Source organism: Mastigoproctus giganteus, chromosome 10 (assembly GCF_048544385.1).
Source record: "Mastigoproctus giganteus isolate SK-2022 chromosome 10, ASM4854438v1, whole genome shotgun sequence".
Lineage (NCBI taxonomy): Eukaryota > Metazoa > Arthropoda > Arachnida > Uropygi > Thelyphonidae > Mastigoproctus > Mastigoproctus giganteus.
The window spans coordinates 141274553-141535026 of record NC_143584.1 but is presented as its reverse complement, the minus strand read 5'-3'; the positions used below and the strand labels follow the sequence as shown (position 1 = coordinate 141535026).

The following is a 260474-nucleotide window of genomic DNA, read 5'->3' as shown; positions in this document are numbered from 1 at the left end:
TGTAAATTGCGTATGTTCTATGGTTGATTTGCCTGTTTTGCTGGACGAAAAAACTCCAGTTACTGGGGAGAAAAACCTTTCTATCTACGCCTGAGACCAACTAACTCAGCCACGGAGTGAAAAAAGCCCATTAAAGTTCCTCGCATCATCGACGGCATTCGAACCCAGGCCTTTTTAACATGGTGTGGGGAGGACTGTGACGATACCACTGTGCTACCTGCCACAGACTGGTCAGCAGTGATGTTTAGGTAAGTGGTAGATGTCAGAGTGCTCGGCAAATGGATGACCAGGGTATCTCAGCAGAACATCGCCCAAAGCATGACACCGCCGTCACCGGCTTGTTTTCGTCACACGGTGCATACAGGCACCATCACTTTCCCAGGTAAACGACGCACACGTACCCGGCCGTCTGCATGGTGCAACAGGAAACGTGATTCATCGGACCAGATGACCTGCTTCCAATCACTCAAGGTTCAGTTTCGATGCTCGCGTGCCCATTGTAGGTGCTGTCGCCGGTGAACAATGGTTAGCAGGGCACTCGGAGCGGCCTGCGGCTACGCAGCCACATTTTCACAGGGTTCGATGAACTGTGTGTTGTGACACATTACTCCCGTCACCAGCATTTCAATTACCGGCTAGTTGCGCTACAGTCGCCCTTCTCTTGCCACGTACCATCCGGGGGAGACTTCGCTCACCTCGTGTTTCGATGAGCCGTGGTCGTCCAACACCTCGCCGGCAGTTCGTGGGTTTCCCCTCCTCGGACCACTTTCCGTAGGTAATAACCACGGCTTACTGTGAGCATCCTACCAGCCGTGCCGTTTCGAATATGCTCTGACCCAGTCGTCTGGCCATTACAATTTGGCCTTTGTCAAACTCGCTTAAGTCCGCTGCCTTTCCCATTTGAAGAACAAGAGTAACATTGATTAACGGAGCTCAGTATCGACTGTTTTTTATACCGTGTCCCGGCCCGCGCCGTAGGGGTCAGGACATGGTATAAAAACATCGGTGTCTGCACCCCATCGGTGCATACACCGATGAGCCCCCTCCCCCCATCCAGTATATGTGGTTTGTGTTGGGACAGCAACTCCGATCTGCGGCGTTTCAGCCACGGACCTTACAGGAGTTAAAGGATCTGCCTGGTTACGTGTTGGTACCAAATACCACAAGACACATTTAGAAATCTTGTAGCGTCCATGCCTCGGCAGGTACGATCTGTTTTGGCTGCACATGGAGGAAAAACATCATATTAGGTAGGTGGTCATAATGTTTTGGCTTATCGGTGTATTTACTCCGCTGTGTGCTGGAGGATCTAGGCTTGTAATTCTTGCATGACATTTGAGCCGTTACAGACCTCTGCAGCCGATTGTTAAAGCATCTTATTATCTATGCTATGTCAGTAACAATATCATCCAATCTCTGCATTAACCGATGGTAGCGATACGTCACACCATAAAATGCGCAATCAGGTCAACTTGCCGTTGACTGATGGCTGTTTTTCAAGTTGACGCAAGTACAAGTGTGTTACAACAGCAGTAGGATTGTTCGTATTTCATTGTCCGATAGTGTTGTATGTGTGAGTGAAATACTTCTTCTTGGATTAAATGTACATTATGGTCGGTTTCTTCAACTCCAAAATCCTCATTTTCGAATGATTTGCATTTTCTGTTGATAAAGGCTTAACATTCAGCACTCAAATTTCATGTTAAATATTTTCTATCTATTATGAAGTAAGGATTTCAGTCAACCAAATAATAAAATACATGTTTCAATCTGTTGTTATTTATTATTATAGGATAACTAAAGCATGGGTTTCTAAATAACTAAATAACAGAAAGGCTAAATTTGCTTCGTAGGAAGTATTTTAAGTTCCGAAAACTGCAATTCAGTAATGCATAGACAAGGATATGAATTCCTTATAAAGATTAAGCTCGTGTGCATTAGTAAGTGATATAAAAGTTTGTCTACTCATTAATCGAATTATAATAGAAATAAAATAACAATTTAATATATATTGTAATGTGGAAGCAAAAATTCTTTTTGATGGATGTTAGCTCGTTTTCGTTTTTGCGATTTTTTTTTTATAAAAGATGAAAACAAGCAGTAAGCCGTGTGGCTCATACACCTGTCGTAAATTGTGTCTATAGCATCTGTTTTCTGATTGGTTTCCATTTTTGGTGGACGAAAAATCCAAGGGTAGCATGGTTTTTAACCCCCTTAACGATGGAGAGAAAAAAGCAATGCTGCTTACGATGAAGCCCGACTAACTAGATGTTGTGCATGAAAAGAAAATCTAGGCCAACGGCACCCCTAAAAAGTTGCACACAGGGTTCGAGGATCTCTTCTCGGTACTACTGCGCAGTTACGGTATCCCTATCAAAAACGCGAAGAGGGGTGCGGCCGTTGATCATTTTGCCGCCCGACTAACTGGATGTTGTGCATGAAAAGAAAATCTAGACCAACTGCACCTCCAAAAAGTTGCTCCCCACACTGGGTGGAAAAAGATCTAAAAACGTATCCTATCAATGGCACGAGGAACTTTAGAAGACTTTTTTTTTTTTTTAACTCCGTGGTTCATTCATTCAGTCTCAGACAAGAATGGCATGGTTTTTTCCTACTGGAAACATTTATAGTCATAATACACGTGGGAGGATGACTTTGTGTATCTCAAGTAACTTTAATATGACAATTTAGAAAAAAAAAATAGTTCTAACAAGAAGATACCTTCATTACATGAGCCACATGTTAATCTGTTTTTTTTTTTTTTTTTTGTAGTTCACGATCTCCTGTTGCCGAAAACTGGTAGGCATATAGGTGATAACACTCTTCTACCATAGAAAGTTATTTTTAATATATTTTATAAAAAATAATTACTGTACAAATGTCACTTGGAAGATTTAATGTATTTCAATCCACGTTGAGTTTGTGTGGCTCAGTTGGTAGAATCGCCGTCCTCCTCACATCGTGTGGAAAAGACCCGAGTTCGAGTCCCGTCGATGACGTGAGGAATTTGTACGGGCCTTCACGACCTGGCTGAGTTAGTCGGTCTTAGGCTTGGTCTCATGGGTTTTTCTCTGGGAATGTCTGGTTTTTTTGTCCAGCAAACTGAAAATCGACCACAGAACACACGCAATTTGCAGACAGTATACACTGAGCAATATGGCCTTAGTTGTTGATGCTCCTAAAACCATATAACAGCATCAACAACCACGTTGGGGCAGTTAAAATCCTAAAATATATCTAAACTTAGACTATTTGTAGTATGAAACTTTTGTAACTTCAATAACGTGAAGAATACACTTCCACGTGATAAAATTCAAGTAGTATTTTTGGGCATTTTTTATATATTTCTTTGTACTGTCATTATGTAATTTCCATACTGCAATAATCAGGAATTTTATTAACATCGGGATCATAGTGACTTTTACATGAGGCGGATCACCTCCCGTATTCTGACGACAGAATCCCATATGAGAATTCAGCAGCAACATCAGGACTTAATTTTGATTGACCAACAAGCTAATTTCATTTTATCACGTGAGAAAGTGTTTTCTTCAGCTTATCAATTACTATTATCTCGTAATGCTCTTCTTTAGTTACATTTTGAAACAGTCTTTGATTTCCGATCTTACCAAAAGGTGACCCCTCGCAGTAGTATAGTAGTTATGATCACCATCCTTCCACACCCAGCAGAAACACTTAGGTTCGAATGGAGTTCCACATGCATTCCGGGATGCGGAATGCATAGCGAACTCAGTTCCTCCAGATAGTTTACACATCAGTGTATGACAAGCACTGATATGTACGAGTATGTTATATACATGATATGGTTCTAATCCCGTCAAACACAGAGTAATTTTTATAGGCTTTTTATCACTCCATTGCACTAGAGCTCAAGTGGTGGAGGAACATCTTGAAACTGAAAGCATCCAACGACTGCCGTGGCCAGCACAATCAGTAGACTTAAATACGAACAAACATATGCTGGACGCCCTTGGGCGTTTTGCACTGCACGCCGAAAGCCAACTCCTCGGTTTTACCCTGTAGTGGTAATCCTTCGCTCGGCTGTCCCATTCGCATAAAACGCAGCAGTATTTAAGGTATGCACCTTGCAACCCAGTCAGCAAAACTACCACTTTTAGGTCGACACAGATATTCCATTTTTATTCTTGATAGCATAACTTTTGCAAAAGAACCTATAGGTTCTCGTATGTTTCCTTCGTGTGAACTGCATGAGCCAATGGTATAGATGGATACTTATTTCCATTATGGAGTAAAACTGCTTACAAACTGATTTTAGATGAATCAATGAAAAGCCTCCACTGCTCGGGGACGTGCTCCAAATGTAACTCTTTCATTTGGAACATGTCCCCGAGCTCCAAATGAATGTAATTTTTTCCTAGTAATTTTTACAATAAACCAAAGCATGGAGTGATGTGGTCGTTATGTTAGATTGCCTCTTCTTATAAAAGTACATCTTGATACTCTTTTCAAGAAGATTGCACTTCTGAAGCCGTTATCCTAGTAATTGAGCCTTAGTTTTGGAGGGATTAAAACCACTGACCAAATCGTTCAATTCTTCCTGAGTAATTAGATGCGGCTTTGCAGTATCAAGAATTGATACTGCAAAGTATCAATTCTTGGATCTGGATCTGGATTCTGCATCTTCTGGAGACTCCTTTCTGATCCTGAATCAGAGTCAAGTCTATAAGTTTCTGGTGGCTTTGTCATTGGCATTGTATCATCGTGAGCAACCGGCCTTAGAGCAGAAGGTATGTTGGGGATACTCTATGCTTGGATTTCCCAGAAAAACCAATCATGCAAAAGTAACAATCGTTTATGTGTTCTCGAGGTTCCCGCCATTACACCGGAACAGCAAAAGGCATCGATTTATGACTACTTCCAAGACAGCCTGTTAAGGTCCTTGAACATGAGCTACAGGAAATCTTTGGAACCCATATTTTATCTTGTTCTCCGACCTTACATCCAAAATAGAGTTCATTGGCTTTTCTCACAAGTTGTGACAGTGGTTCCGCTGCGATTTTAATACCACTTCTCCGCAAACGTTATCAGGCTTATTTCGGCAAGAACGCGACATATTTAACGTACGGTCGAGGTACGCGCTCTTAGGAACACAATTAAGAAATTGTAGATTTTTATTTCTAATTTAAACACAGTTCATGATTTACACTAATGCACACAACACTTGTTTACAAACAGTAATTCACTTGTTCACTTTTTCACTATTCGCCTTTACCTTTTACCATTTACCTCTTTAATTAAATACGAAAATGCTTGCTTAGTGCGGAACCACTCGTATATATACCGGTAGAGAAGTTTCTAGAAAGCTCACGATGTTAGAAATTCGTCGCAAGTTCTAGAACCTTCCAGAAACATCCCCACATTTCTTCCGGACTTCAATATTCTAGAACAGGTGTTGGCAATTTTTTAGAGAAGCGGGCCACTTATGAATTTTTGGAACATTTGGCGGGTCGGAGAAAATTCCTAATTACTGAAAACGACATTCTCTGCATGACTTTAATGTTGTGCAGAGAAACAGATTTTATACCTACCTATATCTTCAGATTCAAAAATAAATCGATGGATATGTAATATGAAATATACCAGTTTGTTTATATCAAATTTTAATTATTATTTATTGCACTAATCGCAAAAATACAGTTATCAATACAACAAAATTATAATTAATGCGTTGAATATGGTTGTAGAATGCGACTAATTTCGTAATTTCGGGTTTTAAAGTATTAGTTTCAATTCTTAAAAAGTCCTGTAAACGCGAGTCAGTTAGATGTGATCGTATTTTTGATTTTACTTATTTCAATTTTGAAATATGTAAAATCAAAAATGCCTTGCAAAATTTTTAATTTTTGATAATCTGATTCAGATAATGTTGAATAAAATTGAATTAGATTTTCATTTTTAAATATCAGTGCATCATTAGATTGAAGATCTATCAACTCTAATTGTAAATTCTAATCAGTATCGTCGTCGGGTATGTCAAACGAATTTTGAAAAAGTTCAAACACCTTTGAATTATTTTTAAAATCAGGAAATCTATTCGCAAAAATTTCCTGCAACGAACTAACATTTTGAACAAAATTACAACAAATTAAATTATCGCAACATGGCAAATTATTCCGAAGTAGTTGATTCTTCAGTTTTGTTTCAAATGCTTTGATATTATAATACGATTCATTGGCAAGTTTGTCTCGTCCTTGCAGCTTCATATTAAGAAAATTTAGGTGTTCACATATATCTGTTAAAAAGGCAAGGTTCCACAACCATTTCAAGTACAACAAATCACCGTATTCAGCATCAATAGTTTCAAGAAAATTTTTGAATTGCCGATGATTCAGACCAGTCTTGCAAATAAAATTTTACTGTCGATATTAACAGTTAACATGACTGAATCTACGCCCAAAAATTTCTGGATAAAGACTGCTGGTGAATTATACAATGAAATTGCATTGGTTTTTTTTTAATATTTTTACTCTCAAAATATTTATGAAGCTGACCCATGAACAAAATTTTAGTACTGACCATATTTTCAGCGCCATCTATCGTAACCGCTGATAGCAAATCCCAATTCAATTTGAGGGCGACAATTGCTTCTGACACACTCAAAAAATATATTTTCACCCGTTGTTGTATCTTTCAAGCTTTTTAATGCAGTTAGCTCTTCAGTTGCTGAAAAATTTTGATTTACACCTCAGATATAAATTAGTAATTGAATTGTATGACTTGTGTCTCCGCTACAATCAATTGCTATTGAAAAACGTGTGAATCCACGAACTTTTTCTACGAGTTGATTTTGAACACCGCCTCCTAATTGTTCTCGTTACAGTTGATGAAGATAAACTTACAGACGCAAAATTCTTTACTTTCTCCATCCTTTTACAAATTCTCCATCCGTAAAAGGCCCTTTCTTCTTCGGCAATGATTTGGGAGGCTCGAAAACTAGCTGTAACTGCAGATAAATTTTGATGAGTAAAAGTTCTAATCTTCTGTTGTTGACTTTGAAAAGTTTGGGTTAGTTCTTGGAATTTTTTTCTGCCGCAAAGCTCCTTGAAATTTATCGTAATTTGAGGCAAGCTTTGTGATTTAGTGACGTTTCACATTATATTCCTTGAACACTGACAAGGCTTCATTGCAAATAAGACACGTGCAAGTATCATGAGCAGTGCAAGAAAAGTAATTAATTGGCCACCGCTCATTAAAAACGCGCCACTCAACATCACCTTTTCTTTTTTTGGACATGATTTTTATGGAGTCACTGGAATAAACAAAAAACAAAATACTCTTGAATGTCGAAGTAAGTAAGCACTGAACGTGTCTTAAAATGTTATGAACCAGATGATGGTATGAACCAGAACTATAATCTCAAATTTAATGCCTTTATGTTAAAATATTTTTAGAAATATTTTAACATAAAGGTTATTATTATATTCATATCACTTTTATATCACGTGAAATTAATAATATAGTTTATTAGGTTGTTTGCCTAATAAACTACATTATTATAATATAAAACTATATTATTTATTATAATATAGTTTAATAAGGTATCTTACTGATAACCATCATCAGGCCATGCTGTGGGGAGAACAGAAAGGGCTACAAATTTGAATATTTTAGGATATTATAGTAACAATTACCAGTAATACAATACAAATGCAATTACCAATATTACAATTTGTAAATTACGATTCTAAAGTATTAAGTTTTGAATTGCTGTTACAGTAGAAAGCAGGAAATCTAACGTAATACAAAGTGATTAAATTCATACCTGCCGACAGCCTCCTCTTACCGATGCTACCAGAAACTTTATGGGCATACAAGTTGCCAGCAATTAATTTATAACAGAAGGATTAACTCCATTAACCAATATGATGGTGTCATGTTTTTATCCTCGATCCGGGATTCTTGTATAGTGGAAGCCAGGGATGACCTTTGCTCCCAGACTCTACACATCAAGGTTCATGTGTAGGCTGGTTCAGGATCTTATCGATACCAATCATCAGACCATGCTACTGGTGTCAGGTTTTATCCTGGATCCGAGACCTTGTGTAGTGGAAGCCTAGCGTGACCTTTTCTCCCAAACTCTGTACGTCAGGGTTGGTGCGTAAGAAATCCCTATTTGCTGATTCTAACGCCTATTGCTATTTAATGACTGGGTCAAGATTAACGGATTATTTTAATGATGCTTCAAAGAATAGCTTTGAGTGGAAATAACAGAATTAATATCTAACAAGACTAAGATGACAACACAGAGGCATCAACACTATAAATCAACCGACCAATGTTAAAATAATTGTAAAATTTGTTTTTCATAAATTTTATTGTGATCTAATATAAACATTAATTTTTACGATCTGATTGAAACATCCGCGTGCAGTAGTTTGGGCACCCATATTCTAGAATGTTCTGGAACCTTCTCGACTTGAATGTCGTAGAAAGTTCTCGAATGCTCTAGAAATCTACCAAATGTTCTAGAAAAAATAAATAAAAAGATAAAATATGTACATGGAAAAGATGATTAAAACCAACTACAGTTCTTCGTTTTCGGTCATTAACCTAGGTTATATATTTGAAAACTTGGAACTTTTTAAGATCAGAACTTTTTAAGCACATTTCTGAGTTTTTCAACATATTTCAGGGACGAATTTGATGCCGGCCAATGTTATTTTACTTATTTTAGGCACAGAAGTAGCCCCATTAGAAACCATTTTTGTGATTATCCCCAACATTACAAGGGGGAGGGGTTAAATTAGGGTTAGCCATTTACCCGTGTTTCATGACGACAAGTAATGAATGTCGGAGTCGATCAGTCGCTACTTGAACAAAAAGTATCTATGAAGCATGATGCTGAATAATAAAATGTGCAACAAAAAACAAGGCAAAACATCACTATCAGTGGCGTAACTAAAAAAAGTGGACTCCAATGCAAAGTTTATTTGTTTTGGTAAAAAAAAAATTAACAATACAACAGTAAATGCGTATTTTTTATTGTATTTATCAATACAATATAAAAACAAAAAAAATCATTAATTAGTTTAGGAATGTTCATTCTTTCAGGTTCTTGTCCTTTTTATGCTAAGCAGTGCTAGCGCTGATAGATGTTGTTGTCCCATGATGTTTTCCAAACAATTCTTAATTTTAATTTCGAGAAAGAGCGGTCCGCGGTTGATACAGTAACCGGATTTGTCAAAAATAATATCAACAAGGAGCACACTACTGAAAAACTAGCACTCATATTGCAGTAAACTGGCCGACCGGGCTAGCCGAGTGGGTGAAGTACCTGCCCGGCAACCCAAAGGTCGCGGGTTCGATTCCCGCCTCGGGCTTGGATCAAAGTACTGCAAAAACCTTGGGAGGTGCAATATGGCCACAGAAGCCGATGCGCCAACAACTACCAAATCAAAAAAAAAAAAAAAAAAAGCAGTAAACTGAGTGGACAGAAGTCATGGGATACCTACCTAGTAACGGGTAGGCCCACCTTTTGGGCGCCTCCGTAGCCAGGTGGGCAGGAGCAGCAGTGCGTAGCACACGCTTCTTGATTAGACCGGGGTTCGTGCCCTATGACCACCAAATACGGAGGGTACGGAAAGGTCAGGGAATGACCACCGCATATCCCCGGAGCAATAAGGCCTGACGTAGCCCAGTGGTCAGGAGCGAGAGTGCATAGCACGCGTTCCTTGAGTGGACCGGGGTTCAAGCCCGTGACTACTAAATACGATAAATATTTGTATTGACGATTTATTGTAAACTCTACTGACTTGGTTGTCGTGCCGGAGTATAAACAGAAAATTTATTTATTTATTTAGTTGCTAATGCTCCTAAAAACCAAATAACAACAACAACAACAGCCCACCTTTTGCCCGGATAAGGGCAGTCACACGGCGAGGCATTGAGTCCACTAGTTCACGAAAGCGTTCCACAGGTATTTCCATCCATGCTTGCGGCACCACTGTGCATAATTCGGTCGCATTCATGGATGGAGGATCCAAATCTCGAACGGACATTTCCACAACATCCCAAAGATGCTCCACTGGGTTCATGTCCGGTGAACGTGGAGGCCGTTCCATTGTGGTAAAATCTGCGGATTGCTCTTCGAAGCATGTTCTAGTCACCACGTCTCTGTGGAGAGGTGCATTGTCCTGCTGAATGAGTCCATTGCCCTGCGGGTGCAGGACAACCATGAAGGGATGCAGATGATCTGCAATGGACACGTAACAGTTCAGAGATGCATCTAGAGACTTATCAGAGGTCCCAACGTATGCCAGTTGAACACGCCTCAGACCATTACCGACTGACTGTGCACTTGCCTGAGCAGTTCCTTGTTGATATGACGGGTGCATAGCTTCGTGCGGTTTCCGCCAGATACGCATCCTTTCGTCCGCTCGAAATAACTGGAAACGGGACTCATCAGACTAGGAGACCCACGTCCAATCATCCCAGGTCCAGTGCCAACGTTCTTTCGCCCATTTGAGGCGTAGAGTCCTGTGTCGTGGTGTTAGCAATGGGACTCTGGTGGGTCGGTGGCTCCCATAACCTGTTGCGGCTAATGATCGCCTGACGGTCTTGGTGGAGACGTTTTTAGCACTTCCTTCGTTGAAGTCGGTAGTGATTTGTGCCACTGTTGCTCTCCATTTGGCTGAAACAATGCGAGACAGACGTCGACGGTCACGTTCATCCATCACCTTTCTCCGCCCACAGCGCTGTCCACGATGAGATGGGAAGAAATTGCACAGAAATTTCTGTTCACTCTATCTCGGCGATGGAGTGACCCATGCGTCGGGCACCCACTATCATCCCTCTTTCAAAGTTGGTTGAATCACGACGTTTATACTGACTTCGAATTACCGTCTACGTGTATACAGTGTACCTATATACCTGCCAAGCGGTGGGTTCGTTCACTAGTGAGAGGGTAACAGAGTGCAGAGTGTGTTTAGTGTCAAACGGCACCAGGGGTTACCCCCATTTCCACATGCTATACATTGTGGGTGTGAAACAGAACACTGTTAATGCCAGAGGTTTAAAAGTGTATGGATTTTGTATATGTGTAGCGTCGTGTACCGTTGTTCATCTGGTCATTTAGCTGCTGGGCCCCTAATGTGACCCAACGTTGCCCCACTCCGCCCCGTGGAGGCAGACGAGGTACACCAGTATCATAGTTATTTACTCTGGCATGTCCTGCCACATAATTTCCTGAGATTTCAGTGGCAAGGGCTTAAAAAAAAAACAGTCCATAGAGAAGGTGACCCCAAGTCAGTGGAGCAGGCCCATGCCCCACCACATTGAAAAAAGAGGGGCGGTGAGGGAGTAGGAGATCAGGGATCACCTTCCCCTCCCTCACGGGGAGTGGAGGAAAAGGACCACGCAAGGGAGAATGGTTAGGGAGGAGGCCTAATGGCAGCAGCTGAGCTGTGCTGGTGGTTGTGTCACTCCTGAGACGAACCAAGGAGGGAGTCTTTTTTTTTTCTCTCTCTCTCTGAGAGGACTGTCATATCCAGGAAGTTTCTTATTTTGATCTTCAATGGGTGTTGTTTGGGTGCCTAACCCGTCTAGCAGTGAAGACAGACTGCGCAAACTCAGTAAAGGCGGCGTAGCGCTGCTCGTCCATTATAATCCGGTGCTCACAATGCCGGGGATTATCTTGGATTTTAGTGACAAACCTTAGCCGAAACTCGTCATATCATGGCAATCATACATTACGTGATCCCACGTTTCTTCAGCCCCGCAGTGACACAGTGGATCATCTTCTATGCCTAGGGATGTTAGCTTCCCTTTAAAGGGTTCGTGGCCGGTCAATAGAAATGTAATATGGAGGCCTGGTGAATACCAGGGAGGAGGCTTTGGACTGATGAGGTTCACAGAGGGAATGAACTTTTTAGTTATTAATCCTTTGTTGGTGGTGTCCCATGTCTCTTGCCAGATCCTATACATAATTTCAGAGATTCTCTTCTTTCCTGTTTGGGGTTGTTATCAAGGTTAAGAGTGATGCCTGCTGTTTCGGTGGGAATACTCTTCTTCAACCGTTGATACAATCCTCTTCTTATTACCTCTAGGTGTAGGGGTATACATCCAACTAGCACCTGTAGAGCTGGGGTGCTTGCTTATTGTACGGCATGCCTTGTTACGACAAGGAGCATAGAACGCTGTATGGAGTCTAGTTTACGAGGATTTTGGTCTAGGGAGGCCCTAGTACACCATACTGAGGCTCCATAGCAAACTATTGAGACAAATATGGCATTATAGATGAGGGCCAGAGCCCGGCCATATTTGTCTCAAACTATTGAGACAAATATGGCATTATAGATGAGGGCCAGAGCCCGGCGCTTAAGGCCCCAGTCTGCACGGCTTATACAGATGATCATGGCCAAGTATTTTTTTATTTTCTGTGACATATATTTCAAGTGAGGATGGAAATTTAACTTCATATCTAAGACGATTCCTAAATACTTGATTTCTGGGTATAATCCTATGGAGGTGTTGTCAATTTTGATAAACGGTAGTCTTCGTAGTTGGAGCGTTCCCTTGAGCAATATAGATTTTGTTTTCTCTCCCGAGATCTTTAGTCGGTGAATGGCCGCCCAATCCTGGAGCTTAGTTAGTGCGCAATTTGCACGCTTCTCTAGATCAGCTCTTGTGTCACCATGCACCACCAAAACCAAATCGTCAGCAAACAGGAGAGAGGGAGATGACGGCGTCGCGTTGCCCGGAAACCAGATATCCATGAATTCTGTCCTTTCAATGCATTTTACTATATTGTGATTAGTTCTGCAAATTCGTGAATAGGTTAAATTTTTTTCAATTTCACTTTTTGGTGACTTTATGCAAAGTAGTATTTGGGTTAAAAATGATTCTGAAAATTCACTTGAAATTTTCTTTTGCAATTTCTCTGCGTTTTTTAAAATGGAATTTTTATTCATTTTGATTAATTGAGTTGTCTTGGTTCATTTGCAAATTGACAAGGTATATCCCCATTTCTGCACAATAGATGATGCTTCCTCGACGATATTTTCAAATTCATTTCTTAATTTTTTTCACTTGATTATACGATGTTTCCAAGCCCCATACATCTTGACCAATATCCATATTTGTTCTTTGCAAAATGGTTGATGTTGAATTAATACTAGACAAGATTTTTTCTATCAGTACCGTGGTTAACACAAGACCAAAATTTTAAATATTAATTTTAATCTGGACGGCTTCTGACTTTCCATCGTTTTTTGACGATTGTGTGATAATTTTATTTAATGCCATTAGCAAATTGGGAAATCTGAATTTTATAGCGATTGCATTTTAATACAATATCGCACGAGGGACTTTTTTGATATATAAATTGCGGGGGGAAAAGTCCCCGCAGGCCCAACCGCATGGTCCCCCCAGTAATACACTGAAATATTATAGGTAGAATAGTAATACTATAATCAATAATAATGACACCCAATACGTAGGCCCCTATTTGACTTTGTTCCCTGCAGTCACAAATCCTTAAGAATTGCCGTGGAAGCAGCAGCCATGCTTTTGGGCAACAGAAAACCCTCGAGTTATCCAAGAGGTCTCGTTGCATTCTCCAAAAGTGACAGTGTGGTGTGCATTTACGGCCACATTCATGATTGGGCCATATTTTTTTTGAACAGGTAACACTGACTGGACCCCGCACCTGTTCCGTCACTGTACAGCGATATTATGAAATGTTGGCAAATTTCGCAATACCAGAGCTGCAACAACGTGGGTGCCTTCAGGATACCATATTTATGCAAGATGGTACGCCACCCCACATCCACCGTTGTGTCCAAAGATTGCTAAGGCAACACATTACAGATGAATGAGTCATCAGCCATTGTTTCCAGACATCTTGCCAGAAACATCTCCACCAAGGCCATCAGACGATCATTAGTCGCAATAGGTTATGGGAGCCTGAAATGGGTGAAAGAACATTGGCACTAGACCTTGGATGACTGGAGACGGGTCTCCTGGTCTGATTAGTCCCGTTTCCAGTTATTTCGAGCTGACGGGAGGGTGCATATCTGGCGGAAACCGCACGAAGCTATGCATCCGTCATGTCAACAAGGAACTGTTCCAATGACCAGAAAAGCCTGTTCAAGTCATCCTGAAGGAGCACTGCTTGGTACCGATCATAACGAATCTACCAATCTTTGGGTCGTCTGTAAATGTTTGATATAATGCCTTCCATTCCTTCGTCGACGTCGTTTAAGAAAATTAGGAACAAAAATTAGGAAAATTTGGTGTGTACCGGATGTCTCAAGCAAGCAGATTTTCTACTTGTATATTCTACCTGTAAGCAGGCATGTCTCTGCGGACCTTGTAGCCCATATTCGGATGTCAAAAAGCTTGCAAAGAAAATTAAACTTGCATGGAACTGTGATGTCTGCAAAACGATCAATAATGACAGCGATAAAATTGACACAGCGCATCCCACCTTTTACAGAAAACATTCGGAATAGACTGATCCCATTGGTTGTGATGAGCTGAGAATCCTTGGGAACCCAATTCAAATGGCGGTTACGGAATTGGTATCCTGACTAGATCAGTTAAAAGACGCTACATGTGTCTGACAGAGAATGCAGTCGCAAAACTCGAACATCAGCATAAAATGACAAAGTAAAGTAATTCCACCGTCACAGATGCGTTTGTCAGCAATTCCGAAATTGTGATGTCAAGAGTCAACTTCATTGAAAACGAGTTAAGGAATCTCCAGGAGACCTCATCTGACGTCATTTCGAAAATGGAATTCGGCTTCAGTATGATGAAAGCGAATCTCGTAGAACTGCATGATAACTTCGCATTTCTTCACCGATGTAAAAAGGACATGAAGCTTATTCTTCTAGACATCTACAATAAAATCGAACTGAATAAGTTCGAGGATTCTAGAGAGCTTTCCAACCTTCTCAACGTGCAGGACCTTATTAAGTATAAAAATTATGAAAAGACCAATATCGTGTTAATTTGTTCTGGGTGTAAAAGGAAATCTAGTCCTACATCCCAGAAGCGATTCCGCTGAGGCCTAGATCAACATCGCTTATCAGGTCAAATACACTGGTCTCCAACAGCCTTCTTCAGAAGGCAAGAACGAACCGTGTTCTTCCCAGGGAAAAAATTATTCGCGATCACAGGAAAAGAAAACTGATGAATATCATCACCCACTCACGAAAAATGAACTGTATCCCCCCCCCCACCTAGGATCAATACAGAGCCATTCAAGGAACAAACGTTGGGAGCGAATAAGAGTTTTCAACACAATGAACGATTTTCCTTCTCTGGAGAACCATCGTCCGAACTCCTAACCTCCTCACATCAATCACAGAAGGACAGCATCACCCATTCTCTCCCATCTCAGGAACAAAACTATTTCGTCCAAGACTTAGAAGTAAGCCGATGTGCTACATTTGCAGATGTCCTTAAATCTAACCATTCAACCGTCTGGATACCTTGAAAGAATGCCCCTAGCTTACGGATCAGGCCGCACTCACCGGAGGAAGAGGAGCAATCAGTTCCCGGCTTGCAAAGTCTACAATCTGAGGCACCGGAGCCTCTCTATCAACCAAATCGAGCCCCGAAATTTCTGCACCACAGCAAATCATACTGAAATTATTCATCTCGCCGCCATATCGAAGAAACAATCAAACCAGAACACCCAAAATTTCCCAAGAAGATGACACCTTGCAAAGGGAAGCAGAAATGCACAAAAAACCAAGTAAATGTACCAGAAAAGCCAAACTATATGAAGCCCACAGTCGGGACTGCTAACTTAACGAAAATACATGCGATTCCGCTGAAAATCTCTTCACATGAAAAATCAATTTTTGTCTCCAGGCTTTCTCCACAGACAACTGTTGAACAGATGTGGTCTTATTTGAATGAAGACTTAGGTATAAACACAGAAGTTACCGGGCTCACCACCAAACAGCCATACTATGCATCATTCAAAATCACTACAGAATCTAACTACAAACTACTCAGCCTTGCATCATTTTGGCCTACAAGGGCACTAGTGAAACACTCCTACACTATAAAGCGTACCTCTACCAGGATGCGGTATCCTCAAAGGATTGAAACTACGAATAATGAAAGGGAACCCTGACTCAGACGTGCAATGAAGTTGAAGTTTGGGGAGGAACATTCAGGTTAGACTGAACAGGACCGTCTTAAAAGTTCAAACACTCTCACAGAAGCTTGCCAGCGACATGATCACCCGCCAGTAATGCCTGCGGGAGGAAATATGAAGATTGAGGTGAGGTGAGAACTACCTGAAGAACGAATCATAGACGATTGATGAAGGCCATCAGAGCTCCAACAAGGACATACATCCAAACTTCTTTAATGTGCACAATTTTCTATCCAAACTAGAAGTCTGAAAAATAAACTTCAGACAATGGAAATTCTTCTCTTGTCAAGGTTGTATGACATAATTTGTATCAGAGACATGGCTGTCCCACAGTGAAGAAGACCTGGCATTCTCTCGACCCGCTTGCTTCTCAGGAATTTTTGCCTCTAGGGAACGGACGACTGGTGGTGGTGTAGGCATTCTCTTCAACACACAAAAATTCTCACTTAGCTCAGCCACTCTAAAAACATAACTGTTTGAAGCTGAAAGAGCCTCACTCAACATTCAAGGCCACAGACTTGACGTGTGCACAGTCTACATCCCCCCCCCCCCTCACACAGTAAAGAGCACTTTACAAGAGGTCTCCAACTGGATCATTAATCAATGCCACCCCCCCCCCCAAAGCAACATTACTTGTGTGTGGAGACTTTAATATTAGCTCAGGCCAACACAGTCTTCGCAGATTGCTATCTTCTAATCTATCTGACTGCAATAGGTCTGACCCTATTTTTTTCCCTACCAGAGGCCCTAACCTGTTAGACCTAATATTTGCAACAGACATCCTCGCCGTTGATAGCCAGCCTGAAACAGCCTTCATGTCAGACCATCTACCAGTAGCCCTCATTCTTCCAATCACTTCCAGGACATCCTGGCAACACCAGGCACCCGTTAAGAAGACAGTGATTAGCCCCTCACTCCTCAATCCACAGAAATCCATTTTTCCTTTGGGAAGTCCTAAACCAATGTCATCCACAGCTCAGGCTGTACTTTCTTACCTGCTAGCTGCAGTTTATTGCTCGAACTGCAGCGTCAAAAACAGTTTCAATCTCCTGTTGGAGCAAAGCATGGACCCAAGAGCTCAGCCTTAAATTTCAAAATAAACAAAGGAGGCTACGTGCAAAATGGAAAGCAACATCAGACCCACTAGACAGGACTGCATATTCAAGAGCCCGTGCCCAGTTCAATAGAAGCAAATCTAAAGCCATGAAAGCTTACATTGACAAAACAATCAAAATCGGGAAGGCACCGTTTAAGGCGAGAATTCTTTGAATTCCCTCAACAACTTAATCCGATCGAATGGCTAGACCACATCACAAGATTTAAGCCAAAGTCAGCGTCAGACCTTAAGAGCATTCACAACATTTGTTAGCGAGATGTTTTCGCTTCCATCATCATCACAAAAAGAGAGCTTATCCAGGCCATCAATGATATCCCACCAAAATCTTGCACCGGATATGATGGGGTCCCACAATTCATTCTTAAGAGCGTTAGTGTTTTCATCATTGATACACTCCTAGGAATCTTTAATAGAATCATCACAATGCAAAGTTTCCCAACAGCCTGGAACCAATATATTGTCTGATCAATACCCAAAATACAAGGAGCGACCTCAGTTTCAGAATTCAGGCCATTAATGAAAGCCTCATGTCTTCTCAAAGTCATGGAGAAGTGCCTTCTTCCCATCCTAACCAACCATGTTCTGCCATGTGAATCACCATTCATTCAGTATGCCTTGAAACGCAGGCATACTGAATGAATTACCAATTACCTGAATGAATTACCAAACCACCAACACAATTCTGGGGGGGGGGGTACACAAGATAGGGCTGAGATGGCAACTGTTTATCTGGATATCCAGTCTGCATTCGACCACATAGACATCCAGCCCCTCCTGCAACTTTGTGAGGAGGGATACCAAATAAAAGACAATATACTGGAATTTTTGAAGTCGCTACTTACGACCAGGGTCCTTCATATGACTGTGAATAAAAAATCTTTCACAAGGAAAGTTTGTGTAATTGTTCCCCAGGGAAGAGTTCTTTCAGGGCTCCTCTTTATGGCTGCCACCCACCCATTCCTGTGCCAGCAAACAGAATTTATCAGTTATGCAGACGACGGATCCATTGGACCGCCCGACGTGAGTTTCTGAAACCATTATTATCAGCCTGGCATAGCTATTCGATTAGATACCTGGCATAGTTTTCTTTTAAGATAAATCCAAACAAATCGGCACAAATGGTGTTCTCACTCAAATCAAACTCAATGCAACTAAACCTGGAAATCCACAGAACTCCCATCACCCCAGTCACCAAGCACAGAGATCTCGGCGTTATCTTCGACCCTAAACTCAGTTTCAAACACCATGTTGCAGTCATTCACAACAAGGTCTGCAGATCTAGATGGCTTGCCAAACAACACCTCCTTCATCAACTATGCCCAATGTGCAAAGGTTAATGGAAAACAGAACATAACTAAAGTAAAACAAATAGCTACTAAAATAGCTATAGTTTCTGGTGACACGAAGCTCCACTTGATGTAAACGGCGGTCGACGATATTGCGCGATCTTCGATTTAGGCAAGTATTACAACATGGATTTTTCAGGTTTCAAGAGTATCACAGATGAAGGTAAGTAAATTAAGTCGGCCAAGAATAGATTTTTTTGTGATTGTATTTGCCTATTTTTGCTCTTTTGAGAGTGTTTTTGTTCAGCGCGATCGCTACAGCTTCAGCAGTAGCGAGCCCACTGGCATAGCCACTGATTTGAGTCCATCTCAAAAGTCCAAAAATTTGAATATATTAGCATTAGCATTAGCATTAGTAGAGGCATTTGATGCAAGAAAGCAAGCTTATGCAGCATCAGCCAAAAAAAAAAAAAAAAAAAAAAAAAGTAACATAAATAAATAAAAATAACCACTTCCACTTCACCCCTCTGTTCGTTCGAAATACCTGTCCAGCTGAGCCTTAAACTTATTTAGGCTATCAACTTCCACGACAAGGGATGGAAGTCTGTTCCACCCACCAACCACCCGCTGGCTAAAGGCAAATTTCCGCACATCTATCCTACATCTGTCTTTCCTCAATTTGAATTTATGCCCTCTCAGGTGATTTTTCTGAGCTAGAGGAAGAATCCCATCAGCATTGAGCATGCTCAAACCATTCAAGGCTTTGTACACCTCTATCAGATCACCCCGCTGGTACCTAGTTTCCAGACACTGTAATTTGCAAAACTTAAGCCTTTCTTCGTAAGAGAACCCCTTTGTCCCATTCACCAATCTAGTTGCCCTTCTCTGTACTCGTTCCAGCAGCTCTACATCCTTCCTGAAATGAGGCCTCCAGGCCTGTATACAGTACTCTAGGTGTGGCCTGACCATTGCCTTATACAAGGGAATAATCACCTCCTTATCCCTGCTAGAAAAATTCCTATATATCATTGACAATACACCATGAGCTACTCTTGCAGCTCGTCTGCACTGCTCAGAGAACTTCATATCTGCCTGCACCACCACCCCCAGGTCCCTTTCATTCTCTACCACTGTCAGTGTAGTACCACAGATTTGATACGTTGCTCTGGGGTTGCTGTTTCCCATATGTAGTACTTTACATTTGTCAATGTTAAACTTCATTTGCCACCTCGAAGCCCATCTGCTCAACCTTTCCAGATCCTGTTGCAGCAGCAGCATAGCGTCAGTAGTGTCCTTGACAACCCTGCGAACCTTTGTATCGTCTGCAAACTTGGACATTAAGCCTGATATACCATCATCAATATCATTTATAAATACAGAAAACAATAAAGGCCCCAATACTGAACCCTGAGGGACTCCACTAATAACATTAGTCCACGATGAGCAGTGTCCATTGATTACCACTCTCTGTCTTCTCCCCCTCAACCACCCCTTTATCCATAGCAGCAACTTGCCTCCAATGCCACACTGCTCCAATTTGTGCAGCAGTCTTCCATGTGCAACAGTATCAAAAGCCTTTCTAAGATCCAAGTATATAATATCAAAGTTATTCCCTGCATCCAGTTCTTTTGTGACTGCATCATAGTATCCAATCAAATTGGTCAGGCAAGACTTCCCCTTAACAAAACCATGCTGTGTCCTAGCTATAACTGAAGTCTTGTCTAGATGATCCTGCAGTGCTTCTTTCACCAGTGCCTCCATTAATTTTCCGGGAACAGAAGTTAAACTCACAGGTCTATAATTACTTGTGTCAGCCTTTGATCCCCCTTTGTGAATTGGGGTCACATTTGCACATCTCCAGTCAATGGGTACCTCCCCTGAGTCCAAGGAAGCTCTCATAATTATGGCTAAGGGTTTGCTTACCTCCTTTGCTGCCTCCTTTAATATAACTGGATAGATCCCATCCACCCCAGGTGCCTTTCTTGTGTTTATCTTCAACAATTTCTCCTCCACTTTGCTCTCAGTTATTACAAGATTCTCTAGCTTACTGCTAGAGTTGAATACACCTCTGGCATTCCCCTCGCTGAATAACTCCTCATGTGTGAATGTCGATGCAAAATATTCATTTAGTTTGTTAGCTACCCGAGCAGGGTCATCAACAGTTGACCCATCGATCTCAAGTGGACCAATCTGATTCATCCCCTTCCTTCTAGAGTTTACATAAGTAAAGAACTCTTTGCTGTTTTTCTTCGCATCCCTTGCCAAGGATCTCTCGTAATCTGCCTTCGCCTGCCTAACCTCCTTTGTAACTTGGTTACAGATCAACTTGTATCTATCATAGGCTTCCATGTCACCCATTAATTTATATGTATCCCATGCATTTTTCTTCTCTGCCACATGTCTCATTAGTTCATCTGACAACCATTTAGGCCTAAACCTTGAACAATATTTCTTAGTTGGTATGTAAAGCCTAGTAGCTTCCACAATAAGTTCTTTGAATGCTTCCCATTTTGAATTTGCTGTTGGCAATATCATCAGTTGATCCCACTGTATAGAATTTAAATACTGTCTCAGTCCATTGTAGTCGCCTTTACGAAAGCAATACCCCTTCCCTTTACCCCTAATGGTAGTTACCTCTTTGAGTAACTCCCACTTCAGCACACTGTGATCACTGCCACCAAGTGGTTCATTTATCTGCAGATTCTTAATGCATGAAGAATCACTACTGATAATCAAATCAAGAGTATTACTCCCTCTAGTTGCCTCCCGAACATGCTGATGTAGAAAACAATCATCCAATAAATCCACAAAAGCCTTGCTACTGTGTGAGTGACCAGCCCCCAAATTCCAGTCAATATCTGGGAAATTAAAATCCCCCATTATAAGACTCTCTGATTTACTGGCCCACTCTATTTCTCCGAACAGTTTCTTATTATACTCATCAGAGTCATTAGGCCTATAGCACACTCCTACTCTCAATTTTGATCTCCCAATGCTTATGTCACACCAAACTGACTCGACACTGCACTGTCCAGCGATGTCGACTGGCTTCACTTCCTTGGATTTTATGTGTTTTTTAACTAATAGCATAACCCCTCCTCCCTTCCTATCCTGTCTATCCTTTCTGTAGACATTGTACTCCCCAAATTCCAGTTCTGCATTTCTTATATCTGTGTGACACCACGTCTCTGAAATCCCCACAATATCTGCCTTTGATGTTTTGAGCAATACCTCAAATTCATCAAATTTATTTACTAAACTCCTAGCATTGGTGTACACACAAGTATACATGCACCTGTTCTTTTTCTTAGCTACCCTAACACAACCCATGTGTTTACTTGTACCCCAATGATTCCCAGCAGTCTCTGAAATATCCTGCATCTTATTTTCCAGGCTGCGGCTCATTCCAATAGAAGCAGTGCAAGAATCACTTTCACCTCTGCCAGTGGCTACTGTTAATCTATTAGTCCTTGTATCCCCCCAATCTAGCAGTTTTCCGACCCACCTAACATTGCCTCGATAGCATCAGCAAACATTCTTGCACCCTTTCTATTTAAGTGTATCCCATCCCTGTAGAAGCAGTCTCTCCTGTTAACAAGTACAGACCAGGCTGAAAAAAATTCTACCCCTTGAGCCCTGCACAATCTTTCCAGGGCCGAATTGATTGACAGGGCTCTCATCATATACTCCCTCCTATCGTGTCTGGGCAGAATTGCAGACACTTTCAATTTCAACCCTAATTCACGGCTTTTTTTCATCAGTGACCTGTACTTGTCAAGTAATTCCGCCGGTCTCCTACTCTTAATGTCATTAGTGCCAACGTGTACAACTATATCACCTTTTGTGCCCTTAAAAGATGATATCCGCTCTACAACGTCATCAACTTTTGCCCCTGGCAGACATACCCTGGTCCTATTCCACCTATCCTTTTTACAAAGCATGTTTCCCGTTTCCCTGACAATAGAGTCACCAACAACTACTAGTTCCTGTGGGACCAGCGCATTCTGCCTTGGGGGTTGCCGCTGTGTTCCGCGATGACCAAGTGCAAGCTCTGGCATTGGTGTGGGCAGCTGAGAGCTTGATGGGCCCCTCACTTGTAATCCTTCGAGGGCATCCACCCTATCCTTCAAGCTCTCATATAGGCCCATAACAACGCTGAGTTGTCGCCTTATCTCCTTACACTCCTTGCATCGCACACACACAAAGACATCCCCCATGGCAGTAACATGTCCCATACTTGACTGCTCCGCAAACATCAAGCAAATAGTGCATCTTACAAGGCTGTGATTCAGAGGACAACTGCCCCCCTCAGTTCTCCCCTGGTCCACAGCATTCCCATTAGCTTGAGCCCTTTGCTTTGCTGCTCTGGTTTGAGTCATGATTTAGATTTACTTTCAATAAAATTTCAATTTCTGTACAAAATTAAATCCTAAACTTGTATCCAAACACAGTTATAACGCTATATTTATGTTTCAGTAACGAGTGTTATCTACGGAATATTTACGTTTCAGTAACGAGTGTTATCTACGAAATATTTACGTTTCAGTAACGAGTGTTATCTGCGAAATCCCTTTATATAACTTTCGTATCAAGTTATGTATTAATTATTTGTTTTTACTAATTATTTATGTTACGTAACCTAAGTGGTTATATGTATAATTAATTATGTTAAATAAAATTAATTATATTACGTTTGTAATCTAAGTCGTTATATGTATTTATTTAAACGTACAATTTAACTGCTAACGAAGTTCAACCAACGCTATCTAGTACCAATATTATACTTCAAACTGCTAGTGATAAGGTTATTTTGTATGGAAAATATAATACTACTGACGGAATTAACTTATACTTAGTTTATAAGATAGTTTTCTTTGTCTACAGGCGTTTCCCGCCAAAACTGGAAAATCACAATTTCTGATTTCTAGTGAGCCTACACTGGAAATAAGTACCTCAAACCACTACTTAAAACATCAGAAATTGACTTTTTGCTACGAAAGTGAATTTAATGCAGAAATTATGGCTGAAAAATCAAATAATGACAAAATTCTGAACAATGACTTAAAAGACTCCTCTGAAATGAAGCTAGTGTGCTCAGGGAGAAAGCCCCTGTTAATGATGAAAATGGTAATGAACTGGATAGCTGGCCTCCTGGCCTCCTCAGTATTAAGAAGGGCAGGAGAGGAAAAAAATCAAGAAACTATAGAAATTCCAGAGATGCAACAAAAGACAGAAGAACTAAAACTAGACTACTTAACAAATTTGGCTGACCCCATCAAATAGGCAAAGGAAACCAGAGTGTATCTAGAAGAATATATGCACGAGCAAACCAGCAGGATTACTTCTGCAATTAGGCTGCAGATAGTGAACTGTTGGTCACTGCTTGAGCAGCGCCTGATTGAATTAAACACAGAGAACCAAGTGTTAAAATCAAAATTAGAGGTTACAACTGAGGAGAAGAACAACTATAAAACAATGAACACATTAACCTATGCTCAATGTGCAAAGGTTAATGGAAAACAGAACATAACTAAAGAAAAACAAATAGCTACTAAGCAACCTAATATAAACAATGAAAGTAACATTATTATTCTGAAAGCAAAAAGTGACTCTACTCATAAAACTAGTGAGGCAGTTAAGGACACAGTGGTAACAAAGCTGAGGCCTCATCTCAGAGAAATAAAGATAAACAACATGCGGAAAATCAGGAATAATGGAGTCCTGATCGAGGCAGCAAGCAAAGAAGATACAAGAAAAATAGAAAAACATCCTGAGATGGAAAAACTGGGCTTGCTCCCTGAAAAACCAAAAGGGAAAAATCCTAATATTATAATCTTTGATGTACCTGTGTCAGTAATAGAAAAAGAATTCATGATGGATATCTACTTCAAAAACTTTAACAATGAAATGACAATAGATGAATTTGCTGCTGAATTCCTGCTGAAAAGAGCAACAAAAAACAAAAGGAATGGACAACTCAACATAATTTCAGAAATTACACCAAAAATTTTGGAAGATATTGCAGGGACAACAGAGAAACAGATTTAGAGAACACTTCCCTATCCAAAGTTGCTTTAACTGCCATAAATATGGTCGCATTGCCAGAGACTGCAGTCAGAAAGAACCTGTTTGTGGTCACACTGCAATAACTGGCCATGATTACAAAAATTGCAAAAATAAGTCTCAGCAGCCGAAATGTGCTACTTGCAAGGCAGCATGGCTGACTGACTATACACATAGTATCAGGGATGATAAATGCCCTAGTTATAAAAAAATGGCAAAACTTATTCAATCTAGTGCCAACTATGGGCCAGATTGAAAACGTAAATGTGGCTAGGGCTCTAAATAAATAAAAAAAAAAAAAATCTTGTCCAATTGAATGCTCAAAGAGCAAGAGCCATTGTAGATCAGATCCAACTCAAATTGGAAGAAATTAATATAGATATTTTGGTACTCCAGGAACCCTACACACACACAGATTGGTAGGGTTCAGGGATACCCACGAGGCTATAAAATAATAGAATACATCTCAGGTGTCCCTTCTACAGCAATAGTAGTTAAAAATACTGACCTTACAGTCACAAAGGTGAGTCACCTCTGCTCCCCAGTGCGAGTGTGTGCCCATATCACCAGTGCTGTAGGACAGTTTTACATTATTTCACTATATTCCAGACCAGGTGAAGATATAAATCCGACTATTGAATACCTACAAGTAGTCACAAACTTGCTACCTACTGCAAATATCACAGTGTGTGCTGATGTCGACTGCCGGTCAGCCATATGGCATAGCCGTCCGGTAGACAGAGCAGGAACACACAACGGCCAGATACTTCCAGACTATATAGCCACCTCACCCTTTCAAGTGCTAAACCAACCAAATAACCTCCCAACTTTTAGCAGTACCATGTGGGAGAGTGACATTGATGTTACTCTTGCCACCAATTCAATAGCTTATAAAATCACAGACTGGTGTGTCCAGCCAGCCTGGACCACATCAGATCACAGAGCCATTTCCTTCAAACTAAACAGGCAATTACAAACAACCCAACACTCTCTGTTGGATATCAAAAGGTATAACCTTAAAAAGGCAAATTGGCAGATTTTTGCAGAACATACAGCAGCTGAGCTGCAAAAACAGGAAAATGAGTGGTCTAGATCAGACAACTGTAGCCCGGACGAGCAAGCACTGACTCTGACACACATTTTAACAAAAACAGCAACCCTGTCTATCCCACGGAAAAAAACCGAGGAAGCAAACAGTTTCCTGGTGGTGTGCCCCGAACTGACTATACTCAAAAGTAGGGTACACCAGGCGAGGAGACATTTTCAAAGAGCCAGAACATCTTGGCCACAAAATGAGGTGGATGCACTGAGAGATTCTTATAGAACTCTCAGGAATCAGTATACAGCCCTCATAAGAGACAAGAAAAAGGAATGCTGGAGGCACTTGGTGGGAACTACTGGAAACAATAACCCTTGGGGAGTTGTCTACAGAATAGTGACCAACAAGCTGCCAACAAGCTTGCCACTATACAAGACTTAGAAATAGCACTACCTAAAACCAAAAACAAAAAATGCCCAGGTTTTGACCTCTTAGAGGTTGAGATTATCAAAAAATTAGCGGAAATAGCACCAGATAAATTAATAGCACTATATAATAACTGCATGACAGAAGGTATATTCCCAAAAATATGGAAACAAACTGTGTTAAGATTAATCCTCAAAAACCCTGAAAAACTCCCTACTGATCCCAAATCATATAGACCAATAGCCCTACTCTCTGTACTAGGGAAAATATATGAAAGACTAATATATAGCAGATTAGCTCAATATTACACAGAAGCAGGTTTGCATTCCAACACTCAGTACTGCTTTAAGCAGGACAATTCTACGGAGGATGCCATGCACCACCTACTGACAACAGTTAAAAACACAGAGGAGAAATATATGCTGACAATCTCCATTGACTTTGCTGGGGAATTTGACTCGCTCTGGTGGCCTAGTGTCCTTAGGAGACTTCTCCAAGCAAATAGCCCACCAAACCTCTATAAGGTAATAAACAGCTACCTTACAGACAGAAGTGTCTCAGTACGCACAAGGTTCCAGGAATATGCACGCCCTGTGAATAAAGGCTGCCTGCAGGGTTCAATCCTTGGCCCTTTCTTTTGGAACATTGTTCTGGACGAATTTCTGGCCTTGGATCTGGGCCCCGTGGAAAGCCTGGCCTTTGCAGATGACATGATTTTCCTTGTAAAAGGTAACTTACGAGTGGTTGTAGAGCAAAGATCAAATGCCGCTCTCTTGCAGCTGCAGGAGTGGACACAAATGCACATGCTCAAAATATCGCCTGAAAAAACCATAAAAAAAAAAAAAAAACTTCTAAAAGGCAATTTGGACATAAGAAGACGTCCACAAATCAAAATGAACACAACCACTATAAAAATGGTAACAGAACTAAAATATCTTGGAGTGGTCTTTGATTCAAAATTAACTTTTTACCCCCATTTGATCTACTTGGCGAAGAAAGTGAGAAATTATGCAAGTATGATTGCCAGGATCAGTCGAGCAGACTGGGACTCAAAAGAAAGACCCTGGCAGTCATATACCGTGCAATGTTCCTACTTGTTATCACCTATGGAGCCGGTGCGTGGTTCATCCGCTCGGCCATAGTAAGAAATAGGAATAAATTAGAATCGATACAAAGGACAATACTACTCACTATTACCAGAGCATGTCGCACAGTAAGTACACCTGCACTACAGTTGCTGGCCGGAACTCTCCCACTTTACCTGGAAGTAGCCAAAAGAGGCTTATATTATAGATTTAAAAAGGACATACCCACAGAATTTCTGGGGATAGCCCTTGATACAACCAACACCTTCAATGATGAAAGAAAACGAATAGCCACAAAGCTCCACGAGCTATGGCAAACAAAGTGGGAGCAGGAAACCAGAGGTCTGGTTACCAAACGGTTTCTGCCACGGGTGTCAATGGTTAGCCTAAAGCCACCTAAGTGGTATGCCCCAGAACAAAGCTAATAGCACAGATTGGTCCCCTTCCCAGGGGATAAGAACATCTGTTCATCATAGAAGAGCAAAATTATAAAGCTTTTACATCTTTCACACAGAAAGTATTCGAAATGCGCAGAGCAATCCAAAGAATGGCAATTCTGCCCCCCCAGCAATTAAACAATAATCAATAGTAAAATTGCCCGTCTCCCACTACGCCCAGACGATGACTTAAAAACTGTTAGGATAGCAGTATTCTGCACCCTGACATAACAAAACTCCCCAGGACTACCCTGCCATGTGTAGGAACCTAGGGCCCCAGGAGGGAGATGTACAGGCAGCCAGGGAAGCAGATTAACTGAAAAATATCAGTAAGCCAGTAGGATGCAATGTAGATTTGAATGAATGAAAATGAAAGATAGAATAAATAGGCTGGGCACTGAGTGAACAAGGAATTATGGTAAAAGGGAATAAATGGCAGTTTTGGTGAAAGAAAGAGTGACCTAGCATGAGGGAAAGAGAGAGAGAGAGAGAGAGAGAGAGAGAGAGAGAGAGAGAGAGAGAGAGAGAGAGAGAGAGAGATGGGAATGAGTGGAAGAGCAAATGTAATTGGCCGAAGGAATACAAAGTTAAAAATAACTTACATTACTTTATATATACTGTACCAACAAACATTTACTAACCACATAAACACTATCACTGCATTCTCCCCTGGCCTGCAAAAAAAAAAAAAAAAAAAACTTGCGGCTAGGCCTGCACCACAACTGAAGAATAACAGTAAGTTGAGGTGCACAGAGAGGGCAGTGCAGAATGTAAGAGTCGAATAAATGAGATGAGAGCTAGAAGAATGAATAAAAGTGTGAGCGTGTGAGAAAAAGAACCCAAACCATAAATGCTACAGTTAAGTACACACTAACCCTAGTTTTAATTAGTATTTAAATTTACACTACACATAATTGCATCCCCTCCTGGTGTGTGAGAAAAAGATGAATGAGCTGAGTGGAAAAAAAAAAAAAAAATAAATATATATATATATATATAAAAACTTGGAAAAAAATTATAAAATAAGAAAAAAGTATTAATAATAAAAAAAAAGAATGCGAGTAGTGAGAACGCAGATTATGAATGAAGTAAATGTGTGTCTCCCACATCCTCGCCTGGTGGGTTCCCCACTGCCAGCTAACATATCTCACCCCCGGAGCGGGATGGGCAGCTTGACCTTCATACCAGATTCGACACTCCTTGGACATGACACCGACGAAGACATTCTACAGCTTTGCTGCCAACACACCATTGGCGATCTGAACTAGTTACTCTACCCTGGTTCCCTTTAAAACCCCATCCCCAGGCAGGGAAGGGAGGAGATGGATCTCTGTCGCCTCTCCTCCCTGCCTATCGCCCATACTTCGCCTGGTGGCGCTCGTCTCCACTGACCTCTTTAGGGATGCCTACTCTATCGTCCCTATTTTTCTATCTGTGCCCCCCCCCCCCAGTCTTCAGTCTCTCCTCCTATCTCTCACTAAATCAACTGAGTACATCCTTAACAATGCCGCCAAATTATAATCAACGTCTAAATTCTACCGGTTTTGTGTAAATCTCTAAGACAACTAACACTATTAGCTTTTCTCTAACGTATAGCCTCACATGTCTAAATTTAATAACATCAAAATTTTGCCCGACCTATTTGGCCTTTAACACATCTCTTTAGCGTTCAACCCAAAACAGCGATTTTCTAACAGCAATCCCATTAAGCATTAATGGCAAACGCATAAATTTTTTTTTTTAATAGGTCCTAGCCACCGAAATCCCAGGAAACTAGGTGGTAGGACCTGCCAGAGCAATTTGTTGTGATACTGGATACACCCGGCTAGCCTCCACGTGGCAGGGTATGGGCAACGTCGGGTCCCATTAGGGACCTGGCGGCCAATAAGCCGGATAAACGATGGGCACAACATATCACACTGCACAGACACGGCCCACACACTTTCAAGTCTCTGGCTTGACAATGTACTGTCCTCGACACAGCGGAACATACGCGGAGATGGGAGAAATCCCAGGTGCCGTCTGACACGAACATACCTTATACCCTAACACCTCCTTCATGTCACAGAGCCTGAGTACACGCTCCAATACATATACCGGTTTCTGCGGCCAGTCATCACATACGGTTCAAAAATTAGGGCGTCTGCAACGAAAACCACGCTAAAATCCATTGCATCTGATGAGTACTGGCTTCTTCTATACCTTATACCTTAACACCTCCTTCATGTCACAGAGTCTGAGTACACGTTCCGATACATATACCGGCTCTTCTCTGCTCGCTAAACCCGCGCACACTTTCTATGTAATATGTAGAAGTATGATTGAGTAGGTCGAATCTTTTTTACGTAAAAGACACACCAGTCGAAACGCACTGACCGATATCTAATCAGGAAATGACTTATATAATTATTTTACGTGTTCATTTGTAGTGCGCGGCAATGTCAAGGTCGAATAAATATCGCTATATAATTATTTGGAGTGGTATGGCATTAAGCGTAAGTTGCTAGAAAGGATAAAGGCAGTGGTTAGTTATAATGGGCTCGCGAGAGCCTATTGTTATTATTTTTTTTAAATTTGCGAGCCCATTGTTGAGATTTATATTACAAATGAAATACTGAAAGCAATTACTGAGTATCTAGAACAGAAACTACGGTGGGGCGAGTGGGGCCCCATTCCCAGCATTTTAATGGCGCAATCGATCGGTTATGTATTTTAAAATTGCTTCAATTTTCATTTAATTAATTACAGTCGGACTTCTGTTTAACGAACTTCTTTATACCGAATTTTTTTGATTGCCCTTGGTAATTACATTTAAAATAGTTTCCGTTGAACAAAGAAATTTTCCATGTAACGAACGGATTAGGAGAGACAACTGTGTATGCATTGTTCCCACCTCTGGCCTTTAAGCAATTTAGGTAATTAGAAAGTGCGAATTAAGGGTGAAAGGGATTACCGTTTCACAATGTTAGTGGTGTCCGTAAAACCTATGCAGTCACATACTGAAAAGTCGCGCTAGTCAATACGCTTTCCATAGCCAGTCATAACAGGGTGATTTTAAATTAAATAAAGAAAATAATGATACAGTGCCATTGAAAAAAATTTTAAACATATGCTACTCGAAATCGTTAATCTGAAAGAACTTTCGTCTCGGTGGCAAGATAGTGAAAACCGAATAAGAAATTCAAGTTTTCTGATAAAAAAATTAATGATTTTAGAGATTTTGTCGAAGACAGTTTATCTTTAAAATCGAGTGAAATTACATTTTCAATTAACAAAGCCAGAAAATATCTTTGAAACCATTGCCATTAGCAGTGCTGAAGCTGAGCGAGCTTTCAGCGTAATAAATACTATTGATTGAATGAATGAATGAATAATGTTGACAATTAAACACATTGCAGATCATGATGAGCATACATCTAAATGTAAAACCATTCCTTCAATTTGATCCAGATCGTTACGTCAAATCATTCCTCTGTAATCATCGCACAGCTATTGAGCAAAGTAGTTCGACAACAAATATTAATAAAGAAGTAAATTGTATATGGCAATTTTTCTTGAATATTTGTGAAATAATTTTTTTTTTCATGTAATCTGTGATCTTTTAGTTGAAGCGACATACTCAGCTGTTAGGGGCACCTAACAATAGAATGTAACGAAAATGCGAGACGAAAAAAGAAATTGTTGACAAATATTTGTATTGTTGAAATCATACTTACTGCAGTAGTAAGTATGATTTCATACTTCAGGAAGCATGATTGTGACGTCATACTATTCAAAAATTCTAAAAAGTTAGAACTCCAGACACCGTCGTATCCAGTTATTATCGTAAGGCGAGGCATGACGACCAGGTTTTTAAGTTTTTTTTTTTAGATAGACCTAGGAACATTTTGCACATTCACTTATACGCATGGTTAAGGGAGTAATAAACCGCATCTATCCCCCCCCCCTAAATTTGCCTCTGACTCGAGATATTATACCGGTAACGAAAAATGCGTCACGGGCTATAATCACAGTACTAGTAGTGCGAGCGTGGAAGCGCCTCTAGGCGGAATCCGCGGATGACGTCACTTCTGTGACCGATCAAATTTACTCGGTAGAAAGTCGGAAAAACTGCAAGCCCATTGTTAAAATATTCACAACTCACCACTGGATAAAGGGATGGTTGAGTGGGAGAAGACAGAGAGTGGTAATCAATGGACAATGCTCTTCGTGGTCAAATGTTATTAGTGGAGTTCCCCAGGGTTAGGTGTTGGGCCCATTGTTGTTTTGTATTTTTATCAATGATATTGATGAAGGAATATCAGGTTTAAAGTCCAAGTTTGCAGATGATACAATGGTTGGCAGGGTTGTTAATGACAGTAAAGACAGTAGTAGTAGTAGTAGTAGTAGTGGCATGTGATGCAAGAAAGCTTATGCAACATCAGCCAAAAAAAAAAAAAAAAAAAAATCACATCATTCCCTCCAAATGCCTGTTCAGTTCCTCCTTAAATTTATTCAACCTATCAACTTCCACAACGACAGATGGAAGTTTGTTCCAGCAATTAACCACCCGCTGGCTAAAGGCAAATTTCCGCACATCTGTCCTTTCTTAATTTGAATTTATGCCCCCTTAGGTTCGTAATCTGAACAAGTGGAAGGATCCCATCAGAATTCAGCGTGCTGAACCCATTCAAGGCCTTATACACCTCAATCAGATCACCGCGCAGGTGCCTAGTCTCCAGCCACTGCAATTTGCAGATCTTAAGCCTCTCTTGATAAGAGGATCCCTTCATTCCCCTCACCAATCTTGTTGCCCTTCTCTGTACACGCTCAAGTAAATCTACATCCTTCCTAAAATGAGGCCTCCAGACCTGTACGCAGTACAGGCCTGGAGGCCTGTACTGCGTACAGGCGTGGCCTGACCATTGCCTTATACAGAGGGATAATCACCTCCTTTTCCCTGCTAGCAAAATTCCTATATATACTACAGTATACTACTCCAACTGAATCTGAGATAAGTTGGGCAAATGGGCTGAGAAGTGGCGTACCAACTGTGTAGTACTACACTCAGGGAGGTGGAGAATGAGAAAGATCTGGTGGAATTTGTGCAGTGAGATATGAAGTTTTCTGAACAGGGCAGACGTGTATCCAGAGCAGATCATGAAGTTTTGTCAATGATACGTATCAATTTTTCTTGCGGAGACAAGGTGAATATCCATTTGTATAAGGCAGCGGTTCCCAACCGGTGGTTCGCGTATAAACTTTAAAATATAACCAATAATAAACAATAAAGTAAAATAAAATTAAATAAAAAGTAAAGAGTACAAAAGAAAGAAACCACATCTCCCACAATTCCTTATAATTAGTTTACTATCTTACAGTATATCATATTAAATAAATATGTTTTCCAAACTAAATTTTTTTTTCATTCTCAACGACCATTGTTATGTTTAGGTCCTTTTTTTTTTTAGAACCAAGAGTACTTAGTACCGTGCATGGGTTGAAGGTTGAAAAGATGAAAGAAAATACTTGTTGACATTAGACTTGAACTTCTGTTGATTGTAGTTTTCAGGAAATACGTATGAAGGAAGGTTGTTCCAGAAAACAGCAGGTGAATGAATATATGAGTAAGAAGAAAAGTTGGTTCTGTGAGTTTGAAGTTGGACAGTAAAACGATGTTGACTGATTTCGGCACGTGTTCGCATTGCTTTGAAAGAGAGAGCGGGAATTGTAGAAGCCAATTCAGAAGAGCAGTGCAAGTGCAAGTACATACAGAAAAGACATGCAGCAGAAATACAAAGTCTGTGAGACAGAGTGGAGAGACTCTGTTAGAGATGAGACGTTAATTAACCTAACTGCGCTCTTTTGAATGGAATCTAGAAGATTGAGAGAGGTTTTGGGGGCACCGCCCCAGGTGTGGGAACAATATTCTATGATAGGCCGGATTTGCGATTTCTACAGAGCCAACAACTATTTGGAAGAAAAGTAACGCCGAGAGCGAAAGAGAAAACCCAGTTTTCTAGATGCAGTGGAAGCAATATTTGTAACATGCTTTATGCCAAGAAAGAGAGAGAGAGAGAGAGAGAGAGAGAGAGAGAGAGAGAGAGAGAGAGAGAGAGAGAGAGAGAGAGAGTCGAGAGAGAGAGAGAGAGAGTTTAGAAGCCAGAGTAATCCCCAAGATCTTGCCTAGAAATCGGAGCGTTATCGAAGATAAGCATAGGAGCAGAAGAATCCTTATTGCGAGATATAAGGCAGGACTGAGTTTTAGAACGATTGAATTTAAGTTTTCTTTGCCCCACTGTAGAATTACCTGAAGATCAACATTTAAGGATTTGGTAGTGGATACTCGAGAAGTTGAAGCTGTTTGACAAGGTTTCTCAAAGTGGAAGGTGGAATGCAATGTGCTATCCTCAGAAAAACTATGGATAGGATTTCCAGTCAATGGAAGTAGGTCATTAATATACAAGAGGAAAAGAGTGGGAGAAAGAACTGAACCTTGGGGAACACCACAATTAGTGGAGAAGTTAGAAGACAGAGAGTTGTCTACCATCACCCGCAGTGAGTGGTCAGAGAGAAAACTGGATACCCAATTACATTCGCAAAGTTAGCCATGATGCAAATTTACAGATTTGTAAAATCTTCAAGTATCTAAAAGATCTCAATCTGACTATGAATGCAAGCAAATCTGCTCAAATTACTTATTCCCTTCAGAAACAACCCAACCACATAGAAATAAAAATTGCAGATGTCCCAATCCCAAATGTCTATGAAGAAAAACGTTGGAGTCGTTTTTGCTAAAAATCTCTCATTTAATGCCCACTTTATATGTTGCTCAAAAAATTCTAAAAGCAAAAAGGTTAATCAAACAAGAAACAGCAGCGATTCAAGACAAAAAAAAAAAAAAAAAAAAAAAAAAAAAAGTGGTTAATCTTCCGAAATCTGGTCTGGTGCTCCTCAAGTAACCGTCAAGAAATTCCTTGGCCTAGAATATTGGGTTCTTCGATGGTTCAATAGTAAGCTTCGTTTTCTCTATACAATAGCCAGGAAACAGCTTTATGAAATCTTAAAGGCAAAGCTTCTGCAATAGATGATCAACGACGATTGCAAAGTTAATTACTTCTGTATGGGATTCACCAAACTTAGCCACTATAATAGCTGCTCCCAACAGAGAAAATTCAAGAAACCAACAATTCAAACCCAACCTAAAATGTACAGAATGTTCCCCAAAGCAATCCTTTACCTCCTAAATCATCACAACATTGATTGCAAAAGGTAACTCAATTGTAAAGCCTATAGGAGTCAGATATCCGATAAATGAAGAGAAATAAAAACAACAGCCTGCCTTCACCCAGTAACTGCAACTGAAAGCCAATTTTTTTATTAATTCATAAGTATAATTCCTATTCATTGTTAATGTTTATATGAAATCTGCTATGTATTCGATTATTTGATTTTATTTCCTTTGTATCGTATTATCTGCCCTTAGCCATGTGCTGTGAAGGGCTTGCTGTATTTGGAATAAATGAATATTTATTTATTTAGTAAAGAACAGCTGGCAAGCCATAGGATGGAAGCATATTTAGAAGACCTTTATGCCAAACACGAACAAAAGCCTTTGAAATGTCAAGAGAAATGGCTTGAGTTTCACCAAATTTTTCCATTTAATTTGTCCGTAGATGGGTAACATGGGCCAGAATATCACCAGTGGGACGACACTGACGGAATCCATATTGGCGATCGTTGATCAGATGAAAGATTTCCAGATAGTTTAAGAGTTGGCAGTTAATTGATTTCTTAATTACTTTGTTAAAAATAGAAGTTATCGCAATGGGACGATAATTGGATGGAAGGGAATTGTTACCTTTTTTTAGGAACTAGCTGGATATAAGCAAATTTCCAAGCAGCAGGAAAAATACCTTTGGAATAAAAAAACGAAACAAAACGACACAAAAGAGGAATAAGTTCAGGGGCACAAGTTTTCAGAACAAGTGGAGAAATACATTAGCATTTGCATTAGCATTAGCAATACCATCAGGAGCTGGAGCTTTCGTAGCATCAGATTCATCAAAACGATCAACATCCTTTTGACGGAAAACCACAAGATTTCATTGAATGGCGTGTATTGGAAATGGTTTGAGGTGATTTACCAAGATCATCAATACATGAGTTGGAAGAAAAATAGGATGCTAGCATTTTAACTTTATCTTTGGCTGATTTGACAACGGAACATCTGGTTTTGACAGAGGTGGGAACAGAGTTAGGTAAAAATTGCGGCCAATAACTTTGAAAGAGACCTCGGCTACTATCTGGATAAGAGCAAATTTTCTACTCTGATCCTGTTTGAAATCTAGTTTGGACTTATTAATAACTGCTTTACAAAGTATAAATAATACTTAATAATAATTTTGATTATTGCGCAATGTCGCTTATAAAAACGTAGTACTGGAAATATTGTATAATAAAAATTCAGAACTATTATACGATTTCAGAGAATATAGGCCTAGGGGTTCGCGAGTCAAAAAAGGTTGGGAACCGCTGGTATAAGGCAATGGACAGGCCACATCTTGAGTACTGCATACCGGTGTGGAGCCCTCATTTTAGGAAGGATGTAGTGTTGCTAGAACTAGAACAAAGACGGGCGACAAGATTGGTTAGAGGAACAAAGGGGTATTATTTACAAGATAGGCTTAAGTTATGGAAATTGCAGCGCCTGAAGACTAAGCACCTGCGAGGTGATCTGGTTGAAGTGTATAAGGCCTTCAACGTGTTGGGCAAGCTCAATGCTAATTCGATTTTACTCTTGCTCAAATTACGAACTTGAGGGGGCATAGATAGATTCAAATTGAGGAAAGACAGTTGTAGAAGAGATTTGCCTTTAGCCAGCAGGTAGTCTTCCATCTCTGTTGTTATGGAAGTTGATAGCTTAAATTTATTTAAGGCTGAACTAGACAAACATTTGGAGTGACCGGTTGAGTGCAATGGGGAGGTTTTTTTTTAGGTGATGCTATATAAGCTTGCTTTCTTGCATCATATGCCTCAACTAATGCTAATGCTAAAACCCAAGAAATTAAAACCAAGCAGTACACGAATCTGAGACAAGAGATCAAAGAGACGTGGCATAGGCAACAAGTAACGAATACCCACTCGGGGTATTCGTTACTTGTTGCCTATGCCACGTCTCTCTTGATCTCTAGCTCTCAGATATCCGATGTACTGCTTGGTTTTACAATCTTGAACGCCTGTAGGATAGCATTAGCATTAGAAGAGGCATATGATTTAGTCCAGCAAACCGAATACATGCAGTTGTAGACACAATATATTAATACCTCAGAGCCTTAGTCGCTTTGGTACTTACCACACACTTAACATTCTACCTGGATCTCCCCTTGAATTTGATTTATTTTATTTCGTGCACTTTTTAGTTTGATCGTATATTTTATAATTACTTACTTTTTTTTTTTCTTTTATCGTATGAACCAAAAGTTTGTTTTTTTATGCACATTCCAAAGGAAAGAGTATAGCCTTTTAAAAAAGTCTCTTTCCTGAAAATGTAAATGTTTATGAAAATCGTTTGATGATAGTCTTATAGGTTAAAAAAAGTCAACTGAAACCTGCAGGTGGCTGCTTCAAATGAGTTTTCATGTGCGGCGTGTTTTGTGTGTGTGCTATTATTATAGTAATGTATTTAAATATTATGTATGTATATATATATTTGATTGTTATTTAATTTAATAATTGAAGCAAATGAATGATTATAGTTTTTCCTATTTTTCGCATATAACAGGTTCAATATTTTGTATCGGTCTGCTATGTTGTCAGTCAAATGTTCATTGTACGTGCACGTATCGAAACTTCCTTTTACATAAGGTTTTTTTTTTTTATTATTATTATCATTATTGCTACGAAACTTAGAAGCTTGAATTTATAACTTATTAGTATTTTTAGTGGAACTTTTAACGTATTTTTAATATTTTCGGAGAAATAGCAAGCTATTTTAATTCGTTTTTCGTATACTTTATGTATTAGCAAGGGCACATGATGCAAAAAATTCTTCTCTTTCTTGGTGATTCCCTTCTACTTTTGTCTCTCTCTCTCTCTCTCTCTCTCTCTCTCAGGGTTACTTGGGAACTTTCTTTTTTTTCCTGGTGCAGCATAAGCCTCAGGCTTCCTTGCATCATATGGATATTAATAATGATAATGATAATAATGAAAGCAAGCTTATATAGCATCAGCCAAAAAAAAAAAAAAAACCCCGTATTTCACCCATCCCCTTGTGGCAAATGTTTGTAAAGTTCTTGCCTTGAATCTATTTAAGCTATCAACTTCTACGACATATGGAAGTTTGTTCCAGCAATCAACCACCCACTGGCTAAAGGCAAACTTCCGCACATCTATTCTACCACTGTCTTTCCTCAATTTGAATTTATGCCCTCTCAGGTGATTATTCTGAGCAAGAAGAAGAATCCCATCAGCATTGAGTATGCTCAAACCATTCAAGGCTTTATACACCTCAATCAGATCACTTCGCAGGTACCTAGTCTCCAGACACTGTAATTTGCAAAACTTAAGCCTTTCTTCGTAAGAATAACCCTTTGTTCTGTTCACTAATCTTGTCGCCCTTCTCTGTACTCGTTCCAACAGCTCTACATCCTTCTTAAAATGAGGTCTGCAGACCTGTATACAGTACTCAAGGTACTCCTGACCATTGCCTTATACATGGGGATAATCACCTTATCCCTGCTAGAAAAATTCCTGTATATCATTGACAAGACACCATGAGCTACTCTTGCAGACTGCACTGCTCAGAAAACTTTATATCTGCCTGCACAATTAGCCCCAAGTCCTTTTCTTTCTCTACCACTGTCAGTGTGATACCACAGAGTTGATGTGTTACTCTGGGATTACTGCTTCTGATATGTAGTACTTTAGATTTGACAGTGTTAAAGTTCATTTGTCGCCCCTCCGCCTCTGCTCAACTTTTCTAGATCCTGTTACAGCAGCGTACTGTTATTGGTGTCATTAACAACCCTGCCAACCTTCGTATCATCTGCAAACTTGGACATTAAGCCTGATGTACATCATCAATATCATTTATAAATACAGAAAACAACAATGGACCCAACACTGAACCCTGAGGGTCTACACTAATAACATTTGTCCATTGATTACCACTCTCTGTCTTCTTCCACTCAACCTTCCCTTTATCCATAGCAGCAATTTGCCTCCAATGCCACACTTCTCCAATTTGTGCAACAGTCCTCCATGTGCAACAGTATCAAAGGCCTTTCTAAGATCCAAATATATGATATCAAAGTTATTCTTTGCATCCAGTTCCTTTGTGACTACATCAGAGTATCCAATCAAATTAGTCAGACAAGACTTCCCCTTAACAAACCCATGCTGTGTCCGAGCTATAACTGAAGTCTTGTCTAGATGATCCTGCAGTGCTTCTTTAACCAGTGCCTCCATTAATTTCCCTGGAACAGAAGTTAAACTAACAGGTCTGTAATTACCTGTTTCCCTTTGATCCTCCTTTGTGGATTGGGGTCACATTTGCACATCTCCAGTCAATCCATGGGTACGTCCACTGAGTCCAGGGAAGCTCTCATAGTTATAGCTAAGTGTTTGCTTACTTCCTTTGCTGCCTCCTTTAATATAACTGAATAGATTCCATCCACCCCAGGTGCCTTTCTTATGTTTATCTTCACCAATTAAATTCCACAACAGTGTACTGATGTGGGATTTACTTAAAAATATAATTACCATCAGGGGTAAAGGAAAGGGTTTTTGCTTCCCTAAAGGTGAGTACAGTGGTCTCAGAAAGTTTTTAAATTCTGTACAGTGGGATAAACTGACGATGTTACCAACAGTCAATTCTAAGTGGGAAGCATTCAAGGAATTAATCGTAGATGCTACTAAAAGTTTCATACCTATTAAGAAATATTGTTCAAGGTTTAGGCCTAAATGGTTTTCAAATGAACTAATCAGACTCGTAACAGAGAAGAAAAATGCATGGGATGCATATAAATTATGAAGCGACTCAGAAGCCTATGGCAGATATAAGCTAGTCTGTAATCAGGTCACAAAGGAGGTTAGGCAGGCAAAGGCAGATTACGAGAAATCTTTGGCAAAAGATGCTAAGAAAAACAGCAAGGATTTCTTTACTTATATAAACTCTAAAAGGAAGGGGATGAATCTGATTGGTCCACTTGACATCGATGGTTCAACTGTTGATGATCCTGCTCAGATAGCAAACAAACTGAATGAGTATTTTGCATCTATATTCACACATGAGGAATTATTAAGGTTTGAAAATGGCAGAAGGTTATCAAATTGTAGCAGGATACTTAAGGATTTTGTAATAACTGAGAGCAAAGTGGGGGAGCAATTGTTGAAGTTAAACATAAGAAAAGCACCTGGGGTGGATGGGATCTATCCAGTTATATTAAAGGAGGCATCAAAGCAACTAAGCAAACCCTTAGCCATAATTATGAGAGCATCCTTGGACTCAGGGGAGGTTCCCACGGACTGGAGATGTGCAAATGTATCCCGAATTCACAAAGGGGGATCGAAGGGTGACATGAGTAACCAGTTAGTTTAACTTCTGTTCCGAGTAAAATAATGGAGTCGCTGGTTAAAGATGCATTGCAGGATCATCTAGACAAGACTGCAGCAATAATTCAGACACAGCATGGGTTTGTTAACAGAAAGTCTTGTCTGACAAATTTGATAGGATATTATGATGTGGTTACAAAGGAACTGGATGCAAAAAATAATTTTGATATCATATATTTGGATTTCAGGAAAGCTTTTGATACTGTTGTGCATGAAAGACAATTGTACAAATTGGAGCAGAATGGTATTAAGGGTAATTTGCTACAATGGATAAAAGGATGGTTAAGTGGAAGAAGACAGAAGGTGGTAATCAATGGGTACTGCTCTTCGTGGACTAATGTTATTAGTGGAGTCCCACAGTGCTCGGTGTTGGATACACTGTTGTTTTGTATATTTATCAATGATATTGATGAAGGTTAATCAGGCTTAATATCGAAGTTTGCAGTGATACAAAGTTTGGCAGGGTTGTTAATGATAGTAATGGCAGTGTGCTACTGCAACAGGATCTAGATAATTTGAGCAGATCGGCTGAGAAGTGGCAACTGAAGTTTAACCTTGACAAATGCAAAGTACTGCATATAGGTAGAAGTAACCCCAGAGAAACGTACCAACTGTGTGGTACTACACTTAAGGTGGTAGAAAATGAAAAAGACCTGGGAGTAATTGTGCAGGCAGATATGAAGTTTTCTGAGCAATGCAGACATGCTGCCAGGGCAGGTCATGGGGTTTTGTCAATGATATATAGGAATTTTGCTAGCAGGGAGAAGGAGGTGATTGTTCCTCTGTATAAGGCAATGGTCAGGACACGCCTTGAGTACTGCGTACAGGTCTGGAGGCCTCATTTTAGGAAGGATGTAGATTTACTTGAGCGTGTACATAGAAGGGCAACAAGATTGGTGAGGGGAATGAAGGGATGCTCTTACCAAGAGAGGCTTAAGTTCTGCAAATTGCAGTGTCTGGAGAGTAGGCACCTGCGCGGTGATCTGATTGAGGTGTATAAGGCCTTGAATGGGTTGACCACGCTGAATTCTGATGGGATTCTTCCACTTGTTCAGATTACGAACCTAAGGGGGCATAAATTCAAATTAAGAAAAGACAGATGTAGAATAGATGTGCGGAAATTTGCCTTTAGCCAGCGGATGGTTAATTGCTGGAACAAAGTTCCATCTATCGTTGTGGAAGTTGACAGGTTAAATAAATTTAAGGAGGAACCGGACAGGCATTTGGAGGGAATGGTGGAATTTTTTTTTTTTTTTTTTTTGGCTGATGCTGCATAAGCTCATACACATGCTTTCTTGCATCACATGCCACCACCACTACTACTACTACTAATTTCTCCTCCGTTTTTCTCAGTTATTACAAGATTATCTAGCTTACTGCCAGATATCAAGTGGACCAATCTGATTCATCTCCTTCTAGAGTTTACATAAGTAAAGAACGCTTTGCTGTTTTTCTTTGCATCCTTTGCCAAAGATTTCTCATATTCTGCCTTCACCTGCCTAACCTCCTTTGTAACTTGGTTACAGGCCAGCTTATATCTCTCATAGGCTTCTGTGTCACATGTTAATTTATATGTATCCCATGCATTTTTCTCTGTCACATGTCTAATTAGTTCACCTGACATCCATTTAGGCCTAAATTAGGCCAAAGCCTAAACAGATGGAAGTTTGCTGGAACAAACTTCTATCTGTCATTGTGGAAGTTGATAGGTTGGATAAATTTAAGGAGGAACTGGACCGGTATTTAGAGGGAATGGTGTGATTTTTTTTTTTTTTTTTTTTTTTGGCTGATGCTGCATAAGCTCATACACTTGCTTTCTTGCATCACATGATCATCATCAGCCATTTTCAATCCACTGCAGGATGAAGGCCTCTCCAGCAACTTTCCAGTTCTTTCTGTTTCACATGCCACTACTACTACAAAGTTTAGACTTTGAACTAAAAAATTCTTTGAACCATGGTAACTAATACAATTAGTTAAGTCAGAATAAACAGCAGTTACTTCTTCAGAAATTATTTAATTTCCTTTCTTGAATTCAAAGATGATTTATTGGTGCAAGGGCTACTAAGGCCATAATGCACACAAAGATGAGTAAAATATATTTCTTATGAGTTACCTTCCACAATGATACAGCCAACCATATATCAGCAGATACAGAGAGCAAATTGTTTCCCCTTCTGAAATGGAACCATGATGACCCAAAGCATTTTCTTTTCATTTTTGCATTTGCTTAACTGAAAGTTTATCACATTTGCATAGTAATAACATGAAACAGCATTTTTTTTCTGTTGAAAAAACATGCTGGGGTTGCATGCATTAGCACTCAAAGAAGAAAAATGCTTAATTTTATTAATATTTGAGTCAGATAAAATTTCATGTAATTAATTTGATCTATTATAGCATATTTAATTATTAATTTTTTTTTATGAAAACCTCAAACACGAAAAGTTTTAGAACCTATAGTACTTAGTATCGTGCATGGGTTGGGGGTTGAAAAGATGAAAGAAGATATTTGTTGACATTAGACTTGAACTTCTGTAGATTGTTTGAGGAAATACATATGAAGGAAGGTTGTTCCAGAAAATGGCAGTTGAATGAATAAATGGAGAAGATGAAAAGTTGGTTCTGTGAGTTTTAAGTTGGACGTGATGGTGGCACGTGTTTGGATTGTTTTGAAAGAGAGAGGAGGAATTATAGAAGCCAATTCAGAAGAACAGTGCCCATGGAAGTATCTGTAGAAAAAGGTATGCAGAAGAAACAGAATATCTATTAGACAGAGTGGAGAGACTCTGGTAGAGATGAGTCATTCATTAACCTAATTGCCCTCTTCTGAATGGAATCTAGAAGCCTGAGAGTGGTTTTGGGGGTTCAGCCCCAGATGTGGGGACAATATTCATGGTAGGGCGGATTTGCGATTTGTACAGAGTGAACAGCTGTTTGGAAGAAAAGTAACGCCGAGAGCAAAAGAGAAAAACCAAGTTTTTTAGATGCAGAGGAAGCAATATTTGTAATGTGCTTGTACTAAGAGAGATTAGAAGTAAGGGTAATCCCCAAAAGATATATATCATCTTGCCTAGAAATCGGAGTGTCACCAAAGATGAGCATAGAAGCAGAAGAATCCTTTTTGCGAGATATAAAACAAGACTGAGTTTTAGAAGGATTGAAATCAACTTAGTTGTCTTTGCTCCACTGGAGAATTACCTGGAGATCGGCATTTAAGGAATTGGTAGCAGATATTCGAGAAGTTGAATCTCATTGAGCAGACTGAGGTTTCTAAAACTGGAAAGTGGAATGCAATCTGCTGTCATCAGCAAAACTATGGATAGGATTTCCAGTCAATGGAAGAAGGTCATTAATATATAAGAGGAAAAGAGTGGGGGAAAGAACTGAACCTTGGGGGACATTAGCATTAGTGGAGAAGTTAGAAGACAGAGAGCCATCGCCCTCAGCGAGTGGTAAGAGAGAAAACTGTATAACCAATTACAAAAAACAGTTGGCAAACCATAAGATGGAAGCTTGTTTAGAAGACCTTTATGCCAAACACGATTGAAAGCTTTTGAAATGTCAAAAGCAACTGCTTGTTTCACCAAACTTTTCCATTGAATTTGTCCATAAATGGGTAACATAAGCCAGAATATCACCACCAGTGGATCGACACTGATGGAATCCATACTGGCGATTGTTGATCAGACGGAAGGTTTCTAGGTAGTTTAAGAGTTGGCGGTTAATTGATTTCTCCATTACTTTAGAAAGAGTAGAAGTAATTGCAATGGGACAAATATTGGATGGGAGGGATTTGTCACCCTTTTTGGGAACTGGCTGGATATGAGCAAATTTCCAAGCAGAAGAAAAAACACCTTTGGAATAAGAAAGTGAAAAAAGGTGGCAAAGAACAGGAGTAAGTTCGGGAGCACAGGTTTTGGGAACAAGTGGAGAAATACCATCAGGACGTGGAGCTTTCTTAGCAAGAAGATTTGTCAAAATCCGTCTGACATCCTTTTGATGGAAGACCACAGTATCATTGAATGGAGCACGTTGGGAATGGTGGGAGGTGTTTTACCAAGATCATTAATATGTGAGTTGGAAGAAAAATGGGATACTAGCAGGTCAGCTTTATCCTTGGCTGAAGTGACAACAGAACCATGTTTTGACAGAGGTGGGCAAAAGATGCGGCCGATGCCTTTGGCAAAAGACCAGAATGCTCGGCTAACATTAGGGCAAGAAGCAAGTTTCGACTGATTAATAACTGCTTTACAATTGTTACGAGCTTTGGTGTACGCAGAAAATGAAATTGAAGAATTGGAAATAAGCCAGTTACGATTTGCAACATTCTTCTCTTGTGCTAAGGCTGTTCAAGAGAAGAATGTTACGATTTGCAACATTCTTCTCTTGAACAGCCTTAGCACATTTATTGAAAGGTTTAGATAAAGGATGAGATTTTAAAGTGGAGTGTGGAATAAAGGATTTCATTCTTACAAGAATAATTTCACTGACATGATCTGAGCAAACGTTGACATCAGAAGTTTTGAAACAGTAATGCGACCAAGGAAAAGAAGAAAAGAAATCTCGCAGGTCATCCCATTTTGCATTCTTGTAATGCCAAACAACATGACGTTGGGAATAGCAATGAGATAAAGGCTCCATTGGAGAAGAGACAATCACCAAGTTGTGATCTGATGTGCCTAAAGGACCACTCACTTTGAACGTGTACTTAGAAGGGTTGTTCATGAGAAAACGATCAAGCATGTTTGCTGTACGGTTAAGATTGTTCGGTATTCCGATAGAAATAGATGAACAATCTGTGCAAGGTCATTAGTAATTGCAAAAGCCTCAGCATCTCGACCAGCTGGAGTTTTGAACTTTAAAATTACCTCACTGTTAGGAAAATTGGACTGGAAAAAATCAAGTTGCAAAGAGAAGTAAAAGATTTCCAAGTGATTAGTGGAGTGACAGAATGCAGTAGAGATTTTAAGCCAGAGAAGATTGATAAGAGGAGATTCCAAGTTAACAAGTCTCTGACAAGGAATATCGGAATGGCCATATGCACAAGTACCAACTTTGAGGCGAAAGGAATCATACAGCGAATAATTTGAGATGAGCAGTCGTTGAATCAACCAATAATTGAGATTCTGTCAGAAAATGTACATGGAGTTTGGCAGACTGTAGTGGAAATGGACATCATTGCGATTAGAACTGCGACCACATATTTGTGAAATGAACTAGGAAGTTCATTTACCAAAGCTCGCAACAATTTCAAAGTAATTATTAATCAGTCCAAACTAGTTTTTGAATGGGCTAAGAGAAGAAAACTTGCTTCCTGTCCAATGGTAGTCAAGCATCCTGGTCTCTTGCTGAAGCTATTGGCCGCTACTTTTGCACGCCTCTTCTTTCACCTTTGTTCAAACATGATGGTTCTATTGCCACCTCATCTAAAGTTAGAGCCCACCTGCTAGCATTCTAAATTTTTCTAACTCTTGTATTGATCTTGGTAAACTGCCTTCTACCATTTCCAGTACACCCCAGTTAATTACTCCTGTAGTCTTCCGTCAAAAGGATATCAGAGGAATTTTGAACAATCTTCTTGGTATTTCTCCACTTGTTCACAAAACCTGTGCTGTTGAGCTTACTCCTGTTCTGTGTTGTCTTTTTTTACACTTTCTGTATTCCACTGGTGTTTTTTCTTTTGCTTAGAAATTAGCTTATATCCAGTCAGTTTCTAAAAAGGGTGAAAAATCTTTCCTATATAATTATCATCCAATTGCATTTCTACCCTTTCTTAAGTAATGGAAAAATCCATTAACCCCGAACTCCTAAACAATCTAGAAACCTTCCAGCTGATCAATGATTGCCAGTATGGTTTCTGTTAAAGTCAATTCACTGGTTATATTCCGGTAAGTTACCCCTCTATGAACAAATTTAATTGGAAAGTTTGCCGAAACAAAAGCAATTGCTCTTGACATTTCAAAGGCTTTTGATCATTTTGATTATTTGCTGATCTTGTCTGAGACATGATTTTAGTATAAATTAAGAACAAGTCTTAAACAAGCTCATCTGCCCAATCTTGAAAAATTAGGCAGATGTGCTGAGAAATGATAGTTGAAGTTTAACATTGACAAATGCAGGATATGGGTAGCAGTAATCTTAGAGTATCGTACCAGCTGTGTGGTAGTCCACTTAGGGTGGTGGTGGAAAATGAAATGGACCTGGAGGTAATTGTGCAGCCAGATCTGAGCACTGCAGACAGGCTGCCAGGACAGCACATGCGATTTTGTCAATGATATATAGGAAATTTGCTAGGGGATAAGGAGGTAATTATTTCGTTGTATAAGGCAATGGTCAGGCCATGTCTTAAGTACTGCATACAGGTGTGTAGACCTCATTTTAGGAAGGATGTAGAGCTGCTGGAAATGGTACAGGGTAGGTCAATGAGATTGTTGAGAAGAAAAAAAAGGATGCTCTTATCAAGAAAAGTTCAGTTTTGTGAATTGGATCATCTGGAGACTAGGCACATGCAAAGTGATCCGATTGTGGTGTTTAAGGCTTTGAATGGTTTGAGCAAACTCCGTGCTGTTGGGATTCTTTCTTTTGCTCAAACTATACACTTGAGGGGCCATAAATTCAAATTGAGGAAGGAGGATAATGGTTGCAGGGTAGATGTGCAAATGTTGCCTTCAGCCAACGTGTGGTTGATTGCTTGAACACGCATTTGTTCGTAGTTGTGGAAATGGATAGTTTGAGTAAATTTGAATAACTATACAAACTATTGGAAGGAATGGATAGACAAAAAAATTTTTTTTTGGCTGATGCTGTGTAAGCTTGCTTTCTTGCATAATTTTCCACTATTAATACTAAACTCATGAAACTAAGAAATCTAAAAGAATAATGTGCACATATTTGACAGCAGTACTATTTTAGATTGAAGTTACACACTAAGTGTTAAAAATTATTAGCATTAGTATTAGTAGAGGCATTTGATGCAAGAAAGCAAGCTTATGCGGCATCAGCCAAAAGAAAACCACTTCCACTTCACCCCTCTGTTCGTTCAAAATACCTGTCCAGCTGAGCCTTAAACTTATTTAGGCTATCAACTTCCACGACAAGGGATGGGAGTCTGTTCCACCAACCAACCACTCGTTGGCTAAAGGCAAATTTCCGCACGTCTATCCTACATCTGTCTTTCCTCAATTTGAATTTATGCCCTCTCAGGTGATTATTCTGAGCGAGAGGAAGAATCCCATCAGCATTGAGCATGCTCAAACCATTCAATGCTTTATACACCTCTATCAGATCACCTCGCTGGTGCCTAGTCTCCAGACACTGTAATTCGCAAAACTTAAGCCTTTCTTCATAAGAGCACGCCTTTGTTCCATTCACTAATCTTGTTGCCCTTCTCTGTACTCGTTCCAGCAGCTCTACATCCTTCTTGAAATGAGGCTTCCAGACCTGTATACAGTACTCTAGGTGTGGCCTGACCATTGCCTTATACAAGGGAATAATCACCTCCTTATCCCTGCTAGAAAAATTCCTATATATCATTGACAAATACACCATGAGCTACTCTTGCAGCCCATCTGCACTGCTCAAAGAACTTCATATCTGCCTGCACAACCACCCCCAGGTCCCTTTCATTCTCTACCACTGTCAGTGTAGTACCACAAGAGTTGATACGTTGCTCTGGGGTTGCTGTTTTCCATGTGTAGTACTTTACATTTGTCAATGTTAAACTTCATTTGCCACCTCTCAGCCCATCTGCTCAACCTTTCCAGATCCTGTTGCAGCAGCATAGTGTCAGTAGTGTCCTTCACAACCCTGCCTACCTTTGTATCATCTGCAAACTTCGACATTAAGCTTGATATACCATCATCAATATCATTTATGAATACAGAAAACAATAATGGACCCAACACTGAGCCCTGAGGGAATCCACTAATAACATTAGTCGACGACGAGCAGTGTCCATTGATTACCACTCTGTCTTCTCCCCCTCAGCCACCCCTTTATCCACAACAGCAATTTGCCTCGAATGTCACACTGCTCCAATTTGTGGAGCAGTCTTCCATGTGCAACAGTATCAAAAGCCTTTCTAAGATCCAAGTATATAATATCAAAGTTATTCCCTGCATCCAGTTCCTTTGTGACTGCATCATAGTATCCAACCAAATTGGTCAGGCAAGACTTCCCCTTAACAAAACCATGCTGTGTCCAAGCTATAACTGAAGTCTTGTCTAAATGATCCTGCAGTGCTTCTTTATCTCCATTAATTTTCCTGGAACAGAAGTTAAACTCACAGGTCTATAATTACTTGTGTCAGCCTTTGATCCTCCTTTGTGAATTGGGGTCACATTTGCACATCTCCAGTCTGTAGCTACCTCCCATGAGTCCAAGGAAGCTCTCATAATTATGACTAAGGGTTTGCTTACTTCCTCTGCTGCTTCCTTTAATATAACTGGATAGATCCCATCCACCCCGGGTGCCTTTCTTGTGTTTATCTTCAACAATTTCTCCTCCACTTTACTCTCAGCTATTACAAGATTCTCTAGCTTACTGCTAGAGTTGAATACACCTCTGGCTTTCCCCTCGCTAAATAACTCCTCATGTGTGAATGTGGATGCAAAATATTCATTTAGTTTGTTAGCTACCTGAGCAGGATCATCAACAGTTGACCCATCGATATCAAGTGGACCAATCTGATTCATCCCCTTCCTTCTAGAGTTTACATAAGTAAAGAACTCTTTGCTGTTTTTCTTTGCATCCCTTTCCAAAGATTTCTCGTAATGTGCCTTCGCCTGCCTAACCTCCTTTGTAACTTGGTTACAGATCAACTTGTATCTATCATAGGCTTCTGTGTCATGTGTTAATTTGTAAGTATCTCACGCATGTTTCTTCTCTGCCATATGCCTCATCAGTTCATCTGACATCCATTTAGGCCTAAACCTTGAACAATATTTCTTAGTTGGTATGTAAAGCCTAGTAGCTTCCAAGATAAGTTCTTTGAATGCTTCCCATTTTGCATTTGCTGTTGGTAACATCATCAGTTGGTCCCACTGTATAGAACTTAAATACTGTCTCAGTCCATCGTAGTCGCCTTTACGAAAGCAATAACCCTTCCCTTTACCCCTAATGGTAGTTACCTCTTTGAGTAAATCCCACTTCAGCACACTGTGATCACTGCCACTTAGTGGTTCATTTATCTGCAGATTCTTAATGCATGAAGAATCACTGCTGATAATCAAATCAAGAGTATTCCTCCCTCTAGTTGCCTCCTGAACATGCTGATGTAGAAAACAATCATCCAATAAATCCACAAAAGCCTTGCTAGTGTGTGAGTGACCAGTCCCCAAATTCCAGTCAATATCTGGGAAATTAAAATCTCCCATTATAAGACTCTGATTTACTGGCCCACTCTATTTCCCTGTACAGTTTCTTATTATACTCATCAGAGTCATTAGGCCTATAGCACACTCCTACTCTCAATTTTGATCTCCCAATGCTTATGTCACACCAAACTGACTCGACACTGCACTGTCCAGCGATGTCCACTGGCTTCACTTCCTTGGATTTTATGTATTTCTTAACTAATAGCATAACCCCTCCTCCCTTCCTATCCAGTCTATCCTTTCTGTAGACGTTGTACTCCCCAAATTCCAGTTCTGCATTCCTTATATCTGTGTGACACCAAGTCTCTGATATCCCAACAATATCTGCCTTTGATGTTTTGAGCAATACCTCAAATTTATTTACTAAACTCCTATCATTGGTGTACACGCAAGTATACATGCACCTATTTCTATTCTTACCGGGGTTCGAGCCCGTCACCACCAAATACGGACGATGCGGAAAGGTCATGAAATGACCACCGCATATTCTCGGAGCAATATGGCCTTAGTTGCTAATGCTCCTAAAAACCAAATAACAACAACAACATTTCTATTCTTAGCTACCCTAACACAACCCATGTGTTTACTTGTACCGCAATGATTCCCAGCAGTCTCTGAAATATCCTGAATCTTGTTTTTCAGGCTTCTGCTCATTCCAATAGAAGCAGTGCAAGAATCTCTTTCACCTCTGCCAGTGGCTACTGTTAATCTATTCGTCTTTGTATCCTCCCCAAGCTAGCAGTTTTCCGACCCACCTAACACTGCCTCTATAGCATCAGCAAATATTCTTGCACCCTTTCTATTTAAGTGTATCCCATCCCTGTAGAAGCAACCTCTCCTGTTAACAAGTACAGTCCAGGATGAAAAAAATTCTACCCCTTGAGCCTTGCACAATCTTTCCAGGGCTGAATTGATCGACAAGGCTCACATCATATACTCCCTCCTATCGTGTCTGGGCAGAATTGCAGACACTTTCAAATTCAACCCTATTTCACGGCTTTTGTACGGCTTATGTTATAAAAGCCTTTGCATTGCTACAAATTTATAGTTTATAAACCTAACAAAAACACTTCTGATATCGATTACACTGACAGAATGTAAAAATATCTCCAAGTAGCACTGATATCAATATGATAACAATAGTGGTAGAAGTCAACTTTGGTTTTTAAGCAACTTCAAAGGCTAAGTTGCAAATGCACCAACTTAATTAGAGAAACACAAATAGTAACCACACTACTAAATTTAAATCAGTAGTTTTAACGAACAGTAATCTTTGAGCAATAAAGAAAGTCCTAGTTTGTGGCTCTCAAAAAAAAAAAAAAAAAAAATCATTGCACTTCATTTGATTGTAGTATTGTTATTTGATTATAGCAAATGATTTTATTATAGCATGATTAATTTGATTATAGCAAATCATTTAATTATTTTGATCATATTCATATCATTCAGTTATGACAATTCTAGTTTAAATAGCATATTGTCATTGCATGAATCATCACAAAAAGGCAACATTGTAACACAATTCTTCACAATGGGGGTCAAAGGCAATGAAAAGGAAAGAAAAGGAGGGGGTAAGAGGGATTTTATGTTTTTATTATATTTTACTATTCTTTGTTTTTTATAGTTTATTAAATGTTTATTTTATTTTATATTTGTGTTTAATCATTGGCCAACAAAAAATTTTATTATTATGTTGCTGAGGCAAAAAATAACTAGATGTTTTGTCAAGGACTGCTGTTTCCTATAAGCACTTGCCCTCCTATCTCTCCCCTCTCCCCCCCACGTACACCCTAAAAAAGTATGACAAGAAAAGTAAACATAGTGAGGTGTTAATATCTAAGAAGCTGGAGATTTTTTTTGCAGTGGATAAGAATGAGAGAATAAAAACTGAAATAGCAAATGGTTTTAGCTCCCCTGCAAATAGAAACAAATTTACAAAGCAAAGCATGCAGACTTTGAAGAGGAAATTTAAGAATTTTTTGTTGAAAAGAGGGCAAACAACATACCAGTTTCTGGTCCACTAGTGAAATAAGACTGATGAAGTAGCATTCATGATAGTTTCACTTCAAGTGCTCAAATGAATGGTTATGGTATTTCTACAAATTAATGGCATGGTATAGCATCACCCGCATTGGCAGTGAAATGTTGTCTGTCAATATTACAGCATCTGACAGTTGGAGAGAGTGTGCATTCAGGTTTATAGAATTATGCACAAGAGGATGTTTTCAACTGTGATGTAACTGGCCCCTTATATAATTTAAATGCATATTGTACACTTGCCTTTAAAGGCAAAATTCATCACAGTGGAAAGAAAAAAACTAAGAAAAGCATCAATGCTTTGTTGAGGATAATACAGTTCACTTCTGATTACAGAGCAAAAAAAATTGTGGATGGCTAGTAAACTATTTGTGAAGTATCCCAATATCATTGGGGAGGCACTTGGCCAGCCATAAGAGAAAAAATACTTTCTGATTACAGACAGTATAGATAGATCTTTTGAGTTATATTAAAGAAGGCAGCAAAGGAAGTAAGCAAAACCTTAGCCATAATTATGAGAGCATCCTTGGATTCAGGGGAGTTCCCCATGGACTGGGGATGTGCAAATGTATCCCCAATTCACAAAGGGAATCAAAGGGTGACACGCGTAATTACAGACCTATTAGTTTACTTCTGTTCTGGGGGAAATAATGGAGTCACTGGTTGAATAAATAATGCAAAATCACCTAGACAAGACTGCAGTTATAGAACCCATAGCATGGGTTCATTAAGGTGAAATCTTGGACAAATCTGATTGGATACCACAATGTGGCAACAGTAGCTTTTGCTACTGTTGCAAATGGAAGACTTGCTGTATAAATTGGAGCAGTATGGCATTATGGGCAAGTTGCTGCTATGAATAAAGAGATGGTTGAGAGGAAGAAGACAGTGGTAATCAGTGGACACTGTTCTTCATTTACTAATGTTATTAGTGGAGTCCCCTGGGTGTTCAGTGTTGGGCCCATTGTTGTTTTCTATATTTATCAATGATACTGATGGTTTGTTAGGCTTAATGTTTGTTTGTTATTTGGTTTTTAGGAGCATTAGCAACTAAGACCATATTGCTCCTGGATATGCGGTGGTCATTCCCTGACCTTTCTGCATCCTCCATATTTGGTGGTGACGGGCTCGAACCCCGGTCTAATCAAGAAGCGTGTGCTACGCACTGCTGCACCTTCCCACCTGGCTACGGAGGTGCCTAGGCTTAATGTCCAAGTTTGCAAATGATATGAAGGTCGAAGATAACAAGGGTGTTAATAATAGTAATGATAGTACGCTACTGCGTTAGGATGTAGAAAAGTTGGGTAGAGGGGCTGAGAGGTGGCAGCTGAAGTTTAACATTGACAAATGCAAAGTACTGTAAATGGGTAGCAGTAACCCCAGAGTAATGTACCAACTGTGCAATACTACACTTGGGGTAGTGTAGAATGAAAAGACCGAGGAGTAATTGTGCAGTTAGATGTGAAGTTTTTTCATTACTTTCATGCTTTCAAGTCTAATAATACAAGAGAACCTCGTAAATATTAGTTTACTATGCATGAATGGGTTAACTATTGATGGTCCTGCTCAGGTTGTGGACAAACTGAATAGGTATTTTACATTCATACAAGAGGAATTTTTGAGGGATTGAAAAGTGTGAACTGAATGATTTGTGATAGAGAGGAAAGAGAAATTGTTGAAGCTAAACTTAAAAAAAGTACTGGGATGGATGGGATCTATCCAATTATATCAAGGGAAACTGCAAAGGAGATAAGCAAACTGTCAGCTAAAATTATGAGAGCATCTTTGTTTTCAGAGAAGGTCCCTGTGGTCTGGAGATATGCAAATGTATCCCCAATTCACAAAGGTGAGTCAAAGGGTTACATGAGTAATTATAGACCTGTTAAATTGACTTCTGTTTCAGGTAAAATAATGGAGTCACTAGTTAAAGAAGTAATGCAGAACCATTGACTTATACATTTACACTAAAATCAAGGCATGGATTTGTTAAGGGACAACCTTGTCTGCCCAATCTGATTGGATACTAAGACTCAGTAATAAAAGAACTGGATGCAAGATATAACAATTTTTCCAAAAATTGCCTTCTAAAACTTTTTGTCTTATGATATGCTGTGCCTTATTGTCCAGAAAATATGGTAATTCCAATTTGTTTAATTTGAAGTGATATTTGTGCTGATGGGAAAAAAGGCACCTACATGCTAGTGTGGTCTCTGTGACCCTAGGTAGACTTCACTATCTAAGAAACACAATTTTATTTCATAAACTTTTACATGGCATTGAAGTAGGGCGTAGTATACACATATATTATGTGAAGTTTATATAAATCATCTTTGGAATATGTTTTATATTTTGCTGGAACTACAAATACATAATTGCAAATTTAACGTCAGAAAAATGTTTGAAAAACTGATGACAATTACATGATTATTCATTGTTTGGAATGATGTCAAAAAATCTTTGAAAAATTGAGAAAAGAAACAAAATTAACAAATAGAGTTGAACCAGCTATTCAGTTGCAGTGAGGCTTGGATTTCTGTGATTTGTTAATTCTCAGGGTATTCCAACATTATAAGTTTTTCTTCTTTAAGCTTCCAGGCTAGCTCATTTGATGTGAGCTAATTGTCTATGGCAGGGGTTCTTAACCTTTTGCTTTAAGTGAGCAATATTTTTCAACTTACAATACGTGCCAGCACCATATATCAAAATATAAATTTTTTTTTTGCTGAAAGATTAAAAATGCATTTTTTAAATTAATTTTTTAGCCATATTACATACTTGTATAATTCTTGTAAATTATATTTCTCACTTAATTTTTGGGCACTAATATTTATTACCTTATCAGTGTGAACATTAACTTTGAAGAGATGATGCCAAACTTTGAAATTAATTTCTCCATTATGAAGAGATAATCGCAAATTTTCTTCCAAATGTGATGTCAACAACCTTGTCCTTTTTTGTGTTTTTGATATTGTACATTAATGAAAAAGAACTTTGAACGCTTCTTTTTGTAACAAAGGAAATTTTTGGCAGTCGGAAGAACCCCAGAATTTTAAAATGGTTTTGTGTTGGAAAAGACATTTCAGAGCTTAAAGACGCCTGCATATCAACAAGTTCTAACTTGGCAGCTTCTACATCATTTTGATTGAAAATTTGTTCCAAGTTACTGATTTCAAAATTTCTGTAGTTTATTGTTAATTCAGATTTTTGGAGATGCTCTTTCAAGTATTCAAATCATTCTTGAAATTGGTCACTAAGGTCTTTGATTATATTCATTACAAGTGATGGGCAACCACCAGCCGCTTCCTCCAGACATTTTTAAGAGGAGTAGGAAAATGAAGCAAATTTCCTTTTAAAACTTGATTCTGAAACACTTGAAGTTTTCTTTCTCAAATGCAATAATCTCTTGTATAAAACTACCACAAATTTATCCTTTTCTGTAGCCTCAAATTTAACTCATTTAAATGGATGAAAATGTTAACCGTGAATGAAAGTGTAGTCTTGAAATCTTCAGTAAAACTTTCATTAGAAAGGTTTTCTTTATTGCTTTTACTTCTTCAAACACATCCCAAATTCTGGAGAGTGCCTTTCCACGACTGAGCCAATGAACCTCAGTATGGGTAATAAGATCAGAATGCGGTGCTTGAAGATCTTTCAAAAATATTTTTAGAAGTTGCTGATTTAGGGATTTAGCAATAAAATGGTTGACTTCAAGACATCCTATAATTTCTTTTTGATCTTTCATTTGTGAACACAAGGCTTCAATATGAATCAAACAATGTAATGATACCTAATTTTGTGAACTCAGTGCACAAAATTAGGTATCATTACATCTTTATTAAGATATGCAATAAGGTCTTTGTTTTTACCTATCATGGAAGGTGCACCATTGGTAACAACTGATACAAGTTTACTCAGATCAATTTTGTGCACTGTGAGGAATTTCATAAGTTTGTCATATACATCTTTTCCAGTTGTATGACCAGTAAACTGCAAAATGGCCAAAAAATCTTCTTCACAGCTGCCATTATGTTTGAATCAAATGAACAAAGCACGAGTTGTGATATGCCCAAAACATCAGTTGACTCATCAAGTGCCAGTGAAAAAAAATATACGACTTTCGATTCTGCCTAATAATTCATCGAATATTACTTCTGCCATTTTATGAACTTGATTTGAAACTGTATCATTACTCAAAGGAATATTTTTGGCGGAGCTAATCACGGTAGCTTTCTATTTTTTTGGTAAGATGCTAGCAAGCACTTCTAATGATGAACCTACACAATTTTTTTATTATTTCACCACTAGTGTAAGGCTATGAATTCTTTGCAATTATATTAGATAAAATAAATGAAACTTCATTTGCTAACACTTTACTACTATTAGCTTGACCTAAATTTTAAATATTTTTCTGTCTTTCAAGTTTCTTTTTTTCTTCTTGAAGTTTAGCTTTTCTAGTACAGTCAGTCCTCGTATAGCATGATAGTTGTGTTCCTAGAAACCCTCGTGCAATGCAAAATCGTGCAATATAAACAACGGGCCCTATGGGAAAAATAGGGTTAGGTGCCGACCACCCAAGATTTGAACACACATTAGTAACCAAAACATTACCAAACACAATAAATAATCTTAATAAAATACTTACGTATTTTATAACGATTAAAATAGGTATTAAAAAATAAAAGAATTTTTATTATTATTATATAATATTTTATTATAATATAATAAATAATACGTAAGTATTTTTTACGAATAAAATACGTATTTTTTTACGACTCTTACGTAATAAAATGTTTAAAATAATTAAATGCACATGGCATAATACTTTAAGAGTTTAGTATCTATATAATATCGGTGTTTTGATACACCATAGACACTCTTAAAAAAACTACAAAGTAGTTGTGGGCATCATTTGCTCTTTCTCATATTGTGCTCTGCCTTCACGACGAGTTGCCATGATACTGCACTACCTCAAATAAGTAATGCTTCACTAATAGAGAAGGCTATTGTTACTTATTCTCAGTGAGTGCCACCACCCAGACATGTTTCAAGGCTATTGGCCTATCATCAGTGGGTGGGCAGGTACCCTAGTATTGCAGACATGACGACCCAGTTGTGAAGTTAATCACACAATATGAGAGATGCCAAAAGGTGTATAAGATAATATTTAAAATAATTAAATGCACATGGCATAATACTTTAAGAGTTTAGTATCTATATAATATCGGTGTTTTGATACACCATAGACACTCTTAAAAAAACTACAAAGTAGTTGTTGTGGGCATCATTTGCTCTTTCTCATATTGTGCTCTGCCTTCACGACGAGTTGCCATGATACTGCACCACCTCAAATAAGTAATGCTTTACTAATAGAGAAGGCTATTGTTGCTTATTCTCAGTGAGTACCACCACCCAGACACTGATGATAGGCCAATAGCCTTGAAACATGTCTGGGTGCTGGTACTCACTGAGAATGAGTAACAATAGCCTTCTCTATTAGTGAAGCGTTACTTATTTGAGGTAGTGCAGTATCATGGCAACTATCATGGCAGACGATACGAAGGTTGGCAGGGTTGTCAAGGACACTACTGACACTATGCTGCTGCAACAGGATCTGGAAAGGTTGAGCAGATGGGCTGAGAGGTGGCAAATGAAGTTTAACATTGACAAATGTAAAGTACTACACATGGGAAACAGCAACCCCAGAGCAACGTATCAACTCTGTGGTAGAGAATGAAAGGGACTTGGGGGTGGTTGTGCAGGCAGATATGAAGTTCTCTGAGCAGTGCAGACGGGCTGCAAGAGTAGCTCATGGAGTATTGTCAATGATATACAGGAATTTTTCTAGCAGGGATAAGGAGGTGATTATTCCATTGTATAAGGCGATGGTCAGGCCACACCTAGAGTACTGTATACAGGTCTGGAGGCCTCATTTCAAGAAGGATGTAGAGCTGCTGGAACGAGTACAGAGAAGGGCAACAAGATTAGTGAATGGAACAAAGGGGTGCTCTTACAAAGAAAGGCTTAAGTTTTGCAAATTACAGTGTCTGGAGACTAGGCACCAGCGAGGTGATCTGATAGAGGTGTATAAAGCCTTGAATGGTTTAAGCATGCTCAATGCTGATGGGATTCTTCCTCTAGCTCAGAAAAATCACCTGAGAGGGCATAAGTTCAAATTGAGGAAAGACAGATGTAGGATAGATGTGCGGAAATTTGCCTTTAGCCACCGGTTGGTAGGTGGAACAGACTTCCATTCCTTGTCGTGGAAGTTGATAGCCTAAATAAGTTTAAGGCTCAGCTGGACAGGTATTTCGAACGAACAGAGGGGTGAAATGGAAGTGGTTATTTTTTATTTATTTTTTTTACTTTATTTTATTTTTTGGCTGATGCTGCATAAGCTTGCTTTCTTGCATCAAATGCCTCTACTAATGATACACAATGATTACTGCCCCAATGGTTCTTTACTCTGAACATTCTTAATGCATGATGGAGCAATGCTGATAACTGGATCAGAAACACTGCTTTCCCTTGTTGCCACTATAACGTTTTGAGATAGAAAGCAGCCATTCAAGAGAAATACTTTGTTACAGTGTGAACAGTCAACAATCTTCATCAACAGAAGTTGCTAATAGTGAGGAAGATTCATCCATTTCAGCTGCCCACTCCAACTAGAAAGATATCCTTGAAAATAATCTTGCATTTGATTCATCCATGAGGAGGTCACTAGAAAGTGGAGGTCAGAAGCTTATCAAACTGGCATGGAGCTTAATGATTTTGTAATAACTGAGAGCAAAGTGGAGGAGAAACTGTTGAAATTGAATGTAAGAAAAGCACCTGGGGTGGATGGGATCTATCCAGTTATATTGGAGGAAACAGCAAAGGAAGTAAGCAAACCCTTAGCCATAATTATGAAAGCTACCTTGGACTCAGGGGAGGTCCCAATGGACTGAAGACATGCAAGTGTGTTCCCAATTCACAAAGGGAGATCAAAGGGTAACATGAGTAATTACAGACCTGTTAGTCTAACTTCTGTTCCAGGGAAAATAATGGAGTCACTGGCTAAGAAGCAATGCCAGGATCATCTACACAAGACTACAGTTATAGTTCAGGCACAGCATGGGTTTTTTAAGGGGAAGTCTTGTCTGACAAATTTGATTGGATACTATGATGTGGTCACAAAGGAACTGGATGCAAAAAATAATTTTTGAAATCACACACTTGGATTTTAGGAAAGCTTTTGATACTGTGGCACATGGAAGACTACTTTACAAATTGGAACAGTATGGCATTAAGGGCATGTTGCTACAAGGGATAAAAGGATGGTTGAGTGGGAGTAGACAGACAGTGGTTATCAATGGACGTTGCTCTTCGTGGACACTGATGAAGGTATATCAGGGTTAATGTCTAAGTCTGCAGCCAATAAAAAGGTTGGCAGGGTTGTTAATGATAGTACACTACTGCAACAGGATCTGGAAAAGTTGAGCAGATGGGCAGAGTGGTGGCAACTGAAGTTTAACATTGACATATGTAAAGTACTGCATATGGGTAGCAGTAACCCCAGAGTAACATATCAACTGGGTGGTACTACACTCAAGGTGGTAGAGAATGAAAAAGACCTGGGGGTAATTGTACAGTCAGATATGAAGTTTTCTGAGCAGTGCAGACAGGCTGCAAGAGTAGCTCATGGTGTCTTGTCAATGATATACAGGAATTTTGCTAGCATGGATAAGGTTGGGTGATTGTCCCCTTGTATAAGGCAGTGGTCAGACCTCACGTTGAGTACTGTATGCAGGTCTGGAGGCCTCATTTTAGGAAAGATGTAGAGCTGCTGGAAAAAGTACAGAGAAAGGCAATGAGATTGGTGAGTGGAACAAAGGGTTGATGTTACCAAGAAAGGCTTAAGTTCTGCAAATTGCAGTTTCTGGAGTTCCATGTGCCAGATTACTCACCTGAGGGGACAAATTCAAATTGAGGAAAGACAGTTGTAGAAAAATGTGCAGAAATTTGTCTTTAGCAAGCGGGTGGTTGATAGCTGGAACAAACTTCCATCTGTCTTAGTGGAGGTAAGATATTAGATATTATTCTATTAGATAGCGTACTATTGACATTTAATTAATTTAATTTATTGATCTTATTAATTTAAAGTAACATGCCCCAAACTAGAGCAGCAAAGCAACGGGCACAAAGTGGCTGGAGTGCTGTGACTCGGGGGAGAACTGAGGGGGGCGATTCTCCAACACATCACAGCCTAAAAAAATTTGCAACTTGTGAAATGTTTGCCGAACTCTCTGGAACGGAACATAATATTGCCATGGAGGATGTCTTTGTGTGTGTGCGCGTTGTAAGGAGTGTAAGGAACTCAGCGTTGTTATGGGCCTATATGAGAGCTTGAAGGACAGGGTGATTGCCCTCGAAGGAACTAAATTGAGGGCCCCATCAGGCTCTCAGCTGCCCACATCAACTCCAGAGCTTGCACTTGGTCATCACGCAACACAGCGGCAACCCCCAAAGCAGAATGCGCTGGTCCCATAGGAACTAGTAGTTGTTGGTGACTCTATTGTCCGGGAAACGTTAAACATGCTTTGTAAAAAGGATAGGTGGAAGAGGACCAGGGTATGTCTGCCAGGAGCAAAGGTTGATGACGTTGTAGAGCGGATATCATCTTTTAAGGGCACAAAAGGTGATTTAGTTGTACACGTTGGCACTAATGATATTAAGAGTAGGAGACCAGCAGAATTACTTAACAAGTACAGGTCACTGTTGAACAAAAACCGAGAATTAGGGTTGAATTTGAAAGTGTCCGCAATTCTGCCCAGACACGATAGAAGGGAGTATATGATGAGAGCATTGTCTATCAATTTGGCCCTGGAAAGATTGTGCAAGGCTCAAGGGATAGAATTTTTTTCAGCCTGGACTGTACTTGTTAACAGGAGAGACTGCTTCTACAGGAATGGGATACACTTAAATAGAAAGGGTGCAAGAATATTTGCTGATGCTATCGAGGCACTTAGGTGGGTTGGAAAACTGATGGCTTGGGGGGATACAAGGACTAATAGATTAACAGTAGCCGTAGGCAGAGGTGAAGGTTATTCTTTGCACAACTTCTATTAGAATAAGTAGCAACCTGGAGTGAGGGGTGTTGGGGGTTTCAGGGACGGATGGCAGTCATCCTGAAATAGGTGGGTATATGGGACGTGTTAGGGTAACTAGGAATAGAAGCATGTATGCTTGCATGTATACCATTGCTAGAAGTATAGTAAATAAATTTGATGAATTTGAAGTGTTGGTCAAGACATCAAAGGTGGATATTGTTGGGATAGCAGAGACGTGGTGTCACACAGATATAAGGAATGCTGAACTGGAATTTGGGGAGTACAATGTGTACAGAAAGGATAGACTGGATAGAAAGGGAGGAGGTGTTATGCTGTTAATTAAGAAAAACATAAAATCAAAAGAAGTGCATCCAGTTGATATAGATGAACAGTGCAATGTTCAGTTAGTTTGGTGTGACATAAGCACTGCAAAAGCAAAAATAAGAGTAGGAGTGTGTTATAGGCCTAATGACTCAAATGAGTACAATGAACAATTGTACAGAGAAATAGAGTGGGTTAGTAAATCGGAATGTCTTATAATGGGGGATTTTAACTTCCCAGATATTGACTGGAACTTCTGGGTTGGTCACTCACACACTAGTCAGTCTTTTGTGGATTTATTGGATGACTTTTCTGCAGCAACATATTTTAGAGGCAACCAGAGGGAATAATACTCTTGAAATGGTTATCAGCAGTGATCATTCGTGTATTAAGAATTTGCAGATAAAGGAACCACTGGGTGGCAGTGAACACAGTGTTCTGATGTAGGATTTACTTAGATTTAATTACCATCAGGGATAAAGGAAAGGATTTTTGCTTCCGTAAGGGTGAGTACAGTGGTCTCCGACAGTTTTTAAATTCTGTACAGTGGGATCAACTGATGATGTTACCAACAGTAAATTTTAAGTGGGAAGCATTAAAGGAATTAATCGTGAATACCACTAAAACTTTCATACCTATTAAGAAATATTGTTCAAGGTTTAGGCCAAAATGGTTATCTAATGAACTAATGAGACTCGTAACAGAGAAGAAAAATGCATGGGATGCATATAAATTATCAAGCGACTCAGACGCCTATGGCAGATATAAGTTGGTCTGTAATTAGGTCACAAAGGAGGTTAGGCAGGCGAAGGCAGATTACGAGAAATCCTTCGCAAAAGATGCTAAGAAAAACAGCAAGGATGTCATTACTTATATAAACTCTAAAAGGAAGGGGATGAATCTGATTGGTCCACTTGACATCGATGGTTCAACTGTTGATGATCCTGCTCAGATAGCAAACAAACTGAATGAGTATTTTGCATCTATATTCACACATGAGGAATTATTAAGGTTTGAAAATGGCAGAAGGTTATCAAATTGTAGCAGGATACTTAAGGATTTTGTAATAACTGAGAGCAAAGTGGGGGAGCAATTGTTGAAGTTAAACATAAGAAAAGCACCTGGGGTGGATGGGATCTATCCAGTTATATTAAAGGAGGCATCAAAGCAACTAAGCAAACCCTTAGCCATAATTATGAGAGCATCCTTGGACTCAGGGGAGGTTCCCACGGACTGGAGATGTGCAAATGTATCCCGAATTCACAAAGGGGGATCGAAGGGTGACATGAGTAACCAGTTAGTTTAACTTCTGTTCCGAGTAAAATAATGGAGTCGCTGGTTAAAGATGCATTGCAGGATCATCTAGACAAGACTGCAGCAATAATTCAGACACAGCATGGGTTTGTTAAGGGAAAGTCTTTTCTGACAAATTTGATAGGATATTATGATGTGGTTACAAAGGAACTGGATGCAAAAAATAATTTTGATATCATATATTTGGATTTCAGGAAATCTTTTGACACTGTTTCGCATGGAAGACTATTGCACAAATTGGAGCAGAACGGTATTAAGGGTAAGTTGTTACAATGGATAAAAGGATGGTTGAATGGGAGAAGACAGGGGTGGTAATTAATGGGTGCTGCTCTTCGTGGACTAATGTTATTAGTGTAGTCCAAAGTTTGTCTAGTTCAAAGCAGAACTAGAGAAACATTTGGAGTGAATGAATGAATGAAATGGGAAGTTTTTTTTTTTTTTTCTGCTTAATGCCATATAAGTTTGCTTTCTTGCATCATATGCCTCTTCTAATACAAATGTGGAAATAGAGTAAATAAAAAGATGCCACAAAGCACCTAATTCTTCTCATACTAAAGGAATTGATATAACTGAACTGAAAGCTATCATGTTTGCTCAGACCCATACAGTGTTATCTGGCGGCCCAGGTGCATGGTTGGCTGTCCACTTTTTTTTTTTTTTGTTATGGATATTATAAACATCTAAGGAACATTTTTGGTAGAGCCCCTCTGTGTCCAATGATGGGTGCATCACAGTGAATGCATCCCCCTTCATGGCCTTGAGTTTTTGTACTTCTCAGGAAACATGGAATCTGGTAAGGATAATATCAGTAGTCTATATGCTTCAGATAGTATGAGAAAAGAATAAATGGGATTCAGTACAGTGCAGCTCATTTCATTATTCAGAGTTTCAAAATCCTGCCAAGCAAAATAAATATGGTAGTGTTTCCCAAACACTAGCGTTCGATGAGATGTATACAAGTGAAAATTCATGATTAATAATTAAAAAAATAAAATAAATAAATTTTATATTTGTAGTGTACACCACTTTTGTGTCTTCATAATTTTTAACATTCCTTTTTTATTATTTTTTATACTGGCATAGCCTAATAATCAAATAGACTGCGGAACACTTTATTTTTTTGGGCTTTTGCATAGATGAAGAAGTGGTGCCTCCATAGCTAGGTTGGCAGGAGCAGCAGTGCATAGCACACGCTTCTTGATTAGACCGGGGTTCGAGCCCGTGACCACCAAATACGGAGGATGCAGAAAGGTCGGGGAATGCCCACCTCATATCCCCGGAACGATATGGCCTTAGTTGCCAATGCTCCTAAAAACCAAATAACATAACTTAACTATGAAAAAGTAGCAGTGTAGTGAACTAATATGCCATTTGTATGCGATTTAACCTGGAATGTGTGGGTTGAAGGAGAGGGGGAAGTGAACCGATATCATAACTAAACTCACTTCCTTGTATAAATTTTTTTTTGAAAATTTTCAGTATTTCAAAATATTATTAAAATAAATGACAACTGATTTGTGGTTGAAAAAAAAAGAACTTTAAAATGAGAAGCAAGTACTTGTAGTATTACAACTTGATGAAAACAAACACAATATTGTCAAATTTATTTAATCAGGTAAAGAAAAGTTACATTCACCCCCAGATAGCAATGAAATGCTAGAAGGGTAAACACAGCTATAAAAATTAATACAATATCAATATTAAGTGAAATAAAATATAAAGAAATCAAGTCAATAATTAATTACAGAAGTTAAGACAGATTATGTTCAACATAATACTTTAAATACATTCAGCATCTGTCCAAGAAGAGTGCGGGGATACCAGCAAGATGCTGCAGGCTGTCCGTAGCAGGAGAAGGAGCTCAAATTATGATTTGAGCTCCTTCTAGTAAAGAAGCCACGTAAAGCGATGGTGAAATGAAAGATCTAAAATTGCCAGATTGTGTAGGTATTGGCAAAAACTTTTGATCTGTAGGCTTTGTCCACACAAATTGTCTCAGGGTTGATATTTAGGTCATTGAGGATTCCAATCATACTTGTTGGGAACATATGGCTGAGCGAACTCATTTGGTTGAGGGCAGGTCTGTTTGCAGGTTAGTTATTCTGCTGTTCTTCATGGGCAGGATGATAACACTATCGATGCTGGAGCATCCAGTCTACCCGAAATGAGCTTCGAGAGGGTAATTATGTTAAGAGTGGTGATGACTTCAAAGTGAGGTTGAACAATCCCAGCCTTTTGTTTCCCAAAAATCCGAAGTGAAAAAACAGGAATCAACTAAAATGAAAAGTGTTCCGTGACTAAAAAAGTTTGGGAAATGCTTAAATATGGTATCAAGAGTTTTGTGCCTAACAGATTTTAGAAACTTTTACTTGTTCTGTGCTTTTGTTTATGCTGGGAGAGAAACATGAAAAAACCAAAATGAAAGTACGATGACAGTTATTTGAATTTCAGCTTTACATGTGTTGGAAATAAAGATGCTACTGATGCTCAGTGTGTCGTATGGAATAAAAGCAAACAGTTCTTTGGCTCCCTCTAAACTTGTGTTTCGTACATATATTGTGAGATGAAAAGTGTTCCGTGACTAAAAAAGTTTGGGAAATGCTTAAATATGTAATATAACAGATTTTAGAAACTTTTACTTGTTCTGTGCTTTTGTTTATGCTGGGAGAGAAACAGAAAAATATAAGCAACCATTCAATCCCTAAGCACGTATTTCTCCATTTATCATTTTAATAAGAAAAATTAACAGAAACATTACCATTGACGAGGGTTTCTTAACCTGATGTTCACGAGAACCAAAGTTTTCTTTAATTAAGAGCGGCTGCAAAAGAGGCAGTTAAACTTTTGGCTGTAATAATAATGAGTGCATCCTTAGATTCAATGGAATTGTCAAAATTCAGTCTCTGTGCCAAGGGAGGAATCATTAATTACAGAAGTACTGCCAGAGCATTGTGATAGGAGTGGAGCTATATAAGGCAATTGTAACATGTTTTTTTAAAGAGAGGACATGCCTCACAAATCTGATAAGCTACTATGAGGTGTTACAAAGGAACTGGATGCAAAGAATAATTTTAATATCATCTTAGATTTTAGTATTTAGATTAAAGAGACTTAGATTCATCCTTACCTGCCACCCAGAGAAGATGAGCTTCGTGCTGGATCCAAGGCTATGGCACCCTGGAACCCTTGTCAAACCCTTCTTACAACAGAAGTCAAGAACTGCAATAAACCATCAACATCAAATGCAATAGCAATTAAAGCTACCAAGGTCCCAAGCCAACAAAATGCATGAGAAATCAGATAACTTCACTGAGAACAAACTTACCATAGGAAACAAACTGTCCACATCATTCAATCCAACTCTCAGCAGATTATAATGACAATCCCCAGGGCTCCAGACCTGTGAAGGATATCCCTGTACACATCACAATGCACAGTAGACCAGTGCAAACCTTAAAAAGAGACCTGTACGAACTCCAGTTACTGTGACTACCACCATTCGAATTGTCTATCAAAATGCTAGAAGTATCTGTAACTAGCTAGACACTATCGAACAGCTTCTCTTCTCTAAAACCTTTGAATTCTCTGCATTGCTGAAACGTGGCTTGGGAATGGGTGGGACTCCTTTGCCTGCACTCCTGAGGCTGGGTACCAGATGCTCTGTTCCTCTAGAGAGGATCGTAGAGGGGAGAGTCGCATTACTCTATAACACCACTATCTTCTCATTGGCACATCCTTGTTAACTCAATCCCTTGCATTTGAAGCTGCTATGGTGTCCCTCAAGCTCAACGCCAATCTGATAGACATAGCAACAGTACATTCCACCAGGCCCAAACAGTGACATCATTGAAGATGTGATGCACTGGCTGGTAAATCACCTCCCTGCCTCTGCTAAGCACATTATTTGTGGAGATTTCAATCTTCTACCTACTCTCACACATCTTAGTATGAAACTCATTAGCAGTATGGATTCATTGGGTATCAGCCTATTTAACTGCCACCCCACGAGAGGATCTAATCTCTTGGATCTGATATTCTCTTCAGCATCATGCGACCTCAAAGACAGTCCTCACAATCTATTTCAATCCGGTCACGAATCAATTGCCATACTCCTGCACTTAGCTGCACCTAACTTTGACATCCAAGGCCCCAAAAAAGAAACTAATTCACAGCACCTAAATACATTGATAACCATTTAGGCCTAAACCTTGAACAATATTTCCTAATAGGTATGACACTTTTAGTAGCATCAACGATTAATTCCTTGGTTAATCAGATCACAAAGGAGGTTAGGCAGGCGAAGGCAGATTATGAGAAATCCTTGGCAAAAGATGCTAAGAAAAACAGCAAGAATTTCTTTACTTACATAAACTCTAAAAGGAAGGGGATGAATCTGATTGGTCCACTTGACATCGATGGTTCGACTGTTGATGATCCTGCTCAGATAGCAAACAAACTGAATTAGTATTTTGCATCTACATTCACACATGAGGAATTATTAAGGTTTGAAAATGGCAGAAGGTTATCAAATTGTAGCAGGATACTTAATGATTTTGTAATAACTGAGAGCAAAGTGGAGGAGAAATTGTTGAAGTTAAACATAAGAAAGGCACCTGGGGTGGATGGGATCTATCCAGTTATATTAAAGGAGGCAGCAAAGCAACTAAGCAAACCCTTACCATAATTATGAGAGCATCCTTGGACTCGGGAGGTTCCCACGGACTGGAGATGTGCAAATTTATCCCAAATTCACAAAGGGGGATCAAAGGGTGACACGAGTAATTACAGACCAGTTAGTTTAACTTCTGTTCCGAGTAAAATAATGGAGTCGCTGGTTAAAGATGCATTGCAGGATCATCTAGACAAGACTGCAGCAATAATTCAGACACAGCATGGGTTTGTTAAGAGAAAGTCTTGTCTGACAAATTTGATAGGATATTATGATGTGGTTACAAAGGAACTGGATGCAAAAAATAATTTTGATATCATATATTTGGATTTCAGGAAAGCTAGCTGTGGATCTCATGACCAGATGGATTCAAACCATTGCAAGTTATGGTGCTACAGAGACTGTCTGCATTATTACCCATTTGAGAGCTTGGTGGACACCAGCATTGAACAACATTTTTCAAGAAAAACAAAAGCTGCATAAGAGATGGAAAGAGTCAGGCGCTATACAAGATCATATTACCTTCTCCAGAGCCCGGGCAGTGTTCAACAACCAGAAATCATTTGCAATTAAAAATCATTTAAATGCAACCCTACGAAAAGGCAAATCGTTTTATGACTCTCAGCACACAGGAATTCCTAAAACACTGGACCTTGAACTGTGGATGGACCACACTGCACAGATCTCAAACACTGTGGCCCCGATGTACCTAGGAAACTTATCTATCAACAACGTTCCTTTATGATATGCTCGCCACTGTCTGCATCACCAGGAAGCAGCTTATAACTGCTATAAATGGATTGGCACCCACTGCAACTGCAGGCCCTGATCTTGTGCCACAATTTATGATCAAATGTCTTAGCTCGTTTATCATCGATCCTCTACTATCAATTTTTAACCATGTCTTAACACAGCACTACTTCCCCCTCTCTGGAACAGATATGCTGTGAGGCCACTCCCTAAATGCCAATCTGCAACCCTCATTAAACAGTTTGGGCCAATCTCTCATTCTTCCAGCCTCTTGAAGCTCATGGAGAAGACATTACTTTTAGCTATCACCAATCAAATCATGCGTCACAGATTCACTATGCCATTCCAGGAAGATCCACAGTCACCAATTTAATATCCATAACCAACACCATTCTCAGTACACTAGAAGCTAATGCAGAGCTTGCCGTCACGTACATTGACCTGGAAACTGCATTCAACTCCATCAGTATCCCCTTGCTTGTTTACCTCTACATAAAAGGTGACATGTTGTGGTTTATCACAATCCTGCTTTCCGACAGAACCATTCTTTTCAAAGCGGATCAACACACAATCTGGAGAAAGATCACTGCAGGAGTTCCCCAAGGCATAGTCCTCTCTGGAGCATTATTCACTGCAGTTATTATTCCGTTTGTGCGACAGAGAGAAGACATACTCTGCTATGCCGATGATATTAAGATATATACTCAGATTAACCCCGGCGAACATCTCTCGAACATCAATAAAAAGATGAATGAAAAGTTATATGACTTAGGATCCTATCTCCATCAATTTGGCCTCCTGATCAACCCTTCCAAATCAGCCGAAATTTTCCTTTCTCTGAAGCGCCAATCCACTGAAATCCAAGCTTCTGTAGACGGCATTCCCTTTCCAGTGGACAAGATGCATACAGACTTGGGAGTCATCTTCGATTATAAACTGAGCTTCAACCCCCACATGGACAAGCTCACAGCAAAATTGTGTCAAATGCACTGGACCACAAAACAACAACTGCTCCACGTTAGGGACCTGGATGTGACTCGGCAGTACGTATACACCTCAGAATAATCTGTCGTATTATATGCCTCGGAAATTTGGGTGTCTGCAGCCCCTACCAACATCAAGCACGTGTACTCTGCCGAATACTGGCTCCTTCATTGGATCACGCATAAACATCATCATTCACCCCAGCAAAGGACAACTACAATGGCGATCTCACTAAATTTTGCCCGACTTCGAGATCTTGTATTGGAAAAGCACCTTGTTCTCACTACCAAAATGACAACTGGAATGGTCTCGGAGCTAAGCATCTGGGAATTGTGCAGCCGGAGAATCCCTCTACCCGGACTGAGGTCAGCTCCCATGCTTACAGCCCAGTATAACAGACTAGCCCTTAGTGACTGTTTTCTCCCCAGGCAGATGTTCCCCATAATTCAGTCAATTGACGGCGACCTCTGTGGGGTTGTGAAGGATCGGAGGTACCGAAGACAGATCCTTAAGAGCCTGACCTTGGCCAGGCAAATTGCACATTGATATGAGCAGCATAATAATGCCCAATATATTGTAAATAATGTTCAAAGTACGATGTCTGTATGAATTTGTTGTGAATAAAGTCAAGAATATATGAATATCTTTATGAATATAAATATAATATAGATATAGATATAAATCTGAATATTAATATAAATATGATGTAGATAGAAATCCGAATATAAATATTAATATATTTATGAATATTTTTATTAATACATTGTAAATACTGTCAAAAGCATAATATTCTGTTTATAATCTGACTGATTCTATTGTTGGCTCTGGGGGATGAGCCTGAACCTCAATGCGGGCCCCGTCCCCTCCAAGGTCCACCAGCCAGTGTAAAACCCCTGGCATCACTGCTGTGAAGGGTGTATTGTATATACCACTTTTGTATATAGTAAAGATTAATAGATGAAATTAATTGATACTCTATCACATGTACAAATGCATAAATTGCAGCAATGTGGTATTGGGGAAGGGGGTGGAGTTAGTATTATTGGTTAAATTGTAGAAGACAGTTCAAGAATAAGAATTTAAAAAAAGTATTCCCTACATTTCAGCAAGGATTAATGTTCAGATTAGGATGTCCTTTGTTCAACTTTCTGCACAATTAACCAGGGCTAGCACTCTTCACAGATATATGATGACACAATGTGATGATTGGAGTTGCACAAGGGTCTGCGTTCAGCTTCTTGCTGTTTTTTAGTTGCTTTAGCATATACAGTAAACCCTTGCTATTCGCGGTCACTAATTTAATATAAAATGAAACCTAAAAAAATGTGAATTTTAAAGCGCCATGAACATTTTCTGCCATAAAAAAAACATGGGTGTGGCTAAAATCATCTTTCCCGGTCAAAACAGCGCTCAGTGGGTGGGAGGAGAGAGGTGACAAAATTGCAAGTGTGGATGTTTCCCGCTAATCCTTGTTCAGTATGTGTTATGTGCTTGTCATGGATGGTTTTGTCGTTTGCATTTAATTGATATGCTTATAAATTGAATAAATTTATCAATTTATAAATTGATATGTTTACAAAAGTGAAAAATGTACTGTTTGCAGTATGTTAATGTAAACAGACTTTTTCGAGTGTGTTAACGGTTAAAAGAAAGCGACTTTATTGTGGACAAGTTCTTTTCTAACCGCTACAAAAATTTGGCTACGAATAACAATGGAATTGTGAAAAGATCAAAGGTGATGATATTAGCGGGTAAAATTGAGTTATTAGACAAAATTTCTAATGGTGAAAGTGTCTTGTCAGTGGCAAAACATTATAAAATCAATGAGTCAATGGTACGATCAATCAAGAAATCGGAAGAAAAAATCCACCGTAGTGTCCATGAAAATGTGCTGATTGCTTCAAAAATTTGCTCTGTAACTCGTGATGTTAAATTTAAAAAAATAGAAAAGCTTTAAATCTGTGGATAGAAGGCCGAACTCAAAATAAAATTCCTTTAATTTCACTCATCATTCGTGAAAAGGCAAATACACCTTTATCAACACTTTAGCGAAACTGGTGATAGCACTGGCAGGATAAGTTTTTTTTTTTAGCTAGCAAAGGCACTGGTTTGAAAGATGTTTGAAATTTCTAATAAATATTACATTTAATATTAAATTGTTTCTTATTTTCATTTTGATGCCTTATGCTTGTATTTCACTATGTACTGTCTATGTACATAGTCATATTATGAAGGTACATATAATACATATATAGACAAAATTTTAGACAATTTTTTCTTATATACAGTATTTCATACTTAACTTGGCTCCTGGTGGCACTTGCTTGCTCAGAATAATTGCCTGAGAGGGGCATAAATTCAAATTAAGGAAAGACAGTTGTAGGATAGATGTGCGGAAGTTTAGGATAGATGTGTGGAACAAAGTTCCATCTGTCGTTGTAGAAGTTGATAGCTTAAATAGATTCACGGCAGAACTTGACAAACATTTGGAACAAGTGGATGGGTGAAATAAAGATTTTTTTTTTTTTTGGCTGATGCTATATAATCTTGCTTTCTTGCATCGTGTGCCTTTGCTAATGCTAAATGTAAAATTTCATATTGATACTTTTAGAAAACAAACGATCAAGTCATCCCAAAAACTTATTAAAATGAGACTAATAGAAAGCTAGCAAGTATTACTTCTTTGATGACTACCTTTCCACTCCCAGTGGATGTATTTCTATGAAATTTTTTATTTGCCTCTTTTGCAATGATTTATCGAGCGTTTCAAATTTCATTAAAATCGGACCAATAGAAATGCAGATATTATTATTTATTTTTTTTTTCATACCTATCATGCAGACCAGGGGTGCCCAACTTAATTTGTGATGCGATCTACTTTTTTTTCTTCAAAATGTGCCGCGATCTACTACTCAAGAATTTCATTGCACATGGTTAAAAAAGTTAATCAATACACATTGAAAAATGTTTATAAATTTTAAAATTAAATACAATTCAGAATTCTTATTTTAAATTCTTACGTATTTAAATTTTTAATTTATGTCAAGTTTGTGTCTTAATGTCATCTGCCAAGCTTTCAAAATCGGGGATATACTGTGATAAGGCCAACTGTAAAGAATCTTCTGTATGCAAGCCTGTAAGAGTAGAGTGACTCTTCGTCTTTGTTTCAAAAGGCGCCTCCGTAGCCTGGTGGGCAGGAGCAGCAGTGCGTAGCACACGCTTCTTGATTAGACCGGGGTTCGGACCCGTGACCACCAAATACGGAGGATGCGGAAAGGTCAGGGAATGACCACCGCATATCCCCAGAGCAATATGGTCTTAGTTGCTAATGCTCCTAAAAACCAAATAACAAACAAACAAACAAACTTTGTTTCAAATACAAAAAGGCCGATTCACACAGATATGTGGAACCAAAACAGGAATTTAAAAGTTCACTGCAAATTTTTTTTTATATTTGAGCACTTTTCTCGGCAAGCATATTTCCTAAAGCCTTTTTCTGATGATCTGACTTTTAGGAAGATATTGTTTTGCAGTGTAATAATTTCAGTTTCAAGTAATATTTTCTCCATGTGAAAAATCTCAACAATTTTTTCTGCAATTTGTTTCGTATCTAAGTCGACATTAAATGGATAAGAAATATGTTGAGCAATGTCTTCAAATCGCTGAATCTGGTTTTTAAAATCATCCAGAACTTTCTCAATTTCAGAAACATATTTCTCACTATTAAATTCAAAAACACGATTTTTTTTGCAAATGATCTTGCATATTTGCAAAATGATTGTTTTTTTTTTTCCCTTTGAGATCCTTAGCAATTGCTAAAAATTGATATTTATATGCAGAAATACTACTAATCGTGTCACCCACATTTTTATTTTTTCCTTGTAATTCCAAATTCAGATCACTTAATTTACTGGTAAAATCTGCAAAAAAGCCAGATCACACAAGCACTCCGTATCTTGTAGCTGCTGATGACTATCTCCCCTTTGATCAACAAATTTTTTAATTTCATTCAGCAAATTTTGAAATCTCTGTAGAAACTTATTCTGACTCGGCCACCTCACATCTGTGTGTAATATCAGATCTGGTTCATTTTCATCGAGGTGCATTTTGAAAAGTCTCCTTTGAAGAGATTGTCCTCTGATGGAATTCACGATTTTGAAAGCTATGTCCATAACACTTTTAGTATTTAATCTTTTGCTGGCTAACACTTGTTGGTGGATGATACAGTGGTAACTCAAAAAATTTGGGAGTTCATCCTATTGGCACAATGCGATGAATCCGTTAAGATGCCCCGTCATTGCTTTAGCTCCATCTGTTATTATTGATGTGAGCTTAAATAGTGATAATTTAATTTTTTCAATAAAATTTTTCAATGCGTTAAATATATCAAGAACTCTAGTTCTTTCTTTTAACGAAACCATACCCAGCAGTTTTTCTCTAGTGGCAGAATCATCGAAAAACATACCAACAAAAACGAGCAATTCAGCTGTATCACTGACGTCTGCAGATTCATCTAGTTGTAAAGAATAGGATACACAATTAGCAATATGAATAAGCAATTGTTCACTCACATTTTTACTCATTTTTTCGATGCGTGCATCACAGTATTTCGAGATAACTGCAAATCTTGAAGAGCACTTTTAATTTAATTTTTGTTCTTAAAATTTCAAAAAGAGAATCTGTTATTTCTAAAAATGCATCTTTGATGAATTGACCATCAGAAAATGGTTTGCATTTTTTTGAAAGAAGATGACTCACTTTGATGCTATGGTTACTACTTTAGATTGTAAATTAGGTGTCACGAAGAAATTTTGTTGTGCAAATAATCCAGATTTAAGTATTTTTAATTTATTTTTTCTAAGGTCACTATTAGGCTAAAAATCCGATTGGTATTTATCATGGAGTGTGTTGAAGTGCCTTTCTAAATTTCCTTTTTTGGGTATAGCCACGGAAGCATTGGAAATTAAACAACAACATTTTTCTTTTATCATTAGAAAAAAGTTTTCTAGTTCCCACTCTTGATGAATCAAATCAAATTAACATATAAGTACCATCCAGTTATTAATATTAAGTAAGCTAAATAAGAATTCGACACATACACATGCCTTCCACAACATAACTGTGTGAATTTTCACTAGACAAGCCTAGATTAGCGGCTGCGTGGTGACAAGAGTTATGTGGTTCAACAAATTTTAATAAGCGTATGCAGTGGGGTGCATAATAATAATAATAATATTTTTTATTAACATAAATTGTATACAACAGTGATTCCTTACACAAAGCCAGAGGATCTTATAATTCGTTGTTTATACAAGTGATTTTTTTTATAACATTTACATTTTGACTAATCTATTTTTTATATATATTTAAAATTTGTTGTGATCGACTGAAATTAAAGCCACGATTGACTTGTTGGCCACTCCTGATGTAGACTAACCATATATTGTAGCCGAAGCACTGATATGGGTGCCCTTTTACAAATCTCACCAAACATGTTCCCACCTTTGGACCATTTCAAAGAGCTCTGTCTCCTTTGTGTGGTCTCTATACTTGGATGTTGTTAAATAGACATCAAATTATATGTATATACATATATGCACATGCTATATAATATCGGTGTAGATACACCGATAGTTTACCCATAAATTAAAATATGTACATAGTGTGAAGGCATCATTTTTAATTGTATCTCATATTGTGGCTACCTTCACAATGAGATACCAGGTATTGCATTACTTTGAATAAGTAATGCTTCTCTAGTAGAGAAAACTAGTGTTATTTATTCTCAGTGGATACCACCACCGAGATGGTCACAGTTACAATGCTTGGTGGGTGTGCAGGTACCTTGATAATGCAAACATGCCATCACAGTGGCGAAGTGGTTCCACAGTATGAGAGATGCCAAATGATGTACAGAATGATACAATATTTGAAGAATCAATGCTCGAGGCATAATATGATATGAGTTTAAATTAACTATATAATGTTGGTGTAGGTACACCATAGTTTACCCATAAATTTGCACATGCAAATGAATATTGTGGCTTTAATCATTAATGCATGTAAATGCATATAACATGAGTATTACTAGCAATACTGCAAATTTTGTGGTTTAGTGAGACATTAAACTTGGAAACATGATTTCAGTCATGAAAAACATTAAAATGTTATAATAACATTACCGTGGGGGAAAACACATTAGCGGCGTTTTTCTGTCATCCACTATCATCAGTGACTGAATGAAAGTACAATCTTTGAATGCCACATAACTGTTCAGTTTTGCTGTAAAAAATATATAGAATAAGCAGTTGGCACTTGCTAAAAATGGCAACAATCAAATCTACTAATCTTTTGGAATCATGAATTTTTCCAATCATGGAAAAATTTTACTGCACATGGCATTATTTTCTTTTGTTCTGTTTGTGAAAAGAATGCAAAAAAAATTCCAAATTGACCAGCATATGAAAACAGCATTGCACATTGTAGCCACAAAAAAGAAGAAAATAAGGAAATAACACCTCGAATCCTTTAGGTGTTTATGGCTTTGAATGGATTGAGCAAGCTCAATGCTAATGGAGCCTTTCCTCTCATTTAGATTGCACATACGAGCAGGCATAATTTCAAATTGAGAACTGTCATTGCAGGATTGACATGGGAATAAGCCTTAAACAACTCAGTAGATTACCTCCCTCTCTGCTAGCATAATTCTTGTATATTATTGACAACATCCCATGAACTGCCCTGGCAACCTGTCTGTACTGCTAAGAGAACTTCATATCCGATTGCACAATTACTTCCAGGTCTTTTTCATTCTCCGCTACCCTGCGTGGTACCCTGCGTGGTACCACGCAGTTTGTATGTTAATCTGGAATTACTTCCACCTATATAATACCTTGCATTTGTCAATTTTAAACTTTAATTGCCACTTTTCAGCCTATCTGCCTAATTTTTTTTGATTTTGTTGCAGTTGTGTACGATGAATCACTCTGCTAACCTTCGTATCCTACAAATTTTAGACATTAAGCCTTGAACAATATCATTAATACACACAGAAGATAATGGGCTCAGCACTGAACTCTATGGGACTCCATTAATAACATTAGTCTTCAAAGAGCAATATCCATTGATAACTACTGTTTTCTCCCACTCAACCATCCCTTTATTAATAGTAGTGACTTTCCCTTAATGCCACACTGATCCGATTTGTACAGCAGTCTTTTATGTGCAACAGTATCAAAAGTTTTTCTGAAATATATGAAAATTATTTCTTGCATCCAGTTCTTTTATTACTGTGTCTGAGTATCCAGTCGGATTGGGCAGACAAGATTGTCCCTTAACAAATCCATGCCTTGATTGTAGTGTAAATGTATTACTGACAATAGTTCTGCATTACTTCTTTAACTAGTGACTCCATTATTTTACCTGAAACAGAAGTCAATTTATCAGGTCTATAATTACTCATGTTACCTTTTGACTCACTTTTGTGAATTGGGGATACATTTACATATCTCCAGACCACAGGGACCATCTCTGAATCCAAGGATGCTCTCATAATTTTGGCTGGAAGTTTGCTTACCTCTCCTTTGCTGTGTCCCATCTGGGATGGATGGGACACAGCAAAGAGAAATTGTTGAATTTCTCTTTCCTCTCTATCACAAATCATTCAGCTCCCTGTTAGAATTTGACATACTTCTTTCATCTCCATCCCTCAAAAATTCCTCTTGTATGAATGTAGATGCAAAATACCTATTCAGTTTTGTTGGCAACCTGAGCAGGATCATCAATAGTTAACCCATTTGTATGTAGCAGACTGATATTTATGAGCTTCTCTTGTATTTGTTTACAAGAGAACCTCGCCATGTGTATTGTTTACCCTTATATGTGCAGGATATAATAACTATAACAAGAGGATAAGTTTAATCATGAAATACTGAACAAAGAGCATTATTTAACAGGCAAAATTTATATGATTATGCAGAGAAATACTGGAATAAAAGAATTGGAAGATTGCTGTACACTTAACTCTATAAAAAGATAACCGTTGTTAATTTAAACTTGGTTTTTTTCTTTTTGTAAAGTGTTGGGGTAGCAGGGAGCACAGAATCAAAGGACATTTCATCAAACTAGCTTTAATCTGATTCTCATCATTGTAGGTGAGGTAAATCGACCCCCCCCAAACTTTATTCTTAAAACTATTGAATGTTGTCATAAAAAATTTAAACTGAACACTGTCTAACCATGAAATGAACTATAAATGATTGTGAATAGGTTGTATTACAGCCCAAGGCTGAAACAGTGTGCCAAAATATTAATTTATTCTTGGGATAATATAGTTATTTTCAGGAATAATTCAATTCCTTTTTCCTTTTTAATTACAGCTATTTAATTTAGATAATTTTAAAAATCCTGATAAAATTATTTTTAATTTCCAGATTTAAAAGATCAACACTTAATATGAAATCAAGATATCTATACAGGATGTTTAAAGATGTATAACGAAGACCTAAACCTGAAACGGAAAATATTGTGATGAACTATGCGTTAATATTTTCTTGTGTATAATGATGTCATTACGATATAAGTCTTTCTTCCTTGGTATTGTTGTCACATCTTTTACTTGGGCTGTGATCATGTATCTTCATTCAAGAACTTCCAGCATTAGTCATTCATCAGAGAAAATTTCAAAGTGGAAGCTACGACCAAGGATATTCAATCATAAACTACCATTAGACAATAATGAAATGCATGATTATAGGAGTAGAATGCAAAAGCACAAGTACTTCCTTTCTAAATATTCATTTTTTCCAAGAGAACAGAATATGATTAACAGCAATGAAATAGATGACTTACACAATGAAGGTATAAAATTTAGTAAAAATTATGAAGATAACAAATTGCTGAATGTTAGTGATTTATTGCACTTAAGTGTTATCAGAAGTCCTGAAGATCAACATATAAAAGATGAAGGATATAAACACCATGCTTTTAATGTCCTCATTAGCAACAGACTTGGTTACAGTCGCTATATACCTGACACACGACCATCTTTGTAAGTGATTTTAATACATTTTTCCTTAAAGATCAGTGATGGTAAGCCTTTTATAGCCTAATGTCAAAAATAAGCTGAAACAAGGATATAATAATTTTCACTGCCATAGGGAGGAAAAAAAAAATCAATTAAAATTACTAAAAATAATCTTTATCGATATAAAAAGATAACTACCTGAAAGTTTTAAGAGCACTTTGTTCCTACATAAATTTGTTTGCAATTACAATCAATTTTCACCACCATATATGGCTAAGAGCATAAACAAATTTCTCTCCAAATAAAAAGCACTTTTTTTTATAGTATAAACTGTTTACGGAAGGCAGTGTGCCAGTGTATTTTCCTGTGTATGTGCCATTCACAGTGCACATGCCGTTGGGTTTGCCATCATTGTTCTGGAGATATTCTTTAAAGTAAATTGTTTTATAACATTCAGAGAATTTGTGTCTGTGTACACTGCTCGAATGAGAAAATATTAATAACCAGAACACTAATATTTGGCAATGAAAGCAAAATTATATTTTATGTCAAAAGATATGTCCAGTACATGCAAATGTTATATACCAGTTTTTCATTGGGTTTGACATTTGGGCACACCATTAGTTACAAATCTATTTAAACTTTCATTATTGGTGACAATCTTAATGTTTTGGACATTGTGCTTGAGAGTTTAAGAAGTGTATTTTCCTGTGTATGTGCCATTCACAGTGCACATGCCGTTGGGTTTGCCATCATTGTTCTGGAGATATTCTTTAAAGTAAATTGTTTTATAACATTCAGAGAATTTGTGTCTGTGTACACTGCTCGAATGAGAAAATATTAATAACCAGAACACTAATATTTGGCAATGAAAGCAAAATTATATTTTATGTCAAAAGATATGTCCAGTACATGCAAATGTTATATACCAGTTTTTCATTGGGTTTGACATTTGGGCACACCATTAGTTACAAATCTATTTAAACTTTCATTATTGGTGACAATCTTAATGTTTTGGACATTGTGCTTGAGAGTTTAAGAAGTGATTGCTTTTACTTTAATTTACAAAAGTAAACTTATCAACCAAAATGGCATGACACACGTTTTGGTCCAATTCAGTCATTGTGTATGCAAATAAGCATTCTTGTGCAAAGTTAAAGGGTGCATGTTTTTCACTGTTTGAAACAAAATGTATGTCCAACAAACTGGAGAAACATATGTCCTATATGAATTTATGTATCTGATAGGGTTTCATTTATAGGACTGTACAACGTAGCAAGGAGATACCATCTGAATGATTATTATTGATGGAAAGCCATTAGACGGAGGTGGACCACTGGAGGAGGAGGTTGGTTTTTTTTTTATTGTGTTCTGTCATCTCAAGGCTATTAAACAATTCTGGAAGGCAGAAACTTGTAACTGCAGGAAGGACAGGACAGACTGTTAATTGGGAACAACATCGATAAACAACCAATTTCTGTCTTTAACCTGGTGGTGGTGGTGGTGCACCAAAAATGTAGAAAAAACTGTTGCAGGCCACTCAACAGGTGCCAGACATACTTTTTAATGTTTTGGGTTTTTGAATTCTGCTTGAATAATGCCAATATTCCATATTTTTTTAATGGATTGCACTACTTATTCTATATAATTTAAGTTTAAAAAAATTAAATTTTAAAACATGATGTGTATTTCACACCTTTTTTTTTTTTCCATGGAAAAAACAAAAACATTTATTCTGCAGAAAATTAACAAAAAATATGTTAGACATAAAATAGAAATCTCAATCTCTTCCATTTTAGACTTTTACATGTGTGAAATTTGTGTGCATGTGCATATATATTTCTTGTTATTATGCATATAAATATTAAAAATGTAAAAAAATTATATTTAACATTATTACTAGCTTCTGTTTTCAGTTTTATTTCAAACACGGCACGTTTCACAGCATGCAAAATTTGAAAATACATATCTTGCTTCCTTCAGTGTAGCAATCATTTGGAGAGAATATTTGGTTTCGTTTTCCCATCTTTACAGTCCTTATGGGTAGAACAGTGGTTATAATCACCATTTTTCAGCCTGTGGACACTTAACACAATGCATGACAAAACCATATAAACAATGATATTGATGAATGTATATCAGGCTTCATGTCCAAGTATGCAGATGATACAAAGGTTGGCAGGATTGTTACAGTGTGCTACTGCAACAGGATCTAGAAAAGTTGGGCAGATGGGCTGGGAAGTGGCAACTGAAGTTTAACATTGACAAATGCAAAGTACTGCATATGGGTAGAAGTAACCCCAGAGAAATGTACCAACTGTGTGCTATTACACTTAGGGTGGTAGAAAATGAAAAAGACCTGGTAGTAATTGTGCAGTCAGATATGAAGTTTTCTGAGCAATGCAGACAGGCTGCCAGAGCAGGTCATGAGGTATTGTCAATGATATACAGGAATTTTGTTAGTAGAGAAAAGATAATTATCCTTTTGTATAAGGCAGGGGTGGCCAACAATTTGATCGTGGCTTTAATTTCGGTCGATCATGACAAATTTTAAATAAATATAAAAACAGATTAGTCAAAATCTAAATATTATTATGTGCCCCACTATATGTGCTTAGTATTAGTATTAGTATTAGTAACGGCCGTATGGTGCAAGAAAGCTTATGGCTTATGCTGCACCAGCCAAAAAAAAAAAAAAAAAAAATCCGAACAAAACAATGATAAAAACAAAAATTAAATAAATAAATAATAATAATTAATAAATAAATAAAAATAATAAAATGAAATTAAAAATTAAATAAAAAGGAAATTAATCCTATCATCCTATGCGCTTCCCTTACCCGAAAGTACTATCCAGATGACCTTTGAATTTCCCCAAACTGTCGGCCTCTACCACCCATGAAGGCAACTTATTCCAGTAATTTATAACTCGCTGGCTAAAATAAAACTTCCTGCAGTCCAATCTAAACATTTCCCCACGTAACTTGAATTTATGTCCCCTAGTTCTAGCATCATTTATAATCTTGAAAATTTTGTCCTCATTCATTTTACTGATGCCTCTCAGAGCCTTAAACACCTCAATCAAATCTCCTCTAAGGTGTCTAGTTTCCAAACTCTGCAACCCACATATTCGAAGTCTTTCTTCATAAGGACGCCCTTTTGCCGATCTCACCAGGCGAGTTACCCTTCTTTGCACCCTTTCAAGAAGCTCGATGTCTTTCTTTAGGTGCGGTCTCCATACTTGAACACAGTATTCCAAGTGTGGTCTAACATAGGCCTTATATAATGGGATTATCACGTCCCTATCTCTACTTGCAAAAGTTCGATAGATCATCGATAGGACACCATGGGCCTTCCTTGCAACCTGTTTACAATGCTCAGAGAATTTCATGTCTGACCGTATCGTAACACCCAAGTCCCTTTCCTCCAGTACTGGGTTTAGTTGAACTCCACCAAGTGAATAAGTTATTTTGGGATTACTGTTTCCCAGGTGTAATACCTTACACTTTGTTGGATTAAAGCACAGCTGCCATTTTTCTGACCATTCTTGAAGTCTATCTAGGTCTCTCTGAAGAAGCTCAGCTTGACAGTGATCATTAACTACTCTACCAATTTTAACATCATCTGCAAATTTAGACATCACGCCCTCTATCCCTTCATCAATGTCGTTTATGAAAATTAAAAACAACAGTGGTCCTAATACTGATCCTTGGGGAACCCCACTTCTTACATCAACCCAATCTGAGGAATAGCCATTTATCACAACCCTCTGCCTCCTGCCCTGAAGCCATCCTTCTATCCATCTAAGGATGTTCCCAGTGATTCCAACCTGTTCCAGCTTATAAAGCAACCGCTCATGTGGGACTGAGTCAAAAGCTTTGCTGAAATCTAAATAAACAATGTTGAAATTATTCCCTAAATCCAGCTCGTGAGTGACCCTTTCGAAATAGCGAACCAGATTTGTTAAACATGATTTTCCCTTTACAAAACCATGCTGAGTATCCTTGAGAATTTCAATTCTATCCAAATGATCCTGAATTCCACCCTTGATCAATGCCTCCATGATTTTCCCTACTACTGAAGTCAGACTGACAGGTCGATAATTTCCCACTTCACTTTTAGAGCCACCCTTATGTATGGGAGATACATTTGCACTTTTCCAATCCAAGGGAATCTCCCCAGAGTCTAGTGATGCTCGCATAACCAGCCTCAGTGGTTCAATGCACTCGCTTGCCGCCTCTCTCAAGATTATAGGGTATATTCCATCAACTCCAGGAGCCTTACTAGTCTGTAGGCTTGAAAGTTTTTTCATTAAATAATCTTGCGAAATTTCAATATCATTAATTACATATTTTTTAACTTCGCTCCCACAATTTCCCATTGCCACAAAAGGCTTTTCATTTGTAAATATCGATGCAAAATAACTGTTGAGTTCATCTGCAACGGCAGCTGGTGTATTTATTACTATCCCCTTTCCCTTACGTAAAGGTCCGATCTGGTTTGTCCTGCTCTTCTTGGCATTTATATATGTGAAGAATTCTTTATCCCCCCTCTTTGCTCTGTTTGCTAGTGATTTCTCATAAACTGCCTTTGCCTGTCGAACCTTTTCTGTGGCTCTATTACACACCACCTTGTAGCTGTTATAGGCTTCAGTACTTTTTATTGCTCTGTAACGTTTCCATGCCACCTTTTTCTGCTCAAGTAATGTGGCAACTTCACTATTCATCCAACTTGGAACCCTTCTCGTGGAGTATTTTTTTAATGGTATATACGCATTCAAGGCATCTGTGATTAATGTTTTAAAAGCGTACCACAGTTCAATTGTATTCATTCTCTGTGCGATATCTACCCAGTTAATAGAGGCCATGTAGTACCTTAAGGCATCGTAATTTCCTTTTCTGAAATTAAAACCCATTCCTTTGCCTTTTACTTCTGCTACCTCTCTCGTCATCATCCACCGTAGAACTCTGTGATCACTTCCTGCTACTGGTTCCTCTACTGTCAGCCCTGTTATGTCATCTGATTCATGTGTGATGATGAGGTCTAGGATATTCTTTTCTCTAGTACTTTCCCTGACATGTTGATACAAATAACAGTCATCTAGTTGATTTAAAAATTTTGTTCCCCATGTCGAGTTTCCTTCCCATTTACTCCAATCAATTAGAGGCAAATTGAAATCACCCATAATAAGGCATTGACTCTTACTTGCCCATTGCATTTGCATGTAGAGGCTTTTGTCATAGTCTTCACAATCACCTGGTCTGTAGATTACGCCTACTCGCATTGTACCTTTGTTTCCAACTATCTCACACCATACAGACTCTATACTAGCATGTGAAATGTCTGAATCTGGGAAAGCTATCGTCGCACTCAGGCTGCTTCTGATAAGAAGCATTACCCCACCACCCCTTCTATCTACTCTATCCTTCCTAAATACATTATACAAGCCGTAATGAAACTCATCATCCCCAATTTCCGGGTGGCACCACGTCTCCGTAAGCCCTATTATGTCCGCGTTACTTGTTTTAACCAGCAGTTCGAATTCGCTCATTTTATTGACGACACTTCTAACGTTACTGTATAAACAATTAAGATTTACTGTTCTTGTATATTTAACAACCCTAACACAACCCTTGAAGTTTTTTAGGCTCTCTTCCCTGATATTAGCTACCTGCTCACGTGAAACGTCTTTGCCCCCTGAATATCTAGATAATACGTCCAGTTGGGGTAACAGATAAGAACTCTTAAGGTATTAAAAATCCGTTGAACCATGTGACTACTCTTGTCGCTGCGCAGCCCTAGGCTTGTCTAGTGAAACTGCACGTAGTTACATTGTGGAGAGCATAGTGTATGTGTCGAATTCTTATTTAGCTTACTTAATATTAATAACTGGACAGTACTTATATGTTAATTTAATACCCTTTGATTTAAAATGAATACTACGAAAAAGAGCAAAACATATCATTTTCATCAAGAGTGGGAACTAGAATACTTTTCTGTAATGATAAAAGAAAAATGTTGTTTGATTTGCAATGCTTCTGTGGCTATACCCAAAAAAGGAAATTTAGAAAGGCACTTCAACACATTGATTAGTAGTATTTCTACATATAAATATCAATTTTTGGTAATGTCTAAGGATCTCAGGGGCTTAGGGGGGAACAGGTATTCTGTGTGTTATCAGACACTCAGTCTAAAACACTGATGGATCCAATATCTTTCTATTACAGAAGATTTAGGAGAAGTCCGGTTGGCCTGCCTCCCTAAAATCCACTTATGCACACCTTCTCGATGGTAAGCCCTGTTACATCACTTAGGTGGCAATGAACGTGTAGAGTGGTTCTCTTCAAGACACCTGGTCAGCAGAGTGGCGCCTCCGTAGCCAGGTGGGAAGGAGCAGCAGTGCGTAGCACACGCTTCTTGATTAGACCGGGGTTCGAGCCCGTCACCACCAAATATGGAGGATGCGGAAAGGTCAGGGAATGACCACCGCATATCCCGGAGCAATATGGCCTTAGTTGCTAATGCTCCTAAAAACCAAAAAACAACAACAACAACCTGGTCAGCGTGAAGAGGAAAAGACCAAACCCTCCAGCATATGACAACATGATGTAACAAATGGCCCTCAGTCCCCAGTGGTTTTCACTCCCCCTCTTACGGCAGTGAGAGGATCAGAGTTGAAGCAGAGGGTGCTAAGAATCTCTGGGTACGACCAGGCTGCCATTCACGGAAATTGGACTTGGCCTGTTACAACGGCCGCTGGCAGAGGTGAAAGTGATTCTTGCACTGCTTCTATTGGAATGAGCAGAAGCCTGAAAAACAAGATGCAGGATATTTCAGAGACTGCTGAGAGTCATTGCAGTACAAGTAAACACATGGGTTGTATTAGGGTAGCTAAGAATAGAAACAGGTGCATGTATACTTGCGTGTACACCAATGATAGGAGTTTAGTAAATAAATTTGAGGTATTGCTCAAAACATCAAAGGCAGATATTGTTGGGATATCAGAGACTTGGTGTCACACAGATATAAGGAATGCAGAACTGGAATTTGGGGAGTACAACGTCTGCAGAAAGGATAGACAGGATATGAAGGGAGGAGGGGTTAGTTAAGAAACACATAAAATCCAAGGAAGTGAAGCCAGTCGACATCGCTGGACAGTACAGTGTTGAGTCAGTTTGGTGTGACATAAGTATTGGGAGATCAAAATTGAGAGTAGGAGTGTGCTATAGGCCTAATGACTCTGATGAGTGTAATAAGAAACTGTACAGGGAAATAGAGTGGGCCAGTACATCAGAGAGTCTTATAATAGGGGATTTTAATTTCCCAGATATTGACTGGAATTTGTGGGTTGGTCACTCACACACTAGCAAGGCTTTTGTGGATTTATTGGATGATTGTTTTCTACATCAGCATGTTTGGGAGGCAGCTAGAGGGAGTAATACTCTTGATTTGATTATCAGTAGTGATTCTTCATGCATTAAGAATCTGCAGATAAAGGAACCACTAGGTGGCAGTGATCACAGCGTGCTGAAGTGGGATTTACTCAAAGCGGTAACTACCATCAGGGGTAAAGGGAAGGGTTATTGCTTTCGTAAAGGCGAATATGGTCTGAGATAGTACAATCAGTCCTCGTATAGCACAATAGTTGTGTTCCTAGAAACCCTCATGCAATATAAACAACAGGCCCTATGGGAAAAATAGGGTTAGGTGCCGACCACCCAAGATTGAACACACATTTGTAACCAAAACATTACCAAACATAATAAATAATCGTAATAAAATACGTATTTTATTACAACTATTACGTAATAAAATACTGCTAATGCTTTTGCTTCTATCGTAAGCAAACTTGTTTTTTGTTTGATTTTCTATCCAAACAGATGACAGCCGTTCCATCTCTTCCAATTCTTTGTGTCTTAATCTAATGGATTTTAATTACACTTTGAGTTGTTCCTGCTATGAAAGTTGTTTTTATTTTCTCTGCATTCTTTGTAATTCTCGGCATTGCCTCATTTAGGTCTGTAGCATGGGCAATATCACATGGTCTTTCATTTCGCTCAAAGCGTTTCATATTTTCATATTTTTTCTCTATCTACAGAGGCGGACTGTCCATTAGCCTTACCGGGGAAACCCCGGTGGGCCGGAAGCCGGTTGATTTTAGCCATAAACCATAGTATGAGGCCACTATAAATTTTCCTGGGTAAGACTTTTTGGCCCAGTCCGCCTCTGTTTATCAATATTGCTTTTGTTTTTCTCTGTGAATCTGCAGTTTCTTCACCAGGACGCTTCCTTTTCACACCTTTTAAGTATTTTACTCATTTTTAGGGAATAAAGCACAATTACAAAACGAGGAGGCACGCTTGATACACATAAACAAAGCTGCGCGCCTGTAGCAACTGAATAAACAACACTGTAATGGCAGAGATACACTATTAACACCTCACATTTTACTAAAGCACATTTCTAGGGGTTACTACCATAAAACAATAAAAACAATTTCCAGTTGCGTTTCTGCTAGTGGAATCTGTTATAAACTGGTAGTAAACTCGAAATAATTGCATTTGCGATAATACCGATAGCTGGAATTGTGTTGGTTTTTACGTTATTATGGTGAAATGTGTTTCCCCTTCATTGATATAAAAAACATAAATACATTTTCAGAATCTTCTCTTCATTCCTATCGTGTTGCGATCGACTGCCATTTCTTGTAAACACAAAGGCGAATCGTGCATAAGCGAATTCGGTTCGTGTTATATAAGATATCGTTCCCCTATTTATAAATCGTGTATGATTGAATTTGTGTAATGTAAACACGTTATACGAGGACTGACTGTATTTAAATTCTATACAGTGGGAACAACTGAAGATATTACCAACAGCAAATTCGAAATAGGAAGCATACAAAGAAGTTATCTTGGAAGCTACCAGGCTTTTAGCATTAGCATTAGTAGAGGCATTTGATTCAAGAAAGCAAGCTTATGCAGCATCAGCCAAAAAAAAAAAAAAAAAACCCACTTCACCCCTCTGTTCGTTCAAAATACCTGTCCAGCTGAGCCTTAAACTTATTTAGGCTATCAACCTCCACTACAAGGGATGGAAGTCTGTTCCACCAACCAACCACCCGCTGGCTAAAGGCAAATTTCCGCACGTCTATCCTACATCTGTCTTTCCTCAATTTGAATTTATGCCCTCTCAGGTGATTATTCTGAGCTAGATGAAGAATCCCATCAGCATTGAGCATGCTCAAACCATTCAAGGCTTTATACACCTCTATCAGATCACATCGCTGGTGCCTAGTCTCCAGACACTGTAATTTGCAAAACTTAAGCCTTTCTTCGTAAGAGCACCCCTTTGTTCCATTCACTAATCTTTTTGCACTTCTCTGTACTCGTTCCAGCAGCTCTACATCCTTCTTGAAATGAGGCCTCCAGACCTGTATACAGTACTCTAGGTGTGGCCTGACCATTGCCTTATACAAGGGAATAATCACCTCCTTATCCTTGCTGGAAAAATTCCTGTATATCATTGACAATACTCCATGAGCTACTCTTGCAGCCCGTCTGCACTGCTCAGAGAATTTCATATCTGCCTGCACAACCACCCCCAAGTCCCTTTCATTCTCTACCACTGTCAGTGTAGTACCACAGAGTTGATACGTTGCTCTGGGGTTGCTGTTTCCCATGTGTAGTACTTTACATTTGTCAATGTTAAACTTCATTTGCCACCTCTCAGCCCATCTGCTCAACCTTTCCAGATCCTGTTGCAGCAGCATAATGTCAGTAGTGTCCTTGACAACCCTGCCAACCTTTATATCGTCTGTAAACTTGGACATTAAGCTTGATATACCATCATCAGTATCATTTATAAATACAGAAAACAATAATGGACCCAACACTGAGCCCTGAGGGACTCCACTAATAACATTAGTCCACGATGAGCAGTGTCCATTGATTACCACTCTGTCTTCTCCCCCCTCAACCACCCCTTTATCCATAGCAGCAATTTGCCTCCAATGTCACACTGCTCCAATTTGTGTAGCAGTCTTCCATGTGCAACAGTATCAAAAGCCTTTCTAAGATCCAAGTATATTACATACTTTACATACCAACTAAGAAATATTGTTCAAGAATTAGGCCTAAATGGATGTCAGATGAACTAATGAGACATATGACAGATAATAAAAATGCATGGGATACATATAAATTAACATGTGACACAGAAGCCTATGATAGATACAAATTGATCTGTAACCAAGTTACAAAGGAGGTTAGGCAGGCGAAAGCAGATTACGAGAAATCTTTGGCAAGGGATGCAAAGAAAAACAGCAAAGAGTTCTTTACTTATGTAAACTCTAGAAGGAAGGGGATGAATCAGATTGGTCCACTTGATATCTATGGTTCAGCTGTTGATGATCCTGCTCAGGTAGCTAACAAACTAAATGAATATTTTGCATCGACATTCACACATGAGGAGTTATTCAGCGAGGGAATGCCAGAGGTGTATTCAACTCTGGCAGTAAGCTAGAGAATCTTGTAATAACTGAGAGTAAAGTGGCGGAGAAATTGTTGAAGATAAACACAAGAAAGGCACCTGGGGTGGATGGGATCTATCCAGTTATATTAAAGGAGGCAGCAAAGGAAGTAAGCAAACCCTTAGCCATAATTATGAGAGCTTCCTTGGACTCAGGGGAGGTATCCACAGACTGGAGATGTGCAAATGTGACCCCAATTCACAAAGGAGGATCAAAGGCCGACACAAGTAATTATAGACCTGTGAGTTTAACTTCTGTTCCAGGAAAATTAATGGAGGCACTGGTCAAAGAAGCACTGGAGGATCATCTAGAAAAGACTTCAGTTATAGCTTGGACAGAGCATGGTTTTGTTAATGGGAAGTCTTGCCTGACAAATTTGATTGGATACTGTGATGCAGTCACAAAAGAACTGGATGCAGGGAATAATTTTGATATTGTATACTTGGATCTTAGAAAGGCTTTTGATACTGTTGCACATGGAAGACTGCTGCACAAATTGGAGCAGTGTGGCATTGGAGGCAAATTGCTGCTATGGATAAAGGCGTGGTTGAGGGGGAGAAGACAGAGTGGTAATCAATGGACACTGTTCATCGTGGACTAATGTTATTAGTGGAGTCCCTCAGAGTTCAGTGTTGGGTCCATTATTGTTTTCTGTATTTATAAATGATGTTGATGATGGTATATCAAGCTTAATGTCCAAGTTTGCAGACGATACAAAGGTTGGCAGGGTTGTTAAGTACACTACTGACGCTATGCTGCTGCAACAGGATCTGGAAAGGTTGAGCAGATGAGCTGAGAGGTGGCAAATGAAGTTTAACATTAACAAATGTAAAGTACTACATAGGGAAACAGCAACCCCAGAGCAACGTATCAACTCTGTGGTACTACACCGAACAGTGGTAGAGAATGAAAAGGACTTGGGGTAATTGTGCAGGCAGATATGAAATTCTCTGAGCAGTGCAGACAGGCTACAAGAGTAGCTCATGGTGTCTTGTCAATGATATACAGGAATTTTTCTAGCAGGGATAAGGAGGTGATTATTCCCTTGTATACGGCAATGGTCAGGCCACACCTTGAGTATTGAATACAGGTCTGGAGGCCTCATTTCAAGAAGGATGTAGAGCTGCTGGAACGAGTACAGAGAAGGGCAACAAATCAGTGAATGGAACTAAGGGGTACTCTTACGAAGAAAGGCTTACGTTTTGCAAATTACAGTGTCTGGAGACTAGGCACCAGTGAGGTGATCTGATAGAGGTGTATATAGCCTTGAATGGTTTGAGCATGCTCAGTGCTGATGGGATTGTTCCTCTTGCTCAGAATAATCACCTGAGAGGGCATAAATTCAAATTGAGGAAAGACAGATGTAGGATAGACGTGCGGAAATTTGCCTTTAGCCAGCGGGTAGTTGGTTGGTGGAACAGACTTCCATCCCTTGTCGTGGAAGTTGATAGCCTAAATAAATTTAAGGCTCAGCTGGACAGGTATTTCGAACGAACGGAGGGGTGAAGTGGAAGTGGGTTTTTTCCTTTTTTTTTTTTTTTGCCTGACACTGGATAAGCTTGCTTTCTTGCATCATATGCCTCTACTAATGCTAACGTAAGATCACTCATCGGTGAAGACAGGATATTAGAGCTGGAAAAGGAACTAGAAAACTATAAGAAAGGACAGATGTAGAATAGATGTGCGGAAATTTGCCTTTAGCCAGCGGGTGGTTAATTGCTGGAACAAACTTCCATCTGTCGTTGTGGAAGTTGATAGGTTGAATAAATTTAAGGAGGAACTGGACAGGCATTTGGAGGGAATGGTGTGATTTTTTTTTTTTTTTTTTTTTTTGGCTGATGCTGCATAAGCTCATACATTTGCTTTCTTGCATCACATGCCACTACTACTACCACCACCACTACTACTAAAATGTGAACTGGAATATCATCAGTTTGGCTGAAACAAGAAGAAGAAATGAATCGCTTATAAGTTTATCAAGTGGAAATCTGCTGTACAGCAATGGAAACAGTGAAAGGAGCGAAGGTGGAGTTGGGTTTCTCTTCCATAAAAATATAAAAAACAACATTTTGGAATTCAAAAGTACATCACCAAGGGTGTCAAAACTAATATTCAAGATTTTTAAGAGGTACAAGCTAAAGGTTATAATGATTTGTGCACCAACATTGAGCCATGATGATGAAGAGGTTGAAGAAATGTACACTGAAATTGAGTCTTCAAGATGAGCAGAAAACCCACTACACTATTATTATGGGGAACTTTAATGCTAAGGTTGGAAAAAGACAAAACAGCACAGAAAGGGGAACTATAGGAAATTTTGGAATTGGTGAAAGAATTGAAAGAGGTGAAAGACTTGTGGAATTTGCAGAATCTCAGGGATTGTCAGTAATGAACACTTTTTTTCAAGAAAAGGTGAACAGAAAGTGGACATGGAAGAGTCCAAATGGATTAACAACTAATGAAATTGACTTCATCCTCACTAACAGAAGATATATTGTGAATGATGTTACCGTCCTAAATAAGGTAAATGTTGGAAGTGATCACAGAATGGCAAGATGCACACATTGATATAGGAAAGGAAAGGAAAAAACTGATTTGAGTAAATAATACAAAGGTCTTTGAGATAACAGAAGAGGAGAAAAAGCAGTATGTACTGGAACTTAAGTACTCTAAAAGGAAGGGGATGAATCTGATTGGTCCACTTGACATCGATGGTTCGAGTGTTGATGATCCTGCTCAGATAGCAAACAAACTGAATGAGTATTTTGCATCTACATTCACACATGAGGAATTATTAAGGTTTGAAAATGGCAGAAGGTTATCAATTCGGCCCTGGAAAGAATGTGCAAATCTCAAGGGGTAGAATTTTTTTCAACCTGGACTGTACTTGTTAACAGGAGAGACTGCTTCTATAGGGATGGGATACACTTAAATAGAAAGGGTGCAAGAATATTTGCTGATGCTATCGAGGCAGTGTTAGGTGGGTTGGAAAACTGATAGCTTGGGGCGGATACAAGGACTGGTAGTTTAACTGTAGCCGTAGGCAGAGGTGAAGGTGATTCTTGCACAACTTCTATTAGAATAAGTAGTGACCTAGAGCGTGGGGTGTTGAGGGTTTCAGGGACGGATGGCAGTCATCCTGAAATAGGTGGGTATATGGGATGTGTTAGGGTAACTAGGAATAGGAGTAGGAGCATGTATGCTTGCATGTATACCAATGCTAGAAGTATAGTAAATAAATTTGATGAATTTGAAGTGTTGGTCAAGACATCAAAGCCAGATATTGTTGGGATAGCAGTGACATAAGGAATGCTGAACTGGAATTTGGGGAGTACAATGTGTACAGAAAGGATGGACAGGATAGAAAGGGAGGAGGTGTTATGCTGTTAATTAAGAAAAACATAAAATCAGAAGTGCATCAAGTTGATATAGATGAACAGTGCACTGTTAAGTCAGTTTGGTATGACATAAGCACTGCGAAAGCAAAGATAAGAGTAGGAGTGTGTTATAGGCCTAATGACTCGAATGAGTACAATGAACAATTGTACAGAGAAATAGAGTGGGCTAGTAAATCGGAATGTCTTATAATGGGAGATTTTAACTTCCCAGATATTGACACTGTCACTTACACACTGTGGATTTATTGGATGATTGTTTTCTGCAACAGCATGTTCGAGAGGCAACCAGAGAAAGTAATACTCTTGATCTGGTTATCAGCAGTGATCATTCGTGTATTACGAATTTGCATATAAAGGAACCACTAGGTGTCAGTGATCACAGTGTACTGATGTGGGATTTACTTAAAGATTTAATTACCACCAGGGGTAAAGGAAAGGGTTTTTCCTTCCGTAAAGGTGAGTACAGTGGTCTCAGAAAGTTTTTAAATTCTGTACAGTGGGATCAACTGGTGATGTTACCAACAGTAAATTCTAAGTGGGAAGCATTCAAGGAATTAATCGTGGATACCACTAAAACTTTCATACCTATTAAGAAATATTGTTCAAGGTTTAGGCCTAAATGGTTATCTAATGAACTAATGACTCGTAACAGAGAAGAAAAATGCATGGGATGCATTTAAATTTTCAAGCGACTCAGAAGCCTATGGCAGATATAAGATAGTCTGTAATCAGGTCACAAAGGGGGTTAGGCAGGCGAAGGCAGATTACGAGAAATCCTTCGCAAAAGATGCTAAGAAAAACAGCAAGGATTTCTTTACTTATATAAACTCTAAAAGGAAGGGGATGAATCTGATCGGTCCAATTGACATCGATGGTTCAAGTGTTGATGATCCTGCTCAGATAGCAAACAAACTGAATGAGTATTTTGCATCTACATTCACACATGAGGAGTTAAGGTGTGAAAATGGCAGAAGGTTATCAAATTGTAGCAGGATACTTAATGATTTTATAATAACTGAAAGCAAAGTGGAGGAGAAATTGTTGGAGTTAAACCTAAGAAAAGCACCTGGGGTGGATGGGATCTATCCAGTTATATTAAAGGAGGCAGCAAAGGAAGTAAGTAAATCCTTAGCCATAATTATGCGAGCATCCTTGGACTCAGGGGAGGTTCCCACAGACTGGAGATGTGCAAATGTATCCCCAATTCACAAAGAGGGATCGAAGGGTGACACGAGTAATTACAGACCAGTTAGTTTAACTTCTGTTCTGGGTAAAATAATGGAGTCACTGGTTAAAGATGCATTGCAGGATCATCTAGACAAGACTGCAGCAATAATTCAGACACAGCATGGGTTTGTTAAGGGAAAGTCTTTTCTGACAAATTTGATAGGATATTATAATGTGGTTACAAAGGAACTGGATGCAAAAAATAATTTTGATATCATATATTTGGATTTCAGGAAAGCTTTTGACACTGTTGCACATGGAAGACTATTGTACAAATTGGAGCAGAATGGTATTAAGGGTAAGTTGCTACAATGGATAAAAGGATGGTTAATTGGGAGAAGACAGAGGGTGGTAATCAATGGGTGCAGCTCTTCGTGGACTAATGTTATTAGTGGAGTCCCACATGGTTTGGTGTTAGGTCCACTGTTGTTTTGTATATTTATCAATGATATTGATGATGGTATATCAGGCTTAATGTCAAAGTTTGCAGATGATACAAAGGGTGTCAGGGTTGCTAATGACAGTAATGGCAGTGTGCAACTGCAACAGGATCTAGAAAATTTGGGCAGATGGGCTAAGAAGTGGCAAATGAAGTTTAACATTGACAAATGCAAAGTACTGCATATGGGTTGACATAACCCCAGAGGAACATTCAAGAATTTCATAGTGGAAGCTACTAGACTTTTCATACCGATTAGGAAATATTGTTCACAGTTTAGGCCTCAATGGTTGTCAAATGAATTAATGAGACTCGTGGCAGAGAGGAAAAAATGCATGTGATGCCTATAAATTAACAGGTGACACAGAAGCCTATGGTTGATATAAGCTGGTCTGTAATTAAGTCACAAAGGAGGTTAGGCAGGCAAAAGCAGATTATGAGATCTTTGGCAAAGGATGCAAAGAAAAACAGCAAAGAGTTCTTTACTTATGTAAACTCTAGAAGGAAGGGGATGAATCAGATTGGTCCACTTGATATTGATGGTTCAACTGTTGACGACCCTGCTTAGATAGCTAACAAACTGAATGAGTATTTTGCAGCTACATTCACCCATGAGGAGTTATTAAGGAAGAAAAATGCCAGAAGTTTATCAAACTGTAACAGGGTGCTTAATGATTTTGTAATAATTGAGAGCAAAGTGCAGGAGAAATTGTTGAACGTAAACATAAGAAAGGCACCTGGGGTGGATGGGATCAATTCAGTTATATTATAGGAGGGGCAAAGTAACTAAGCAAACCCTTAGCGATATGAGAGCATCCTTGTACAGGGGAAGTCCTTACAGACTGGAGATCTGCAAATGTATCCCCAATTCGTAAAGGAGGATCAAAGGCTGATACCCGTATTTACAGACCAGTTAGTTTAACTTCTGTTCCATTGTAAAATAATGGAGTGACTCTTACATTTTAGTATGCGATGCAGAACTGAAATAAAACAACAAGATGCAGTTAAAATAGTTTTAATGTCAAAATATGTACAGTAAACAGTAATACAAAAGAGCTTTCAGGCAGTATTTGCCCAAAGGTTCCCTTTTTCCATAGTTGCCCTTCATCAGTTTTTAACGGTTGATCTAAAAGTCTAGAAATACAGAACCTATGTGCGTGCGATGGTAGTCATGTGTGGTGAACTGCGTGTAGCAACAATTAGCTGTTAGAAGGCAAAACTTGGGCTGTGACGTATTGGAACATTCTGATTGCGAATTATTTTAGCCATAAGGATGGTTGCTTTAGTAGTAGGATGGATATGACATCCTCTGTTTCTGTTGAAGCAAGTATTAGAAGATGTCTCCATCCTATTTCTGAACATGACATCCTCTGTTTCTGTTGAAGGAAGTATTAGAAGATGTCTCCATCCTATTTCTGAACATGACATCCTCTGTTTCTGTTACAGGAAGTATTAGAGCATGCGATGTGCAGCGACTCCAACCAGACACCGTGCCGGTAATGGCGGGATTACCAGTGACTCCATTGTTAACAGAGTCACTGGTAAGTTGCTACAATGGATAAAAGGGTGGTTGAGTGGGAGAAGACAGAGTGATAATCAATGGACGCTGCTCTTCGTGGACTAATGTTATTAATGGAATCCCACAGGGTTTGGTGTTGGGCCCACTGTTGTTTTGTATATTTATCACTGATATTGATGAGGGTATATCAGGCTTAGTGTCGAAGTTTGCAGATGATACAGAGGTTGGCAGGGTTGCTAATGACAGTAATGGCAGTGTGCAACTGCAACAGGATCTAGAAAATTTGGGCAGATGGGCTAAGAAGTGGCAACTGAAGTTTAACATTGACAAATGCAAAGTACTGCATATGGGTTGACGTAACCCCAGAGGAACATACCAACTGTGTGGTACTAAGATTAGGGTGGTAGAAAATGAAAAAGACCTGGGAGTAATTGTGCAGTCAGATATGAAGTTTTCTGAGCAATGCAGACAGGCTGCCAGGGCAGGTCATGGGGTTTTCTCAATGATATATAGGAATTATGCTAGCAGGGAGAAGGAGGTGATTGGCCCTCTGTATAAGGCAATGGTCAGGCCACGCCTTGAGTACTGCGTACAGGTCTGGAGGCCTCATTTTAGGAAGAATGTAGATTTACTTGACCATGTACAGAGAAAGGCAACAAGATTGGTGAGGGGAATGAAGGGATCCTCTTACCAAGAGAGGCTTAAGTTCTGCAAATTGCAGTGGCTAGAGACTAGGCACCTGCGCGGTGATCTGATTGAGGTGTATAAGGCCTTGAATGGGTTGAGCACGCGGAATTCTGAGGGGATCCTTCCACTTGTTCAGATTACGAACCTAAGGGGGCATAAATTCAGATTAAGAAAAGACAGATGTAGAATGGATGTGCGGAAATTTGCCTTTAGCCAGCGGGTGGTTAATTGCTGGAACAAACTTCCATCTGTCGTTGTGGAAGTTAATAGGTTGAATAAATTTAAGGAGGAACTGGACAGGCATTTGGAGGGAATGGTGTGATTTTTTTTTTTTTTTTTTTTGGCTGATGCTGCATAAGCTCATATACTTGCTTTCTTGCATCACATGCCACTACTACTACTACAAGTTTGAGCTTCTGCAGACTGCTCAGGACCAAGATATCGAAGAGGAATATTACAACTTTCTGAAAGTGATAAATCTCAAGAAACCTACAGGGAAAAATAAATCCAAAGAAGAAAAAATTCATCAAGAAACACTTGTTATGATGAACCTAAAGCAAGATTGAAGAGCAAGATAAACACTGACAAGGAGAAAATTGAGTATTCTGAGTTATGCAAAAAGCCATTAGAAAGAGACTCAGAGAGGACATAAGAAGATTTAACACAAGAAAAGTAGAAAAGGATTAAGGGAAAACAAAGGACTTAAATCAGCAGCCATGAGCAGTAATACAGAAAGACAAATGATACTGAAACTGAAGGTTATCAATGGTATACTTATAAATAGCAGAAGACTACTTGTTATAGTAGTAGTAGTAGTAGTGGCATGTGATGCAAGAAAGCAAATGTATGAGCTTATGCAGCATCAGCAAAAAAAAAAAAAAAAAAAAAAAATCACACCATTCCCTCCAAATGCCTGTCCAGTTCCTCCTTAAATTTATTCAACCTATCAACTTCCACAACGACAGATGGAAGTTTGTTCCAGCAATTAACCACCCGCTGGCTAAAGGAAAATTTCCGCACATCTGTTCTACATCTGTCTTTTCTTAATTTGAATTTATGCCCCCTTAGATTCGTAATCTGAACAAGTGGAAGGATCCCATCAGAATTCAGCGTGCTCAACCCATTCAAGGCCTTATATACCTCAATCAGATCACCGCGCAGGTGCCTAGTCTCCAGCCACCTGCAATTTGCAGAACTTAAGCCTCTCTTGGTAAGAGGATCCCTTCATTCCCCTCACCAATCTTGTTGCCCTTCTCTGTACACGCTCAAGTAAATCTACATCCTTCCTAAAATGAGGCTTCCAGACCTGTACGCAGTACTCAAGCCATGGCCTGACCATTGCCTTATACAGAGGGATAATCACCTCCTTTTCCCTGCTAGCAAAATTCCTATATATCATTGACAAAACCCCATGACCTGCCCTGGCAGCCTGTCTGCATTGCTCAGAAAACTTCATATCCACCTGCACAATTACTCCCAGGTCTTTTTCATTTTCTACCACCTTAAGTGTAGTACCACACAGTTGGTACGTTTCTCTGGGGTTACTTCTACCCATATGTAGTACTTTGCATTTGTCAAGGTTAAACATAATGCTGTCTCCATTATGATGGTTAAACCATTATTATTGTTAAACATTATGATGAACAAGTGGAGTGATGCCAGCAGTGGGGAAGATGGATCGCAAATTAGCAATACATACAACATACCTGATATTCTTCTTGATGAGGTAGAACATGCATTGAAGAAAATGAAGAATGAGAACGCCTTGGGGGAAGATGAAGTTACTGTAGAGTTGTTAAAATTGGAAGAGACATAACACAAAAACTGGCAAGGATCTTCACAAAATGCATTAGAAAAGGTGTGACGCCTAAGCAGTGGAATAATGCAATCATGGTTTTGCTGCATAAGAAAGGAGATAAATTGGAAATTATAGACTAATTAGCTTGTTATCCCACATCTACAAGTTGTTCACAAGTGTCATTACTAACAGATTAGAAAGAATACTTAATGAGAATCAACCGAAAGAGCAAGCTGGCTTTAGGACAGGATTCTCAAATATGGATCACCTTCACGTAATATCACAGCTAATGGAGAAAGCAAATAAATATAAAACACCATTATGCCTGCCATTTGTGTATTATGAAAAGGCATTTGACTCCATACAGCATAAGGCAATGTTTTGGCCCTGGAATGACAAGGTATAGATACCCTATATATTATGATTTTGAAGAAAATATATGAAAATGCTACCTCTTTTATTAGACTAGACAAAGACAGTAGCAAATTTAAAGTTGTGAAAGGAGTTCGACGAGGAGACAGCATTATCCAAAAAAAAAAAAAAAAAAACACTTCCACTTCGCTCCTCTGTTCGTTCAAAATGCCTGTCCAGCTGAGCCTTAAACTTATTTAGGCTCTCAACTTCCACGACAAGGGATGGAAGTCTGTTTCACCAACCAACCACCCGCTGGCTAAAGGCAAATTTCTGCGCGTCTATCCTATATCTGTCTTTCCTCAGTTTGGATTTATGTCCTCTCAGGTGATTATTCTGAGCAAGAGGAAGAATCCCATCAGCATTGAGCATGCTCAAACCATTCAATGCTTTATACTCCTCTATCAGATCACCTCGCTGGTGCCTAGTCTCCAGACACTGTAATTTGCAAAACTTAAGCCTTTCCTCGTAAGAGCACCCCTTTGTTCCATTCACTAATCTTGTTCCCGATTTTGAAAGCTTGGCAGATGACATGAAGACACAAACTTTGCATAAATTAAAAATTTAAATAAGAATTCTGAATTGTATTTAATTTTAAAATTTATAAACAACATTTTTCAATGTGTTGATTAACTTTTTTAACCATTGTGCAATGAAATTCTTGATGGAAGATCGTGGCACATTTTGAAGAAAAAAGTAGATCACATTACAGATTAAGTTGGTTGCCCCTGGTATAAGGCAATGGTCAGGCCATGCCTTGAGTACTATGTACAGGTCTGGAGGTCTCATTTTAGGAAGGATGTAGAGTTGCTTGAGCAAGTACAGAGAAGGGCAACAAGATAGATTGGTGAGGGGAATGGAGGGGGGCCTCTTACCAAGAAAGGCTTAAGTTCTGCAAATTGCAGCAGCTGGAGAGCAGGCACCTGCAAGGTGATCTGATTCAGGTGTATAAGACCTTGAATGGGTTGAGCATGTTGAATTCTGATGAGATTCTTTAGATTTCTCAGATTACGAACCTGAGAGGGCGTAAATTCAAATTGAGGAAAGACAAGTGTAGAATAGATGTGTTGAAATTTGTCTTTAGCCAGCGGGTAGTTGATTGCTGGAACAAACTTCCATCTATCATTGTGGATGTTGATAGCTTAAATAAATTCAAGGAGGAACTGGACAAACTTTTAGAGGGAATGGATGTGTGAATTTTTTTTTTTTCTTGGCTATTGCTATATAAGCTCATATACTTGCTTTCTTGCATCACAAACATGCCATATCATATTTTGCTTCTACTACTAAACCAGAGTACTATAAATCTGCCGCACATTGTTTGATAGCCAGCGCACAAAAAATTTCCACAGTTTAAGAATAAGAGGATCGGCCATTCATCTGTGCACAGCACACTGCGATTCCTTATGTTCGTTCACACTTGAGTAGTAGTAGTAGTAGTAGTAGTGGCATGTGATGCAAGAAAGCATGTGTATGAGCTCATGCAGCATCAGCCAAAAAAAAAAAAAAAAAACACACACACCATTCCCTCCAAATGCCTGTCCAGTTGCTCCTTAAATTTATTCAACCTATCAACTTCCACGACAGATGGAAGTTTGTTCCAGCAATTAACCACCCGCTGGCTACAGGAAAATTTCCACACATCTATTCTACATCTGTCTTTTCTTAATTTGAATTTATGCCTCCTTGGGTTTGTAATCTGAACAAGTGGAAGGATACCATCAGAATTTAGCGTGCTCAACCCATTCAAGGCCTTATATACCTCAATCAGATCACCGCGCAGGTGCCTACTCTCCAGCCACTGCAATTTGCAGAACTTAAGCCTCTCTTGGTAAGAGGATCCCTTCATTCCCCTCACCAATCTTGTTGCCCTTCTCTGTACATGCTCAAGTAAATCTACATCCTTCCTAAAATGAGGCCTCCAGACCTGTACGCAGTGCTCAGGCCATGGCCTGACCATTGCCTTATACAGAGGGATAATCACCTCCTTTTCCCTGCTAGCATAATTCCTATATATCATTGACAAAACCCCATGACCTGCCCTGGCAGCCTATCTGCATTGCTCAGAAAACTTCATATCTGCCTGCACAATTACTCCCAGGTCTTTTTCATTTTCTACCACTTTAAGTGAAGTACCACACAGTTGGTACATTTCTCTGGGGTTACTTCTACCCATATGCAGTACTTTGCATTTGTCAAGGTTAAACTTCAGTTGCCACTTCTTCGACCATCTGCCCAAATTATCTAGATCCTGTTGCAGTAGCACACTGCCGTTACTGTCATTAACAACCCTGCCAACCTTTGTATCATCTGCAAACTTCGACATTAAGCCTGATATACCTTCATCAATATCACTGATAAATATACAAAACAACAGTGGACCCAACACCGAACCCTGTGGGACTCCACTAATAACATTAGTCCACGAAGAGCAGCACCCATTGATTACCACCCTCTGTCTTCTCCCACTTAACCATCCTTTTATCCATTGAAGCAACTTACCCTTAATACCATTCTGCTCCAATTTGTACAATAGTCTTTCATGCGCAACAGTGTCAAAAGCTTTCCTGAAATCCAAATAGATGATATCAAAATAATTTTTTGCATCCAGTTTCTTTGTAACCACATCATAATATCCTATCAAATTTGTCAGACAAGACTTTCTCCTAACAAACCCATGCTGTGTCTGAATTATTGCTGCAGTCTTGTCTAGATGATCTTGCAATGCATCTTTAACCAGTGACTCCATTATTTTACTCGGAACAGAAGTTAAACTAACTGGTCTGTAATTACTCGTGTCACCCTTTGATCCCTGTTTGTGAATTGGGGATACATTTGCATCTCCAGTCCGTGGGAACCTCCCCTGAGTCCAAGGATGCTCTCATAATTATGGCCAAGGGTTTGCTTAGTTGCTTTGCCGCCTCCTTTAATATAACTGGATAGATCCCATCCACCTCAGGTGCTTTTCTTATGTTTAACTTCGACAATTTCTCCTGCACTTTGCTCTCAGTTATTACAAAATCATTAAGTATCCTGCTACAATTTGATAACCTTCTGCCATTTCCAAACCTTAATAACTCCTCGTGTGTGAATGTAGATGCAAAATACTCATTCAGTTTGTTTGCTATCTGGGCAGGATCATCAACAGTCGATCCATCGATATCAAGTGGACCAATCAGATTCATCCCCTTCCTTTTAGAGTTTATATAAGTAAATAAATCCTTGCTGTTTTTCTTAGCTTCTTTTGCCAAGGATTTCTCGTAATCTGCCTTCGCCTGCCTAACCTCCTTTGTGACCTGATTACAGACTAGCTTATACCTGCCATAGGCTTCTGAGTTGCTTGATAATTTATATGCATCCCATGCATTTTTCTTCTCTGTTACGAGTCTCATTAATTCATTTGATAACCATTTAGGCCTAAATCTTGAACAATATTTCTTAATAGGTATGAAACTTTTAGTAGCTTCCACGATTAATTTCCTTGAATGCTTCCCACTTAGAATTTACTGTTGGTAACATCGTCAGTTTATCCCACTGTACAGAATTTAAAAACTTTCTGAGACCACTGTACTCACCTTTACAGAAGCAAAAACCCTTTCCTTTATCCTTGATGGTAGTTACACTTTTAAGTATATTCCACATCAGTACACTGTGATCACTGCCACCTAGTTGTTTTCTCCAGTACTAAAGCATTGATAGAGTTTTTGAACTTTGCATATGGGAGGTATATAAGGGGGGTCAGAAAGTTTTGAGAACAATATATTAAATGTATTAATGAATTATAGGATACGTTATGTTGATAGTTTAATGTTGATTTTAATAGGTGAATGTAGAGGGAAGGGAGTGAATCACATTGGGCCGCTTGATATCAAAGGGTTAATGATCCTGCTCAGGTTGCTGACATTTAATAAGTATTTTACATCTACATTCGGCGCTTGCATAGCCAGGCGGGCAGGAGCAACAGTGCATAGCACACGCTTCTTGATTAGACTGGGGTTTGAGACCGTGCTCACCAAATATGGAGGTTGCAGAAAGGTCAGGGAATGACCACTGCATATCCCTGGAGCAATATGGCCTTGGTAATGCTCCTAAAAACCAAATAACAACAAAAACATCTACATTCACACATGAGGAAATTTTAGGGTAGGGGATGCCAGCAGTTTATCAAACTCCAGTGGGAGCTAAATGACTCTGTGATAAGTAAAAAGAAAGTGGAATAGGAATTGTTGAAGCTGAACTTAAAAAAGGCACTTGGGGTGCTTGGGATCTATCCAATCATATTAAAAAAAAAACAGCAAAGGAGCTTGTTTGCCTCCTTTTAGCCTGATAATACAAACTAATTATGAAAGTATCCTTGGATTCAGGGGAGATCTCTATGGAGTGGAGACATAAGAATGTATCCCCAGTTCATTAAAGGGAATACTATATAATAGTGTAGATACATCATAGTTTAATCATAAATTTAACAATATACATAGTGTAAAGGTATCGTTTAATTTTATCTCATATTGTGGCTACCTTCATGAGATACCAGGTATTGCACTACTTTGAATAAATAATGCTCCTCTAGTAGAGGAGACTAGTGTTATTTATTCTCAGCGGGCACCACCACCCAGACGGCGCCATTTCGAAGCTTGTTGACTTACTCATCAGTGGGCAGGCAGGTATCCTGGATAATGCAAACATGCCATCACAGTTGCGAAGTTAATTCCACAATATGAGAGATGCCAAATGGTGAACAGAATAATACTGTATTCAAAGACTAAATTCACAAGGCATAATATGATATGGATTTAAATTAACTATATGATATCAGTGTAGATACACCATAGTTTACCCAAGTGTAAAGGCATTAAACTATGGTGTATCTACACTGATATTATATAGTATTCCCTTCTTCTTTATTTTCAGTGGGCACCACCACCACCCAGACGGCACCATTTCAAAGCTTGTTGTCTTACTCATCAGTTGGTGGGCAGGTACCCTGATAATGCAAACTAGAGAAGCATTATTTATTTAGAGTAGTGCAATACCTGGTATCTCATTGTGAAGGTAGCCTTAATATGAGATAAAATTAAACTATGCCTTTACACTATGCATGTAGGTAAATTTATGGGTAAACTATGGTGTATCTACACTGATATTATATAGTTAATTTAAACCCATATAATATTATAACTTGTGCATTTAGGCTTTAAAAATTAAGGGGAATAAAAAGTGACATGAGTAATTATAGACATGTTAGTTAATGTCTTTTCCATGGAAAATAATGGTGTCACTGGTTAAATAATGAATGCAGGACCATCTGGGCAGGAATGCAATTGCACTGCAGTCATAACATGGATTTATTAAGGGACAATCTTGTCTAACCAATCTGATAGGTTACTATGATGCAGTGACTAAGGAACTGGATGCAAAAAATAATTTTGATATGTTATGCTTGGATTTCACTAAAGCTTTTGATACTGTTGCCCATAAAAGACCTGCTGTACAAATTGGAGCAGTGTGGCATTAAGGGAAATTTACTGCTATGAATAAAGGGATGGTTGAGTGGGAAAAGATAGTGTCCATTGGTGAACACTGCTCTTTGTGGACTAATGTTATTAGTGGAGTCCCACAGGGTTCAGTGTTGGGCTCGTTGTTTTCTGTATTTATTTATGATATGGATGAGGCTATATCAGGCTTAATGTTTGCAGATGATACAAAGGTTGTCAGGGTGGTTAATGACAGTAATGAAGATATGCTGCTGTAACAAGATCTAGAGAAATTAGGCAGATTGGCTGAGAAACGGCAATTGAAGTTTAACATACAAATGCAAGGTACTGCATATGGGTAGCTGTAAACCCAAATGAATGTACCAACTGTGTGGTATTACATGCAGTGCGGTTGAAAATGACAAATACCTGTGGGGTAATTGTGCGGTCAGATATGAAGTTCTCTGAGCAGTGCAGACATGCTGCCAGAACAACTCATGGGGTTTTGTCAATGATGTACAGAAACTTTGCTAACAGGGATAAGGAGGTGATTATCCCTTTGTACAAGGCCATGGTTAGGTGGCATCTTGATTATTGCATACAGGCCTGGAGGCCTCTTTAGGAAGAAAGTTGATCTGCAAGTTGAAGGATAGCTGTATGGAAGTTTGCCTTCAGTCAGTGGGTTGTTGATTATTAGAACAGGCTACCATCTGTAGAATGGGAGGACTACCATAGTAGGCCTCCATAGCCGAGTGGTCAAGAGCAGGAGTGCAGTAGCACGCGCTCTTTGAGTAGACCAGGGTTCAAGCCCCTGACTGCTGAATACGGTCGATCTGCCAACCCGCACTGGACCAGTGTGGCAGATTATGGTCCATTTCCCTCAGCATGAATTGTTGACGAGGCTTCCATCCTGCAGTGGGTTGATAATTACTGCACTTTATCTTTTTACCATCTGTTGTGGAAGTGGATGGTTTCAAGGAAGAACTAGACAAATTCTTGAAGGTTATGGATGGGAGAAGTGTGTAGTGTTTTTTTTTTTTTTTTTTTGGCTGATGCTACCATCAGCCTATCACTGGAAGAATTGTTTTTTTTTTGCATCATTTGCCGCTACTACTTATTATTATTATTAGCTATATGGTGCAAGGAAGCCTGAGGCTTATGCTGCACCAGCCAAAACAAAAAAATTCCCGAGTTACCCTGAGAGAGAGAGAGAGCGCGCGCTTGCACAAGTGAGTGAAAGAGAGAAGTAGAAAGGAATCACCAAGAAAGAGAAGAACGATGATATCCAGCTCAGGACCCTGGGTGTGTTCCAAACCCATACTCACCAGATGTGAGCCGCTGGAGTGAAATTACTATTTGGGAATGCCCAAAGTTTGGGAAAATGTGGTTGGTTCCTAGAAATGTTTTCATTCATGAAAATTTCATTTGGTATCATAAAATTTTTGATCATTGGTATCATAAAAACTGTTTTTAGGGATACCAAATTTTTGTATTTTATGGATACTGAATCCAAATTAGAAAGTATGCAGTGGACGAGCGATCTCCAACATTGAAAAACTTTAATACTCAATGATCAGCCAGAAAAGTGTTGGTCCTTTTCTGGGACACCTAAGGATTGTTGTTAATTTGATCACCTTGCACTTGAAATTGTAATAACAAGAGAATATTATGCCAGAGTTAAAAGCTTCAATTTGTAGAAAAAAGATAAAAGTTTGGTTATTAGGATTTGCTTCTCCATGAAAATGCAACTGTACGCAAAGCCCATATTTCAAAGGCTAAATCAATCCCCCTCCCTCCTGTACAGCCCGTATCTGACCCCAAGTGACTATTATTTGTTCAGAAACCTTGAGTCTCATCTTTGTGGAGCTCATTTTAAAGATGATGAAGAGCTAAAAGCAGCTCTGAAGCCTGATTTAATGCTCAGCCTGAAGAATTTTTTTGGAAAAAAACTCTGCAGATTAAATACTGTGTCTATTGAAACTTCACAGCAAATCCATTGAAAAATAAATAAAAACATTTAATTTTGTATCTACTCAATTCTCAGGACTTCTTGACAATTGATATACTCAGGGTTACCAACGATGCCACCATAGCCTTTCAAATGGTACCATCAGCCCATCACTGGAAGAATGTTCTTAGAAAACCTCAGAGATCATCTACAAACATTGATGTAACTGTTACCAAAAAATTCCAAGAATGGTGAATTGTCTACCATTCTTGGACTCTGAAACATAAAGAGGTGTTATGGCATTTTGAAGTAATGCATCTCATTATATATTCATTGTTCAACATTTTTACAAGGTTGACACCATCAGTTTTGTGGAAATGTATTTGGCATGTATCAACAAAGCCAGTTTTGCATGCACCTGATTTAAGGAGAATGAGTGTTCAGAATTGACCTGAGTGATCCAGTCATGATCTGAATCCGGTGGAACATTTTGGGGAAAGAGGAGTTTGAATGCCAGGTCAGGGCTCAACAAAAATTCCCCTTTTCCAGTACAACTCTTTTAGGCAGTGCAGCAAAATGTTATTTGCCTGCTACCATAAACTACCCAATGTATTCAGAAGGTCCTTGCTATTGTTAAGGCTGGACATGGACCAACATGTTAAATTCCCAAATAAACATCGATTTACTTGTTTTGTTGGTGCCAAATACTTTTTTAAGTGTTTGGATATATAGTCCATTCTGGTTATTTGGGACACATTGGGACTAGTGCTTTTTGGCCCGATTAAGCGGCTGCCTCAATTATCCGAAGTTTCATGTAAATAGTTAAAAATACAACTTATCCCCCCTTACAATTGGTTCACTGTACAATCAAATCATGTTACGATGGAGTCACCGTTGTAACGTGGTTTGATACATATATATACAGTCCATTCCAGTTATTTGGGACACTTCAGGACTAGTGCATTTTGGCACGATTAAGCGGCTGCCCCAATTATCCGAAGTTTCACGTAAATAGTTAAAAATACAATGTATTCCCCCCCCCCCCCCCTTTTACAATTGGTTCACTGTACAGTACAATCAAATCACGTTATGGCGAACTCAACATAGTAAAGTACTGTTCACTATACGATGTGCAGTAGGCGCCATTCATTGAATTGAATTTTAATTCTATTAAACAGCGATTCTAATTAGCGAAAATAGGAGGAATATTATCCACAGGCTTATAAAAGCAAAGATATATTAAGCACAAATTTACCCTTTATTACCTTACCAATTAAAAAAATTAAATGATACGTGAAAATCGGAATGATTTATATGTACTGTAATATGTACATATGTACTAGTTGACATTTCTGTTCACTGACATTTGTGGGGGTTAAAATTTAAAACAGTAAAAAGATAAGCAATCAATAACAAAGAACACTGCACACACACACACAAATTGCAAGGGTGCCTCCATAGCCAGGTAGGAAGGAGTAGCAGTGCATAGCACATGCTTCTTGAGCCCGTCACCTCCAAATACGGAGGATGCGGAAAGGTCAGGGAATGACCACCCCATATCCCGGAGCAATACGGCCTTAGTTGCTAATGCTCCTAAAAACCAAATAACAAACAAACAACAAATTGCAAGTAACATGATACTCACAAGTGAGAACAGAGTAACGAGTTACAAAGCTTTAAAAATAGGAATGAAGAGAAGAGCTGAAAATTAATTTTTTTATATGATTGAAGATTTCATGGAAGTATAAACATATTTCACCATAATAACCCACAGAATTCCAGCTGTCGGTGTTATCGCAAATTCAGTAAGATCGAGTTTACTGTCCGTTTATGATAGATTTCACTAACAGAAAAGGCCCAATAAACAGGTGACTGCTAATTGTTTTATGGTTGTGACCTCCAGAATTTCGACCGAACCATGTGGTACCGTCGGAGACAATCGTAGGGTAATCTCCAGTGCTGCAGTCTCCTGCCCCGATTAAACGGCATGCTGTCCCAATTAAATGAAGTAAACCCTGGCTATTTTCTCGATTGGTTTCTGTTTTTTAAGATTTGCCCCAAATAAACGGCTGCCCCGATTAACCGATGGCCCAAATAACCGGAATCCACTGTATTTAGTAATATAATAATAATAATAAGATTCTTTATTAACATAAATTTTATACAATAGTGATTCCTTATACAGAAAGCCAAAGGAATCTTACAATTTGTTGTTTATAGAAGTAATTTTGTTTTATAAAGGAAAAAAAAAATAAATAAATAAAAAATAATAATAACTAAATAATAATTAATAGATCAAAGCAAAGATGATAATCAAAATGCAAAAATGAAGTAGTAATTACAGCGAAAAAGGACTACAAGTTGAGCAGAACATGAAATGACATCGGCTAACTAAGATGGGACAAGATGCCATCGCGATATCCCTTGTCTGTAGTCCACAGGTCGATGTTGAATGAGTTGAGAGTGTCCAGAATCACATTAGGGAAGTGTCTCTTGAAATTCTGTAACCGCTGGAGCCTTGAGTACAAGGAGGGGATACTACGGAGATGTCTGCCTGGCAAACACCAACCAACCGTGTTCCAGATGTTGATGTGATCCTGCTTAGCTGAGCACAGATGAAGGAATGACTTTATTTTTAGCACATGGGCTCTGTGGACTATGGGCGTGTATTGCAGGTTGCAGCAGAGAGTAGATTTAGATGTTGTGTTGATCTGGTGCGACCACAAGTTGGCCCACTTCAGCACCCAGAATTCGAGGCCCCAAAGTTTCCTGAGGCTGGTGGGTGGTGCTGCCGACCAAACTTCCACGGCATAGGCGAGTACACGACAGAAGTAAGTTGTGAGGTATTTCTTGATTATTTGCTTATTGTGCGTTTTTGCACAGATCAATTTTCATTCCCCAGAATGCTCTCAGGGCTTTGGAATACTGAGCTTGGATTTGTTTTTTATAGGTGAGGTTGGCATCAAGGATTACTTCTAGGAATTTGACGTTGTCTGTGGGAGTCAGAACATTTCCTGCCAATTCCGGAAGTAGAGAAGATGCAGTATCAGCAGAAGTCATCCGACTTGGCGTAAAGATGAGATAGTTTGACTTCTCTGGATTGACTGACAGGCCAAAAAATTTAGCATACTTACAGAATGTATTTAGGTAGCTGTTTACAGATTCAGAGGCGGTTTGTCTTTCATGTGAATCACCAACATGGCATTTGCATGGCAAGTAGCAAACAATATCATCAGCATACGATAGGAAAGCCGGAATTTGATTCATTAGTGGAACGAATATTGCTGCAAATAACATGGCTGAGAAAGACCCACCTTGTGGGATCCCTACTTCGACGCTTTCAGTGACTGTAATGCCATCGCCTTTGAAGTGAAGCATTCTCCTAGATAGCAAATTATTGAGGATCTCGAGCATATTTCCGGATATCCCGTAGAATCTCTCAAGTAAGGCAAGAAGGGGTGTTATTTGGACTGAGTTGAAAGCAGATTTCATGTCCAGAAAAATGGTGTGAAGATCTTTGTTGTCATTCCAGGTGCGAAGTATTTTCTGTGATAATGACTGTAGGCAGGTTACAGTAGATCTATTAGGCATGGCATAATGGGTGTGTTCTGTGCGCAAATATTGCGAGTGCTACATCATTATAGATGCACTTCTCGAGGCATTTCAGGAAGGGAGAGGCAATTGATATTGGCCCGAAGTCAGCTGGTCTTTTCGCACAAGGCTTTTTTGGAACTGCCACGACTCTGTATGATAACCAGCTTGAAGGCACCTGTGCAAATTTGAGTACTTTGTTGTAGAGTTGAGTGAGCTCTTTGCTGATGAAATAAGAAGCGATTTTTAGACTAAAAAGAGGTATTGCGTCACTTCCTATGGTGGACTTGTCAGGTAGTGAATTTATTATTTTTATTAGTTGTTCTTCGGAAATTTCTGTATTACTAGAAGGTGAAGAAATGTTAAATGCGTTATATTGAGGCATTATCTTTTTTTTCTTTTTTTTTTCTTTAGCATTTCTAACTTCATTCAGCCAAAGAAAATTGAAAATACAAATTTTTTCCATTCTCTGATCCCATCTCTCTTTCTATCTACCATTCTTTACAGAGCATCTAAAAAGTTAAGTATCTGCTATTTAAATTATTTAAAAGTTAGTTATCTCTGTCCTGATAGCTGTTTCATTGATAATGCCATCTCATCAGATGATGGATGTAATATATATGGGTTCATAATTCAAATTTAAAACATTTTCATCATTTGTCTGGTACTTGAAATTATTAATTAATCACAGTATTCACTTTATTTACTATAAAGTGAATACTGTGGTTGTCAGAGCAATTTGTGTGTGTGTAACAAAATATGAAACATGAAAAATGCTGTCAGGTTATATGTATGTATTTGACATTGTATATATTTAATGCATTACTGTTTTAATCTTTTTTTTTTTTTTTTTTAATATTTGAATTATGTATATGGTGTTTAACATGTTTGCTGCCTCTGGATATAAGCATCAAATGGCACCAGGGTAATGTGCTGTTATGTATATAAGCATTGAAAAAAAGGCAACCAAATAACCTTCCATAATGCATATAGATAGTCATTCTTAGGTGGTTAATAAAAGAGTGCTATAAAAGTAAAGGCATATAAAATTAATGGCTGCTCAATACCAGAACCCTAGTTGAACTCTGGGTTATTTGCAGCAATGCTTCTCCTTTTTTGTTTATAGACTTGTACACAGTTTTATTTGTTTTTTGCTTATGTTGAGGTTAGTTTATGTACATGGAATGAATCTTTGAAAAAAACTGAGATGTGTTCTGATTTACAGCTCAGTCCAAAAGTAAGCCCTCTCAGATGGCAGCAAATGTGTTAATTGAAAGAAATAACTTAGCTTACTAGGCTTAACAAATTTAAACAGGTTAAAAAAAAGGCAAAATATTATTGTCCTGTTGTAAAAGCAAATATAGCTTACTAGATTTAACAAATTTAAATAGGTTAAAACAAGCTAAAACATTATTGAACTATTCTAGCAGTTGCACTGATTTTGCAACTTTAGTAAAATAACATAATCTATCTCCTTATAGATGTAAAGCAAACTTTTATCCACCTGACCTTCCCAATGCAAGTGTGATAATTTGTTTCTACAATGAAGCTTGGTCTGCATTGTTGCGAACTGTCCATACAGTACTGGAAAGAACACCTTCATATTTGTTAAAAGAAATTATTCTGGTTGATGATTATAGTGAAGATGGTTTGTACATTTTTTTTTTTTTTTTTTGTTGAATTTAATTTTAAATTTCTTGCTATTTGAACTTTAGTAACTTTATATATTCTTTATTTAATACAGATTGGAGGACTCATTATGTGAATGGTTAAACCATAATAAGTTTTTAAAATTAATTAGATAAAATTAACAAAAATTAAAAAATAATTTAGTTACTTTTTTAATCTATATAATAATTTGTCCCTGTCTCCAGAATGCTCTTTGAACTTGAATAATTCAAAGACTAAACAAGCTTTTGACCTGATTCCTTTTGCAGTTGTTTTTACTTAGCAGTAAAATTGAGAAAAGAAAAAAAAATAAATTCCGAAACATTTTCGATCAATTTTCAAATCCTGAGAATTGATTTAGCTCCCAGTGAAACTAACTTGCTGTTTATTTTGAAGATAAGACAGTTTCTTAGCTTTTATCATCATAATAACAAATATAAAGATTTGTTCATCACAATTCTAGTTATTTAATAGTGTTACTAGTGATTCAAGAATTACGAAGTATCCGAAGATCCAAAGTACAGTGAGTAATTTTTTTTTTTGGCTGCCAAAAAAAAAAATACCCATTTCATCTGTCTATCCTAATATCTTAGTGGCACCATGTTTCTGTTATCCCTGTGAGGTCCACATTTGATGATCTAACGAATACTTACTTCAAATTCAGTTTATTTACTGTATTCCTAGCATTAGTGTATAGGCAAGTATATGTGCACTTCATTTTACTCTTTGTAACCTGAGCACAGCCCATATATTTGCCTGTCCCATGAAGGACAAGAAAATGGCATGCTACAGTAAAGCAGCGAAAGAATCAATTTTATTTCTGCTTGCAGTTGCCATTGAACTATTAATTTGTGTATCCCCACAAACCAGCAGTTTTCTGACCACCACATACTGTCTCAAAAGTATTGGCAAATATTCCTGCAACCCTTCTGTTTAGGTGTATCCCATCCCAGGAAAAACACCCCATTAACAGACTCAGACAATGCTGAGAAAAGCTGTTCCCCATGAGCTTTGCACATTCTCTCTACAGTGATGAATTGATTGATATGGCTGTCATCATGTACTCCCTATCGTCTAGGCAAAATTATAGACTCTTAATTTAACCTTAACTCGGTTTTTTTTCAGCATTGTCCTATACCTGTTAATTAAATATATCAGCTATTCTTAATATCATTTGTACTTATGTGTACAAAAATATTTACCTTTTGTACCTTAAAATATAATTGTTCTATAATATCATTAACTTTTGCACCTGGCCAACATAGCCTGGTCCTATTCCATCCATCAAAACCAGCTGGTCCCATAGTACCAGCACTTTCTGCCATTGGGGATTCTACTGTGTTGTCTGATGCACAAGTGTTTTGTTTTCTTCTCCAGCTTGGTTTCAGAAAGTTTTTACCAACCATAATATGTCTTAGTAATAACTAAGACATATTATGGTTGGTATGCCAACACTGGATGGAGTAAGGTTATTCTGTCCTTCACCACCACTACACACATGAAGCAAATTAGTAATTATTTCAGATACTACAAACCAAATGTTCTGACATCCAAACACTTTTCCAAAATATTATAATTTTGACATAATGACATTTAGAAAGCATAATGCACTGCACTGTTTATATAATCACTAAAACAGTACACTGATACTATATAAAGTTCAAATCATACAATTAAGATTCCAGATGTTTTGAAAGTAATAAGTGTCTGTTCAGTTCCTTCCTATAACTTTCTCGGAGATCTGTCACGCTTAATGGATAATATGTCCTGGTTTTCAAGGTCTCACCTGTAAAGACTGTTGGAAGATAGCATTAGTAGAGGCATATGATGCAAGAAAACAAGCTTATGCAGCATCAGCAAAAAAAAAATCCTCCCATTTCACTCTTTCACTCGTTCCAAATGCCTGTAGAGCTTACATAAGTAAAGAACTTAAAGATGATAAATGATATGCAAGGTGTGCTGATAATTCCAAACTGCAGGAGTAGATATCCTGAGGTTTAATTTCTAAATAGAAGCTCAGCTGTCAGTGCCTGTCAATTTGGAACTTTGAAGCAATGTTTTTTATAGATTTCCATCTTACATAATTAAATTTACAAATTGCTAATGACAGTCACAAACTAGATGATATTAAAGGTCCTTTTGACAAACAAATAATTCAACTCTTGTGGGTTGTTAATAGAGTCTTAAAGTTTTTCGGAATGGTTAAATCAAAATTATGTAAGTTTTACTTGGAGCCAAACTTTTTTCTTCTTTGTCTTTCCACATTAAGCTTGCAGCTTGTTGTGTCCATTCAATTTTTCTGGCCTGATTGCATTCTTCTACCTTAATCTGGGCCTTTCTATGCCACTCTTGCCTTTTGGTGTCCAGTCCCTTATTTTTTTTACTAATCATATGTTTTCTATTTTGCTGATATGGTCATTCTATTTTAATCTTTTATTTTTTATCCAATTGTGGGTTCAATTTCATATTTGTCTCTTATCGTAGAGCTCTGGACTTTGTCCCTTAATGATTTTTGTGCAATCTTACATAGTATCTTAATTTCTGTAGTTTTATTTATTTACTTAGTTTTTCGTGGTTCAGCTCTGCTTTAGCATTTGTATGTTAGAATAGATCTTATCATTAATATATCTTACAACTGCTTTATACAAGACGTGGCTATTAAATAAGACTGCATGCATATCGCCACACATCAAGTGCCACCTATGAAGTAAAGGCACAGCAGTTAACCTTGAACCTCTCCCTTATTGTCTGCGAAGTCGTGTTCCAACGTACTTATTCGCTTTGCAGTGAGACAGGTTTTTATTACCTTGCGTTTTTGCAATTTGCCAGAAAAATGACGGACAAAAGAATCAAACAATGAATGAACCACAAATTTTTAACAGAACTGAAGAAAACACCAATTGAAAGTTATGTCAAGTTTTTCCAGATCAACAAAGCATAGGAATACTGGAAAATTAAATTCAATTTCCTTTTCTATTATTTGTTTCAAATTTTTTTTAAAAATAAAAATGAAATATTCCAGTTTTTTTTTTAATGTCATTGTTAAATATTAAATTATATTTATTGCACTCTTCACAGATCTAATGGTTTAAAAACTTCTACTTTAATACAAAAGGAGTTTTTTTAAAAACTTAAAGTAGATTTACTTTATTGTAGTTGATCTGAAAGAAAAGCTCATGTCCTATGTTAAAAAGCATCTTTCAACAAATGTCCATTTAGTGCGAACCTTAGAAAGATCAGGACTAGTGAGAGCTCGCATATTTGGAGCATCTCAAGCTACTGGAGAGGTGAGTCTTTCTTACTCCAGCAGTTATACATTTTTTTTTTTTTTTTTGCGTGTCTATTATTTACAGACATTTTTATTTCATAATATTATAAATGTTAAAAAAATTTTTACTGCAGTTAGTTTTGATAATACAATATATCAAAATGTTTGGGGACTTGCTTTGTATCTGAAATTGTGGCATTTTAGTGAGTTGCAACCTGTAACAACATGTTTAGTGACTCATCTAGGCATGGTATTTTATGAATCACCTGTTTATCTGCACTGAATTAGCACAGGAATGCATTGTCGCTTTTAAAATTAGTTAATTTACTGAGCAGAAAATTTTGTTTCAAATTAGGAAAAATTGCAACAGAAATCCATGAAATGCTAAAAACAACTTTTGGAGATGTTATGTGTTGTTCAAAGACTTTCCAGTAGTCTGCAAAGTTTAAAGAGGCTTAGTTGTCTGTTGATGATTATCCTTGCTCTGGCCGCTCTTAACTTCAAAACCAGTCATTTAATCACACGTTTTTCTTGACCTTATCAGGAGTGGTCAACACTTAACTGTGGAAAGTTTCTAGTGAAACTGGTATTTCTTATGGAAGATGTCGGTCAAATTTAACACAAGATTTGGCAATGTGATGCATTTCAACAATTTTGTGCTTTGCATCCTCACTGAGAGTGACAAGTTCTCATGTGTCAAGATCTTTGTTAGTGTGCTGCTGCTGACCCACACTTTGTTTCTTTCAAAGTTACTGGTGATGTATCTTGGCTATATGGCTGTGACCTGGAAACAAAGGCTCAGTGCTCTCAGTGGAAGACAATCTTAATATCTCAAGGTTGTCTTGCTTTTTTTTGTTTTGCTTATCATGTTTATTATAATTTTTGACTTAGAGGTTGTTATTCATTATGAAATTATCCTGCATGGTCAAACAGTGAACTAGAAATACTACAAAACAGTTTGGTGATTGCACAATGTTGCTCAGAGAAAGCAGCCGGAAAAGTGGGCTTCAGGAAACTGCCACTTGTATCATGTCTCTGCTCCTATGCACTCAGTGCTTTCCATTTTGAGAATTTCTTGTAAAGCACTTCAACACTGTGGTCTCTATCTGCCATACTCTACTCACTGGATTTAGCCAGCTCCCTGTGGTTAGTCCCCCCCCCCACCGTGAGGCTACACATTTACACTGACTGAGGAAATTATTAATGCAATACAGGGACTATTAGTCATTCCAAAAGAAGCCTATCAAAAATGCTTCCAGAAGCATAGGAATCAAGGTGTGTAGTATCAAGCAGACTACTATACAGAAGTTCTATCCAGTGAGCATCATTACCCATATATTAGTTCAGTCCCCAAACTTTTTGATTACACCTCATATGTTATAAAATGGTTTATTTTTTCAAAATAAACACAAAGGATGATTAATATCTAAAGAGTAATGCCCATAGTGCTCATTGACACTAAAGTTTCAAGATTGTAATTCAGGTAAAACAATTTAGAGAAAGTGTTCCTGAGGATAGATGTAAGAGAAAAATAAAAATGAAGCAAAGTTTGTTTTCAGAAAAAAAAAAAAAAAGTGAAGGAATTAGATGTTCATTTCAGTAGAACAGTACCTGGGGACATCTGCAAGTTGTATGATAAGTTTAAGCCTACCCCACTTGTGTTGTTGTTATGTTAAAATCAGGTTATAATCACTGTATTTCTAATAAACAAAATATGCCAAATTTCATACCATATTATTAATTATTTCTTGTTTGAATTCAGGTGACCACCTTAGAACATCAGGTCAATGTAAATTTCAAAATCGAACTGAAGAATTATCATAAAATTTCTTGTGAAGGGAAATTGTCCACAAAAGAGATATTTCAGCTAATTTTTATGTTAAAGATAAGGAAAGGTTACTTTGATCAAGTGCATATGCTGATAATTCCTGATTGTCAGATTGGATTTAGAAAGAGATCCAAGATGGTCACCATTTCACACAGACTTATTTTTGCTATTGTTCATAGTAATTTTTATATAAGAAAACTGCAAAATGAGAACACAAAGAACTAGAACACTGAAAGACAAAATGTTCCGATACTTAAACATTGAAAGCCATTCTAGCTAATTTTGAAGGAGATGTGGAAAAGTTACCATAAGTTAAGTTACTCTACTACTTGATCAAATTGCAGTCTTGAATTCTGTTGAGCTGCAATTCAGAATCACTGTAACACAGAAAGTTCAAGGAGTTACGGAATTTTTTTTTTTGACTGTCTAAAAGTTGGAGGAAAGATTTATATGAAGAGAATATTTTAAATAAATGTATAGTTTTTACCCACCTCAGTTCTTTATAGTGTTAGTAGTAGTAGTGACATGTGATGCAAGAAAGCAAGTGTATAAGCTTATGCAGCATCAGCCAAAAAAAAAAAAAAAAAAATCACATCATTCCCTCCAAATGCCTGTACAGTTCCTCCTTAAATTTATTTAACCTATCAACTTCCACAACGACAGATGGAAGTTTGTTCCGGCAATTAACTACCCGCTGGCTAAAGGCAAATTTCCGCACATCTATTCTACATCTTTCTTTTCTTAATTTGAATTTATGCCCCCTTAGGTTCGTAATCTGAACAAGTGGAAGGATCCCACCAGAATTCAGCGTACTCAATCCATTCAAGGCCTTATACACCTCAATCAGATCACTGTGCAGGTGCCTAGTCTCCAACCACTGCAATTTGCAGAACTTAAGCCTCTCTTGGTAAGAGGATCCCTTCATCACCCTCACTAATCTTGTTGACCTTCACTGTACACGCTCCAGCAAATCTACATCCTTCCTAAAATGAGGCCTCCAGACCTGTACGCAGTACTCAAGGTGTGGCCTGACCATTGCCTTATACAGAGTAACAATAACCTCCTTTTCCCTGTTAGCAAAATTCATATACATCATTGACAAAACCCAATGACCTGCCCTGGCAGCCTGTCTGCATTGCTCAGAAAACTTCATATCTGCCTGCACAATTACTCCCAGGTCCTTTTCATTTTCTACCACCTTAAGTGTAGTACCACAGAGTTGGTACATTTTTCTGGGGTTACTTCTACCCATATGCAGTACTTTGCATTTGTCAAGGTTAAATTTCAGTTGCCACTTCTTAGCTCATCTGCCCAAATTATCTAGATCCTGTTGCAGTAGCACACTGCCATTACTGTCATTAACAACCCTGCCAACCTTTGTATCATCTGCGAACTTCGACACTAAGCCTGATATACCTTCATCAATATCATTGATAAATATACAAAACAACAGTGGACCCAACACCGAACCCTGTGGGACTCCACTAATAACATTAGTCCACGAAGAGCAGCACTCATTAATAACCACCCTCTGTCTTCTCCCACTTAACCATCCTTTTATCCATTGTAGCAACTTACCCTTAATACCATTCTGCTCCAATTTGTGCAATAGTCTTCCATGCGCAACAGTGTCAAAAGCTTTTCTGAAATCCAAATATATGATATCAAAATAATTTTTTGCATCCAGTTCCTTTGTAACCACATCATAATATCCTATCAAATTTGTCAGACAAGACTTTCCCTTAACAAACCCATGCTGTGTCTGAATTATTGCTGCAGTCTTGTCTAGATGATTCTGCAATGCATCTTTAACCAGTGAATCCATGTTTTTACCCAGAACAGAAGTTAAGCTAACTGGTCTGTAAATACTTGTGTCACTATTCGATCCCCCTTTGTGAATTGGGGATACATTTGCACATCTCCAGTCCATGGGGACCTCCCCTGAGTCCAAGGATGCTCTCATAATTATGGCTAAGGGTTTGCTTAGTTGCTTGCTTTGACGATTCCTTTAATATAACTGGATAGATCCCATCCACCCCAGGTGCTTTTCTTATGTTTAACTTCAACAATTTCTCCTCCACTTTGCTCTCAGTTATTACAAAATCATTAAGCACCCTGCTACAATTTGATAACCTTCTGCCATTTTCACACCTTAACTCCTCATGTGTGAATGTAGATGCAAAATACTCATTCAGTTTGTTTGCTATCTGAGCAGGATCATCAATAGTCGAAGCATCGATATCAAGTGGACCATTCAGATTCATCCCCTTCCTTTTAGAGTTTATATAAGTAAAGAAATTCTTGCTGTTTTTCTTAGCATCTTTTGCCAAAGATTTCTCGTAATCTGCCTTTGCCTGCCTAACCTCCTTTGTGACCTGATTACAGACTAGCTTATATCTGCCATAGGCTTTTGAGTCGCTTGATAATTTATATGCATCCCATGCATTTTTCTTCTCTGTCACGAGTCTCATTAGTTCATTTGATAACCATTTAGGCCTAAACCAACAATATTTCTTAATAGGTATGGAACTTTTAGTAGCATCCACGATTAATTCCTTGAATGCTTCCCACTTAGAATTTACTGTTGGTAACATCGCCAGTTGATCCCGCTGTACAGAATTTAAAAACTGTCTGAGACCACTGTACTCACCCTTACCGAAGCAAAAACCCTTTCCTTTACCCCTGATGGTAATTAATTCTTTAAATAAATACCACATCAGTACACTGATCACTGCCACTTAGTGGTCCTTTTTCTGCAAATTCTTAATACACGAATGATCACTGCTGATAACCAGATCAAGAGTATTACCCTCTCTGGTTGCCTCTCGAACATGCTGCTGCAGAAAAAAATCATCCAATAAATCCACAAAAGTCTTACTAGTGTGTGAGTGACCATCCCACAAGTTCCAATCAATATCTGGGAAGTTAAAATCCACCATTATAAGACATTCTGATTTACTAGCCCACTCTATTTCTCTGTACAATTGTTTATTGTACTCATTCGAGTCATTAGGCCTATAACACACTCCTACTCTTATTTTTGCTTTTGCAGTACTTATGTCACACCAAACTGACTCAACAGTGCACTGTTCATCTATATCAACTGGATGCACTTCTTTTGATTTTATGTTTTCTTAATTAACACCTGCTCCCTTCCTATCCTGTCTATCCTTTCTGTACACATTTTGTTGGCATAAACCTGCAGATACTCCCTCATAAAGAAAAGGAATGTTGCAGAAACTAGCTGCCTCTGTCAAAAGAATTGAAAAAAAATTAGCAAGAAAGGGTTATTTGATTAATCAAAATGTGCTTGTACACCAAGAATTTTTATGCAGTTTGGCCTTTGATTCTCAAAACTGGAGACTATGTGAGAATGATGTTGTAAAATTAAGTAGTTAACCCCTTGAACTTCCATGAAAGAAGCAGAAATTTTTGTTTCAGTTGTAATCTAAAAGTATTTTGCTAGACTACAACTATTTTATCAGAAAATAAAGGGGATGACATCACGGTCATTCAGCTGAAGTCTTTGTTATGAAATGCAAGTATGCATCTCACTGTGTTATAATGCATCATAAAAATATATGCTGAGATTGTAATGTTCTCATTCAGTCATTTATTTAACTCCCCAGTATTTGCAGTGGGGTTAAATATCCACTTTAGGGCCGGAGCAACATGGCCTTAGTTGCTAATGCTCCTAAAAACCAAATAACAGCAACAATCACTTTAGGGCAAAAAAAGTATTTCATATAAAAAAATGAATAATAAATAAAATTCCTTCTGCAGTACACTTTTAATTCCTTTTAAAACAATTCTATGGAATGTGTCAGTAGTAAAACTCTATTTATTGACTTTATTAGTATTCTTCAATAAGGCGTACTGGGCAGATTTACACTCAATTCCTAAACTTTTTGTGAACAGGCTTAGCTATGCATTCCCTAGTGCAGTAGATCATATATGCCAGTGATGCTCAATGTTTCCTATAGTGATAAAGTTTCTATCATGGGTGAAGAAAACACCAAACCATGTGGGGGGAAGGGTTATGATTTTTGTAAAACTGAGACAAAACTTTCCACTAGAAAGGTATGGTTTTCTTTTGATTTTTGTTGAAGAGCATTCTGTATGCACTGTTCTCTTTATTTGAAAGTTATCATATTTTATAAAAGTGATTAGTAGCGTGAGAAAGTTACATAGGTACTTACCAAATAGTTTGGCGCCTCCGTAGCCACCTTCATCAGTATCATTAATAAATACAGAAAATAACAATAGGCCCAGCACCAAGCCCTGTGGGACTCTGCTAATAACATTAGTCCACAAAATGCAGTATCCATTGATTACCACTCTGTCTTCTCCCACTCAACCATCCCTTTATCTATAGCAGCAGTTTGCCTCCAATGCCACACTGCTCCAATTTGTGCAGCAGTCTTCCATGTGCAACAGTATCAAAGGCCTTTCTAAGATCCAAATATATATATCAAAGTTATTCTTTGCATCCATATCCTTTGTGACTACATCATAGTATCCAATCAAATTGGCCAGACAAGACTTCCCCTTCACAAAACAATGCTGTTTGAGCTATAACTGAAGTCTTGTCTAGATGATCCTGCAATGCTTCCTTAACTAGTGCCTCCATTAATTTCCCTGGAACAGAAATTAAAAAACTAATAGGACTGTAATTACCTGTCTCCCCCTTTGATCTTCCTTTGTGGATTGGGATCACATTTGCACATCTCCAGTCCATGGGTACCTCCCCTGAGTCCAGGGAAGCTCTCATAATTATGGCTAACGGTTTGCTTACTTCCTTTTCGACCTCCTTTAATATAACTGGAGAGATTCCATCCACCCCAGGTGCCTTTCTTATGTTTATCTTCAACAATTTCTCCTCCACTTTACTCTCAGTTATTACAAGATTATCTAGCTTACTGCCAGAGTTTAATACATTTCTGGCATCCCTTCCCCGAATAACACCTCATGTGTGAATGTAGATGCAAATTATTCATTTAGTTGGTTAGCTACCTGAGCAGGATCATCAACAGTTGAACCATCGATATCAAGTGGACCAACCTGATTCATCCCCTTCCTTCTAGAGTTTACATAAGTAAAGAACTCTTTGCTGTTTTGTCTTTGCATCCTTTGCCAAAAATTTCTCGTAATCTGCTTTTGCCTGCCTAACCTCCTTTGTAACTTGTTTACAGACCAGATTATATCTATCATAGGCTTCTGTGTCACCTGTTATTTTATATGTATCCCATGCATTTTTCTTCTCTGTCACATGTCTAATTAGTTCATCTAACATTCATTTAGGCCTAAATTTTGAACAATATTTCTTAGTTGGTATGAAAAGCCTAGTAGCTTCCAAGATTAATTCTTTGAATGCTTTCCATTTTGAATTTGCTGTTGGTAAGATCATCAGTTCATCCCACCATATAGAATTAAAATACCGTCTCAGACCACTGTAGTCACCTTTACGAAGGCGAAATCCCTTTCCTTTACCCTTGACGGTAGTTACCTCTTTGAGTAAATCCCACTTCAGCACACTGTGATCACTGCCACCTAGTGGTTCTTTTATCTGCATTTTCTCAATGCATGAAGAATCACTACTGATAATCAGATCAAGAGTATTACTCTCTCTTGTTGCCTCCCGAACATGCTGCTGTAGAAAACAATCATCCAATAAATCCACAAAAGCCTTGCTAGTGTGTAAGTGACCAACCCAAAAATTCCAGTCAATCTTTGGGAAATTAAAATCCTCCATTATAAGACACTCTGATTTACTGGCCCACCCTATTTCTCTGCACAATTGCTAATTATACTCATCAGATTCAATAGGCTTATAACACACACCTACTCTCATTTTTCCTTTCCCAGTACTTATGTCACACCAAACAGACCCAACATTGCACTGTCCACCAACATCAATTGGATGCACTTCCTTACATTTTGTATATTTCTTAACTAACAGCGTAACACCACCCTTCCTGTCCTTTTTGTACACATTGTACTCCCCAAATTCCAATTTTGCCCTGCTATGTCTATGTAACACCACGTCTCTGATATCCCAACAATATCTGCCTTTGATTTCTTGACTAGCACTTCAAGTTCATCGAATTTATTAACTATACTCCTTGCATAGGTGTACATGCAAGTATACATGCGCCTGTTTCTACTCTTAGTTACCCTTACAGAGCCCATGTATTTACTTGTTCCACTATGACTCCCAGCAGTGCTGGAAATCCCCGTTGCCTTGCTTTCGAGGCTACTGCTCAATTGCATTTCAATAGAAGCAATGCAAGAATCACTTTCACCTCTGCCAGTGGCTACTGTTAATCTATTAGTCTGTGTATCCCCCCCCAAGCTATCAGTTTTCCGACCCACCTAACTCTGCCTCGATAGCATCAGCAAATATTCTTGCACCCTTTGATTTAAGTGTATCCCATCTCTGTAGAAGCAGTCTCTCCTGTTAACAAGCACAGACCAGGCTGAGAAAAAAAAATTCTACCCCTTGAGCCTTGCGCAATCTCTCCAGGGCCAAATTGATCGACAAGGCTCTCATCATATACTCCCTCCTATTGTGTCTGGGCAGAATTGCAGACACTTTCAAATTCAACCCTAACTCACGGTTTTTTTGGTCAGCATTGACTTGTATTTGTTAAGTAATTTTGCCGGTCTCCTACTCTTAATATCATTATTGCCAACGTGTACAACAATATCACCCTTTGTGCCCTTAAAAGATGATATCTGCTCTATAACGTCATCAACCTTTGCCCCTGGCAGACATACCCTGGTCCTTTTCCATCCATCTATCCTATTTGCAGAATATGTTCCTCGTTTCCCTGACAATAGAGTCACTTACAACTAGTTCCTTTGGGACCAGTGCATTCTGCCTTGGGGTTGCTGCTGTGTTTCGTGATGTTCAAGTGCAAGCTGTGGCATTGATGTGGCCACTGAGAGCTTGATGGGCCCCTCAGTTTAAATCATTTGAGCTCTCATATAAGCCCGTTACAATGCTGAGTTGGCACCTGATTTCCTCACACTTCTTACATCCTGCACACACACACACACACACACACACACACACACACACACACACACACACACACACACACACACACACACACACACACACAAAGACATTCCCATTGGCAATATCACGTCCCGTTCCTGATTGCTCTACAAATATCAAACAAGCAATGCACTGCTTGTTTGATTGCTCCACAAACATCAGTTCTCCTCTGAGCCACAGCATTTCCATTAGTTTGAGCTTTTTGCTTTGCTGCTCTGGTCTGAGTCATGATTTCTAATCAAGTTCAATAAAATTCCAGTACAAAATATAACCCTAAACTTATATCCCAATGCAGTTATAACCCTATATACAGTGGAATTTCTCTATTACGAACTTCTATTTAACGAATTTCTTATATTACGAATTCTTTCGCAAAACATTGCACCTTGAAACAAAATTACATGTAAAATTAACCCCATATATCGAAGTATTAGTCTCTCTATAACGAATTTTTATAAAAATTAGTAAAAGCATTTTTGAAGATTTTCAAGCATTTACTGCTAAACAGCCGCTCAGATATACTGCCTCCTTCCTTCCGAAATTGCGCATTAGCATCTGGAATTAAATAATCATCCTTTTAGTGAACACTTGTGGCCATTGACGCCTGTAGGAGGGTCTTTGTTTCATTTTTGTTACAGTTATTAAACCAAATGGGTTTTCTTAAAAGTGGTCGTAAACTTTACAATAAATAGGGTAGATTTGTAAATTGATGTTGGCTCAGGGGAAAACGAAATTCGCTGCGGTAAATTTTAGCACGCTGTGGTAAACTTTAGCATGCTGCGGCAGCAATACATAGAATGCTACTATAGTCGGTTTTTAGTAACGCCTACTGAGTGAACTTCGCTTCTCGCCTCAACTGTACCACGTGACCTAACTGGACTCCCAATAGATGGTTCTCATGATTTTTTTTTAAAATTTTGTTTGTCATCAATCACATAGGCTATATGCTCTTGTATTTTTTTTTTTTTTTTACGAAAAGTAACATACAGCATACATTAACCATAAATTATTTTTCCTGTATATATGAATGAAAGCAGAATAAAAGAAATTCACAGTTACATATTTCTTCAAAGTGATTGATAGGAAAGGTCACGTGATACTGTTGAATTGGCAAGCGAACATCATTGAGTAGGCAGTACTAACAATTCACTATATGGCTAGTGCAGCGAAGTTGGCAGTGTGTGTATCATCAAGAGCTGCATTTGAGTAATCTTTACAATTGTGGAAACAATCTCGAAGAGAAAGTGTTTAAAATATTAATGATAAAACAAAGATTGTTGTGATATTGACCAGGGTTTTAAGAAAAAAGATGTTGCGGAGAAATATGGCATACCTGCAAGTAGTTTATCTACGATTTTAAAAAATCGAGAATCAATTTTAAATGCAATTGAAGGAGGAGCAGACAAGAAACGAATTAAGTTGTGTATATACGAAGATGTTGATAAAGCTGTTCTAAAATGGGTGCAAATGATACGTGAACAGAATATACCAATATCAGGCCTAATAATTAAGCAACAAGCTCTGAAATTTGCACAGTCCCTTGGAATTTCATTCTAAGGGACTGTGCAAATACAGAATTTAATGCGAGCACTGGGTAGCTAGATAAATTTAAGAAGCACCACAGAATTGTGGAGAAAGTGTTAATGTAAGCGAAGAAGATTGCAACAGTTGAGGAACAATACCTTAAAGAAGATTTTGGAAGAATATGAGTGTAAGGACGTTTTTAATGCTGACGAAATGGGTTTATTCTTTAAATGTTTACCGAATAGAAGTAATGCTTTTAAGGATGATAAATGTTTTGGCGGAAAACAAAGCAAAGAAAGAATCACTGTGCTTGTTGGAGCAAATATGACAGGAAGTGAAAAATTAAGACTTTTAGTCATCGGAATATCAAAAAACCCAAGATGTTTTAGAGGCACAAAATCTTTGGAAGTTGACTACACCTTTAATAAAAAAAGCATGGATGACGAGTGATATTTTTGAAGAATGGATATTAAAACTAGACAAGTGTATGAAAAAAGGAAAATCGTGTTGGTAACTGACAACTGTCCGGCACATCCTGCTAGTATTCTGCCAAACTTAAAAGTGTGAAGTTGTTGTTTTTATCACCAAACATAACTTCAAAATTCCAACCAATGGACCAAGGCATTATTAAAAATTTCAAATTTCATTATCGGAAGAGAATAATAATGAAGATTGTCAATGCGTTATCAAAAATTGAAACTTGGAGGTTACAATAACCTTAGAGATTGCATCTCTGAACTGGCAAAAGTTTGGACAAAGATATCACTGAATACACTATTCAAAATTGTTTTTCAAAAGCGGGATTTGCATTGAATACAGAAGTTGAACAACGACTGGACGAACAAGATGAACTGCCCCTTTCACAACTGAAAAACTTTTGGACATTATTAGAATCATCCGGAAACATCAAAAATGAAATAACACTGGATAGTTATGTTTATGTAGATCACAGCAGAACATCCAAATGAAGATGAAGTACTGCTGAACAGTGTTAGACACAACCATGATCATGAAGAAATTAATGATGACGCTGAAGACTCATCAGAACAACCCGTAGAAAAACCAACTTGTGAAGAAATGATTAACGCTTTTAAAATGGTTCGTATGGGTCTACAGTTTTGTGAAAATGTTCCTGATAATGTTTTTAATGCCCTGAACAAATGTGAGGTTTTCTTTGAGAATCAGACAATTTTTTAATTGTACTGTGCAAATGAAAATTACAGATTTTTTTTTTTAATTTGTGATACTTACCGGCAAAAATTGTGTAAATGTGATTTAAATAAGTATGTTTTTGAAATAAAATACATTAAAAATAAATGTAGATTCGTTTTCATTTCTAATTAGATAACAATTTCTAATAAAAAATATATTCTCTGTATAACAAAATTTCTCTATAACAAATTTTTTCACTGGATTTATCGAATTCATTATAGGGAAGTTTGACTATATATATGTATTTCATATCGAATATTATTTCCAAGTTACGTTATGACTTTCTTATCCCCCGTCAACTTATATGTATTAATTTATGATGTTACCTTTGAAAAAACTAGGTCGCTATATTTATTTAGTTAAAATAGTACAATTGACAATGAAATTTAATAAGATTAATAAATTTTACTGATTCATTAATACTACTATACTCGTTATCTAGTTTTCCGTTAAATCTTAGGCTATCTAGTTTGGTGCACACACATCGTATAACAATAGCGGAAAGTTACAAATGGTTAATCTACGGACACAAGGTATTATTTACTTTCCAAATTGCGCTATCTAAATTTAAAATAAACTACGGAGCTTGACTAGGTCTATAAGCTACTTACAGAATATAATTTAATCTAACAATTAAGTCAATAAAGCAGCTAAATATAATTAAAAACTTTGCGTTCACGAGAGCAACAAAACCTGTCCAACACATGGATTTGATATCTTTACCGGTACTAAGTAATAACCTACAAAATCTCTATCTAAATTCAAATTAAACTAAAGTATTGTTACTAGGAATATTAAGCAACTCTTAAAAATAAATTAACATGCCAATTTAAGTCAATAAAAAAGCAAAAACTTCTCTATTTGCTGGAGCCGTAAAAACTTCTCTATTTGCTGGAGCCGTAAAAACTTCGCCTGTTCACATATACTCTTGCACCCACTCTGAATTGCTATTCCACAACTGTAAGCTCTTGCATTTTGCTGCATTAAACATAGTTGCCACTTTTCTGACCATCCATAAACCCTGTTGAAGTCATTCTGAAGAAGTGCAGCTTGGCATTGATCATTAATGAATTCCAATCTTTACATCTACAGTTTGATGTCATGCCCCTCTGTTCCTTTGGGAAAGTTGTTTATGAAAATTAGAAATAGTGGTCCAACAACCAATCCTTGGGGGATTCACTGCAGATGTTACACTAATCTGAAGAATCTCCATTAATAACAATCCTCTGCCTTCTCCCCTGCAGCCACCTCCCTTCCCTCCATCCAGCTCACAAGTAACTGTGTCAAAATAGCTTACCAGGTTAGTTAAACATGATTTTTTTCCTTAACAAAATCATGTGGTGTGTCCTTTAGAATGACATTTGTTTCTAAATGTTCTCTCCATGATATTTCTTACTGCTGAAGTTAGACTAACTGGTCTGTAGTTACCAACTTCACTATTAGAACTGCCTTTATATATTGGTTATGTTTGCACCTCTCCAATCCAAAGGAATCTCTCCCAGCTTGATGCCCTCATAATTAACCTCAATGGTTCAATGTGCTATCTGGCTCCCTCCCTTAAAATTACTAGGTATATGCCGTCAACTTCAGGAGCCTTACTTGCCTTTAGGCTTGAAAGTTTTTCTAATAAGCAGTTATCGGTAATTTCGAAATCGCTAATTTTATGTTTCAGCCTTATTCGCATAGCCTCTCCTTACCATGAAGGGTCTTTCTTCAATGAAGATAGATGCAAAGTACATATTCAATGCATCAGCTGGGCTATTTAAGACTTTCCCACACCCATTACATAATGCCGTGATCTGATTTATTTTCCTCTTCTTTGTGTTTACATATGTGAAAATTCCTTGTCCCCATTCTTTGTTCTCTTAGCTAGTGCTTTCTCATACTCAGCCTTGGCCATCCTAACTTTTTTCAGTGGTACTCTAAAAACTTGTAGCTGTTGTTGCTTCAGTATTTTTCATCACTCTGTAACTTTCCTGTGCCATATTTTTCTGCTCTTAGGCTAGCTAGCTCTGTATTCATCCTTCTTGGTATCCTCTTCATGCTATATTTTCTTAGTGGTATATATTGTGTTCTTGGCTTCTGTGATTATTGCTTTAAAGGTATTCACAAGACGAAGCATCCTATTGCCAACACAAAATAGGAACAACCCAAACATCTGATCCTAACCTAACTGGCCAACCGATCTTAACCTGGATAGGATCAACTGGCGTACGGACCACCTCATTCCTCAGTGGCAACTTGCACACGGCTCTCTTGCTGTGTCTTATTTATCGTCCTTCCCGGGTTCCCCTTTCAACTGATGGTGCTTATTGCTCCATTGATAACCTGGAGGATACCTTCGCCTACATCCTCCATATTTCTAGCTATACCTTCCTTTCTTGCGTACACTCTGTATTTCCCCGACTCTACCTTTTTTTTTTTTTTTTTTTTGTCTCCGTCCAGGAAGCTCTGGCGACCCTGGCGGAGACAAGCCAGAAAATAATGGGCAGACTGGCTACCTCCTAGTGGTGTGTGCGGGCAACGTGGAGTCCCACTAGGGGCCCTGCGGCCAAATGCCAGGACACACAACAGAACCTAACACAATATGTCATATACAACACACAACACTTTTCTGGCATTTACAGTAGTACTGTATTCCTTCACAGCGAACATATGGCGCAGATGTTGGAAACCACAGGTGGCGCCTGACCCTAATACTATGCACCTATGCACTATGCTTTAAAGGTATTCCATAATTCTAATGGATTCACCCTTCCTCTGCAATCTGCCCAACTAGTAGATTCCTTGTAGTGTCTTAAACTGAAATTAAAATCCTTGCTTTTATCTTTGACTACTGCACATCTTTCTTCATTTTCCAGCTGTGATAAAATGAACATCTGAAGAAATCTTTAACGAGACAAGGAAAGTAGGTTGGTAATATTCTGTTATGATGTTTAGACTGTGGAATTAGGGAAAAAGGTAAGTGGTATTAGGCATGAGCACACAAAACTTCATTGTAAAGATCTAGTTCAGCTTTTAAAAATTTGATAATTTTCAACAGATATATACAGGGTGAGTCACAAGTCGCACACCACACCATGGATTCAATTATTTTTATTGTAACATATAATCAAAATGACCACCTCCAACATGCAAACACTTTTGAATTCTTTGTGTGAATTATATCTTGATATGTATCAACATCTCTTTTGTAATTTGGCAGCATTCTGATGATATTGCTTCCTTAAGTTCATCAATGTTTCTTGGGCAGTTCTGGTAAACAGCAGACTTCAAATGACCCCAAAGGAAAAAATTGAGGGGTATGAGATCTGGTGACCTGGGTGGCCATTCAACTGGGTTTCATTATCCTGTCCACCTATTGGGGAACTGTTCATTAAGGTGGTTTTGCACAACCAGTGAATAATGTGGTAGTGCTCTGTCATGTTGGTAGGACATGTTGATTCTTCATTGTAAAGAAACATCATCCAGAAAATTCAAGTAATTCTGTATCATATATAAGTGTGTTTTGCCAGTCAAAGAAATAAGGACCAGATATTTGACCATCCCATGTTTCAGCTCACACCATAACCTGGTGGTTGTTTTGGCACATTAGTCCCTTCCATCCAATTAGGATTACTCTGACCAGTAACAATAATTGTCTATCAGCATTACCATATAGGTGAATTGCCTCATCATTGAAGAAGATTGATACATTTCTGTTTTGCAACATCCACTCACAAAACTCTTATCGTCAATCTGTTGTCACCATTCAAATCCTGAATGACTTGCACTTTACACAGGTGAAAATAATTTTTCAATGAATGTGCACTACTGAACCCCTGTTCCTCAACTTCCTTGTCGATTTTGAGTGGGGGGGCGCCATTAGCATTAGTAGAGGCATATGATGCAAGGAAGCAAGCTTATGCAGCATCAGCCAAAAAAAACACAAAAACTTCCACTTCACCCCTCCATTCGTTCGAAATACATGTCCAGCTGAGCCTTAAATTTATTTAGGCTATCAACTTCCACAATAAGGGATGGAAGTCTGTTCCACCAACCAACTATGCGCTGGCCAAAGGCAAATTTCCGCACATATATCCTAAATCTGTCTTTCCTCAATTTCAATTTATGCCCTCTCAGGTGATTATTCTGATCAAGAGGAAGAATCCCATCAGCATTGAGCATGCTCAAACCGTTCAAGGCTTTATACACCTCTATCAGATCACCTCACTGGTGCCTAGTCTCCAGACACTGTAATTTGCAAAACTTAAGCCTTTCTTCGTAAGAGCAACCCTTTGTTCCATTCACTAATCTTGTTGCCCTTCTCTGTACTCGTTTCAGCAGCTCTACATCCTTCTTGAAATGTGGCCTGACCATTGCCTTATACAAGAGAATAATCACCTCCTTATCCCTGCTAGAAAAATTCCTGTATATCATTGACAAGACACCATGAGCTACTCTTGCAGACTGTCTGCACTGCTCAGAGAACTTCATATCTGCCTGCACAATTACCCCAGGTCCTTTTCATTCTCTACCACTGTCAGTGTAGTACCACAGAGTTGATACATTGCTCTGGGGTTACTGTTTCCCATATGTAGTACTTTACATTTGTTAATGTTAAACTTCATTTGCCACCTCTCAGCCCATCTGCTCAACCTTTCCAGATCCTGTTGCAGCAGCAGCATAGCGTCAGTAGTGTCCTTGACAACCCTGCGAACCTTTGTATCGTCTGCAAACTTGGACATTAAGCTTGATATACCATCATCAATATTAGTTATAAATACAGAAAACAATAATGGACCCAACATTGAACCCTGAGGGACTCCACTAATAACATTTAGTCCACGATGAGCAGTGTCCATTGATTACCACTCTCTGTCTCCTCCCTCTCAACCACCCCTTTATCCATAGCAGCAATTTTCCTCCAATGCCACACTGCTCCAATTTGTGGCAGTCTTCCATGTGCAACAGTAACAAAAGCCTTTCTAAGATCCAAGTATATAATATCAGAGTTATTCCCTGCATCCATCTCTTTTGTGACTGCATCATAGTATCCAATAAAATTGGTCAGGCAAGACTTCCCCTTAACAAAACCATGCTGTGTACGAGCTATAATTGAAGTCTTGTCTAGATGATCCTGCAGTGCTTTTTTAACCAGTGCCTCCATTAATTTTCCTGGAACAGAAGTTAAACTCACAGGTCTATAATTACTTTTGTCAGCCTTTGATCCTCCTTTGTGAATTGGGGTCACATTTGCACATAGACTGGAGACGTACCATAGAAAGTCCAGTCTATGGTACCTTAGACTGGAGATGTACCATAGAAAGCCACCACAGGTGGCTTTCTTGTGTTTATCTTCAACAATTTCTCCTCCACTTTACTCTCAGTTATTACAAGATTATCTAGTTTACTGCCAGAGTTGAATACACCTCTGGCATGCCTCTCGCTGACTAACTCTTCATGTGTGAATGTTGATGCAAAATATTCATTTAGTTTGTTAGCTACCTGAGTAGGATCATCAACAGTTGAATCATCGATATCAAGTGGACCAATCTGATTCATCCCCCTTCTTTGTAGAGTTTACATAAGTTGTTTGTTATTTGGTTTTTTAGGAGCATTAGCAACTAAGGCCATATTGCTCCGTGGATATGCGGTGATCATTCTCTGACCTTTCCGCATCCTCCGTATTTGGTGGGCATGGTCTCGAACCCCTCTCTAATCAAGAAGTGTGTGCAACGCACTGTTGCTCCTGCCCACCTGGCTATGGAGGCGCCTCACATAAGTAAAGAACTCTTTGCTGTTTATCTTTGCATCCTTTGCCAAAGATTTCTCATCTGCCTAACCTCCTTTGTGACTTGGTTTCAGACCAGCTTATATCTATTATAGGCTTCTGTGTCACGTGTTAATTTATATGTACCCCATGCATTTTTCGTCTCTGCCATGTGTCTCATTAGTTCATTTGACATCCATTTAGGCCTAAACCTTGAACAATATTTCTTCTTCTTCTTATTATTATTATTATTTTTTTTTTTTTTTTTATTAGTAACGGCCGCATGGTGCAAGAAAGCCTATGGCTTATGCTGCACCAGCCAAAAAAAAAAAAAATCCGAACAAAACAATGATAAAAACAAATAAATAAATAAATAAATAAATAATAATAATTAATAAATAAAAAAAATATATAAATAAAATAAAATATAAATAAAAAGGAAATTAAACCTATCATCCTATGCGCTTCCCTTACCTGAAAGTACTATCCAGATGACCTTTGAATTTCCCCAAACTGTCGGCCTCTACCACCCATGAAGGCAACTTATTCCAGTAATTTATAACTCGCTGGCTAAAATAACACTTCCTGCAGTCAAATCTAAACATTTCCCCCCGTAACTTGAATTTATGTCCCCTAGTTCTAGCATCATTTATAATCTTGAAAATTTTGTCCTCATTCATTTTACTGATGCCTCTCATAGCCTTGACACCTCAATCAAATCTCCTCTAAGGTGTCTAGTTTCCAAACTCTGCAACCCACATATTCGAAGTCTTTCTTCATAAGGACGCCCTTTTGCCGATCTCACCAGGTGAGTTACCCTTCTTTGCACCCTTTCAAGAAGCTTGATGTCTTTCTTTAGGTGTGGTCTCCATACTTGAACACAGTATTTCAAGTGTGGTCTAACATAAGCCTTATATAATGGGATTATCACGTCCCTATCTCTACTTGCAAAAGTTCGATAGATCATCGATAGGACACCATGGGCCTTCCTTGCAACCTGTTTACAATGCTCAGAGAATTTCATGTCTGACCGTATCGTAACACCCAACTCCCTTTCCTCCAGTACTGGGTTTAGTTGAACTCCACCAAGTGAATAAGTTTTTTTGGGATTACTGTTTCCCAGGTGTAATACCTTACACTTTGTTGGATTAAAGCACAGCTGCCATTTTTCTGACCATTCTTGAAGTCTGTCTAGGTCTCTCTGAAGAAGCTCAGCTTGACAGTGATCATTAACTACTCTACCAATTTTAACGTCATCTGCAAATTTAGACATCACGCCCTCTATCCCTTCATTAATGTCGTTTATGAAAATTAAAAACAACAGTGGTCCTAATACTGATCCTTGGGGAACCCCACTTCTTACATCAACCCAATCTGAGGAATAGCCATTTATCGCAACCCTCTGCCTCCTGCCCTGAAGCCATCCTTCTATCCATCTAAGGATTTTCCCAGTGATTCCAACCTGTTCCAGCGCTTATAAAGCAACCGCTCATGTGGGACTGAGTCAAAAGCTTTGCTGAAATCTAAATAAACAATGTCGAAATTATTCCCTAAATCCAGCTCGTGAGTGACCCTTTCGAAATAGCGAACCAGATTTGTTAAACATGATTTTCCCTTTACAAAACCATGCCGAGTATCCTTGAGAATTTCAATTCTATCCAAATGATCCTGAATTCCACCCTGATCATTGCCTCCATGATTTTCCCTACTACTGAAGTCAGACTGACAGGTTGATAATTTCCAACTTTTAGAGCCACCCTTATGTATGGGAGATACATTTGCACTTTTCCAATCCAAGGGAATCTCCCCAGAGTCTAGTGATGCTGGCATAATTAGCCTCAATGGTTCAATGCACTCGCTTGCCGCTTCTCTTAAGATTATAGGGTATATTCCATCAACTCCAGGAACCTTATTGGTCTGTAGGCTCGAAAGTTTTTTTTCATTAAATAATCTTGCGAAATTTCAATATCATTAATTACATATTTTTTAACTTCGCTCCCACAATTTCCCATTGCCACAAAAGGCTTTTCATTTGTAAATATCGATGCAAAATAACTGTTGAGTTCATCTGCAACGGCAGCTGGTGTATTTATTACTATCCCCTTTCCCTTACGTAAAGGTCTGATCTGGTGTGTCCTGCTCTTCTTGGCATTTATATATGTGAAGAATTCTTTATCCCCCCTCTGTGCTCTGTTTGCTAGTGATTTCTCACAAACTGCCTTTGCCTGTCGAACCTTTTCTGTGGCTCTATTACACATCACCTTGTAGCTGTTATAGGCTTCAGTACTTTTTATTGCTCTATAACCTTTCCATGCCACCTTTTTCTGCTCAAGTAATGTGGCAACTTCACTATTCATCCAACTTGGAACCCTTCTCATGGAGTATTTTTTTAATGGTATATACGCATTCAAGGCATCTCTGATTAATGTTTTAAAAGCGTACCACAGTTCAATTGTATTCATTCTCAGCGTGATATCTACCCAGTTAATAGAGGCCATGTAGTACCTTAAGGCATCGTAATTTCCTTTTCTGAAATTAAAACCCATTCCTTTGCCTTTTACTTCTGCTACCTCTCTCGTCATCATCCACCGTAGAACTCCGTGATCACTTCCTGCTACTGGTTCCTCTACTGTCAGCCCTGTTATGTCATCTGATTCATGTGTGATGATGAGGTCTAGGATATTCTTTTCTCTAGTACTTTCCCTGACATGTTGATACAAATAACAGTCATCTAGTTGATTTAAAAATTTTGTTCCCCATGTCGAGTTTCCTTCCCATTTACTCCAATCAATTAGAGGCAAATTGAAATCACCCATAATAAGGCATTGACGCTTACTTGCCCATTCCATTTGCATGTAGAGGCTTTTGTCATAATCTTCACAATCACCTGGTCTGTAGATTACTCCTACTCGCATTATACCTTTGTTTCCAACTATCTCACACCATACAGACTCTATACTAGCATGTGAAATGTCTGAATCCGGGAAAGCTATCATCGCACTCAGGCTGCTTCTGATAAGAAGCATTACCCCACCACCCCTTCTATCTACTCTATCCTTCCTAAATACATTATACAAGCCGTACTGAAACTCATCATCCCCAATTTCCGGGTGGCACCACGTCTCTGTAAGCCCTGTTATGTCCGGGTTACTTGGTTTAACCAGCAATTCGAATTCGCTGATTTTATTGACGACACTTCTAACGTTACTGTATAAACAATTAAGATTTACTGTTCTTGTATATTTAACAACCCTAACACAACCCTTGAAGTTTTTTAGGCTCTCTTCCCTGATATTAGCTACCCGCTCACGTGAAACGTTTCTGCCCCCAGAACATCTAGATAATACGTCCAGTTGGGGTAACAGATAAGAACTCTTAAGGTATGTGCAAGAGTTACTTTGACCAATATTATCAGATAAACGCGTGTCAGCATTACCCACATCCCCCCCTAACTAGCAGTTTCCCCGAACCTTTAAGGTATCCTCAATAATACTGGCAAAAACTTTTGCACCACCTTTGTTTAAGTGTATCCCGTCTCGACAAAACAAATTCCTTCTACCTACAAGTGTGGGCCATGCTGATAGAAATTTACCCCCTAAAGCCTTGCAGATTCCTTCAAGTCTTGAGTTAATCCACAAGGCTCTTAACATATAATCCCTCCTATCGTGTCTTGGCAGAATTGCAGACACATAGACATTATGGCCAGATTGTGTACGTTTAATATCGTTTGTCCCCACATGAATAATAATATTTTCTTTACCCCATTTAAAATCTGACAATCTGTTGGTGACATCATCAATAGTTGCTCCCGGCAGACATACCCTGGTTCTGCTCCACCTATCTTTATTACAAAAAATATTCCCTGTTTCCCTGACAATGGAGTCTTCTAATAAAACAATGTCTTTTTAACCAGAGTAGTTTGCACTTGGTTTTTCTGTTTTGAGGCTCGAATCGGGTGTGCATCACTTGGTAGATTGCTGGAGTTTTGAGTCCCTGACGAGCTCCCAGATGCATTATTTTCGAGGGCAAGCACTCGTTTTTTCAGGGACTCAAATTGTTCCATCAGTGCACCAAATTGTAATTTAAGATCGGTGCACTCCTTACATCGATCACAAAGAAAAGAATCCCCAGGTGAGGTAGGGTTAGTCACCAGATCGACCCTGGAAAACATACCACAGGTTCCACAACGGATTAAATCATGACTCACCCGTATATCGCCATCTGCTATTTCCGTGTGAGTCACGATACCCTGTGACGTGTTTAAGGCAGATCTCGTAACTACCATTATAAAATTAAATAAATATCAATGAAAGTAACTTTAAAAAATTATATCTATAATATTATTAAAATCAAACAGTTACAGGAAAACCTATAACAAAATAATCCAACAATATCTAAATAAATCAAATATTTAAAAGCACTATCCAAAAGTAAACCACTTAACTGAGGAGCCCTGTCTAAGCGCGTCCGCTCACCTCGAATGCCAACGTACGAATCTTTGAATGCTGTTGTTAATTTATACGTATCCCATGCAGTTTTCTTCTCTGCCATATGCCTCATTAGTTTATCTGACAAACATTTGGGCCTAAACCTTGAACAATATTTCTCAGTTGGTATGTAAAGCCTAGTAGCTTCCAAGATAAGTTCTTTGAATGCTTCCCATTTTGAATTTGTTGTTGGTAACATCATCAGTTGGTCCCACTGTATAGAATTTAAATTCTGTCTCAGACCATTGTAGTCTCCTTTACGAAAGAAATAACCCTTCCCTTTACCCCTGATGGTAGTTACCTCTTTGAGTAAATCTAAAAATAGTTACCTCTTTGAGTACAGGTCACTGTTGAAAAAAAGCTGTGAATTAGGGTTGAATTTGAAAGTGTTCTGCAATTCTGCCCAGACACGATAGGAGGGAGTATATGATGAGAGCCCTGTCGATCAATTCGGCCCTGGAAGGATTGTGCAGGGCTCAAGGGGTAGAATTTTTTTCAGCCTGGTCTGTACTTGTTAACAGGAGAGACTGCTTCTACAGGGATTGGGATACACTTAAATAGAAAGGGTACAAGAATGTTTGCTGATGCTATTGAGGCAGTGTTAGGTGGGTCGGAAAACTGCTAGATTGGGGGGATACAAGGACTAATAGATTTACAGTAGTCACTGGCAGAGGTGAAAGTGATTCTTGCACTGCTTCTATTGGAATGAGCTGCAGCCTGGAAAATAAGATGCAGGATATTTCAGAGACTACTGGGAATCATTGGGGTACAAATAAACACATAGGTTGTGTTAGGGTAGCTAAGAAAAAGAAGAGGTGCATGTATACTTGCGTGTACACCAATGCTAGGAATTTAGTAAATAAATTTGATGAATTTGAGGTATTGCTCAAAACATCAAAGGCAGATATTGCGAGGATTTCAGAGACGTGGTGTCACACAGATATAAGGAATGCAGAACTGGAATTTGGGGAGTACAATGTCTACAGAAAGGATAGACAGGATAGGAAGGGAGGAGGGGTTATGCTATTAGTTAAGAAATACATAAAATCCAAGGAAGTGAAGCCAGTCGACATTGCTGGACAGTGCAGTGTCGAGTCAATTTGGTGTGACATAAGCATTGGGAGATCAAAATTGAGAGTAGGAGTGTGCTATAGGTCTAATGACTCTGATGAGTATAATAAGAAACTGTACGGGGAAATAGAGTGGGCCAGTAAATCAGAGAGTCTTATAATAGGGGATTTTAATTTCCCAGATATTGACTGGAATGTGGAGGCTGGTCACTCACACACTAGCAAGGCTTTTGTGGATTTATTGGATGATTGTTTTCTACATCAGCATGTTCGTGAGGCAACTAGAGGGAGTAATACTCTTGATTTGATTATCAGTAATGATTCTTCATGCACTAAGAATCTGCAGGTAAATGAAACACTAGGTGGCAGTGATCACAGTGTGCTGAAATGGGATTTACTCAAAGAGGTAACTACCATTAAGGGGTAAAGGGAAGGGTTATTGCTTTCGTAGAGGCGACTACGATGGACTGAGACAGTATTTAAATTCTGTACTGTGGGACCAACTGATGATGTTACCAACAGCAAATTCAAAATGGGAAGCATTCAAAGAACTTATCTTGGAAGCTACTAGGCTTTACATACCAACAAAGAAATATTGTTCAAGGTTTAGGCCTAAGTGGATGTCAGATGAACTGATGAGACATATGGCAGAGAAGAAAAATGCATGGGATACATACAAATTAAAACGTGACACAGAAGCCTATGATAGATACAAGTTGATCTGTAACCAAGTTACAAAGGAGGTTAGGCAGGCGAAGGCACATTACGAGAAATGTTTGGCAAGGGATGCAAAGAAAAACAGCAAAGAGTTCTTTACTTATGTAAACTCTAGAAGGCAGGGGATGAATCAGATTGGTCCACTTGATATCGATGGGCCAACTGTTGATGATCCTGCTCAGGTAGCTAACAAACTGAATGAATATTTTGCATCGACATTCACACATGAGGAGTTATTCAGCAAGGGGAATGCCAGAGGTGTATTCAACTCTGGCAGTAAGAGAATCTTGTAGTAACTAGAGAATCTTGTAATAACTGAGAGTAAAGTGGAGGAGAAATTGTTGAAGATAAATACAAGAAAGGCACCTGAGGTGGATGGGATCTATCCAGTTATATTAAAGGAAGCAGCAAAGGAAGTAAGCAAACCCTTAGCCATAATTATGAGAGCTTCCTCGGACTCAGGGGAAGTACCCATGGACTGGAGATGTGCAAATATAACCCCAATTCACAAAGGAGGATCAAAGGGCAACACAAATAATTATAGACCTGTTAGTTTAACTTCTGTTCCTGGAAAATTAATGGAGGCACTGGTTAAAGAAGCACTGCAGGATCATCTAGACAAGACTTCAGTTATAGCTCAGACACAGCATGGTTTTGTTAAGGGGAAGTCTTGCCTGACCAATTTGATTGGATACTATGATGCAGTCACAAAAGAACTGGATGCAGGGAATAACTTTGATATTATATACTTGGATCGTAGAAAGGCTTTTGATACTGTTGCACATGGAAGACTGCTGCACAAATTGGAGCGGTGTGGAATTGGAGGCAAATTGCTGCTATGGATGAAGGGGTGGTTGAGGGGGAGAAGACAGAGAGTGGTAATCAATGGACACTGCTCATCGTGGACTGATGTTATTAGTGGAGTCCCTCAGGGTTCAGTATTGGGTCCATTATTGTTTTCTGTATTTATAAATGATATTGATGATGGTATATCAAGCTTAATGTCCAAGCTTGATATACAGACGATACGAAGGTTGGCAGGGTTGTCAAGGACACTACTGACACTATGCTGCTGCAACAGGATCTGGAAAGGTTGAGCAGATGGGCTGAGAGGTGGCAAATGAAGTTTAACATTGACAAATGTAAAGTGCTACATATGGGAAACAGCAACCCCAGAGCAACGTATCAATTCTGTGGTACTACACTGACAGTGGTAGAGAATGAAAGGGACCTGGGGGTGGTTGTGCAGGCAGATATGAAGTTTTCTGCGCAATGCAGACAGGCTGCAAGAGTAGCTCATGGTTTATTGTCAATGATATATAGAAATTTTTCTAGCAGGGATAAGGAGGTGATTATTCCCTTGTATAAGGCAATGGTCAGACCGCACCTAGAGTACTGTATACAGGTCTGGAGGCCTCATTTCAAGAAGGATGTAGAGATGCTGGAACGAGTACAGAGAAGGGCAACAAGATTAGTGAATGGATCAAAGGGGTACTCTTACGAAGAAAGGCTTACGTTTTGCAAATTACAGTGTCTGGGGAGTAGGCACCGGCGAGGTGATCTGATTGAGGTGTATAAAGCCTTGAATGGTTTGAGCATGCTCAGTGCTGATGGGATTCTTCCTCTTGCTCAGAATAATAACCTGAGAGGGCATAAATTCAAATTGAGGAAAGACAGATGTAGGATAGACCTGAGGAAATTTGCCTTTAGCCAGCGGGTGGTTGGTTGCTGGAATAGAATTCCATCCCTTGTCGTTGAAGTTGATTGCCTAAATAAGTCTAAGGCTCAGCTGGACAGGTATTTCAAACAAACAGAGGGGTGAAGTGGAAGTGGTTATTTTTTATTTATTTATTTATTTATTTATTTTTTTGGCTGATGCTGCATAAGCTTGCTTTATTGCATCAAATGCCTCTACTAATGCTAAAATCCCACTTCAGCACACTGTAATCACTGCCACCTAGTGGTTCCTTTATCTGCAGATTCTTAATGCATGAAGAATCACTACCGATAATCAAATCAAGAGTATTACTCCCTCTAGTTACCTCCCAAACATGCTGATGTAGAAAACAATCATCCAATAAATCCACAAAAGCCTTGCTAGTGTGTGAGTGATCAACCCACAAATTCCAGTCAGTATCTATGAAATTAAAATCCCCCATTATAAGACTCTCTGGTTTACTGGCCCACTCTATTTCCCTGAACGGTTTCTTATTATACTCATCAGAGTCATTAGGCCTATAGCACACTCCTACTCTCAATGCTTATGTCACACCAAACTAACTCGACACTGCACTGTCCAGCGATGTCGACTGGCTTCACTTCCTTGGATTTTATGTATTTCTTAACTAATAGCATAACCCCTCCTCCCTTCCTATCCTGTCTATCCTTTCTGTAGACATTGTACTCCCCAAATTCCAGTTCTGCATTCCTTATATCTGTGTGACACCACGTCTCTGAAATCCTCACAATATCTGCCTTTGATGTTTTGAGCAATACCTCAAATTCATCAAATTTATTTACCAAACTCCTAGCATTGGTGTACACGCAAGTATACATGCACGTGTTCCTATTCTTAGCTACCCTAACACAACCCATGTGTTTACTTGTACCGCAATGACTCCCAGCAGTCTCTGAAATATCCCGCAGCTTGTTTTCCAAGCTTCTGCTCATTCCAATAGAAGCAGTACAAGAATCGCTTTCACCTCTGCCAGTGGCTACTGTTAATCTATTAGTCCTTGTATCCCCCCAAGCTAGCAGTTTTCCGACCCACCTAACACTGCATCGATAGCATCAGAAAATATTCTTGCACCTTTTCTATTTAAGTGTATCCCATCCCTGTAGAAGCAGTCTCTCCTTTTAACGAGTACAGACCAGGCTGAAAAAAAAAAAAAAATTCTACCCCTTATGCCTTGCACAATCTTTCCAGTTTGCAAGCTGTGTCAATACAATCACTGATGTTTCATCATCATTGTAATCTCTTTTTTGGTCTCCCACTTCAAGGACAATCAGCAGTACTTCTGGTTTCCTTAAAACAGCTTATTAGTTGTCCAATGGTTGAATGATCAATTGGAGTCTGTGTGGATTCTGGATGTTAAATTCTTCAGCAACTGAATGGTGTGTAGCACTTGGTATCCTATACATAAACACTAAGTTCATTCTGTCACCCTTAAATAATTTGTCAGCCATTTTTTAGCTCTGAAACAAAAAAGAAATATTAGTTTGTAGTATTTATAATGAAGTATGACCTTTGAATCACCCTGTACAATTAGAGCTTTTGTTTGACAGCTTCTATTTTTTAAAATCAAAGATTTAAAATCATTATAGTTCAGAATTTTATGATATTAATTTGTGCGCTGTATTATATTTTGCATTTTAGGTATTAGTCTTTCTTGACAGTCACTGTGAAGTAAATCAGGGTTGGTTAGAGCCACTTCTAGATCGTATTAAGAGTAATCGTACAACAGTAACCTGTCCTATAATTGATATCATCAATGCTGATACATTTGAATATACAGCATCTCCTATTGTTAGAGGTGGATTTAATTGGGGTTTACACTTTAAGTGGGATTCTGTTCCCCCTGCTCAATTGAAAAATAAAGAAGACTTTGTTAAGCCAATTGTGTAAGTATTAAATTTTTAAATACTTTTTTTTTTGCACATATTTTGTTTGTGCAAAAAATATGTTTATTAGGTGACTGTTTTGCACAGTCAGCTAATAAATTTTTAAAAATTTATTACCTGACTATCACTTTCATTACTAGCTCTGCTTGTCCTTTATTTTAACTGTATGAAAGGTGTAAATAGAAGTGTATATACAGGCGGGCCTCGATTAACGCGATTAATTCGTCCCGCAAGTGCATTGCGCAAAACGGAAACGCGTTAATCGAATATCATAACCAATAGGAAAAATTATAATTGATACTTGACCTTCTGGAATGTCCATAAAGAATTTTAAATAACTTTTAAATAACTTTTTAACTGCATGCCATGTAAAAGATAATAAAAATTATAGAATTAAATGTTTATTGTTCAAAATATATAAGGGAGAAACTAACTATTTGCTACAGAAATATTTGAACACAGTCGTTTGAACAGTTTTGGCTTTCGTTTTTTCATCATACAATTTCCGATAGCCGACAACAAGCTTCTCTAAGCCCTGGCGAAATAACATGCTTCTTTCGATGTTAGGATCAACATCCATTACCTTTTGTTTAAGGTTCTCTGCGATACGAAAGATTTCGCCTAGTTCTTTTACCGTTATCTCCTTTGAGGTAACATTTTCATCTGGCTCACACTCTTTTTCTTCAGCTTCTTCGTGCGCACGCTGTTGCTCTATTTGAAGGAGATCATTGTCACTTAGCTGTTCTAAATGCGAATTCAGTGATTCTCGAACGTTAGCCGCATCCAAGCCTTTGAAACCAAGTTCATTACCAATATTAGTTATGTCTTCAATAACTTTTTGAACTGCATCTTTGAAGCAAGTAAAATCGTTTGTGCGGTGTAAAAGATGCTTCCAAACTGCTCTCATATTGCTGGCTGTCACTTCTTCCCATGCTGCATGAATGTTTTCAATGGCCAATCGTATTTTATATTTTTTCCAAAATTCTGGTACAGAAATTACATTATCTCCTGTTATAGCTTCAAGTGCCTGTGCAAAGGTTCTGCGGAGATAGTAAGCCATGAAAGTTGCAATCGTCCCCTGGTCCATGGGTTGCAATAACGAAGTCGTATTCGCCGGTAAAAAAACAACTTTCACATTTTCATTTAAGTCACCAAGTGCAGAAGGATGTCCAGGTGCATTATCTAAAAGCAACAGAGCTTTAAAAGTAAGATTATTTTTCTTGCAATAGGCTTCAACTGTTGGACAGAAATAAGACGTAAACCAGTCTTCAAATAGGGCTTTGGTCATCCATGCTTTTTTATTTGAACGAAAAATGACTGGAAGAGTGTGATGGCTGTATCCTTTTAAAGCCCTAGGATTTTGTGCACGGTACACAAGCATGGGTTTCAATTTAAAATCACCTTCAGCGTTACCTCCTAATAAAAGTGTTAGTCGATCTTTTGAGACTTTATACCCAGGTTGTGAGGCTTCATTTGCAGCCAAATAAGTTTTAGTTGGCATCCGTTTCCAAAATACGCCCGTTTCGTTTACATTAAATATTTGCCGATCGTCGTATTCAGCATCCTGAATAATTTTTTGCAATTCTGCAGGAAATTTGGCTGCAGCATCTTCATCAGCACTAGCAGCTTCCCCTGTTACTTTAACATTATGCAGTCGTGCTCGATTTTTGAAACGTCCAAACCACCCTGAACTAGCAACAAACATTTCAGTCTCCCCTTGATATTTTGTTTCTTTGAGCTTAGTAAAAAGGTTAATAGCTTTGCTCTGAATATTGTCCTTAGATAATGGAATTCTTTTTTGATTGCAATCTTCTATCCAAATTGATAAAAGACTTTCCATTTCAATCATTATTAGAGTTCTGTTTCTGGTATTTTGTAAGACAAAAGAAGATGATGAAACTTTACCTTTCTCTTTATATTCGTTCTTACGGCTCAAGATAGTTCGTACGGTAGACTCACTGTATCCTAGATCTCTTACGATTTTCGCATGGTTTGCACCACGTTCATGTTTTTTAATAACTTCAAGTTTATCAGCTAAAGTAATAACTTTTCGTTTTTTTTTTATTACAATCACGTTTTTCACTCTTTCTTTTATCCATAATTAACAGGGGTAGAAAATTAGAATTTTTAAATACGTCTGCACGTGACTTTATTAGGTGGAGACAAACAAGTAACACGTCTACTTAGTTGATGGAACACACTGAGGCGGGAAGCGGACAAACGCTTGTTTATTGGCAGTCAGACATTTAGTGCGCGATTCGAATCTTTTTCAACTATCAGAAATAAAAGATCGCGTTAACTGGAAATTTGAATCGCGTAAAGTAAAAAGTGGTATCATTTTTTCCAATTGCGGTAACTGAAAACCGTGTTAATCGAACTCGCGTTAAGCGAGGCCTGCCTGTACTCTTCTTAATTATGATCTTTTTCTTCATTGCTTAAATTAATTTGTTCTCCTTCTTCCAGTAATCTTATGTGAACAACAGTCTGTTCAACTTCAAAGTAAACCTCTCTGCATTTGAAAATGCAGGGGCGGCGACTAGGGGAAATAACATGTTAACAGAATAGGGAATGAATTCTAAATAAACATATTCTGTGATATAAAATTTCATATTACAGCCTCGGTATTTACATTTTTCTTGTTCCATAAATTTTCATCTAAGGTATCTGGTTCTTGAATTCATTTTCAATGAACAGAAAAGGTATAGTCATCTGGAAGCCAGCTGTATAGTTAAACTTGAAGTAAAATCAAATATGGAACTTGATCCACATTTAAATCTTGTTTTTGCTGGTTAATGAACAATGATGACATTAAAATGATGAGACAAATAGTATTGTGTGTGTTTTTTTTTATGCAGCAGAAGCAGTATTTGTAATACATATTATGCCAAGAAAGTTGAAGTCAGAATTATCACCAGTAGACATCTTGTCTAGAAATCTGAGTGTTACTGAAGATAAGCATGGGAGCAGCATCCCTCCCCCCCAAGAAATAAGACAAGACAGCTTTAGACATTGAAAATAATGACTTCTTTTCACTGGTGGATTATCAAGAGATCGGCATTTAACCCTCTCAGGAGTACATATGTATATTTGCATTTTTAAATATCAAATAATGTGTTAGTATTAGTAATGACCATATGGTACAAGGAAGCCTAAGGCTTATGCTGCACTGGCCAAAAAAAAGAAAAAAGAAGAATTAAATAATAATAAAAAACAAATAATAAAAAAAGAGAAATAATAATAATAATAAAAAACTTAAAATAAATAATAAAAGAAAGGGAAATAGACAACTTATGTGTTTCCCTCCTCCCATAGGTAACTATCCAACTGACCATTAAATTTCCCCAAACTGTCAGCTTTTACCACCCATATAGGTAATTTATTCCAGTAATTTATAACTCGCTGGCTAAAATAAAACTTCCTGAAAATCCGGTCTAAACATCTCCCCGTGTGACTTGAATTTATGGCCCCTAATTCTAGAATCGTTTATAACTGAAAATGTCGTCCTTATTCATTTTACTTTTGCCTCTAAGAGCCTTAACACCTGAATCAAGTCTCCTCTAAGGTGCCTAGTTTCCAAGCTGGGCAACCCATATATTTGAAGTCTTTCTTCATATGGATGCCTTTTTGCCAATCTCACTAGGTGACTTAGCTAACATACAGATTGTCTTGAAATCTTTGCGTGTATTGCCATTTCTTATTTAAGTTTCCAACTAATAGTAGACACTTTTAAAGATAGCAGCACAAAAATAGCTTTGAAAATCAGAGGTAATTGAATAACTGTTGGCTTATTGTTGTCTGATTTTGATTTTAAAAATCTGGAATTTGTGGAATTCAGATCCAGAAGTTGATTAAATTTAAACAAAGTGATAAATAAATAGATATGGTGGTTATTACTGCATTGAAAAAAAATTTAAACAACTGAGTTTTTAAATAATTTTTTTCATTTTTAAAAAAATTATGATTTGATTTTTCCCCCCCAGTAATTTCACTGTAATGTTGGGTAATCAAAATAAGAATAAATTATTATTGAAAAGCATTAATGAGCAAAGTTTTCATTTTTACAATTTTTTAAAAGATCAGCCAGTAGTGGAAACTTAATTCTGCGAACTCACACATGTTTAATAATAATAATTAAACAGATGTGCAGTGTCAGATATGAAGTTTTCTGACCAGTGCAGACAGTCTGCAAGAGCAGGTCATGCGGTCTTGTCAATGATATACAGGAATTGTGCTAGTTGGGATAAGGAGGTCTGCCTTCTCTTGCCTAAGCTCCTTTGTGACTTGATTACAGACTAGCTTATATCTACCATAGTCATCTATGTCTCCTGGAAAAACCTTGCCATCTATGCCTGAGATCCCTTTGTATAAGGCAATGGTTAGGCCACATGTTGAGTACTGTGTACAGGTCTGGAGGCCTCATTTTAGGATGGATGTAGAGTTGCTAGAACAAGTACAGAGAAGGGCAACGAGATTTGTGAGGGGAAACGAAGGAGTGCTCTTACCAAGAAAGGCTTAAGTTCTGTGGATTGCAGCATCTGGAGGCTAGGCACCTGCAAGGTAATCTGTTTGAGGTGTATAAGGCCTTGAATGGGTTGAGCAGACTCAATGCTGATGGGATTCTTCCTCTTGCTCAGATTACAAACTTGAGGGGGCATAAATTCAAATTGAGGAAAGACAGTTGTTGTAGAATAGATATGCGAAAATTTGCCTTTAGCCAGCAGATAGTTGATTGCTGGAACAAACTTCCACCTGCATGGAAGTTGATAGCTTAAATAAATTCAAAAAACTGGAGTGAATGGATGTGTGAAATGGGATTTTTTTTTTTTTTTTTTTTTTTTGGCGGATGCTGTATAAGCTTGCTGTCTTGCATCATATTCCTCTACTAATGCTAATGTTTGGTAAACTCACTTGCGAAGGGATTAACTGATGGCTGATATAGAAATTGTAACAGTTTGTGAAGACCAGAGTTTTTTGAACTGAAAAGTATAATGTAATGTGCTACCATTAGGAAAACTTTGAATAGGATTTCTAGTCAGTAGACAGATATGATTAACTTACAGAAGGAAAAGAGTGAGTGAAAGAACAAAATATTCCCATTGGACTAACACTAAGAGACAGAATCCATTACAGTGATTTTAATCAGATAGGCTTCAAGATAGAGTTAGCAGTTGCTGTTCCCCATCGCTTTAAAAAGGTTGGAATAAGTGCAAGAGGATGATAATTGGAAGGGGAAAGTTTGTTCTTTGTTTAGGAATTGGCTGCATATAAGAAATTTACATTCAGAATGAAAAACAGCAGTGAAATAAAAGTGGGAAAAATACACAAATAGGAATTAATTCTGGAACAGAGGTGTTAAAGACAAAGGAGAAATCCAATCAGTACTTCCAGACTTCTTGGTATCATGATTGTTTAATTTTCTTCTGATCTTTTACCCTTGGGAAAACCAAGGGAATCATTGAATGGGATATGTTCGATGTGTCAAGATTTATCAGGATTGCCAGTGCAATGTGCTAATAAAAAAGTAAGATGCTAATAAGTCAGCTTTATGCAATTGTAAATATGTAATGTGAGTTGAAGTATGGATTGACTGAAGCTCCAGCCAGTAGTGGCTTTGTCAAGAGATCCATAGGAAAAGAGGCAAGTTTTCTACTTTTGGACTTTTCAGAATCATGTTTATATTTATTAGTAACTTATTTACAACTGTTGTGAACTATTATGCAGGAAGAAAATTAAAATACAGATTTTCTTAGAAGCCAATTGTGATATGCTTTATTCTTATCTTGACAATTTTAGCACATTTTTGTGAAACCTTGGTTTAGATAAAGGATGAGAGTGTAGAACAGAATTGAAAATAAAAGATTTCACTCTTACAAGAATAATTTCAGTGACACAATCTCAGCAAGTAATTATGATCAGGAGATTTAAAACAAGAGTTGAACCAAGGAAAAGACTAATAGAAATCACATAGGTTCATCTCACTTTTTCATTCTTGTAATGCCAACATATGCTAAGGTAGACAAAATTTCTATCCAATGCATGCCAAAATATGCATTGGATAGAAGCTTCATTGGAGAAGAAAGAAGGAAACCACAAGCCAGTTGTGATGTACTACCTAGAACAGTGTTTCTCTAACATGGCCCATCTAAACTGTAAAAAAAAAAAAAAAAAATAGTACTTTTAACTATTATTATACATTATATTTTAGTACTTTTTTGAAAATTTCAGGACCCACACAGATTTTTCTGCAACCCACAAATCGAGAAATGGTGATCTAGAGGATATTTAGCAGTAATTGTGTAGTTTTAAAGGCTGTTGAAAACTACTACAAAGAATGCTACCCAGAAAATTATTGCTACCGACACAGGTCGGTAGCAATAATTTTCTGTGATGGATTCTATGTCTAACTTTTAGTGATGAATCACTTTTTTTTTTTTTTTTTTTTTGGTCCATCACCTTGCATTTGTCAATATTAAAGCATGGGTGGTAGTAAATTTTTTATAATCCATCATTTTGTGTTTATCAACATTAACCACATACTTGGGTAGCAGTAATCCCACAATAGCTTACCATTTGGGCAGTATCAAACTCGAAGTAGTGGTGTATGAAAAAGAACCAGGGATAATATATGCAACATGAAATTGTCTGAGTAGTACTAACAGGCTACTAGAAATGTTCGGCGCCTCCGTAGCCAGGTGGGCAGGAGCAGCAGTGCGTAGCACACGCTTCTTAATTAGACCAGGGTTCGAGCCCATGACCACCAAATACGGAGAATGCGGAAAGGTCAGTGAATGACCACTGCATATCCCCTGAGCAATATGGCCTTAGTTGCTAATGCTCCTAAAAACCAAATAACAACAAAGCTAGAAATGTTCATAGGGTTCTGCCAGTGATATACAACTTCTTTACATGTCTTTGCAATATTCTCTGATGATTGGAAATGTTTCTTCAGAGTATCTTCTTTAACTTTGGAAATAAAAAAATTGTAGGACGAATGAGGAACACATTTGACATTAATGCTGACTAAGTACTCAATGACAGTATGAATAATGTGAGGTTTCACATTGTTGAGATGCATCATCCACCCACTTGCATGCATTTGTGGTTATTTGTGATGCATGTGGTCCTGCAAAGTGTGCAGTACAGATATGTAGTAAGATCTTGTAACATGGCACAACATGCTGGTAAACTATTCCTTGAATGTAAAAAAAAAAAAAAAAAAAGAGATGACCATAACCTTTAGTGTAGAAGCCACAACTTTTGCTTTTTTTGGTGTTGGTGATGACACCAAATGAGACATGATGTAGCTATGTCTCATCCACCCTTATCACATTGTGCAGAACCTCACCATCTTTAGTAATCATTTGTTACAGCTTCTGACAAACTTCTACAAACTTGCCATTGCTTAGGTGTCTCTTGGATTCCATCGTGCAGAAACATGGGTGACTGCGTGTGCTTCCTATTGATATTTTCAGTATCTGCCAGTTGCCTTACTGTTATGTGATGATCTCTCTCATGATTACAGAAGCAGTGTTTATGGTTTCTGTGGTAACATTCACCTCCAGTACCACTGATTTTTATCATTGAATCAAGTTCATCTTTAAACATTCTAAACAACCTGCGAGCTGTACTATGTGGAAACACACATTTATCTTAAGCCTCTTTTAACATTTCATATGCTTCAGCTGATGTTTTCTTGAGATGGAAACAAAATTTGGGAGGCATAGTGTTCTTTGCATGCCATGTCCATTGTTATGTAGGTGAAACTGAACAGGTATAAACTTGACCGACCACTCGCTGCTCAAATACTGCATACAGGTTTTCCAAACCTGTATGCAGTATTTGAGTATATCCAACAGATCTCTGTCCTCCTTATTTGAAGGATATGGATCTGTTGGACATGCTGCAGAGAAGAACAAGGTTAGTTGTTGGCACAAAAGGCTTTTCTTACTAAAAATGACTGTACTGTAAATTTTAGTTTCTGGAAAGTATATAGTCATCTGTGTGGCCACCTAATTGAACTATTTATGGTTTTAAAAGGGTTAAGTAAACTAAATACTCTTGGCATCATTACTCTTTCTCAGATCACACACAAGAACATAATTTAAATTGAAAAAGAATGGTTGCAAAATGGAAATTTGCATTCAAGCAGATGAGATGCACGATAGAAGCTTATGAAAACAATCAATTATTCTCTGGCTGAAAACTAATTTTTGCATATCTATCTTTTTTTCAGTTTAAGTTTGTCTCCTTATGAGTGTTGTCTGAGGAAGAGTTAGGACACCATCAGCATTTAATTTCCCCAATTCATTCAAAGATTTAAACACTTTAACCAGGTTTCCTCACAGGTATCTGGTTTACAACCACAACAGTTTGCAGAACTGAAATCCTTCAGTTAAGAATGTGCATTTGTGTCCTTGACTAACCTTGTCCTCTTATCCATTCCAATTTCACCTCTCCTTAAAATTGAGGCCTTCAGTGTTGAGCTGGCTTTCCTTTTCCTTTATTAATTTTTCTCAACTTCCATTTTTTCAATTCGTGTGATTGTATGGATATTTAAGTCTAGCATTAAGACATCACTTTTCCCCTTCCAACTCTGTTCTTGAACCAAGTTTGGGTTCAAGTCCTGTTGTAGACTGGAATTTCCAAGGCTTCTTCAGTTAGGGGCTGCAGTTAGCTGATCTCAGGCAGGGGAAGTAGGGTTCCCCCTGTAAGTTATTATGGGTTGACCACCTGTTGCATATACATGTCTGGGAAGTGAGAGAGAGAGAGAGAGAGAGAGAGAGAGAGAGAGAGAGAGAGAGAGAGAGAGAGAGAGAGAATGTACATTATATCATACATATATGTGTAATACTACATTATATATTTCACACACACACACACACACACACACACACACACACACACACACACACACACACACACACACACACACACACACACACACACACACACACACACACGTGAGTGAATGAGTGATATAATGTAGTTAAGGCTGTTTTTAATTTAATTATAAATATTCTATTGGTAATTTATAATGCCATTGTTAAAATTAAAAATTGTGATCACTGTACATATTTGAATGCAAATGTGAAATATTATATTTTTTCTCCTAAATTTAATATCCTGAATATCACCAACTGCTTGTATTATTAGAGTGAAATGATGGTGGTAGTAGTACTGAAATATATAAAAACCAGGAATCTGTGCATGTTAAATAAGCCGAAAAATTGTAAAATTGAGAGACTAATTACTATCCTTACACATAGTATATAATGTTTAGGGTCAAGAGGCACTGGTGATTTCCTACAACTCCACGATCAGTTCTGTTGTGTTGAATACAATACTCTTAAAGGCCAGATAGTGTGAGTTATATGTAGTGTTATGCTGTTAATTTGGCTTCTTAGCCTATGGGTCCATGGAACACCATTGACCCCTGGTTGCCATAACAGGTGTGGAGAGCCGGGGCAGGTAGTAAGAATTAGATTCTCTGTTGGGACAAACATTTGCATCACCTGAGCTTATCTGGGAGGGTAAGCTCAGGTTGATGCAAGGAAGACTTCCACCAAGAAGGGACACCCCTGCAGAGGCAACCCACCTTCCAATGTTGGGGAGACTGTTAAGGACCAGGCTTACCACCTGGGAGTCTGATGGAACTGATGCTCAGGTGACACTCACATCAAGTTGACTGAATTTCAGCAAAGTCCAGTCGTTCTGTGGCAAACAAATCCTCTGCTTGTACCTTATCAATGGTGGGACCATTATTAACCCTAGGTATAATCTCCATATGCAAGTCCTGAAATATAGCAACCAGGATACTGAAGGTGACAACCAGGTGTGAACCAATGTAAGCAGGGGTCAAGGTGTGGTACCCACATCACATGGAGGTATTCCGCACTTCTGCGTTCAAGCAGTACTAGGTGATAGAAGATTCTCATCAACTGGTGCATTACCACTACTTTGTTTATTGGAGGCTTGAAGTGATGGAACCCATGCTTAGTTTCAAGAGCAAAGTTCCAGCAACTCCCCCCCCCCATCTCTTCCATCATGTATATGATTGATGTCCTTTGAGGTTATGTGGACATCATGGAGAGATCAGTCTTCCTTACATTTTGAGAGTATGGCTCTAAAATGGTGTTTGCAGGCCAGCCACTAGGTAGTCCACCAGACCAAACCTATTGGTAACTCTGTAGGAGGCATTCAGATCAACTAGTGCAGAGGTTCCCAACCTTTCTCGGTTCACGGTGCCCTTACTGTCCCAGTAATTTTTTCACAGCACCCCTAGGCCAAAATAAATACATAACACAGTGGTTTTCAACCTTTTAATATATACCTATATATAATAACTTTATTCTTTATATAGGGGTACTGAATAAAGATCAATTATAGATCACCACAAAATTAAAAAGATACGGTACAATGGATATTGTACTGTACCCTTTATATTGTACCCTTTTTATAATGAAATAAATATATAAATTTCAAAATAATAATAATAACTTTAAGTAACTTAAACCCAAATTACACGGCACCCCAAGAATGTTGTTGCGGCACCCTGGTTGAAAACCACTGAACTAGTGCAATGGTGTCCAACCTACATCCTGCGTCGAAAGCGAACTAAAACAGCATTTTAGAGAGTCGTGCCACTGTATATACTGGCATCCAAGCGTTGAGCTCGACTTGTATCAAATGTGTACATGTAGGCCAGTGCAGTCATGTGTACACTAAATACAGTTATATATGTATTAATCTTTTCATATTGTGAAATTCTACTATTTTGATATAGCTTGTTCATTGCATTGAATTATTATTAATTTGTATTGAATTAAAAAATCATCCTTAAAAATGTTCTGAAAGAGGAAAGTCGATTTGGAGTATAATTTTTTTAATCAAAGGTGGACTGAAGACTTTCTTTATTTGAGTATGATGAAAAAGCAGTGTGTTTTGTGTTTTTTAAGTTTTTAAAGAATGTAATTTAGAATGACACTGACTCCAGCATAAATCTTATGATCAATATAAAGGAGTGATACAAAAAGAAGTGTTCAGTTTACAAAACAAATTAAGAAAACAACAAAAACACCATGAAAACGTATCAGTTAAGAAATTTATCTGCTGTAAGTGGCAGTTATTAAGTTGTATGTTTGCTTTTGAAAGTAAACTGTTCAGCCATGGTGAATTTGTTAAAAGTTGTGAAATAAATTTTTTCCGGAGAAATGAACAGTGATAAAAGACATTAGTTTGTCTTGACACTTATGCAAAGAGTAGAAAATATTGGAAAGAATTTGTTCCAAGGACTTTTGGAAAACATAAAACAAATGAAATATTTTAGTATGGCACTGGATAACTGTATTGATGTAAATGACACAGCTCAACTCCTTGTCTTCATACGTGGAATTAATGATAATTTTGTACCATTTGAAGGTTTAGCTTATCTATGGAGTATCCACCCAACAACTACAAGTGAAAATCTTTTTGAAAAGTTAGGATTAAAGATTAAAAACCTGGTAGGAGTCACAACTGGTGTTGCAAAAAATATGATTGGTGAAAACATTGGACTTATAGAAAGAATAACCAAGAAAATGATAGATATTGGAGCTGGACCTCAGGTTGGAATTCACTGCATTGTGCATCAAGAAGCTGTCTGTGGGAAATTATTGGATCTCCAACATAACGTGAATGTGGTTATTTCAACTGTAAATTTTATATCATAGGGCCTTAATCATCATATGTTTCAACAGTTTCTTTTAGAAATTGATGCTGAATACGAAGATGTAATTTTACAATAGTGCAGTGAGAGATGGCTTAGTCGTGGCAAAGTGTTATATTGTTTCTTTAAACTGCATCATGAAATTGATATTTTTATGACAGAAACTAATAACACAACTATGAAATATAGAGTGACTGCTTGATCTTGCAGTTCTTACAGACATTTCTAGTAATTTAAATGTTCTTGATTTAAATCTACAAGGGAAAGGAAAATTGGTCTTTGATTTGTATGGTGACATCAAATCATTTCAGAATAAGTAGTTATTATTTAAATCCCAAATTGAGTGAGACAATTTAGTTCACTTTGTATGTTAGCATTAGTAGAGGAATATGATGCAAGAAAGCAAGCTTATACAGCATCACCTAAAAAACAAAAAAACCCTTCCCATTTCATCTATCCATTCACTTGAAATGTTTGTCTAGTTCTGCCTTGAATTTATTTAAGTTCTCAACTTCCACAACAACAGGTGGAAGTTTGTTCCAGCAATCAATCACCCGCTGGCTAAAGGCAAACTTCTGCACATCTATTCTACAACTGTCTTTCCTCAATTTGAATTTATGCCCTCTCAGGTGATTATTCTGAGCAAGAGGAAGAATCCCATCAGCATTGAGCATGCTCAAACCATTCAAATCTTTATGCACCTCAATCAGATCACCTCGCAGGTGCCTAGTCTCCAGACACTGCAATTTGCAGAACTTATGCCGTTCTTCATAAAAGTAACCACCCTTTGTTCCATTCACCAATCTTGTTGCCTTTCTCTGTACTCGTTCTAGCAGCCCTACATCCTTCCTAAAATTAGGCCTCCAGACCTGTATACAGGTGTGGCCTGGCCATTGTCTTATACAAGAGGATAATCACCTCCTTATCCCCGCTAGAAAAATTCCTGTATATCATTGACAAGACACCATGAGCTACTCTTGCAGATTGTCTGCACTGCTCAAAAAACATATCTGACTGCACAATTATCCCCAGGTCTTTTTCATTCTCCACTACCCTGACTGCAGTACCACACAGTTGATACGTTACTCTGGGGTTACTGCTACCCATATACAGTACTTTACATTTGTCAATGTTAAACTTCAGTTGCCACCTCTCAGCCCATCTGCCCAATTTTTCTAAACCCTGTTGCAGTAGCATACTGTCATTAGTGTCATTAACAACCTTGCCAACTTTCATTAATATCCTTAATAAATACAGAAAACAACAATGGGCCCAACACTGAACTCTGGGGGACTTCACTAATAACATTAGTCCACAAAAACAGTGTCCATTGACTACCACTATCTGTCTTCTCCCACTGAACCAGAGTGGACTGGGTCAAAAATTCTTACCGGGAAAGCTTGTAATAGCCTCATTCTAACGTTTATATTCATATTTATGGCCGAAACCACACTGGCCTCCATCGACCTCTGGCCCACTGGGGTTTCCATGGTAAGTCTTATGGCCAGTTCGCCTCTGCACTCAACTATCCCTTTATCCATAGCAGCAATTTTCCCTTAATGCCATACTCCTCCAATTTGTATAGTAATTTTCCAAGTTCAACAGTATCAAAAGCTTTCCTAAAATCCAAGTATATGATATCAAAATTATTTTTTTGCATCCAGTTCCTTCGTAACCACATCATAGTATCCAATCAAATTGGCCAGACAAGACTTCCCCTTAACAAACCCATGTGTTTTGTGTGAACTATAACTGCAGTCTTGTCTAGATGATCCTGCAGTGCTTCTTTAACCAGTGCCTCCATTAATTTTTCCGGAATAGAAATTAAACTGATGTCTGTAATTATTCATGTCACCCTTCAATTCCCCTTTGTGAATTGGGGATATATTTGCACATCTCCAGTCCATGGGGACCTCCTCTGAGTCCAAGGAAGCTTTCCTAATTATAGCTAAGGGTTATATTAAAGGAGGTATCCTGCCTTCTTTAATATAACTGGATAGATCCCATCCACCCTAGGTGCTTTTCTCATGTTTAATTTCAACAATTTCTCCTCCACTTTGCTCTCAGTTATTATAAAATCATTTAGCTCCCTGCCAGAGTTTGATAAACTTCTGGCATTCCCCTCCCTGAATATCTCCTCATGTGAATGTAGATGCAAAATATTTATTCAGTTTGTCAGCTACCTGAGCAGGATCATCAACAGTCAAACTATTGATATTAATTGGGCCAACCTGATTCATCCCCTTCCTTCTAGACTTTATATAAGTAAAGAAGTCTTTTCTGTTTTTCTTTGCATCCTTTGCCAAAGATTTCTTATAATCTGCCTTTTCTTGCTTAATCTCCTTTGTGACCTGATTACAGACTAGCTTATATTTACCATAGGCTTCTGTGTTGCCTGATAACTTATATGCATCCCATGGATTTTCTTCTTTATCATCAGTCTCATTAGTTCATCTGCATCCATTTAGGCCCGAACCCTGAGCAGTATTTCTTTGTTGGAATGAAAAGCCTAGTAGCTTCCAAGATTAATTCCTTGAATACTTCCATTTAGAATTTGCTGTTGGTAACATCATCAGTTGATCCCATTCTATGGAATTTAAAATCTGTTCAAGACCACTGTAGTCACCTTTATGAAAGCAAAAACCATTCCCTTTACCCCTGATGTTAGTTACACCTTTCAGTAAATTCCAAATCAGCACACACTGTGATCACTGCCAACTAGTGGTTCCTAGGTTGCAGTGATGTTATTTCAAGCTAAAAAGAAACACATATTTCCAAAGAACTGTTGCTTCTGATTATTACAGTTAGTTTTTGATGAGGTTTGAGAGTCGATTTGCTGATATAAGATCCCATGAAAAAGGCATAAGCTTGTTTGAGAATGAATCCATTTACTTCTTATGGCTGAAAACTGCAATCCCAGCTTGCAACTAGAAATTATTGATCTTCAATGCAAAACATGGTTCAAAAAAAGTATATGGACTGTGAAAAAAAAATACTTCAATTCTACAAGGCTCTCCCATCTGAAGATTTTCCACTAATATAAGAAAATGCCATGAAAATGGCTTCTTTGTTCAGATCAACATATGTTTGTTTGCAATTTTTTTCATGCATGAAATCAAATAAATAACAGATGAGGATCTTCATTCTGTGTTGAGAATTGGTGTCACAAATTTTCGACCAAGTTTTGAACAGTATTCTAAGAATATCCAGCCTTAAATCATCTCTTTAAATGTTAAGTTTGGTTCAGTAAATGTTATTTTCTATTGTACTTAATGAAATTTTCGTATATTTTCAATTTGAGGTGTATCATTGTATTTATTTATTCACCTTAATATTGAAAAACAGTGATCCTTTTCAGGTTGTAAATTTTCTAAAGTGAGTATTTAAAAGCAAAAGTAAGGTATTTAAAAAAAAAAAAAAAACAAAAGTAGGTCATATTTTTATAATCTTAATAAGATATATTCGTCTTTTTTCATTTTCTTATTCCAAAAGTGTTTTTCCTTCTGCTTGGAAATTTGCTCATATCCAGCCAGTTCCCAAAAAGGGTGACAAATCCCTCCCATCCAATATTTGTCCCATTGCAATTACTAATACTCTTTCTAAAGTAATGGAGAAATCAGTTAACCGCCAACTCTTAAACTACCTAGAAACCTTCCGTCAGTGTCGATCCACTGGTGATATTCTGGCTTATGTTACCCATTTATGGACAAATTCAATGGAAAAGTTTGGTGAAACACAAGGAGTTGCTCATGGAATCCCAAAGGCTTTCGATCATCTCCGGCATAAAGGTCTTCTAAACAAGCTTCCATCTTATGGTTTGCCAACTGTTTTTTGTAATTGGTTATCCAGTTTTCTCTGATCACTCACTGAGGGTAATGGTAGATGGCTCTCTGTCTTCTAACTTCTCCACTAATGCCGGTGTCCCCCAAGGTTCAGTTCTTTCCCCCACTCTTTTCCTCTTGTATATTAATGACCTTCTTCCATTGACTGGAAATCCTATCCATAGTTTTGCCGATGATAGCACATTGCATTTCACTTTCCATTTTGAGAAACCTTGCCCTGCTCAATCAGCTTCAACTTCTCGAAAATCTGCTACCAATTCCTTAAATGCCGATCTTCAGGTAATTCTCCTCCAATGGAGCAAAGACAACTTAGTTGATTTCAACCCTTCTAAAACTCAGTCTTGTCTTATATCTCGCAAAAATGATTCTTCTGCTCCAATGCTTATCTTTGGTGACACTCCGATTTCTAGGCAAAATGATATATCTCTTTTGGGGATTACCCTGACTTCTAATCTCTCTTGGCACAAGCACATTACAAATATTGCTTCCTCTGCATCTAAAAAACATGTTTTCTCTTTCGCTCTTGGCGTTACTTTTCTTCCAAACAGCTGTTCACTCTGTATAAATCGCAAATCCGCCCTACCATGGATGTTATTCCCACATCTGGGGTGGTGCCCCCCCAAAACCTCTCTCAGTCTTCTTGATTCCATTCAGAAGAGGGCAGTTAGGTTAATTAATGATTCCTTTGTCTAGTCTGGTGGGGTGTTAGCAGGGCTTGAGAGGTAACATTCAATATTGTCAGTGTAAGCCATCAATGCAGGTAACTCATTCAATGAAGGAATAAATATTGCTGAAAATAGCAGTGCTGACAACAATCTGCCTTTAGGTATACTGACTTCCACCTGTTTTGTGATGCAGTTATTCCCTTGCTGTAAGGTAAGAAACCTCTTGGTTAATAGATTTCTGAGGAGCTTTGCGACATTACTTGTGAAACCGTAGTAGTTCTCCAGGAGGTATATAAGAGGCTTAACTTGCACTGAGTCAGAGTCCGCTTTCAGATCTAGAAAATCAGCATGAAGAACATAGCAATTGAAATTTTGCATCTTTGGACTATATGAATTATATGAGGGTGACTATAATTGAGCCAAGCTGTTTGGACGACTCCCTGTTGTAAAATTCTGTTATACAACTTTGTCAGCCCATTGCTGTTGAAGTAGGAGGTCACTTTAAGGCAAAAGGTGTGAATAGTCACTTCCCATCTTTTTCTTGTCAGACAGGGCATTGATGGGCTTGATTAGCTCCTCTTTGCCAAGTGTCACGTTAATGAGATTAATTATGTCGTAGTAGGTGCTGTTCCAGGGGAAGTCTGCAGCTCCTCTGTCTGTTTTGAAGAACTGGGTTATATGCTTGCACCATTTGGCCAGGTCTGATAATTCTGTTGACTGGATATGATTGGCTGACCAGTATTGCTGGCCACAAGCTACCCTCTTCTCCATGAATGAGTTGATAGCCTGCTTCCTGGATTTCTGGCTGTTGAGTATGCCAAGTATGATCTTTCTGAGGGTAATCTCTTGAATTGATCATGTAGTCGTTGCTTTTCCTTAAATTGGTGCATTAGAATACTGGACCACCATGGCTTTGAGTTGGGCAGATTACGCATACCCTTGACATGGCCACTCTAGCAATGAAAGAACCATCTCTGAAGCCAAAACACAGCTTTCTCCAGATCGATTTCACTGAGAGTTCACCAGGGGTAGAACCTAAAGAGACCTATTGCCGTTTCAATTTTTAAGCATTTTGGATCATAGACAGCCTTTCTGATCTTTTCAGTTGGTTTGTTATTGTTATTTGGTTTTTTTTTAGGAGCATTAGCAACTAAGGCTATATTTCTCTGGGGATATGCAGTGGTCATTTCCCTGACCTTTCTCCACCCTCCATATTTGGTGGGCACGAGCTCGAACCCCGGTCTAATCAAGAAGCACATGCTAAGCACTGCTGCTCCTGCCCACCTGGCTACGGAGGCGCCCGGTTTGGTTGGTTATAGCATTCCTTTGACTCGAGGACAAGAGAAGCTTCAGTTGGCCTGTGGTTGGAGGGAAATACCGAATTAGAACTGATTACTGCTTCAACACTCCCATGGTTGGAAAAGATTCTCTGTAATGTGGCTTCTCCATGAGAGGGGGAACATAGATGCAATGGATGTTGAGATTCAACAGATCCACAGTTAATTGATCAAGGAGCTTCGATGCAGCTGGCAGGGGTAGGTTGAAGTCTCCGAGAATTATCACTCTCTGGTTGCACTTGATAGAGGTCAGGAGCCAGGCAGAAAAATTACTAATGCATTGATCTGCAATGGGTGGGGTAATTAAACTGCACATACTAGCAACTGGAATACACTGACTAGATAACAGCCCAGAACAGCCTCAAAATCGCTACCAAAGTATGCCCAAGACTTGATAAGAGGGAGCTGTTGTCTGGGAGATTAAGACTCCATCTCCTTTCCTATCTTTCCTGTTCACCAGAATAGACTGATATCCAAGGTTGGTGGTTAAAGGCGATATGTCTATGTCGTCATGAAGCCAGGTTTCAATAAGGATAACAAAATCATAATCTGCACTTAGAACATATCAATCAGAGCACTGAGCTTGTTCTTCAGGAAATCCATAATAAGTAATTAGCTCAGCTACTGTGTTTCTGTGCACTTTATATTAGTATTGGGTTCACAGAAACACAGTAGCTGTACACCTTATATTAGTACTATATAAACCTAAACATGCATGTGTGCACACACACACATAGGTCATTCAACTGAAAAATGTATATAAAATGCATATTATGCAAAAATTGATGATAATCTTGTGCCAGGTTACTCAAATCCTGTTGGCAATGATGAATGCCCACAAAACTATCTGCTGGCATCATTTGGAAACAGTCAATTTTTGAAGTGTGGCACCCGTGCTGCATGGATGGTGGCACAAACCTTATGAAATTTATCGTAGAATGTTGACGCAGCACCATGAAGCATCCGTAAATTAATGGTAAGTATACAAGTGGGCGAATAAATGTAAGAAGGGCATTGAAAGTGTTGAGAATTTTATTCAACATCTGTTGTCAAGCACATAATAACATAACACCAGAGGTCAAAGCAGACTTCATATGAGGAAACCATTGCACTACTATCATGGTGTGCAAGATTGGTGTTATCACCTTTTTTTGGCTACTGAATGATGGTTAAGGGGGATGTCACTTCTTGCAGTTTCCATTTGAATGACCGTGTGTGTGTGTGTGTGTGTGTGTGTGTGTGTGTGTGTGTGTGTGTGTGTGTGTGTGTGTGTGTGTGTGTGTGTGTGTGTGTGATTTTTCTGCAAATTTGTGAAAAAAATTTTTTATTCATGTGATCAGAGATTAATGACCAGCATTTATACTGAATGTAGGCAAAATTGGGTAAAAATTTAGCAAAGAAGTAGATAGCTCCTGCCTTTGGATAACTTAATGGCCCAGAATGCAAAATATATAGTCACAAAAAGTTTAAATCATATGAATGAAGACTATCAAATTTAACCTTTATTCACTAGCTCATTACTAGCATTTAGTATCATCCCATCCTCACTGGTATCAGCCCTGTAAATTTCTAGGACTGTCACTAGTGTGGATGGGATATATGATACCAGAAACTTGAGTACAAGCTTTATCGTCTTTGTTCATGTATTTTTAACTTTGTGTGGCTATTTATTCCAATACTCTGCTGTTGGCTATCCAAGGGCTGGAGTCATCTGTTTCTATCCTATATCTCTACATGATTTCACCTTCATTCACTGTAAATACTAGGCATTAACTTGTGACCACATGACCAAAAGGCGCCTCCGTAGCCAGGTGGGAAGGAGCAGCAGTGCGTAGCACACGCTTCTTGATTAGACCGAGGTTCGAGCCCGTCGCCACCAAATACGGAGGATGCGGAAAGGTCAGGGAATGACCACTGCATATCCCGGAGCAATATGGCCTTAGTTGCTAATGCTCCTAAAAACCAAATAACAAACAACAAACATGACCAAAAATTTTTTTAGAACGGAACAGGCATGTTCCACTATGTGCAATGATGCCTGTTCCACATAGTGAACAGGCATCATAGCATCTTACACTGAATGTACACGAATACTTAAATTCTAATAATTTATACAAATTGATGTAATCAAAAGAAAATTGCTTTACACACATGCATTGTTTACCTTGCAATAATTTATGATTCTTTCATCTCTTTTTGCTTCATAGATATAAAATAATGGGAGGTACTTTTTCTCTTGTGCTACTATACTAACGTTGATCAGTGGGGGATCAGTGTTAGTGTAGTATCCCCCAGGTTGTTTGTGTTTCTAATTTGTTTTTAATCTTTCATAATTTTTTTTATATTTTTTGCTTAATCATAGTTCTTAAATTACTTGAGTTGTATATATGTGTGGATCTGTGCACTGAACATAAGTTATTTTGTTGTTTTGTTTGTTTGTTATTTGGTTTTTAGGAGCATTAGCAACGAAGGCCATATGCTCCAGTGATATGCGGTGGTCGTTCCCTGACCTTTCCGCATCCTCTGTATTTGATGGACATGGGCTCGAACACCGGTCTAATCAAGAAGTGTGTGCTACGCACTGCTGCTCCTGCCCACCTGGTTATGGAGGCACCTAGTTATTTTGTTTATATAGCATTTAGGTTATTGAATGTCACCGGGCAACCAATAACTACTCTGATTGAAATTTAATGGCTATTTTCATTATGAAATAATCTAAAAATTTGTTACTATGTCACAGTAATAAAGGAACTAGATGCAAAGAATAATTTTTACATTGTATACTTAGATTTCAGAAAGGCTTTTGACAACTGTTCCAAATAAAAGACTTCTGTACAAATTGGAGCTGGGGCATTAGTGGCATGTTACTGCTATAGATTAAAGGAATGGACAAAGAGTGGTTATCCATAGGAACTGCTCTTCTTGGACTGGCAGGTTAGGAGGGTGGTTTAACATTGACAAATGTGAAGTATTGCATATGGTGTAGCAGTAATCCTAGGTTAACATACAAACTGTGTGGTACCACACTCAGGATAATGGTTAACAAAAAAAGATCTGGGGAAGAATTGTGAAGTCAGACATGAAGTTCTCTGAGCAGTGAAGGACTGATAGCATAGCTCATAGGGGTTTGTTAGTGATATACAGGAAAATTTTCCAGCAGGGATTAGGAGGAGATTGTCCTCTTTAACATGGTAATGTTTAGGCCAAATCTTGACTACTGCATACAGGGGTGTTGTGTAAGTGGATAGCTTGAATAAATTCAAGGAAGAACTAGACAAACTCTTAGAGGAGATTTACTGATGTAATACTAACATTAAAGAAAATAGTAATATTTTTGTCTCTATTTCTTATTTGTCCTTGATATGTGCAATGTAATCCCATAAAACAATTACTGTGCAACCTTCAAAGCTAGCCAGGATAGAAATATATATTCATCGTCAATTACAAATATTTTTAAAATATTAAATGCATTATTAAATATAAATGTAGGGTACTGCATATGGGTAGCAATAATCTCACGTTAATATACCAACTATGTGATATATTAACATATATAATAGAGAACAAAATAAGACAAAAGTTCTCCAAGCAGTGGAGGACTTCTAGAACACTCATGGGGGGTTTGTCAATGATATACAGGAAAATTTGCCAGATACTGTTTTTGAATAGCTTTTTAGTTCAGTTAGCTTAGTCTGCCTGTGTAACATTTTGTTGATCTCTTTATAGCAATGAAAATTGATAATTTGCAGTTTAAGCCAAAAAAATAATAAACCACGCTGCTCTACCCATTTGAGTCTTATAGCTGTTTCATAATGAGTTTATAGCTTATAGCTGTTTCATAATGAGTTTATAGCTTATAGCTGTTCATAGCTGTTTTTCTGTAGTTCAGAATCTGTTTCGGGATTTTTCTGTTGTCCAGTCATTCTATATGAGATCTCTATTTAATTATGTAATTTTGCATATATTTTTGTTAATTCTTTTCATTATTTCTTGGTTTCTTTTTGGTTTAGGCAAATATAACTAGCTGTTTTTCTCATACTGCATTTCCGAAGCTGTCATTCTTCTTTCAACCTGTTTTCCTTGTGGTTCCATGTGAGTACACTGGGCTAGCCATTGTTTTGTATATTCAAATTTAAAATAGTTGTACATGTCTTTGTGCATGAAAAGGCTTAGAAAGTTGATTTTTGATCCCCATTGCTCTATTTTAGTTGACTGTTTTATTAACCAACCTACGGGGACATAAGTTCAAATTAAGAAAGGACAGATGTAGAATAGATGTGCGGAAATTTGCCTTTAGCCAGCGGGTGGTTAATTGCTGGAACAAACTTCCATCTGTCGTTGTAGAAGTTGATAGGTTAAATAAATTTAAGGAGGAACTGGACAGGCATTTGGAGGGAATGGTGTGATTTTTTTTTTTTTTTTTTTGGCTGATGCTGCATAAGCTCCTACACTTGCTTTCTTGCATCATGTGCCACTACTACTACATACAGCAAGCATTTTTTAAAACTTTTTTGAGGCATTGATATTTGGAAATAGTACCCTAAAATAGATACCCTAAGTTTTGTGGCAGGGACCTTTCTAAGCCACTCAGCATAACCATTTTTATTTATTCATCTGACCATTTAATCTGCACATATATTGAAAACAGTAAGAATTTCATGAATCAGCTGTTATAAGTACTGTTGGATATTGGGAAATGAAGTCCTTATGATAAAGACAGCTAGCAAAAAAATTTCTGTGAAAATTCAGTATACCTCTTGTTTTATTGTTGCCTTTGTGGATTGTTGATAAATGCTTTATCTGAATTAAATTTACAAGAAATAATCACATGGATTTAATCAGTTGAGAAAAGAGGGTGACTAAGCAAGATCTCTGTCATCCACCTAGGAATATTAATCTTTTACAACAGTCTCTTTCCAAAATATTTTTATTCATTTAAAAAAAAAAAGTTTAACATAATGCCTATCATACAAGAGGCCTTGGTTCCAGATCTTCTGAAATCAAGTGTCACTCTTAGCAGTTCTATAGTCCTTAAGAAAAAAAAAAAAAAAGGTTATTCCAAAAAATCAATTTGAAAATGAACTTTTTCTTTAGTGAATACATGTCCAAATATCCATCTTGAAAAGGATACACCACACTGTAACTCACTGAGGACTAGTAATGGGTATAATTGAATGATTAATAATTAATTAATCATTTAATAATCAATTATTTTGAAAACAATGCAAATGTTCACTTGACTTCAACTCTTCAAACTGCATTTTTGATCTGCTGTCAACAACTTTGGGACTCATTGTCCTGGTACCATTTTCATAGCGAGAGCCTTTGTTATTATGCAGTACATGCATTCAGTTGAGATGCCCAAGATGCTGGCAGTGTACTGATCTGTCATTCATTGATCACTCATCACCAGATCATGAACACTTGTCAGCAACATTTGGAGTGGCGGATGTTGGAGGTCTTCCACAGAATTGTTTTAATTCTGCTGCCCACTTTTTAACCATGGAATAGGAAGGGGCATCCTCCCCAGTGCTATAACCACATCCATATGAATTGCATTAGCAAGGGCATATGATGCAAGAAAGCAAGCTTATATAGCATCAGCCAAAAACACACACACACACACACACACACACACACACACACACACACACACACACACACACACACACACACACACACACACACACACCCCCTTCTCATTTCACTCATCCACCTGCTCCAAATGTTTGTCTAGTTCTACCTTGAATCTGTTTAAGCTATCAACTTCTACAATGACAGATGGAAGGTTGTTCCAGCAATCAACCACCCACTGGCTAAAGGCAAACTTCCGCATCTATCCTACAACTGTCTTTCCTCACTTTGAATTCATGCCCTCTCAGGCAATTATTCTGAGCAATTGCCTTTGGTGTTAGTCCCTTTCCACCCAAATATTGGGTGACTGCATGGTGACTGATTTCCCCCCGCCCCCATCTTTCCTCATTCTTACAACTTTGTTGACTTCAGGACCAGTAATTAAAAAAAAGGATGTTACAGAAACTGTACGAAACTTTGCTGGGTTATTATTTGAAGTATTATATGTTAAGTAGAGAAATTTTTTACATTCTACCACTACCTTTTTCTTACTCAGTCCACAAACTTTTTAAATGTGTCTCATGTGTATATATATTAAAGTAAACAAAATTTGAACAAACTAGTTCAAGATATAAAGTAAAGGTATGTAATTTGTAAAATAAATTTAACAGAACTGATGAACTGTTTAATGCCATTGAACCAATGATCAGACTGTGATATAAGAAAATATTGGGAACTATGTATTTAAAAAAAAAAAAAAAAAAAAGTATAAAGCCTTAATGAGAAGAGTATAAGCCGAAAATGCTGATAGCAGATATTAGTGCCCAGCATAAAAAATAGGCTGGTTAATAATACTGCGAGGAAAAAGTAAAAGGGCCCTGAGCTATAAAAAAAATTATTAATAAATTGATAATTATTAGTAAAAGGACACATTAAATGGTATTTTTATTAAGGGTAGCACCATTCAGTACATCCGATTAATAATCAACAAAAGCTATCTGTTTTTGATTGCTACTTGCCAGTAACTGCACAACTTGATGATAGGTCAAGAGGCCTTAGTGAGAAAAAAAAAAAAATAATATATTAACAATTTAGTAACTTACTGGCAGAATACTTACTGGCTGAATACTTACTTACTGGCAAATGCACTCCGTAGCCGAGTGGGCAGGAGCGGGAGTGCAGTAGCACACGCTCTTTGAGCAGACCGGGGTTCAAGCCCCTGACTGCTGAATACGGTCGATCTGCCAACCCGCACTGGACCAGCGTGACAGATTATGGTCCATTTCCCTCAACATGAATTGTTGAGAAGGCTTCCATCCTGCAGTGGGTTGATAATGGCTGCACTTTACTTCACTTTTTTTTTTTTTTTTTGGCAGAATAACAGATAGCAGCCAGAACAATTATATGCATATGATGGAATGAGGGTGTTATAAGAGGGTAAGTAATAAGCAGAGGCTAAATTGGGTGGAGAATGGGAGGAAATAGGATAGCAATAGTATCCCAATCATCCTTGAATGCTCTAATAATTCATGCAGTATAAAAATTAGAATATGAAAGAGAAGAGCAACGCATGTGCCAATTGTACTTGAATGTATTGGAGCGTAACTGTCCATCCTGTAAGGCTGGATCGTCATATTTCATTAAGGCACATAGCAGTTGTAGAATATATAATGAATCAAATAAAACAAACTAATAGGAATTTTGAGAATATTGAGAAAAGCCCTGAAGTTAAAGCAGAAGAGATTACTTGTATTAATATCCTGAAATCTCTTTCCTTTGAGGGCAATGTTCACCTTGGGCAAGAGAAAGAAGTTTGCTGGTGCTAGATCGAGAGAGAGAGAGAAGAGCGAAGTTTGATTTGTACAATAGCATGTTTCATCAGAAATGCCTTCACAACAAGTGCAGAATGGGTGGGGCATTGTTTTGCAACAAGAACTAAGTGCCTTTCTCTGAAAATTGTGGCCTCACCTGTGAAATGTGCTTCAGTAGTCTTTGAGACACCTGTACATAGAACACAGCATTGACTCTCTCTCTCTCTCCCCCCCCTCCCTCCCTCCCCCATCCGCCCTTCAGACACAAATTCCTTGGTCAGATTCAAATGGTGTCAAAAAACATCAGCATCATCTTGATCCTGAACTTCTATAAATAAAACATTTTGAGCCTTGGTCTACTGCATGCTCTGACGCTTTGCCTCTGTATCATAGTGAAACACGCAACACATTTCCAGTGACAATACAGTTGAGAAAATTAAGATTGTCTTGACAAGTCTGGATGAAGTCTTTGATTGGTGGCACTCTTTGTTACTTCTGCTCATTTGTGAGGCTGTTTCACAACTTTTTCACATACCTTCCTTTTCTCTAAATCTTCACACAGAATTTGATGAATCATGTCCTTATTCATAAACAACTCATCATTCTGCGGGTCAAACGGCAGTCTCTTGTCACAATTTCCTGAACTTTCGCAACTCCCTCATTTTCTCATGTTCATCTTTGAACCACTTATACCATTCACACACTGATAACTTAATGTTTCATCACCATAAACAGTTTTTAACATTCCATACATTTTTATAGTAAATTTTCCCAGTTCAAAGCAGAATTTGGTAGTCATTTGTTGCTCCATTGCAAAGTCGTGATGCTACTATGAAATTGTTTGTTACTTGAAATCCATTAGCTTACTGGACAATCTGTCTTACCATCTGTTGGAGGAAGTTTGAACTATAACTTATTGCTTCTGTTTATTTTCAAACCCACTGAACATGACTGCAACAGCACCAGTCTGGGAACTTTATTGCCACTTTGAATATACAGGGTTGTTAAAATTAAAGTAGCTCTATGCAGAGGGTTCTGGAGTGAGTTCTAAGGCTCATACTGAAGAGAAATTTGGACAACAGGTACAATAACGTAAGTTATTGACACAGCGCCACTACTCAGCTCTACTGTACTGTATAAAGCAAAGCAGGTCTCTTCAAAATCACACAGTAGATGTTTGCCTGCACTACAGCAGCAATGCCAACAAAGTTGAAGGAAAAGGCGCTATTAGTGAAGCTGTACTATCAGAACAGCAAAAATGCAGCCGTGGCTATCGGAGAATTCCACCATCAGAAGTGCATAAGGCGTAGACCTATGACTGTTTGTGCTGTCCGCAAAATGATTGCAAAATTTGAAGCGACAGGAAATTTGAAGCAACATCTTGGTGTTCAACTAGGTAAAGGTCGAAAACGAGTGGACTCTTCTCATGTTGAAGATGTGGCTATGGCTGCCGTGGATATATGATGTCAATCTCCATGTGGTAGTGCAAGTGTGCCAGCTGTTTCTCGTGAAGTGGACATGCCATATTCCACTGTAAGGCTAGTAATGCGTCAGGTGTTGCGGTATTATCCTTACAAGATGCACATGCTACAGCAGCTAAAGCATGGTGATGCAGATATTCGTTTCACATACGCACTTCAGTTTCTGGCGCGAATGACAGTGGATATCACTTGGCCACGGAACATCCTTTGGAGTGATGAAGCCCACTTCTGCTTAAATGGACAAGTGAATACGCACAACTGTTGCATTTGGGCAACAGAAAACCCTCAAGTTATCCAAGAGGTCCTGTTGCTGCCTTCTCCAAAAATGACAGTGTGGTGTGTTTTTACGGCCACATTCATGATCGGGCCATATTTTTTTGAACAGGTAACGCCGACTGGACCCCTCATCTGTTCCGTCACTGGACAGCGATATTATGAAATGTTGGCAAATTTTGCAATACCAGAGCTGCAACACCATGGGTGCCTTCAGGTTACTATATTCATGCAAGATGTGTGTCAAAAGATTGCTAAGGCAACACTTTACTCCGTAGCCAGGTGGGAAGGAGCAGCAGTGCGTAGCACACGCTTCTTGATTAGACCGGGGTTCGAGCCCATCACCACCAAATACGGAGGTTGTGGAAAGGTCAGGGAATGACCACCGCATATCCCGGAGCAATATGGCCTTAGTTGCTAATGCTCCTAAAAAAAAAAAAAACAAATAACAACGGGTCATCAGCTGTTGTTTCCAGACATCTTGACCACTCCAATCACCGGACCTCACCCCATGCGACTTCTGGTTGTGGGGTTTTTTGAAGAACCAGGTGTATCGGGAAGGATGTCAACTCTGGCAGATCTGAAGGACAGCATTAGATGTCATGTGCTGGCTATTCCAGTTGATATGTTATGTTCTGCTGTAGAAAATGCTGTTCTTTGAATGGAAACTGTTGTTGACCAAAATGGAGGACACATTGAACAATTGTAGCACTATTCAAGTGATTTGTATTGCCACAGTGCCATATAGTGACAAATTTTGTGACTAATTTTTTTTTTTTTTTCCAATAAATGGCAGGCGCATTTTTTATTGTACCTGTTGTTAAAATTTCTCTTCAGTAAGGGCATTAGAACTTGCTCCAGAGCCCTCTACATAGATACTTTAATTTTAATAGCCCTGTATATTCCTCTGCTATTTATTATTTTTTTTTTCATATATCCAGTTTTTTATTGTCGATTTCATAATCAACTAATTTGTTAAATAATTGATTATGACTCTCTATTTGCCCATTGCTGGACAGGAGTTGATAGGATTTACGTTGATTTTGTAAACACCTGATGCAGGGGTTCTGTTTATTCACATAACCACCTAAATGAAACTGAAGTTCATCACTAAACTGTCTGGTTTAGTCCACTTCATGCTTGAGAAGTTTCAGAAGTAGACATTAGATGTCTGCCTTTCCTACTGCATTTAAAGAGCATTTACTGCATTTTCTAGAAAATGTTGGTATGTCTGAATAGTAAATTTTTCTAATTGTTCTATAGCAGATATACAGCTGATTTGATGTATGGTTTTGCCAGCATGCCTTTGTTATGTCTACCAAGCTTCCTCAACCTGTCAGTTATGTATACATACATATGGATGCCTATTGTGATATTTCCATATAAAGAAGTGTACCTATTTCCTCAGATTTATGAAACAAATCTGTATGCACTATCTTTTGACCTTTGCACATATACCAAACACATTACAAAAATGTAAATATACTGTAACCATATAAAATTTACACCCTTGAAATAATTATTTTTTTAATGAAGAAAACCTTTTGTTGCATAATATAAGCCACCATGATGGTTGACACTAAGGTGATGCAGTTTCAGTATGGTCAACCAAATTTCATTATAGAGTGGAGACATGTTATCCAATTTTTAGTATTCAGTCACATTGTTTATTTGAATCTCCACAATACCAAATATACTTATGGTCTGTGGTCTAGAAAGTGTCATTTTACATGACACTTTCTATGTCTTGGAGCACAAACAGCAAAGTCTTTATTGTATGATTGCACAGCTGTCGTGCACATCCATTGTAGCTGACAACAATCCCATCTCACTTTTCTAGTTTAGAATGACTGCATTGGTTTTACACAATTTACTGTGCAAATTGTGTACCCATAGATTGCTGTGTGAAGTAAAAAGAGTGGCTGTGTCCTTGAAAGGAAATAGTAAATTATAGTATGTTATAGAAAATTTAAGAAAACTTATATAAGCTCTCTAGTTTTAAGATTGGATAATAATTTATTCCAGTAGTTAGTAACCCTTGGCTAAAAGAATCTTCTTATATTCAGTCAAAATTGCCCTTTAATTTAAGTCTTTTCCTCTAGATTATGCTACTTGCAAAAGAAAAAAGATAGATCTATTATTTTAACTTATTCAAACCTTTCTAATGCTTTCTTACACTTTATAATAGGTTACTTTGTGAATAATGATAGTTTCTCTAACATGAGTGTAAGCTCAAGTGCTGACCACTGCCTTTTGTTTACTGTCATTGGAAGAACCAAAGCATCCTCAAAAGCAGAAGTTGGTCTATGTAAATTTCAAATAGGTTTATATATTAATTATATAATTGCATTGTATGTTCAGTTAATCTATTTGAAACATTTTTTGCAAATATTACCAAACTAACTGTATGTATGACTTCAGATTTTTTTTTTTTTTTCTCATCATACCACAAAATGTTAGGTACATTCATTCTTCTAATCTCTTAATTTAAATTCAGTGGCAAAAGCTTGGTGTTATAGGAAAATTTAAATATCTAATGTTTTTTTTAACCAAAAGTAAATGAAATTTGTTGCAGATCTCCCACAATGGCTGGTGGACTATTTGCAATGGAAAGAAAGTATTTTCATGAACTTGGTGAATATGACAAAGGCATGGATATATGGGGAGGAGAAAACTTAGAAATATCCTTTAGGGTAAGGTAGAATCATTAATATTTGCCTTTCTGCTAAGAATAGAGTTCCAGAATTTAACATTTAAAGAAATTTTAAAAATTGAGTGTTGTGTAATTAAGTGTTTTATATGATTGTTACTGCAGAAGAAAGAAAATAAATTTTAATATTAAATTCAGAAAAGGTAGCTAATGAAAAAAATAAAAATATAATATTAGTATTGGGAAATTGATGCATTCAGCATTCAGTGTTTTAAATACTTCTATTAGATCTCCATGCAGATTCCTAGCTTCTAGAACTCTAGTCTTTCATTATAAGAATGCCCTTTAGTGCTCTCACCTAATTTCATTGTTCTTCTGTGCACCCTTTCCAGATCTGTGACCTTTCTAAAATGAGGTTTTCAACCAGTATTCAGTATTCAAGATGTGGCCATACCATTGCTCTGTACCAGTGGTTCCCAACCTTTTTTTTCAGTCCATCACCCTGTCTCCTTCATGGAAATCAAAATCTTTTCATACATATAGATATGAAAAAATATTTATGTTTATAAATCTATGAGTACAGGAAGTCTTCATTGTTTGCCACAGTTACATTCCTAGAACCTTGACGAAAAACAAAAAGGAAAAACAGAGGCCAATCAGTCTCCATTTGTACTGACTTGCATATGACACATATGCAAGTCAGTACAAATGGAGACTGATTGCATATGACACATATGAAAGATATGTTCCAAAGGCCAAAAAATAAAATTTATTCATTAACATTAGTTGAGGCATATGGTGCAAGAAAGCAAGCTTTTACAGCTAGCCAAAAAAAAAAAAAAAAAAACCCTTCCATTTCACCCATCCGGTCACTCCAAATGTTTGCCTAGTTCACCCTTAAATTTAAGAAAAAACACTTGTAATAATTCATGAAGAATGGTTTTATGGAGAAGACTGCCCACGTTACAGAGTTGTTACACATTGGTATAACAAATTCAAATGTGGAAGAACCTCAGTGCATGATGAAGAAATCCCAGAACACCCAGCAACTGCAACAGAAAAGTGTCGTAAAAATTGAGGCATTAATCCTGGAAGATTGTCATATTAGCATCAAAGAACTAGCTGCAGAGCTCCAAATTAATGAAGGGTCTCTGGAAAACAAAAAAAAAAAACAACGCTCCCATTTCACCCCTCCGTTTGTTCCAAATACCTGTCCAATTCAGCCTTAAATTTATTTAGGCTATCATCTTCCACAACAAAGGATGAAAGTCTGTTCCACCAACCAACTACCCGCTTTAGCCAGTGGGTAGCTGGTTGGTGTACCAAATTTCCACACCTCTCTTACATCTGTCTTTTCTCAATTTGAATTTATGCCCTCTCTGAGCAAGAGGAAGAATCCCATCAGCATTGAGCATGCTCAAACCATTCGAGGCTTTATACACCTCAATCAGATCACCTTGCAGGTGCCTAGTCTTCAGACAATATAATTTGCAAAACTTAAGCCTTTCTTCCTAAGAGCAACCCTTTGTTCCATTCACTAATCTTGTTGCCCTTCTCTGTACTCTTTCCAACAGCTCTACGTCCTTCTTAAAATGAGGCCTCCAGACCTGTATACAGTACTCAAGGTGTGGCCTGACCATTGCCTTATACAAGGGGATAATCACCTCCTTATCCCTGCTAGAAAAGATCCTGTATATCATTGACAAGACACCATCAACTACTCTTGCAGACTGTCTGCACTGCTTAGAAAATTTCATATCTGCCTGCACCATTTTCTCCAGGTCCTTTTCGTTCTCTACCACTGTCAGTGTAGTACCACAGTTGATATGTTACTCTGGGGTTACTGCTTCCCATAGGTAGTACTTTACATTTGTCAATGTTAAACTTCATTTGCCACCTTCAGCCCATCTACTCAACTTTTCTAGATCCTGTTGTAGCAGCATACTGTCATTAGTGTCCTTAACAACCCTGCCAACCTTCGTATTATCTGCAAATTTGCACATTAAGCTTGATATACCATCATCAATATCATTTATAAATACAGAAAACAACAATGGACTCAACACCGAACCCTGAGGGACTCCACTAATAACACTAGTCCATGATGAGTAGTGTCCATTGATTACCACTCTCTGTCTTCTCCAAATCAACCATCCCTTTATCCATAGCAGCAATTTACCTCCAGTGCCACACTGCTCCAATTTGTTCAGCAGGCTTCCATGTGCATCCAGTTCCTTTGTGACCACATTATAGTATCCAGTCAAATTGGTCAGGCAAGACTTTCTCTTAACAAAACCATGCTGTGTACGAGCTATAACTGAAGTCTTGTCTAGTTGATCCTGCAGTGCTTCTTTAACCAGTGCCCCCATTGATTTTCCTGGAACAGAAGTTAAACTAACAGGTCTATAATTACTTGTGTCGCCCTTTGATCTTCCTGTGTGAATTGGGGCCACATTTGCGCATCTCCAGTCCATGGGTACCTCCCCTGAGTCCAAAGAAGCTCTCATAATTATGGCTACGGGTTTGCTTACTTCCTTTGCTGCCTCCTTTAATATAACTGGATAGATCCCATCCACCCTGGGTGCCTTTTTTATGTTTATCTTCAACAATTTCTCCTCCACCTTCCTCTCAGTTATTACAAGACCATCTAGATCACTCTGCCAGAGTTTAATTCACCTCTGACATTCCCCTTCCTAAATATCTCCTCATGTGTGAATGTAGATGCAAAATACTGATTTAGTTTGTTAGTCACCTGCTGAGCAATATCATCAACAGTTGAACCATCAATATCCGGTGGACCAATCTGATTCATCTCTTTCCTTCTAGAGTTTACATAGGTAAAGAACTCTTTGCATCGTCTGCCAAAGATTTCTCATAATCTGCCTTTGCCTGCCTAATCTCCTTTGTGACTTGGTTACAGACCAGCTCATATCTATCATAGGCTTCCATGTCACCCATTAATTTATATGTATCCCTTGCATTTTTCTTCTCTGCCTTATATCTCATTATTTCATCTGACATCCATTTAGGCCTAAACCTTGAACAATATTTCTTAGTTGGTATGTAAAGCCTAGTAGCTTCCAAGATTAATTCTTTGAATGCTTCCCATTTTCAATTTGCTGTTGGTAACATCATCAGTTGGTCCCACCGTATAGAATTTAAATACTGTCTCAGACCACCCTAGTCACCTTTATGAAAGCAAAACCCTTCCCTTTACCCCTGATGGTAGTTACCTCTTTGAGTAAATCCCACTTCAGCACACTGTGATCACTGCCACCTAGTGGGCAGGAGCACAGTGCGTAGCACACGCTTCTTGATTAGACCGGGGTTCGAGCCCGTGACCACCAAATACGGAGGATGTGGAAAGGTCAATGACCACCGTATATCTCCGGAGCAATATGGCCTTAATTGCTAATGCTCCTAAAAACCAAAAAAACAAACAAACAAACAAACTGCCACCTAGTGGTTCCTTTAAACTGCAGATTCTTAATGCATGAAGAATCACTATTGATAATCAGATGAAGAGTATTACTCCCTCTAGTTCTTCCCGAACATGCTGATGTAGAAAACAATCATCCAATAAATCCACAAAAGCCTTACTAGTGTGCGAGTGATCAACCCACAAATTCCAGTCATTATCTGGGAAGTTAAAATCCCCCATTATAAGACTCTCTGGTTTACTGGCCCACTCTATTTCCCTGTACAGTTTCTTATTATACTCATCAGAGTCATTAGGCCTGTAACACACTTCTACTCTCAATTTTGATCTCCCAATGCTTATGTCACACCAAACTGACTCAACACTGCACTGTCAACTGGCTTCAGTTCCTTGGATTTTGTGTTTCTTAACTAATAGCATAACCCCTCCTCCCTTCCTATCCTGTCTATCCTTCCTGTACACATTGTACTCCCCAAATTCCAGTTGTGCATTCCTTATATCTGTGTGACACCACGTCTCTGGTATCCCAACAATATCTGCCTTTGATGTTTTGAGCAATAACTCAAATTCATCAAATGTATTTACCAAACTCCTAGCATTGGTGTATATGCAAGTATACATGCACCTGTTCATTATTCTTAGCTACCTTAACACAACCCATGTGTTTACTTGTACTGCAATGACTCCCAGCAGTCTCTGAAATATCCTACATCTTGTTTTCCAGGCTGCTGCTCATTGCCATAGTTGTTGTTGTTATTTGGTTTTTAGGAGCATTAGCAACTAAGGCCATATTGCTCCTGGGTTATGCGGTGGTCATTCCCTGACCTTCCCGCATCTTCCGTATTTAGTGGTCACGGGCTCGAACCCCAGTCTAATCAAGAAGCGTGTGCTATGCACTGCTGCTGCTGCCCATCATTCCCATAGAAGCAGTACAAGAATCACTTTCACCTCTGCCAGTGGCTACTGTTAATCTATTAGTCCTTGTATCCCCCCCAAGCTAGTAGTTTTCCCACCCACCTAATACTGCCTGGATAGCATCAGCAAATATTCTTGCACTCTTTCTATTTAAGTGTATCCCATCCGTGTAGAAGCAGTCTTTCCTGTTAAAAAGTACAGACCAGGCTGAAAAAAATTCTAGCCCTTGAGCTTTGCACAATCTTTCCAGGGCTGAATTGATTGACAAGGCTCTCATCATATACTCCTTCCTATCGTGTATGGGCAGAATTGCAGACACTTTAAAATTCAACCCTAATTCACGGCTTTTTTTTCAACATGACCTGTACTTGTTAAGTAATTCCACAGGCCTCCTACTCTTAATATCATTAGTGCTAACGTGTACAACAATATCGTCTTTTGTGCCCTTAAAAGATGATATCCACTCTGTCATCAACCTTTGCCCTTTACAGACATACCCTGGTCCTGTTCCACGTATCCATTTTATATACCATGTTCCCCATTTCCCTGACAACAGAGTCAATAACAACTACTACTACTAGTTCCTGTGGGACCAGCGCATTCTGCCTTGGGGGCTGCCACTGTGTTGCGTGGTGATCAAGTTCTGATGTTGATGTGGGCAGCTGAGAGCTTAATGGGCCCCTCAATTTAGATCCTTTGAGGGCATCCACCCTGTCCTTCAAGCTCTCATATAGGCCCATAACAATGCTGAGTTGTTGCCTGATTTCGTCATACTCCTTACATTGTGCGCACACAAAGACTTTCCCCTTGGCAATATCATGTCCCATGCCTGATTGCTCCACAAACGTCAAGCAAGCAGTGCATTTTAAAAAGCTGTGAGTCAGAGGGCAACTCCCCCCCCCCTCAGTTCTCCCCCTGAGCCACAGCACTCCCATTAGCTTGAGCCTTTTGCTTTGCTGCTCTGGTCTGAGTCATGATTTTGATTCAATTTCAGTACAAAATTATAACCCTAAACTTGTATCCCAACACAGTTATAACACTGTATATCTATATATATTTTTTTCAGTATCGAGTATTATCTCTGAGTTTCGTTTTATACCTTCCGTATCAAGTTATGTATTAATTAATAACGTTATGTTTGTAAATCTAAGTCGTTATGTGTATTTAGTTAAAAAGTACAATTTAATTGACAATGAAGTTTAACAAGATTAATAAATTTCACCGATTAATTGATAATATTATATACTATACTATTCTATACTAAGCTAACACTATCTAGTTCTCGATATAACGTATTGTATAAAAATGGTGGCAAGTTACAAACGGTAAATCTACAGACACTTAGTATTAATTAACTTCCAAAATCTCACTGTCTCAATTCAGAATAAACCAAGGATCTTGACTAGCTCTATAAGCTACTTATAGAAAATAATTTAATATAACAGTTAATCAATAAAGCGGCTAAATATAGCTAAAAAACTTTCCGTTTGCCAGAGCTGCAAACTTGTATAACACGTGGATTGGATACCCTTACCGATACTAAGTAATAACCTACAAAATCTCTATCTAAGTTAAAATTTAAACTAAGTTTCGTAACTAGGAATATAAAGCTACTCTAGAAGATAAGTTAATATGCCAATTTAAATTAATAAAACAGAAAAAACTTCTATTTTCCGGAGCCGTAAAAACTTCGCCTGCACATGGCTACACTCGTTCCTAGATCACGTTGTCTATCACCAGTTGCATATGAGTTAGTGTCTACTAGATGGGTGACCCCAGGTGCCAAGCATTCCGTAGCCATGTGATTTCTGTGTGTTCTTCAAAGCACTATCTCCAAAGAGCCTTTAAGTGAATAGATTATATTTTGTTTCAACTACTGTTTTCTTTATTTATAAATTAGAGTAGCTCTTTTGTACTACAAGAAGTGGGCAAAAGGCCTAGAAAGGAAAGCCACCTTTCTGTTTCTATTTCTAACAGTACTAACTAACTAACTCAGCCACTTGGTCACCTTGTGACACTGCTCCCCATGACAGGGCCAGAAACCTGGGTGGTAATGCAAACACCTAGGGCCAAAAGGAGCAAAATATGGACTGGGACAATTTTTCACCAATTAAGACTGCAAATCCAAATCCTGTGGATTTGCATCAACTTGATAATGACTCATCTGATCTAAAGAGGCTGAGAACAGATGCTCTCCGTATAGACTACTCAAGTTTTCGCCAATTTTGCATTTACTAACAAACCAGTCCTTAGGCAATCTATCACCATTTCTCATACAGAAATGCCTTGAGACCATAGCTGGTTCCCCAAGAATGGCATAACTGAAATCAGGTAACCTGCTTGTTGAGATCACCAGCTCCAAACACTGAGTCTCTACTCAAATTCACTTCATTTGGTACAGTCCAGTTAAGGTGTCCCCACATGCCACACTTAATATCTCTAAAGGCATAATTTCAGAATGGGACCTAATGAATGTCTCAGAGGAAGAAATTGTTCAGGAACTGCAGAATCAGAAAGTGAAATAGGCAAAAAAGAATTATGCTGAAAAGAGATGGCAAGCTTATTCCAACTCACAGCATCATGCTGACATTCAGCTCACCAAACCTACCTTCATCAGTGAAAGTAGGGTATTTACACTGTCTCATTCACCCATCTATTCTGAACTCAATAAGATGTTATAAGTTTCAGAAATTTGGACACTCACAGTCTGTTGAGGTGACTTTGTCCTAACTGTGGATTGAAAGACATACTCAAGATGACTGCAATGCCTGATCTTTGCTTTGCCCAAGTTGTAAAGGCAACCACCCAGCCTTCTCTAAAAATTGTGAAATATAAGATTGAAAAGAAAGTCTCATTACCAGAAGCAAGAAAGCAATTACAACTACAGATGCCTAGACCTACGTATGTTGAAGCCTCTAAAAAATTTCATTCAGCATCAGTCCAGATTGATGCACCAATTTCGCCAAGCATCTCTATTTCTGAATGGGCTTGATCTCTGTTCTTTTCTGTACCTAAATCCTCAAAGCAAGCAGAGCTAACAACATACCTGTCACGATACCACCTCCTGTCCATGCAGGTGATATCATGATTTCACATAGAACCTTCTGGGCCCATGTGGGTGGTATCATATAGACCCTTTCAAGCAGAGAACTCAGATCCCATTAGCAAACGGCCATTTGACTCCTTCCTTATGGATACCAATGAAATTTCCAGTCAAGATGAAACCATTCTGGAGATTATCCAGAGGATGAAATAGACACAAGTCCTATTTTCTCAAAAAATTGAAATTGGCTGCCTCAGACAGACTCAGCTCCATCTAAATCGAAACAGCGAACAACGTCATCCAGTGGAATTGCAGAGGCTTTTGCAGCAATATCAGTGACACTCATGAGATAATTAAGCATCATAATCCAGTTGGTTTCTGCTTACAGGAGACATTTAACACCACAGTTATCTCCCTCGATAAAAAATTATACTCTTTTCCAACAAGAGAAACTTGTTACAAATAATGCTCACAGTGGGGGTAGCCATTCTCACAGATTCACGAGTCCCTTGCAGATGAATTCTTTTAAAAACCTCTATTGAAGCTGTTGCTACGCATATAGCAATTGGTGTTACTCTGACACTCTACCTACCACTCAATCATCCTTGTACCATTTATGAACTCGATCTTATTCTGCATTTGCCAACTCCTTTCTGTTTATTGGGCAACTTCAGTGACACCATCCATTATGGTGTTCTCCCAATGTACACTGGTTTTCAAAGAAAGCGCATCACCTAGGAATTTCACATTTCTAACCCTTTTTCGCAATGCTATGCTACATTGACTAGCATCACAAATAGAAATATAAACAAAATATATTTATTAATAGTCAAGGCAAAGCTAAGTAATTTTTGACAGGTGCTCTCAAAATATTCCAAAATGAGCATTTGCAACCTTTATACAACAGTTTTGGTAAACACGACAATTATGGCTGAAATCTTATCAAAAGCCCTCAGTTTGCTTCAGTTTATCATTTTAAATGAAAACAAAATGAAAAGTTCAAAATGAAAAGGTGCAAATTAATATTTAGTTGAACCGTCTCTGGCTCTAATGACATCAGCACACCAAGGCATCGACAAGATCAATTTCTGAAGATAATCAACTGATAGTTTGTGGTTCCAAACATGAATTATGGCTTCCTGGAGTTCACGAAGGGTCTTTGGTTTCTTTCTGGCAACTGCAGATTCCACATGATGCCAACAGTTCTCTATAGGATTCAGGTCCGGGCTGTTTTCTGGCCAGCTAAGAGTTGCAATGGACCGTTCTTCCAACCATTTTTTAACCTGTAACAAATGTAAACACACTGTCGAACCTCTAATGCAGAAATGAAGCTAAAGTAACTACAGAAGTGTCTACTTACACTTTTCACCCGATTACAAGGAGCAGAGTCGTCCTGAAAGATGTAGTTACTTGGCAGGTTGAAATGGTCTCTAATGGTAGGCAGCAATTTGCCTTCCAATATAGCCAGGTATCCATTGGCATTTATGGAACCTTTTATAAACTGTAGGTGACCTACTCCACGATACGAAATGCACCCCCATATCATTTGGCTGGTAGGGAATTTCACTGCAGACACCATACAGTCTGGATGGTATTCTTCACCACTCCTATGGCGAATTATTTGTCTCCCATTAGAGCCATGCAGGTTGAATTTCTTCTCATCCGAGAAAATAACTGAATTCCATTGCTCGGGGGTCCATTTGACATGTTCCTTACACCAAATTAATCGGGCCTTTTTCATTTTTTGTGTGAGGAGAGCCTTCTTCTTAGGATGACTGGCTACAAGTCCATTTTTGAAGAGATGTCTTCTGACTGTTACTGCACTTGCTACCACTTCTGTATGTTCTTCCCATTTCTTTTCAGCTCAGATGAAGAAACTTTACGGTTTTTAAGGCATAAGAGCTTCAAAACGCGGTCCTGTTTTGGCATAGAGACTCGTGTGCGTTCGGTTCCTTTTTTCCTATCAGCAGAACCAGTATTCTTGAGTTTGGATAGAAATTCACTCACTGTCGACTGATTACAAGACGCTCTATAAGCAATATGATCGGAAGAACATCCTTCCTCATATAAAGCAACAATAGCACTCTTTCTTTGTGGCGTCAACTGCACGTAACTCACCATCCTGACACAAGCAAGGAATGACTGCATCTCTTGCCGTGCGTGCTTATATAGCTGAAAGTAACAGCTGATGCAATATTACGTCATCACCTATGCATGTCAATCTTACTGATGCAATCTGTAAGAAATATTGCCATATACTTATGTTATTCGGACGACAATTACAATTTTAAGGGCACTTTCTCTGAACGCCAGTGTAGATGAATGAGGACAACTCATTGAAATGCTCATTGACGGACAAAATCTAACCATCCTAAATATTGATTCGCCAATCCATCTCCCAACAGGAACAGTCTCTGCAATACATATCTTTATCTGCTCACCATTCTTCTTTCCTAGTATTGAGTGGACAGCTCTTGATGATCCACTCAACAGTGATAACTACCCATTAACCTGTAAAATTCAAACTCACTTCATAACTTCAGAAAACTGCATAAAATGGAAATTTTCCTAGGCAAACTGGACAAAGTACACTTCTCATGTATCCTTTGATAATCAGATCATCGAATCTTGTCCAATTGACACAGTTGCTGACCATATTACCAAACAAATTCTAGCAGCTGCATCTGTTGCTATCCCACAATCTTAGTCAAGCATCTGTAAACCCATAAATTATTGGTGGAACAAGGATTGTAGGAGTGCCAAAATAGGAAAAAACCGAGCATGGAATATATTCTGCAAACACTTTACCATCAATAATATAAATTATAAGAAATTCAGAGCCAAGACATGACATCTGATTTGCAACTTCATTTAATAAAAATACTGATGTAAGATTAATATGGGGAAAAATGAAGCAACTATAGGGCAAATTTCTTCCATTATCCCCTCCAATTTTCAACTGAAATGGACAGGAGCTCTACTCCTGCAGAGATAGTGAATGCCCCAGGATCTATACTCTTACAGTTGTCTGTCTGCAAATATCAATGTGCAACAACCCCATACTGATCACACAAAATTATCTGCATTTTACAAAAATATGTAACTAATAGATCACAGTCTGATAGTGGAGTAGGTGCTGCAGCAATTTCTCCTTTTAACACCATCTCTGTATCACTTCCCACTGAATGCAGCAGTTATATAGTAAGTTATTCACCATCAAGCTTGCCCTAGAAAATATTTTCCATCTTTCTATCAAAAAAAGTATAATATATATGGATTCTTTTAGCCTTACAAAGCACCTCCTCACCAACCAGTCCTTTAATAAAAACCATAAGAAGTAAGCTGATATATCTTCAGGAACACAAGCAAGTAGTCATTGCTTGCTGAATCCCAGGCCACACTGTGATATCAGGAAATTAATGTGCAGACTATGTTGCCAAACATCCATCCAACCCAGCATCATTATGTTTTTGCATTCCACACGTTGCTTACAGATCTAATATATAAAGGATATGTAAGAAACAATGGAAACTTCTATGGCAAGCTCAAATGGATAATAAGCTCTTTCAAATAAAACCAAAACCACAGTTATGGGCCTTTAGCTTCTGTGCAAACAGAAAGAAGGAAATCTTAGCCAGAGCACGAATCGGTCACAATCAGATTATTCACCTATTTGTCCTCACAGTGTATATGCATTGCAACTCTCTGCTCACAATGAAGCACATTCTTGTTAAGTGCACTTTATAAACTCATGCCCAGCAAGTCTCATTCAGTTTTCTTCCAAATCTTAAAGAATTTTTGAAGCTCTGTCATATTTGAAACTCAGTCTCAGAGTTCAGTGTTGGGTCCATTTTGTTTTCTGTATTTATAAATGATATTGATGATGGTATATCAGGCTTAATGTCCAAGTTTGCAGACGATATAAAGGCTGGCAGGGTTGTTAAGGACACTAATGACAGTATGCTGCTGCAACAGGATCTAGAAAAGTTGAGCAGATGGGCTGAGAGGTGGCAAATGAAGTTTAACGTTGACAAATGTAAAGCACTACATATGGGAAGCAGTAACCCCAGAGCAACGTATCAACTCTGTGGTACTACACTGACAGTGGTAGAGAATGAAAAGGACCTGGAGGTAATTGTGCAGGCAGATATGAAGTTTTCTGAGCAGTGCAGACAGTCTGCAAGGGTAACTCATGGTGTCTTGTCAATGATATACAGGAATTTTTCTAGCAGGGATAAGGAGGTGATTATCCCCTTGTATAAGGCAATGGTCAGGCCACACCTTGAGTACTGTATACAGGTCTGGAGGCCTCATTTTAAGAAGGATGTAGAGCTGTTAGAATGAGTACAGAGAAGGGCAACAAGATTAGTGAACAGAACAAAGGGTTGTTCTTACAAAGAAAGACTTAAGTTTTGCAAATTACAGTGTCTGGAGCCTAGGCACCTGCGAGGTGATCTGATTGAGGTGTATAAAGCCTTGAATGGTGAGCATTCTCAATGCTGATGGGATTCTTCCTCTTGCTCAGAATAATCACCTGAGAGGGCATAAATTCAAATTGAGGAAAGACAGATGTAGGATAGATGTGCAGAAGTTTGGTCCACCAACCAATTACCTGCTGGCTAGTTTGCCTTTAGCCAGCGGGTAGTTGATTGGTGGTACAGACTTCCATCTTTTGTTGTGAAAGTTGATAGCCTAAATAAATTTAAAGCTGAGCTGATTAGGTATTTGGAATGAATGGAGTGAAATGGGAGCATGTTTTTTTTTTTTTTTTTTTTTGCCTGATGCTATAAATTTGCTTTCTTGCATTGTATGCCTCTACTAATGCTAATATCATAGGTAATGATTCTAATCTCATAGAGTTATCCTGCTTTCTTAAACGGATAATATTATATGGTCATTTCTGACTGTTCCCATAATAGTCACCGTGGGTAACTTCCACATCACTGATAGTTGCAATATGCCTAAGCAGCTCTTGTGCCAAAAATAACAACAACAGCTAGTTGGGTTCCCAGACCTGACCCCTTGCTAGAAGAAGGAAAGGGCACAATGTGCACATGAAATGTTGATGTGCTCCAAGAAAAATCAAGGAGTTTTTTTTTTTTTTTCATGGCTAGTCACCATGGATGAAATGTAGGATTCATCACTATGATCCCAAGACTAAACAAATGTCAAAACAATGGAATCATGCAGAATCACCCCATCCCCCAAAGGCAAAGGTGTAACCAAGTGCTTTCCATTTTTTGGGATCAGCATGGTGTAATACTAACAGATTACCTTTAAAAGGGCTGTACTGTGATAGCGAAGTATTATTCCAACCTCCTCATAAAGCTTCCTGCTGCTATTAAAAAAATGACTGGGAAAGGTGTGCACCTGCTCCATTATAATTAATGCCCCTGCACATTCCTTGCATGCTACAGTGAGGTGTGTTCACGAATATGGGCTTGAAATATTGCCACATCTTGCTTATTCCCCTGACCTTGCACTCTTGGATTTCTTCCTCTTTCTGCCCTGAAGGCTTTTCTTTGTGGAAACACTCTTTGCTGCTGGTGATGATGATGATGTGATTTCTGCTGCCAGGTCTTGTTTTGAAGGTCAGTCAGAGGACTTCTACAAAACCAGCCTGTGGAAGTGTATTGAAAGGTGGCAAAAATGTGTCATTTTTTTTCGGTGACTATCTTGAAAAAGTGTAATACGTGGTGTTTGTTTCAACCTTCAGTCACAACTGCTTTTGGGTGAATACAAGTCTTTTTTTTTTTTAACCCCCTTCCCCATTGTACACAAAGCAAACTGATTTAACAGCAATATAACCTGATGTGATCTACCATGGACCGTGATGGTGTACCTGTGAAAGACAAGTGGCGATGAGTTATTGAAACAACAAACAAACAGAGTGACGAACACCAAGAACGTCCTCTATTTTAATTGTGTATCCATAGGTTTCTAAGAATTTTTTTGTTAAAAAATGTGCATAATTAGGTTAATCTAAGAGCCATTCAATATTTTAATTCAAAAATCATTCAGTATTTTGTTTAACTTTTTCCTTAAACTTAAGAATTTTATAGACATTGGACTTAATATATTTGTATCATCCCTATAGTAAGATCACTGGTAGATGAGTAAATATAAATGGGTATTTGTAACATGTATTTATGACATAAATATGTATAAATGAAAAAAATTTTATATGATATAATAGATTTTAACAGGCAATTCTAGTGAAATTCCTGAGCTTGATCTGACTTAACTAGTTTACGAACATTGGGTTCTGTGGTAGTGTCCCTTCCCTCATCATTATTCACAACCAAATGCCTCTTTGTTCCTGTATATAATTCTCAGTACCAAACTCATCTGAGTTTGGTGCTGAGAATGCCAAAATCATAACCCATGGTATAAATGGGTTATGATTTTCTCGAAGTTTAGTGCTGAAAGTATATATGTCCCAAGAAGGAATAAATTCTGATATAACCCTCCTTCCTCGTGATATTTTTTTTTTTTTTTTTTTTTTTGGGAAAGGGATGAGAGACTAAATTCTAGGAATTGTTTGTGGTGCAGTTTGTTTATTTCAGAGAAATCATTTCTGGCACAGGTGCTGTTTGTTTTTTTTTAATTTTATGGAAATTTGAAGAAGTTTACAACTCAATGTCTAGGCATTTTTTCTGACCACTTTCTCTGTTGATACCATAACTAGTGTCTTTTTCTATGTGTGGCATCAATAAATTTCATTAATGACAAGCATTATTATTACTGTGTTAATACCTACATGTATCATTTATAATACTTGAGATATGTTCAGTTTAATTCAGTAAAATAATTTAAAAAAAAAAGTTCAAGGTGCCAAAACACTTAATCTTTGTATTCTTACTTTTTATTTATTGAAACTTATATATTGATATTTTTGATTTTTTACTTTTAATTACTTTTTTGATTTATTTTACCAGTTGTTACATTCAATGATTTTATATTTTTATGGTTTGTTTTGTAATATAAAACACACAGTACAGCCACTCCCCGACTTATGTAAGGGTTGCATTCCACGGAACTCTAAGTAAGTCGGAATTTCCCGAAATGCTTAAATTCAGCATTCGCAACTATGTGCGCTGAATTTGATTGAAGCAAAAGAGAAATGTTCTATTTACATGTTCGACAAACGTGTAAATAGAATTATTTATTTAATTTTTTTTTTATCTCATGCGCAGGAAAAAAGATGGTATGGGAATATTATGGACTAATAAAGAGTTCTGAAGGCTATGACATCTACAAGTTAAGGATAGGCTGGCAAAGGTAGATTATGAGAAATCACTGGTTAAGAGAGAAAAGAATGGGGACAAGAAAGTTATTATATACATGAATACTAAGAAGAGAACAAATCAAATCAGATCAGACATTTGTGCAATGGATGTTGGAGAAAATCTTAGATAACCCAGCTGATATTCAGTTGCAGATGAATTTTGCATTGATATTTACCGAATAAAGGCTCTTCATAATGAGAGAAAACTCTTCAAATTAAGCTTGGAAGCATGAAATTAGTGATATTAAAATTCCAGATTATTTATTATCAAAACTTTGAAGCCTAAAGGTGAGTAAGGCTCCTGTTTGATAGCATATATCAAGTAATTTTGAGAGGGGCAGCAAGAGAATGCATTGAACCATTAAGGTTAATTATGAGGGTATCGCTGGATTCAGGAGAAATTCTTTTGGACTGGAGAATTGCCAATGTATCATTAGTACATAAAGGCAGGTGTAAGAGAAGTGGGTAACTGCTGACTATTCAGTCTGACTTTAGTGGTAGGGAAAATTATGGAAGTGATGAACAAAAGTATAGTATGAGATCATTTAGCTAAAAATGGAATTCTGAAGGAAACACGGCATGGTTTTGTAAAGGAAAAATCATGTTTAACCAATCTGGTTAGCTATTTTGAGAGTCAGCGATAAGCTGGATGTAGGAAATAATTTCAACATTATTTGTTTGTATTTCAGCAAAGCATTTGACTTGGTCCTGCATGATAGATAGGTTACTGTATTAGCTGGAACATGTTGAAATCACAGGAAAAACCCTTAGATGGATCACAGGGTGGCTGCAGGGTAGGAGGCTGAGGATTATGATTATTGGCTATTGTTCAGATTTGGCCAGCACAAGAAGTGGGGTTCTCCAAGGATCAGTACTGTGGCCATTGTTGTTTTTGATTTTTTTTTTTTTTAAACAACATCGACAAAGGGATACAGAGAATGATAGCAAAATTGCAGATGACATCAAGATTGGTTGAGTAGTTAATGATCAGCACACCAAGCAGTGCTTGTTTAGAATAACAGCTAGGCTTCAGGGATGCTCAGAAAAGTGGTAGCTAAGTTTTAATATAGAAAATTGTAAGGCTTGGGGAATATGACTCTCATCGACCGGTGCAATACCACCACTTTGCTTATTGGAGGCTTGAAGTGGTGAAACCCATGTTTAGTCTCTAGAGCAAAGTTTCTGGCATCCCCCCAATACTTCTCTTTCAACCCATGCAAGGTACTAAGTACTATTGGTTTTGATACCTTTCGTGTTGGGGTTTCCATTTAAAAAAAAAAAAAGAATAGCAACTCCAAAATAACTTATACACTTGGTGGGGTTGAATTAAAAACAGTAGGGAAAGAAAGGGTTTGCTATTCACACACTTTGCCCACCACAATAAATAATTTTAATAAACAAGCATTTTACAAATTACTTTCAAGTTTCAAATTATTTCCTCTTAAAAGTAATCCGTGTTCTAACTCATTATGCATGTGAACAAGAATCTGTTAAAGGATTTGTAATGTAATGCTTGTTTATTAAAATTATTTATTGTGGTGTACAAAGTGTGTGAATAGTTTATTTCTGGATGGATAACCCGTGAAGAAAACATCTCATTTAAAGAAAGAAAGGGATTTGGGAGTTTCAAGCAGTATAGACAAGTGGCAAGGGAGGTCTGTGGTTTCCTATTGATTTTTCAAACATTTGCTTATAGTGGTAAGGGATGTTGTGATCCCTCTGTATAAAGTGACACTGCACTTGGGCTACTTTGTTCAAGTATGGAGACCAAACCTAAAAAAAAAGACATCAAGCTTCTTGAAAGGATCCTAAGATGGGCATTGTGCCTGGTGAGAGGATGTCCATATTGAAGAAATACTTTGAATATGTGAGCTACAGAGTTTGGTAACCAGGCACCTTAGAGGAGACCTGATTTGAGTGTACAAGGCTCTGAGATGAGAAAGTAAAATGAATGAGGTTGAAATTTCTGTTATAAATGATGCCACAACTAGGGGTCATGAATTCAAATTATAGGGGAAGAGGTTATTGCAGAAAGTTTTCTTTCAGTCAGCAAGTTGTTGATTAACTGGAATGAATTACCTCAATAGGTGGTTTTGATTAACAATTGGGGAAGATTCAGGGGTCAGCTGAATAAAGTACCTACATGAGCAGAGTCAAATAAATAGTTTATTTTATATATGTTATTTATTGTTATTTTATTATATATATATATTTTTTATTTTTTTTTTTTGCTTGGTGCATCAAAAGCCTTGGGCTTTCTTCCACTATATAGCTAATACTATTATTAATTTTAACTTTTAACATTTTGATTTCTCTTTTTATGATTTTATTCTCTTTTAAGACCAGAGATAAAAAACCATTTTAAATATTGTACAGGAAGTGGCATTGAAGTTGCTGCTTTTATATTGAAATTTATTTGTGGTATAAAATTTGTTAATGCTCAGAATTAAGCTTGAGAAAAACTTTGATTATAGAATAAGAAATTGTGATCTTGTAAAAATTTATTTTTCAGTAATGCTTTCACTTTATAAAGTGGAGTAGTCATTTATTACCTTATTCAGTTCTTATTAGTTATTAAAAACATATTTTAAGCAAGCTGGTGGTTTGAAGAACTACCCTTTGCTGTAGTCTGATATTTATACTGTAAAATCCTATTACAACAAACTTTTCAGGATGCACAAATCATTTCAGTTCTACCAAAATTTTGTTCTAATGAATATTGCTGGAAATTATTTCAAAAGAAGTATTACTTGTACAAATAAATTCTGCTACACTTTTCTAATACATGTAAGCAGTAAGTTCTACTTTATTTTACTTAAATTTCTTTAATTGACTTTAAATCAATAATACATTTATGAAATACATATACTACAAAAGTAAAAATAAAAATATTTTATTAATTGAGATTCATTTTGAAATATTAAAACAATATTTATTGTGACTTATGTTATTTTTTTATTTATAAGAAATAAATAAGAAATAACATAAAATGGGATCTATAGCTATTTTCATTAAAACAGTATTGTAACAGGATTTTACTGTATTTGTGACCAATTGATTCAGTGTGTTTCAAAGTATCCTACAGAACATAAACATATAATGCTATACCTTACTGAAGAATTATGTTAATGGAACCAGTTTGGTGACTCAGTATCGAGCGGAGATAATCAATGATTTTGATTATAATTAAAAATTAATTATTTAAATGAATTGTCTGAACTAGTTAATCCCAATTAATTTGGATAATCCCATTATACTCAAAAATATACTTTTTATTATGATGCTTAATTATCATGAGTTTTTGAATCTTACTTGCAAAATAATTTTCAGATATGGATGTGTGGAGGTCGACTAGAAATATTGCCATGCTCCCATGTCGGCCATGTATTCCGCAGAAGAAGACCCTATGGTTCTCCTGGTGGAGAAGATACACTTACAATTAATTCCTTGCGAGTAGCTCATGTATGGATGGATGAATATAAGGTAATCTTTCATAATTTATCTTCCTCTTTCTGAGGGTTTTTCTTGGACACCCTCTCACTTAGGAGTAGTAATTGGGAAAATAAACTTTTTAGAAAACCTTCTTACTGGCTCTGTTTCTTCGCCTAGCAATTTAATTCTGTGTAGTTAAATTTAAATGGAATTTAACATTTTCCGAATCCTGTTTTATTTCTTTCTTTATATTTTTGTTCGGGGGACTATTTCGTGTATTATTCAGAGATGTTATTTCCCCCTTTTATGGTTGGTACTTGTACCAACCATATATATGGTTGGTACAAGTACCAACAATATATATTGTTGTAGTCTCTCCCTCTGCACAGTGTAAAGTTTTATTACTGTGTGTGTGAGAAAATGTGAGTCTGAGCTGATTTGATAAAACTCTTCAAATAATCAACTTAATTATTAGGAAAGTGAGTATGAAATTGAAAATCTACGGCCTTAATACTTGTTTTTCAAACTGGTCTTCTGAAATTCATATAACAATAAAAACAGGTACCAGACCATTTATACAGCTTCCAGAAAACTGGCTATTTTTGAAACTGGCTGGTTTCGAATCTGGTGGGCTTTTTTTTTTGACAATGTGCAAGTGCGGAATATTAAGCATGAATCTTGCAATCAATCGCACATAAGTTTCGGTATGACAGTTGCTGTGTACACTTGCCCCTCTACATTTATGTGATTATTTGTCCCAATTTATTATAATTTTCATTTAATACCATGTCTAAAAGGAAACATTTTGTGCTCAGCATATCGAAGAAAGTAGTTACTTATGAGAATTGGTAAAGGTGCTTCAGTGCAGCATTTGAGTGAGGAGTATGGTGTTGGTACATCTACTATCTATGATATCAAGAAACAGAAGGAACAGATACTTAAATTCAGTGATGTGCCTAAATTAATGGACAAGCGAAAAACTTTACACCAGTTGAAGGGTGTAGACGTGGACAGTGTTGCTTGAATGGATTAGGCAGCGTTGGAGTGAAAAGTTTCCACTTGATTGTTCCATTATAATGGCCCAAGCTAAACTTTTTCACGAGGAATTAAATTTTACAACTCCATGTGAATATTCATCTGGGTGGTTCAACATATTTAAACAAAGGCATGGCATTCGCAAGCTGAAGGTTTGTGGAGAAAAGGCTTCTGCAGACCACAATGCTGCAGAGGTGTATTTAGATGGATTTGCCAAGTTGGTTTCTGATGAGGGACTGTCAGCTGAACAGGTGTACAATGCAGGTGAAACTTCTTTTATTCCGGTGTTACTTACCAAGGAAATCGTATGTAACACTAGATGAGTCAGCACCGGGAGGGGTATAATGATTCCAGGGAACGACTTACGATTCTTGCTTGTTCCAACACAGCCGGCACCCACAAGTGCAAATTACTCACCGTTGGGAAAGGTCAGAATCCTAGGACATTTAAGGGAGTTGGTGTTTCCTGTGGTTTATAAGGCAAATAAGTGAGCTTGGATTACAACACAGATTTTCACTGATTGTTTTCTAAAGAACTTTGTGCCTGACAACAGGGCTCATTGTAAATCTGTGGGACTACCTAATGACTGCAAAGTTATTTTAGTGCTTGATAATTGTTCTGCACACCCTCCTGCTGAAGTTCTAGTCAAGGACAATGTATGTGCTGTTTACTTGCATCCCAATTGTACTTCTTTAATTCAGCCTTTAGACCAAGGCATTCTTTGTGCGTTCAAGTGCAGGTACAGGGATGTATTTCTGTGGAAAATGCTAGACACTTGCAACAAAGGTACAGGGATAAAAGAATTTCAGAAAGCATTTAATATTAAAGATGCACTTTGGAGTGCAGAGACAATGTACCCAAGGATACTTTGATAAATGGCTGGCATAAACCATGGCCATCTAACTTATTTCTTGATGATGAACCTGATTTTTGTAGTTTTTGTATGTCTGGTGAGGAAGAAATAGTGAAGAATTTATTGGAATATGCAAAAGGTTTGTTGCGTGAAGTAGCCAAGTCACTTGATGAAGGGGCTATACAAGAGTGTATAAACATTTATGGCGATGCTCCAGTTGTGCTCCAACTCACTGATAGTGAAATTATAGATATGGTAATGAATGCTGATAAGAACAAATCAGATGAGAGTGATGATGACGATGGTAATGACAGTGCACTGAAAGAAGAGAAAGTGTCTATAGATAGGTGCATCATCCTGACTGAGGAACTGATTTGGGGAAAGGAGCAAAAGAGCTTCATCAGTGAGCAGCATATAATGTGGATGTATAAAATACAAGAGGTTTTCATTAAAGAACCAAAGTATACGAAACAACAGAATTTGCATGACATATTTTCAAAGATCAACCAGAAACTTTCAAGTGAAGTTCAGCCTTGAGCTGCAACCTCCAATATCTGCCCTTCTCTTCCTGTACCTGTCACCCCAGATGTTGAATTGTCTTCAAACGAAGATTAGTTGATTAATATTGATTAAATAGACCCTGCTTTAGAAGTGTATTAGTTTGTATATGTTAAATACAATTTCTTTCTTTACTTTTCATTGTTTCTTTTATGTTTTAAGTACAGTCAGTCCTCGTATAGCACGATAGTTGTTCCCAGAAAACCTCATGCAATATAAACAACAGGCCCTATGAGAAAAATAGGGTTAGGTGCTGACCACCCAAGATTGAACACACATTTGTAACCAAAACATTACCAAACACAATAAATAATCGTAATGAAATACGTAAGTATTTTATTATGACTATTACGTAATAAAATATTGCTAATGCTTTTGCTTCTATCATAAGCAAACTTGTGTTTTGTTTGATTTTCTATCCAAACAGATGACAGCCGTTCCATCTTTTCCAATTCTTTGTGTCTTAATCTAATGGATTTTAATTACACTTTGAGTTGTTCCTGCTATGAAAGTTTTTATTTTCTCTGCATTCTTTGTAATTCTCGGCGTTGCCTCATTTAGGTCTGTAGCACGTGCAATTATCACATGGTCTTTCATTTCGCTCAAAGCACTTCACAATTTCATATTTTTTCTCTATCGACAGAGGCGGACTGGTCATAAGCCTTACTGGGGAAACCCTGGTGGACCGGAGGCCGGTGTAATTTTGGCCATAAACCATAGTATGAGGCCACTATAAATTTTCCCATGTAAGAATTTTTGATCCAGTCCGCCTCTGTTTATCGATATTACTTTTCTTTTTCTCTCTGAATCTGCAGTGTCTTCACCAGGATGCTTCCTTTTCACACCTTTTAAGTATTTTACTCATTTTTAGGGAATAAAGCACAATTACAAAATGAGGAGGCATGCTTGATACACATAAACAAAGCTGCATGCGTGTAGCAACCGAATAAACAACATTGTTAAGGCAGAGTTACACTATTAACACCTCACATTTTACTAAAGCACATTTCTAGGGGTTACTACCATAAAACAATAAAAACAGTTTCCAGTTCATTTCTGCTAGTAGAATCTGTTATAAACTGGTAGTAAACTTGATTTAATTGCATTTGAAATTATACCAATAGCTGAAATTGTGTTGGTTTTTACGTTATTATGGTGAAATGTGTTTCCCCTTCACTGATATAAAAAACAAATAAATTTTCAGAATCTTCTCTTCATTCCTATCATGTTGCATTTGGTTGGGGTGATTCTGCGTTCGACTGCCATTTCTTGTAAACACAAAGGCAAATCGTGCATAAACGAATTCGGTTCGTGTTATATAAGATATCGTTACCCTATTTATAAATTGTGTATGATCAAATTCGTGTAGTGTAAACACGTGTTATACAAGGACTGACTCTGTATATATATTAAGCCTTGGTCCAGAAATCTGAGTCACCTCTGTTCCCAAGCTTTCCAGATAAATGGTCCGGTACCTGTATTAGTAAGGCCATATAATGCAAGGAAGTAGACTTTTTCTCTATCAGCTAAAAAATATGATAAAAAAAAAAAAAAACACAATATTTTTATGGATATTCTTTCTTTTTTCTTTTCTTTTTTTTTTTCCCATTCCCATAAGACAGCTATCCATTTCTACTTCGGACTTAGCAAGACTCATTGTATCTGCCATGTTTGGAGGTAAGTTATTCCAGCATTTGACAACCTGCTGCCATATGTGAATTTCTTGAGATTCAATCTTCTGCTGTTTCTCAATTTTATATTTGTGTCCTCTCATTCTTGTCTCAACTGCAAAAGAGAATAGTTCTTCCTCATTCATTTTATTTCTCCTTAGATGTCTAGCTTTGAAACTTTGCAGTCCTTCTAAGCCATTCTTCATATGTGTATTACTACTGTGGGCACTCCTTTAAATCCTCTTCAGAAGTGTTCAAGTTTGGTTTTTTTCTTAGATGTAGTCTCCATCCTAAACACAATATTCCAAAGTCTAAATTTTAGATTAGATGCAGTCTAATCATTGTCTTGTATAGAGTGATTATGATTTACTTTACCTACTGACACGTTGTAGAGCAGATATCATCTTTTAAGGGTACAAAAGGTGATATTGTTGTACACATTGGAACTAATGACATTGAGTAAGATTTACTCAACAAGTACAGGTCAATGTTGAAAAAAAGTCGCGAGTTAGGGTTGAATGTGAAAAGTGTCTGCAATTCTGCCCAGACGCGATAGGAGGGAGTATATAATGGCAGCTTTGTCAATCATTTCAGCCCTGGAGAGATTGTGCAAGGCTCAAGGGGTATAATTTTTTTCAGCCTGGTCTGTGCTTGTTGACAGGAGAGACTGCTTCTGCAGGAATGGGATGCACTTAAATAGAAAGGGTGCAAGAATATTTGCTGATGCTATCGAGGCAGTGTTAGGTGAGTTGGAAAACTGCTAGCTTGGGAAGGATACAAGGACTAATAGATTAACAGTAGCCACTGGCAGAGGCGAAAGTAGTAGTAGTAGTGGCACGTGATGCAAGAAAGCAAGTGTATGAGCTTATGCAGCATCAGCCAAGAAAAAAAAAAAAAAAAATCACACCATTCCCTCCAAATGCCTGTACAGTTCCTCCTTAAATTTATTCAACCTATCAACTTCCACGACAGATGGAAGTTTGTTCCAGCAATTAACCACCCACTGGCTAAAGGCAAATTTCTGCACATCTATTCTACATCTGTCCTTTCTTAATTTGAATTTATGCCCCCTTAGGTTCGTAATCTGAACAAGTGGAAGGATCCCATCAGAATTCAGCTTGCTCAACCCATTCAAGGCCTTATACACCTCAATCAGATCACCGCGCAGGTGCCTAGTCTCCAGCCACTGCAATTTGCAGAACTTAAGCCTCTCTTGGTAAGAGGATCCCTTCATTCCCCTCCCCAATCTTGTTGCCCTTCTCTGTACACGCTCTAGTAAATCTACATCCTTCCTAAAATGAGGGTCAGGACCTGTACGCAGTACTCAAGGCGTGGCCTGACCATTGCCTTATAGAGAGGGACAATCACCACCTTCTCCCTGCTAGCAAAATCCCTATATATAATTGACAAAACCCCATGACCCGCCCTGGCAGCCTGTCTGTATTGCTCAGAAAACTTCATATCCGACTGCATAATTACTCCCAGGTCTTTTTCATTTTCTACCACTTTAAGTGTAGTACCACACAGTTGGTACGTTTCTCTGGGGTTACTTCTACCCATATGCAGTAATTTGCATTTGTCAAGGTATGATGTTGATGTTGCTACTTATTTGATGTTGCTACTTATTAGCCCATCTGCCCAAATTATCTAGATCCTGTTGCAGTAGCACACTGCCATTACTGTCATTAACAACCCTGCCAACCTTTGTATCATCTGCAAACTTTGACATTAAACCTGATATACCTGAAGCGGTGCAAGTAATTCTTGCACTGCTTCTATTGGAATTAGCAGAAGCATGGAAAGCAGGGCAATGGAGATTTCCAGGGCTGTTGGGAGTCATAGGGGAACAAATAAATACATGGGCTGTGTTAAGGTAACTAAGAGTAGAAACAGGTGCATGTATGCTTGCATGTACACCAATGCTAGGAGTACAGTTAATAAATTTGATGATCTTGACATGGTAGTCAAGGCATCAAAGGCAGATGTTGGGGTATCAGAGACATGGTATCACACCAGATATAAGCACTACAGAATTCGAATTTGGGGAGTACAATGTGTACAGAAAGACAGGATAGGAAGGGAGGGTGGAGGGGTTATGCTGTTAGTTAAGAAACACGCAAAATCTAAGGAAGTTCATTCAGTTGATGTTGATGGACAATGTAATGTTGAGCCTGTTTAGTGTGACATAAGCACTGGGAAAGGAAAAATCAGAGTGAGTGTGTGTTATAGGCCTAATAAATTTGATGAGTATAATGAGCAATTGTGCGGAGAAATAGAGTGGGCCAGTAAATCAGAATTTCTTATACTGGGAGATTTTAACTTTCCAGCTATTGACTGGAACTTGTGGGTTGGTCATTCGCACACTAGCAAGACTTTTTTGGATTTATTGGATGACTGTTTTCTACAGCAGCATGTTCGAGAGGCAACCAGAGGGGAGTAATACTCTTGATCTGATTATCAGAAGTGATTATTCATGCATTAAGAATTTGCAGAAAAAGAAACCACTGGGTGACAGTGATCACAATGTACTGATATAGGAATTACTTAAAGATGTTACTACCATCAAGTCTAAAAGGAAGGACCTTTGCTTTCGTAAAGTGGTCTACAGGGGTCTCAGACAGTTTTTAAATTCTGTGCAGTGGAATCAACTGATGATGTTACCAACGTTGAATTCTAAATGGGAAGCCTTCAGGAATTTAATCTTGGAGGCTACTAGGCTTTTCATTCCAACTAAGAAATCCTGTTCAAGGTTCAGGCCTAAATGGATGTCGGATAAATTAATGAGGCACATGGCAGAGAAGAAAAATGTATGGATGTATATAAATTATAAGGTGACACAGAAGCCTATGGCAGATATAAGCTTGTCTGTAATCAAGTCACAAAGGAGGTTAGTCAGGCGAAGGCAGATTGCGAGAAATCTTTGGCAAAAGATGCAAAGAAAAACAGCAAAGAGTTCTTTACTTATGTAAACTCTTGAAGGAAAGGGATGAATCAGATTGGACCACTTAACATAATGGGTTGACTATTGATGATCATGCTCAGTTAGCTGATAAACTGAATGAGTATTTTGCATCTACATTCACACATGAAGAGTTATTCAGCAAGGGGAATGCCAGACGTTTATCAAACTCTAACAGGTAGCTAAGTGATTTTGTAATAACTGAGAGCAGAGTGGAGGAGAAATTGTTGAAGTTAAACATAAGAAGGCACCTGGGGTGGATAGCATCTATCCAGTTATATTAAAGGAGGCAGCAAAGGAAGTAAGCAAACCCTTAACCATAATTATGAGAGCTTCCTTGGACTCAGGGGAGGTCCCCATGGACTGGAGGTGTGCAAATGTATTACCAATTCACAAAGGGGGTTCAAAAGGTGACACATGTAACTATAGACCTGTTAGTTTAACTTGTGTTCCGGGGAAAATATGGAGTCACTGGTTAAAGAAGCATTGCAGGATCATCTAGACAAGTAATAGTTAAGACACAGCATGGGTTTGTTAAAGGGAGGTCTTGTCTGACCAATTTGATTGGATACTATGATGTGGTCACGAAGGAACTGAATGTCAAAAATAATTTTGATATCATACAAATTGGAGAGGTATGACATTAAGGGTAAGTTGCTACATTGGATAAAGTGATGGTTGAGTGGGAGACAACAGAGAGTGGTAATTAATGGACACTGCTCTTCATGGACAAATGTTATTAGTGGAGTTCCCCAGGGTTTGGTGCTGGGCCCATTGTTGTTTTGTGTATTCATCAGTGATATTGATGAAGGTATATCAGGATTAATGTCCAAGCTTGCAGATGATACAAAGGTTTGTGGGGTTGTTAACGACAGTAAAGACAGCATGCTACTCCAACTGGATCTAGACATGTTGGGCAAATGGGCTGAAATGGGCTGAGAAGTGGCAGCTGAAGTTTAACATTGACAAATGTAAAGTACTGCATATGGGTAACAATAACCCAAGAGAAACATACCAACTGTGTGGTACTACACTCAGGGAAGTGGAAGGTGAAAAAGACCTGGGGTAATTGTGCAGTTAAATATGAGGTTTGCTGAGTAGTGCAGATGGGCTGCCAAGGCAGGTCATGGAGTCTTGTCAATGATATATAGGAATTTTGCTAGCAGGGACAGGGAGGTGATTATCCCGTTGTACAAGGCAATGGTCAGGCCACACCTAGAGTACTGTGTACAGGTCTGGAGGTCTAGTTTTAGGAAGAATGTAGAGTTGCTAGAACGAGTACAAAGAATGGGCAACAAGATTGGTGAGGGGAACAGAGGGGTGCTCTTGCCGAGAAAGGCTTAAGTTGTGCAAATTGCAATGCCTGGAGAGTAGGCATCTGTGAGGTGATCTGATTGAGGTGTATAAGGCCTTGAATGGGTTGAGCAAGCTGAATGCTGATGGGATTCTTCCTCTTGCTCAGATTAAGAACTTGAGGGGGCATAGATTTAAATTGAGGAAAGACAGTTGTAGGATTGATGTGAAGAAATTTGCCTTTAGCCAGCAGGTGGTTGATTGGTGGGACGGACTTCCATCTTTTGTTGTGGAAGTTGATAGCCTAAATAAATTTAAGGCTGAACTGGACAGGCATTTGGAACAAATGGAGAGGTGAAGTGGGAGGGTTTTTTTTTTTTTTTTTGGCTGTTGCTGCATAAGCTTACTTTCTTGCATTATGTGCCTCAACTAATGCCTTCCTATAAATCATGAACAGGACACCATATTCCTTCCAGGCCACCTGTATGGAATTTCTTACTTCTACCCATATTTTCACCTGGTGGGAAAACACTCTCTATCAGACAGCTACACATTGCGCATACTCAACATTATCCTGACTTTTCTAAAATATATACAGGCGGATCGAAGTCTGAGAGTGGATCGGGTGCAGCAGTGGTACTCCCTGATACTACCATTTCTCTATCCTCCAACTGAATTATATGCCATAAAACTTGCTTTAGAAAATATTTTCCATATATCAATTCAAAAGAGCATAATATACACACTCGCAAAGTTCCTTATTAGCCATGCGATTCTTTGCCTGTCTAATAAGAAACCCCACCTAATCATCCACTTCCCCACCCATCATTAGCATTAGTAGAGGCATATGATGCAAGAAAGCAAGCTTATGCAGCATCAGCCAAAAAAAACAAAAAAAAAAAAACCATTTCACCCCTCCATTTGTTCCAAATGCCTGTCCAGCTCAATCTTAAATATATTTAGGCTATTAGCTTCCACAACAAAAGATGGAAGCTTGTTCCACCAGTCAACTACTCACTGGCTAAAGGCAAATTTCCACATATCTATTCTACAACTATCTTTCCTCCATTTGAAACTGTGCCCCCTTGGGTTCTTAGTCTGAGCAAGAGGAAGAATCCCATCAGCTTCAGTTCTTATGAGCTTATTAAAGCTCGTAAGAACAGAGTTGATGTCTCAGAGAGCATCAACAAAAGGTTATCTTCTGCTGGATCCCAGGCCATACGGGAATACTAGGAAATGAAATTGCAGATCATGCTGCCAAACATCCATCCAGGTCAGCCCCAACAAATTCCCTAGTACCGTTCAGAGATTATAAAATAAATATACAAAGTATATGCAAAGATCGATGGACTCCTCAATGGCAAACGCAAATTCATAATAAACTACTTCAAATTAAACCTGTACCAAAATTATGGGCTTCCAGCATCATTGCAAACAGACAAGAAGTAATTCTAGCCAGAGCCAGAATTGGCCATACTTATTTAACCCATCTGTTCCTTTTGTCAAGGAATGGCCCTCCTCAGTGTAATCATTGTCATACACCACTCGCAGTCTATATAATAATGCTCGACTAGTGTTATTCAGTTCTTTGGCAATCTTAAAGGAACCTTTGTCGCTTAATCATATCATAGGCAAAAAATCAAATCCCAGAGAATTCTTCTCTTTCCTAAAATGAATACGACTGTATAGCCATTTCTAACTGCTTCTACATCAATCAACACAAGCAGTATGAACCACTTTCATAAGTGCAATATAGCCTAAGTAGCCATTGCTCTTAAAACCCCGTCAACAACAACAGCTTCCAGTCGATGCTCTCCAAATGTAAATGAATAAAACAAAATAAACGGATAAAATGATTTTAATTAATTCTCTCACTCATAGAAACATGACCGATCCAACGCACAATGGAATTGAAAGCCGAGAGCCCCAACCCGACCCCAAAACACAAAACCAACTCAGGAAAAACCATGAGTGCGAGAAGACGTACTGTCAGAATAATTTAAAATTACAATTATTTCCAATTTTAACTATTTTAATTATTATTCTGACAGAATGTCGTCTCGCACTCATGGTTTTTCCTGAGTTGGTTACATTAGGACCAACTGATGATGTTACCAACAGCAAATTGAAAATGGGAAGCATTCAAAGAATTATTCTTGGAAGCTACTAGGCTTTACATACCAACTAAGAAATATTGTTCAAGGTTTAGGCCTAAATGGATATCAGATGAACTAATGAGACATGTGGCAGAGAAGAAAATTGCATGGGTGACATGGAAGCTTGTGATGGATATAAGCTGGTCAGTAACCAAGCCACAACAGAGATTAGGAAGGCAAAGGCAGATTATGAGAAATCTTTGGCAAAGGATGCAAAGAGTTCTTTATCTATGTAAACTCTAGAAGGAAAAGGATGAATAAGAGTGGTCCTCTGGATATTGATAGTTCATCTGTTGATGATCCTGCTCATGTGGCTAACAACGTAAACGAGTATTTTGCATCTACATTCACACATGAGGAGTTATTCAGGAAGGGGAATGCCAAAGGTGATGTTTTTCAGGGTTAGGTTGGGGCTCTTGGCTTTTGATTCCGTTGTGCGTTGGATTGGTCATGTCTCTACGAGTGAGAGAATTCATTGAAATCATTTTATTCGTTTACATCTGGAAGCATTCTACACAAAAGATTGAGGTAATCTCTTACTCTTTTAAATATATTGTTACAACGTAGAAGTTGAGCTTATTAGCTCTGTATTTTTTACAAATAATAATTCTGAATATGGAAATCGATGTTAGAAGCAATAAAACCTCTTTATGATTTTTAACTTCTAGTTGCAGGTGGTGTCACCATATATAAAATGATTATATTGCTCTGATGTAAGCCTCATAATATACCTGGAAGACAGAAAATTTTTGTAAGAAAGATTTTAAAGTCACTGGGGCTATTAATCTCCATGTGCCTATTGAAAGGTTAAAAGAATCATCAGTTTCATATACAGTCACCTCGTATAACACGTATTTACACTACACGAATTCGATCATACATGATTTATAAATAAGGGAACGATATTGTATATAACATGAACCGAATTCACTTATGCATGATTCGCCTTTGTGTTTACAATGAATGGCAGTCAGACCGGAATCACTCCAACTGAACACGATAGGAATGAAGAGAAGATTCTGAAAATGTATTTATGTTTTTTATATCAGTGAAGGGGAAACGCATTTCACCATAATAACGTAAAATTCCAGCTATCGGTATTATTGCAAATGCAATTAGATTGAGTTTACTACCAGTTTATAACAGATTCCACTAGCAGGAACGCAACTGGGAATTGTTTTTATTGTTTTATGGTAGTAACCCTCAGAAATGTGCTTGTCTCTGCCTTTATGGTGTTGTTTATTCAGTTGCTACACGCGCACAGCTTTGTTTATGTGTATCAAGTGTGCCTCCACATTTTGTAATTGTGCTTTATTCCCTAAAAAATGAGTAAAATACTTAAAAGGTGTGAAAAGGAAGCGTCGTGGTAAAGACACTACAGATTCAGAGAGAAAAAGAAAAGAAATATTGATCAAGAGAGGCGGACTGGGTCAAAAATCCCACCCGGGAAAATTTGTAGTGGCCTCATACTAGCGTTTATGGCCAAAATCACACCGGTCTCCGACCCACCGTGGTTTCCCTGGTATGGCTTATGGCCAGTCCACCTCTGTCGATAGAGAAAAAATATGAAATTGTGAAACGCTTTGAGCGAAATGAAAGACCATGTGATATTGCACGTGCTATAGGCCTAAATGAGGCAACGTCGAGAATTACAAAGAATGCAGAGAAAATAAAACTTTTATAGCAGGAATAACTCAAAGTGTAATTAAAATCCATCAGATTAAGACACAAAGAATTGGAAGAGATGGAATGGCTGTCATCTGTTTGGATAGAAAATCAAACAAAAAACAAGTTTGCTTACGATAGAAGCAAAAGCATTAGCAATATTTTATTACGTAATAAAATACTTACATATTTTATTATGATAATTTATTGTCTTTGGTAATGTTTTGATTACAAATGTGTGTTCAATCTTGGGTGGTCGGCACCTAACCCTATTTTTCTCATAGGGCCCGTTGTTTATATTGCACGATTTTGCATTGCACGAGGGTTTCTAGGAACACAACTATCGTGCTATACGAGGACTGACTGTACTTCTATCTTGTTAAATATTATGTCTACTGACTGCTTTCTGTATTATACACTTTTCAATTTACTATGACTAACTCAATCTAGGCAGTGCTGTTATTATTTATAAGTGAAATTTGTCAGCCATCTGTTTAGCAAATCATTCTTTCATCTATTCCTGTATCATACATAATCCTATATTATTTTGTTGAAAGCTTTAGCCAGATCATGGAATAAATTTCTGTTTATGCCCTGCGATGGCATATTCTTATATGCCATCCCAGGGCATAAACTATATTCTTATGAAGAATTTTTTTTTTTAAAGCTGCTGCATTTATGAAGTAGTATAATTTGATTTCTCACTGTGTTGCAGGAAAACTATTTCAAAATACGTCCAGATGCGAGAGACAAATGGTATGGAGATGTCACTGATCGTATTTCATTGAGAAAAAGGCTAGGGTGCAGATCATTTGACTGGTACATGAGAAATATTTATCCTGAACAGACTCCTCCTGTGACAAAGTCTGATAATAAAATTAAAAAAGCTAATTTCTTGAAGTCCAAAAACTGGTCTTCTGAATGGAAACGAATACAACCACAGATTTTATATCGATATCAGGTAAGCCTGTATTGTCAGCATCTAAACTGTGATGCACTGTTAACAGGAAAAATTAGTCTTATCACAGTGTACTTCCCTTGTCACGCTTGCAATTCATTTCTTCTGTGAACCTCAAAACATATTTATACTTCCTCTAAGATAAATTTATTTTATGTGAGAGAGAGATGTGTAAAGATATATATATATATATATATATATATATATATATATATATATATATAAAAATCAAACTTAAGCTTAAGGTTTTTTTTTTTTTTTAATTATTTAAAAAAAAGTTAAATTTTTTCAATTATTACTGGCATCTGGCATTTCTGTCAGTATTTAAATTTATTGAAATAAGGATTTAGATTTTTTTTTTTTTTTTTTTGTCGATGAAAATGAACATTCAATGTGTTTTTAGTATTTGCCATTTTTGATGACATTATTTTTTAAAATTTTGAAATTAAAGATTGGATCACAACTGAAATTCTTATTAAAAATAAAAGCCAGTTACCATTAATGTAAGAATTCACTCCTTTCCCATACTCATCTAAAAATTTAAAATTGTAAGAGCCCATTGAAACAATGATCACTGCTTTTTTGAGTTAGTAAAGGAATTTTAATGGAATTTTTGCTTACAAAACTATCATCTGAAGTAATATGCAGTGTCACAGTAAGCCTATTATATGAAGTAACCAAAGTTGAATAAAATCAATTATTTTATTCAACTAAAGGGGAAAAAATCTTATCGGTTAAGGTAAAGAAAGCCTGCATGAGAAGCATACAAAAGTTTGATGGAATTTACCGGTAAAAGTACTTTGCCGTAACGGCATTTGTATTGTTGCTCGCTCGGTAAACAGACTGTGGGTGTTATCTGTCTGGAGTAGAAGTTGAATCCTGTGGGAGCTTGAAGCCCTCCCGAGGGAGGGGAGGTAACCTGACCATTTTTCTTTAGAATCACCAATTGAATCACAGAGTCACATTGGAAGTTCTAGTGTCGTAAAAAATGTTCGTAATGTAGTTTCACCGGTAAACTTTTTCGAAGTTTGTTGTGCTTCTCGTGTGGACTTCCTTTGCCTTTTTTTTTTTTTTTTTTCTTTTTTCTTTCTTAATAAACAATTTATCCACTAGTCCACCAGTGATTCTAAAGAAAAAAAGGTCAGGTTATCCCCTCCACTTCGGGAGGGTTTGATCTCCCACGGGATTCAATTTCTACTCCTGACCGATAATGCCCACCATCTGTTTACCGAGCGAGCAACAATACAAATGCCGTTACGGCAAAGTACTTTTACCGGTAAATTCCATTGAACTTTTGCATGCTTCTCGTGCAGGCTTTCTTTACCTTTGCCATCTTATCTTCACAAGAATGCTTGTTTACAAGCTATGCAAGTTAAAGCTGCTTTCCTCAAGAATACATTGTCAGTGAAATGAAATATTCACCCTATATGGTAGTCCTAAAAGGTTTCTGGTAATTTTCCCCTTCAGTCCTTGAGGAAATACTTGCATGACCATTGTTGCTCAAGTGGAACTTTTTTGATGGTCCTTGTTTTATTCCATTTAATATTAGTGAGGAGAACTATATTAAATTTACACCTTGTAATGGAAAGAACAAGCAAATTACAGAAATCTTGGAATTCATTCTAGGAAGGACAATTATTAGAATGCAAGCAGTATATGTTATTCAATTGTTAGCTTATTTAATTAATTCATAAACTATTTGGGTTTTGAGCTTTTTCATTTATATATCACCTTCATTCATTTTTTCCTTCCTATGAACAGAATCGAAAAAAAAAAAAAAAAAAAACCCCATATAGATTAATTTTATCACTTATACCAAGAAGCAGTAGCAACATAAAATTCATTTATTCACCATACCAAACTATACTATTTGTTCCTAAATTGAATGTAGTATCCTTATTGAGATAATAACAAATAGTAACAGCAGAATTTCACTTTGCAAAAAAAGCAGTTATTCAGTTATGTAGTTCAATAATTAAAAAAATAATAATTCTGGTTAACACATTCATTGCCAGAATGCAAACTTGCATCGAAATGAACTGCAGTGTTTGTGCCTTGATGTGAATATGTGTCCATTCAATTGCGATCAGTAAATGAGCATTGTAAAAGGAAAGCATATGAAATGAAAAACTGTTCGATAGTGGCACACTGATTGAACCATGGGGTATTTGCATTACGGCTGGGATTTTGCTTAGTGTCGATTGCACTAATGAGAGACCTACTGTAACAGATTTTTAGCAATTTTGCTGAAATTAATATTTATAGCTGATAATTGGCAGCTGTTGTCTGTTGAATCATCAAGTATATTTCTCTTTTTTGATTTTGTGTCACAATATTTGGCAAACCCACATTCACATAAATAAATTGTCACAAATGGTGAAAGTTTGAATTGCTTTGTCTGCTATATTAGGGAAAGAGTCCAACGAACTATTCCAGAATGAAGTTAGTGGAACACTAAAAAACTTTTCTTGAGTGATGTGTCACAAGAGATATCAATCAGTTCTTCTTTGGTGGATAGGACAGAGGAGTTGCAGTTTTTCAAGAAAGGGTTAGCTAACCCTGGTGCAACATAAGCCTCAGGCTTCCTTTCACCATATGGCTAATAATAATAATAATATCAGATTCTGCACACGGTAATAATGGCAAATGAGACATGGCTTCATTATTTCAACTTGGAGAGTAAGTAGCAATGCTCTGTTTGGAAGTCTACATAATCGGCAACACCGAGAAAAGCAAAAGTTGTGGCTTCTCCGGGAAAGGCGATGGTCATCTCTTTTTCCTTGAATATTAAAATATTCAAGGAATAGTTTGACAGCATGTTGTGCCACATCATACAACTATTATGGGACCTTATTACAGAACTGTACTGCATGCTTTGCGGAATTACATTCGTCGTAAATGACCACAACTGCATGCAGGTGGGTGGATGTTGCATCACGACAATACGAGACCTCACACTGTTCATACTTTTATTGAGTACTTAGCCAGCATTGTCAAATGTATTCTTCACCTCCCCTACAGCCCTGACCTAGGCGCCTCAGTAGCCAGGTGGGAAGGAGCAGCAGTGCGTAGCACACGCTTCTTGATTAGACCGGGGTTCGAGCCCGTCACCACCAAATACGGAGGATGCGGAAAGGTCAGGGAATGACCACCGCATATCCCGGAGCAATATGGCCTTAGTTGCTAATGCTCCTAAAAAACAAAAAACAAACAGCCCTGACCTTGCATCCTGCAAATTTTTTTTTTTTTTTTTTTTTAAATTTCCAAAGCTAAAGCAGGAACTGCAAGGAAAGTGTTTCCAATTGTCAGAAGTTGTAAAGACATTAGTGTTGATTCCCAAATGCTTGTCAAAAAGTGGCTTCCACCATTTTTTTTTGAAGAATGGTAGAAATGGAGTAAGCATATTTAATCAAATGGCAGACTACTTTGAAAAGGACCATCGAAATATGGATGATAATAAAGGTACGTTGTGGGAGGAAAAAAATTATGATCATTCTTTATTGAACAGCCCTTGTATAAGCATAGAGTACCCCATTTCTCCCAGATTGCTTTTTTGAACTCAAGTTTTGTTCTGTACTTCTCAGAGGCAGGGCATTGCTGTGAGATTTTTGGGTTTTTTTTTTTTTTATTCCTGGATATAATTTTCTTAGACAGTTTCCTAATTTCTTATTTTTTTAGTATTGGCTGCAATAACTCTGTGCAAATCAAACTATGAATGTACAAAAGAAGAAATGTGGACAGTGTTTCTTGTGTGTGCAAGAAGGAGTGAACTTCAAAATACTATATATCTTAAATATGTTCTCTATTTATGGATGACTGTTATTAAGGGAGTTGATATTTCTTTATTTAAGATTGTTATTAGATGAGTTGATTTTTATTTATTTATAGAAGACCATTATATTAAGGAGTCAGATTGTTGTAAAATAAGTGATATAATGATCTGAGAAAAACACATTTTAGGAAAGCTTCTGAGGTTAAGGGGAGCAAGGCTTCAGGAAAGGATGGTATGCATTCAGTTTTAATTAAAGACTGCATGTGAATCCATCAAACCACTAGGAATGTTAACCAACCCTTCATTAGACTCTTGGGAGATTCCTTTGGACTGGAGAAGTGCTAATATCTCCCCAGTCCGCAAAGGTCATGCTAAAGAAGGGTTGGTTAACTATTTGGTTGGCCAGTGAGGCTGACTTTTCTGGTGGGGAAGATCATGGAGTCTGTGGTTAAGGATGCAATTCAGGACCATCTCAGCAAAAATGATATCCTTGATAGATCTTGAATGGGTTTAAGGGGAGGTTGTGCCTGGCCAATTTGGTAAATAACTAGGATATCATTCTAGTAATTAACTGTCATTAAACAGTTGGATGCAGGTAAAATTTAGCTTTTGATACCGTCCATTGGACTACCGTATAGATTGGAAGAAGTTGGAATTAATAGTAAGATCTACTCTGGAATAGGCTGGCTAACAGATAGGAGTAGAATGCTATTATAAATGGCCAATCTTCAAGGTGGACCAGTGTAACAAGTGGGTCACTCTGGGCTCACTGTTGGGCCTTCTCTTTTGAATTTTCATAAGTGATTTAAATATGGGTAGGTTAGTTAATAGTTTGAGCCAGGCCATGCTGCTTCAAAAAGACCTTAATTAGTCACTGGGATCTGGCACTCACACATGGCACTTGAATTCTTTCACTAATGATACATTACAGCCAGAAAGGTGAGGAGAAGAAGAAATAGAGAGAAAATAAATGAGACAGTATGAAGCAGTCTAACAGAATCCCTAATAGGGAAGGTGGACAGCAGATGCTTTTGCTGAGAACTGTGCCCCCTCTCTCTCTGTTTACATTTTAGGTTTTAAATTGCCATCACTAAAATCAGCATGATTGCTGTGACCCATGGACTTGCCAAAAAGGGGTAGCTTAGTGGTTGAGGAGTTCAGCTTTTATATACCACTTTGGTTCCTGCTTCAGCCTAGATGAGAGGTCCTGAGTTATCCCAATCAGAACCATTCACCTGTAAGTCTACTTGCTGGAATTGACTGTACTCAAATAGGTTTCCTTCCCTGTCATATTAGGACAGAGTCAAGACTTGTTGGAAGTATGGATATAGTATCTTAGTGACTCTGGTATCCCACTTTCATACGCAATACCTGCTAGTTTGTAAGTTGGTATCCCTGCATAGAACTTCATGGTGGGTGGAGAACCTTAAAGATAACTGAATCTTTTATCCTACTCCTCTGAGTAATTTGAATGTTTCCTCTTCCTCTGAGGCCTCTGCCAGATCCCTACCTGAAAATGAAAAGATGAAACTTACAAAAAGAAATACTGAACAGAAGCTGCATACCTTCTGTACCTCATTTTTGTACTGTGCATTCAACAAGAGAAAAGGCAGTTAATAAATTGTCAACCTTCTTTATTTTGAAGGTTGGCAGATTTTCTGAAGTGAATAAAACATCTTAAATTGGATGATCTTTTAGTAGAAACTTGCTCAGTAAGATATGCTGAACTACTCCTCCAAACAGCATCTCTTGGAGGCATTCCACTTAAAGTAACACCACACAGAACACTCTCTAATACATCAAGTGACATAAATTCTGAGTGATATCTTGAAACATCCAGAGTTGCTTAGTTTGTGGTCATTGCCAATGAATTAAATTTTTCAGCTCAAAAGACCATTTATTTCAAACGAAATCTCCCTGTCCCTGACCTCAGGTTTGGACAAAATGCTATTTCAGTGTCAGAGGAAACAAAATTTCTGGGACTTGTTTTGATCAAAAGCTAACTTTTCTCCAGCATATTCATTATCTTGATCATTCATTATCATTATTTAGACAAAATGCACATCAGTTTAAACATGTTCTGTGGTATCTCCTCCAATTTTTGGAGAGAAGATAGAAGCACATTATTATACCTTTATTGGGCACTTGTCTAATCTAAACTTGATTATGGTTTCCAAATCTATACCTTTGCTAGACATTTTGTGCTTCGATGGCTTGATCCAATCCACCAGAAAGCCATATGGGTTGCCACTAGATCATTTTGTACTTTGCCTGTCCAGTCTTTATGTGGAAGTCAATGAACCACCACTGATGCTTTGATGCTTGCAGTTGTCATTTCAGTATGCCATAAAAATAAAATCCCTGCCAGGGATTTTATTTTTATGGTAATAAAAAATAAATAAATAAAAAAAAAAAAAAAAACCCTTCCCATTTCACCCATCCATTCATTCCAAATGTTTGTCTGGTTCTGCTTTGAATTTATTTAAGATGCCAACATCTACAACAACAGACGGAAGTTTGTTCAGCAATCAACAACCCACTGGCTAAAAGAAAATTAGAGCACATCTATTCTAAAACTGTTATTCCTCAATTTGAATTTATGTACCCTCAGATGACTAATCTGGGCAAGAGGAAGAATCCCATCAATGTTGAGCTTGCTCAAACCATTCAAGGCTTTATACACCTCAATCAGATCACCTGGCAGGTGTCTAGTTTACAGACACTGCAATTCGCAGAATTTAAGCCTTTCTTTGTAAGAGCAACCCTTTGTTCCATTCACCAATCTCGCTGCCCTTCTCTGTACTCATCCAGCAGCTCTACTTACTTCCTAAAATGAGACCTCCAGACCTGTACGCAGAACTCAAGGTGTGGCCTGTCCATTGCCTTATACAAGGGGATAATCACCTCCTTATCCCTACTAGAAAACTTCCTGTATATCATTGACAAGACACCATGAGCTACTCTTGCAGACTGCCTGCATTGCTCAGAAAACTTCATATCTAACTGCACAATTACCCCCAGGTTTTTTTCATTCTCTACCACCCTAAGTGTACCATACAGTTTTTACATTACTCTGGGGTTACTGTTAACCATATGCAGTACTTTACATTTGTCAATGTTAAACTTCAGTTGCTACCTCCTAGACCATCTGCTCAAATTTTCTAGATCCTGTTGCAGTAGTGTACTGTCATTAGTGTCGTTAACCCTGCCAACCTTGGTATCATCTGCAAACTTTGACCTTAAGCTTGATATACCTTCATCAGTATCATTAATAAATACAGAAAATAACAATGGACCCAACACTGAACCCTGGGGGAGTCCACTAATAAAATTAGTCCACGAAGAGCAGTGTTCACTGATTACCACTTTGTCTTCTCCCACTCAACCATCCCTTTATCCATAGTTGCAATTTGCCCTTAATGTCATACTGCTGCAATTTGTACAGTAGCCTTCCATGTGCAAGAGTATCAAAAGCTTTCCTAAAATCCAAGTATATGATATCAAAATTATTTTTTGCATCCAGTTCCTTTGTGACGACATCACAGTATGCAATCAAATTGGTCAGACAGGACTTCTCCTTAACAAACCCATGGTTAAGGAGAAGTCCTTAACCATGAAGCCTCCTCCCTTTCTGTCCTGTCTATCCTTCCTGTATACATTATACTCTCCAAATTCCAATTCTGCATTCTTTATATCTGTGTGACACCATGTCTTTGATATCCCAACAATATCTGCCTTTGATGCCTTGATCAGCAGTTCAAATTCATCAAATTTATTTACTATTCTTCTAGCATTGGTGTACATGCAAGTATACACGCATCTGTTCTTACTCTTAGTTATCCTAAAAACACAGCCAATCTATTTACTTGTTCAGCAATGACTCCCATCAGTCCTTGAAATCGCCAGTACCTTGTTTTCTAGGCTGCTGCTTATTTCCAATAGAAACAGTGCAAAAATCATTTTCACCTCTGCCAGCGGTTACAGTTAATCTATCACTCGATGCATTCCCCCATGCTAGCAGTTTTCCGACCCACCTAACACTGCCTCGATAGCATCAGCAAATATTCTTGCGCCCTTTATATTTAAGTGTATCCCATACCTGTAGGAGCAGTCTCTCCTGTTAACAAGCACAGACCAGGCTGAGAAATTCTACCCCACGAGCTTTGCACAATCTCTCCAGGGCTGAATTGATTGACAAGGCTCTTGTTATACACTCCCTTCTATCGTGTTTGGGTAGAATTTCAGACACTTTCAAATTCAACCCTAACTCACAGCTTTTTTTTTTTTTTTTTTGTTTTCAACATTGACCTGTACTTGTTAAGTAATTCCACTGTTCTCCCACTCTTAATATCATTAGTGCCAAATTGTACAACAATATCACCTTTTGTGCCCTTAAAAGATGTCTGCTCTACGACATCAACTTTTGCTCCTGGCAGGCATACCCTGGTCCCCTTCCACGTATCCTTTTTGCACAATATATTCCCTGTTTCCCTGACAGTAGAGTCACCGACAACAACTAGTTCCTGTGGGACCAGTGCATTCTACTTCGGGGATTGCTGCTGTGTTGCCTGATGATCAAGTGCAAGCTCTGACGTTGATGTGGTGTGTCTGAACTATAACTGGAGTCTTGTCTAGATGATCTTGCAATGGTTCTTTAAACAGTGCCTCCATTAATTTCCCTGGAACAGATGTTAAACTGTACTTACTTGTGTCACCCTTTGATCCTCCTTTGTGAATTGAGGTCACATTTGCACATGTCCAGTCCATGGTGACCTCCCTCGAGTCCAAGAAAACTCTCATAATTATGACTAAGGGTTTGCTTACTTTCTTTGCTGCCTCCTTTAATATAACCTAATAGATCCCATCCACCCCAGGTGCTTTTCTTATGCTTAACTTCAACAATTTCTCATACACTTTGCTCTCAGTTATCACAAAATCATTTAACTCCTTGCCAATGTTTGATAAACTTCTGGTGGTGCCTCCGTAGCCAGGTGGGCAGGAGCAGCAGTGTGTAGCACACACTTCTTGATTATACCGGGGTTCGAGCCAGTGTCCACCAAATACGGAGGATACGAAAAGGTCAGGGAATGACCACCGCATATCCCCGGAGCAATATGGCCTTAGTTGCTAATGCTCCTAAAAACCAAACAACAACGATAAACTTCTGGCATTCCCCTCCCTGAGTAACTCCTCGTGTGTGAATGTAGATGCAAAATACTTATTCGGTTTGAAAGTTACCTGAGCAGGATCATCAACAGTTGAACCATCGATATCAAGTGGACCAATCTGATTCATCCCCTTCCTTCTAGAGTTTACGTACGTAAATAAGTCTTTGCTGTTTTTCTTTTCATCCTTTGCGAAAGAGTTCTCGTAATCAACCTTCGCTTGCTTAACCTCCTTCGTGACTTGATAACAGACCAGCTTATATCTACCATAGACTTCTGTATCACCTAATAATTTATATACATCCCCCATGCATTTTTCTTCTCTGCCACATGTCTCATTAGTTCATCTGCCATCTATTTAGGCCTAAACTTTGAACAATATTTCTTAGTTGTGAAAAGTTGTTGGTTCCACTGTATAGAATTTAAAAACTGGCTCAGACCACTATAGTCATCTTTACAAAAACCCTTCCCTTTACCCCTGATGGTAGTTACATTAGCAGTAGTAGGCATATGATGATGCAAGAAAGCAAGCTTATGCAGCATCAGCCAAAAAAAAAAAACCAGATTACCATTTCACCTATCCATTTGCTCCAAACGTGTTCACTTCTTCCTTGCATATATTTAAGCTGTCAACTTCCACAATGACAGATGGAAGTTTGTTCCAGTAATCAACTACCTGCTGGCTAAAGGCAAATTTCCACACATGTATTCAACTACTGTCTTTCCTAAATTTTTTGTTTCTTAACATCTCAACAGCACACTGTGATCACTATCAGCTAGTTGGTTCCTTTATCTGCAGATTCTTAATGCATGAAGAATCACTACTGATAATCAGATAAAGAGTATTATTCCTTCTGGTTGCCTCTCGAACATGCTGCTGTAGAAAACAATCATCCAATAAATTCACAAAAGCCTTGCTAGTGTGCGAGTGACCAATTCACAATTTCCAGTTACTATCTTGGGAGTTAAAATCCCCCATTATAAGACAGTCTGATTTACTGGCCCACTCTATTTCTCTGTACAGTTGTTCATTATACTCATCCATGTCATTAAGCCTATAACATACTCATGCTCTTCAGTTTTGCTTTCCCAATGATTATGTCACACCAACCTGACTCAACATTGCACTGTCCACCCATGTCAATTGGATGCATTTCCTTAGATTTTATGTTTCTTAACTAACAGTGTAACGCCTCCTCCCTTTCTGTCCTGTCTATCCTTCCTGTATACATTATACTCCCCAAATTCCAATTCTGCATTCTTTATATCTGTGTGACACCATGTCTTTGATATCCCAACAATATCTGCCTTTGATGCCTTGATCAGCAGTTCAAATTCATCAAATTTATTTACTATTCTTCTAGCATTGGTGTACATGCAAGTATACACGCATCTGTTCTTACTCTTAGTTATCCTAAAAACACAGCCAATCTATTTACTTGTTCAGCAATGACTCCCATCAGTCCTTGAAATCGCCAGCACCTTGTTTTCTAGGCTGCTGCTTATTTCCAATAGAAACAGTGCAAAAATCATTTTCACCTCTGCCAGCGGTTACAGTTAATCTATCACTCGATGCATTCCCCCATGCTAGCAGTTTTCCGACCCACCTAACACTGCCTCGATAGCATCAGCAAATATTCTTGCGCCCTTTATATTTAAGTGTATCCCATACCTGTAGGAGCAGTCTCTTCTGTTAACAAGCACAGACCAGGCTGAGAAATTCTACCCCACGAGCTTTGCACAATCTTTCCAGGGCTGAATTGATTGACAAGGCTCTTGTTATACACTCCCTTCTATCGTGTTTGGGTAGAATTTCAGACACTTTCAAATTCAACCCTAACTCACAGCTTTTTTTTTTTTTTTTTTTTGTTTTCAACATTGACCTGTACTTGTTAAGTAATTCCACTGTTCTCCCACTCTTAATATCATTAGTGCCAAATTGTACAACAATATCACCTTTTGTGCCCTTAAAAGATGTCTGCCCTACGACATCAACTTTTGCTCCTGGCAGGCATACCCTGGTCCCCTTCCACGTATCCTTTTTGCACAATATATTCCCTGTTTCCCTGACAGTAGAGTCACCGACAACAACTAGTTCCTGTGGGACCAGTGCATTCTACTTCGGGGATTGCTGCTGTGTTGCCTGATGATCAAGTGCAAGCTCTGACGTTGATGCGGGCAGATGTTGAGAGCTTGATGGATCCCCCAATTTAAGTCCTTTGAGGACATCAACCCTGTTCTTCAAGCTCTCATAAAGGCCCATAATAATGCTGAGTTGGCACCTAACTTCTTCACACTCTTTACATTGATTACACACAAAGACGTCCATCCTCCTTGGCAATATCGTGTCCCATTCCTGATAGTTCCACAAATATCAAAGAAGCAGTACATTTCAAAAGGTTGTGATTCAGAGGACAACCACCTCCTTCAGTTCTCCCCTAAGCCACAGCACTCCCACTACCTTAAACCTTTTGCTTTGCTGTTCTGGTCTGAGGAATTTCAATTCAATTTCAATGCAATTAAAAAATATTACTGTAAACTTATATCCCATAACGTTATGTGAGTTAACGTTATATGAATTTTGTATCTCCTATCAAGTTTAAGTTATAACATTACATTTGTAAAATTTAAGTGGTTATAATAGATAACAATTGAACTATCTATTCCAACATATGTGGTTCGAACTCTCACGTATCTATTTGTCATGTTATATCTATGCTAAATCACCGACTCCTAAAGCTCTATGAATATTACTGTTGTACAATACGGTCTAGGTGACAAGTTAAATTATTAAAATACGTAAGTAGTGCTATAATTTATAGTTTATAATCCTCTGCTGATACTGATTACACTGCTACAAGTTACTTAGAAACTTCCAGTATCTGCTATATCGATAAAAAAACAATGTTGCCAAAAGTCTGCTGTGGTTTTCTATGCAATTACAAGGCCGAATAAAGAATAAATACATCAAATTAATCAGAAGATCACAAAAAAATACTATACTACTAAATTTAAATCGAAAATTATTGAAAAACAATTTCAAATCATTAAATAAAAAAATCCACTTAGCAGCTTTGAACACATCGTCACTAGCCTCATCAGCAGCTGTGTCATTCGGACACTGATTTTTATGCCACGATGGAAAAATCTGTATGAAGCGCATAATTGGCAGTTGTCCACTTGTCAGGATCTGATCATAAAGCATATAGCTCAAGCTATATGCTTTACATTCAATAATGTGTTCATGTCAGCGAAGCATATTCTATTCTTCCTCCTTTGAGTACAGAACTCCTATCCTGAGACTTTACCCTTAGGAATTGGCTGAGACATCCCCATTTATATATATATATATATATATATATATATATCAGCAACTCTTTGTAGCATACATACTTGAATATTCTGACTTTCTGCTGGTATATATAGATGACTTGAAGTCTGAAGTATATGTGGGATCTCTTGTATTTTCACAAGAAAAACGGCGCCTCCGTAGCCAGGTGGGAAGGAGCAGCAGTGCGTAGCACACGCTTCTTGATTAGACCGGGGTTCGAGCCCGTCACCACCAAATACGGAGGATGCGGAAAGGTCATTCAGGGAATGACCACCGCATATCCCGGAGCAATATGGCCTTAGTTGCTAATGCTCCTAAAAAAAAAAAACCAAAAAACCAAATCACAAGAAAAACTGCAGTTAGATTCCGTGTGAATATAGTACACTGGTGTTCAAAGAAAGTGCATCAGCCCTTAAAATTGTAATTGTTGTCCAAATAACATAAGTATATGGCAATATTTCTTACAGATTGCATCAGATAAGATTGACACGCGTAGGCGATGACGTAACATTGCATCAGCTCATATATTTTCAGCTATATAAGCACGCTCTGCAAGAGTTGCAGTCATTCCTTGCTTGTGTCAGGGTGGCAAGTTACGTGCAGTTGACGCCACAAAGAAAGAGTGCTATTGTTGCTTTACGTGAGGATGTTTTTCCCGTCATATTGCTTATAGTATCTTGTAATCAGTTAACAGTGAGCGAATTTCTTTCCAAACTCAAGAATACTGGTTCTGCTGATAGGAAAAAAAGGAACCGGGTGCAAACGAGCTCTACACCGAAACAGGACCATGTTTTGAAGCACTTATGCCTTAAAAGTCGTAAAGCTTCTTCATCAGAGCTGAAAAGAGAATGGGAAGGACATACAGGAGTGGTAGCAAGTGCAGTAACAGTCAGAAGATGCCTCTTCAAAAATGGACTTACAGCCCATCGTCCTAAGAAGAAGCCTCTCCTCACACAAAAAATGAAAAAGGCCCAATTAATTTGGTGTAAGGAGCATGTCAAATGGACCCCCAAGCAGTGGAGTTATTTTCTCGGATGAAAAGATATTCAACCTGCATGGCTCTGATGGGAGACAAATGATTCGCTGTAGACGTGGTGAAGAATACCATCCAGACTGTATGGTGTCAGCAGTGAAAATTCCCCACCAACCAAATGATATGGGGATGCATTTTGTATTGTGGAGGTCACCTGCAGTTTATAAAAGGTTCCGTAAATGCCAACGGATACCCAGCTATATTGGAAGGCAAATTGCTGCCAACCATTAGAGACCGTTTAAACCTGCCAAGTAACGGCATCTTTCAGGACGACTCTGCTCCTTATCATCGGGCAAAAAGTCTAAGTAGGCACTTCTGTAGTTACTTTAGCTTCGTTTCTGCATTAGAGGGTCAACAGTAATGTGTTTACATTTGTTACAGGTGAAAAAATAGTTGGAAGAATGGTCCATTACAACTCTTAGCTAGCCAAGAAACAGTCCAGACCTGAATCCTGTAGAGAACTGTTGGCATCATGTGGAATCTGCAGTTGCCAGAAAGAAATCAAAGATCCTTCGTGAACTTCAGGAAGCCATAATCTGTGTTTGGAACCACAAACTATCAGTTGATTATCGTCAGAAATTGATCTTGTCAGTGCCTTGACGGTGTGCTGCTGTCATCAGGGCCAGAGGCAGTTCAACTAAGTATTAGTTTGCACCTGGTGAACTTTTCATTTTGTTTTCATTTAAAATGATAAACTGAAGCAAACTGAGGGCTTCTGATAAAATTTCAGCCATAATTGTTGTGTTTACCAAAACTGTTGTATAAAGGTTGCAAATGCTCATTTTGGAATATTTTGAAAGTACCTGTCAAATATTACTTAGCTTTGCCTTAATTATTAATAAATATCTTTTGTTTATATTTCTATTTGTGATGCTAGTCATTAATGTATCATACCATTGTGAAAAAAGGTTTGAAATGTGAAATTCCCAGGCGATGCACTTTCTTGGAACACCAGTGTATATACACTGAAAATGGCTTTGGATCATTTAAAATCCCATCAAAGATTTATAGTGTATACACTGATTCTCTAAGTATATTATAGGCCAGGGATGGGCACGCATGAGGTCAATGAGAGCCGCATTCCGGTTTTTCATATATTATAAAGAGCCACACCATAGTTACATAGTATTAAATACACAAATTCAAATTTAATTTAATTTAATTAATATGATTACATATTCTACACGTCTTAAGTGTATAAGAAAATATATATAAGAAAATATAATTAAGAGAAAGAAAATACAAAATAATTATTTCAAAAATTTAATAATAAAAATGCATTAATTAAAAGTATAACATTTAACGAAGACCTTTGGTCAAATTTTTGAAATTTGGCGTTGTTGTCATTGTTTAGGAGCATTAGCAACTAAGGCCATATTGCTCCGGGGATAGGCGGTGGTTATTCCCTGACCTTTCCGCATCCTCAGTATTTGGTGGTGACGGGCTCGAACCCCGGTCTAATCAAGAAGCGTGTACTACGCACTGCTGCTGCCCACCTGGCTACGGAGGTGCCGACATTTGGCGTAAAATTTGTTAAAGCTGTTCGCAACAATTCAGTGAGATGATGATTGGTGAACTGTGAACGATATTTCGACTTCACGAACTTCATTGTGGAATACAAAGATTCACAGCAATATGTTGTACCAAAAATTGAAATTAGACCGCTGCAGTTTTCTTTAAATGTGGATATTTTGATTCTGGCAAGAGTTTCCAAAATTCAATTATAGAAGTAGATTTGTGCTGCATTTGCAATGCCTGATCCTCTTTCATCTCTAATAACTCCAATTCCCCAGCCACTTTTTCAACAAGTATTATTTCAGAAATTGGAAATCCATCTTCAATAATATCACAAATAAATGGGTTCACAAAATATGCAAATGTGATTTCAAATCTTCAAACCTATGTTTGAAATCTGCTTGCAATTCTTCCAATTTTTCTTTGTATTCGTCTAACTTTTCTTCTTTGATATTAATTATATTTGCTTTTACTCGTGGAAAATGATTAAATATTTTCTTCTTAAGATCGTACACAAAAAGCCGAAGTTTAGCTTCAAAACTAAATACAGTTTGTGACAAATCAATAATAATTTTTTCCTTTCCTTGTAAAGCCAAATTAAGTGTTTGCAAATGTTCTATAATGTCTGTAAGGAACATTAAGTCAGAAAGCCAAGTTTCATTTTCTAATTCTGGGTATTTTTTTTTTTTTTTGTAAATGTTATGATGGGATTTAGGAGTTCCACAAAACGGCCCAAAACATTGTAAGTTGACAGCCATCTTACAACACACCATAGGGATAAATCATTGGGCAATTCATCTGTTTCGTCATTCACTCGCAACTCTTCTAAAAAGTTCTTAAATTGACAATGTGTTTTGGCATTTTTTCTAACTAAATTCACAATTTGCAAAACAATGTTCCACACAATTCCGTATTTGAAGTACTTCGCTATGAGATGCTCGCGGTGAATTATGCAGTGAAGAGGTAAGAAATGTGGAATTTTAGGATCGTTGTTTAAAAGACCAATGAGACCTTGGTTTTACCCTATCATTGCAGGCGCTCCGTCAGTCGCAACACTTACAAGTTTATCACGAGGCAATTCAAACCTGTTCATCACTTCATCAAGCGCATTTCTAACATCTATACCACGAGTTGTTTCGATAAGAGGTACTAGGTCTAACATGTACGTCTGCAGATACATAGCGGACAAAAACGGCCAATTGTGGAACGTCCTGAATGTCTGTAGACTCGTCGAGAGCTAAACTAAATGCTGTACAATTTTTCAAATCACACATCAAACTATTTTCAACATTTTTACTAATTGCACCAATACGACGCTCAGTTGTACGGCGTGACATAGGAACCTGTGCGATCAATTTATGCAGTTTTGTATTATCTGGATCCAAAACTTTAACCACTTCTTCTAAGTTTCTTTCAATAAATTCTCCTTCTCCATATGGACGTTTGGCACGAGCAATATTCCAAGCTATCAAAAAACTAGCTTCGTTTCCTCTGTCATCTTCGCGACTAAAAGAAGACAAGAGTCCTTGTTGCTTATGAAGACCAGATTGCAAGGACTTAAGTTTCTCTGTTCGCAATTTTGAATTGAATGGATATTGAGTTGAAAAGTGGGGATGACTTCCTTCGTAAATGTCAACGTAAATTACTTACTTTGTAGTTTGCAATTATAACTTTACAAATAAGACACAATGACTTTCCATTATTGTCAATAAAAGCAAAATTTTCTACCCATTCTTCTTGAAAGTTTCTATTTTCTTGTTCGTATTTTCGTTTTTTGATATTTTCTGAGGTCATGTTATCAAAAAATTTAAATAAATTTAATTCCAAAGTTTGAAATTGAAACTCTTATGGGAGGTTTGGTCACATTTTCTACCCACTCCCGGTGTAGTGTTGCACAAGTCCGCTGATGGTGCCAGCAGTGTAAATGAGCGCAGATTTATTTATAATCAAAATAAAAATAGCAAAATATCTAGACATAAAAAAAAAATAAACATAACATAAAATCCGTATAACAAAATATTAGTTACTTAGTTAATTTAACAAGATTCATTGAAAAAAGTTCTGAAATAATAATAAAAAAAAAATGGATTTAAATTTTCAATGGGAGCCGCACTTAACTCAACGAAGAGCCGCATGCGGCTCTGAGAGCCGCATTTGCCCACCGTTGTTATAGGCTTTCTTATAATTGAAATAAATTCTTTTCTAGTGTCAGGTACAACAAATGTTGCACTCTTTCAGAGTCAAACTTTGATATTTGCTGTAGCTGTATCCCTAGTTAAGTTGAATCACAGGCAATGTCTTGGCTAATGCAGCAGCAGCCAAATCTGCAGTGTTGTGGAATCTTTCATTTGTTTGTTATATCCCTGTACAGATTAAATGTATTTAATCCATAAACAAATTACTTTCATTATGGCAAGAATCTTGGCATGGACACAAAGTCAAATAAGGTATACCAAATCAAACCAATAATTTTGCTTGGGCAGTCTAATCAGTGCAAGGTTTGGAGGAAGTTGCCCTTGCTCAGATCTGCATTCTTACTTGTTGAGGGCTGATAATCATCCTGTCAGTAGTTATTGTGACACCATTTTAACAGTTCAGTACATTTTAATTGAAGTGTATCTTTTAACAGTCAGTGCTGTCTGTCTTTTACGCTTCTGACTGAACCTTATGCACTCAGATTTTATCGTATGGTGGCATGTTAGAAATATTTTATAAGTTTTTACAAATTATTAATTTATATAATTTCATTTAAGGTGTTTCTTCAGTTTTATCTCTTAACTGCTTTTTTATTATACTATTTTATATTATATATTTTTATTATGCTATCTGACTTGGCACATTAGCTGCTGATGCACCATTAAAACCATGAATAATCAACCAACCAACCTGGATCAGTTGCATATACAGGTTAAAAAAAGGGCTTCTAAATGGAAGGTTATGCGTTTGAAGGAACAGAAATCGTGGTCATGTTACTGATAAATATAGAAGACACACTTTCTTATTTCTGTGTTGCTTTCATGAATAAAAATCATCCTGTGGAAGTTACTTTAGGTTTGTGATGTTAAAAATGTCCAAAGTAGTCCTAATTTTTTAAAAGAATAGTATGGTTATTAAGCAAACATTTAGCTACTTGCATTGTATTTGTGGATGCACATTAATGTACAACAATTTTGTATTAAATGAATAAAGTCTATTCTGAGGGTGTAGTACAAAATCTTAATCAAAGAAGATAACCTTATGTTTTTTGACCTAATAACAGGATTCAAAAATGTCATCCCATAAGTTACTTATTTGGTTGAGAAATATTACTACTTAGGTTAGTATCCTATATTAATTGATGTATCTGTACCTAATAACTTTTAATAAAATTAATATACTAATTTATATAAATAAACATGGTGAAAAATACATATTTTCATCAACTTCATTTCAAAATCATTGCTTTAAGTAGTACACTTAATATAAACAAACTTATATTGAATATCTTGTTCTAAAACTATTAACAGTAATACTGCAGCATCTTAAATATCTCATTAAAATTTGCTTTTAGATACAGTTGAAAGGAACGGATCTGTGTGTAGAGTCAGAAGATGATGTTACAACTAAAGGATCTCTTTTGGTTTTGAAAAAATGCACCCTGGTTAAAAAACAGGTATGTTCTCGAATTTTCACCTTTGTGTTTAATAATATATTTCATCACTATTTGGACATAGACATCAAGTACAAGATAACATATTATATACAAAAGTAAGAAATTCGGATTTAAATCCATAGACCTAACAAACTGGTATTCAGATATCTCCAAACGTATTCACAAAAATATAATAGTTTCACAATATATAAGAAGGATTAAGATATGTAACAATGCTGATATTATAATAAACATACTCATTGAATTCAGGCATAAGTTGATAGACAACAGATTCCCAGATCGTTTTATAACCAGAAACCTACATATAGCTATTTTGATAGCAATTAATAAATGTCATAATTATCTTAACCCGCATTACATTATAGCTAAAGTTTTGCAGGATTAATAACATAGACCACGCACTCTTTATAGGTATTCCTGTAACGACTATATTATTGACATTTAGCGGCCTTTACAGAGCCTGTACATGTGTACATAGTAGGCACTACCTTAGGAGCAAGACAGATATAGCTTACTCTCATTGAAAAAGTGGTACCTATATTTGCTTCTAGGGTAGGAATTAATTTCTTGTCTTCTCCCTTTTGCTCCTAAGAACATTATCTGTCTTCTTTTTCTACAGGTACACCTCTAAATATAATACATACTATTTGATAGTTTTACACTCTTAACCATAATTCTAGAGGGTGCTCCTTCTGTTTGGTTTATTTTGTTAACTTAATTTATATGTCAGAACTGCGAGGGTGCTGGCATCTACTATCATCGGAGATATAGTAACATGTTCACTACCATGTGGTCTTTCTAATATTTCTTTTCTTTGTGGTAATATGTTTGCTATCTCCTAATCATTATCTATTTGGTGTTTTAAACAGATTTATTGAATATAATGGGCCTTTATACCACTATTTATAGCTTGTAGGAATTAAAAAACCATTCCCCTGTTCACTATTTTTCTATTTTATGCCATATATTATCCTATATTTCAGTATCATCCTTATGATATACCAGGATCCCTTACTATAAGGGATGGGAAGTTACGCTCCCGGTATTATCCTACGTACATTTACATTAGCGCTTTTTCTTTACTTTTTACTATTGACTATCAAATCCTATTTTTCTTACCTCATGATCTATTAGAGCAATTCGAGGGGGATTGGGGTACTATTACTATACTTAAACCATACTTCCATTCTCCTTATTTTAGCTATAGCTTCTTTTGTACCAATTTATATGAAAATTATAGATGGATAGTTGTTCTCCTTTTCTCTTCTTTCTAGATATTTTGCTTCTTCAAGTTTTCTATATATATGTGTTGTAGGGATCTGTCGGGCTAAATGTCATTCTGCTTGTTAACTACTAAATTACTACTTAACCACTAACTTTTTTAATATTATATATTTGACCATGTTAAGCAGGCAGATGATAACAGAAACAGATAGCTCAGTTAATTATGGGTGGGATATATTGAGAGGGTTAGCCCTCGATAAAGTCCCTTTCAGTGTATCCTATTATCTATAATTAACAATTGGTATTATTTTATAATTATACAATTGTATTGTTAATTAGTATTCTTTACTAGGTTTGGCCACGAAGGCCAGTATTGGCTATTATAGAATTTCTTGAGTGATTTGATCTACAGGTATATTGTGGTCAGCATGTTAAATTACATATGTTCGTATATTTATACATGAATAGATTCGGTTTTTTACATTTTCTGCCTCTACCAATATAACTAACATAATATCCGATTAAATAGCATGTACCTATTTTACTAAGGCTATAATAAAATATATTACGATGGATGTAATGTACGATTGATTATAGATGGCATGAGCCAAAACATTATGACCAGTGAGTCATTATGCAAATCGAAGCAATTGCAGGTGAACTATGGTGTGTGCGTGTGGGTCAGGACACGGTATAAAAATACTGAGCTCCGTTAATCAGCGTTACTCTTGTTCTTTGGATGGGAAAGGTAGCAGACTTAAGCGAGTTTGACAACGGCTAAATTGTAATGGCCAGACGACTGGGTTAGAGCATATCCGAAACAGCACATCTGGTGCGGTGCTCATGGTCAGCCGTGGTTAGTACCTACCAAAAGTGGCCCGAGGAGATGGGAAAACCCACGAACCGCCAGCAAGGTGTTAGACAACCACGGCTCATCGATGCTTGAGGTGAGTGAAGGCTCTCCCAGATGGTACGTGGCAACAGAAGGGTGACTGTGGTGCAACTCGCCGGTAATTGGAATGTGCTGGTGATGGGAGTAATGTGTCACAACACACACACAGTACATTGAATCCTGCTGAAAATGGGGCTGTGTAGCCACAGGACGCTCCAAGTACTAACCATGGTTCACCGGTGACAGCACCTACAATGGGCATGCAGGCATTGAAACTGGATCTTTAGTGATTGGAAGAAGGTTGTCTGGTGCGATGAATCACATTTCCTGTTGCACCATGTGGGTGGCCAGGCAGGTATGTGTGTGTGTCGTTTACCTGGGGAAGTGATGGCGCCTGGATGCACCATGGGACTAAAACAAGCTGGTGCTGTCGGTGTCATGCTTTGGGTGATGTTCTGTTGGGATACCCTGAGTCCAGTCATCCATGTGCCAGGCACTCTGACGTCTACCACCTGCCTAAACATCATTGCTGACCAGATACACCTTTTCATGGCAACGGTCTTCCCCTCTGGTGGTGCCATCTTTCAACAGGATAATGTGCCTGAATTGTTCGAGACTGGTTTGCAGAACATGAGGAAGACTTCCAGGTCTTGTCCTGGCCTCCAAATTCCCCAGGCATTAATCCCATCGAGCATCTGTGGTTTGTGTTGGAACAGCAACTCCGATCTGCGGTGTATCAACCACTGACCTTACAGGAGTTAAAGGATCTGCTGTTTATATGTATAATTGTTTTCAATTAATCTACCCTGCGTGAGCAAGTTGTCTATTTTAGACGCGAACTTTATGAAGGGGTGGAAAAATAAAATATATGCATACCATAGCACATGTTATCAGATGGTGTAATGAATGGTAATAGTCAGATACTACAAGACACATTTAGAAATCTTGTAGCATCCATGCCTCTCCGGGTACAAGCTGTTTTGGCTCATCAGTATATACATACAGGTAGTTCCTGGGTTTACAAGGTACCCCCCCCCAACCCCCGAGTAACAAGTATCAACAAAATCAAAAATATGAACATTAATTGCAAAAAATGAATGTTAAACAATCATAAAAATTGCATTTAAAACCACACGCTTAGCTATACATTACACTGTACCCCACTTTACGATATTAATCCGTTCCAGAGACACCATCGTATTGTGAAAAATATCATAATACGAACCCAATAACATATTGTTTTTTGATAATTCGTTGCATGACCTCAGAAGTTGAAATTTTCGCTATATAACTCTCTAAAAGGTCGTTTTTATAGGATAAATTGGATTAGTTACCAATTCAAATCATTAAAATGCACTACACTTTCATCATTATCATATGTTCTCTTATAAGAACCAATTTTTGAACGCCTTTGTGATATTTTTCTAAAGCACATTTCTGGAGGTCACGACTATAAAACAATAAAAACAATTTGCACTTTCCAGTTTATTGGGCTTTTCTGTTAATGCAATCAATTATAAACGGGTAGTACACTCAATGTTATTGCATTTGCGAAAATACCGATAGCTGGAATTGTTTTTTACGTTATTATGGTGAAATATGTTTCCTCTTTACTGAAATCTTCAATCGTATAAAAGACATAAATAAATTTTCAGAATCTTCTCTTTGTTCCTTTTTTTTTTAAGCTTCGTAAATGCATTACTCCGTGCAAATCGTGTTAGTTGCAATTTGTGTGTTCCATTAAAAGAATGCTTATGCATGCTATTGAAATTTAAAAAGAAAAGAGAAGATTATCTTGGAAATAAACTCCTCTTGAAGCATTTCTGAAGAAGGCGACTCCTTGTGCAACAAACCGAGTGCCGAGCCAATAATGAGTGATCAACGAGTGTGCATTAAGTCGATGATGATGGTGAAGAATAAACATTCTTTAACATTTGTAAGTCATAAATAATTTCTCTATTATTATAATTTGCTTGATTTTACAGGCTACGTTTTCATTTCTTTGGATAAATCAATCATTGTTTAAACATAAACTAATTAGCTAACTAATTTCATTGTTGATAACGTAGCCCTTATTTTTAACCTTGTCTGTGGGAAATAAATTCCCGCTTTACGAGTTTTCACTTTATGAGTGCGCACTAGGAATGAATTAACTCTTAAAGTTGGGAACTACCTGCATATATATCATGGGATTTCTAGATCCTACAACTTCTGCTAAAAACAGGAGAAATAGTTAGCCATGATTCTCATGGAGATTTTAATTGAACCCATTGTCTTTTTGCTTTCCTGATTCTGCAATTATGGTCCCAATTGATTAGCTTCTCATCAGCCAGAGTTCAGAAATTTAACACAGCTTTCAGGTTGATCATGTCATCTTATAATGTGTAGCAATTGGTCCTATCTTCTTTGTTGGTTTTTTTTTTTTGCAAATCAAGACTTCTTTCCTGATATACTATACTTAATATGTTTACAACTCTGCAGCCCTCTAGAAGGAACAAAATTGCCCAACTGACATCCTTCTGGAGGTTAGTATGGCACTTCTGTTCTTTCTAGAGGTTATCTTAACACTGTCAAAGTTTTTAGCTTTCAGATTTGCAATCTCTGTATTCTGTCACAACTAATCATTGAAAGTGGGAGGACTTTTTTTCATTCAGTTAAATTCTGATTTATGAAATGATATTAATAAATTTTTATTAATACCAAAGCCATTAATCAATAATTTCCAGTTAAATAAAAATTTTTTACAGTTTTGAAGTAACTTACGTATTGTCTCTAAGTGTACTGATCCTTTACCAACATGGGCTACAGTTAACAGTTAATAAATTTTATCTGAAGTAATATCATTTCAATAGTGAGAATTGAATATTTATTTAGTTCTCACTATTTCTGTTCACTTTCCCCTATCACAGCACTTTAAGGATCTCCAGTTATGCCTAAACTATTTCCAGACTCTAGATGTTGATTAGGCTGTTTAGCATCTAGCAAAGATGCTAGAATGTATATTTGGGATGTACTTCCACCATCTAGCATTATTATCACCCAGCCAGTTTGCACCAGTTTGATCGAACTGGATGTGGCGGTGGTGGGGAACCAAGGTGTTAACACTTTTGCCCGATGGATCTAGATATTTGAAGGAAATTTTTGGTGGATCCTTGAAGCACTAAGAATTGAATTCCTTGTAGAGGTACCTACTGTGAACAAATCAAAGATTAGAATTTCCTTGCACTTTGACAATACATTTAGCAAACAGGTCAAACAAATTCTATAACGTGTGTCAGACAATCATTCAGCTCATGCTAATTCTTTGTATAAATAAACATATAAACATGCAAGAATGGGGGTGGTGGGGCCAGAACTACTGGCACATTAATATTTTCTAAGACTTGATCTGGTACTGAGTAAATTTCCATTCGGAACCAGCCTTACATATATCTTGCTTGTAATTCCTGTTTTCTCAACATATATTGAGTGCTATACACTCATGAGAGGGAAAACTTTTTGGCTTCTTTGATACCTTCTTGCAGGGCATATACAGTAAACCCCCGCTATTCGCAGTATCTGTATTCGTGTATTCGCGATCGCTGATTTAATATAAAATGAAACTTAAAAAAATGTGAATTTTAAAGCGCCGTGAATATTTTCCGCCATAAAAAAAATATGGGCATGGCTAAAATTATCTTTCCCGGTCAAAACAGCGCTCAGTGGGTGGGGGGGAGAGGGGTGACAAAATCGCGAGCGTGGATGTTTCTGGCTAATCCTTGTTCAGTATGTGTTATGCACTTGTCATGGAAGGTTTCGTCATTTGCTTTTAATTTATATGTTTATAAATTGAATAAATTTATCAATTTATAAATTGATATGCTTACAAAAGTGATAAAAATATGGCTACGAATAACAAGGGAAATGTGAAAAGATCAAAGGTGATGACATTAGCGAATAAAATTGAGTTATTAGACAAATTTTCTAATGGTGAAAGTGTCTCCTCGGTGGCAAAACATTATAAAATCAATGAGTCAACGGTACGATCAATCAAAAAAATCGGAAGAAAAAATCTGCCGTAGCGTCAGTGAAAATGCGCGAATTGCTTCAAAAATTTGCTCTGTAACTCGTGATGTTAAATTAGAAAAAATGGAAAAGGCTTTAAATCTGTGGATAGAAGACCGAACTCAAAATAAAATTCCGTTACGTTCACTCATCATTCGTGAAAAAGCAAAACTCCTTTATCAACACTTTAGAGAAACTGGTGATAGCACTGGCGGGATAAGTTTTTCAGCTAGCAAAGGTGCTGGTTTGAAAGATTTGTTTGAAATTTCTAATAAATATTACATTTAATATTAAATTGTTTCTTATTTTCATTTCAATGCATTATGCTTGCATTTCACTATGTACTGTCTATGTATATAGTCATATTATGAAGGTACATATAATACATACATAGACAAAATTTTAGACTAGTTTTTCTTATATATTTCATACTTTGGAATGGAACCCCTTTATTACTATGGGACCCATAACTCAGTATTTGCATTTTCGGTATTCGCGACATTTCTCAGGAACGTAACCCCCGCGAATAGTGGGGTTTACTGTAATTGCTTTCAATAAATCTACCCTGCATGAGCAAGTTGTCTACTTTAGACTTGAACTTTATAAGGGGGTGGAAAAATAAAATATATGCATACCATAGCACATTATGATGAATGGTAATAGTCAGTTTTCGATGGGTGAAATGAGGGTGCTGCTGCTTCTTGTCCATATGTCCTTGGATCTGTAGAGAAATGGCAAAACAAGAATTTATGCATGCATATATACAGGTTACCATTGATGCAACTAAAATGAATGAGATGGAGTGGAATATGCTGTACTGCTGTGCATATTTTGAAAATAGTAATAAATATTAATATGTATCCAAGGGGTGTTTTAATTGCATATATAAGCAATCATTTGATTCTTTTGATTTATTCAATTATGTAGATTAAGGCCAAGTTTAGATGAATGGGTATTATTCTCCATCTATTCTTGTTTAAAAATAGGAAAAAGTCAAACCATTCACTCTATGGATTGAAACTAGTAATTTTTAGGGGAGTACAAAATGTTTGCCTTTGTCTAAAAATAAGAAAGTCTAATCACTTGCATCTGTTAATTGAAGTCATTGAATTTTAGGCAAATTGATTTTAGGCAAAGATGTTTGAAAAGCCAAAGTAAAATCATCACAATTTTCTATTAATATTAATGTTTTCTTCTTGGTCAGGGCTACTGAAAGTTATATAATTTTGCTGATTATCCTTGGTTAGTTATCCTTCAAAAGAACTAATTGACAAGCTGTGATCAAATATGAAAGTAGCAATCAAATTCCACCTTATTATTAGAAATGCATGATCTGAGGTGAATTAGCATTATATCTTATTTTTTATTTTATTGATTTTTTTACTAAAAAAATAAGCTAATAACAAACAAAGCAATTAGTATGCTTTATTTTATTGTAGTTTATTATTGTTCTATATTTCAGTTGTGGTCTGAAACTGAGAAGCATGACTTTAGGCTAGCTGAATTGTTATGCTTAGATGCTGGAGAACAGTATCCTAGATTAGCTAAGTGCCATGAAATGGGAGCTTCCCAAGAATGGAAATATGTAAATATGGTAAGTATGTACAGCAGGCCCCTGTTATAACGCGGTTCGCTTTACGCTGATTCGCTATAATGCTGTTCTTATATTATAACCCGTATTTGACTATAATGCTCTTTTACAGATTGCATTTTTGGCATATTTAACGGAATCATTTCATTTGATGGAGTTGATAGCTTGAAAATGAATATAAAAATACGGTTAAAACGTTTCCCACGCCGACTTGAGAAATATTCCCACACTCGGTGAAATTCTCTCGCGCTAATTTAATTGCAGTTTCTAGATCAACATTTTAAAAAATGATCAAGTATATTGCTTGTAATATTTGCATTATATGCATTTATCCGAAGTCTAGTCATCACTCAGTACAGTATTAGATATCGTGCATAACGGACAGTTTACTTGAATGTTGTATCGTAATTAATGCAACCAACGCAGTTACATTTTCAAAGAGTTAATAATGGCCGATAAGAATGAAAAAGAAACAACGTCTGAGCGCAGTACGAAGACTATAAATGTAAGAAAAAGACTGAATTTGAAAATTACATTAGACGAATCGATTCCGGTCAAAGACAAGTGGATGTGTGCCATAATTTAGGACTTGCAAGTTTAACTGTAAGAACAATTATAAAAAAACTCATAAATACATATGTTACGTTATGGGAATGCGGCGCTCGATTAGCGCGGATTCACTTAGCGCTCTGTTTTTACAGAACGAATTATCAGCGTTAAGCGGGGGTTACCTGTATTCATAATTTATTGGCTGTGAAACTTTCGCGTGGAGGAATTATTGCTTTCAGTTATGAACTTTATATCTAAAATTACTTTACTAGATTTTGGTTTATTTAATTTTAAAAAAAGATGGGGTGGGGAACATTATCATTGTAATCAAACTACAATCTACAGGAATTGGCATTTGGCTTCTAAAAAGAAACGCTGTGCTAAATGCATATAAAGTGTGTAATATATTTAAAAGTTAGTGTTGGTGGTTTGCAGGGTCAAAACCCGAAATATAACTCGCATGGGAAAAATTCTGTATCTTTGTCACTGAAATTAGCTAACTACAGTTCTGAGTGAAAGGGCCTTTAAACCAGCATTGGCACCAACTCCCATGCAAAAAAAAGGGGGGTGGGAGTCATCAGTTGCATGGACATTTTGCACACTTTTCAGATATATGCTATAAGATGCAGCAAAGAAATTTTTTTTTGCATTTAATTGATATACACAGGGGAAGGAGAAAGGTCATAGTCAAAAGGATCAGAGCTATGCAAAGTATAATGGTGCTTAAAAAAATTGCATCACTTGTAAAATTCACTGAATTTCTGTGATGGAATCCACTGTGTATATATATATACAATGGATTCTGGATAATCGGGGCAGCTGTTTATTGTATGTATGGACAAAATTTGAAGAACAGAAACAAAACAAGTATTTAGCCCGAATTTGTTCTGCTTATTTGAGCCAACAGTCGTGATTGAACAACAAACTGTATGTAGATGGTGCACATGATAATAACGTAGAGATCATGCGGGCAGCAGCCAAGTCAGTTATTGCGAAGTTGTGCTATAGGGTGGTTGTGTTGCATTTGTTCTGTTTGTGGTAATCGGATTCTGATAGAAATTTTACTTTTGGTATACAATTGTTTACGATCACACTAGGTACGTGTGATCTTAAACGCTGACTTCTAATCTCTCTTGGCACAAGCACATTACAAATATTGCTTCCTCTGCATCTAAAAAACTTGGTTTTCTCTTTCGCTCTCGGCGTTACTTTTCTCCCAAACAGCTGCTCACTCTGTATAAATCACAAATCCGCCCTGCCATGGAATATTGTTCCCACATCTGGGGTGCCCCCAAAACCTCTCTCAGGCTTCTTGATTCCATTCAGAAGAGGGCAGTTAGGTTAATTAATGTTTCATCTCTAACAGAGTCTCTCCACTCGCTTTCTCATAGATGCACTGTTTCTGCTGCATGCCTCTTCTACAGATACTTCCATGGGCACTGTTCTTCTGAATTGGCTTCTATAATTCGCGCTCTCTCTTTCAAAACAGTCCGAACACGTGACGCCACCAGCCAACATCCATTTACTGTCCAACTTCAAACCCACAGAACCAACTTTTCATCTTCCTCATTTATTCATTCAACTGCCGTTTTCTGGAACAACCTTCCTTCATACGTATTTCCTGAAAATTACAATCTACAGAAGTTCAAGTCCAATATCAACAAATATCTTCTTTCGTCTTCTCAACCTCCAACCCAAGCACGGTACTAAGTACTATAGGTTATAATACCTCTCGTGTTTGGGGTTCTCATAAAAAAAAACAAAAAAAAAACGCATATATACTTATATGCTAACATGTACTTACGACAGTGGTATTCTCTAAGAATATAGTCAATATCTTTCTTTCCTCCTTTGCACATTTTTTTTTTTTTTTTTTTTTTGTTTTTTGTTTTGTGAAATTTATTAAGTACACATGTTTTTCACCGCCAGTGTCAGCAACACAAAACCAAAAATGTATAACTAAAGTGTATCCTTGAATAATTTCAAAAATTCTATTAGAATAAAAGTTCTGGAAATTAAGAAATTTGTCCACAAGACGCATATATACGTGTATATATATGCGTCTTGTGGGTTAACATAGATTAAAAACTGTACCAAACAGTGCGCTGGTTAGTTTTTTTATTTTTATTTTTTCATTACATTTAAGACCCCTGTCACGATGCCAGGTAAATATTTGTTGCTTTCAGAAAAAATCGCTATTCTTGACAAGTTAAAAAGTCAACCTCCTAACATCAGTCATTGTCAACTAGCAGAGATAATTAAAGTGCCAATTTCACCACTTCTACAGCAACAAGAAAAACTTATAGAGGAGTGGACATTGTGCATGGGTTTAAAGAAAACATCTCATAAGCAAAAGAGGGAAGGTGATGATCCAGATGTCGAGGATGCTTTGAATCAATTGTTTTCCACTGTATCTAAAAGAAATGTGCATGTAAGTGGCCCTGTGCTAAAAACCAAGTCAGAAGAGTTGGCTAAACAGCTAGGGCATGTAAATTTCAAAGCGATGGATGGTTGGTTGCCACAATGGAAATGTAGACATGACATTAGTTACAAAAAAGCACATGGCGAGGACAGTGCTGATGCTACGAGTGCTGAGCAATGGAAATCTGAAAAACTGCCAGAGCCAGAGTTGCTTCAAAAATTTAGTGGGGGATGACATTTACAATGCCAATGAAACAGGCCTGTATTATTGTGCTGCTATGCCGGATGGTTCCCTGAGCTATCAACACAACACTGTCTGGTTCAAAGATAGCATTGGATTGTGTAACAGTGTTGTGCTATTCAAACATGTGAGGAAATGATAAACTTAAACTTTTGGTTATTGGTAAAAGTGCTAAACCTCGTTGTTTCAAGGGGTTTACAATAGGCAGTTTGCCAGTTTCATATTATGCCAATAAGAAGGCATGGATGACCACATATATTTTTATGCAATGGCTAATGAACTGGGATGCGGAACTGCAACGGAAGTCCAGAAAAATTCTGTTGATATTGAATAACTGCATGGCACACACTAACGTAGATGGTTTAAAATGTATTGAACTGGAATTTTTACCCCCTAACACTACATCCCTGATACAGCCTATGGATGCGGGAATTATAAAAAATTTGAAGACCTATTATCGCAGAAAGCTGATTAATCACATCATTGAAGCAATTGAGGAAAATCTGCTGACATCTTCAAAATCAATAGAAGTTAGTGCAAAGTTTCAGTGTTAAAAGCTGTACAATTTATCGCTGATAGCTGGTGAGGAATAAGCAGCAAAACAATTCAGAATTGTTTTGCTAAATGTGGTTTCACGACTAATTGTGATTCAGACGTGATGAGCTGTATAGAAAATGAAATGTGTTTGGAACTGCAACACATCCAAAATTGTGAAGAATTTTTAAGAATTGACGATAACCTCCGATGCCACGATGAAAATGAAGTTATGGGAAAACAATTATTGAACAAATTGCGGCAAAACACTCAGACACCAGAAGACCAGAAAATGAAAACCAGGTTGCCAGGAAATATATTGCTCAATTGAGATGCTATTTCGTTCAGGAAGGCAATGAAGGCGGTCCTTTATCAGCATTAGATACCTGCGCTGACTTTGTTCAGATGCAGTCCATAAAGAGAACACGTCAGGGTACACTTGATAATTTTTTTCAAAATAAGTAAAGGCGCTTCTGTAGCCAGGTGGGAAGGAGCAGCAGTGCGTAGCACACGCTTCTTGATTAGACCGGGGTGCAAGCCCGTCACCACCAAATACGGTGGATGCGGAAAGGTCAAGGAATGACCACCGCATATCCCAGAGCAATATGGGCCTTAGTTGCTAATGCTCCTAAAAACTAAACAACAAACAAACCCTTAAGTAACGTGTAACCTTTGCTTGACACAGACATTATTATGTACCTTCATTTTACATATATACATTATATGTATGTACGTACATTTTGTTTGCTTTTAGCTTTACTTATTTTTAAATAAATGTTTGTACCAATATAACTTAATTGGAATGAGCAACAGCCTGGAAAACAAGATGCAGGATATTTCAAAGACTGCTGGGAGTCATTGCGGTACAAGTAAACAGATGGGTTGTGTTAGGGTAGCTAAGAATAGGAACAGATGCATGTATACTTGCATGTACACCAATGCTAGGAGTTTGATAAATTAATTTGATGAATTTGAGTTATTGCTCAAAACATCAAAGGCAGATATTGTTGGGATATCAGAGACATGGTGTCACACAGATATAAGGAATGCAGAACTGGAATTTGGGTAGAACAATGTGTACAGAAAGGTACAAATTGTACTCCCCAATGAGAGGAAAGGAAGAGAGGAGGGGTTATGCTATTAGTTAAGAAACACATAAAATCCAAGGAAGTGAAGTCAGTCGACATCGCTGGACAGTGCAGTGTCGAGTGAGTTCAGTGTGACATATGCATTGGGAGATCAAAATTGAGAGTAGGAGTGTGCTATAGACCTAATGACTCTGATGAGTATAATAAGAAACTGTACAGGGAAATAGAGTGAGCCAGTAAATCAGAGAGTCTTATAATGGGGGATTTTAATTTCCTAGATATTGACTGGAATTTGTGGGTTGGTCACTCACACACTAGCAAGGCTTTTGTGGATTTATTGGATGATTGTTTTCTACATCAGCATGTTCGGGAGGCAACTATAGGAAGTAACACTCTTGATTTGATTATCAGTAGTGATTCTTCATGCATTAAGAATCTGCATATAAAGGAACCACTAGGTGGCAGTGATCACAGTGTGCCGAAGTGGGATTTACTCAAAGAGGTAACTACCATCAGGGGTAAAGGGGAGGGTTTTTGCTTTTGCAAAGGCGACTACGATGGTCTGAGACAGTATTTAAATTCTGTACAGTAGGACCAACTGATGATGTTACCAACAGCAAATTCAAAATGTGAAGCATTCAAATTACTTACCTTGGAAGCTACTAGGCTTTACATACCAACTAAGAAATATTGTTCAAGGTTTAGGCCTAAATGGATGTCAGATGAACTAATGAGACATGGCAGAGAAGAAAAATGCATGGGATACATATAAATTAACATGTGACACAGAAGCCTATGATAGATATAAGTTGATCTGTAACCAAGTTACAAAGGTGGTTAGGCAGGCGAAGGCAGATTACGAGAAATCTTTGGTAAAGGATGCAAAGAGTTCTTCACTTATGTAAACTCTAGAAGGAAGGGGATGAATCAGATTGGTCCACTTGATATCAATATTTCAACTGTTGATGATTCTGCTCAGGTAGCTAACAAACTAAATGAATATTTAGCATCAACATTCATACATGAGGAAATATTCAGCGAGGGGAATGCCAGAGGTGTTTCAACTCTGGTGTTTACAGAGGTGTTTTCAAGACTAGGCACTGGCAAGGTGATCTGATAGAGGTGTATAAATCCTTGAATGGTTTGAGCATGCTCAATACTGATGGGATTCTTCCTCTTGCTCAGAATAATCACCTGAGAGGGCATAAATTCAAATTGAGGAAAGACAGATGTAGGATAGATGTGCGGAAGTTTGCCTTTAGCTAATGGGTAGTTGGTTGGTGGAAGACTTCCATCCCTTGTTGTGGAAGTTGATAGCCTAAATAAATTTAAGGCTCAGCTGGACAGGTATTTCGAATGAATGGAGGGGTGAAATGGAAGTGGGTTTTTTTTTTTTTTTTTTTTTGGCTGATGCTGCATAAGCTTGCTTTCTTGCATCATATGCCTCTACTAATGCTAATTATGAAAAGAACAGGGATTACCTTTATTTTATATATAGGCAGCTTCTTTTCCAGCCAACTCACCTAGTCCAACGTGCTAATAATTCTTTGGGAAGGGGATATCAATATAAAAAAAATGTGGGTCATCTTCCCTACTGTCAGAACCTCATGTTCAGACCCCTTGGTCTCAATAATGAACGCTCAAGACTTCTGTCTTCAAACACCATACCTCTGGCAGCAAGGAAACCATTACGTGGATTGACATAAAATTAAATTTTGATGGTCTAAAAGCTTAATAAATATGGACATTATTCTCTTTGGTGCTGTAGCTTGACATTAGAATTAAAATTTAGGAGTCTAAAAAGCTTAATGGATATAGGGGGATTATTCTCTACATTCCTGAAGTCGGACTAGAACTTTTCGGGGTGTCATGTTCACAGGAATAGAACAACTCACAATTAATCTGAAACTTTTGTCTTATGTTGTAGTGTTTGTTCTTCACTCATGCGTATAAGTGACCAATCATCGGACAATAGGAATGGTCTATGGGTATTGATTGATTCATGTAGTTTCATCTCTAAGGTTTCTGCAATAAGTAATTTGTGGTAGTTGTTTTGAATATTTATAATTTTTTGTTTCATTAAAGCCGAATGAATGTCATTCATTTATTGCGTGGAACGAAAGTTCCAGTGCATTTGGATTTAGACCGGGGTTCAAGCCCGTCACCACCAAATACGGAGGATGCGGAAAGGTCAGGGAATGGCCACCGTATATTCCCGGGGAGCAATGTGGCCTTAGTTGCTAATGCTCCTAAAAACCAAATAACAACAAGGTCATGTATACTAGATCATGCTGTGATTGGAATGTGGTGTTTGAAGGTCGATTTCTGAAGAATGCGTATAATTTGTTCATGGGTTTTGCTATGATTTTCATGTCGGCTCTCTTGCACATTTGGTTAAGTTTATTGTACCAGTACTCGACATAGGGAATGGTAATGAAATGTATTTTGGCCTTGTCGGATTTTAGTGCAATGTTTGTTTCAAGGCTATTGTTATTTATTTTTTTGCGGGCTAATGTTTTAACTTTGTTTATATAGGTTATTGGGTAACCTCTTTTTGAGAATCTTCTGGTTAATTCATTTATTTCTCTCGTTAAAGAAATATGGGTGGAAGAATATTTAAAGGCGTTAAGAAATTGATTCAGCATGACCGATTTTTTGTATGGTTGGGGATGATAACTGTGGAAATGCAGAAGCATCCCCTTATTAGTGGGTTTTCTATATACAGTCAGTCCTCGTATAGCATGATAGTTGTGTTCCTAGAAACCCTCGTGCAATATAAACAACAGGCCCTATGGGAAAGGCACCTCCATAGCCAGGTGGGAAGGAGCAGCAGTGCGTAGCACACGCTTCTTGATTAGACCGGGGTTCAAGCCCGTCACCACCAAATGCGGAGGATGCGGAAAGGTCAGGGAATGACCACCGCATATCCCGGAGCAATATGGCCTTAGTTGCTAATGCTCCTAAAAACCAAATAACAAACAAACAAACTCTATGGGAAAAATAGGGTTAGGTGCCGACCACCCAAGATTGAACACACATTTTTAACCAAAACGTTACCAAACACAATAAATAGTCGTAATAAAATACATAACTATTTTATTACGACTAATGCTTTTGCTTCTATCGTAAACAGACTTGTTTTTTGTTTGATTTTCTATCCAAACAGATGACAGCCGTTCCATCTCTTCCAATTCTTTGTCTTAATCTAATGGATTTTAATTACACTTTGAGTTGTTTCTGCTATGAAAGTTGTTTTTATTTTCTCTGCATTCTTTTTAATTCTCGCTGTTGCCTCATTTAGGTCTGTAGCATATGCAATATGGGCCGGAGGCCGGTGTGATTTTGGCCATAAACGCTAGTATGAGGCCACTACAAATTTTCCCGGGTAAGAGTTTTTGACCCAATCCACCTCTGTTTATTGATATTGCTTTTCTTTTTCTTTCTGAATCTGTAGTGTCTTCACCAGGATGCTTCCTTTTCACACCTTTTAAGTATTTTACTCATTTTTAGGGAATAAAGCACAATTACAAAATGAGGAGGCACTTTTTATACACATAAACAAAGCTGCGTGCATGTAACAACTGAATAAACAACACCGCAAAGGCAGAGATACACTATTAACACCTCACATTTTACTAAAGCACATTTCTAGGGGTTACTACCATAAAACAATAAAAACAATTTTCAGTTGCGTTTCTGCTAGTGGAATCTGTTATAAACTGGTAGTAAACTCGATCTAATTGCATTTGCGATTATACCGATAGCTGGAATTGCGTGAGTTTTTACGTTATTATGGTGAAATGTGTTTCCCCTTCACTGATATAAAAAACAAATAAATTTTCAGAATCTTCTCTTCATTCCAATCATATTGCTTTCAGTCGGGGTGATTCTGCGTTCGACTGCCATTTCTTGTAAACACAAAAGCGAATTCAGTTCATGTTATATACGATATCGTTCCCCTATTTATAAATCATGTATGGTTAAATTCGTGTAGTGTAAACACGTGTTATACGAGGACTGACTGTATTTCATCAAGTGACATACACCATAGGAAAATTAGCTGTAGATATCTATTGTCAGGGTGCCTCCGTAGCCAGGTGGGAAGAAGCAGCAGTGCATAGCACATGCTTCTTGATTAGACCGGGGTTCGAGCCCATCACCACCAAATATGGAGGATGCAGAAAGGTCAGGGAATGACCACCGCATATCCCGGAGCAATATGGACTTAGTTGTTAATGCTCCTAAAAACCAAATAATTAACTAACTAACTATCTATTGTCAGTGAAACCCCTTGATCGTTGTACAGTTACTGTTATTTCAAAGTGTGCATCGTATCTTTTCAACAAACATGAGAATGTTTTCTGAGCATATATTCTAAGACTTATTTGACAGTTTGAGCAGTTATGATTAAAAGCAACTAATGAGAGAGATGTTCCATCAATTTTACTGACAATAGGAAATATTCTGCTTAATACGTAAGGTAGCTACAGCAAAGTATTTTGTAGTCAAATTTAATTTACAGTTGTGACTATAAAATCAATCTTTTATTTAGTTTTTTTATTTTTTTTATTTTTGCTTTTTGAGACTTAGAATATTACTCTTGGGAAAATTTCCAAAAGGTAAATGATATGTTATAATCATGGTAGTGACAGTGTTTCAAACTTCTATCTGAATATTGCATAATCTTTCTACAGGGTGTTTCTAAAGTCACTATACACCCTTTTTTTTAATGAAACCCCAAACACGAAAGGTATTAGAACCTATAGTACTTAGTACTGTGCTTGGGTTGGAGGTTGAGAAGACAAGAGAAGATATTTGTTGACATTACACTTGAACTTCTGTAGACTGAGTTTTAGAAGGATTGAAATTAACTAAGTTGTCTTTGCCCCACTGGAGAATTACCTGGAGATTGGCATTTAAGGAATTCGTAGCAGATTTTCAAGAAATACATATGAAGGAAGGTTGTTCCAGAAAATGGCAGTTGAATGAATAAACGAGGAAGATGAAAAGTTGGTTCTGTGAGTTTGAAGTTGGACAGTAAATGGATGTTGGCTGATGGCGGCACATGTTCAGAGTGTTTTGAAAGAGACAGCAGGAATTATAGAAGCCAATTCAGAAGAACAGTGCCCATGGAAGTATCTGTAGAAAAGGCATGCAGCAGAAACAGTACGTCTGTGAGACAGCAAGTGGAGAGACTCCATTAGAGAGGAGTCATTAATTAACCTAACTGCCCTCTTCTGAATGGAATTCAGAATCCTGAGAGAGAGAGATTTTAGAGGCACTGACCCAGATGTGGAAACAATATTCCATGGTAGGGTGGATTTGCAATTTGTACAGAGTGAACAGCTGTTGGGAAGAAAAGTAACACAGAGAGCGAAAGAGAAAAGAGTTTTTTTAGATGTAGAGGAAGCAATATTTGTAATGTGCTTGTGCCAAGAGAGATTAGAAGTTAGGGTAATCCCCAAAAGAGATATATCACCTTGCCTAGAAATCAGAGTGTCACCAAAGATAAGGATAGGAGCAGAAGAATCCTTTTTGCGAGATATAAGACAAGACTGAGTTTTAGAAGGATTGAAATCAACTAAGTTTTCTTTGCCACACTGGAGAATTAACTGGAGATCAGCATTTAAGGATTTGGTACTGGATATTCAAGAAGTTAAAACTGATTGAGCAAAGCAAGGTTTCTCAAAATGGAAAGTGGAATGCAATGTGCTTTCATCGGCAAAACTATGGATAGGATTTCCAGTCAATAGAAAAAGGTCATTAATATACAAGAGGAAAAGAGTGGAGGAAAGAACTGAACCTTTGGGGACACCAGCATTAGTGGAGAAGTTAAAGACAGGGAGCCATCTACCATCACCCTCGGTGAGTAATCAGAGAGAAAACTGGATAACCAATTATAAAAAAAAAAACAATTGGCAAACCATAAGATGGAAGCTTGTTCAGAAGAACTTTATGCCAAACACAATTGAAAGCCCTTTGAGATGTCAAGAGCAACTGCTTGTGTTTCACCGAACTTTTCCATTGAATTTGTCCATAAATGGGTAACATAAGCCAGAATATCACCAGTGGATCGACACTGACAGAATCCATACTGGCGATTGTTGATCAGACAGAAGGTTTCTAGGTAGTTTAAGAGTTGGCTGTTAATTGATTTCTCCATTACTATAGAAAGAGTAGAAGTAATTGCAATGAGACGATAATTGGATGGGAGGGATTTGTTACCTTTTTAGGAACTGGCTGAATATGAGCAAATTTCCAAGCAGAAGGAAAAACACCTTTGGAATAAGAAAGTGAAAAAAGGTGGCAAAGAATAGGACTGAGTTCAGGAGCACAGATTTTGAGAACAAGAGGATAAATACCATCAGGACCTGGAGCTTTCTTAGCATGAAGATTCGTCAACATACTTTTGACGGGAGACCACAGGAGGCATTGAATGGTGGGATGTGTTTTACTAAGATCATTAATACAAGAGTTGGAAGAAAAATGGGATGCTAGCAGGTCAGCTTTATCCTTGGCCGAAGTTGATCTGGTTTTGACAGAGGTGGAAGCAGAGATGGGCAAAAGTTACAGCCAATAGCTTTGGCAACAGACCAGAATGCTCCCCTACCATTAGGGTAAGAAGCAAATTTCCTACTCTTAGTCTGTTCAAAATCTAGTTTGGACTGATTAATAACTGCTTTACAATTGTTGCGAGCTTTGGTGTAGCAGAAAATGAAACTGAAGAATTGGAAACAAGCCAATTAAGATAAGCAAAATTCTTCTCTTGACAGCCTTACCACATTTATTAGAAAACCAAGGTTTAGATTAAGGATGAGATTTTAAAGTAGAATGTGGGATAAAGGATTCCATTCCTACAAGAATAATTTCACTGACACCATCTGAACAAACGTTGACATCAGAAGTTTTGAAACAGTAATCCGACCAAGGAAAAGAAGAAAAGGAATCTTGCAGGTCATCCCATTTTGTATTCTTGTAATGTCAAACAACATGACGTTGGCAATAGCCATGAGATAAAGGCTCTATTGGAGAAGAGACAATCACCAAGTTTTGATCTGAGGTGCCTAAAGGACCACTCACTTCAACCGTGTACTTAGAAGGGTTGTTTTTGAGAAAAAGATCAAGCGAGTTGGCTGTATTGTTAGGATTGTCCGGTATTTTGTAGGTAAATGAACAATCTGTGCAAGGTTATTAGTAATTGCAAAAGCCTCAGCATCTCAACAATCTGGGTTGGTGCGACTAGAAAATGGAAGCCAGCTGGAGTTGTGGACATTAAAATCACCAAGGAGAATTACCTCACTGTTAGGAAAGTTGGACTGCAGAAAGTCAAGTTGCAAAGAGAGGAAGTCAAAGAGCTCCAAGCGATTAGTGGAGTTGGGAGAACGGTAGAGACAACAGGTGAATTTGACACAATGAGGTAGAGAGATTTTAAACCAGAGATCAAAAAGAGGAGATTCCAAATTACCAAGTCTCTGACAGGGAATATCGGAAAGGACATATGCATAAGTACCACCTTTGAGGCGAAAGGAATCATACAGTGAATAATTTGAGCATCTGAGATGAGCAGTAGTCGAATCAACTGATAACTTAGATTCTGTCAGAAAAAGTACAACGGGTTTGACCGACTGCAAATGGAAATGGACATCGTTGAGATTAGAATTGAGACAATGTATATTTGTGAACTGAACTAGGAAGTGTTTGAGAGGTTTAGATCTTTTCGCAGATAGGCTTACTCTATTAGTTTGACAATTCATGCTGTATGAAGTAATGAAATTTTTGGATATGGCGTACATATGGTAAGAATATATCCAGATAACGTGGCCTCTACAATGCTCCCTGCATACACACTACTCGGACTCCCTCCAGTCACTATCTGGCAGAGTAGAGGTAGCAAGATTATACACTTGCTGATCTGGAAGCCTTCTAAAGAGTTACCAATAGGTTTGGTCCAGTGTACTAACTAGCAGCCGGCCTGCGAACACTGTTTTAGAGCTGTACCCTTGAAATGTAAAGAAGATTGGATCTGGCCATGATGTCCATCACAACCTCAAAAGTCATCAGTCATGCTGCATGATGGAAGAGATTGGGAAGGGTTGACCAGAACTTAGCTCTGGAGACTAAACATGGGTTCCACCACGTCAAGCCTCCAATAAGCAAAGTGGTGATATTGCACTGGTTGATGAGAGTTGTCTACCACCTGCTATTGCCTGGTAACACAGAGGGCCGACATTCCTTCATAAGCAGGGCACCACACCTCAACCCGTACTTATGTTGGTTCACACCTGGGTGGTCACCCACAGTGTGCTTGAGTGTGGGGGTTATACCCAGGATTACTAACAGTCCCACCATCATGAAGGTGCAAGCAGAGGATTTGGCTATCACAGGCCATCTGGGCTTCGCCAAAATTGGGTCCACTTGACTTGTGTCAACCAAATATCAGTTCCATCAGTATTTTAGACTCCCAAGTAGCAAGATAGCTTTTCTGGCATATCTGAGAGAATTTCTGTGACAACCTCAAACACCTATTTCAAAGGAAAGTAAGTTTTTAATGTTATCATTACAAATTGTTTGTTATTGCCTAGTTTTACTTAATTACAATAGGTGTTAAGATTGACAGCCACGGATGTCCAAACAGGTCTGAACACATGTAATTTTATTTTCAAAAACCTTCTTTAATTCTTCTTGTGTGATGCCTCTGATATAAGCAGTTACGGCAGTTTGGAGTTTTTGAAATGATTATAGGATTTCTTTGTAAACTTTATTTTTTGCTGCTCCCCACAGTTAATTAGATGGATTCAAGTTTGAACCAGGGGTCCACAGATTTTTTGAGATTATTCGATCAGCCAAAATTTTGTGCAGGGTGTCATCTATTGTGTAACAGTATGTGTAGTGGCAGATCTTGCTGAAACCACCCATTCTTGAATTCATCCTCATTCAGTTTGCCGTGATGAATTGGTAGAGAATATCGGAACAGTAATGTTCGGAGGTTGTTGTTTCAATAAAGAAAAACATGGGCCTCAGTGAGTCTTCTTCTCGAGATAGCAACCCAAACATCAACCCTCTGCTAGTGGAGAGGTGTTTGATGTAGACTGTGTGGATTTTCGGTAGTCCCTAATCAGTATTTTGAGCATTCACATACCCTGACAAATGGAACTACGCCTCATCAGTAATGAATGTAAGATCCAAAATACCATCAGTATTTTAAGTGATGAATAGATGAAACCAATGGCAGTGATGTACTTGCTTTTTGTGATCTGCTGCTTTTAATTCTTTGACAACTGTGATTTTGCATGGGGAAAGGCATAGCTTCTTCCTTACCACTAAATTCACAGTGCAAGGCCAATGTTTTGCTGTCATGACAACATCACATTATTTTGTATGAATTTGTAGTACCGAATCTGAAATATCCAGGAGTTTCTCTTCTATCAGTTTTAGTGGCTTTCTCCTATGCATGCCCTTGTCGTGTACAGCACCTATATCGTGAAATTTGTCTATTAATACTGCACAGAGTGCCAATGTGGTACCATATTTAGAAAATTTTTTTGAAAAATTTTTTTCGGATGCTTTGCCACACTCATTAAAAGTGTACTCAACCAAAAAAATATGCTCTTCCAATGAAAAAACCATCATTAATGTGCTCTGTAGTCAACTGCCACAATAGCTATCTCACAGCCAACTGACCTTAACACACGCCTAGTTGCATGGTGTCTCGTATCATTCATATCATTTTACACATTGTTATCATACAGGTGTATAGTGACTTTATGAACACCTTGTACAAGTTGAAAAGGTATGCATTTTGCCCCAGTAGTGTTGTGTACTGTTAAGTTTGAAAAATCTGGAATTTTCAAAATTTGGGAAGGGTTATGTCCCATTGCCAGATTTATGAAGTTCTGTTTAAAGGAAAAAATTAAGGATTTTATTATTATTATGAAAATGAGTGAGCTGTGAGATATTTATAGAGATCTTTTACGCAGGATCAAAATAAAAAAGACTTCTTAATATTATGAACATTTAATTGATATCAGTGTTTATATTTACTTCCATAATTTATTAGAAAAGACTACTATATTGAGTTCTCTGTGAAGTTTTTATTTACATTTTTTTTTTACAGAAAAACACCCCACTGTATAATACTGCAGCTGGACTCTGCCTTGGTTCAAAAAGCAAAAAAGAAGGAGAACATGTAATCATGGCTATGTGTAGCAAGCAAAATGCAAGGAGTTGGATCCTGAGGCTCAGAGAAGGTTCCTGAGAGAATTTCTTTGAATAAATTATTGAAATGTGATACTAAAAGTTATAAGGAAAAATTATGCTTTTGAAACATTATTCTTGAATTATGGTTTAATCCATTAGTTGTACATAGTATGTATGTTTTCTGTATAGTATAAGCAAAATGAAGTGCATTTTAAATACCAAGTACTACTGGAGATTCTCTTTAAAAAAAAATATATATATATATATATATATACCAATACTGTCTGTTTGTAGTAACCCTTTGTTTAAATCACTTGAGTGGGGTTTAAGTTATTTATCTCTGTCCTTGTTGTGTTATTTTGCTGATTTAAATTCTATATTTTTGTAGTGGATTTTATGTTTTATTCATCTTTAATTCATTCATATTCAGTCACTAATAAGTTCCTAGATACATATCTGCAAACTTCAGTGATAACTTGCTCACAAGTTTTAACTAATGTATACAGGTAGTTCCCCACTTTACGAGTTAATTCATTCCTAGCGTGCGCGTGCAGCGAAAATTCGTAAGGCAGGAATTTATTTCCCATAGATGTTAACGTTAAAAATAGGGATTACGTTCTCAACAATGAAATTAATTAGCTAATTAGTTTATGCTTAAACAATGATTGACTTATCCAAAGAAATAAAAACATAGCTTGTAAAATCAAGCAAATTATAATAATAAAGAAATTATTTATGACTTACAAATGTTAAAGAATGTTTATTCTTCATCATCATCGACTAAATGCACGCTCGTTGATCACTCATTGGTTTGTTGGAAGCACAAGGAGTCATCTTCTTCAGAAATGCATCAAGAGGCATTTGTTTCCAAGATAATCTTCTCTTTACTTTATAAATTTCATGATAGCATGCATAAGCATTTTTTAGATATGCAGCAACTTTCCTAGTATGCTCCAAATTTGAATCTTGTGACTTGAATTGCTTTTTCTGTGTTGAAAAACTTCATCTAGTCCCTCGAGAGTGAAGGAACGAACAGGAGTTTCAGCTGTTAAATCTTCTTCCTCAGCTTCTTCACATTTTGCTATTTCAAAGGTCTTCATTTGTGAGCATTGTGAGCATGAAGAAACATCAAGCTGTAATTGGTTAGCAATATTAATGACTGCTTCTATTTCATTTTGTACTATCTCTGTTGGTTCTTGAAATCCTTCAAAATTATTAGTAAACTGAGGACAGTTTATTCCAAACACCCTTCATGTTCTTCTCTGTAACTTTGTCACAGATTCTTCGTTGTATTATTTTAATCGCATCCAAAATATGGAATTCTTTCTAAAATTCTTTAAGAGTTGGACCTCCCTCCTTATCTGTTGCATTAATTACCATATCAAATGTCTCCCAAAGATAATGTGCTTTAAACATTGAAATAATGCTCTGGTCCATTGGCTACAAAAGTGGTGTCATATTTGGTGGCAAAAAAAAATTATTTTAACAGGTGGTGTCGTTGCAGAAATGGTGGGTGACCAGGTGCATTATCTAAAATCAGAATCACCCGAAAAGGAATATTTTTATCTTCACAATATTGTTTTACTTTGGGCACAAAGTGATACGAAAACTAATCTTGGAATAAAGGAATGAAGAGAAAATTCTGAAAATTTATTTATGTTTTTTATATGATTGAAGATTTCAGTGAAGGGAAAACACATTTCACCATAATAACGTAAAAACCCATACAATTCCAGCTATCGATATTTTCGCAAGTGCAATAACATCAAGTTTACTACCTGTTTATAATTGATTGCACTAACAGAAAAGCCCAATAAACTGGAAAGTGCAAATTGTTTTTATTGTTTTATGGTTGTGAACTCCAGAAATGTGCTTTAGAAAAATATCACAAAGGTGTTCAAAACTGATTCTTATAACAGAACATATGATAACGATGAAAGTGTTGTGCATTTTAAAGCAAAAATTTAAACTTCCGAGGTCTTAGAATGAATGACCAAAAAACAATGTGTTATTGGAACGGATTAATATTGTAAAGCAGGGGTCCACTGTATTGTATAGCTACGAGCGTGGTTTGAAATGTGGTATTTGTGAATGTTTAACATTCATTTTTTGCAATTAATGTTCATATTTTCGATTTTGTTGATACTTGGAAAAAAAAAAAAAAAAAAAAAAAGACGTGAACTCGTAAAGCGGGAACTACCTGTACAGTGCAACCTAGACAGAATACCAGATGTTGGGGGGGGGGGGGGGGGGGATAATGCTACATTGTAACAAAACTTTCATTTTGGCAAATAACATAAAATAATCTAGTTTTATCTTCAAATAGATATTGCATGCAATAATAATAAATAATTATACAAATGAAAAATGGTAATCTGCTTTTATTTATACAGTAATAAAGTTATCATTATGTTATGACTGCCAGAGTCTATATCATAATGCAAGCATTGTTAATTTATAAGAAGTATATGCAACAAATGTAAATCCTGATATAAAAATTAAATTAATAAAAAAAAAAAATTAAATTAAATGAATTAAAGATCATGATCCTGTAATTCACAGTTATTCACTATCTTTTGTCATTTGTATTATTTTTTCCTTGCCCTTATAGGTAGCACAGAAGTTGCAGTTGCCTTTCACTAATATTTATCGGTTATATTAAATTTTTATTGGTGTTTTTTCACACTGTGGCTGTCTTAATGTCTTTCCTGTACAAATAGGAAGCTGGCAATTATTGATGAATCATATGAAAATAGTATAAAACTTTTTTTTTTATGGGGTAACAGGTTTTGTTGTTTTCTGTCATGTGTTCTGGATCAAGTTGTGAAATACTGCGATATATTTCCTCTTATTCCAGTAATTTGCCATGCTGTTGGTCTCAAACACCATGAGTGATTGAGGGTGGAACTTCAAAGGGCAGATGGACAGGCACCTACATGGGGAAGGGGTTTATTATTATTATTTATTTGGCCGGCACAACAAAAGCCTGAGGCTTCCTTGCACCATGTAATACTAAAACCAAACCCCATTTTCAAATTAATTTTAAGGGGAAGTTGATCAATCAAAAAAAAAAAAAAAAAAAAAGAATAAATAAATTCTAAGATGCCAGACTACATTTCACAGTGCTCCGTGGGCAGGAGCAGCAGTGCGTAGCACACACTTCTTGATTAGACTGGGGTTTGAGCCCGTGAGCCACCAAATATGGAGGATGCGGGAAGGTCAGGGGATGACCATTGCATATCCCTGGAGCAATATGGCTTTAATTGCTAAAAACCAAATAACAACTACATTTCATGGTCACATTAAGATCTTTCTCCATGGCCATGTACATAATTGCCCACTCCTGTTCTAAACAAAGACTAAATAATGGTTATGTTTTAGGTTGTCATTTTCATAAACAGATTGGTACAGCAACTTTCATTCATTTCTATTTGATGGGGGGGGGAATCAGTCATTACATTATAATAAGAATCTGCAATTGAATATGTGTTAATTTAGTGGGCCAAAGGTCCAGCCCGCTGTTCAATACATAGCATAATATTTCTGTGACTGAAGCAAAATAATATAATTATTTTTTACATGGTTTTCACTGGAACCACATACATTGAGTATAATACTCTGCCCAAATAGTGACAGGGGCACAAAAGCCAGTATTCAGTATATCTGAAACCACAGTGTTACAAACCATGTTATTTTGAGGTTGTGCTACTATATGTAACCATTGGAAAAAATTGCTGTGTGTGTGTGTGTTTGAGAGATCTTTACAGATGTGGACAAAAGTTTTAACTAATATGCTAAGTGAGGAACTGTCAGTATGTGACAGACTTGGATGCAAAATGCAACTGTTACATGAAATTATTCCACGTAAATAAAAGGCAGTCTGGTGTGTGTGTTTTTTTTTTTTTTTTTCTAGTTTTTTGTCATGGTTATATACATGCATATGTAGATATATATTTTCATCAACTCAAAATTTTTGAATTATATTCAAATTCAAAAATTTTTGTATAAATAATTCTATATTTTTGTGTAAATAAATAATTAAAAATAATTGTTTTGAATTATTTATACAAAAACTTGTGTGGTTCATGGAATTCAACTTTTCTTTTAGCAAACTGTTACTTTTCATTATACAGAAAAGTTTAATTGTTAAGGTTTTGAAATTATAGAATGACAGCAAAATTTTGTATGCAAATTATCAAGAATATTGCTATATATTTTGTCTTTCAGCTCATTTCATTGCCTTACAGAGAGGACAATCCCAGTTACTTTATATTCTACTTGATTTGAAAATCATTTGACAGGCTGCTTTTGTATGCAGACTGTGATTATGCAAAATTAAGCGTTAAAATTAAACTAATTATTATGCCTGACAGTCTGGGGAAAAAAATTTATGGTCTTTTGTTCACCCCTGTGATAATAGATACTGTTTTTCTAGCAGAATATTTAGTGAATGAATGGTGCACTTAGTAAAGGTGACTTTAATTTTATTACCTCATTTTTTTAAATAGACTTATCAGATCATCTCTTGAATATTTTTTTGTGAACTGTTTAAATAAGGTTTAGGGATTTTATCATTATTATTAGGTTTATAAAATGAAATGAGATATTTTAAGCTTTTAAAATAAATAGGTTAACACTAGAGGTATGGCAGTAGTCAGTTTGACCATGGAATGTTTTTAATTTATAACTTTTTTAATGTATATATTAATTTTCTGTGGATTGATGACTGTTTCTAAAATTATGCCTTTCTGCACTTATGCTCTCCAATTTTTGTTATAAAGTAAAGAATAAACAGTGTTATACCTATATGTACAGTTGCAATCAATTTTACTGTAATATATTTGTCTGAATTGTCCCTTTTAAATGTTATTATTAGATTGCTTTGTGTGCTGTGCGAGTATAATTCCCATGCACCTTGCATTTGGTGAAAGGTTGTGCAATATGTTGCAACATGTCTCTATTTAAATGCATAAATATATTTTTCAGTGCATAAGCATTGCATATGCTGTAGTTATAATTATGCTCATTTACTTTTTATTTCATGTTACTTGTAAAACAAAGGAAGTCTAATCCTGGGCTTATACTGCAATTCTAGATTACCTATTAGAACTTGGCAGTTATTTGAAAATGGTTTAGATGTGCTGAGCAATGATGATGCCTACTGTAAAACTAATTCCTTTCTATGTGTAAATAATGACACTTTTATGGATTCTGGTCTGAAAGCAATGATTTGATAGCTGTCAACTAGTAGAAAGCTTTCTGAAAGAAGTAGTTCAAGCACTGAGTGCAATTTTTGAAGGCATCAAATCAGAGCTCTCGCGAACTTTTGTACATGAGCCATCAAATTCTCAACAATTGAAAGAAACAGTCAGGGATGGAATATTTGATTTGGTAACGAAGAGAAAGATTTTAAGGTGATAAATTGCTCTAGGATCCAAAATTGGGAATAAATTTATAAATATAGTGCAACTTCAATATAACACATCCCTCTGCATACCACAGTTTTGGATATACTGCAGGTATGATGATCATGTCCCTCAAAATGAATTATGCAAAAAAGGATGTGTTCAAAGAACTTGCAATTTTGTATTGGAAATGGGAAAAAGTGAACACTGTAATATACTCATCTACAGTACTTGACTATCCTATTCCATATTTCCAAGAGGGGAAATTAGCTAAAAATTGACTGTATATTTGCCTTAATATATCCAATATTCAGTTGCAGAGTAATTGTTGTAAATAATGACTTGTCAGAGACTAAATACTGTAGGCACCTAGTTTCTCTTCTCAGCTAAAGTATATCAGTGGAACGCTAATTACAAACAGCTACCTGTGGAGGGGAATATGGCTACCATTTGTCAAGTGTGTTGCATTAGTTAAAAAGTAAATTTTTGTTAACAGCACATACTTCCTTTCTTCGACTAGAAGTTACATGTAGGATAGCAAAAACTGCTAAGGGCTAAACTAGACAAAAATATACATAAACCGACACATGATTTATGGTGAAATTATGTGACTTCACTTTGGCACTATGATATGCTGGACAGTTTGGTTTTGATTTAGTTTTCTCAAAATGTGGTAAATTCTAGGGTATCAGAAATAAATACACAGCAAAATTAGTGAATCAGTAGGACTGAACTAATGGCCACCAAAATAAAAAATTATACAGTTGAAGAAAAGTTAAAGGAGTTGTTAAAGAGTACTGAAAACAAAATGCAGTATATTTCGCAAGTGTGGAATTTTGAAAGGAATGATCCCGTGGTTGAATGAAAGAGGGAAAAAAATTGCATTCATTTGTAGGCTCTGTAGAAGATGAAACAGGCCTCCAAAGAAAGAAAGCTAGACTTTATGAAAACTGTGATGCAAATTAATACTTATACAAGTAGTTTCTTCAAAACTGTAGTGAAGGAGTACTGATAAATGAGGTAATTTTGAAGGCACAGGCACTTAAATTTCATAAGCTACTTACTTGGTTGAAATGACATATTTAAAGCTTTTGAAGGGTGGTTTTGGAGATGGAAGGCTCGTCATGGGATATCCCAGGTTAGTCTTGCAGGTGAATCTGCATTTGGTGACATTACAGCAGCAGAAGCATTTCCTGACTTTCTGTGTAATGTGATTCAAGATGGTGAATTCAATGAAACAGTGCTTTACTATAAACTTCTCCCCGACAAGTCATTGGATATTAAAAAGGCACCCAACAAAGCAGCCATGAAAACTAACAGAGAGAAGCTGATATTGAAGTTGTCACCTGACACCAGCGTTATATCGGGGTAGCACTGTATTCGTTAAATGTGTTACACTTTGGATAAAACAATGTAAATTAATGACCAACTGTTTCTGACAAAAAATAATTGCTGATTTATAGAGTGGTTTTATAAACCTAATATTTTTTTATTAACCTAATATAAATTTGACTTTATTAGCGGATGACAAACGAGTAACACGTCTTCATCTGATGGTTGATGGAACACACTGAGGCGGGCAGCAGGCAAACGTTTGTTTATTGCCCGTCCGACACGCGGTAAGCTTAACGCATGATTCAGACCTTTTTCAACTATTGCATTAAAAAAAAATCGTGTTAACTGGAAATTTGCATCGTGTAAAGTGAAAGTGGTATAATTTTTTCAAATAGCAGTAACTGAAACACACGTTAATCGAACTCGCGTTATGTGAGGCCTAGCTGTATTCTGTTATTCCATTTACTCTTGTACAAAACCTGTACAGGAACTCACCGACTTACGTAATACTCAACTAGCACAAATTTGACTTTACATAAGTTTTTGCCGGCCAGTGCAAACTGAAAAAAAATATGGAAACGTATTTTGCATCTATAGGGATGGATAAATGGAGGTATTATGAAAATATTGTAATGTGAATCCAGTACACATTTTTTTTTTTGTAATTTGTTCGAAGTCCTTGGTAGTTGAAAATTTCACTATATTACTAAGCTATTTATCTCTCTAAAAGGTCATTTTAGAGAGATAAATAGGAGGTCTGTACAAGATTTAAATTTTTATGTTTATGGGAGTTCAAGATGAAAGGAACACTTGGTTGATGATCTCAAACACTATATTTAGTTGGTCATTTTTGATTAGTTTAACTTATTTTTCTTTTATTAGTTAGTTATTTTTCTATTATTTTTATTATTTGCACTCCAAACCATTCTGCTCACTCAGAAGTAACCAACAATGCTTTCTAAAGAAAGTAATTTTTTTTTTTTTTTTTGTTGCCACATTTTCTCTATTACAAATTCAAAAAATCTCTAGTGAATGAAGTCAAAATGACTCCAATATATTTTATCTTATATATAAGATAACAGCACAGTGGATTCCCAAAATATTTAATAGAAGAGCATTTGTAAAAAATTTCCCCTTTTTATTAACATACAAGCAGTTCAGAAATGAACCAAAACTGAATACACACAGTATCATATAGCAAAAAGTTTAAAAATATTGTAATCCTTGCCAGATTATACCTTCACTGTACTAGATTTTTTTTTTAAAATTAGCATTGCGAAAACAGTTAATTCTTTTAGTGTATACAACTTATCATTATCAGCTTTATTAAATTATTTTATAACATAAAATAATTTAATAACATCTTGTGCACTGAAATTTTTTGTCCAAATGTTATACAGCTGTAGTAGTGTGGCTGCTAAAAAGAAAAACTTTGTATTTTCTAACTGAACCAGTTGAGCCATTGCTTTGCAACAAATTTTGTTTCTTTTTGTTGATACCTTTGATCCATTCTATGTTGATTCACTTGTGGATCTGTGCTTTATCATACATTCAACAGGAAGATTTTGAATGCTTCAAAAACAGTACGCATGTTTATTCACATGTTGTTGTTGTTTTCTTTTAGTTGTTTTTTATTGTGCTCATCATGTATATAAGTAGCAATAATCTTTATTTTTTCTGAATTCTGGACAAAGTGTAAAGTGTGTTAGTTGTCTGTGATGGAACTGGGGGGTTTTAGCATTAGCATTAGTAGAGGCATTTGATGCAAGAAAGCAAGCTTATGCAGCATCAGCCAAAAAAAAAAAAAAAATAATAATAAATAAATAAATAAAAACTAACCACTTCCACTTCACCCCTCTGTTCATTTGAAATACCTGTCCAGCTGAGCCTTAAACTTATTTAGGCTATCAACTTCCACGACAAGGGATGGAAGTCTATTCCACCAACCAACCACCCGCTGGCTAAAGGCAAATTTCCTCGCATCTATCCTACATCTGTCTTTTCTCAATTTGAATTTATGCCCTCTCAGGTGATTATTCTGAGCAAGAGGAAGAATCCCATCAGCATTGAGCATGCTCAAACCATTCAAGGCTTTATATACCTCTATCAGATCACCTCGCTGGTGCCTTGTCCCTAGACACTGTCATTTGCAAAACTTAAGCCTTTCTTCGTAAGAGCACCCCTTTGTTCCATTCACTAATCTTGTTGCCCTTCTCTGTACTCGTTCCAGCATCTCTACATCCTTCTTGAAATGAGGCCTCCAGACCTGTATACAGTACTCTAGGTGTGGCCTGACCATTGCCTTATACAAGGGAATATCACCTCCTTATCCCTGCTAGAAAAATTCCTATATATCATCGACAATACACCATGAGCTACTCTTGCAGCCCGTCTGCACTGCTCAGAAAACTTCATATCTGCCTGCACAACCATCCCCAGTCCCTTTCATTCTCTACCACTGTCAGTGTAGTACCACAGAGTTGATATGTTGCTCTGGGGTTGCTGTTTCCCATATGTAGTACTTTACATTTGTCAATGTTAAACTTCATTTGCCACCTCTCAGCCCATCTGCTCAACCTTTCCAGATCCTGTTGCAGTAGCATAGTGTCAGTAGTGTCCTTGACAACCCTGCCAGCCTTCGTATCGTCTGCAAACTTGGACATTAAGCTTGATATACCATCATCAGTATCATTTATAAATCAGAAAACAATAATGGACCCAATACTGAACCCTGAGGGACTCCACTAATAACATTAGTCCACGATGAGCAGTGTCCATTGATTACCACTCTCTGTCTTCTCCCCCTCAACCACCCCTTTATCCATAGCAGCAATTTGCCTCCAATGCCACACTGCTCCAATTTGTGCAGCAGTCTTCCATGTGCAACAGTATCAAAAGTCTTTCTAAGATCCAAGTATATAATATCAAAGTTATTCCCTGCATCCAGTTCTTTTGTGATCATAGTATCCAATCAAATTGGTCAGGCAAGACTTCCCCTTAACAAAACCATGCTGTGTCTGAACTATAACTGAAGTCTTGTCTAGATGATCCTGCAGTGCTTCTTTAACCAGTGCCTCCATTAATTTTCCAGGAACAGAAGTTAAACTAACAGGTCTATAATTACTTGTCGCCCTTTGATCCTCCTTTGTGAATTGGGGTCACATTTGCTCATTTCCAGTCCATGGGTACTTCCCCTGAGTCCAAGGAAGCTCTCATAATTATGGCTAAGGGTTTGCTTACTTCCTTTGCTGCCTCCTTTAATATAACTGGATAGATCCCATCCACCTCAGGTGCCTTTCTTGTATTTATCTTCAACAATTTCTCATCCACTTTACTCTCAGTTATTACAAGATTCTCTAGCTTACTGCTAGAGTTGAATAAACCTCTGGCATTCCCCTCGCTGAATAACTCCTCATGTGTGAATGTCGATGCAAAATATTCATTGTTTGTTAGCTACCTGAGCAGGATCATCAACAGTTGACCCATCGATATCAAGTGGACCAATCTGATTCATCCCCTTCCTTCTAGAGTTTTCATAAGTAAAGAACTCTTTGCTGTTTTTCTTTGCGTCCCTTGCCAAAGATTTCTCGTAATCTGCCTTCGTCTGCCTAACCTCCTTTGTAACTTGGTTACAGATCAACTTGTATCTATCATAGGCTTCTGTGTCACCTGTTAATTTGTATGTATCCCATGCATTTTTCTTCTCTGCCATATGTCTCATTAGTTCATCTGACATCCACTTAGGCCTAAACCTTGAACAATATTTCTTAGTTGGTATGTAAAGCCTAGTAGCTTCCAAGATAAGTTCTTTGAATGCTTCCCATTTTGAATTTGCTGTTGGTAACATCATCAGTTGGTCCCACTGTATAGAATTTAAATACTGTCTCAGTCCATTGTAGTCGCCTTTACGAAAGCAATAACTCTTCCCTTTACCCCTAATGGTAGTTACCTCTTTGAGTAAATCCCACTTCAGCACACTGTGATCACTGCCACCTAGTGGATCATTTACCTGCAGATTCTTAATGCATGAAGAACCACTACTTATAATCAAATCAAGGATATTACTCCCTCTAGTTGCCTCCCGAACATGCTGATTTAGAAAACAATCATCCAATAAATCTACAAAAGCCTTGCTAGTGTGTGAGTGACCAGCCCCCAAATTCCAGTTAATATCTGGGAAGTTAAAATCACCCATTATAAGACTCTGATTTACTGGCCCACTCTATTTCCCCATACAGTTTCTTATTATACTCATCAGAGTCATTAGGCCTATAGCACACTCCTACTCTCAATTTTGATCTCCCAATGCTTATGTCACACCAAACTGACTCTACACTGCACTGTCCAGTAATGTTGACTGGCTTCACTTCCTTGGATTTTATGTATTTCTTAACTAATAGCATAACCCCTCCTCCCTTCCTATCCTTTCTGTAGACATTGTATTCCCCAAATTCCAGTTCTGCATTCCTTATATCTGTGTGACACCACGTCTCTGAAATCCCCACAATATCTGCCTTTGATGGTTTGAGCAATACCTCAAATTCATCAAATTTATTTATCAAACTCCTAGCATTGGTGTACACCCAAGTATACATGCATCTGTTCCTATTCTTAGCTGCCCTAATACAACCCATGTGTTTACTTGTACCGCAGTGACTCCCAGCAGTCTCTGAAATATCCTGAATCTTATTTTCCAGGCTGCGGCTCATTCCAATAGAAGCAGTGCAAGAATCACTTTCACCTAACACTGCCTCGATAGCATCAGCAAACATTCTTGCACCCTTTTTATTTAAGTATCCCATCCCTGTAGAAGCAGCCTCTCCTGTTAACAAGTACAGACCAGGCTGAAAAAAATTCTACCCTTGAGCCTTGCACAATCTTTCCAGAGCCGAATTGATCGACAGGGCTCTCATCATATACTCCCTCCTATCGTGTCTGGGCAGAATTGCAGACACTTTCAAATTCAACCCTAATTCACGGCTTTTTTTCAACAGTGACCTGTACTTGTTAAGTAATTCCGCTGGTCTCCTATTCTTAATATCATGAGTGCCAACTTGTACAACTATATCACCTTTTGTGCCCTTAAAAGATGATATCCGCTCTATGTCATCAACCTTTGTCCCTGGCAGACATACCCTGGTCCTGTTCCACCTATCCTTTTTACAAAGCAAGTTTCCCATTTCCCTGACAATAGAGTCACCAACAACTACTAGTTCCTTTGGGACCAGCGCATTCTGCCTTGGGGGGCTGCCACTGTAAATGCCACGTGGAGATGGGGTTCCCCCATCTCCATATTGTATTCTTTGTAAGTGACACAGAACTCTGGGAGGCCAGAGATTTAAAAAGTGTGTGAGGAGTGGTTTGTTGTTTAGTGTTATGTTCTGTTGTTTCTCTGACCATTTAGCCATTGGGCCCACTGTTGCTCACACTTTGCCACGAGGAGGCAGGTCCCACCACCTATTTTCTGAGGTTTTCAGTGGCAAGGCCTAAAGGGGGGGGAGGAGTGAACACTAGAATTTGGAAAGGCTGAAAGCGGTTGAATTTTTTGACCCCGATTAGAATTTGGTGGCGTTGTTAGGGGCATACTCAGTCGGTTTAGTTAGCGTGAGGGGGAAGACTGGGGGAAATGGTTAGAAGGATGGGGATGATAGAGTAGGCATCCCCAAAGAGGTCAGTGGGAACGAGCCCCACCAGGCAAAGTATGGGGGAGGCAGGGAGGTATGTGAAGTGTAAATGTGTATTTACCAGGCTCTCTGCCATCAGGTGGCAGCCACCAGCATGGGCAAATACCACTCGATGCTCGCCCTAGCACAAGGAGCCGAATCTGGGTCTACTCATATGTCAGTGCTAACATAACACACCAGGAAATCCTGCACCCACCAGTGGCCATGCAAAACCGGCAGGTGCCCGCAAAATCCTGCTCCCAGGTTGCCCACACCCGATCAAAAAAAAAATGAATTAATGAGGCTCGGGGCAGAGAAGAAAAATGCATGCAATGCATATAAATTGTCAGGCGACAAAGGAGCCTATGGTAGATATAAGTTAGTCTGTAATCAAGTCACAAAGGAGGTTAGGCAGGGAAAGGCAGATTACAAAAAATCTTTGGCAAAGGATGCAAAGAAAAACAGCAAAGAGTTCTTTACTTATGTAAACTCTAGAAGGAAGGCGATGAATCAGATAGGTCCACTTAACATAGATGGTTCAACTATTGATGATCCTGCTCAACTAGCTGATAAACTGAATAAGTATTTTGCATCTACATTCACACATGAGGAGTTATTCAAGGAGGGGAATGCCAGAAGTTTATCAAACTCTAACAGGGAGCTAAGTGATTTTGTAATAACTGAGAGCAAAGTGGAGGAGAAATTGTTGAAGTTAAACATAAAAAAGGCACCTGAGGCAGATGGAATATATCCAGTTATATTGAAGGAGGCAGCAAGGGAAGTAAGCAAACCATTAGCCATAATTATGGGAGCATCCTTAGAGTCAGGGGAGATCCTCATCGACTGGAGATGTGCAAATGTGTCCCCAATTCACAAAGGAGATACAAAGGGTGACACAAATAATTATAGACCTATTAGTTTAACTTCTGTTCCGGGGAAAATAATGGAGTCCATGGTTAAAGAGGTGATACAGCATCACCTAGACAAGACTGAAGTAATAGTTCAGACGCAGCATGGGTTTGTTAAGGGGAAGACTTGTCTGACCAATTTGATTGGATATTACGATGTGGTCACAAAGGAACTGGATGCAAAAAATAATTTTGATATATATTTGGATTTCAGGAAAGCTTTTGATACTGTTGCACATGGAAGACTGTACAAATTGGAGTGGTATGGCATTAGGGGCAAGTTTTTTCGCCGACCGGGCTAGCCGAGTGGGTAAAGTACCTACCCGGCAACCCAAAGGTCGCGGGTTCGATTCCCGCCTCGGGCTTGGATCAAAGTACTGCAAAAACCTTGGGAGGTGCAATATGGCCACAGAAGCCGATGCGCCAACAACTACCAAATCAAAAAAAAAAAAAAAAAAAAAAAAAAAGGGCAAGGTTGCTGCAATGGATAAGGGGATGGGTGAGTGGTAATAAATGGACACTGCTCTACGTGGACTAATGTTATTAGTGGAGTTTCCCAGGGTTCGGTGCGAGGCTCATTGTTGTTTTGTGTATTTATCAATGATATTGATGAAGGTATATCAGGCTTAATGTCCAAGTTTGCAGATGATACAAAGGTTGGCAGGATTGTAATGACAGTAAAGACAGTTATGCTACTGCAACAGGATCTAGAAAAGTTTGACAGATGGGCTGAGAAGTGGCAACTGAAGTTTAACAATGACAAATGCAAAGGAGTGCATATGGGTCGTAGTACCAAGAGAAACATACCAACTGTGTAGTACTATACTCAGGCAGGTGGAGAATGAAAAAGACCTGGGGGTAATTGTACAGTCAAATATGAAGTTCTCTGAGCAATGCGACGGGCTGCCAGAGCAGGTCATGGAGTTTTGTCAATGATATATAGGAATTTTGCTAGCAGAGACAAGGAGGTGATTATCCCTTTGTGTAAGGCAATGGTCAAGTCACACCTTGAGTACTGTATACAGGTTTGGAGGCCTCATTTTAGGAAGGATGTAGAGTTGCTAGAATGAGTACAGTGAAGGGCAACAAGATTGATGAGAGGAACAGAGGGATGCACTTAAGAAGAAAGGCTTAAGTTGTGCAAGTTGCAGCATCTGGCGACTAGGTACCTGCGAGGTGATCTGATTGAGGTGTATAAGGCCTTGAATGGTTTGAGAAGGCTCAATGTTGACAGGATACTTTTGCTTGCTCAGATTAAGAACCTGAGGAAAGACAGTTGTAAAATAGATGTGCAGAAGTTTGCCTTTACCCAGTGGGTATTTGATTGCTGGAACAGACTTCCATCTGTTGTTGTGGAAGTTGATAGCTTAAATAAGTTTACGGCTGAACTAGATAAATATTTGGAGTGACCGGATGGGTGAAATGGTAAGTTTTTTTTTTTTGTTTTTTTTTTTGGCTGATGCTGTATAAGCTTGTTTTCTTGCATCATATGCCTCAACTAATGCTAATATGTCTAAAACTGCCAAAGCAATATGCCATGATGCACATATGCTATCATTGTTTAGCAATCATAAACAAGTGCTGCGAAAATTAAGGCACATGAAATTAACAACCACACTGAGTGGACTGTGCTGTTAGTAGCAACTCTTGGTTTTTGTTTATCAATTGTGCTGTAAAAACTTGGTACACAGTTTTATTTGATTTGTTCTTTGTTTGTTTTAAGATTAGCTTATATATACATATGGAATAAATAAATTTGTGATAAAATTTTCAGTTTCTAATTTATAGCTCGGCCCAAAATTAAATGTTTACTTTTGGCTATTAAGTTCAGACTTTTTACTTTTAAACCCCATTCTTTTTAGGCAGATATTAAAGGAGTTACTTCAACAGTCTGAAAATTATGGCAAATTGAACCCTTTCAAATGGCAGCAAATGTGTTAATTATAGATTTGTGGAATGATTATATTTTGCAAAAGGGCTTGGTTTTAAATTTGGTTGTGAAATTCTGTATTTTAGTACAGTAAGTGTAACAATTACAAGTAATGGTAAACAGAATTTTGCTCTTTTTTATTTTAGCAACTTATGTGAATGTGTTATGATTTATGTAATGGTTTCATTTATAGTGCAGTAACATATAAACTCTTTCATTATATTTTTTGGAAACAATTTGTTAACTTATAACATAAACTTAGATCAGTAGTTCCCAACCTTTTTTTGTCTCAGTTCTCCCTTCTGATCTTCTAAAACCTCCATAAAATCTTCCCTTTCTCCAAAAAATTTTGTTTTGTGGCTACTACATCCTTTGTTTTTTACAGCTTTATACGTAGTACAGCATATACAGGTAGTTCTCGACTTTACTAGTTAATTCATTCCTAGCATGCGCTCGTGAAGTGGAAATTTATTTTCCATAGGCATAAGGTTAAAAATAGGGGTTACACTCTCAACAATGAAATTAGTTATTGTTTAAACAATGATTGAAAGAAATGAAAACATAGCCTGTAAAATCAAGCAAATTATAATAATAAAGAAATTATTTGCAACCTACAAATGTTAAAGAATGTTTATTCTTCATCATCATCGACTAAATGCACACTCGATCACTCATTGGTTTGTTGCACAAGGCGTTGTCGTCTTCAGAAATGTTTCAAGAGGCATTTGTTTCCAGCATAATCTTCTCTTTCAATTATAAATTTCATGATTGCATAAGCATTTTTTAACAGCATACACAAATTGCAATTAACACGATTCGCGTGGAGAAAAAAGGAATGAAGAGAAGATTCTGAAAATTTATTTATGTTTTTTATACGATTTGAAGATTTCAGTAAAGGGCAAACACATTTCACCATAATAATGTAAAAACCCACGCAATTCCAGCTATCTGTATTTTCACAAATGCAATAACAGAGTTTACTACCCGTTTGTAATTGCTTGCAGTGACTAAACCGGAAAGTGCAAATTGTTTTTATTGTTTTATGGTCATGATCTCCAGAAATATGCTTTAGGAAAAGATCACAAAGCCATTCAAAATTGTTTCTTGTAACATATGATAATGATGAAAGTGTAGTGCATTTTAATGATTTGAATTGGTAAATACGATTTACAAACCACGACCTTTTATATGGCATTAAGGTCGTGCTCGTGATCTTAAAAATGACATTTTAGAGAGATAAATAGCTTAGTTATACAGTGAAAATTTCAACTTTCGAGATCTTGAAATGAATTACCAAAAAACAATGTGTTATTGGGGTCACATTACAATATTTTAACAATACGACGGTGTCTCTGAAACTGATTATTATCGTAAAGTGGGATACACTGTATTGTATATCTACACACATGGTTTGGAATGCGGTGTTTATGAGTATTTAACATTCATTTTTTGCAATTAATCTTCATATTTTTGATTTTGTTGATACTTGGGGGAAAAAACTTGTAAAGCAAGAACTGCCTGTACTCATTTTTATACAATTTTATTACCAGGTTATATGATCTTCGATAAATAATGAAGTAATCTAATAATTATTCCCCATTAACAGAAAGAAATAAAAATAAGTACAGCCACTCCCCAACTTACGTAAGGGTTGCGTTCCACAAAACTCTATGTAAGTCGGAATTTCCCTAAAAGCTTATGCAGCACTCACAACTATGCACACTGAATTTAATTGAAGTCAAAAATAAATGTTCAGTGAACATGTAAATACAATTATTTTTTTCAATTTTTTTTTATCTCATATGCAAAAAAAATTTCAAAAGTGTACAAAATTACAAAAATTTTACTTTCATTGTGGAAACCAGTCCAATACTTGACCCTATTAAACTACCTTTTGCTTACATACAACGAACTTGGCTTGGGGTTTGCCATACTTATTCTTAATATTTTCATAAATACTTTTTGCTTTTGCACCTAATCCATGTGTTTCTCTTCTTATCTAACAGTCTTTCCCAATATAATTCGTTCCATTCTTCGCTGTGTAGTTCTCAGCTTCTCTTCCATTCTTTTGGTGAGTGCCCAAGTTTCACTTCCATAAGTCATGGTGGGGAGTATAACATTGGTTCATTATTTTACGTTTCAGACAAACTGGGATATTGCTCTTCAGTATGTGACTATATTTCCTGAATGCTATCCATCCAAAATTTATTCTTCTCTTGACTTACGGATAACTATATGACTCCACCTTTTCAATTACTGCTCTTTCAATCATTATGTCCCTTTCTATGGCATACTTCTTCACCATTACTTTTGTTTTAGCCATAGTCATCTTTAGTCCAAAATCCTTACTAACTCTGCATAACTGATTAAGATTTTCCTCTAATTCT

At 37.7% G+C, this 260474-nt stretch overlaps 1 protein-coding gene across 1 annotated transcript; it reads left to right on the top strand.

The window, feature by feature from the left end:
• Window positions 1-77560: 77560 nt before the first annotated feature.
• Pgant35A (polypeptide N-acetylgalactosaminyltransferase 35A) lies at window positions 77561-242904 on the top strand. The gene is made up of 10 exons (XM_090383032.1): window positions 77561-77790; window positions 110271-110437; window positions 113614-113744; window positions 140752-140996; window positions 170259-170376; window positions 188349-188501; window positions 201355-201600; window positions 219964-220065; window positions 227688-227819; window positions 242764-242904. Exons 1-10 carry the CDS (start codon window positions 77561-77563, stop codon window positions 242902-242904), a joined length of 1665 nt encoding a protein of 554 aa, XP_090239158.1.
• The last annotated feature ends 17570 nt before the right edge of the window (window positions 242905-260474 follow it).

Bases quoted from the DNA above. Each gene is read 5' to 3' on its own strand.
- Pgant35A (XM_090383032.1), top strand. From the start codon at position 77,561: ATGATTAACAGCAATGAAATAGATGACTTACACAATGAAGGTATAAAA. The intron at 110,438-113,613 runs GTTTGTACATTT...ACTTTATTGTAG, and splicing joins TGATGATTATAGTGAAGATG to TTGATCTGAAAGAAAAGCTC. The intron at 170,377-188,348 runs GTAAGGTAGAAT...AATAATTTTCAG, and splicing joins ACTTAGAAATATCCTTTAGG to ATATGGATGTGTGGAGGTCG.